The sequence below is a fragment of the Xiphophorus couchianus genome, chromosome 11 (genome assembly GCF_001444195.1).
Source record: "Xiphophorus couchianus chromosome 11, X_couchianus-1.0, whole genome shotgun sequence".
Lineage (NCBI taxonomy): Eukaryota > Metazoa > Chordata > Actinopteri > Cyprinodontiformes > Poeciliidae > Xiphophorus > Xiphophorus couchianus.
The window spans coordinates 30080032-30298903 of NC_040238.1; the positions used below are offsets into that span (position 1 = coordinate 30080032).

The 218872-nt window shown below is 37.2% G+C and overlaps 18 protein-coding genes, 1 long non-coding RNA gene and 2 other non-coding genes across 29 annotated transcripts; 6 read left to right on the plus strand and 15 right to left on the minus strand.

Moving 5' to 3' along the window:
• Positions 1 to 4877: 4877 nt before the first annotated feature.
• caln2 (calneuron 2) lies at positions 4878 to 43633 on the minus strand. Of its 2 annotated transcripts, none has more exons than XM_028032621.1 (6): positions 42790 to 43633; positions 32668 to 32792; positions 22039 to 22182; positions 19298 to 19410; positions 10022 to 10175; positions 4878 to 6071 (listed from the first exon to the last, which is right to left on the minus strand). In XM_028032621.1, exons 2-6 carry the CDS (start codon positions 32783 to 32785, stop codon positions 5944 to 5946), a joined length of 657 nt encoding a protein of 218 aa, XP_027888422.1. In that variant the 5' UTR covers positions 32786 to 32792; positions 42790 to 43633; the 3' UTR covers positions 4878 to 5943. The 2 variants fall into 2 exon arrangements, with proteins under 2 accessions (XP_027888422.1, XP_027888423.1); XM_028032622.1 differs by lacking the exon at positions 42790 to 43633 and adding an exon at positions 41112 to 41323.
• Positions 43634 to 88858: 45225 nt separating this feature from the next.
• On the minus strand, positions 88859 to 101237 carry nf2b (NF2, moesin-ezrin-radixin like (MERLIN) tumor suppressor b). The gene is made up of 17 exons (XM_028030826.1): positions 100919 to 101237; positions 100601 to 100716; positions 98023 to 98148; positions 97770 to 97892; positions 97608 to 97691; positions 96632 to 96700; positions 96471 to 96553; positions 96305 to 96380; positions 96084 to 96221; positions 94583 to 94657; positions 94385 to 94498; positions 93537 to 93659; positions 93204 to 93421; positions 91712 to 91814; positions 90771 to 90901; positions 90503 to 90683; positions 88859 to 89600 (listed from the first exon to the last, which is right to left on the minus strand). The coding sequence occupies exons 2-17, from the start codon at positions 100688 to 100690 to the stop codon at positions 89553 to 89555; spliced, it is 1782 nt and encodes a 593-aa protein (XP_027886627.1). The 5' UTR covers positions 100691 to 100716; positions 100919 to 101237; the 3' UTR covers positions 88859 to 89552.
• Positions 101238 to 101478: 241 nt separating this feature from the next.
• On the plus strand, positions 101479 to 106137 carry mettl27 (methyltransferase like 27). 5 transcript variants are annotated; one of them, XR_003597227.1, is made up of 8 exons: positions 101479 to 101590; positions 102633 to 102769; positions 102935 to 102961; positions 103523 to 103651; positions 104505 to 104640; positions 104807 to 104899; positions 104999 to 105494; positions 105695 to 106137. XR_003597227.1 is itself a non-coding variant. In XM_028030829.1 (7 exons), coding segments are annotated over exons 1-7 (726 nt in total). In that variant the 5' UTR covers positions 101479 to 101589; the 3' UTR covers positions 105202 to 105569. The 5 variants fall into 5 exon arrangements, 4 of the variants coding, with proteins under 4 accessions (XP_027886630.1, XP_027886633.1, XP_027886631.1 ...); XM_028030829.1 differs by lacking the exon at positions 105695 to 106137 and having other exon boundaries at positions 104999 to 105569; XM_028030830.1 differs by lacking the exon at positions 105695 to 106137 and having other exon boundaries at positions 101549 to 101616; positions 104999 to 105569.
• Positions 105913 to 108860, minus strand: LOC114152796 (claudin-4-like). Its single transcript, XM_028030828.1, has one exon. The coding sequence runs from the start codon at positions 108134 to 108136 to the stop codon at positions 107159 to 107161; it is 978 nt and encodes a 325-aa protein (XP_027886629.1). The 5' UTR covers positions 108137 to 108860; the 3' UTR covers positions 105913 to 107158.
• A 29-nt stretch (positions 108861 to 108889) lies between these two features.
• Positions 108890 to 125869, plus strand: LOC114152799 (claudin-like protein ZF-A89). The gene is made up of 2 exons (XM_028030834.1): positions 108890 to 108893; positions 124446 to 125869. Exon 2 carries the CDS (start codon positions 124463 to 124465, stop codon positions 125093 to 125095), a length of 633 nt encoding a protein of 210 aa, XP_027886635.1. The 5' UTR covers positions 108890 to 108893; positions 124446 to 124462; the 3' UTR covers positions 125096 to 125869.
• Positions 114205 to 115609, minus strand: LOC114152800 (claudin-4-like). The gene has a single exon (XM_028030835.1). It carries the CDS (start codon positions 115511 to 115513, stop codon positions 114881 to 114883), a length of 633 nt encoding a protein of 210 aa, XP_027886636.1. The 5' UTR covers positions 115514 to 115609; the 3' UTR covers positions 114205 to 114880.
• On the minus strand, positions 119191 to 120399 carry LOC114152803 (claudin-like protein ZF-A89). Its single transcript, XM_028030837.1, has one exon. It carries the CDS (start codon positions 120232 to 120234, stop codon positions 119677 to 119679), a length of 558 nt encoding a protein of 185 aa, XP_027886638.1. The 5' UTR covers positions 120235 to 120399; the 3' UTR covers positions 119191 to 119676.
• On the minus strand, positions 121975 to 122834 carry LOC114152802 (claudin-like protein ZF-A89). The gene has a single exon (XM_028030836.1). It carries the CDS (start codon positions 122716 to 122718, stop codon positions 122086 to 122088), a length of 633 nt encoding a protein of 210 aa, XP_027886637.1. The 5' UTR covers positions 122719 to 122834; the 3' UTR covers positions 121975 to 122085.
• A 255-nt stretch (positions 125870 to 126124) lies between the features above and the next one.
• Positions 126125 to 128153, minus strand: LOC114152798 (claudin-4-like). Its single transcript, XM_028030833.1, has one exon. The coding sequence runs from the start codon at positions 127973 to 127975 to the stop codon at positions 127340 to 127342; it is 636 nt and encodes a 211-aa protein (XP_027886634.1). The 5' UTR covers positions 127976 to 128153; the 3' UTR covers positions 126125 to 127339.
• Positions 128154 to 133796: 5643 nt separating this feature from the next.
• LOC114153776 (claudin-like protein ZF-A89) lies at positions 133797 to 135002 on the minus strand. The gene has a single exon (XM_028032528.1). It carries the CDS (start codon positions 134862 to 134864, stop codon positions 134205 to 134207), a length of 660 nt encoding a protein of 219 aa, XP_027888329.1. The 5' UTR covers positions 134865 to 135002; the 3' UTR covers positions 133797 to 134204.
• A 7722-nt stretch (positions 135003 to 142724) lies between these two features.
• LOC114153042 (claudin-4-like) lies at positions 142725 to 144474 on the plus strand. The gene has a single exon (XM_028031279.1). It carries the CDS (start codon positions 142952 to 142954, stop codon positions 143621 to 143623), a length of 672 nt encoding a protein of 223 aa, XP_027887080.1. The 5' UTR covers positions 142725 to 142951; the 3' UTR covers positions 143624 to 144474.
• A 3621-nt stretch (positions 144475 to 148095) lies between these two features.
• LOC114153050 (claudin-3-like) lies at positions 148096 to 149671 on the plus strand. Its single transcript, XM_028031297.1, has one exon. It carries the CDS (start codon positions 148205 to 148207, stop codon positions 148847 to 148849), a length of 645 nt encoding a protein of 214 aa, XP_027887098.1. The 5' UTR covers positions 148096 to 148204; the 3' UTR covers positions 148850 to 149671.
• A 5860-nt stretch (positions 149672 to 155531) lies between these two features.
• abhd11 (abhydrolase domain containing 11) lies at positions 155532 to 163852 on the plus strand. Of its 2 annotated transcripts, XM_028031295.1 has the most exons (7): positions 155532 to 155802; positions 157060 to 157195; positions 157488 to 157665; positions 159141 to 159311; positions 160130 to 160198; positions 161242 to 161423; positions 162178 to 163852. In XM_028031295.1, exons 2-7 carry the CDS (start codon positions 157077 to 157079, stop codon positions 162311 to 162313), a joined length of 855 nt encoding a protein of 284 aa, XP_027887096.1. In that variant the 5' UTR covers positions 155532 to 155802; positions 157060 to 157076; the 3' UTR covers positions 162314 to 163852. The 2 variants fall into 2 exon arrangements, with proteins under 2 accessions (XP_027887096.1, XP_027887095.1); XM_028031294.1 differs by lacking the exon at positions 160130 to 160198 and having other exon boundaries at positions 155535 to 155802; positions 157492 to 157665.
• A 1749-nt stretch (positions 163853 to 165601) lies between these two features.
• bicdl2l (bicaudal-D-related protein 2-like) lies at positions 165602 to 174571 on the minus strand. The gene is made up of 7 exons (XM_028031292.1): positions 174279 to 174571; positions 173668 to 174198; positions 172307 to 172417; positions 172070 to 172228; positions 169180 to 169262; positions 168925 to 169045; positions 165602 to 166700 (listed from the first exon to the last, which is right to left on the minus strand). Exons 1-7 carry the CDS (start codon positions 174468 to 174470, stop codon positions 166317 to 166319), a joined length of 1581 nt encoding a protein of 526 aa, XP_027887093.1. The 5' UTR covers positions 174471 to 174571; the 3' UTR covers positions 165602 to 166316.
• A 2165-nt stretch (positions 174572 to 176736) lies between these two features.
• Positions 176737 to 181690, minus strand: sumf2 (sulfatase modifying factor 2). Its single transcript, XM_028031293.1, has 10 exons — positions 181555 to 181690; positions 181405 to 181522; positions 181178 to 181325; positions 180968 to 181082; positions 180259 to 180303; positions 180039 to 180189; positions 179636 to 179691; positions 179034 to 179118; positions 178781 to 178922; positions 176737 to 178275 (listed from the first exon to the last, which is right to left on the minus strand). The coding sequence occupies exons 2-10, from the start codon at positions 181502 to 181504 to the stop codon at positions 178188 to 178190; spliced, it is 930 nt and encodes a 309-aa protein (XP_027887094.1). The 5' UTR covers positions 181505 to 181522; positions 181555 to 181690; the 3' UTR covers positions 176737 to 178187.
• A 1796-nt stretch (positions 181691 to 183486) lies between these two features.
• cct6a (chaperonin containing TCP1, subunit 6A (zeta 1)) lies at positions 183487 to 191092 on the minus strand. Its single transcript, XM_028031291.1, has 13 exons — positions 190859 to 191092; positions 190218 to 190281; positions 189262 to 189396; positions 188105 to 188278; positions 187646 to 187749; positions 187299 to 187569; positions 186439 to 186521; positions 185736 to 185832; positions 185513 to 185660; positions 184332 to 184465; positions 184054 to 184156; positions 183899 to 183971; positions 183487 to 183823 (listed from the first exon to the last, which is right to left on the minus strand). The coding sequence occupies exons 1-13, from the start codon at positions 190993 to 190995 to the stop codon at positions 183751 to 183753; spliced, it is 1596 nt and encodes a 531-aa protein (XP_027887092.1). The 5' UTR covers positions 190996 to 191092; the 3' UTR covers positions 183487 to 183750.
• On the minus strand, positions 184539 to 184674 carry LOC114153850 (small nucleolar RNA SNORA22). The gene has a single exon (XR_003597436.1). It is a non-coding gene; the product is annotated as a small nucleolar RNA SNORA22 (small nucleolar RNA).
• Positions 189544 to 189680, minus strand: LOC114153849 (small nucleolar RNA SNORA22). The gene has a single exon (XR_003597435.1). It is a non-coding gene; the product is annotated as a small nucleolar RNA SNORA22 (small nucleolar RNA).
• Positions 191093 to 191709: 617 nt separating the features above from the next.
• LOC114153049 (protein NipSnap homolog 2) lies at positions 191710 to 198902 on the minus strand. The gene is made up of 10 exons (XM_028031296.1): positions 198780 to 198902; positions 197509 to 197618; positions 197353 to 197398; positions 197176 to 197270; positions 196012 to 196082; positions 194643 to 194783; positions 194515 to 194546; positions 193862 to 193956; positions 193555 to 193638; positions 191710 to 192665 (listed from the first exon to the last, which is right to left on the minus strand). Exons 1-10 carry the CDS (start codon positions 198869 to 198871, stop codon positions 192601 to 192603), a joined length of 831 nt encoding a protein of 276 aa, XP_027887097.1. The 5' UTR covers positions 198872 to 198902; the 3' UTR covers positions 191710 to 192600.
• Positions 192677 to 199011, plus strand: LOC114153052 (uncharacterized). The gene is made up of 2 exons (XR_003597264.1): positions 192677 to 192964; positions 198758 to 199011. It is a non-coding gene; the product is annotated as an uncharacterized LOC114153052 (long non-coding RNA).
• A 1125-nt stretch (positions 199012 to 200136) lies between these two features.
• mrps17 (mitochondrial ribosomal protein S17) lies at positions 200137 to 201666 on the minus strand. Of its 3 annotated transcripts, none has more exons than XM_028031298.1 (3): positions 201536 to 201666; positions 201088 to 201224; positions 200137 to 200531 (listed from the first exon to the last, which is right to left on the minus strand). In XM_028031298.1, exons 2-3 carry the CDS (start codon positions 201208 to 201210, stop codon positions 200214 to 200216), a joined length of 441 nt encoding a protein of 146 aa, XP_027887099.1. In that variant the 5' UTR covers positions 201211 to 201224; positions 201536 to 201666; the 3' UTR covers positions 200137 to 200213. The 3 variants fall into 3 exon arrangements, with proteins under 3 accessions (XP_027887099.1, XP_027887101.1, XP_027887100.1); XM_028031300.1 differs by lacking the exon at positions 201536 to 201666 and adding an exon at positions 201385 to 201521; XM_028031299.1 differs by lacking the exon at positions 201536 to 201666 and adding an exon at positions 201348 to 201521.
• Positions 201667 to 218872: the final 17206 nt, after the last annotated feature.

The following is a 218872-nucleotide window of genomic DNA, read 5'->3' on the forward strand; positions in this document are numbered from 1 at the left end:
TAATTTCTGAAACTGCAGCTGGTCAACAATCATTGAAAACCGCTTGCTTTTGTCTCGACTCCGGTCTGACTACCCAGTTCCTTTAGTTGTGCGTTTTTCTGCACTTGGAAGTTAAAAATTTTTAGTTTACAATTGAAAATACATAAAGTTCAGCTGTTGAAGTCAAAGAAATTAGCATTTGCTTTCTGCCTTGCAATTAGAGCAGGATAAACACCACGGCTCCATCATTCCATAATCTGATTTCCAAGATAAATCCAACTCAACAGAAATCTAAAATCGGCATAAAATAAGTAAGATATTCATCTTTTTCAGATGAGATATTAGCCCTTTAACTGAACCAAATATTCTTTAAAACGTAGACAAGTAAACACAGGTACATCAGTTTCTATCAAAACAAGGTTTTATTGCATAAACATATATAGATATACTTTTTTAGAATACTCAGATTAAACTTTGCATTTTAAATATCCATTCAGTTGGTAACTATTGCTGTTTTCGTTCTCCTTTTCTAAGCAGCATGCCGAGGTTGTATTAGCTATCTGTGTTTAGCTTTATCTCTGTACAATATACAACTGGTAAAAACATGTTTTGGTAAAAACAAACTTCAAAAACATGGAAACCACAAACTGGTTCTTGTCCTGTTACAGAAGCCCGGGTACAATGATGTGAACCTTAAACGGGTTTCCCTTGCACAGTCATGCAATGATGTCAAAATGAAACATTTTTACTTAGATAAACTGCAGGGATAAAGTGAGTAACGCTGGTTTCCAAAGGGCTGTGATGCTGACAGGAAGAGGAAAACATTGAGTCAAATGTGCCGTGAATTTCAAAGACAAAAGGACGTACAAGGATAAACGTAAGATGCTTTACGCTGAAGTTTGTAGAGGACAATGAGGATATTATATTAGACTCACAAGTGATTAAAATACATGACATATTGGATCAGTGTATAGGACCATCCACAGTGAGACTCTTCTACAGATGATGCGACACGTAGATGATGATGATGATGTGACCTTGTATTTGCATATTTATGAAAATGCCCTCTTCTGCTCTCTGATTTGATTAATAGCTAGTAGAAACTATAAAAATGGCTATTACAGTATAAATAGGAAAGTCAAATATGTGACAGTAATACATACATAATTACATTTAAACCAACAGGAAAGAGGAACTGAATCCCTTTTTTTTAACGACATGACAGCAACATGCTCACTAATTTACAGTATTATACAGTTTAGCTGTGATACTTGACCTTGTTTTGAAAGAAAAAAATCCTCTCGCTGATTTTTTGTTCTTTACATTTTCACAACGTTGTCCTGTAAACCCGCATGGATGCACTCCAGCTTGACTGAAAGTTCTGCCTCAGGTTTAATCCACATGGGCGACAGTCCAAAACCCCCCCAGCAGAATATTGTAAGAGATTTGTCCAAAGGGAACAATTAGTCTCTGGTCCAATGTTTGTCCCAAACGGAGCACCATGCAGTTAGGGAATCCACACAGAGTAGAAACCAGATATTTAGATACACTGTATAAAAAGATACAGTTTGTTCATTGTGTAGTGAAACAAAACATTCCCTATAACGCCAGGGTTTCCCCCAGGGTATTATAAGCCTGGCGGGCCACCAGGCTTTACTTGTGCCTCCACCAGGCTTAGCATTACTTATTTATTTAAGCTTTTTTTAATGTCTGAATTTTTAGATTTTATAGTTGGTGTTCAGATATTAATCTTCCAATAACACATCATTATCAAGTGATGTTTTCAAATTTCCTGTCAACTTTAAACATTTTTTAACTCAAAACACGACAAATGACTGCAGACGCCCCAACCACCGGGCTTAGCAAGTTTTCCACTGGGGGAAGTTTTTTCTTCCCCCAGCATGTTTTCTAGGGGCAACCAGAAAACTTGCTCCCTTGAATGCTATATTTTAACAGTATTGGAAGTCATCATATCATATCATATCATATCATATGCTTTCATAAGCCTTTGATTATTTCACAACATCTCAGCTAATTGGACCTGTGGATAAATTGAGACTGAAAACACATGACCTTCTTGTATGACATCATGGAAAATCTAAAGAAATCAGGAAAAATGCACTGTAAAAAACCTAAAATATGGGCATCTGTGGTTGCCAGAATTTTATCGTATTTATACAAGTTTGAATCCGTATAAATATGGGTTCTACCATATTTATGTGTTTTACCATATAAAAATGGATGTTACCGTATAAATACAGCCTTTACCGTATTTATAAAAAATTCTTTCAGCCACAGCTTACGTATAAGAGAGAAATTTTATTTTTTTACATTTTTTTCTTTAGATTTTCCATGATATCAGAAAAGGAGACAATGTGTTTTTGGAGGCAATCCGTATTTATACGTATAAATCCATATTTATACAGTTTTTAAATCCTGTATAATTATGGTAAAATATAATAAAATCCATATTTATATGGTAAAACTCTGACCACCACAGCTGCCAGTATTTTACCAGAAATTAGCAATGTTTTTTTGTTTTTTTACAGTGTGCAATGGCCAGATGTCTCAAAATACAAGGTTAATCTTTTTTTAAACAATAATTTCCAAGTATGAACAGAATAGGAATGACCATCTGTGTTTTGTTCAGGAAAGAGATGTTTTCTGTGTGCTAGAGGTTTGGTTTAAAATGTGCTTATCAACCATAGATCAAAAACTAAAATGTGAAAATCCTGGCTGAAGTCAGGAAATGAGTCCTGTACCGACGTGGGCAGGAAAGCCACTCAGAGAGGAAGAAGTCATTTACTCTAAAAGCAGCATAAAATGCCAGATTGGAGTCTGTATGCACCAGAACCAAGACCTTAGATTTTATAGATGTTTCCTGCCTTCTAATGAATCTAAACTGAAATGTTTGACCATAATGACCAACATCATACTTGTTAGTTAAAAGACAGGAGAATTTTCGCCCGACTTTTTGTCAGATTTTGATAAAAGTGGTAATGTGTCTTTTTGTATAGCGTATTTCAATATCTGGTTTCAATTGCACATGAATATAATGAAGTCAAAGTCAGGAGCAATGATCTACACAGGGCTGGACGGGTTAGCTGAAGTGACATTTATGATACAAGATACTTTATATTCACATAATTATCTTATAAAAACTAATTCATTGATCAGACATGGGCTGGTTAGCAGTACCAGGGTACCATAATTTTAAAAAATGTGGTTTAATTTTGTTCCTCCAGATTAAACTCATGTTAATGGGCTGCCAGAGAAAGTCCCATGTTGAGCATTATCTTCTCTGGCTGTATGATGCTGCACACTGCCGTCAGCTGGCTGAAATGAAGCTACATCTCTGGTTGTTAGTAAAATTTCCCAGAATGACGACGTTAAAGCTAAAAGTAACACCATCCTTCAATCTCATTTAGGCTGCTGTATAGGAAAAACTGTGACTTTTCTGTTAAATAAAAAAACTGGATTCTAAAATATATTAGATTCTGTAAAGATAATTTTATTTCAAACTTTTGTATTAATACCCTGCTACTGTAAAAATGAAGGCCAGCCCATACCTATTAACCAAGTTTTTGTTACTTCGTCTCACATATTCTTTGTATCTGTTTGTAAATACATAACTTATAATCTGGAGCAGACATTTCAGAATCATTTGGTCATTTTCATCCTTAAATTACATTTTTGTGGGTGTGAGGTAATCTGGTGTGGTTTTAAAGTGTTTCAAAGTAAATTTTCTTATAAGACAGTTTAAAAAAAAAAAAAGTCTGGAAAATATTAGTTTTCCATTTAGTCCTGAGCAAAAAAAAAGAAGAAAGAAATAAAGAAAAATGGGTTGAAGATATATATTTTTTACAGATATACAACAAAATAATCTCCCAACACATCTGAAGGCTCAGATTAAGCTTTAGTTCCTGTCTTGACCACTAGAGGGAAACCTTTTCCAAGAACCTAACTACACGTCTCCTGTTTATCCAGACTCACCTTCCACTTTATTAGGTACACCTTGTTAGTTTTGATTCGGACTTTAGGACAGCCTTGATTCTCCGTAGCGTAGATTGACTATTGGGTCAGAAACGGTCCTCTGGTCCGTCTTCACATGGTTGATTTAGATTTGTTAGCTGTAAATCCATGATATGAAGATGCTCTGCTGAACTGACCCCTGGAGGACTGCAATGAACTAATTCTCAATTTAAGAAGATTTTTAGCTTCCTCACATGGACCATTATCCTGCAGGAGGTATCCTTCAGGAAATAGGTCCACTGAGGCCGTAAAGGAAGTGAGATTATCAGATTAGTACCGAGGGGCCAAAATTGAAAGTATTCCTCTACATCATCACCAGCAACCTGTGCTGTGCTTTCATGTTTTATACACCAAATTCTGTTTCTAAAAGCTGAATATTGCAGCTGAAGACATGTTTTACTGTCCCACCTTGGTTTGAACAAGTGGTTATTTGAACTGCATTTGTCTTACATCATCTCCAACCAGTCTGATCATCCTCCTCTGACGTCAACAAGAGATTTTCTCCACAGAGCTGTTTCTCCAGGGATATTTTCTCTTATTTTGGGCCATTCTCTGTGGAACTGAGAGATGGGTGTGCATGAAGCTGTAGATTCGCAGTGTGTGAAATATTCAGACCAACAATCCTGCCAGGTTCAAAGTCACCAAAATGCAGCGACTTGCTGCCATGTTATTGTTGTTTGTGTTAACAGAGGAATCTAATAAAGTGGCCAGTGGGAAAATATTAAAGCTTAGTAGTTTTTCTTATTTTGTACACTGCAAAAACACAAAATCTTAGCAAGTATTTTTGTTCTAGTTGCTGGTGCAAATATTTTAGATCACTTGAAATGAGACAAAACTAACTTACAAGTAACTTTTCAGCAAGAAATATGAGCTTGTTTTAAGTAAATTATTCCTGATGAAAAAGTTGTAGTTCCATTAAAAGATTATTTCATTTATAACAAGACAGTTCCCCCATGTTATATTGAGAAATTATTGACTCCAAAAAGCTAATTTTGTGTTTTTGCAGTGTACTTTCTGCTATTGAGAAGAGTAAAATATTACATAAGCTAGGTAGCAAAAATCTATGGGGAAATCTTTAGTTAATGGCAATATATATACTGGTATGGTGTCAGGGGGTTTCTACAGCTGAGCTGTATAACAATGAAATGCAAATATGAGGCCTTTCCCCCACAAACGCATACCTGATAATAACTGCATTCAGTTTGGTCTATTTTTTCAACGCTCATGAGGTTTTTGCAAATGATCTATATACATTGTCTTTTCCACACCACAAAAACATCGGACTAAAACGTGATGGGAATCCAGTGGTCCCTTTCTGAAAGTTGAGTTGTGCTTCCTCTAGACACACATAAAGATTTGACACAGTAGCACAAACAGCAGACTGAGCTGAGGATGCAAATGCTTCACGCTAAACGTGACGTTGATGCACGGCTACATGAGATGTGAGGAAACTGGTATGAATTTCAATGCTGTGGCCAGGATAGAGTGCTCACATTCACTCCGTTCACATTCCCTGCACATATGCAGCTTTTTGATGTATTCACTGTTTTGAAAATCAAGAATGGCTCAAAGCACCTGATAAGCATTTCTGGTAATTGTAAAATTAAGTTTAAAGGGTCGTTTTCACCTTGAAAACAGCAAAGTAATTCTAGTTTAGTGTCACAATTTATAGAAAACCATAACTGTTTTGCATTTAAAATTCAAGTGACTTCACCTGGTGACATCTTCATTGCAAAACAAGCAAACCGCTCCACGTTTAATTCACACTGTCCGTTTTCTAAGAATAATTCACACAAGAACAAGGAAAACAAAGGTCAACTGATTGTTTTGAGAAGTGCTTGGGTTGTGGCTAGTCCAGCTTTGGCTGCAAAGAGAAAATGTGAGGTCATGGCTGTTTCTGTCCCACTCCCCATGCTCACAGTGCAACTGGTTTCACTCCATGCCGTTCCGCAGCATCTGATTGGCTGCGATAAGCATGACACTGATGATGAAAGCCATGGCGAAGGCGCAGATCAGGCTCTTCCTGACACATGTCTGCCGATTCTTCTTCTTAGGATGAACTGGAAGGAATGACAAGAATAAGAAAGAAAAACATGAGAATGTTTTGTAATTCCTGGTGATTCATAATTAGACTATTATATAAACCCACCAAACCCCAAATCCTACCAGCGAATCCAATTTTAACAGGGAAATCAGAGAAAATATTAACAGAATAACAGAAATCTATTAAAGTTTCATATTTGCAACACACGAACACATGAACAAAGATAAATGTTAATAGGTTGAAGGAATGGGAGCACACACTCTCAAGAAATCCCTGTTTGAGGCACAGATATATGCAGCAATGTGAACATATAACATGCAAAAATAAGTCAAATTTGTTTTCATGATGCCTAACAGGAAAATCCAGTGGATTAAGAACAAAAACATTTACATTCGTTGGACTTTCCATCTTTTAAAATCACAACCGATGGGAAAAACAAACCAATGCAACTTTTGTAGCTGTCAATTTGTCTTGTGAAGTCCGAGTGTGATTCTACTGTTTCACGGCCAGTTATTAAACTGTTAAATTTCTGCCCAATGCTCCCTCTGTTCAAAAAAAGAGAAGAAGAAGCGGAATTAAAAATAATTTTGTTGTCATCTCATCCTAAACCAGTCTTTCTCAAACTATAGTAGCAATCCTTTGGTAAGCTAACTGTAGCGTCGCGCTTAGAGCTAACGTAACGGAAAATCAACGGTTGTTTACATGCAGTACCTCGCGGGCCACTAGGGGGCGTGAGGTCCACCAGGTACTGCATGTAAACAACCTCTTATTTGCTGTTACGTTAGCTCTAAGCGCGACGCTACAGTTAGCTTATCAAAGGATTGCATTTAAAATTAACAATAGATAAATGGCTTAAGTTTAAGTGGTAAGTGAGAGTTTATTAAATGGTCCTTGGCCCGAAAAAGTTTGAGAAAATGTCCAAAACGTATCTGACCACAGGGATTATTGTAGCGCCTCATTAAACTTTGTTGCATTCTCTATATAATGGCAGACAGAATGAGATTATAAGATTGTCTGTCTCAAATACATCTGTCTTCACATGGATTGTCATTGTAACAAGACTATAAAAATTACAGCAACAGAGAATAGGAAACATTTAACTCAATTCCAGGACTTGAGAATCTGATGGTAACGTTTATGCACTTGTATTTAAAGTTATAAAGGATTCTCCTAATTTGGGCACAGTTGCACAACCATTGAGTTCATAAAATCTTAAATACAGACTTCTGAGACTGTCAACTATAATCATGCTAAAAGACTTTAGAGCTGCCGAAGTAAATTCATTCCTATGCGTCTTCTGTTGAACCAAGATTAAAATTTTAGGTTTTACGATTTCTTCTTTGCTCCCCAGGGATCCACCAGTTCTTTGACTGAAACAAATATAGATGACACAGCAGCTAAGATTTCCTGCTGCCTTGTTTTGCTTCTCATGTCTGTGACCCAGATTATGAGAGCATCATCTCTGATGTAAAAAGAATGGTACATAACAGGCACAGACTGGTTACAAACGTCTACAGCAGCAACAAAAACAAAGAAAGGCAGACGGAGGTGGAAGTTTTGCTCTGCTGCTGTTTGGGCTGAGAGAGCTTTTGTTCTCCCAAGACAGAGCCTCCTGGAGATTAAAAATGAGAGCGTTAGGAAGAGGCAGATGTGTTCTCCAACAGGCCGAAGTAAAAAGCCAAAAGTTTCCTCTCTGTCAGGTCCCATGTCTCAGCCTGTTAGAATCACACACTGCATCAATAAGTCAGCGTCAAAGCTCCGACTGCTGGATCTAAGAGAAACTGTCAAAGGTACAGAGGTCCCACTGGACGGACGGGAAAGAAGCCGGCATGAAAGAGGGAAGAGGAGGATGTGAGATCAGGGTTAATGTGGGGGAAAAAGACGGACGATTTTCTATTTCCTCTTTTCAAAACTCCTAATTTTCCTGTTCCAATAACTCCATGGTACAGCCAGTCCCCTCCTTTACCCCCTTATCGCCTCCTCAACCAACACTTCTGCATTCATTCCTAATTCCTTCTCTTTTGTGAGGAATACCTCAGTCTGCACACCAAGACCAGCAGGATTCAGTCAGTTCTGAAAAGCGCCAGAATTTTATTTTAATTCTCCACTTGCATGCATCTAAAACCTGCAGAGGAGGTTGAGGACCCCTGAACTATTTCTGTATGCAAAAATGACAGAATAATGACAGAAAATTGATTCTTAAAGGATTTTTATTACTTTTCTAAAATTCATATATATACATGTATGCCTCAGGGTTTCCCACAGTGTATTGTAAGCCTGGCGGGATCCCAGGCTTTACTTGTGTCCCCACCAGGCTTAGCATTGTTCATTTATTTTATTTTATATTTTACATTTTTTTAAAGACTTTATAGTTGGTGTTTAGGTATTAATCTTCCAGTCTTCCAATAACACATGACTATCAGGTGATATTTTCAAATTTCCTGACAACTTTAAACATTTTTTAACTCAAAAACATGGCGACTGGCTGGATGACTACTCTAATATGCCGAACAAGGGGCTTAGCAAGTTTTCTGGGGGAAGCACTGTACTCTGCAACCACAGAATTTTACCTTATTTATATGTTTTTTTTTTACCAGAAAATCCATATTTATGCTGTAAAATTCTGGCAACCACAGCTGCGGGTATTTACCGTAAATTAGAGACGTTTGTTGTTTTACAGTGTGGAGGATCATCAATGGAGGTATTTTAAGGAAACATCTCCAACACCTTGCTTCCTCATGTGACACCATGGAAAACAAAATAAATCAACAAAGATAAAAGAAAGATCACTTTGAACCTGAACACATTTGGTTCATATTTGGGTAAAATATCCAGATTCCTAGTATGTGCTACATCCATCTCATCTAACAATTACTGATTTGTTCCCCTTTTTTTTAAATGACTTTATATTCATTCAAGCAGCAGATTGCTGATGTTTTTGATTTTGGAAGTAAAATCAGTAGCAGTGGCTGGATCAGTGTATTTTCTTCTACAAACAGCAACATTAATTTTCAAAATGTTCATGAATGCAAAGTATCGACAGAAGAACACAAATATTTATTTTGATTCTTTAGGTAAAGCACTTTTAGGTCTGTGGTCTCTCTTAGAGGACGAGGACTTACACCCCGTTCCAAATTATTATGCAAGTGATATTTTCTCAGATTTTCTTAAATGGTCAATGCAAATGATGGTCAGTATAATTTTCAAGTCATGAACTATTACAGTATAAATCTAATTTTACTGAACAAAGCTCCCCATGAAAACAGTATTTTTTCAAAAATCAAAAACTCAAAATGCACTTTTCCAAATTATTATGCACAGCAGATTTTCTAAACATTTTGTGGATTATAAAGAACTGCAAACGGTCATTCTTTGAATATGCAGCATTAAGTGGTCACATGTACTAAAATCAAAAGCTATTTCAATCAAAAACTTCTTAACAGACAGAGTTACATGTTAACATGGGACCTTCTTTGATATCACCTGCACAATTCTTGCATCCATTAAACTTTTGAGTTTGTGGAAAGTTTCTGCTTGAAACCTGTGGCCTGCTTAATAATGTGGAACATCCTTCTTAAGTAGATTTCCTTTAATTGAGCTCAGCAGACAAACTAATCAACTCAGCTCTCTGAAATTAATTATAGTGATTCAAAGACCCTGACACACAAAACCATCTATAAATTTAATAGCACAACAAAAATGTAATCTTTATGACACTTAAATCCAATTTGCATAATAATTTTTAACACGGTGTAGAGTCTAGTTTTCTAATTAGCCAACTGGGAAAAGAGCAAAACAATATTTCACTCTATTTTACGATCATATAAATTGATAACAAATGTTTCAGTCCCTTAGTGTTGACCTTGTAAAATAACAGCAATAACAACAGAGCACAATATTTCCCGTGAGAAACTTTTCAAGTCTTCATTAGAGGACCAAAACTTTCCCTGAGAGCAGCTTCCTCACCTCCTTCGTACTCAGGGCAGTTCCCTGAGGTTTCGTTGAGGCTCTCCTCCTCCGTGATGATGATGTTCTCTATGTCCTTCATCGTCAAGTGGTCCCGGAAGGCGTGAAACAGAACCTGCTTGAGCTCATCCAGAGACAGCTGCTGCATGTCAAACTGCAGGGGAACAAAGTGATCAATGCAGAGACACAGAAACATCAGCAAAATTAGAAAATATTGTGTCATGTGAAGGAACACTGGTGCTACTTTTAGTCTAATTCTGTGTGAAATTCTGATTGTATTTAAAGGAAGAAGTTCCTAAATAATGGTCTAAGTTATTTTGATATTTGACATCAACATGCACAACCACACAAGCCCTCTAATAGCTTCAATAATTACAGTAAAAAACAGAGACATGTTTGCATCTCTGTGGTTGTTGTTTGTAGACGTTCAAGATGATTTATGAGGCTGTCACCTGCCTCTCATTTAACATCAGACTCTTATTCCGCCTCCATTGATCCAAAAAATTCACCTGCTTTCCGAAACTCTCAGCAGACTCCACTAATACTCCCGGATACGCGAGCGCACAGCGTCCTGAAACCCACTAGCATGTCTGGAATATTTACATCGCTGGCATTCTGGAATACCATCAGCCGCATGGTTTAGCACAACAGATGGCCTCTCTGAGGCAGGCATGGAGAAAAACGAGCGGAAAGAGGGAGGCTGAGAAAGGGAAAGTATGACGAAGTTCAAGAAAAGCCAGATGAATGAAGTAGTGAGAGGCAGATGGAGAAAACAGAACTGGCAGACAATAGTGGTAGAGATGAGGAAGAGTTGTAACAGGAGAAGATGCTCATTTTAGCAAGGGAATGATAGTCTTGCTCATCTTGTGCTGTAAAAATAAATAGATTTTTTCTTTTAGGAAACCTAACCTCCAAGTTTAATTTATGGTTCTGAATTATTCTTTGTCCCCAAACACAACAGATCACTTGGAGGCTGGACGTTTTCCAAACTGGAGAGAGGATTTGTTCCCAAATCCTTCCTCTGGTGGCTGAATGATATTAAAAAGGACTACATATCCAGAGTGCAAATACATAATAGAAAGGCTGTCTGTGAATGAGAAACGCATTGTGAAGTGCTTGTGGAACCTCGACTAGATTAAAAAAGTATTATATAACTGCACAACATTTGTCTTGGTATTTAATTCTTTCCTGTTTAATAATTTGTGTCTTTGGAAATGTATATTATTCATCATCCTGAGTGCTTTTGTTGGAAACACAATTGACTTTAAAAATGTGCCCAGCTGATAGAAGTTAGGTATTGATTTAACACAATTCAAATCAACCAGGTGAGCATTATTAAAATGTCTATATATTAGCTAAATAGTGATATTTTTCTCAAATCATGATGTTCTTGTAAGCATCACTCTCTGTGCAGAAGTCTTAATTTACAGTTTCTACTGCCTTTTTGAGTGATTTGCACTGTAATTATGGAAACTCCCACACAAACACAGAAATGGGAACAGAAGAAAACAGAAATACTATCAATTTAAAACCCAGGAGGCGTCACTAACAAACAGCAATTTCAATGCAGACTCCAACAATCTAGTGTTCATTCTGAGCCTCTTTCCCATTTCTGAGGTATCTAGCAACAAAAAGCAACACAGACGATGATATTGACTTCAACCATACATGGCAACTTAAAACAGAATTTTTCTTTTAATATACCCTGCAACCTTAAAACAAGTGTAAAAATGTGCAAGAAGAAGCCAGAATAAAAAGGTAAAAACAGGCAAGACAAGGTAATTTTCAGCAACTATGTCTTCATGATTAGCTTGGCCAGAGTTTGATCAGGAATGATTTGCATCCCTTTCAAATCAAAACTACATGAGAACCACATGACTACAGTTTTAAAAACCCAAATGTGCAATTTGACATTTCAGGAAGAGGCAGGTTTTCAGTTTCACTTCGTGTTTTTGACTGATGAAGCCTAGGCGCAAATTCAAACTGGAAGACTCTTTTATCCCCACCGGGACCCGTTAATTGAGGCGACCTGCCCACAATCGTCGACCTATCAACGCCGGACCAAGCCACGTCACGTCCAATCATCGACCAAGTCCCAGCTGATAAGGACCTTCATTCATGGTGTCCTTCGCTCTCCAGCCGAGCTCAACCCACCACCACCCCTTCTCCTCCATTCGCCCGGTCCTGAGGCCCGCACCCTTCTTCAACCTCCACCACCAGTGCCGGGTCCTGGGGGATGGCGTTCCTAACAGCATCGGGGATGCTCATCTGAAGCCTATCGCTAACGCTGCGATAACCGTTATCCCCGAAGACTTTAAATTCTGTTTGTCAATAAACTCTTCTAATTGTCTTCTTATCTCCATCTGAGTCTCTCCAGATTGAATCACAAAACACTTTAAAAAGACAACAACAACAAAAAAACTGCAATGTTAGTAAACATCGTCTGGCATTAGCATTTTTGGGGGTGACAACTAAAGGGTTAAACTCCTGAGAGCTCAAGATTTTTAATTTTTAATCAGATATCCCTAAAGCTGCTCATCTGTGCCGTAGAGTATTTGGAGAGTTGATTTTGTTTTATTTAATTTATTTTTGTTTCTTTTTACGCTGTTAAATTATCAGCAGAGCGACATTAAGTTGATTAATGATAAAATAAATTCTGATTACCAGTTGCAATTGTTTGTGCTTTTTGTCCCTTAATTGAAATGTAATCATTTTTGATTTAAATAGATATTAATGTGAGAAACACAGAGATCTGCTTGCTTCTCTGAATGGATGGTTTAATGTAGAAAAATTCATTCTGCAAACTGATTCTCAGCTAATTAAAACACTTACTTGTTTCTATAGATATATAAATATAATCGTTGTTGCATGAAACAAGAGTTAGTAGCAAAAACAAAACAATGATGTCCTCTGCACTGAAAAAAATGTTTCTTTGGACCAACTTAAAATAATTTGTTACAGCTAATCTTAGCTTTGCTAATTTGATTTCAGAATGATAGCTTAAGTAAAACTACTGAAATTATTTTCATTAGTTCTGATTTTACAGAAGATGCTCAATAGGAAGGAGATCTCTCAGGTTTTCACATTTGTCTTGTACAACTCTCCTGAAGAAGATATTTTACAAAACACGGGACAGGATGCACTCAAAATCTACCCTGAGGTCACAGGAACAGTTAGTGGCAACAACAGTTAGAGGGACTGCTTGATTCCTGCTTTCCTTCTTGTCAGAGCAGTCTCAGCCCAAAACACCAGCAATGAAAAAGAGGAACAAGTCTTTGAACAGCAGCAGCGGGACAGATGACATAACAGCTGAAGACAGAGAGAAAACACACAATGTTCCTGTCTGTCTGCGCTTAGACCCGCTACCTGCAGCTATCCGGCAGAATGTTTTATTTTCCTCCTCTGCTGTCTCTGAAGGACAAACAGAGAGCGACGAACGGGGCAGACAAAATATTGAGTTTTCTTGTCTTTGTCTTTTCTGAATCGTTTCTAGCGGTGTGTTTGTGTGTGCATATGATCGAGCGGCTACCAGGAGCCCAGCAGGGGACTCGGCGACACGCAGAAGGAGTCAAGACACATCAATCAGAGGAACAGGTGTTAACACGGCGCCCTTCCTATCTAATCCTCCCGGCCTTCAAGCAACACAAGCTTGTTTCCTCAGAACCTCCACCTGCTCTGTTTGCTGACCCCGAAAAGCCACCAAGACTGACTGGATGCAGTCACTTTTTGTTTTACTCTGCGCTATTTTCACTAAAGTTTAAATAAAGTTTATGTTGTGTGGTGTCAGCAGGCCACACAGACGCAGTAAAAATCTCAATCTACAGAATAAAATCAGATTTTGTCAACATAACACAACATTCTGAAAATAAAAAGCCCCACTCAGTGTTTGGATGCCACATCAAAAGCATTTCCACACAAAGTGCCGCACTGCAGATCAAAGCATCCACCAAACGGCTGATATTATATAACATGCATGTAATGTTTTTTTTTAATATTCATTAGAAATAGCTTTTCTTATTGCTTCAACAGATTCTTTTCACTCTATCACCCATGTTTTGTTTGTGTTTTTTGACATATTTTTCCATTTTTGTGTCAGAAATTTGCATACCCTGATCATCAGCATGGATTTTTCTGAACCATTTTTCTTCCACAGCTGAATGGTGATACAACAAAGAACTTCAGAAATAATTGGATACACAAGTTTGAAGACATTGTGAACTTTGTCATATCTGCATGAGTCAAACGTGCACATAATGAAACATAAATGGACAAAAAGTGTTCCTAGGAAAGCTGCAGAAATCCTCATTTTTCTGGATGATGGTTTAAAAACAGTTTGTTCTTTGAGAAGTGATTAGAGTCACTACATGAATCCAGGTTTCAGGAACTGAACATACATTTTCTTTAGACTCGAGGTTAAGGCTTTAGGTTACGACCAAAAGTGTTTTCACTGCAAAAACACAAAATCTTACAAAGCAGTTTTAGTTTCTAGTGCAAATATCTTTATCCATTTGAAATAAGACAAAACTAACTTAGAAGTAAGCATTCAGTGAGATAAACACTGCAAAAATACAAAATCTTGCCAGGTGTTTTTGTTTAGTTTCTAGTATAAATATTTTTGTTCACTTGAGATGAGAAAAATAACCTTACAAGTAACATTTCAGCAAGGTATATGAGCTTGTTTTAAGTAAATAATTCCTTAATATTGATGAAACATTACTAGTTCCATTGGCAGATAAATTCTATACTAAGAAATGTTAGGCTTAAAATAAGCTCCTATATCTTGCTGAAAAGTTACTTCTGTGTGGTTTCGTCTTATTTCAAGTGAACTAAGATATTTGTGCTAGAAACAAGACAAAAATAATTGGAAAGACTTTGTGTTTTTGCAGTGTAGGAGTTTGATTTAACTCCTTAATATTGATGAAAAAATACTTGTTTCATTGGCAGAATATTTCACTTATAATATGGAAAAATATCTTATTATAAGTGAATTTATCTTCCAATGGAAATAGTAATTTTTCATTGATATTAAGGAACCATTTACTTAAAACAAACTCTTATATCTTGCTGAAAAGTTGTACTTGTACGTTTGTTTCTCTTAATTCCAATTGAAATGGTTTGAATGTGTATTAATAATCATGAACCTGTTTGACTTTCTTTAATATCTCAGAAAAACATTCATCATACATTCAAACTTGTGTAGCTACTTTTTCTTTATATAAAAAAAAATCACTGAAGCCCTTTGTTGTAAAATAATTTAACCCTGAAAAAAAAAACATACGTTAAAAGCTCAACATTATTAATGTCAGACTGTCTAGACAAGTCATCATTCAAGAAGCTGCAACCTTGACTTAACTTTGGAAATGTTTTCTAAATTCAGTTGTGTTCATAAGGTGCCAGTTCCATCTCGGAGCACGCTACATAAAGAAACCATTTCATTTATTGGCTCAAGTAACTTTAATCAATAGTCTGGCTGGCGGGAAGGCACTTGCCCATTCTGAATCAGATTTGACAAACTGCCAACCAAAACAACCGTGAACAGTCAGGACCAGAGGACCGGACTGCTGGGATGAACTGGGATGTTTTGCACTGAGCTTCTATGAATCAGGCTTGATTCAACGTTTACGTCGGGATCAGGAAAACTTAGAGGGAAAGTTTTCTGTGCAGTTTAGCCCCTCAAAGTGCAATTTTCTGCAATAGTGTGTGAAAAGAGGGCACAGAGGGCCAGAAGGAGAGGGTGAATGAGCGGTTATTAGTGAAAAAATAAAAGCACTCTTAATTTGTTTACATATGGAGTCGGTGAGGAGGCGAAAGACTTTTTAATTTCAGCACATATCCAGGTCTGAGGGTCTGATTTTCTGATGCTAAACCAAAATTTCACTCTGGGCGCCAAATTGATTAAAACGGACTTTGTTTACTCTTCAGCTTCCAGATTTATAATGTTGCGAAAGAGCCAAAAGTCTTGAGGGGGGTTTAGCAATGGAGACCAGGAAATTTTAGCAAAAAGAAAAAGTTTCTTTTAATCACGAGCCAGAATATAGATCCCACTGGAAAGCTTTGGAGGAAGTTAAAATGCGCCTTTGACAAAAAGGAAAACTTTTAAAAAGAGGGATAAATGGAGAGAGCCAGCACAAGACGCTAAAAGAAAACAACTGATTACAACACAAAGGTGCTGTAATTAGATATGAATTTGAAACTTATTGCTCTATAAGATCTGCATTCCTCCAAAGCCATTTAAAATGAATTCATAGTCCACTGGTCGCTTCCTATAAAAAGCAAAATATGAATTTATTTGACCTAAAAGTGCTAAAACTTTACTGGCAGAATGTCTTTCTCAATACATTTCAAAGTTTCTCCTTCATGAATGATCTTGTTTTGCTAATTTGAAATAATCCATAACAAATTAACATTGAAAGTTGATTGTGTTAAACTGAATGTGAATTTTTCTTTTCCATCTTAAAATCTGGGATGGAAACAATAAATGTCGCAAATACAAAAGACCACTGCACTGACCCAAACTGAAAACCTCCTGATTATTCCACCAAATATTGATTTCTGAGCTCTTCCTGAATTAAAACATTAATATTGTTGTTTCTAAATGTATATGAACTTGTTTTCTTTGCTTTATTTGAGGTCTGAAAGCACTGCATTTTTTTCGTTATTTTGTCCATTTCTCATTTTCTGCAAATATAAGCTAAATTTTTGCTTGTAATTTCGGAGACATGTCAGTAGTTCATAGAATAAAAGAACAATGTTCATTTTACTCAAATATTTACCTAGAAAGCATAAAATCAGAGAAACTGATGATTTTAAGTGGTCTTTTCTATACAGAGCTGTATTTTAGTCACCAAACCACAAAATGATCGCAGAAATTTTCATGGGTTTGGATATATGATGCATATGTCAAAACTTATTTATCTCAAGTCACATAATAAACAAATTGACAACAAATAGCAGGTGTGTGTCAGCTGCTCAGCCAGCAGACATGTTGTGCTCATCCAGGTAGCATTGCAAGATGGTACCTGTCAGATAATAAAATGCAAATATACTAAAGTTGTATTTTATGCAACACAATGTTGAGTATCCTTAAAAGATAATAAAATGCAACAAAATCCGTTTATTTCTGTTATTTCCAGGGACCCTCTAAGGCATGCCCGCCTAATAATTCAGATAATTCTGTCCAGCGGCGAACAAAACAAGCCAATTCCCCAAAGAACCGCATCATCTGAACACGCTGAACTGAGTCATTATGGCTCAGCGTGCCGTATCCATCATGGAGAGCCTCTTCCATCTCTCCCTTTTTTAACACAATGACTCCCCTGTCTCCCTCTGAGCTCTGTGAAATATAAACAGACACTTGCAAAATGCAGCTCTCACAATCCTCAGAGACCCTCTTCCTCCCACCATTTCATCCCCTCTCCCGCCTCCTCTCCACTTATATATTCTTTTGCTTTATGCTTTTATTTTACGCTTCCTCCATCTTTTCCTGCTCTCCTCTACTTTTCTTCCTGTTTGCCTTCAGTCTGCCGTTTCCCTTTGTGGGAGGTGAGCGTTTTAAATCACCCCAGAGATGCTCACTGTCTGCGACCTTCATGAATCACAGTCTCTTGTACTTCTTTAATTCTTCTCCTTTGTGATTTTCCTTTATGTTCCCAAATCTTTATGTGGGGCATCCACTCCTCTCCTCTCCTACATCATTCCCACCTCTTTCCACTCTCGTCCCTGTTCATTGTCCACTCCTCTCCTCTCCTACATCATTCCCACCTCTTTCCACTCTCGTCCCTGTTCATTGTCCAGCTTACCTCTCTTCCCCCACCCCTCTCTCTCTCTCAGCCCATCTGGCTGCTTCATTTTTCCACTTTGTGTCTCAATTACAAAAGGTGTTCTAAATCTGCATACTTTTGCATTAAATTGTTTTATTTTTCCCTGATGGAATGAACACACCGTTGTTTCTTAATTTATACTTCTTGAAGAGATTGCACAATGAAATCTGGAATTAGGGGAATCTTTGTAGATGTGTTGGTGGGTAAATGTACCTCTCTAAATCAGAGATTATTAATGTTCTCAAGGACCGGTTGTGCCAGATTAAACCTATTAAACTGTTAAAACGTTAATACGTGTGGATAATAACTTCTTAAAATTAGACTGTTTCTTGCGATTTTATTTTTGCAATCAAGATCACAGATTTTGTGGTGCTAATTTAGTAATATATATGACGTTAAATGTGACTTTTTGACTATAATTTGACATCCAGTAAGTCCGAGGCAGAAGTCATGAAAGTAAGAAACACTGCCACCTGCAGGTGGGAGTTAGCGGTCACTTAAATTAGACATTTTTGACAATTTTTCTGGAAAATTTGCAATAAACTGCAGGAATTTTCACATAATTACAAAAAATTAGATAGACTGTTTGATGTAATATGTGCCTGGAGTCTAGAGGGCCACATAAAATACTATGGTGGGCCAGATTTGGTCCATGGCCCTTAGGTTTGACACTGGTGCTCTTAATGCTTCTCATGTCACTTAACTTCAGGAAAGCAGAGTGCAGCTTCCTAGGAGCTGAGACTCAACCAGTCCTTGCTTTTAAAACACACATATAAGCACAAACATTCATGCATTTCCATAATGTCATAAGCCTTTACCCACCAGGCACAAAATGCAGGTTCTTCGTCTGGCGCTGCTTTCATAAACAAAGTCAGGATGTAAAAAAAGCTTGTGCATGAGCTGCAACACTAATGCCCAGTTCGGATTCTCAAACGCAAACATGCTCTGACATTTTTCAGACAGTGCTGCATCTCTACAATACTTATTTTGGCAATGCCTCCTTCAACACTGTGAATAATAAACACACACACACACGCACACACACACGCACATATGCATGCACACACAAACAAACCCAGAATCACTACCGCATACAAAAACCAAAGTAAATTCTCTGCAGGTCTCCTTTCCTTCAGGTCTCTAAGTAAAAACAATTTCTGGCAGGCAGGCAGCAGAAGCAGGTAGGGGGGACTGGAGTGTGTTTGGGGTGTGTGTGTGTATGTGTGTGTGGGCGTGTGTGGGTGTGTGTGTGTGTGTTTTCTTATTTGTGTCGGTGCAGAGTCCCTGCAGGAACCAGAGCCGAGCTTAAGCATGTAAGCACTCCTCTGAATGCTGAAATGCGCAGCCAGAGGTGAGCTAGATGAGGTGAAAAAGATGGAGCCGGTAAGTAACAGGGCGCCTGAGTGATGAGGAGCAGCCTGTCTGCCCGTAGGCAGGAGGAAGGTTTGTCTCTCACCTGCCAGAAGATGTTGTCAATGGTGTTGCCCAGGAATCCTTCTCTGTTGTCGGACGACAGCAGCTTAGGCCCCAGTATCGTCATGAACTCCTCAAAGTCCACCTGGCCGTCCCCTGCAGGAGGAAACACATAAGAGGCTGCTGCAGCATGGACCGTGTTGGCAGAACGTATTCAAAGCAATAAAAAAATATGACAGAATAACAACTAAATATGCTTTGATTTGTGACACTATTGACACAGTAAACTTTCGCCAACTCAGACGTGTATCTTTAAGATTTTGCGCGTAGGTGTTCTTATGACAGATCAGGGAATATTTGGCTAATTTAAATTCACAAGACACGACTCGTAAAAATGTTTGCATTATATATTCTGCTGCTGCATGTAGTTAATGATACCCATCAGCAGCCTGAACAGCTTCATTACAGGAACTTGGAAACACTATCATTTTCACCCAGATTTATAGATGTTAACCTGAAGATGCTGCGATCACGACTGTCAGCTTTATTTAACTTTTAGTTCATTACGTTATACTGTGCAGCATAAAAAACCTTAGCAGTAAAGCAACAGTGTTGGAAACTGTTCAGTAAAAGTATTCAAATCCTTTGAACACAATGCAAATACAAACTACAGAGTATTTTACTAAAATGTAATGGTGAAGTGCACGGAAGATAATACTGGATTTTCAAACTTAATAATTACAATAATAATTGCAGTAATATACATATATATATATACTTTTATACTTTTCACTTTTATACACTGGATTCTTTGCTTATTTTTATTTACAAGAGGAGCTCAAAACTCATTCATATATGGTGAGAATCAGGAAACTGCTAAATCTTTGGCTTTGACTAGGCCATTCAAAAACACTTTGCTTTGATTTAAGCAATTCCAAAATAACTCTGGTTGTATGTTTAAGGTTGTTGACTTGAAAATAAATAACCTCTAAGTAATGCATAGTGTAAAAGCACATGCAGCTCTGGAAAAAAATGAAGAGAGCACTTAAAATGACCAGTTTCTCTGATTTTACTTTTTATATGTTTGAGTAAAATGAACTTTGCTCTTTTATTCTATGAACTACTGACAACGTGTCTCCAAAATTACAAGCAGAAATTTTTTATTTATTTGCAGAAAATAAGAAATGCCAAAATAATGAAAAAGATGCAGTGTTTTCAGACCTCAAATAACGCAAAGAAAACAAGTTCATATTCATTTAGAAACAACAATACTAATGTTTTAACTCAGGAAGAGTTCAGAAATCAATATTTGGTGGAAAAACCAGGAGGTTTTCTATGGGGCTCACTGCAGTGGGCTATTTGTGTAAAGAAGAATAAAAGGCAAGACAAGCCTGATAGAAAAAAACAGGTTCAAGTGGTTTTTAATAATGTTTACAAAGCTCCATCCATCCACCTGCTAAGGATTTCCTGGTACCTGTGAAGAAATATACTATTCATATCAAAGTAAGAGGTTTCTGAATACATTACAACAGCGCACTTTCAACATTTTTATCTGTAAAATAAAGCAGAAAAACACAAAATTTGAAATAGGTAAAACTTTTTTTTTGTTTAATGCCATATTTTTATAACAAACACAAAAGTTTGTGGCTTAGGTTCAATGGATATTATTACTTTTGTAAGTCATCAATAATTATATCAGGGGGATTCCTAATATCCTTTGCCTTAGCATAAAAAAAACTTTTAGTAAGTACCATTTGCACAAAGCACAACCTGGTTACAAATACTACTTCTGTATAAGTTCTCTCCAGCTTGGAGAGTCTTTTATTTTGGCCACATCTACAAAAGCTAAGGTTTACTTTGAACAGCGGTTTCAAAGAGATTGGATTTTGCCTTGAGTTGTTGCCCAATTACCCGACTGGAAAGTTCCAGGAAAGATGAAAAGTGACAGGAGAGCGATCACAGACCTATCTGTGTGTTTAATGCTGCACAGTGTCTAACATTATGTTCATCACTGCAAAGCCGGATTAAATGATGCTCTGAAAGAACATCATTAAATATGAAATAATTGAGGCTTACAGAAGGATAGTTCAAGATATACATTTAATTCTGACGCTGATATTTAATAACATAAAATGAGTATAAGAAACAGTGCAGGTTGTGATGTGTTGACTGTGAAAGTCAGAGGTAGACAGTATTTTAAGAAAGATAGCATCTCGCCTCAGGACAAATGGTAGTGCTGCTTTCAGGTGGTCGGTTACTCACATACGCAAAAGCAAAAAGCTTTTAGCTTTGACCTTTGATATTTATGGCAAACTGTGAAATCAAGAGCCGAGAGCAGTCAGATAAGAAACCGCTGAAAGACTGAATGAGTTTTTCCTAATGCAAGTTCTGCCTTGGAGTAATTGCAATCTGCTGTGAATTTACAAGTAGAGCGCAACTTCTAAGTACAAGGAGCAGATAGGCTCGTTCTTTATTGTCTCGGGGGAAATTTGTCCTTTAAATCTGGCCTTCTGCTGCACTTTAGGTCGTTTACAAGGTGTTTTAGTGAAGCATTTCTGAAGAGAACAGGTTCGAGCCAAATTTTTGTATCCAAAGCAAGTGAAAGAGGTATTCTAATTCAAATTCAACACTCCATACCGCTGCTGAAGCAAGTTACTCCTCCGTATACCATGCAGAAGTAAAGAAAACAAAGATATTCAAGCAGAAACACATTAAAACAGGGTGAGAATGTTCTGCATGCTCTGCAAATGCCCCCCGAGTGTGTGTCCTTATGTAGCGCCTCACCATCCATGTCCAGTCTCTGCATAATGATGGCCAGCTCCACTTCGCTAGGCATGTAACCCAGGGAGCGCATGGCCATGCCCAGCTCCTGCTTGGAGATGAAGCCATTCCCATCTCGGTCCAAAACCCGGAATGCCTCACGGATCTCTGTGCAGGATAAAAACACAACATGTCACCGCAAAGTCTGTGCTTCTTTTCATTCTACGAATTTGTGAAAATACACATTATTAATTTAATATGGAAAAATGTGAAATGCTGCAATTTTTCTGTCACGGAGCATCTGGTGTGAGAGAGTCTGGTTGATCTTTTTCACACGTCTAATTGCATACTATGTTTTATAAGGCGTCTTATTACAGGGGATGAAAATATCTTTTCTTTATTGGTGTTCCCCTTTGCACTTCTTTCTGATGAGTAATTATTGCTCGTTGCTTTTTTTATTTGTTTGGTGGTTGCACTTGTGGCGGAGGTTAATGGTACACATCTTTCCCGTTTATCACAATTTAAATCTAATCTAGTTTCTAATTATCTAAAGCACATCCCTTATTGCAGTCGGTTGATATATGTTCTTGTTTTGTTTGTAATTTTAAAGTGTGTTTTTATGAGACTGTCAAATCCCTTTTTATCTTGGTGCATGATGTGTCTTCTTTGTCAGTGCCGCATGACCGATTTTCAGAAGACTGAACAATTGTGAGTCTTTGTTTTGTCTTAGAGATCAATAAATGTTGTGTTCAGCTCGTCTTGGTGAACAGTTTTATTTTCAAAGAATACCGCTGTTATCTGTATCTCAGAAATAAAAGCAGGGCTTAGAAAAACAGATATCCTACAAATAATTGTGTTTCTCCAATTACTTTTAAACTCAACCACAACAAATTCTCATCTCAATTGCTCATGTTTTTATCACCTATATTGTTGTTTGAAAATCTGTAGATGCATGTCAAAGTGCTCTTGCAAGAATTATTCATTTAACTTTTGTAATTTATCAATTGAGACTCCATAAATAAGCCCTGATTGCATTACTGCATCAAACTGGAAATAGTAGCTCATTTTTTCATTCAACAGAGTTTTATCTTCTAAGATGGGTTCTTTATATTCTTGGTTTCTCTCTTGTCTGAAAAATATTGAATAATCCATTTTCTTATCGTTTCATTGGTTGATCTAAACCTCCTGATGGCTCCTTCCCCATAATCCCCAGATACAGAACAGCTTTGTTCTGACTTGGTCAAAAAAACTTAAAAAAATTAAAAACACAAGACAGCAAAAGGTTTGAAAGGTGTTATTTACTACTTTGTTAAACAACGTTACAGCAAGTTTCGCTACAAGGATTGTTTAATTTTTTTCATTCTTTTGCCATCTTAGCAAAATAGTAAAGGATTATTAAGCACCTAAGGCATATTTTGTTAGCCTAAACTGAAAGTGCTTTATTGAAACATACTTAGACAGTATTTACATAGTACTTACAAATATTAAGGTTTACTAAAATATACACAGGACCAATTTGAAAATATTACCAAAAGTACAATTTCAGATAAGAATTGTTTATATACATCTGTAATATATTTTTAAAATGTACATTTAAAATATAAATTTTTACAAATACATGCAGTGTATTATTAAAAGGATTATCGTATAACGTATAATTTTAGTAATATATTTAATTAGAAGTTAAAGTCTAATTTAGAAAAGATATACTTTTAGAAAGTGCACCAAAATATGTTTCTAAAAATGTACTTATTTTATATTTTTAATATAATCTTAATAAGTATATTCACCTTATAACATTCTAAAATGTATTTTGGAAAAATACAGCATATTATATTACATCTACAAAAGGTGAGGTTCACTTTGAACAACGGTTTCAAAGAGATTTTGAAAAATAAAAACACAAAACCAGCAAAAGGTTTTACCAAGTCAAGTCAGCAGAGTGATGTAACTGTTTTTATTTTTTGTTGTAACTGTTTTTATTTTTTTGTTGTAGTTGTTTTTATTTTTGTTGTAACTGTTTTTATTTTTTGGTGAAACTGTTTTTATTTTTTGGTGTAACTGTTTTTATTTTTGTTGTAACTGTTTTTATTTTTTGGTGAAACTGTTTTTATTTTTTGCATCCTGTCTTTAGCTGCGTTTGCCTAATGTGGTGCATAATTGTTTTATTTATATCACCAGTTTCTGAATCCAAAAAGGGTAACAACCAGGGGAACCCAAGAGAAACAACAATCTGGATCTGTCATTTTGAAGATTGTTATAAAACTTTCTACACTTCCTGTCCCCCCGACCTCTTCAATGAGATTAGAGTAAGGTTCTTATTTAGACGATTTTCTCTCTCAGCAGTAGTTTCCAGAGAAGTTTAATTATCTTTGCTTTTATTTTTGATGTTACTTTTTATCTAATTAAAGCATTTTAAAACAGACATCAGTGGAATGATTAATACCATTAATTCTTGATGATGTTAATTACCAGCTCCCACTGATTTTCCTCAGAATCCATAACTTAGGTGAACATATTGTTGATTAATGCTAAATAAATCTGAGAAATACATAGCATTTGTTTTGTTTTATAGATGATGCAGCGGGAGGTGAAATTATTCATATTTTGTCTAATTCTGCTAAATTATGAGACAAATTTACTTTCAGCATATCATAGTTTAACACAACTTTTAAATGCTAAGACGAGTATATTGTCATTATGACAAAATAAACAGTCTTACAGAATAATTTGCATTTTTTTTTATTGACTTCAGTTTTGGTAAACATTACAGATAATTTGCCTCCTTTCTGGTTTATTTTTATGCCCAGTTACTACAGCTACTGCAAAAGCGTAAATGGGTTTTGATCAATACTCTTCTGTAAGAGTTGATGACCTAATTCTTGTGTCCTTAAAACATTTCCTAATCAGAAAGTTATACCTTTAATTTTCCAGAGTTCCAGCTCACCATTTATTTTTTCAGTAAATGTCTGGGTTCAGTCTCGCTGCTCTTAAAGTTGTTGTGGGATGCAACACGTTTTCTGTGATAAAACTCCCATAACCAGCAGCTTCTTTGGGACCAAACAGCAGACAGACAAATTAGCTTTGGAGCGGGACCGATTCCTGCGGGAAATGGAGTTGGTAGACAGAAAAACAAGTCCTAAATCACAGCAGCAGTTAACCTCAAGTGTAAAAACACTTCAAGTGGTCTGCAGCGTCTGCAGAGCTGCTGCCCTGCTGCTGAACCGCCGGGGACCGGAGCCAGGGAGCTAAAATAAAGTAAAAAATGACCCACAGAAATATTTGTTACAAATGTTTTCAATTAGTGTTATCTATAACATGGTGTGTGGAATTATTTTAATCTTTTTGCATTTCAAAATTTTCAGAAAATCAAACTCTGCTTTTTGGGAATAGAGAAAAAGACATTATTCTTCTCTGCTTGTGGGTATTAAAATTTTAGAGATTGATGAATTGCAAATAAACTTCAACTGCAACTTTTCAACAGCCGCCACAGGGTAACTGTAGCCACTAAAACCTCTTTGTAAACAAAGACGCTCATAAAAATGATCTTAGTAGCAGCATCTTCACATCAAAAAGTAATGCTCTCCTTTATTTACAAGCAAATACTGGCACTGCGGCACAGTCAACTGACACAGGAAATAAGAAAAGCACTAGTTGAGAAATATTTCATTAAATTCCTGCTTTTTGATGCCGAATTTTTGTCCTGTGAAATTATGCATATGATTTTGTTTAACTTTGAATTTGATAGTAAAATGCTTGTAATTAAACTGCAGAAAATTTCTTGGAGGAAATTATTTTTTAGGCACATTTTTGCAGGTGAAATATTTACTGGTGAATTTAAATTTTTTTTAAAAACACACATAATTTCACAGGATAAAAATGTATTGTTTTTAATTCAACGACTACAAAAAAAGTCAAATTCTAATGAAACTAAGGGAAGGAGAAAATAAATAGAGCAAAGCCAAAAAAAAAAAAAAGAAAAAGAAAACCACTAATCAACCAGTCACTTGGATAAGTGAAAACAATCCAAGGGGCAAAATAAATAAATGAACAATCACAAATGGAAAACTATTTTACGGACTTTTTCATTGGTATTGAATTTGGAAAGAATGTAGCTTTGGCTAACAAAGTGTTATTTGCTTAATTTTGTCTGGTCTGTCGGACTTTTTATTTATCTTGGCAAATGTCTAAATAGCACAGAAATATTTTTCCTGTTTTTATTGGGGGTTTTTTTGTACAATACATAAAAAAAAGTAAAAGGTTTATTTTAAAAGCACACCTTTTCAATTTTGGTCTTTTCACTGTAAAAATTACAACCCTAATAAAACTAAAAAAAAAAAAGTAAATAAATAAAAACAGTAATAAGGCAGCATTTTCCAAGCAATTCTTTTTAAGTTTAAAACACTTTTGGGTAAAAGCTAAAATAAAATAAGTTGAAAAAAAAAAATTAAGTTGAAAATTAAAAAAAGACAAATTGTTACACTAAACTGAAAATAATTAGCATTTTAAATGCAATTAAAACAAGTAACTTATGATATTTGTATAAATTTTACTATATTATTTTAATTTTTCTCAATTTGCTTCAATTCACCATAATTAATCTTTTTTTCTAGCAGATTGACGGTCACAAAATCTTTTTTTTACCTAAAAAAAATGCTGCTTCTTTTGTAGATCCATGGCTTTTGAGTGTCATATATTTTTGAAATAAAATTTGTTTAAGGCTTATCAAGCAACATTTTTATAATTCAATTCAATTAAGTTCAAAAATACTTTAATAAACCCAAAGGGAAATTAAGTAAGATAAAAGTATTAGTAGAAAATGTTTTTTATGGACTGTAATATATATGTTGAAAAAAAATCTAAGAAAAAATAAATCCAAAGAATAAATGTACCTGGAATTCACTCAAACTATCCAGTTTAACTAAGTGAGAATTTCAATTGAAAGACACAAATATAGTTGTGCCAAAATGCAGAAAAAAAGATTTAAGGTCTTGGAATAAATAACATGTAGTTTGTTTTGATGTAAGTTTATGATTCAGAAAATAATCTATATTTCTGACTTATTTCAAATATAAATTGTAATTTAAGTAAAACTAATACATTATAACATATTGACAACTAGTATTTTTTTTTGTTTGGCTCAATGTAACATTTTTTCAGTGCAGGAAGAGGTGTTATTACAAAATAGATGACCAAATCTGATCCTCAGACAACTTAATACCAACTGGCATTGTAAATTTACTTAAACTGCATTATCATAAAGAGTCTTAATAAATGTCAGGGACGTCATGATGACATGAATTTGACCTGTTTGTCTCATAAGGTTCCTTTAAATTACATTTGTAGTGAATCAACATCAGAAAACTGAACTGAATTGAAAACTATAGAAGAGAATCAAATCAAATCTTTAGAAAGTCTTACATACTCAAGTTTATTTATTTTTTCTCTACTAATGTTTGTCATATTGCAGCCATTTTGTACTGAGTTATAAAACAAAGCATCTGCTGTGGTTCTTGTTGAACTACTTTCAGTATCTATATCTGAACTTATTCATTCTAATGTTCGGTCTGAAATGATTTTCACATATGAATATGTCCAAACTTCAAGTAGCTTGAACATATTGATTGATTGGCAGCCACAATTGCGTCTCTAAAGTTATTTAAGATGTTTTCACTTCTTGGCATTGTGTTAGCTTACACATGAATGATTTGGACCAGCAAACTGCCTAGACTGATGTTTTTATAAAGAGCACATAATTAATAACGACTGCTACATTCCTCTTATTCCCTGTGGAAGCAGAAAAGGGGAACTCAGTTTTATGACTGGTTGTTTTGACTCTCATTGTTTTCCCTTGCATTTCTTTCTGATAAGTGATCAGTTATCTTCACCATAGTCTGTCTCATAATTTCATCTCATAACTGTCATGGTGGGTTTTGGAGAGCTAGATTGGAGACAACTGCTGAAGTGTGGCATTAGATAGATTCATTTTCTCCAAAAATAAAAACCTAAAAGAACCTAAATAGCAAATGAGACAGGTGAGTGGCATTACAAAGTTGGGGAAACACAAGAAAGGTGGGGTCAGTGGGTTTGATTGCTGGACTGAGGAACTGGAACCAAAAGGAAACCATTTAAGAAAATAAATACAAATACACAAAAAGTGTAACTAAGAAAAGTAAAACACAGGTACAAGTACAAGAAAAAACTGGTAATCAGAGCTAAAACTAGACATGGGGTGGCATGAAAAAAACCTGATTAGCAAGGAGTAAAATAAACTGATAGAAAATAAAAAGACTTAAACTAGAATTAACTAAACCCAACAGAAGCTATTCAGGCAGGTTACCACCAGAATAAAATACAAATAAAAGCCTATGAGCCATAAATAACCCACAAACTAAAACATAAGCCAATGCACCAGTCTTATTGTGCAAAAAGAACATGTTCTATCACCTTTATGACATTTAATTCAAAACTTTAATGTGTCACAGAGACAAACTACCACATGCTAATTAGTGACTGCTGGATTTTAGCAGGTCTGTATGGAGATGAAAGGTGCTTCCCTGGAGTAGATAAGTGGCTTCCCCATCACCTGTAAGTGCAGGAGATTTTCTCACAGACAAACCAAGGTGAGAGTCAACTCCTTCCTTCTCTCCTCCCCACTGCCTGTCTAAGTCCCTTTTCTTGTCTCCCTCGCATCTTTTTTATACTTGCCATGTCTTACAAACCCCGAGAGGCCTCCACAAAGAACAATCACCACCATCTCTGCCAAGAGCGCTTCCGACTCCGTGTTCCCACGCAAAATGAGGATTCTTCCTAACAAGAAGTTGTGATTAAATGCACACAACCCAGAGGGAATGAGTGTGTTTGTGCAGCAGAAACACTCCGAGCATTCTCACAGAATGGCCACAATTTGCAACATATAACCTGTCAATCACTGCAAAGACACAAAATCTCAACTAGTATTATCAGTCTAGTTTCTAGTGCAAATATCTCTTTATTTTAAATGAGACAAAACTAACTTATAAGTGACTTTTTGTGAAGATATAGGAGATTGTTTTAAGTCAATAATTCTTTATATTGAAGAAAAAATTCTTGTTCCACTTGGAGATTATTTCACTCATGATAGAAGAAAAATATCTTATTATGAATGAAATAAACAACAACTACAAACACTTTTTCATCAATATGACTTTCTGAAAATAAGATCCTATGCCTTATTTCACGATAAAAATTACATGTCTGTCCATCTGACTGTGGCTCTGTGGTAGAGTAATTGTCTTTTGATTGGAAGGTTGTAGGTTCGATTCCAGCTTCCTCCTGCCACATGATTAGCATGCAACCCAAATTGCCTACCAATCTGCGTATCAGTGTATAAATGTGTTTGTGAATGTGACTCTAGTGTAAAGTGCTTTGAGTAGCCAAAATGACTGGAAAAGCACTATATAAGTTCAGTCCATTTATCTATTTTTCTGTCTGTCTGAATGTTGGAGCGTAAAGCTGAATTTCAGTCGCAGCTTGTAAATATCCCCCACTGCTCATAACTGGACTTGTCCTCCATGCTGCCGCCTCTCGTTTTTGTTTTTTTGGCTTTCTTCAAAGGGTGAGAATCACAGCCAAGGTGAGGCGCTCCGAACGAGGCCGAGTGTGCAGCCTCCCAGAACACACTGAGATCCATTTGTATGCAGCCCAACAGAGGGAACCACGTTTTCAATAGGGTACAAATGACCTGGTCCCTGATGTGTTGCTCTACAGTGTGTGTGGGGTGTGTGTGTGTGTGTGTGTGTGTGGGTGTGTGTGTGTGTGTGCTCGCGGGGGTGCGCATGGGTGTGTTAGATTGCAGCCTCTACCAATGGTTGGGTGTTGGAAAGGAAGCCCCCAGGTCTACACATGTTCACATATGAAAAGCAGAGATGCTTTAAAAGTACAGAAAAGGTTTGAGGCGGTTCGTTCAAGGCATTACTAACAATTCATCTGTCTATACAAACAGATAAACCTGCGAGAAACTTCTGAATCTCTCTGAAGTGGGATTAGACGTTTCATATGCAGGCAGCAGCTTCCAGCCTGGATATTTTGTCCACATCAAACAAACTTGTTGTTTACTCAGGATCTCTGGCTCACTGCAGCTTCACCTTAGAGTTTAAGAAACTGAATGCAGTTCATGCAGTTCTTTGCAAAAAGAAAACTTTTATCTTCTCGTTTTGTGCATTTTGTTACTTCACAACCACAAACTGCAATGTTTTTAATCGGGACTTTGTGAGGTAAACAAACACAAACTGTTGCATAACCGTGAATCTGCACTGCCTCATTTACTCTGATTCTCCTAAATTAAAACAAGTGCAAACATATGTCTGCAGAAGTCAACTAATTAGTAAAAAGTCAGACTGTGTGCAGTTTAGGTAAGGTCATTTTATTTACATAGCACATTTTCAGCAACAAGGCAATTCAAAGTGCTTTATATAAATTAGAAGAAAATACAAAGAAAACAACAAACCAAAAGAAATACAAAAATGTAAAAGTGTAGAGCTACATATTGGTTTCCCATGTTTAACAAGAATAAGTAGTCCATCATTTATAAACTAGTAGGGGTTTCTATGGATTATTGTTCTGATAAAACTAGATGTTGGTTCTCCATGTTTGGTTCTATAAAGTAGATGGTACTTTTTAAGTTTGTTCTAGATTTGTAAACTAACAGGAGTTTCTTTAGATCTTACTCCAATATTAAAAGTTTGAAGCTAAATCTTGATCTAAGGTAATGAGTACTACACAATATCTAAAAGTAATAAACCAAACAAACAGACAGAGTTTAATTTTAGTGTAACTACAAATAGCTAATAAAAAATGGCAAATGGAAAGTTATGGTTGCATGAAAAGTTCTGTTTAAATTTAAATTTAAAAGTTCTGTTTAACTTAATTTGAACTTCCTGAAAAATAGTCTGTATAGCAGAAAACTGACCATGTGCATCATCAAGACTTGCAGTGAAACATGGTGGAGACAGAATAATGGTGCTACAACAGACTGGTATAGATCAATGCATATTCATGTGTTAAAATGGCCTAGTCAAACTCCAGACGTGAACCAACCCGTAAGCTGTGACGAGACAAAAAATTTAATCTGTAGTTTTTCAAAGCTGGTGCATATAAATGTAGAAGTGATTATAGTGGCTGAATAAAAAACGCATTTCAGGTTCTTATGAAAAAATGTCTCCTTTCACCTCACAGTATGTGGGACTTGGTGTAAAAACAAATGAAATACACCGATGTTTGTGGTTGTGACAGAAAAGATGCAGAAAAATTCAAAGCGAACATTTCGGAATGAAGTTTCCCACATGACCAGGGCCCCTGAAAACAGACCAGTCATGATGACACATTTGAGTCAGTGGTGCAGTTTGGCTTTCGGTGCAGAAAAAATGTCTCTGCAGACTGGGCTGAGTCAATTCATGCAACAGGGACACTGGATTAAAAGATTTGTACAACAAAGTACTTCATAGCAAAGCACAGAGAGCGTTCATTCAAACTGCGGCAGGGCTTCGTGTATGAACACAAACAACAAACAGCCAGACACACTTTCATGCTCAGTCCTCACTCTGTGGCAGGATTAGCTGTTTGAGCAGCGCCCTAACAGAAACACTCACTGCCTGCTGCAACTCTTTGTTTTGATCAAGAAGCACAAAATGAACAGCGGATCTCCAATCAAACTGATTTTAAGACAAACTACGACTTGTTTTTTCTAAAAACAAAATGTTATAACTAGGCCATTAATTATTGTAATTATTAACCACTCACCAACGTAATCACAGAGAGCCATTACAGAAAACACCATCAAGTCTTCTCATCAGCTACAACTTTATGTGATATTAATGCTGAATGTCAATGTAATGATGCAGTTGTATGTAATGCTCAAGCAGAGTCAAACTGTGAGGCCAATCAACGCCTGCAGGAAACGTTAATCAAAGCAGAACCAGAGAGTCCGTCTTCATTTTGTGCTGGATGTCTATATCCACACTCAGCTTTAATTTTACTCAACTGTTTTCTAGCAAACCTTAAGGTTTGTTTGCAGCCTGCTTGTGAGCCAGTGTGTGCTTGTTGCACCATTTGACCTAATTTTAGAGACGACGCTGAGCTCCACAGTAAATCAAAATTGGCTTTGTTGAGTTTAACGTCACTGTGACTGATTGTACACAAACGGCAAGAACCATAAGAAATAAAGCCCCGGAAGTCATTTTTGGTTGGTTAAGTACAGAGCAAATAGCTCCACTTTAGCGCCGATTATTGATGTTCGCAGTTACTCTGCCGTAATATTTATTACATCCAAACCAACCTTTGTGGGGACTGGTGACATAAATTTTCACGCAAGATAAAATATGAATGGGAAACTAATTAGGGTACCACCATAGATACACTAGTGTTCTGTCAAGCTCCACTTCCTTCTGAGTCGTCTGACTGATTTTATTTCCTAAGCTCCATAATTGGAAACCAATGCATCTAGTCAAGCTCTGACAGAATGGTTAAATGGAAAATCTTCACCTCTAGAGAATTGGAGTGTTGTAACTGCATTGTTCCACCAGCGACCCATTAATTGTCTGTACCTCACACTTTGTTCTGCATCCACACATTCCTCCTCCTCCTCCTCCTCTGCTGCTGGGTTGGCACACTCACCTCCCAGCTCCTCAGTGGAGAGGCTGGTGAGCTGGAAGGCTTCACTGCCCTCGGTCAGGGAGCTGCTCAGGTAGTTGTCCGGATAGAGCAGGCCTGCCCGCACATGGTGGAATGGCATCTTTTCCCTGCAAAGCAAATCCACTGTTGTTGTTCAGAAATGTTACATGTGACTGTATTATGGGGGAATTTTTCTGCCATATGCGAACAGAGAGGTCTGCAGGCGGAGATTTGATCTGAGCAGAGACAAGTTTTGAGCACCAGGAGGACGGTTTGAGAAAGCACAGTGAATATCTGAAAGACAGCAGAAGTTTTGGGTACAAGCATTACAAATTTTGAGAAGAAAGACATGAAGTCCAGCTTTCAAACTGAAATGTAAGCACAAATAGTAAAAGTTTAGAAATCCTGCTTTCAGACTGAAAATGTGTGCTCTCCAATTATGGCAGGAAAATTCCCCCATACTGTATAATATTTATAATAATAATAATTTATAATTTTGAAGGCATTGTAGTGCTTTCTTAGACTTTAGGCCCCCTGACCACAGTTCAAGAATAAATTAAACAAATTAGGACAAAAATACAACTTTTAAATTAAGATAATTACAAAAACAATCTTTTTTTCTACATTTTCTATTGAAAGAAACTGATTTGGAAAAATTTTCTTTTGCCCGATTTTGTTATTTTTTGTTACCAATATGAATTATTGTCATTTCTGTCCAAAATTTTCACTTAACTTTACATTTTGGTCCATCTGATTATGTAATTTGTAAATATTAAACGATTGATAATTTCTTCAGGTACTCAGTTACTTGAGTAGACATTTTACCAGAGACTTTTTTAATTTTGAGTAATTTCTTGGACAGCTACTTTTTACTTTGTACAATTTTTGGGTGTTCTATTTAAAAATGGTCTTTTTTCAAAAAGTCATGTGACATTTGCAGCCTTAGTGAATTTTATTTGGCCGTCCTCAGAGCAAAATGGCTCCTTAGATTGTAAAGGTTGCAGCTTAGTGTCAAACATTGAGTTAGTTTTCAGAAACATCTCTCAGGCTCCCTTTCTCCTCCTTGTACTGCTTCTTGTTCAACGGAGGAGAAAATCTCGTCAGCTGTTGTTTCTTCTAACTGTCCCTGTCAAACCCGTAGACTCCCCGTCCCGCAGGACAATCCCACCACCAGACACCTCGACATGAGACCTCAGGCCTGGTGACAGTACGCCACAGCTGCAGCAGCTGCTGCATGATCAGAGCAGCCCTTCTTTGATTTGTCAGCTCTGTCCTGCTCCACGTGTCACAGTCTGACATTTTGGTGATATGCTTCATGTCACATTCATCCTAAGTTTAGATTTTGAGGTAAGGGGTAGAAAGAAATCCCGAAGGAGCCAGGACAGGGATGGAAGTGGGCATATCTACGGTAACTAAAACAGCCGCTTCTATGTTCTTGCAAGAGAAGACTTTGACCTGAATTTTGGTGTGGATCTTAGAATCAAACTTGCAGCGAGCGTGAAACAAAAAGTGGGATTGTCAGCTCTGCTGATCTGCAAAGGGCAGCAGGTGTGAAAGCTGAGTCTCTCAATGAGACAGTGACAGACAGCGCCGTGTGTGCTACTGTGTGTGAGAAGTGGTGTTAATGTGTACACGGCTCGTAAACTCAGAGGAAATTTGCTCTTCTGTCCATCTGCTGCTGCGTCTAAACATGCCTCACCTGCACACTGAACTCGCTCAGGTCACCACAGCAACATGCGTCTCTTCTCAAGACAAAAGCATCTGCCAGGAAGGTGGAAACACACATCCACTAATATACTTAAGGCTTTCAATTTGATATTTTACGTACTGGCAGCTGGATTCTTCTTGGAGAAGCAGAAATGCAGATGAGGATCATAAACAACATTAAATAAAATTAAGATTTTCTGTAGCCCATACAAATGGACCAAGATATCTAAAAAAAATTTGTAATCTGGAAAAAACGTTTTGTCACCCCATAAAATAAGAAGTTCATGTATGATGACACAACAATGACAGTTGGAAGATTTTGTTGAAAAAAAAGCAAATTTTTTAAAAGAAAAATTTCAAATGGACCTAAAGAGCCATTATTGCACAGAAAAAATGAAATAGCTTAACCAACTTAATTGAATTGCTTCAAATAACAAGCAGTTCAATTAAGCTTAACTTGACAAATTTACTCTATTATTCATGAATTGTGATCCTTTATGTCAGGATGTTTTTCCAAAGTGATTTTGATTTCTTTAAGACATAAAAAAGGTGGGGGAAAGGTTTGTAAAAAAAAAAAAAAATTTGCTGGGTTCCTCATCTGGAAACTGCAAATGAGAAGCAGGAAAGTAGCAGCATTTTAAACTAATTCACCAATTCAAAGCATAAATAGCATGAATTAAGAAAACTAAACTTCTCTGTAGCCCAATGATTTGTGAATGCATGTAAATTGCCCAAAACACCTAAAATTCTTGAAATCTGGAAAAAAAGAAAACATTTTGTCACCCCATAAAATAAGAAGTACATCCATGGATGATGATACAATGATGGTAGCTGGAAGATTTTCTTGAAAAATGTGCATTTTTAAAAGAAAAAATTCAAATGGGCCTAAAAAGCAACACAGGTAATGCATGGAGTGAGCACTCTTGTTACAAAGATCCATCCATTTTCTAACACCCTTGTCCCTAGTGGGGTCAGGAGGGGTGCTGGTCTATCTCCAGCTAACGTTCCGGGCGAGAGGCGGGGTCGCCCTGGACAGGTCGCCAGTCTGTCGCACTTGTTACAGAGATCATCTGTTCAATTCAATGAAAACTAAAGTGACTCCTGCAGGGTTTTTTGTGAGCATAAAGTTTTTAATTTAAAAAGCAGCTTTTATTTTTTTGTCTTCCCTGTCATTTCAAAACATCTGCTGATGCCAGCGGAGCGGGTTTAATGACTTTCCGCCCTCTCCAAGCGGTCCTCCTGAGTTTGGCATAATTAGCTTCAGCAGCGACTTTCTCCATGTCTGAGCCAGATGACGAAGAGCGATTGACTGCAAAATTGTTCAAACCCCTGTCAGGTCTTGATTACAAAATGTTCATTCAACATGTTTGTTTTGGAAAGAAAATGAGATGCTCAAACGATTATAAAACAATGTGGAAGTTAAAGTAAGACCTTTGCTCTGAGTATATTGTGTTAGGTTAAATTTGTAACTTCAGCCTGCTTTCTAAAACAGACATTGCTTTTTTTATTGCTCTGCTACCTTTCCAACTTACTGTATCTACTAAGTTTTATGTTGTGCAGCATTTTTGCATTATGCTGTTTTGCAGAATTTAGCTGTAAGATTTTTTTTACCATCTATGCCAACAGCTATTCTGCCTTTGTTTGTCACTACCAACCAACGATTACATAACTAGAAAAACAGGAAATTATGCCACAGTTGCTTTTTAATGTTTATGTAAATGTGCTTGCAGACATATAATGTTTGGCTGAACTGTTCAAGCACATTTAGGTATCAGAATCAATATAAAAATGGTAAAAATCTTCCTAAAATTTCTAAAAGGGTGCAAACAAACATAACGACTACATTGCAAGATAAAAAGAAACAGTTCAAAGATTTCTGAGTGACCTTTAGGGTGTTTTTTTTTGTGCATGTCTTTGTTTTAGCAGGTTATAGAGGGTGCAATGTTTATTTCACCTAAGAAAAGCTTCGTCTTTTTTATTTGTCATATTCAAAATGTTAAAAGGTAAATGACCTGCAGTTGTAAAATGTTTTTCAAGCCTGAGGACTCCAAAACAAACCATAGATTTGTAAGTGAATCATTTACAACTGTGGCAATGATGTGCAAAAAGCTGCAATAAAAATATAACTTTAATTGCAGAAGCATTAATGTGTCCAACCTTTATTTTGGACACGTCAATTCAATGGGAAGAGTCACAGTGACTGTTTGAACAGCACACAATTACTGTAAAAAATAAATAAATAAACCAGATTTTTTTTTATTTACACTGCACTTTTGAGTTAATATTACTCACAACTTTCTGTTTACTATAATACAGAAATGATGAGACACACGTTTATTTTCTTTTCTCAAAATGACATAAATACTTAAGAAGTTTCAACTTCCTGGCTGATTTCTTGAGATATTGCTTCAATATTTTCACATATAATTCAAAAGACTAAAAGCTTTTTGTCTCTGAGTGTTTTTGCAAACTATAATCTGGACTTTTTTGTTATTTTTGAAGTAATAGCTGTGAAGAATGAAACTCTCTTACAGGGTAAAAACAATGAATTGGATTAATCAGGATTAATCGATTATTGAAATAATTGGCAACTAATTTAGTAATAGCATTTAATCAAAAATATTAATATTTAACAACACACCATGTGCATTGCTTTTTCATTATTTTGCATGTATTCTTTTCTCATCTGAAAACACAACTATGCTGTACATTAAGAAATAACTACTGAAGAATTAAATAAATGCATGAAAACTGCAAATTTACGCATATGAGATTTCATATGTTTCATCCGTAGTGAATCCATTTCTCGACACTAAATTAATAACATAAACTGGTGGATTATTTCCATCAGTATGCTGCAATTGCCAAATTACTCAGCTACCTTAAATTAAACAGTGTGCACAAATTAATTATAATTAATAGACAAATTAATTAGACATATGACATAAAAGTAAATTGGGTATTTCAGCGTCCATCTGTTCTCATAATTGTTCCCCGAACAGAAAACACCCACTCTGCCACTGCAGAATCCAGCACACACACACACACAAAATCACAAAAATCGGTCCCATTTGTATCCTTTATCCTTTATCTGTCAATGCCTGTTATCTGTCTTTCTATTCTCTGATTATTTTTTTAAACCAACTTGTGAAATCACTGAATGTTGTCAAAGAGATGGACATCAGAGCTGACAGACACAGTCTTTAGCAGAAAGCCTCCATCTGATAAGCTCCATTGCCTGAGTGTAGGAAGAAGAGTGGCGTAAAGATAGACGGGTATGCGGGTTGATAGGTGGGATGGGATGGAGGGAGTGGGGTGAAGAGAGTGAATGAAAGTGGGCTGGCTGACGGTGTTTGAACTGTGGGGTTACCTGAACGCCAGGGAGCCCAGTTTCCAGCCTGCAGTGAGAACAAATTTACACCCAACGGAGAGGCTCAAATTAAGGAAAAAAGACTGAGAACAGGCTTTGAGGGGGAGAATGAGCCCTTTCTCCCTTCCACATTCCTCATATTATTCCCCAGAGAGACAAATGCATTACCAGAATGGCAGAAAGGGGTCAGAACTGTGATTTCTTTCAGCTGCAGATCCACAGGCCATCACAGCCAGACAGCACTAATAGGATAACATAGAGGAATCAAACCGGACCTGCATTTGAGCACAACATGCATTTGATATGCAAAACCTTGCAAAAGTAAAAATACCTGTTAAACCTTTCCTCACACAACTGGGATTAAAAGGAATAAAAAACAAAAAGACCATAAAATTATAACATGCATTTGTATGGAGCCGCTTTTTTTTATCTGATATTCAAAAATAAAAACCAGAGCAACTGACTCAGATGAAAAATGTCTAAATAATTAAGAAACCAAAAAAAACATCATAATAATAATCAAACCTAAACAACAAAACGTCCATGTCCAGTTTGAAAAGGAGTAGACAAAGACTAATAAATCCTACCCCCAGTTCTCTCATCCAATATGTCCCCAACATACATAAATACGCATCTAATTTTTAGATATGAAGAAACTCTTGAGAAAGATCAGGAATAAAATTGTGGAAATGTTTAAATCAGGCTTATGGAAGAGTGGAAAGAAGAAAATACTTGTCAAAATCCAAGAATGAAAAAGTGCGCCTCTTAGCTGAAATCAAAATTAAATATTTTAGCCTATATTTAAACTGCCAAATAAGAGCACATTGCTCTGAATGCTTCATTCCTACTGGGAAACATGGTGGCGGAAGGAGACATATTCTCAATTTCTGTATCACTTCGGATCAAATCTTTTAAGATCCTCAGTAGAGCTAAAAGAGCCATTTTTCCCTGAAACTGCAGGTTGGTTTAGATTAAAACATGTTCATGTTAGAATAGTAAAGCCAGAATTTGTGGCTTAAAAACATGTTGCTCACAAATGTGCTTCATCTTGTCTGACTGAGCAATTTTGCATCAGTCTCTAGATCTGAAGCTGGTAGAAACAAACTCCAAAGACTTTTGGAAGTAGCTTGAAAAGAGTTCAGATTTTAGTTTTACAAAAATGTTGGAAAACATTAATTACTTTTCTGCTGCATCCCAATTATGCACTACATTGTGCTTTTCCTACACTGAAGGTTTAAAGCAGGTTTACGTTGAATCCTGTAATATTTAAATCAACAGGTCACAAAAACAGTATGTTGCTCTGCATGTCTTTGCCAATAAGAGCTCTAGCAAAGTGACGAAAACAATGAAACATAAGTTGAAGCACCGATGCTGTTATTTATCATTTGCCACAGACCACAAAGCCAAACAAATGAGGGAGTGTCAATTTATGGATCAAAGGAGGACATGTGCAACATCAACAAACCACCTACAATAAAAGTGCTTTTTTATTGGATTTACAGAATTTAAACCAATAATAAAATGATAAATGGGAATCTAATTATTTCCAGTGTCCTTGGTTTCCCCCTTCTGCACAACAACACATTGTCAGTGTGCCATGCTGATGTCACCTTGGGCATATCCAGGCAGTCACAGCACAGCTGTGATCTCAGCTGTCTTTCTCAAACCCATCAAGCTGCTTTCTAAAACCATTTCCTCAGGAGAGGAGCTGCAGTCGCCTTGCTGCAACTTCAGCTTGGGTCACTCAGATCAATCCAACGCCGGAAATAAGCTGCTGCAACAGCTCATCATTTCGGACAAGACAATCAGTCAATATGGAAATACTAAAAGAAAATGCGAAAAGTTTAGATTTTAAAGGATGGCTGAAATTTTTTAATGTATCAGCAGTTTATTTTCTAAAAAATGAAACATTCAGTCACCTTCAGGCCTTCTGGGAGCTCTTTAAAAGATTTTAGTTCTGATCTTTCGGCATAATTAAAACATTCAACCAGAAGACCTGGTGTGCCTAATAAAACAATTTCTGCTTTAGTTTGGGGAAAGGGTCTTAAAATTCTCCCTGAATGAAACATGTAGCCAATGAAGGGACTTTAAAATGTGTGAGGTGTTAATTTCCTTTCTTGTTAACATTCTCACAGACAAAAGGTCATCCCAAATATTTTTTGGGTTGTAAAATCTCATATTAGGAGTACATAAGGACAAGATTGACATTGGCTAAATTAGAAGTCAGCCCGCCACGGTAACAAATTTTAGTGGGCAATAAATTGTTCCAGAGGTTATTGTGATAAACAATAATATTGTTGTTTTTTTGGAGCATTTTTGAGTAATATAATGCTATTGGTTCAAATAATAATGTAAGCACACATTCTCAAAGATTAATTAACTTTAAATTCTGATGAACATTTAACATGGACTCATAGATATTTTAAATATCCCAAATAAATAAAGAAAACAACAGAAACAACAAATAAAAAATTTATTATAAAGTCTCTGTAAATAAAACTGTCCTTCAAACAAAAGGCTAACTGAGACTGAAGCACCAGACTAAAGACTTTTGTCATCCAGTTTTTGGCAGAAAGGGAAAAAAAACCGATAAATCATGGCAATTATTGAGTTTGATTTAATTTATCCTGCGATTAATTGATTTACTGATTGTTGTGACAGATCTAATGACTGGTTTGGAGCGACTCTAAAATTTCACTTTTTGTGGGATGTTTCCAGTCTGGATCAGTAAATTTCTCTCAACAGTCGAGAGAAATTTGTTTTTTTCCCAAATCCCCTCAATCCAACTGTGACTCTGCTGGATATGAACCAGTTTATAATCTGCTTCAGTTTACAGAAAATTGTTGGCATGTTGACCCTTTGCAACTACGTCACTAAATCCTTCGAAGCGCCATTATGGACGTCGGAAGTGAGGATCCGGAGTATTGAACTGAAGTTGTTTTCCTAAGTTGTTTTTGTCCGTTTATTTGTGGCTTCGTCTTGTTCGAGTCAAGCTAATTTGTCTTTGAACGCAACACACCTGCTTGGGCCTCACAGACGGCGGTATTTACAGAAGCTTGAATCAGCTAGCTTAGAAACCGACCCGTACTTATTCCCTCCTGACGTGTTGACCAAATTTTACCGACTTTTCCTGAATTCACACCACATGATTTCTGTCACCGTGTCATAAGCAGCGTTTCCCCTTAAAGCCTTAAAAACGTGCAGAAGACGAGATGCTAACCAGTTGTTTCCATACATGCTAGGCTACATCATGTTGGGGCATTGTTTCCATGGTTACCAATGGTTAGACTCGTACCTTCTCCATAATACAACATTTGATATGTTTCTAATTATACTTACCTAAAAAGTGTATGAACGTTAATCTTCTTACCTTGTAAATCGTGTTCGCTGCTAATCCGCGGTTACACGGAGGGCTGCCGGCCATTATGATTGACCGCTGCTGCATCTTTCCTCATTAAAAGTTATACAATAAACTGACAAGTTTGGTTTTCACCCTTGTCTGTTGGTGCAGAACCCTGTGGCCATTTTTACTGCGAAATCAACTAAATAAAAGCGATTCTAGGCTACCAGGTGTGCGTAGGTTGTTTTGACGTCCGTCATGGCGAAGTGGGCGGGGTTTCGGAGAGAGTGACGTCACGTGGAAAGGGTTAATACGGGGCAAGACTTTATGGGTGAGGGGTATTTGAGATGCAAAACTCCAGGTGGTCATGTTACGCCTGATCAGTGCAGAGTTAAAGCGCTTGTTAGTTCATGTTGTAATGTTTTGTGTTTGCTTAGATATTGAAATTAAGGTTGTTTCTACTTATAAAGCCTAAACAGCATTGGACCTAAAATTAAGCCATGCGGAACATAGTGAACTCTGAATGCTGACTGACAGAAAAACAATCAAACCAGTTGATCAGTTTTGATTTAAGCCTTCTGTGGATCAAGAAGATCCGACCAAGAAGGGAAACGCAGATAGAACCATCAATGTGCTGCAACAAATGAAATGAAAATAGATGTTTTTAGCCTGTTTTTAGCCTGTGAAGTTGAGTGATAATGTTATCGAAACAAAACGGGTAATTACTGAAAATCTATTGGACCTCAAATCAAACCATGTGGAACAGTACAATTCACTCTGTTGCAACTAAACTTGGTGATCAGCTGAAGCAGCAGCGCTGGATAAAGGTGAATCACTGACCTTCTCTCAGGTGGTCTGAAATGACAATGACAGATTTCACCAGATGGAGAGAAAAAAAGACCAGACATCATGGTCTGAGGCGTCTAGAAAAGGGGAACACGGCTGGTGCCTCCCAGCTTGAAGCTTCAATCTGCTGCTACATGTCAAATGTGTGTGTGTGTGTGTGTGTGTGTGTGTGTGTGTATAAACTAACAACCCCTCCTTCTCTCACCCACCCACGCATAAAAAAAAGAAAAGGAAAAGCTTGGCTTGCACCAACAAACTCGGTTTCCTGGTGGACAAATGTCCACTAGTTGTCCTGTCTCCTGCGTGGCATTGATGAGTGTGAGCAGGGCAGGTGACAGATGTGACCAGGATGTGACAGAGACTGTGGAGTTGACAGTGAGTGTTGTTGAGGTTTGGACTGCAGTCAGTCTCCATTTATCAGAGCCGAGCTGCTGCAAGCTGAACATCAGAGCCGCTGATGAAGCCACCAAGCATGATATATGATGGAGAGCTTCACACCCCGCTGCGCGCAGAGACAATTACACTGTAATTACACTTATGGCTCGTGATGGACCTATAATCACCTAATCACATCGATCAAAACCCACGCAGCGCGTACTGACGCGCGCCGCGCACACCTGCGTCCGTGCAGAGATGGCCAGAAACACGCTGAAACAGTGGGACACAGAGACACACGCATCGTGTTTGTCAGCCATTAAGACGAGCATAAGGTGCAGATGCGAGTGATAACACGCACGCTTCACGCATCCACAACAGGTGTAGCCACCAGCTCGGCTCTGCGGGCATCAGGAGGAGCGACCTGTGGGTAGTCACCTTCAGCACCTTCAGCACCTTCACTCAGAGGTGACCAGCGCAGCCATACCTGCCAAAGAAGCTGGTCCCCCGGTGTCAGAGTCCCCTCCCGTTCCGCTAGTGCGCCGGTGGCCGAGGGGCTGATGCTGATTTGAGCTGCCGAGGTGTGTTTAGTCCGATTGCATCCGTCCTGTCCGCTGGAGGAGTCCGTCCAACAGCCGAAGATGGACTCATTCAGTCTCGGTGCTGGACCTGGCTCCGGGAATCCACCGGTGTGTCATGTGCCCCCCTCACTTTTCTTTCTTTTTTTTTTTCAGACACTTGTTCAGGAAAATATCAACTGGTTAGGTGAACACGCTGGCGACCAACATGAATTAATCAGAATCTAGTTTCCGTTTAAAGCCCACTTCTCCTCGCCACGTCTTGAAGATGTGGGGTTGTTGCCCAGACGGACGCACCCGCAGCCGCCCACGGGTCTGTGTGTCTGAGATGCGCTGCTGCTGCTCCTGCTGCTGCTGCTGCTCCTTCTGCTGCTGCTGCTCCTTCTGCTGCTGCTGCTGCTGCTGGTCCTCCTTCTTCTACAAACACAACCACGATTAAAATTCAGCCTGCACTGTTGAATCAGAGGAGAGAGCCCGGAGCTCAGATCGTCCAAGCGGCGGATTGAAGGGAAGGGATCTCCCGCGGCTCCCGGTGACAGACTTAACCCATTTAATATGTCGGTCCAGTCCGATGAAGGAGGGGCCGCATCGGAACCAACCGGGGCAGCTGATTCTCAGAGGGAGCTCCTCTCAGGTGTGTCTGTGAGAGAGTGAAAGCGAGAGGCAGAGAGAGAAACTGCGAGGTCCGAGCAATTAAGGTTTAAGTGGATCCGTGAGGCACCGACCTCCTCTCTCCCCCGGACCGAGTGTTGCGTTTATGTGTTTTCATTTAGCACATTCTGCACAGCTGGATGTTGGCATTGATGCCCAATTATGGTGTTTAGGAAATGACATCAGCCGCAGTACCCATGCAGTATGTATACTTCCTCTCACCAAACCATCCTAATCTTCATCTTTTCCCTCTCCCAAAAAGTTACCAATCAGCTTCTATAAAGTTTAAATGTATGTTCGGGTTAAAAATTAAAATCTTAATTCTCAAATCTCTGTAAAAGATAGAAAGAAAGTAAATCAAGCGATTTGTCCAAAAAGATCACAATTGTATCTTATAAAGCTTTTATAAGTTAGACTGTCACAGTGCTGTACAGAATGGTGAAGTGGAAGGAAAATTATATTTAATAGAACATTATGTTGGCTATGATGCTGTGGGAATCCTGTTTCTTCTAAAAATTAAAGGATTGAATCCAAAGACACATCAATCCTGGGAGAAATCTGTCAGAAGATACAACAGACTTGAGTTTGTGTTGGAGGTGAAACTGAACATTAAGCTAGCGCCAAAACTAAATGTTTCAGATGGATACTCAAAGTCCAGACCTGGATCCATTAAAAATCTGCTCCAAAACCTGAAACTTGATGTTCACAGATACTCTCTATGCAAGCTAGCTGAACTATATCATAATAAAAATCGGCGTAAAATTCAGTTTCAAGATGTACAAAGCTGGTGGAGACATACCTGAAAAGACTTGCAGCTGTAATTTCAGCAGAAGGTATTTGCAGAAAAGCTAAATACCAATCTACACATCAATTTTTAGATCCTCCTGTGTTAAAAAATTTAAAATCATCCTTATATCTCACATTTACTATGACCAATAAATCTGTTTAAATATGAAGTTTATTGATTTAATGTAACAGAATAGTGAAAAAGTCAAAATGTTAAGCCCTTATTTTACCCTCCACAAACTTTATTGTCCCTGAATTTAATATATCTTCACCTTAAAATAATGGCCTAGTCACGTTTTGCTAAAAAATGAATAAGGTAAAAAAAAAAAAAAATCCCCTTTATTTTAGTATAACAATATAGAACATTCAAAAAGGGCTATGCAAGAAAGCATGTATAGAAAATAAAAATATATTATTGCTTCATGCAACCAAATGATCCATTGAGATTTAAAATCTCATTTACAACGATGACCTGAACAAAAAATAAATAAAATAAAAGTTGCAGCACAAAGCTTTGCCTTTCCTTTCTCAAATTAAAACAATAAAAACAAATAAGGTCTGTCTGCTCAGGGCGGACGGACAGTGGCTTCACTTCTCAAACCTCTTTTCAACCTCCAACATCTTCTGCCCTCCTTATCTCGCTGTCGTCTTTTGCTTGCCTCCTCATTAACATACCCTACCAGCATCCCATTTGCAGCCAGCATACTAATTACATAATATACCCATCACTGGGACCGCAGCAGTTCCATTGAAGTTCTCGCCTGGAGGTTCAAAACCGTGTTTCCCACTCCTCTGCGTGATTGTAATTAAATGGAGTAGCTGCACTGCATTCAAGCAGCCGTTGTTGTGCGAAGGGCCAGCGTGTTGTGTTTGCACCTGGGGGCCATAACTGTGTGACGGGCCACCAGGCTGCTGTTTCTCACTGGAAGCTGAAGCAACACAAGTGAGCCTGAAAGCACTCTGGGCAAATCCAACGAGCCGCTTAAAGGTTTTAAGCAATTTGTCCCGAGATTAAGCACAAATTACACCAACTTAATAAATAAAGTGATTTCATTCTCACAGTGATCACGCTGAAAAGGTGAACCTTTTTCTTCTTTTTTTTTTGAAAACCGGTGCTACTCCTCATTTTGGCACTGTCCGTGGCGCTGAAGGGCTCTCCGAGCGCAGCAGAGGCAGGACAAATGAAGGTGAAGCCTGCGCCTTATGTCAGCCTTTAGAAACAGACTGACTTAAATTTATGGTTGTTCAAATGAGATCTGAGCTCCTTCAAACAGTTTGTCCTCAAAGAGAGAGCAAAGGAAGCAAATTGTTTTCCTGCAGCACACTAATTTTATAAAACATTAATAGAAATGGATTGAGAAGCACTAATTTTATGTTTCTCATACATCAAAATAATATTTTATGATCTCTTCCGTACTATTTTGTTTAAGGACCTATTGCTTAGTTGACTTTTTGATCAAAATTAAAGAAGATAAACTACTAAACTAAAGTAGATGAAGTAATATTCTGGGAACCCAGTCAGAAAGAAATTAATTTTAGTGACTTATGAACCTTTGGAAATGGAAAGGAAATCTTCTTTTGCTAGATTTAATTTGCTTAGGAAGAAAAAATGTTGCTTTTAACTCAACAATGAAAGACAGATGTTATTTTGAATATTTCCTGAAACTTAGATCTATTTATGCAACATAGAGCTCCGGTATGCAGCATTGACAGGGATATACGATTTGCAGAAAGTCTATATGATCATCAGAGTTGTACCTTTTTGAGAACCAAAACACATGTGCTTCAATAACTTTCAATCAACCCTTTGTTTTGAAGGTTTCTTAGCTACATTTTTTGCAAAACAACAAAACATTACCAGCAACTTTCAAAGGAGAGCCTTTAATATTTATTTTAATAGATTTTACCTGCATGGGTGGAAAGGGAATGTGAGTTTAAGGGTTTTGAGTTGTTCAAAATCTCAAGATTCTCATCAACATTTCATTAAATTTTGTTACAGCACCTTGTTAATTGGACTATTTTTATGACTGTCATTGCACTATTTGTTCTTGTATTTCTTTGCAAACCGACTATTAAATCCCCCCAAATTTCACTGACCTTGGACAAATTCAGCGCATACAGAAAACAGAAATGTCCAAATTCTGATTCATCAAATGTATCATCAGAAATTATTACCTTTAATTTTCAAGGACAACAGAATTTTTTTTTTTATTATTTCAGCATTTAGTATACCACTGTTCCCCTTACAGTCCTGGTACACTGTAAGGGGTAATGATTAATGAAATGCACTGAAAAAAATTCCCTAAAATCTGAGAACAACTTAGCATTTAGTTAATTAATTTATATGAAAAGAATAATTGTCATTACAAAACCTAATCAATATTAACAAAAAAAGAAAAAAAGAATTGCATCTCTGCCTTTAAATATTTCTGCAGATCTGTTTTTGTCAATTAGAAATTAGTCTTCTTCAAAGGTTGACCATTCCTCTTTGTCCAGACTGCTGGACTCTTCTTCACTCTTCAGCTCAGCCTGCAGCTTTTCTGCAGGATTTAAGTCTAAAGGCTGAGCTGGAGATGAAACCCGGCTGATTTTGTGTCTTATGTATCATTTCTGTGCTGTTTGGGATGACAATGGAAGAAACTCAGATTCAAAATGTGGAAAAAAAATTAACTTGGAAGCAATTTGATCTTAGTTCAGCAAATATCACTCACCTGAAACTATCCAGTGGCTTTTAACCACTTGCATGTTTTTTTTTATATCAGTAGGGTTCATTTGATATTGAATCAATATTTCATAAAATATAAAATAACAGACTATTACTCAATGTGATGTGCTGCAATGGTTGGTTTATTTCTGTATTTATTTGATTTATTAATTCGTTTAGGTTCCTGGGAAGGACCCACCTGTGCAGTGAGTGGCTGCCTGGGTGATCATCTGAGTTTCAATCCCTTTCTTTGGTTGAGTGATCCCATTTTCTGCATTAGGTTTCTGGTGTGTTGCTCAATCAAATATCACTTCACCACCCAACCAAATGTCAGCATTGTGTGCTTCCTACAATAAGAACCTTTGCACTGAATCTATAAAGTTGACTTATTTCCAGTGTCTTGATCCGCAGCGTTATCCCTCCCCGCTGACAGTGTGAAACACTTCACCCCGAGTACTACATGGATTTTACACTCACAATTGATACCTGCCAGGTGACCTGAGAGAATTGCCAATTGGGTAAAAAAAAAAAAACTCGGGCTTTGCAGGCATGAAAAGAGGAGTCGCAGGAGGAAGTTTGAGCTGTCAAACGGAGCCGTGGGGTGCACTAACTCTGACCTCACAACAAATCAATACAGACAGTCATTTCTACAGAATCTAACTTTTCTGGGGGTTTTTTAATAGACTGAGACCTTTTTTGGGATAGTGTTTTATCCAAGCCTTGCAGCTTTAATTACTCCATATATGAGACCACGATTAAAACATAGCCTGCGAGAAAGACTCAACACTCTGTCTGTTATTTAATTAGACTGTTGACAACTGGGAGTGCCAAGAATTTCTCAGAATGACACGCACTTAAAATTTTAAATGGGAATCCCAACTAATCTGACTTGGACGGCTTAATAGGGTAACACTGGCACTAGTTGTGTAAAGGAGAAGAGCACAAGACTGGAAATGTTTTTGTCATTAAATTGCTCAAATGCATTCTTGAATTTACAGATTAGTGTTGTCGGTTCGGATGATTTTCTGTAGAATGAAGACTACACTGGAAACACTGGTGAGGAAAATCAGATTATAGAGCAAAATCTAATCATAATCTAATATCTAATCCTTTCTTATTAAATTAAATCAAGAACTTCACTGATTGAGATCAAAAGATGTGATTTACTTTAAGGTTTTCATACAATGTTACTAGATATGTTACAAATAAAACATTGTCTGTTCGTATTTCATATTCAGAAAACTTATTTCCTGCTATTACTACCTGCAACTAATCTTTTTTCCTGATTTGTGGATTATTGGTTTGCTGGATAGTTGTCTCGCTTGGCATTTCAAACACATCGGTTTTCAACTGACATTTGCTACAATGCTTTCAGATGTTATCTCTTACTTTAAAATGCAAAATAAATCTCTTTTTTCAGCCTGGCTCTTCCTGCACAGTCACAGAAACATGTAGATCTATTTTAGATCAAGTTGAAATACCTTTGCTATCAGACAACATTCATATGTTTTGAAGACACTTCAGAAACACATTGACAGTCATTTCATAAGAGTTAAAGAAATAAAGTTTCCTTTTTTCATTAGACAACAGATTCAAATGGCTCAAAATACAATTTCTGTCCCGTACACAATGTTTGTGCTGATTTGTGGACAAAAAAAGTACATTTAATTCAAAGCAGAGTTGATAAAGGGGGAGCATTCTGAACTACATCATTCGCATTTTAAAGTTCAAGTTCAGGTACATCAATGCACTTCCCTCACAAGCAGGAAAGGTAATGTTAATGTTCTCCCTCTGAGTGTTAATAAACACAAAAAGATTTTTTTTTTTCAGATTAGTTGGGAAATAAAACTTAAATTACAGGCTCAGTGCAGTGAAATGAAACTGTAATATTGTAGAGAACACATTTCTTCTACTTAAAACATTTTATCTAATACAGAGAACTGCAGAGAAGCAAACCCTTGATCTTGTTTCCCTCCAGAGGTGGAAGATTTTGCGTTCAGATCATAACCTTGCTCTGTGACACATTCCTCGTCTCTCCCATTCCAACCTAATTTTCATTAGCATTTAAATATTGTCATCATCCATTCCACTCCACCTCTCCTGCTTGGTAATTTCATGTCCCGAGGATTTGATGACCTTCCGTGGGGAGAAATCTGGTTGCTGTCAGCCAGAGTTTCGCGCTATAGGCATCATCGAGAATTAAATCTAAAAAAAAAAACCCAACAACCCGTAAGCAGGTTAATTCATATTCACCTGTGTGCTCAGGGTTGTGAGTAGGGAGGTGTACTAAAACAATGAGCCATGCGGGGTTTGTGTCTGTGTGCTGGAGTGTGAAGCTGGAGTAAAAGAGACAGGGATCAGGAGAATTATGCTCAGAGCAGGTGAGTTCTGCAAGCGGACGTGACAAAAATTTATCACAGTTTAAAGGTCAGCCAGCCTAATAATGTCAGGAGGTCGTGGAAAACTGCTTGAACACATGCATGTTTTTTTCTCACTGTAAAGCAGACTAAAGATTTCCTGCTCTGGGTCAGTTAGTAATATCCATTTTCTGTTCACCCTTTGTCCCTAATGGGGTCGGGAGGGGTGCTGGTGCCTATCTCCAGCTATGTTCCGGGCGAGAGGCGGGGTACACCCCGGACAGGTCGCCAGTCTGTCGCAGGGCAACACAGAGACATACAGGACAAACAACCATGCACACACACACTCACACCTAGGGAGAATTTAGATAGACCAATTAACCTGACAGTCATGTTTTTGGACTGTGGGAGGAAGCCGGAGTACCCGGAGAGAACCTACGCATGCACAGGGAGAACATGCAAACTCCATGCAGAAAGACCCCGGCCGGGAATCGAACCCAGGACCTTCTTGCTGCAAGGCAACAGTGCTACCAACTGCGCCACTTAGTAATAACTAAATTATTTATATTTGTCAAAGCATTAAAAGGTTTATAAAATGTGTATAAAACACCATAAAAGGGTGGAGCATCCAAAAACTAGAAAATAAAATATATCTCTGGAAAAAAATAAGAGACCACTTAAAATGATCAGTTTCTCTGAATTTACTTTTTATAGGTTTATGTTTGAGTAAAGTGAACATTTTATTCTATGAACTACTGACAACATGTCTCCGAAATTCCAAGAAAAATGTTGTATTTATTTGCAGAAAATGATAAATGGTCAATATAATGAAAAAGATGCAGTGCTTTCAGACCTCAAGCAATGCAAAGAAAACGAGTTCATATTAATTTAGACACAACAATAGTCATGTTTTAATTCAAGGAGAGTTCAGATACTTGGTGGAACAACCAGGAGGTTTTCAATGGGGTTCAGTGCAGTGCGCTCTTATTTTTTACCAGAGCTATATATTTTGTCCAATGAACAAGTTTGCTACTACTGCTGCTTTCTGCTGAAAGAAAAGCAAACAAACAAATAAATGCTTGCAGTTTAATTGACTGAAGTGCAGCAGAAGGAGGACTTAGCTCAAGGAACCATTCTTGAACCCCCAACTGAGTGCCATGTCCAAACAGCAGGGGGACGTCCAGCCTTCATATAATTCAGATACAAATCAGGTTGCTACATATTAATGTGTTTCTGGCCCCTAATATGTGTTTTAACTTTACAAAAACTGTGAAGATGTTGGCTGATAATAGATTGTCACCCATAATGAATATGGGCTGATGGTCACTCAGCGAGGAAGATGTCACCACTCCAGAATTGATACATAAAGCTTACAAATGCACCCATAGAGGCACACTTTGATTTTTAGAAAAGTGTCCTGGTCTGTTGAAACTAAGTGGAAATCCTTTGGCCATTTTGACGCTTGCAAGCCGCAGTGATGTACAGAGGTGGCAGCATCATGTTTTTAAAGAACTCTTTCATTCTTTAAGCTTCTCTGCCAGACGCCGTGTTAATGTTAATGAGCTGGGGTCGGCGTCAGGAAGAGTCTTAGCTGGGATCGAGGATCTGCCTGAGTCTTCATTAGATTCTCCAGATCAGACAAAGTGAATTTCTCTCATGTCTACTGCTTCACTTTTTTTTTGGTCAACCCTCTCAGGATCTTTTAACAAATTTAAGATCTCTCTCTTTCTGCGTCTAACCTCTACGTTGATGGTTCGTTTTGATGGACGGTTTAACAATCCTGCCATGTTCAAAGACAAAAAGCCCTTTGCTTTCAATGTGAACGCCTGACAGAGAATGACATAAAACCCTGATTTATGCACAGATTTAGACATTTTAGAACTATATCATGTTACATATGTGAATAGCTGATAGTCTGTTTGAATTGAAAGGTGGTTTTCAGTAGTTTATTTTGAGTCTTAGTGTTACAACCAGATAGATAGATAGATAGATAGATATTTTACAGATCCTTCATTGCATCACAAATGTAAAGCTTTTCATCTGTGACAAGGTTGAAACAAATTGCATGTATTTCATTTATAATTCATACTAAAACTTCTTTAAAATGTAGATGCAAAACTAAAGCTAAATGGATTATTTTTGCAGCTTTCTAACATGGATAATAAAGTTTTCTTCTTTTTGTTTTTCTTACTGTTGACTCAGCTCTTAATTTTAAAACACTCAGCCTGAGCAGTTTTAAAAGAACTCATAAATCAATGCTTTCAAAAACTTAATTATGCAGTAATAGTGTCCATCCATCGGCCATTAGGAGGCTTTTCATTATTTAGTGTGCATCTTCTTTGTACGGGAGTGTTAAATGAAATTTGAACCATAATAGAAAAACAGGAAACGATGTGCTTTTGTGAAAGCCAATGAAGCTTTACCTGCTGCTACGCTGTACTGAGTCACACATCCTCAATAACGTATGTCTGACAGTCTGTAATGACATTAGCCACGCTAAGTTTAACATAGTTTTGTTGCTCCTGCTGTCCAGAGACCATAAAATTAGGAATTACAGCCCACTTCAGGAGAGTGACAGAAAAAGCAAGAGTTGAACTGCAGCTACCTAGAAACACTGTCTATGTACCACCAGTAGTTGGAGATTACTGTGTGACTCATCGATTTCCTTAAATAGATCCGTTTATGAATGCACAATGAGAAAAGCAGGCGTGTACATCACAAGTAGCCACATTATCTTGAGTTTATCATCCTGATAGTCAGCATCTGATCCAAACACCCATCGTTCTGTTCTGTGTACATTTTATCTCCCTGTTCAATTATTTACTTAATGTTTTGCTAAATTAAAAAAACTCATTTGATTTCTGAGTTTCCCCAAGAATTCAGCAGGAGGATAAATCTCAGAAGAGTTTAAATTTCATGAGTTGCTGGGGAGGCATAATAGTGCCAGCTTGGACATTCCTGGACGTTTTTTCCATCTGATATAAAAAGGAAATCAATGAGATATATAGAAATAATCTCCATTGATTAGATGTAATGCAGAACATATCAGCTTTAGGAAAATTTGGTGCAAAAATATCTAAAGCAGCCTTGAAAAAAGAAAAAGAGTCCTGTATCAGCTGCCCCCCTGACAGACGTACACACACCCACACACACAACGTTGCCTGAATAAATCTCACACCTTGATAGGTTTAAGCTGCTTGAGTCTGTTTTTTCCTCTGAAGAAGGCAGCTGCCAGTCCATCATCCCCCCCAGACACGCGAGTTCAGCAGCAGCACTTTGCTTTTCATCCTGTCTGGTTTAAGCTTGAATTTATTTCCAACACGGGCGCACACACCGATACACAGAACGCGGACGGTGGCAGCAAACTAATGAAAAATGTTTCTGTTGAGTTCTCCTCTGTTTTTCTGCACAAGAAGTCAACAGAAGCACAAAATAAGACACATACAAGCTCACATATTTACATGCATCCCCAGTACTTCTTTTAGTAGGATTGTCATTTCCATCAAGTTGTTAACTTTGCAGCATGTGGCGACACTGGAAACCCTCCAGTGCAACTCGACCTGATGTTTCTCCAGTCTGCCTTAGAAAAGTTTCAGATTGTGAGGATATCTCTTGAGTTTATCTAAATCTGGATGTTTTCTTTGGACTAAAAGACTTCTGCCTTGCAGCACTTTCAGGATGATTTTGTAATTTTTTACTTTTACTTGAGTAACTTTATTATGAAGTATCTCTACTCTTACTTCAGTAAAATTTCTGGATTTTCTGCAAACATGTTTTAACAAAAATTTCACCAGACAGACCAGCAGTTTTTGTAAAAGTTTCATTAGTTTTTTATTGAAAGAAACTGATTTGGAAAAAAAAATGCCTGATTTTGTTATTTTTTGCTACTTATATGAAATACTGTGCTTAAAATAAAAAAAATTTCCACTGAATTTTACATTTTGTTCTGTCTAATGATGTGAATTTTAAATATCACGTGATTGATGATTTGATCAGTAATTGAATAAACTTTTTACCAAATACTTTTTAACTTTTTTTATTTCTTGTACGGCTACTTTTTACTTTTACTTGAGTAAAAATACGTTGAGGTAGTGCTGCTCTTACTTGAGTAAAATATTTGGGTGCTCTGTCCACCTCTGGACATATTTACATAGAATATCATTTCATGTACAGTTTCTGTCTGGTCTTTTCACCAACTTTAGTGAGATATACAGTTTCTGTAATTCCTGTTTAGTTTATTATTTTCTGTAATCACTGGTGACAGCCTTCACTGTGACATAGATTAAATATAAAGATTTTGTTACCTACATTTCTCCTGATATCTTCATGCACTGAGATCTTTTTCATCTTTTGTAGCATTACTGCAAAATATGGCTTAAGCTAAATAATACAAATGAGAAAATATTAAGAAAATTCATCAAGGATGGCAGGTGTGAACTCAAGAGGAATGAATCTTCAAATAAAATCAAAAGATTCTTCAGTAAATCTTTGTTTAAGAAGTTATTGCAGGTTTTTTTTCATTTTTCCATTCCAAACATTTATTTGCTTTTTTTAAAATAAAGCTTCCTTTTTAACAGGGTTTGTGTACACTTTTAAAAGTCTGCAAATTATGCTCATAAATGCACATATGTAAATTATTCACTTCGTCCACATCTTCATACAAATACACACACATACACTGTAACTCATGCTGTTAACAGCCCAAATGAAGTCTAATTAAAGCAAAATTAAATTACTTATTTCATGATATGGTAATTCTGCTGCAGGCTTCTTGGTGGCTGTCTGAGAGTTTAAGGGATTAAATTGACAGGATTTCAACAGAGCTCCAAACATGATGCTTATGGAGCAAATAACAGATTAAGTAGCAAAAAAATGCCCTGAATCATGATAACAGAAAACAAGATCAAAGACTAAAGATAAAAAATAAAAATGTATTGTTTATCTGGAAGTGTTTTTAGAAGTTTCATGTGAAACATTCTGCATTGCAACTATTTTCACAGTACAAATAAAACAATATTAGACATGAAGAGCATTCAGGGTCTAAGGTTTAATGGTCAACAGGTTATTTGAGCAGACCGATTCAAAGACAGTATTACCTTTGAATAATACGTCCATAGCAGGACGGGTGCAGTCCCGCCATGAGGACTGCACCCGTCCTCATAGCAGCAAATCACAGCAGTCTGAGATGATTGCAAGTGAAGAGCATTGCCTCAAGCTTATAATTCGCTTGTCAATAATGCATAAAGTCTTATAAATCACAGTATGTCTGTTTATGTGGCCTCTTCAAGGTTACTCAGCCTCTTCCTCTTCCTCCTCTTATCATTTATTTTCCATCCTGCGCCCCTCATTTCTTCCCAGCTATGGCTGTCTGAACATTAACCCTCGTTATCCGTTCATTGCAGGTTTTTCTGCTGTCTCCCAACTCTTCCTCAGCCGTGTAAATAAATGATGACCGTCTTGGCAATGATTGTAAGTTAGTTTATTTTTTCACAGGCAAACCCAGACTGCAAAAAATCAAACACTTCTGCTCAGCCGAGTGGGCACATCTGTGTGTGTGCACGGCAAAGATCTGTAAGCGCGCGCACATGCCTTTCCACACACACACACACACACACACACACACACACACACAGAGAAAGAGAGAGAGAGGAGAGAGAGGAGAGCACTGCTACACTCCTGAATCCCTGCAGGGCCATTGCAAGTCACGGCTCTCTAAATTAAATAACACCCAATTAGATTAAAGTAAATGAAACATCTCTGATGAGCAGGGAGACGAGGAAAAGGACGGGGTTTTGCAAAGACGGCAAAGGGATGGAGAACGTGAGGAAGTGGGAAGGCGGGTAGCGGTTTCTGTGAATTTAAGGTGAAAGAGAGGTCATGGAGTGGAAGAGAGGAGGAAATAGAGACAGACGGAAATGAGAAGGTCAGGGGGAAAAGGGAAAGTAAATTAAGAGAAGAGTGAAGAGAGATGAGTAAACACAGTAGAGTGAGGAGGAAGAGGTGAAGAGCTGTATGTGTGACAAACTACAGACTCAGAAGCTTTACAGGCGCAAAATGGACTCTGTGGCTTGATGTGGCTATTTAAGTATTTTTGCTATTTGGATTTACTCAAAACTTTACCTTAAGTATGAAATGTATCCACACTGCAAAAACACCAAATCTTACCAAGTATTTTAGTCTATTTTCTAGTGCAAATATCTTAGTTCACTTGAAATAAGACATGACAAACTTAAAAGTAACTTATCAGCAACATATATGAGCTTGTTTTAAGTCAACAATTCCTTGATATTGATGAAAAATTACTAGTTCCAGTGGCAAATAAATTCACTTATAACAAGATAATTTACCATGTAATAAGTGAATTAATCTGCCAATGCAGCTAGTAATTTTTCCATCAATATCAATTATCTACTTCAAACAAGCTTGTATATCTTGCAGAAAAGTTACTTTTAAGTTAGTTTTATCTTAATACAAGTGCACTAAGATATTTGCACTAGAAACTAGACTAAAATACTTGTGTGTTTTGCAGTGCAGAGAAGTGAATGCATCAAGTCTCACCTCAAAATACTGTTTTCTCACATCAGCACATGGTAAATATATAAATATGTGAGGAGTTTTGGAGATGTCTGGGTTCCTACACAGTCTGAAAAAGATATGTTTTTTTCTGAGTTTTAGAAAAATAACATAAGAATTAAAAAGTATCTAATCTTTCAGTTCAGTTTATTTAAATTATGCCAGTTCAGAAGACAAACCTGTCAAATTCAAACCCAAATTATGCAGTAAATGTAACTGAAATAAACTAAATATATTCCAGGATAATCCAGTCGTAATCAGATTCAGATTAAGTGTAAGCAGTGAAATTCAGGTAGTCAAAAAACACCAATTCAGTGTTTTTCATCTAAATAATGATTTAAATAATACAGTTATGTAACTGCTTTTGAATAGAATTCTCATTTCACTGCATTTTTTTCATCCTTTAACCTTTCTATCGCTCTAAAAATTATAATTTTATGTAAATGTAATTTTCTACACATTTTAGTATATGCTGCATTTTCCCCTCTGCTACCACAGATTGGTGAGAGTATCCACAGACTGAAGATGAGGAGGAAGACGAACTCTTCAGCACAGAGTCTCCTCGGGACGCCTGAAGCAGCACTGCAGTCTACATGGAAACACATTCTGACCCGATTCTTTAAGGCTGGAGGGAGACTCTCAAAACTTTGCAGTTAGACTCATTACCAGGAAAAAAGCAGAAACAAGAGCACTCTGTGCATGTCTTCCTGCACCGACTCTGCTAGGCTTTATAATGGACTTGATGCTGTACTTCTCATGTTTAAAGCATGAGAACTAAAATGCGTTTAAAATGTGAATTTATTTCAGACCGACTGAGGATTTCTGCATTTTGTTCATACACAATGTCAGACTGGGCCTCGCTACGTCATAATAGTTGAGAGTTTTTTAAAATCAGAATTGATTGAATTGATTATTTAGGCATATTTAATATGTCTAAATATGAGTTTAGGCATATTTAAATCCTTCGGTAACACTTTATTTGAAGGGGTGTGCATAAGACTGACACGAGACAGTCATAAACATGAAGGGGTGTTTATAAATGTTTACAACTGTTGTCCTGAAGTATCATTTGGTAAATAATGACACTTTTAATGCAAATGTGCACTAAATGTTGCATTAAACGTTCATTAAAAGTGTAAACTTTGCATTATTCAGTAAATAATGTTACTTTTAATGCAAAGTTCCATTACAATTTGCACTAAAAGTCAATTAAAAGTGTCAATATTTACAGAATGACACTTCACCGCAGCAGTCACAGACATTCATGAAGACGCTTTCATGTTCACGACAGATATTAACTCTTTTTTGGCCTATGTCTTTTGTTTTTATTTTTATTGGATTGTAACAAATCCAATTAGATCTGGTTAGGGTTAGGGTTAAATCATATAATTACACTATACACATTTCTTTATTGTTATATTACATTAAATCAAACTAAACTTATCTTATTTACGTAATTTAAAATGATCAAAATTGTTTCTATTTGCTAAATACCAGATTCCTCGAATTCAGATGATTGCATATTATGATAACCTGACCGAAACTAATATTAATAAGCTACAGTATGTCATGATTAAAGTTTTAGTCTGTTAAAACATGTAGAAAAAATGATCAATTAATCACTTTATTTAAATAGGAGTGTTGCTTTTCTGTTTTTAGATAGTAGAGATCTGCAGCCTGAAATGTTTTGCACTTTTGATTTTCTTTTCTCTTTTGGTGCTAACGCCAGGTTTGGTCTAGTTTGCTTATTTCAAAGTCAAAATCTTTGACTCTAACATTCTGACACCTTTTACTATGCACTGCTAAATCTTTCTTTCCCCTGATATGTCCTTTTTTCTACTGTTGTGATGTTTGGTTAGGTTTTAGACACCTTCCACCTGGCCAGCAGGCATTTAAAAGTAGGTGGTTAGAAAAACATCATGGCTTGACTTAAAATAAACTCTCAACATCCACGGCATGTCAAACATCTGCTGCCCATTTGCAAAATTCACAAGAGAAGTCAAGGAAAGAAATAAACTTCAACCTCAGGAACTTTAACTTTAAAATTAGAGAAGGCTTTTTAGACTTTTTATTGTAACCTAATTATTTTTATTATGATTAAAATAAAGCTGTATCTAAAGCCAAAATAAAAGAAAAAACTGCACTTTAATAAAACAAGAAATTATGGATTAATTACAATAAAATCCATAAATGGAGGGCTAAACATGGACTGTGGATCTGTACAGATCAGAAAATACACATTTACTGGGATGTAAAGACAATAATATTTAATAATAAAGCTTATTATAGAGTTAAAAGTTTAAAACACCACCCTGAAAATCAGCGACTGTCCGATAGACTTTTGAGGAATCCAGATGATTGAACAAATCTTCAGGAGTCTTAACACCTGACCAAAACAAAATGATTCACTTCCCTAAGAGGTTGAGAGAGAGAATTTCCCATCCATCTATTGAGCTACATCACAGCATTGAACAGCAACTGCAATGCAGCTGAAAGGAAGTCTCTGCAAAGGGTGATAAGGACAGCAGAGAGAGTCATCAGCGTTTCACTCCTGTCTCTGGAGACCATTTTTAAGGGAAGACACGAGAATAAAGTCTTCAGTATTGTAAGAGATCACTCTCATGTTGATCAAAAGCTGTTTAACCTCCTGAATGTACTGCACAAGTAAAAAACAAACAAAAACATCTATATTCTTTCTCTCAAGCAATAGCTATGAACAGTTGTAAAGATTTCATTATCTGATGCTGCTTTGACACCTGAGTTTCTCCTTTACGGGGCAATAAAGGTTCAATTTTACCTCTTCAAACACGTCAGAGCAAGTTGCTGGCCAGTTTGTATTTCTGGAAAACAAAAGGAGACGTGTAAGTGTGTGGAAAAAAACCCCAGAAAGACAAAATCACTCTTTATTTCTGTAACCGTAAGGAGAAAAGCACATTTGTGTACTCTGTTTAGCAACATTCAGGTTTAAATGTTTAATCTGCTGGTATATTTTAACCAATGATCGAGCCAAATTTGCAGTACCGTAATTCTGCGTCACTTTGCGCTACCTGAAAAGTTCCAATGGTTTCTGAAAGGGGAGACGTTGCGCTTTCCAGCCATTATCGGGTTATTAATGGCAACCCCAGCCGTAGCAGGAAGTGAAATTAATCTGGGGCACACTCTTGTAATAGATGCCGAATTGCGAAAACAACTTTCTAGATATTGAAAGATCCAGCTGTTATGAATAAATGGGCAAATATATTTACTCACAGGACATTTAAAGAACTGCTTGCAATTGAAATAAGCAAAAATATCCAGGAAGAGATTTGAAACTTAGGTTATAAAGGGTTAATTTGGAAAACCCAATTTTATAATTGACCCAATGTCGCTCCGAGTAGTTGACAGGTTTTTCCACCACAGTAACTAAGATGTTTCATCCATAATTTTGCTCTTTTTTGGTAAGTTTCTCCACTTACATCATGTGTTTCAACCCTTCTGTGGAAGAGGAAAAATTCATCAGCATTTTCCTCAGCTTTTCAAGAGCGTAAGAGAATGCAGATTAGAGGCTTTTTTTATACAGACCACGGCGTAGCAACCAGAGTGCCAATTAGCTTTTAAACTAGAGCAGCGCTCTGTGAACATAATCGGCAAGTGAATCCAGAAGCCATCATTCGAATCCTGATTATGGATCACTTTGAGCTGAGCCAACTGCAGCACAGAAACTCAAAGTCTTTTATCAGCCATGTTAAAGTTACAATTTAAAATGTATAAAACTTGGTGGGTTTATATTTTCCTCCACCTTTTTCACTGTCTTCTTTACATATAGGCACTTTTCTTTAACAGCAGGACAAATACAAACTCCCACCTTCCAGGAAGTAGCATGTGTATGCGATTTGAATTGAATTCATGAACTGAAATGATTTGAATTGTATTTATGAATTGAATCCATGAGGACTGAAGTACAACTTTATTTGTCCATGGAGATTGTAGGAAGTTGTTTGACTTCCTACAATCCTACAAAGGAACTGAGTTCCTTTAAATCTAGACTAAAAATCCACCTGTTCAGAGTTGATTTTGGACCATAATGAATGAAGCACTAACCAACATTTTGAAGCATAATGACGGATATTGACAAAATGTAATGTCTCAATTTTTGGCACATGTGCTCTATGACTTTGTGTTTTTGCATTTTTATGATGTAAAACACTTTGAGCTGCCTTGTTGCTGAAATGTGCTGTACAAATAAACTTGCCTGATCGATTGATGTTCTGTTTGACTCTGAAATAGCTTAGCTCTGCTAGCTGGTGTAGGCGTAATGAATTTGCAGACCCATCATGACGCCACAGTCTTTCTAAGCCCTCCGGATAAGCTATTATTGACGTTATTCCAAGGCCTTGATTTCATCTGATGTGATAAAAAAAACGTTATTTTTTTTTAACTAATGATGAAATCATGCTCTCACCCTATATTAGCTTTAGCTAGAACCACAGCAAATTTATAACCCAATAATACTTCAAAGTTGTTGGGCATTTCAACAAATAAACAATAGTAACTATAATAATTTACTACAAATTATGTGGTTCTGTCAGTCACAGTTGTTTCACTAATATATCATACATCTGCTTCCAGCTCCTTTACCTAAAAATATTGAACTAATGCACTCATGATGACGTGCTAGCTTTCTGAAGAAAACATTTCTATGGCAACATTAGCTGCTCTTTTACAGTAAAAGGGTATCAGACAATTGTTTTATGTTGTGCAAGGTCATGAGAAAAGCTGTTTTGTGCTATTCATGGTCTGCTGAAAAGACCGTGGAGTGCTACTACTGCAAAGCAGAGGCTATTTTCAAAACACAATAACTCCATATACATTTTTCAGAGTAATCCTCTGCCTCCACGGAGGTGAAGTGCATCATAAAGCCCCCAGTGCAGAGTAAAAAAAAAGCTGTTTTGTCAGGTATTCATATTCCCCTTGGGATGCTTCACTAAACTGAATATGGGGGTACATGTCTGTGGAGGGACTCTTCATTTAGTAGTGGGCACTAAATCAACTGCTGCTAGAGGCTAAGGATGCTGAAACCAGAGAGAAAGTGGCTGAGCTCCTCTTTCTATGGGCCATAACCTGTCACTCTTACCACAATCCCTTCACATTTCTCCTGCTTTAATTTTCCGATTCTCTCTTTCACATTTTATCTCTCTCCTCTGTTTCATCACATCTTTTTCCTCCAACCCAATTTTGTCATCAGCAGTTGCTGTTGCTCATCATCCATATCTCCCTCAAGTTCCACCCAGTCCTCTCATCTCGCCTCCTGCTACACACACCCCCAGAGACGTGGAAAAGGAGGTCAGCTCTGTCACACAACACAGGTTTTACATTTTGTGGCTACAGCAACAGAGCTGCCACAGTGTGGGAATTGATGGAGTATTTTTTGCTGCCCAAAGCCAGGGCAGACTTAATTTTTTAACAGCGTTACTACAAGAGAAGCAACAGATACCCTGGTAAATAATGAGACAAAAATCCATCCATCAAACTGCAAAGTTGAAATGGAGTTTGAGGAGGGGAGTAGATAAATTATGATGAACTAGTTACAGTTGTGAAAAACATGTTAACATTATTTGTAGTCAGAACTCCATCCAACAATGGAAGGGCAATGTTGGTTTCTGATGTTTTTTCAGTCCTCTCAATTAACCCTTTGCAACTGCACAATTTAATCATTCGAAGCGCCATGATGGACGTCTGAAGGGATTATTGAACTGAAGTTGTTTTCCCAAGTTGTTTTTGTCAGTTTATTCATGGCTGCTTCTTCGTCTTGTTCGAGTCAAGCTAATTTGTCTTTGAACGCAACACACCTGCTTGGGCCTCACAGACGGCGGTATTTACAGACGCTTGAAACAGCTAGCTTAGAAACCGACCCGTACCTCCTCCCTGCTGACGTGTTGATCAAATTACCGACTTTGCCAAAATTCGCACTACATGATTTCTGTCACTATGTCATAAACAGCGTTTCCCGTTACACCGGAGAAGCCTTAAAAACGTACAAAAGACGGGTTTTTTCCCATACATGCTAGGCTACATGACGGTGAGGCACTGTTTCCATGGTTACTAATGGTTAGACGCATAGCTTCTCCATCAAGCAATAATTGATAAATTTCTAATTATACTTATAAAGCATATGAACGTTAATCTTCTTACCTTGTAAAAAGCTGCAAATCCGCGGTTACACCGAGGGCTGCCGCGCATCTGGTCCGAAGAAACCGAGACAGTGAAGTAGCTAACTATGCTAGTGCGACTTGAAGAAATGCGGCCATTTCTTCAAGTGGCCATCCCTCCCCGCAATAGCTGTAGGTTTCGGTAAAACAATATTTTCACATTCAAGCTTTGATAACTGGTGTTCCCACATATTTTATAGCCTAAAAGCTCTGACGAAAGCCGGTTAGCGAGTTGCTAACATGTAAACAAATGGCGGTTCCGGTTTGCGGCGGAAGTCGCGCCCATAAATCACGCAAAGCCTTATGGGGGCTTGGAATAAGGAGGCGTAGGCGTCACGGCGGAGTTTAGAATAGAGTGACGTCACGTGCAAAGGGTCGATAGAGAGGGCTGCCAATCATTGGCATGAATATATCATAATATTCGGGCATTACTGATGTATTTGAACACCTTCCTGTAGCAAAATTGCTATGCAACAAACTCAAAAGAATAAAAAAAAGAATTATGTGAAAATATTTGAATTTACTGTTTCATGAAACCTGAAACAGGTTGAAGTAAACTTATTTTATTTAGGGGGTTTTTTTGTGCCTTGCAGTCGTTCTAAGTTTATTAACCCCACTTTCTATGCTGTACATGTGCGCAAACTAATACTGGCTGATGCGTGGGTCCTGCAGAGTTGGATCAGTTTAATAAAAACAAGTACACACATGTGATATAAGACAGATATCTAATGCTGTAGAGGTCAAATGTCCATTCAGATTTATATCTAATGCATTGACTGGAACGGTTACTAGATGTTACATAGGCTCAACTCATACAGCAATTTTCTAATTATACTGACCACTCAAAAGGCTTTTAACAGTCACACTAATAAACTCACTCAGACACCAAATCAATAGACAACTAGAGGTCAGGCGGTCAAATTGGCATGTGTCAGGAGGAAGATGGTCGTCTTTCTGACCGCAAGACGAATTCTCACAAAACATCTACTGCCAGAGTGATCAGATCTTTTACGGCTCCATTTTTGTTACATAACATAAGCAGTAAAGCAGATAAACTGAGATCACTAAAATAACAAATGTATAATGACATTATCAGAGTAAATTAAGATGAAAGTTACTTGTTTTGCACAAATCCAGAAGTCGATAGTTTCTGGATGTTACCTGTTTGATATTTACCTGTGTTAAAAACTGACACTTTGAAACAAAGTTAGTACTTTTAACATTTGTTCCAGTTGTCCTCATAAAAACTAATTAAATCCACTTTTTTGTACACAGTCTGTGATTTAACAAAATAATTGGATTGCATAAATATAAAGCGGTTTCTTTCATTTGCTTTGTTTCATGTTGTTTCATGTTTGCTAAGAACTTTCCTTTGAAATGAAGAGAGGTCATTAATTAGATTCAATGAGTGTGTGACTCATTAATACTGATGGGTAACGAGTAGATCTTTAACAGGACGCAGGTGTTTGCTCACACAGGCAGAGAAGCTTATTTAGATTCATTGGGGAATATGGGGAAAAAGATGTGAAAAGATGGCAAACATGACAGATAAATGAGATGTTTGAACAAGAATTCAAGAATCTCAATTTCTTTCCAGTTTAATGTTTAAAAATAAAATATGTTCATATTGTGTTAATAAGAGGCAACAGAGTTTATGGCTCTATTAAATCACTGGAGATTATACTCATTAGCAAGTAGCCAAATCTATCTATAATGACAAGGAAAATCTTTCACAATGAAATTAATTTAAAAAAATAATAAATTAACTCCTGCCCTTTATTCATCAGTTTGTCTACCTGGTTTTATAATAAATATTTGGCTTTTTAACTCCTGCCCTCATCATTTTTTCTTAGAAACAGAACACAAAATATGAAAAAGCAGGGGTGCCGCCAGGAATTCTGGGCCCCCCCTGACAAAAAATTAAATTGGGCCCCCCCCCCCCGCAGCTGCTGTTACAATGTTTTGAGTCTATCTGACCCATCAAAAGCATCACAATTTTAAAGGCTTGCAACTGCCTTGCTTTCTTTGGTCCAATACTGATAACTAGCACAATATTTACTGTTCATGAAACATCCTCTGCTTTGAGAAAGCAGAGGAAATAGATTTTTTCTACCATACTGTTACAACATAATGACAGTTTTAACAAATATGTGGATTTTTTTTTAAAAAATAAGTTACATACTGCAGCTTTAATTTCACTTAGGAGAGGACAGGTGAGGAGGGACTAGAGCTGCTGCTGACTGACTCATCTGTTAAGTGATCAAATGTACAGGGACACGTTAAATATATGAATATCTTAGTATTTCTTTCCTTAATTTATTGAATGCTAGTGAAATGGAGGCAAACGGTAGTCTGTAGCTAAGCTAACTATGCTAAATGGTTGATAATCTCACAGTCTACCCTCCTCTCTTGGAGAAAAACCGGGTTATAAATTGATACTCTTGCCCTTTTCTCTCTCTCTCCCTCTCTATTTTTTATTTTTATTTTTAGAAAACCTGATTTTATAAGTTTTCTTAGCAGCATAGTAATCGTCACAGTGTTCGTGTCCTCTGCTGACTGACTGCTGCTGAACACCGTCACGTAAAGCGCTCCAAGCAGGAACGAACCATTTCATGCAGATCCGGGGGGTTCAGGGCAAATATGGATGTGTGTTTTTTGATCTGAGAGTGGGAACCAGTAGCGGCTGGTGCTAAAAAAACTGAGGGGGGCGCACACAAACAAACAAATGAAAAACAAACAAAACAAATCTTAAAAAATAGCACTATTTGAACATGAATTTTGCCCTCCTTTCCTTCTGCCCTGCAAATTTCTCAATTACATTCTTGTTAAAGTCAGTCATCTCCGTGACTAGTCTTTTCTCCATTGACAACATGGCCAATGCATTCAGCCTGTCCTGAGTCATTGAGTTTCTCAGAAAAGTCTTGATTCTTTTCAGAGTTGAAAAGCACCTTTCAGCTATGCTAAGTTTCCCCCAAAAACTTAGCTTCATTGCATTGTCTAGGTGGCTGCGGCTGTTTTCGTGCCGTTTGCATTTTTCTGAAAGATGTTTTAAGTCTCTTACCCCAGTTGTTGTCCACATTGCCTCCGTGCCAGAACTTTGAAATAGCAAACACGGAAAGCAGTAAAATGCATTGCTTAATGCAAACGTAAACGTGAATCGACCTAACGAACTGCAGCTGCGCTAATGACTCGAATCGGGGATTGTCCAATCACACAATGTTTTAAAAAAAATTAGCCAGTACTGACGCTCTACCAGTAATGACACAACAGAATGGGTGTGTCCGGGACGCAGAGCGCTGCGCCCTGTGGAAAACCTTAAACAACCAATTAAAAGTCAGCCTCAGATCACCTGCTTGCCAAAAGTTGATGCGCCTACATACACTCTCATTAGGACGGCGCCCCGCACATAGGAAGTGTGCACAATGTGAGCAATTAGAATTATGTATTTACTATTTTAATAAATTCTAACATGTTTATTGGACACACAGTATGAATAAATACATTTCTAAGTATTTTGCAGTTCAGAATAGAAATCATTTATTATCTAAACAATTTAAAGGGGGCGGCGCCCAAGCGCCCCCTACTGGCCAGCCGCCACTGGTGGGAACATTACATTTTTACTGCTAAAAACAATCTACGAAAATACAATATGATTAATTTTGTAATTGACAGAACCCCATTTTTTTTTATTTCTATGAACAAAAACTAAATAAATAAATTGTGGAGGGCTCCCTGTTGGTCAGGGGCCTGTAGAATTGTCATAACTCACCCCCGACCCCATACGGCGCCCCTGTGACAAAGTATACCAGGTTGAAAAAACAAACGTTAGCCCATCATTCTTCCCGTCTCTTTACTGATATACAGCCTCACCAGTTGGTGGCGGTAATGTTTCCTGTACTTGTTAGCCAACTGCCATTATAACAAAGAAGACGAAGAACGGACTCTCCTCACTGCGCATGAGCAAACAACGGTTCTGATAACATCGACACTAGCTAGATAGCTTGCTACCTCAGGAGACACAAACTTATCACTTTCGTACAGAATGAAACATGTAAAGAATTATCAATATATTTGCAAATAAATATATGTTTAGCATTTTTTCAGTAGGAGGTTAATTTGGACTTGTAACTCACATGCTGAAAAAGTGTTAGCGCTCCTGATTTACAGCATTTCAAGTACTTTTTCTACCATTTTTTAATGTTAAATGTAATTAGTTACTCGTTAAAAGAGAGACAACAGCGCTCTGTAAGACAACACTAGCAGAGGCAACCTTCAGAAATTTTTAATATTAATAAGTTATTAAACTAATTTGATCCAATAAATAGCACCAGGCAAGAATCCATAGCAGAAAAATTTGTCAACATTACAACAATTCCTTTACTTATTGTGCTTAGTTTATACTGTAAGACTGAAATATGACCAATGTGAGATGAATGCCCAGGAAAAAGCTCACCTCCATTCACTGAAAGACCACAAAGTCAGTCTATTTTATGTGTTCCAGCTTTTTTAAAGGACCCGGAGGAAGGATGGTAAAAAAAAGAAAAGAAAAAGCCAAAAGAGTAAAGAGACACTATTTTTATGCCTCCTCACACACATCCAACCGAGTGACACATTTCAGAGCTGATGTCCATCTGATATATGTTCCCTGCAAGTCAAGGGAATTGATTTCTATTTGTTCAGTGGAGGAAGAAGTCAAAACACTGAGACTTGATACAACAATGTGTGCACACACACATCAGAAGGATGTGTGACTGAATGCACGTGTTTGTCAGTGTACATTCATGCACGACTGTCTGCACAGTATTGATTCAGCAACAAGAGGAGTCACAGGGGAAAAAGATCCTAGTTTACATTTAAAGGCTAGTTTGTGTCACTTAAAAATGTACATGTAGCCTCAGCTCTTTTTAGTATTAATATTCATTTGTCCTTTTCACGTTAGGCTAATGCACGCAAACATAAAAGGAGTGAATAAAACTAAAGAAGGAGCAGAGAGAAAAGCATCAATCACTTGCTCTTTCCAGGGGTTTTCACTTAGATGATGTGTGTGAGGAAGAAGATGCAGTGAGGTTTTTCTGCGCCTACAATGCCGCTGGTGCCATGAATAAAAAATAATGAGAGATGTCTACTCAGTTTTTTCTTTCTCCAAATCTGCTGTCTTTGCCTTCTTATTAGTTGAGTCCTGAAGTGAGAGCACGAGTCAGCGACATAATGGGGAAAGAAGCAGGAAATGATAAGAGTGCAGATATGATGGAGTTGGAGTGTGTGAGGTTCTTGGAGTTTGGGAAATTTCAAACAAGGTTTCATGTGTGTTTGTGCATCGTGCTGCTCATGCATGTGTGTGTGCATGTTTTGGCATACTCGTATGCTGATTTAGAACAACACAAGTAGAAGGGCGAGAAGATCAAGGGCGTACTTAATATGGAGAGGAGCTGACAGCAAACTGCAGAGCGAAAAAAGAAAATGAGCTTTTCATGTTAAACTCACTTATCACATGTATTATTGTAACAATTGCGATTTTCATTACCTTTTATTTTTTACGTATTTGTTGATGATAGCATGTTATGAGAGATAATCTGCAAAAAAAAAAGCTCCTCTACAAACAACCAGCCAGGGGGCGGGTCTTAGCGCTGTCAATCACAATCTTGGATGGTGTTGCTCATCCACCCCCATTGCTCTGTGCTACACTCCAAAAACACAAAATCTTTCCAAGTATTTTGTTAGGTTTCTAGCGCAAATATCTTATTAAACTTGAAATAAGATAAAACTAATATAGAAGTAGCTGTTTTGCAAGACATAGGAGCTTTTTTAAGTCAATAATTCCTTAAAATTGATTAAAAAGTTTGTTCCATTCTCAGATTCTTTTGCTTATAACGTGGGAAAAATGTCCTGTTATAAGTGAATTTATCTGCCAATGGAACTAGTAACTTTTCAGCAATATTATGGAATTATTTACTGAACACAAGCTCTTATATCTTGCTGAAAACTTACTTGTAAGTTTGTTTTTCTTATTTCAAATGAACTAAGATATTTGCAAAATAAACTTGACCAAAAACATGTTAGCTTGACCACCGATGATGTCATATAAAAAGCTTCCCTGTAGCGGTAAGTTGTTTCTCTGCCATTAGCACATTTAGCAGCGAGTACACCAGGTTGACTGACAGTGCAAAGACCAAACTCCTGGCTCTGATTGGTTGTTTGTTTCTGCGTTTTTTCGGACGGCAGTAGCAGTAGCAGTTCAGGGAGATGACCAATCTTTTCACAGATTTTCCATGTCATACATTTTAACAAAATGTAAAAAAATATATTCTTTATAAAAGTTAAATACTGTAACTTTAAGCCAGAAGAGAATGACGGTTTCATCATTAATGTGGCTTTCTTTCTTATAACTCCTTGCTCAAATTCAGCCTGTGTAGGTTTGCAAATAAAAATGAAATCAGACTAAAGCAGCATGAAGGTTGAATAAATGTTAAAAGAAAAAAAGTTAAATATACATTAAAAATAAGTGTAATCTCATCGATTTGAAGATTTAAGGGAAAAAGTGCTTGAATGCACCAGAAAAAGGTCAAATACTGAATACATTAGTTTGTTTTCATAAGTATTATTTTAATAAGGTTAAGTAATAAAATATGTAAAGAACAGAAAATGCTAATTATCCGCTCTTTGTTTGTGTGGTAAAGATAACTACAACAATTTAGCCCCTAGTAACAGTGCTATAATCACATTCGCTTGAAGTGTTTCAACAAGTCGTGTCGTCTCGTCCTCCAGAGCAAACACTTTGTTGTGGGTGGGTGAACAAGTGAACAATTCGAAGACAGCCATAAAGTGGAAGTAATGCTGACTGAAACGCACAAGAACAACACTTAAAGAAACGAGAAGAACAACGACAAAATGGGGCGGAAGTAAAAACTCAGAGCATGCAGCCATTCGGCCTAATTCAACAGAGAGGATTTCCTTCGACTGCACTTTCAAAGCTGCTGCTGAAGTCTGGTCAAATCACAGGCAGGTGGCCTCTGGAAGGACTGCTATAGTTGGAAGCCAGCAGAAACCGCTCCATGCTTTAAAGGTCAGTTTAATCCTTACACAAAAGAACCAGCCTCCTTACAAGCCATGCTTTTTTTTAACTTGAGGAAAAATTCAGCTTCTTTAATTTGAATGAGCGTTCCTCTAAGATGCCATCAATGGGGATGGCAGACAGGGAATCAAACTTGACAAGACAGAGTGTGAAGCTTTCTTGTTAAAGTATTTAACATGTAAATGAGGAACGACTGAAGGTTTTGACTAAGAGGGGTGAACAGTGTGTCACAAATTCTTCCTTAGCAGATATCACACACACACACCCCCTCTCTCACACACACACCCCAACACACGCACACACACCAGAGGCAATGTTGGCTAATTACCGATTCTCTGGGGAAAATTAAAGCAGAGAGGTGCCCGTTTGCACTGTGGTTCCTGCAGCATATTTGAACCTGCAGCTTTTCCACCTCTCTCACATAATCAGAATAAAGTAGGTCATAAGTGATGAAAGGGGCAAACTGTCAGCCTGTGAGAGGGAGAGTTGAGAGGCTGGAGAAAATGGACTGCATAAGCATATTTAGAAATACCGTGCTTTGCAGAAATATGTTTGCCCCTTGGACATTTTCACTTTTTGTGACGTTACAATCACAAGGGTCCAAATAATTCACTGACATCTTAGGATGGAGCAACACATGATTAGGAAATGGTGCAAAAATAAGAATGTGAAAAGTGTGACATGCAATTAAAAATTTCTTTTACAAAAAGGTGATGCAGCACAGAAAAGGTTTTAGAAGTAATTGTCGAAGTCTCTGAGATATTTTCTTCAGGTTTTGCTTTGTGTTTTTTGGTTTTCAGCTTTGATTTCACTTACAACAGGTATGATGTGTTCAAGGTGATGTGCAATCTAGTCTTTGCCAGACTGTTTTTCATGCAGGTCACAAAGTGTAAATTTGATCCCATCTGACTTGTGGCTGACCAGGAGTAAAGAGCAGACAGGACATTTGGAGTCTCATGAATGTCATATTTGATAAAAATGAAAATGAAAAAATGCAGGAAACCATGACGACAAAATACAGAGAGGAAACTGGGAAAGGAAGGAACCAGTGGAGGACAGCAGGTTAAATACTGGGAGCTTGATTTCTGACACAATGGATCAGGACTAATTATAGACAGAGTGCAGCTGTGAGGAGCGGGAGGAGGCAGACTGAGGGAGAGAGAGAGAGAGAGGGCACAGAGGAACTAGGAAGGGCAAAACACTAACAGGGAAGCTGGGAAAACATAAAACTAACCATCATAAATAAATACAAAGAATAAACAACAGATCTAATCTAAATAAATAAACCACTACGAGAAAAGACGAATCAAAAGTAAAGAGAGAAATTAAGGTTGATCTGGATTAATAAAGGATACAGCAAACAAAAAAAACTGCATCAACCTGGAATCCTGACACATCTAACCAGAACTGAAACATCCAAATGTTTTTGTGTTGTCCTCAACATGTGATTTCTCATGGCTTTCCTTTTTCTTTACCTCTCTTGGCTCCTTAAATGACCTGTCAGTTTAGGTAGATGTCCATCTCTCAATCAATTTGCTTTATAAAATACTATATTTTCAGCGTTAAACCTTTGCACAACTTCCTCTCTGACCTTCTGCTTTGTCCTTTAGATGCTGCTCGTTCATTTATGTTCTCTACCAAATGAAGTCACACTTGAGGGAGTTTTAGACCATTAACTTATATCTAAAAATAACTGGTTGTACTGAATTTTTATTTAACATATTTATTTGTAGAAGAAAAAATGAAAATACTTTGTGTTGATCTCTCACATGAAATTCCAATAAAATGCAAAAAAGTTGGTGAAAGTTTTGGAAGATGTGATTTTTAAATACCTAAATACAAACAAATACAAACAGGGAGAAGCTTCTAAATGTCAGATGAAAAGATGAACAGCATGAGGATTTATCCGGCTGAGCCACAACACAAACAAACACAGTCAGTAGGTTTTCATCCCTTTGTAGGACAATGTATGTACACCAACATTTCAAGCAGATTTATGTTCATTCTGACATAATTTGACAATGATCTACTCTAATTTGATTTTAAATTTAACACAAGCCATCCACTAAATTTGAAAACAAATGAGCTTTCTTAATGTATTTATTATGGAATTAATTTCTCCACATTTCCTCACAACATAAAGAAAACGAGTGCAAACACACTTTCTCTGGTTTCCATCTGCTGCCAAAATCTGTTAAAGATAATCTGCCACCTGGATAATTTTTTTTCTATGTGTTTCATTTATTGGTGTCATCAAACTCTAGCAGCACAGAAACATCTAAGGGCAAAAGAAATATAGATAAATCCTTCAGAAATGTCGTCCCTTTGACAACAGCAGAGGCCAGATTGACAGCTTGTTTTTCCAGGCAAACATCTATCATTCAGCTTCGTTTATGCCGAATCATGATTTAAATTTTGATCCTTCGTGGGCTCAGATAGTCCTTTAAGTTAATTAGACAAAGATATAAGTCCACAAATTGAATTTGCAACATGAAAATAAAATAATTTTTTTAGAGAATAGAGGAAAATTAACAACATACCAACCTTTGAACGTCTCACAGAGCACCATTATCTTAAAAAAGCAGGAAAACGACCATAGCAGAGCTCTGATAGGTTTAGATTAGATGGCGCAGTCAAAGTCAGAAGTTAAATCGAATTGAGAATCTGTGGAAAAACTTTGAGGATGAGATAAAAGCTACTCTACATCCATTCCGATTGAGTTGGAGTTATTTTGGGAAGAAGAATGTGCAAAATCTTTAGTTTTTGGATGTGCAGAACCGGGAGAGACATACCACCAAGTAACTTGAACTGCAGGATTTTGCTTTGAAGACTTTTCATATTTTCATATACAGTATATATCACATTAAAAATGACTTTCCTTCCACCTAATGACTTTGTGCTACTTTCTGTTGATAAACTAAAGATAATAGATGCTGAGATGTTGAGTTTTATTTTACACAAAAAAATTGATCAAAACTTGATGTGTGAAGCCCTGAAAGACTTAAATTAAATTAAGTTAAATATCTTGCATTTAATAATTTTCTTTCCATTTCATAATTTTGCATTACTTAGTGTTGGTCCTTCACAGAAAATCCCACTGGATTTTCTGTGGGATTTTCACACTTTTCACATTATAGTCAGAAAATAATGGAAGAAAATGTGAAAAAGTGGCAGGGATTGGAAGACTTTTGCAATACCAACATAAAAAGCTACTGTGGTCATTAAGATTTTTTCCACCTTAGAGCGTTGAAATTGTTTTTTTTTTAAAAAATGATTTCTCCAAACTCTTGAGTGTAACGTATTGTGATAAGATGCTAACTACGCCTCATGCTAGCCAGATGTCTTCATTGAATATTTCTGCTGTTGAGGTGCAGTGAGAAGCTGTAAGGTTTTTATTTTTTATTTATTCTGCTGAAAACAGCTGCCTGCAGCAGCTTTGAATAATGCTGAAGCAGCATCAAGAGAGAAAACAAACACATTACAGAAAATTAAGATGAAAAACAGAAAAATGTGTTCATGTAACCCAGGAGAGTTTCTGATTTAATGGCTATTCATCAACACAAACTTCCTTCATGTTATTCATATTCAGCTTTTCTTTCTTTTGCCACTAAGGAACTGTGTGTTCAAAGTTAAACGGAAACTTGAAACTTTTAGATTCTATGGACATAAAACTAGGAATTGTAAATTGTAACTGCAAAAACAATCAAAATATTTCAGGGTATAAATTGGAGTTTGAAAGAGAAAATCTATTTTAAATCAGTCCTGTGTTTAAAGTTTTAAATCTAATTTTACCACGGTGCAAAAAAAAACAAAAAAAAATAATTCTTAAAAGTAAATAATATTATTGAACATCTTTTCTGACCCTCCAGGATTTTATGATTCTTTTGGGGATTTTTTTTTTTTGCAATAAAAATCAAATGTTTGTGGTACTAATTTGGAAAAATCTGTGATATTTGCACTTATTTGTGACAGTAAATGCAACTTTTTATTACTCAATGAATAGATCACAGAACATAATCTGACATCAGTTAAGGCTGAGGGAGCAATTTAGTACAAGTAAGAAATTTTTGACAATTTTTGAGAAATATCTGAACTAAACTCCCAATTATTAGCGTAAAAAGTTTATCTTTACTGTAAAAACACAAAATCTTACCAGGTATTTTTGGTTTAGTTCACTTAAAAAAAGACAAACTAACTCTTAAGTCTCTTTTCAGCAAGAAATATGAGCTTGTTTAGAGTCAATATTTTTTAATATTGATGTCAGATTATAACATGGGGAAATGTCTTGCTGAAGGTGAAATAATCTCCCAGTGGATCTAATACTTTTCATCAATATTAAGGAGTAATTTACTTAAAACAAGCTCCTATATCTTGCTGAAAAGTTAATTTTGTCTTTCTTCAAGTGAACTAAGATATTTGCACTAGAATAGACCAGAATTACTTACTAGGATTTTATGTTTTTGCAGTATTAAGTTAAAATGAAAACAATGTTTTTAGGTTAAATGACTGTAAATAAGCGTTTTAAGTGTTTTAATTAAAACAACTCTGCAAAGAAAAATGGGCCTAAATTCCCCCACAGTCATGTAAAATTTGTAATATCCTTTGCATCCTGCTTGGCATCTTCCATCAAACTTTCTGTACAGGATTACAAATTAAACTTTTAATCAAATTTCATTGTAATCCCTTCTCGGTTGAAGAATTGTCTTTATAGAAACACTGATGAAGACGCTCTCTGTCCAACACGGTGGTGCAGATTTCACTTTACACCCGATAAACTTGCTCACTTTATCCATGTCTGAGGCTCTGCGGTGCACTGAAACGACGTAGGAGAATGAATGTTTTTATTAATTTAAAACAAGAAATTCCAGTCCACAGGGGTAGAATGCATCAAGGCTGCATATCTCTTTATATAACACGGTTATGTCTCATTTTAATGAAAGAACAGTGCAGCATGAAAGGCTCTGTGAAGACGCAGCAAATCTGGGTAATCATATCCAAACAAAATATCCCAGACAATTCTGCTTCAAAGTATACTAAAGTCTGTGTACCTCTGTGAAATTTTAATGAGAGTGAACACAGACAGTAAACTGAGAACAGAGTCACACTTTGTATAATAATGAGGCACAACAATAAACCTTAATTATTGGAGATTAACTGCTTCAGTAAAATTCTTCCTCAGATCAGTTTGAAGCTCCTGCTGCTAATTCAAAGACACTTTTACTAAACTTTCATATCATAATGTGTTTGAATCCTTTTCTCTGAGGGTTACTCAAGTGAAAACTATCCAATTTATTGCATTTGAAATGTGCATTTATTTCCAATTATGTATCACCAAACAGCTGAAACCAGAAGTTTACATACGCTCTGTTTCCCCTTCTGTTCGATTAATTCAGACTAAACTAGTAGTAAGTTAGGATTATCAAAAGTATTTATGTGTTAAATGCCAGAAAAATGAAAGAGTGTTTTTCAATTTCAAATGACTGCATATAGTTCCTTAAAATATACTAAAATTACCTTTAAACTGTGCAATTTTGTTCAAATATTTTAGGGCTCTTTACAAAAGTTTACTCAATACTGTTTGCTTTCTGTATATTTTTTAAATATGGCGCAACATTTTTCAAATATTTTTAAAATTACATTTACGAAATACAAATTTTAAGTATTTTTCAAATATTTTAGAAATATGTTTTTGTGTTTTTTTATTATTATTTTTTTGTTCTGAATTTTTTATTTTTTTACTTTTTTATTGATTTTTAAAAAAAGTGTGTAAAGTGATATCTGCAAAAATAATAAAAGAAAACATTAATTTCAGGTATAGTTAACTATTAACATATTTGTAAAGGAATAATGTATTCCTCTGTTATGTCCACTTATGCATGTTAATAATAATAATAATAAAAGTTTATTATTTGTTTAAAAATCACAGAAGAAACAACGTCTGATGGGATTTTGCAGGTGTTGTCTTAATTCATTTTTTATCTGCATATCAATATTTTTTGCTGTTAATCCTAATGACAAATAAAAGAAAAATTAAAGGTTAATTCAGATTTTGCAAACCACAATAATCGATCTGCAAACAATTGTGAATGCATGACCCGCACAGACACATTTTGAGGAAGAAGGTCACAAATGTGCATCAAGCTTCTGGCTAATTACAAACTTTGCTCCAACAGAATCTGCAAGCATGGAATGACCCGCAGTTTATAGAAGCGATAAAGCTTTTCACTAAATCAATTACAGGGAAAACAAAAAAAAAAACATGAGTGCGGGCACATAAGCTCACACACACAAGCAAGATCAATATCTAATCTGAAACAGCCGTCACCTTCACAGGATCTGCGGAGCAAAGCGAAACCCAGCGTGACCTTCATCCACACGCTGAGCTCTGTCGTCTCTGACCAAAGGGGAGCAATAAAAGGACAAAAAAAGCCATTTTCTTCTGCAGTGTTTTTGCGTTATTGAGTGCAGTTTGATTTCTTGACCAAAAATATTGACAAAAATGAAGGATGAAACTTAAATTTAACTGAATCCCGAGCTGAGCTCAGGGAAACATGATGGAGGCGGAAACAGACATCTCTAAATGTAAAACAAAACTGAATGAATAATTCATATTATCTATTTGCATAATTAAAATGTTCTGTAAAAATGTATCTAAAACTAATTCCTGTTACATTTGGCAAATGTTTGCTTTTATAATTTCTCTAAATCTGTACTCAAATCATTCCTGGTATCAATTATTAGAGTATTTATGACCAGTTTAATCCCATGTTTTTCATATGTTGCTGTTAAAGGTCTCTTTTCACATTGTGCACACATTTTTAGGTAAATTTAAAAATGTAAACATAAGATAATTAGAAGTGTTTATGGACCGTCTGTGCAGAAAATGTATGAACTCAAGTTTCTCAAGCTGGAGTTTTATTTTTATGGTATTAAGAACAGCCTTCTGCGATGTATGGAAGGTAATTGTTGTGGTCAGAAAGCAGCAGGACCTGCTATTGAGGCCTAATTAATTTCCGTCCTTCTGCTCTACTGTCCACCGGACCGTTTAGCCTGTCTGAGGTAAATTTTATCTTCTGTACATGTTTATGGTTTATGGCGCAAAACGCACAGCAGATAAAGAAAATCTGAGTCTGATCACTGGCAGAATAATAATAAAAAAAAATTTAAAATAGTTTGGGAACATTAAAATTCAGTACTTTAAAGGAGTTTGCAATGTTTAAACCTCAGATTTCCTTTGTGGGAGAAAAGATTGTAGATGCGTATGAGATTGGTAAGGGATTCAAAAATAAATTTAAATCATAAATAATACTCTGACGCCTCTTTGTGATCCTACTGCCATCTGCAGAAATACATGGTGAGATAAGAAAAGGATCTTAATTAGCATGGCAACTGATGAACAGTTTTCCTGTGTTGTTAAGCTATTAGTACATAGAGCAGCACGTACACAAGCTTAACTGACAGCAAATTTCCTCCTGTTTTTTTTAGTGTTTTTCTGCAGATCGCTGTAGTAGCATTGGGAAGAGTAACTTTTTTGTTACACTTGTTATAGTGTCACAACATGATGACAGTTTTAGCAAATATTTAAAAATATATTGTTTATAAAAGTTATATACTGCAGCTTTAAACCAACAGCCAACCTTTTCTTGCTGTAGCAACTTTAACCTGAAAGCAGACTACGAGATGTAAAACCTTAAAATGTGATCATGGGGCCTTCAGGCTCTTGTTGATGTTTATCTGAAACTTCATTCACACCTGAACAATCGTGATGATTTCTCAAGTTAAACTTTAATGGGAGGTGTGCAAAGAAAAAGCACCCAGACTGAAGTTTTTAATAGAAAACATATTTTTCTTCATATCTTACATAGAATTTTGTTTGCTTTTATTTTTTTGGTTGAAAAACATAGATGTAATTAAATCACTTTCTTTTCCAGTGTTTAAAAATAGATTAGACATCATCCATTATTGCACTGTTGTTAACTGCACACATGCAGGCATACGCTGCAAACATAAATCTTTCTTTGAATTAAACAAGATAACGTCTCTTTAGACTAATTTTATAAATATGAAAGCAATCAAAATTGTTAATCAGACTGATATTTTTATTAAAGTTATTTTAACAAGGCTGCTATCAGATTCTAAAATTGTGTTTTATTGATCATTTCCTCTCAAAAGGCAAAAAACATTTACCTTGAATGAGCAAGTTTTGTCTAAAATGCTACTTCTCTGCATATTTCTGCAGTGAACCAGACTAAACACTTGGCTCAGGATGGGCCATTATAATCTTTTTTTGCTCACTTGAAAGAAGAGCAGGAGGTTTAGTATTGCCACTCACATTTTATAGTGTTAGTTATGACCCAACATTTGTGTTTTGTGAATAAAATCTTGCTTTATTTCATGCAAAATGTGTTTGGGATTTACAATCCGGCACTAAAAATTAAATATCCTTTTCCGGCACAGTGACAATGTTAAACAATGCCAGTATTCAGTTAAATACTGAATTCACTTACAATTCAAGACTGGCTGTGTTCAAGATATCCACATAATGTTCAGTAACTGCAAAACTCAGGTGTTTGTAAATTGCAGAAAACTCACAAATTTAATAAGGAAACAAAGTAAACAAAGTTTACCTTTCAGAAAATCAGAGTTAATTTGTAAGAATTGCTTCAGCCCCTCTGCTCAGTTAGGATTGATTCGTTAATCCTATTTACAAAGCAAATCTCTTATTTTAAAGTGGCTCAGCTGAAAACTTTTGGCTGTGATGAACTCTGCAGCTGAAATGGATATATGATGCTCAGGAATGCAATTTCTCTCTAATTGGATGAAGCCCCTCATGGAATATTTGTGTTGCAGAATGATTGAATTGTGTGGGGATGATTGGCTTGATTCAGTTTGTGCTCAGGATTGCCCCGGCAGCTCTGTATGCAGCAGCTTTCGCCGGTGGATTATGAGCCGCTAAGTGACTGATCAAGAGAAAGGAGTCTACCGCTGCCCAGCATCTGCTAAAACACCACCATGCTAAAAACGTTTGATGTAAGTGTGTGCTGTTGGCTTTTCCATCCATCCATCCATCCATTTTCTAACACCCTTCTCCCTAGTGGGATCGGGAGGTGCTGGTGTCTATCTCCAGCTAACGTTTCGGGCGAGAGGCGGGGTCACCCTGGACAGGTCGCCAGTCTGGCGCAGGGCAACACAGAGACAGACAGGACACATAACCATGCACACACACACCTAGGGAGAATTTAGAGAGACCAATTGATCTGTGACTGTTTTTGGACTGTGGGAGGAAGCCGGAGAACTCGGAGAGAACCCACCATGCACAGGGAGAACATGCAAACCCCAGGCCGGGAATCGAACCCAGGACCTTCTTACTGCAAGGCAACAGTGCTACCAACTGTGCCACTGTACAGCCCCTGTTGGCTTTTCCTCCTCTCTAAATGCCGCATGGATTTGCATCTCATTGACAAAGTTTAAAAAAAGAAAAAAACTCTCCCTCCCTAAATAAACTCAACACAACTAAAACCAAAGCATTTATTCCTCAAATGAGTCTCGGTGCATTAATTCTGGAGGAAATCTGTCTGACTTTGCTGTTTCATTGCTTATCGGCTCATCAGGCTGCATTGTTGACTGGACAAATCAGGTGTAAGAATAACAGGAATATAAATGACACTGCTGCGTGTCCTGCAGATATAAGATGGTCCATCTGCTTCTGTTGAAGGTCCCATGCAGGTTGCTGTTGCCAGAGTTTGACAGATTAGTGGTTCCCATCGGCCCGGCTGATTGATGAGAAGCATTAACCTTGCAAGGCGCAGACAAATGACGCACACACAGCTTCATACACACACATGCAGAACAGGTATGTTCATGCAGATGAACACGGTTTTCATCTCCTACTGAAATTCATGTTAACATCAAATAAATGTAACAGTAGTTTTAAATTAATTTATTTCATTATGGCTAAAAGGTCACATGTCTCAACGTGAAAATGTGTATATTTCTCGATAAATCATGAATTAACTGTAACTTTTCTCTGTTTCTGTAAAGCTGGGTTTGGTTCCCTGCCTGAACAAAACCTGTCTAACAACGTGCAGCAGACTAAAAAACAAAAACAAAACGCAACACATCATGTCGAAATTTAAATAAATTCATGAATTGATGAGGAAAAAACAGACAGACATTTATTAGTCTAGAAAAGATTCCAAAATCAGAGGCTTTGTGCAAAATGAAGAAATGTAGATCTCTTTCAGGACCAAAATTACTCCAAGAGCACACCAGCGTCTCATCCAGGAGGTCACAACAAAACTCAGCATTAAAAGTGTGACGGAAAGTTGATTCAATAATAAGAAAGAAATTGGGGGAAAATTGGTTATGTGGGAGAGTTTCAAAGTGAAAACCACTGCTGACAATTTACAAAAAGAAGTCTTTGTGACTTTTGTGAAAATATTCTGTGGACTAACTAGACAAAAAGGGAACTTGTGCTTCCTGTTGCATCTGCTCTGCTGCTTCAGGACTTGGGCGATGAAACCAGGAGTTCTGCTCTGTCCACATGGTGAACAATTAAAGATGTCACTGTTTCTCCTGAAAAATACTGCGACGTGACTGAATTAAAGCAATTCTGCAATGAAAAGTGGACTAAAATGAGTCAACAGCAATGTGAAAGCTTCATTATCTCAAACATCTGAAAAGTAAAGGTAATTTTATTTATATAGCACATTTTTTTAGCAACAAGGCAATACAAAGTGCTTTACAGGAATCAAAAGGAAATACAAACAAAAATAAGAAACCAAAGGAAAGAGCAAATGAAGAAAAAGCTAATAATGTTGATCCAAAGTAAATAAACTAGATACTAGAGGAAGACAGTTGTTACCATAAAGTGTGTCCAAGAAATATTTAGGTTTAGGGAGAAATACATTTTTTTTCTTTAATGCATAAAAATTGTTTAAGTTTTTATTTTACTCAGGTTATCTTTACATGGTATTGACCTTTGTTTGACAATCTAAAGTATTTAAATGTGACAATAAAGCAAAAACAGAAGGTGAAAATACTTTATATTTCCTTTTGGGGTTTTAAGATAAAGGCAACACGTGGCCAACAAATCCAAATGGGTTTTATTGTTTTTCCCTCCCAGTAAATAGTCTGTAGAAGCAGCGCTGAAGTGAAACTTGACTACATACGTTCCATGTCTCGGTAGTTTGTAAAGCTTCATTTTGTGGGATCCGTTTACAATGTTCTGTTTTTGACCTTGAGAATGTCTCTCATCCTTGTGATGAAATATTAACTCTGCTCTTTACAAGTTTGCATCATTTCATTGAAGTTTGCAGGTTGTCATTTATGCACAGCCCTCAGCCCCAGATAAATTAGGAAGCCGACGTTTTGCCTCTGCGAATGATGTAATATGCTGATAAATATGTTTCTGAACGCCATGTTGCAACCTTGAGTGATTCCTGCCCGGCTTACGGAAATTAATAGGCGATCTCAAGGTTTGTGTGATCCTTCAGTCAAACCTTGACTTTCAACGCTGGAGCAGTCAGACATCTGTTACATTTTTAACACTCATTTCTCAATTTTCTTTTTTTTAATATATGTCAAACACTAAAAAAAACAAGTTTGTTATTGGTTTTCTTCTGTGACAATTTTTGTGACTCCTCCAGATTAGATAATGCTGCAAAGAGAGGAAATCTTCAGAAAATGAAAATGTCATTTGAGCTCTGCTGCAAAAAAAATATTAATTTTTTCATAATTAATTTCATACATGACTGTATTCATACTTTTATTGCCAAAAAAACTGTCTGACAAACGTAATAATGTAGAACATGTTTGTGTACAAATTTCATGGTTGGCTTAGTGACTTAAGTGACTTCAAGAAGCTGTAGAAAACAAAAATCATCTCACCTCCTGTGCTTGATAGTTAAAACCGTTATTTTTTACATTTTCTTTGCTCTTGCACAAAATGTTGCACAACTTTCCCATAAAACCATCACCGCATCTCAGTCCTAGTTTGTCTGAGCCTACGAACAAGGAGACATTTTATATGTGGAAAAATGCTTTCTTCCAAACAAATATTGCAAAAATTAAAAAAAATCTTTTTTTAAATCTTGTTGTAATATGTAACATTTTTCTACCATTGTAACCCAGTTTGTGAGCCAAATTTGAATCTGGATTTCCAGATTCAAATATTTAAGAGGGAACATTGTTTTGTTTTCTTAAATGTGCCAGTCTATGCAAAATCTGCTCAACACAAATGCGGTAATAAGGCAGCGTTATGTTATATACAGATATTTGACCTTCACTGAAAAATCTACAATAACATACCTCGAAATGTAAATTGAGTCTTCTCTGCAATATCGTCTCTGGTTTATGCAACTATCTGTTATTTGATGCAGGCAAATTAATAATTTATCATGAGAGCTTCCTTTTTGTATAAACCTTTTGCATTTCATTTAGAAACATTTGCTTTTGCTTTGAGTGTCTGGTGTAACATAAGAACCCTGATGTAAAGCACATTATCTGTGTACAAATAATACTAATCAATATATTTTAATTTCAAGTCATTTTACATTTCTAGCTTGATGGGCAGAAATACTAACTGAAATAAAATGTGTTGAACAAATGACTTTCTAATGAAGAGTTACAGAAAAGTCACTACTCATAAAAAAGATTCAAACTTATAAAACGCAAAAGTTTTTTTTAGTTTTTATCGGTTTGTAGTTTTAATAAATGCTTGTAGAACATTTTTAAAACTGTGGATATCCTCACAATGAGACAGATGAACAGGAATAGCATCTGAATCAAATACAGTTCAGCTGAGGATGGTTTTATTAACCTGTCATCTCAAACTGTGCTCAGCAGGAGTGTGTTTAAAAATAAATTAATACCAGTCTTTAACTTTGGTTTTATTTTAATCATAATTAGCATACTTTACATGCATGAAAAGACATTGAAATAGCAATGTCAGTGCATTCAGTCTTATTACAAGGAACTTTTCTTGATTTTCTAAAACTGCAGCCATATTTTGAACCATGAAGAAGTCGTTTAGATCAAGTATATTCTAATTTCTCTTTCACACCCCCAGTCTCTGTTAACATATTCAAAACTAGTTGTCTTATTAAGTTTCTGATAGCAGCAAAGCAGATACAATGCTAAAAATTAGCTAAACCGCAATCATAATTCTGATTAAAGTATGTATGTGAATTTACTGAAGCGTGATATCAGTGAGTTGAGTAATGAGAATATTTTTTCTTCTACTGCATTATCTAAAGGAGACACTTGTGCAACAGAGCCTTCACGTCTTGTGTCTAAGGCGCTACGTTTTAAGAGGCACAATTAACTGTTCTTAAAAGTATTATTTTGCAAGTGTGTGAATACGTTCATGTACGATTGAACTAAAGGCTGTAAATTTTAAAACAAATGGATCCTCTATGAAAGATCCCACCCCAATCTGGCAGCTAGACAGCAAAAAGCTGCTAGCCAACAATAATAGCATTGGTTTTAGCTAAGCTATCAATATAATGCCTAAATCTTAAATGTAGGACGCAGCGCTTTGCTACTAATTGTCAACACTGCTACAACTAGATAACAAGGTCAGGAAACTGTAATTAAGAATAAAATGGAGAGGGAGAGGAAAGTAGTTCAGTTATTCTTGCTTGACTTTGACAACCATAACATCTATGTGATGAGTAATTCGGTGTGTTTCAGTTCAGTTACAAAAAAGGCGACCTAAACACCAACTCTGATAAATCATGAGTAGAGCAGGTGTTTAAATTAGCTAATCTACCACAGCTGTGTTAGCTGAGCTAATAGCAGCGGTGGCTAAGCTACCACACCGATCACTTATTAATAATCGCAAAATAAACATTAAGCCTAAAACCATTAAACGGTAACGGGCTGAATGTTCTGTTCTTAAGTGGTAAATGTTTGAGTGTTTTTATTTTTTATTTTTTTGAGGGGGGGAAGGGGCGCGTTGATTCCTGAAACATAACCGTTGTTGGCGGTTGCTATGGCAACGAGTCTGCGTGTAGCATAGCCGACACGGAGAGCGAGACAAAATAAAAATAGTTTTCAGTTGTTCTTTAACGATTTTAACGATATTTTTTTCTTTTTCTGTGTTAATAGAAAAGGAAACTAAGTTAATAATATTTACATCTCCAGGTTTTATTTAGTTAACTGAATCGTTCTACCACGGCAGTGGTATGTAAAAAACAAAAGAAGAAAAATCGTTTTTGTTGGGGTTTTTTTTCCGTCTAGCGTTTTGCGCATGCGCTAAATTTCCGGCTATAAATAATACCTTGCAAGGGCTTCATAGCACTTTCAAAACAATCAGGGCTTTGAGTAATGTTGTAATTTTGGCCATAATAAATTTACCAAAGGAAGACACTCGGTCTTCTGTCCTTTAACTACAGCCTGAGTGCTGAAAAGGTCATGGGACCACATTGAGCCATTCTGCCGACATTTCTTTCTCAGGCATTTATTCAATCTTCATCAGGCCACCAGGGTGAACCCAGGGGGGGCTTTCATCTACAGTGGAGTGGACTAACAATGAATGGATCAATATCTGTGGGCATACAACAGTACCTTTGGGTAAACCATTCTTTTTGTTGGCCAAAGAAAGAAAAAAAAGAAACACTCCAACTCTTTTTACCCTGATTGGATAATGCAGTGAAACTAAAAAAGTTATTAACATTTCTTGGATGTAATTGCATGAGATGACACAGCTGTCAGCCGACTTTACCTCGTCTGAGCACTTCACGCTTGTGGGAAAGAATGAGGTCTGCATTCTTGCTTTTGCTGATACCAGGCCTCCAGCATCCAATTATTTCACTTCTTTAAATGCCTCCACAGCAAAACTACTTCAAAGGCCCCATTTGCTGCTTTCTCTCGGCGCAGGACGTGATTTCACTCCTCCTTCTCTCCCCTGCGCTGCTTAGAATGCAATTCACAGTCTAATAATGCCCCTGCCTCTTGTCGCCTCTTACTCTAATCGGAGTGCCCAAATGCCTTGGGACAGGTACAACAGATGGGAGAAACGGCGTCAGGGTGTCCAGACTTAAAGAGCTAGCAAACCCATCTCCTGGCAAATTGAGCTCACTGAATGATATTCACTCTCCCCAAAGCCGATAACCGCCAGGCTGCCGGACGTCACGCGGAGAAAGAAGCCTTATCCACTTATCTGCGTCTGCTCTCTTCAGTTCTTTGAAAATCCTTTTTTGTGTGTAGCCATAATCCCATCCAAGCTCATCCATCACTGCCTTTGAGACAGTTTGTGCAGCAGCATGCCCCTAAGGTAGCTCAGTAATGGGGAAACTTTATTTTTAAACACAGAACAGCCAACCAAGTTTTATCTTGATTATTTTGTTCTCTCGTTACACTGAGAAAACAAAAGTGAGTCACCCTGAAGGCAAAACAGAGTAAATCTGCCGTTTGAGAGCTTTAACATTATGAAATGATAAACTGAGCCTCACTCACTAGTGTAACTGTGGCAGGATTTCTGTTGCAGTAATGCAACAACTATCCAGTAGTAAATTGCAAAAGTTTTAACTTTTTTTTTAACATTTTGCCAAGTTAAAACCACAAACTCCAAGTATTTTTGGTTGAGTTTCCAGCGCAAATATCTTAGCACACTTGAAATAAGACAAAACTAACTTACAAGTAACTGTTCAACAAGATATATGAGCTTGTTTTAAGTAAATTGTTCCTTAATATTGACAAAAACGTACTGGTTTCATTGGCAGATTATTTCACGTATAACAAGGGAAAAATGTCTTGTTACAAATTCAATAATCCTTCAATGCAAATGGTACATTTCCATGAATATTAAGGAATTATTGAGCTAATATATGTTGCTGAAAATGTACTTATGAATTTGTTTACAACTAAGATATTTGCACTACAAACAAGACCAAAAATACTTGGTAAGATTTTATGTTTTTGCAGTGTAGAGCAGCTCTTAACTGTAAAGTGGAGAATAATCCTTGGTTTTCAATACTTTTTTAAAACTAAAAACTAACAGATTTAACATGTATCTTTTTTTTTTGTCCCCTTTACTCCGGCACCCATAAACGAAATCTAGCGCAACCGTGTTCCATCAAAAGACCCACCTGTTTCATTTAATCTCAGTATGAATTCAGCTGTTTTGTTAAGGTATCAGAGGAACAAACATGTCACAGATAAACCCGAGACTCGTTCCTATAACTGCAGCAAAACATGATTCTGTAAAGCATTGCTTTTCAGATTTTTATTTATAACAAATTCCTAAAAATATTTTAGTATTTACTTATACTTCACAATGATGCTCGACTTTGTGTTGATGTAGGACATGAAATCTCACAAAAACAGTTTAATGATTTTAAAATTACCCTCAGTGTAATATTTCTTCAAAGCGCTATGTTTTAGTTTTATGTCATTCGGTAAAAATCTCCACAATCTGAGTTCTTAACTTGGCTCACACTCTTTCTGAAGACATGGATTCATTCATGTCTTTCGTTGCTCTGGTGCATTTTTTCTTTGTGCCATTTGTACTTTTTCCAAACCGCTGCAGAGGATCCAAACACTTTCTTGTCGGATGTTGGAACTTTTCCCAGAGAGAACTGAGGAAAAATAATCAACTGGTTCATGCTGAAGTTAGTAACTCATGATCTTGAAACGAAATACACAATATGGTGGAGATTTGTGTAATAATGCCCCAAGGAATAACAGGATGAACTAAAACCATGTATTTTTCATTTTGATTTTATGCTGCCTGGGTAAAGCACTGCTCTGTTTCTTATGGTTGTTAAGTTTTATTTTAGAGAAAAACATTTCCCCCCCTAGAAAATATGAAAAAAGGTAAAGATACTTTGGTTTTACAGTAACTAGCATGTATGTTGGTATAACCAGTTTTCCCATAAAGTTGATTATTGTTCATTTATAATGAAAAAAGGAAGCAATCACTTTTTTCACATAGAATGAACTTGGTTTTGAAAGCAGCATTTTGTATTTATTTGGTTTATATATGATAACTTTTGTTTGATAACCAGAAACATTTAGATGACAGAAACTAAAACAGAAGAACTCTGTTTTAGTAAGTCATAGCAATGTATGGCTACATTTCAGTGTTTATTTTTTAAATTTCAGACTTAGATATTAATAATTTAGTGACAGGTTAGGATCTCTACATGTTATGTTCTTTAATATATCGCATTTCAATCATACAAATAACAGATGAAATTAACTCAGTGATTAATTTATCTTTTTTATCTTCAAACCACCAAAATCCAACACGTGAGACTCCCAGGCAGTATTCCTTTTTTTAATGATATTCAAATGCAGAATACAAGAAATGTTTGACAACATTCTGGTGTGACAACAGTGCAGCCTTGATGAAGTCACTCAAGCGGCTTACCGACAAATTAAGTGGGGAGAAATATCCTCTGATCATCAGCAACAACGCCTAATGAGTGCACAACCATGGAGCAAAGCAAAACAGATACAGCCAAGAGTCATTACTGCCATAATGAAATGCCAAAGACAACATGACTTGAGGTTACAAAGTACTGACCTCACATTTTTACCACTCCAAACCTGTGATTTTATAACACAATACAGAAAAATAAAGCATCAATACAAAACACATTTATCCTTAAACTGTAAACTTCAAGAAATGTGACGGTGCATTCGCAGCCCAGATAAATCTGATAAACCTGGGAGCAGAAGCACATTTGAACAGAATCAATTTACACGGGACCCAGGCTGGCGTTACTCTCTGGTACGCCGACAGCGACCTCTCATCTGTCACTGTTCACTGCATAAATAAGTCAAACAGGCTGGTCCTAACAAAGAAAGATGCACCAGGTTGTATGTTTTAATGAACCAAAACGTCAAAAAGTTTAGTTTGTTTGTGAGATGCAGTGTGTCCACAGCTGGTAAAAGTCTTTCAAACATGTAAATACTTTAAGACTTTTCACAGCTTAGCAGATTTTACTGTCTACAATTCACCATGTGAACTCTATACTACACCGTTTAACTCGGGGGGGGGGGGACTAATGAGATTCTAACAGCTTTGATTGTCTCCAACATTAATCCTGAGAACTGCATATAAAGAGGAGGAAATGTCATCAGTCTTCTAATCTGTAGATAAGTTAAGATATTAAACCCCGGGTCAATGTCACTCAAAGACTTCTGCAGTGTTCATTCTAGGAGTACAACACACTCAGTAACACGTTAGTGTGTGCAGTCATAGCAAAAAGGCAAAGTTCAAAGAATGTCAGCAGTACAAAATAAAACACCATAAGCTCGAAACAATCTAACCTCTGCACTATGGACACAAAAGGCACATGTGTGGCATCAGTGAAGGCGGTTCAGGAGGTAAAACAGCAACATAAATAAAGAATGAAGGCCAAAAACTGAGTTAAACACTATTACACACCGTCACTCCCTTATGATGTGCCTGCAATGACGATGCAAGTTAATAAGGGAACTACTGTAGTGTTTCATGCCACCTTCAATAGCATCTGTATGAACTTATTATTATTCGTTTTTAAATAAGCTTGCAATTCAAAAGCTGTTTGTTCATCTAAAAAATACCAAAATTTTTCAATTTGACTCCAATCTTCCTGTTCAAAGCATTGTGGTGAATACAAGCCATAACATTATGAATAATAATTGATAAACACTTGAAATCATGTGATGTCTGTCGAGAAAAAAACCCTACATTTTAGGTTTCATATGGAAGACAGTTGGAGCTTTGTAACATAAACTCATCATGGGGATGAACTACAACTTGAAATTAGACTTTTAATTATCCAATTCTTTTTTTCAGGAGGCTTTGATTATACAGCATATAATATCAATTATTTTCAAAAGTAGAAATTAGAGAAATTTGAGGCATAATTCTGGCTTGATATCAAACTATTCTTGGCAGACAGAGCTTAAATAAATTGACTGGTTTATTGGCCAGATATTAAAGCACAACCCACAAATCTTTTATAGAGTTGACTTTGGGATTTTATTACCACCTTTTGTTGGTTTGGTTTGTTTGGCCACCCAAACTGCTTCCCTCAGATCAAAATAAGTTTGTCTATATTCAGGAATACCTGATAAGTTTTCCTTATCAACAATCATCAACAACAAACTGGAAGAGGCTGCAGCATTGGTGTAAACACAATGAGCTAAAAATGGATGTCGAAAGACTTCTAGAGGAACTTTAATGGCCGGAAAAGGCAAAGTTTGTGCAAAAGACAAAAAATGTGCATGAAGGATTTAGGTGCTTTCTTTTTCTTTTTCAAGTTCCCTTTAAATAATCGAGTATTATGTATGAAACTTGGACAGAAGTGAGTGGTGGAATATTATGATCCAAACGCAAATCAAAACTGGGTTTGAACTGGACACAATGCAAAAACACAAAATCCTGCCAAGTGTTTTTTTCTAGTGAAAATATCTTAGTACACTTGAAATAATAAAAACTAACTTACAAGTAAAGTTTTCGGCAAAAAATCTGAATTTGCTTTAAGTCAATAATTCCTTAATATTGACGAGAAAATAAAACACTTTGTCCTGTGTTATACGTCAAATAATCTGCCAATGAAACAAGTACTTTTTCATCAATATCAATGAGTTAAAACAAGCTCCTGTATCTTGCTGAAAAGTTACTTCTGAGTTAGTTTCGTCTTATTTCAAGTGGATAAAGATATTTGCACTAGAAACTAGACAAAAATACTAGTTTTTATGTTTTTACAAGAACGCTTACAGCTTTAATAAGCTACACTTAAAAGGAAAAATTAAATGAATTCTTCCATCTCTAATAAGAGGGGTAGTTAAATATCTAGTCAGAACAGAACACAGTTAAAATCTAGTTTATGTTTCACTTTATGAGCGTATGTTAGCTTCTACCTGGAACAGTAGACATTACAAACCTACACTTTTAAATTACTCCCTCATAGTAGTGTTCCCCTGATTTCTTAAGGTCGCGCTGTTACGTACCATAAGACCCTCATATTCTGTTTTCCACATTTCCAAAGTACAAACTGATCAACTGACTCGGTCTCAGGAAGATAGTCATAATTTTATGGCTTATCCCTCTGCATTTGATCATCTAAAGTTGTTGCAAAACACTTAAAACTTCTGTCCCACATCCAGGATTAATGACCTTTGTGTCACTATTTTTTTTGTTGCATGTAACAGAAATCTGAAGTTGCTGCAGCACAGCAAGGAGTGTCTGTTTGCTGAAGGACAGATTCAAAGTCTTTCCAAGGCAAACAGAGCGGTGGCAGGTGTCTGTCTGCTGCTGCTCTCAGTCAGGTACGATATAACACAGAAGAAAGGCAAATTCACAGCTGCAGATGCCCTTTTTTCTCATCTGGAAGCACAGCGATCACACTTCTTCAAAGAAGGCCATCTGAGACATGTAGGCTGAGTTTCGCTGCAAATCAAGACAGAAACACAAACAATCTGTGAGAAAAACTAAGAAAAACAAAACAGCTGTGTGAAAACAGTCATTCAGGAGGTTTTTATTATATGTAAATATATTGTTTTAAGTTTAAATCTTAAGGTTTTTAATAACCTAAAAGCATGTTTACAATATGCATCTGCAGCTGAAAAGGAAACTTCCTCATACTGTAAAGGTTGATTCCTAATAGCAAAACATGTTTTAATGTAACTTAGAACTAGTTTTCCTTAGATTGGACCTCTTAGTGCCATTTTTATTTGCCTTTTACACCATAGATGTTGTGTATGTTAAACTATAAGGCATAGTCATTTAAAATAAAATATTGTTTAAAAGAGATTTTGAAGTAAAATCTCTTTTAGTCTTCTGCTGGTCATGAGAAACCCATTAATTTTTTTTTGCATTCACTCAATTAATAGAAAACTGAGTTTATACATGTATGGCGTAAAAATGTAATGTTTTTTCCAGAAAAATTATATTTTCCTAACTGTGTAGGAACTCTGTTCTCTATATTCATAAAGATTCATTAAAAAACAGCTTACAATAGGAGTATACTGACTGCAGTTTTCTAAATGATAGCCGATTACCGATCTTCGAAAAGCCTGACCTGACGATTCCAAATTTGATTGATACCAATACGTTTTGTCTGAAATGTTGCTAAATATAGCAAAAATAAATATGATTGGCTTCACATGCAAGTATCGACCGATCACCGATGTCCCAAAATTAAGAAAATCTGCGCGGATTTATCGGTGCACCACTATTTTAGAAAATAGCAAGACAGGAAAAAACATTTGATAGTTTATTTTGTTCATTTACTTTCCTAAACATTCCAACAGTCCAATCCTCCACGACACCGATAATCAGAGTAAACTCACGTTGCTGTGAGGTAAGTATGCAGGTTCGGGGACGTAACCTCTGGCCTCTCCGGGGAGGCTGTACATGCTGGCCTGCTGCTGCTGCTGCTGCTGCTGCTCCTCCAGCTTCAGAGACTCAATCTCCGACTTCAGCTCCTTCAGCTGGTCCTGCAGGTGTTTGCTCTTCTCCATGTACTCCAGCCTGTGTGAACACACAGCAGCATCAGCAAACAGAGCCCAGTCGTCTCCTAAATAACAGGTGAAGCGTGTGTTTGGCTCGCCACCTCACCGCTCTCTCTCGATCTCCATGGACAGCCTCTTCATGTCTGAGTCCTTGAAGTCGAGGCGTGACGACGCTGAATCATAGCTGAAGTCGGCTGCTTCGGGAGGAGCAGGCGGAGCAGAGTACGCAGCTATGAGCTGAAGGACACAAACACATGTCAACATACTTTCTTAATGTGGAAACTATCATGCTAGCATATGCTACATTTATCCTGAATGCAAATGAAAACAGTTCTCTTATTCCTGCGCTATTTATTACAATATTTTTTCTCAAAACATTGATTTATTTCTTCTCATTCTTTCTCTTGCTAAGTGTTTTTTGTCTAGTTTTTAGTGCAGATATCTTATTACACTTGAAATAAGAAAAACAAACTTACAAGTAAGTTTTCAGCAAGATACAGGATCTTGTTTTAAGTAAATTATTCCTTAGTATTGATGGAAAATTACTAGATCCACTGGCAGATAAACTCACTTATAACATATTTTTCCCATGTAATAATTTGCCAATGGATGTAGTAATTTTTCATCAATGTTAAGAAATTATTTACTTAAAATAATCTCTTATATCTTGCTGAAAAGTTACTTCTCAGTTAATTTTGTCTTATTTCAAGTGAACAAATATATTTTGCACTAGAAACTAGACAAAAATACTTGATAAGATTTTGTGTTTTTGTAAAAACCCTATTTGTTTATGTTTAATAGTCTTTACACACAATTTATTTTTTCCTCCCTCTTTCTGTCATTTTTTAAAATCTGATGAGATTTTATAATTTCATAAATAACCACATAAACACAACAGCTGATCAAAGGCATCAACTACTAAAAGAAGTACACTCTGATATCTCAGAAAAGCTAAGTAATAACCTTCAAAAGAAAACAAAAGAACATCAACAAAGAAGAGAGAATTAATGTGAAAACAGCATAAAAAGTGCATCATTAGCGCAGTACAGGGTATGTTGTTTTGGTGATCTCCAGGAGCTTCTGCTTGGCTCTTCGCTCAGCATCCTTTGCTTCTGTCAGGTCCTGCTTTAGGTGATCTGCTTCTTTCAGCCTGGAAACAGACGATTGCTTTGTTAAGCACTGACAGATCACTAAATCCGCTCAGCTAATCTTTTTGGTTCCCCTCGTAAAAATAAAAACCTTAAAATAAAATCCTGATTAATTCCAGTATAATGGTTTATTCATTTTAGTGTTAGCTTGAATATATTTATTAAGTAGGAAAAAATTAAGTTGCCTCTACTGCCACCTTCTTCAAATTTAACAAAATCGCTGTCAAACGTTTGTGCGGTAAAGATTTTTGTTTGTGCCGCGATCATTTTAAAGATATTAATAAAGAAATTTGCAGAGATGATCATCAATGTCTTGAAAGGAGAAGCAGCACAAACTAAATGTTTTGCTGCACACATGAAGCTGAAATGATTGAGACCAAATTTGTCTGATTTTGTAAATGTGAGCGGGGCGGCTGGTCGACCTCTGATGACCTCTGGAAACTTTTGCAATGATCTCTTTAAAAATGATGGCGACACACATTAACATTTTTACTGCACAAACCAGCACAAAAATTTGATACCAATTTTGTTTGATCTGAGTAATGTGGGGGGACTGGTTGACCTTTAGACCTAAATTTTTTTATTAATATCTTGAAAATAAAAGCAGCACAAATTAACATTTTTGCTGCACTAACCAGCACAAACATAGCACAAATATTTGATACTAAAATGCAGCACAAATAAAAAAATTTGTTGCACAAACGCAGCACAAATGGAGAATTTCTCTCAGGAGTTAAGTTAATTTATCTAAAATCCTGGAAAACAAAATCTGATTTCACTCAAAATAATAATAATAATAATATAAAAAACATGTACATAATGCTATAAAACTAAATATTTGTAGTCTTGTGTCTAAAATCGCAGATTTAATAAAACATTAACACAAACGCGGTGCGGTTAGTTTTCAGTTCGGTTAGTTTGTGACACATCATGGATTATTAAAGCAGCTACTGGTCAAGATCTTAAAAACTTTGTGGAGTTATTGTCTGTACAAAATTCATCCAGACAATTCATAGTATCTCTTAAATCTGCCGTAGATTACTTTTTAGGAAATAAAACAGTTTGTGGTGCGTAGATTCGCTACAATCTGTGTTAAAAGATGTTATTTTCCCCAGAAATATAAACAAAGCACAACTACAGGCTTCAACAAGCTTATTCATTTAAAACTGAAGCTTATAAAGAGACACCAGGAGCTAATATCTGTGATTAGGCTTTAATTAGGACAGTTTCGTTCATGATTTGTTAAGGTAATTTATCCTGCCACTTCATCTTTTGTAAATAAATAGATACAAGCATGTAATAAATGGTACATGTGCAGAAAAGCCATGAAGAAAGCAGTAATTAATTACAGCAAAACACTCAGAGCAGCAATAGTAAAGATAATTTCACACCTCCTCTCAGACTGCTCCACCAGCTTTACAGCCAGCTGCTCCGACTCCCTCATCTTCTGCTCCATCAGGCGTTTCTCCTCCTTGGTCTTCATGGCTGTGACCTCTAACCTCTGTCGCTCCTGCTCAGCCTCTGCAGCTTTGTGAGCCAGAAGCTTAGCCTCCTCCTCAGCGATCTGGGCCTTTTCTGCCAGCAGGTCTGCCGTCTCCTCAGACCGCAGCTGGATTGGGACGAACAAATGAAGACAGGAAATATTAATCATGATTCAAGAATGTGATTTTTAACCATTGGGCTCGTTCACGCATAGTTTGAGTCTGAAACATTGGCGATCTCACCAGCGCCTCGTTAGCGAGCCGCGCCTCGTCCTGCAGCTGGAAAAGTCTTCGCTCCATCTCCTCTTTAGCCCGCTCTGCATCCTCTCTCATCTGCTTTTCCCGAGCCAGGATCTGACGCTCCATCTAGATGAAGGAGAGAAATGAAAAACTCAGAATTAAAAACAACCGAACGCAGTGGACTGTCACATTTTGAACATTTTTCAAGTCAAAATCCAGTGCTTATCCTGGACTCAAATCACAGATTTACTCAGTGATTTGAGTAAATCAGTGCAAACCAGTGATTTGGACCATTTTTAAATTATAAACACAAACATTTACAGTGAATTTAGAGGAGATATTTCTGTTGATATAAGTTTTTAATACAAAACCGACAAAATCCACATGAGGGAGAGAAAGCAAGAGGAGGAGAATAAAAAATATAGCAACAGAAAAAGGGATTAAAGGAAAGAACAACAAATAAAAGAAGGTGGAGAGGAAAAACTAAAGAATTTATTAAGGAAAGAATGAACCAAGCAAGGAAGAGGAGACTAAGAAAGGAAGAAGAAAAGGAGGAAGGAAAGAAGTGAGCATTAAAATAAAGGTAAACATAAGAGAAAATTACAGGAAGGAAGAAAGAAAGGGTAGTGCTGAGGAGAAGACAGAAAAACAAGAGGAAAGACAGCAGGAATGACAAGAACAAGGAAGGAAAGGAGGAAGAAAGGAACAAATTAAGGAAAAGCAGAATGACGGACAAGCAAATAGAGAAAAAAAAGCAAGAATAAAATCTGGGATCACACATTTCTTTTTCTATTCCTCCATCCAGACGTTTAAAAATGTGTAAATTAAAATCCGTATTTTTTCACACCAACCTTCTTGCGGGCCTTCTCCTCTTTGGCCTGAGCTTTCATCTGCTGCACTTCGATGGAGTCCACCTTCCTCCTCCTCATGAACAGATCGTGGTTCCCGATGCACAGCTGCAGGATCTGAAACACAAAGAAAGCAGCAAGATCATTCACTGCCAACACAGATAAATGATTTAGCTAAAAAAATGTTTTAAAAAAAACTACCAGCTTGTTGACACGCAGCTGAGATGAGTAGAACTTGAAGACATCTTTCTTCTTATCTAGAGGTTTAATTGTGAACTGCAAGAAGGGAGGCTCGGTTATTTTTCTTAGTAGGAACAAAAACTCTCCTAGCGTAATCCTAGCTTCTGAAGTAAAAACTCAGAATTAGATTTTTACTGATGTATGCTTAAATAATATTTCAATCAATTCAATGAAAGCAGTTTTCAACGGAAGAGGCGCAGGGCCACAAGAAAACTAATTCAGAATTTATTTCTTAGAATCCTCTTTTCATTTTCAGAATTCACCAGAATTATTCTGACTTTAGTCTTCGAAAGTCTGAGAAACAAAAAGGTTCAAATTCTGAGAATAAAGTCAAAATCCGAATGGTGCGTTCTCACCGCTGTTTTTGAGCGTCAGGCGTGTCTGGTTTACATTCAAAGTCCATGTGGAGGCGCGTCGAGGGCCGGGGCGGCGAGTTTCGATCAACTGCCGCGAGTTGAACCGATTGGAGCTTTTTGAGCATTTTAAGGGTCCAAAATGTCCAACGGAAAACAACAGCAAGAGCCGACGCGACCTTGACTCGCCCTTGACGCGCCATTGACGCGACCTTGACGCGCATCCACATAACCTTTGAATGTAAACCAGACGTGAGAAACGCTATGAGTAGAGTGAAATGTCAGACGTCTGCATTCAAAGTGCACACGTGTCGAACACATTTCTGACGCATGTAACGCTTTTGTGTGAACGCTCCATAAGAAATAAATTCAAAATTAAAAGAAAAAAGAAGTCAAAATTCTCAGAATTCTGACTTTTGACCTCATCAGACTAAAGCCAGAAATCCAGTATTTTTCCCCTGGCTATAATCTTTTTTTATGTAATTTTCTCTTGTGTCCTGCCAAATTACATTAATGTAATGATGTTCAGGTTTATTTAACTTTAACAAGGACTTATCGATTGCAAATATTTATTTATTCCAGCTATTTATTCATATTTTAGAGGTTTATTAGTGAGTTTCATCAATACATTTTACCACATCCGGCCCTTTAAGAACATTCATAACCTTGAAATGGCCCAAATAAAAGTCATTTTGACATCCCTGTTCTAGCGGAACGACTCTAATCAAACACCCTGAGCTGCAATGGAGTGGTTTAGATTGAAGCATTTTCATTTTTTACAAAGTCCTAGTCAAAGCCTTGCCTGAGATCTAATTAAGAATCCATAGTAAATCTTCAGAATTAGTGTTCACAGATGATCTCTATCCAATCTAGCAAAATTTGAGGTATTTTGCAAAGAAAAATGGGCAAACAACCAACTATATAGTTTTGAAAGGTCATGGAGCTTTAATCGCAACAAAATATTCGAAAACAAATTAAAAATGACTTTTTGTTTTTCCTACCACTGCAGTTGAGCACCATGCTGTGGTAGTAATGTGACAAAAATTATTAAAAGTGTCAAAGTTATTTCTTTAAACCTACTAAACCTGATTAAAACTGTCTGGACTCACCTCCTTCTCGCTGTAGGAGATATTCCGGATCCCGCTCCAGGGGAAAGACTTGTTTGGGTTCAGTTTGTTGTTGGGGTTGTAGATATGGAGACCCTGAGCGTCCACACCCAGTAAAAGGTCTGTGTCTCTCTTATTTTGCTGTACATTAAACAATATTAAAGGTAAGTACTTTTCATAGCGCTGTGGACCGTTTTTATAGTGCTACAGTCATCAACACTCACAGTAATGGCATAGTAGCTAACACCGTACATTTCAAGGTCTTGGGCGATCTTCAGGTATTCCATCTCTGCTTCGTCTCTGAGCAGAAAGAAGAATATCACTCAGGCAATGAAATTAAAACCCAAACCTTTAGTAAATTGTTGTTCATCTAAAGGAAGTCAGCCGTACCTGGCGATGCCTCTGTGTTCGGCGTACCAAGCTGTGATCTTCTCCTCCCACATGTCCGCAGTCATTTGGTACTGCATCAGAACCTGAGACGTTCCCATGAAAAACAATCAGGAATCTAACAAATTAACCTGCTTGGACGTAGCTTAGCTTAGCATGCTTACCCTTTTTGGCAACAGTTCATCTTGTGCAAGAAATCCCGGCTTGTGAAAGTTTGGATCATAGTCCCCATACTGGGATGGACATTAAGAAAGAAATAAGAAAAAAAAGCATTAATATGGCTTTTAGCCATATTACTATATCTAAATTAAAACAGAATATACTTATCTATTTATTGAGGTTAGACCGGGGGCGTCAAACTCAATTTTATTTTGGGCCATATCAAAAATCTGAATGTTCTTTAAGGGCCGGTTGTGCCAGAATGTATTGATAAAACCAATTAAAACTGTTAAACTATCAATAAATAGCTATTTTTCTGCAATCAAAATTGCAGATTTTGTGGTGCCAATTAAGAAATGTATGAATGATGTTAAAGTGCCTTTTAATTAATCGCTGTATCGGTCACGGACTGTAACTTGATAACAAGTGAGACTGCGGCAGAAGTCACTAAACATAACGTTTTTGACCAATTTTGATAAGATTTGCAGTAAAATCAGAAAAAAATATGGAGATTTGTTGATTTTGTGTGAATTTTACAGATTTGTGAAAAACTGGAAGGACTTATTGATGTAATGTGGAGTCTAGAGGGCCACATAAAAATAATATTTATTTCTCTGCCCTTTCGATTCTGTGAAAACGTGACCACAACGCTGACATTGCCTTAGTTAATCTCACCCATACTGACGATGTGCTTAAAAGCTAAATCTTAAAAAAACACTTTATATAAAATCTACCAATTTGGTGGGAATTTGTGTGTTACAAATGAAACTTGCTAAAGAATCTTATTCACCCAATAAGTTGGAGTATTTATATACCTTTAAGCTTTTGTTTATATATAATTTTTAACCTTAGTAGATAAGATGCAACATTCAAAAAACTTTTAATTTGCTAACTGATCATCAGCGTAGAGCCTTTATGGTTTACGTCTCAAAATATCTGAAATTTAAAAATAATGCCTGTAGCTTTGCATTGTCCTCCTACCTTTGCCTGGACAGCATAAGAGGCCAAAAGCACTGAAGCTTCAGGGGAACAGAATATCTCTTCATCTAGTATCTGTTTTTTCACCTGAAAATAAGAGTTTCACACCAAGTTTATGGCAGTTTGCACAAAAATACACAAAATGCATTATATTTTTGTTGCTACCTGTAAGAAAAATAGGTGCTGGGTGATTTCTTGGACCAGTTCTTCCTCAACTTTCTCAGGGAAGAATTTCGCTAGAAAGTGAAACGTTATGGGGGAATCCTTGGGAACCTCCTGATCCAGAACCTTGTTGGGAAAAAAAACATTAAGAGGAAAAAATGTAACAACACTGGGCTCAAATAATCAATCAATAATTTTCATTAGAAGTAGCAGCTACTGTCAGACTTTATTCTTGCGGATGAAGTGCTTCACTCACCCGTTTCTCCTGTTTAAGCCAGGCGTAGGTGTCCTTCACCGTGTATCTGAGTCCAAAGAACCAGGTCTCCCTCAAACCGACGGTGCGACACACCAGGTCAAACAAATCTTTACCTTTCCATTTTACCTGAGGCAAACAGAGCCACGTTAAAACCGTTTTCCTGCAGTTGCTTTTCTGAGGTTTTCAAGTGGCACTTCTGCCCCCTGCAGGAACCTTTAGGTATAACACTTGAATTTATATTAAATGTTTTTCTTGTTTCTGCTTTTAACAAAACATTTATAACAGGATTCCAAAAAAGTATAATAATAAGTGGAATCATCACTTAAACAGATAAATACTTGGGAGTTAAGATACAAAGCACATTTGACTTTAAATATCAACCATCTCAGTTAAAAAATTTTAATTTATTGCCTATTTGCTTTCAAAAAATACATAAAATAAGGATCTATAATTAATTAATTGCATTTGAATCAAATGATAAAACAAGTTATTCAAAAACGCTTTTGGCTGCTAAATTATTGACTAAATAGACTTATGAGCTCAACAACAAAGATATTTATTGTCTTCGTCATTTAGGTTATTCACCCAACAAGTTTCTGCAAAGTCCATTCAGCTTTCAAATGTTTCAAGAACCACCTAATCATTCTTGTCTTCTTAAGAAATCAGTGGCCAGTATATTAGCATTTGTTTACGGACGTGCCAGAAACACAAGACGAAGGTGCCGGCTTACATAACCTTTGTGTGTAAAATAAAAATGCAATAAACTAAATTTAAAAAGTTTAACACGTTAAATTAAATTAAATTGATCAAAATTAAAGGGTTAAAGTCACAACAGTAAAAAAAAAAGAAAGTAAAATGAATTTGTTTAAGTTTCAGTTTTATTAACATTCACAAAAATATGAATCTTTGACCTTGTCTCTGGTCTTTTTTGCTTAAATAAATATCTCTTCTTTAACTATTTCCAATTATTCTTACATTCCTAAGTGATTGTTGTATTTTTATTATTTTATATATTTGTTTCGCACATTTTTAAGGTGATGGAGGTGTGTAGCCAATCACGCGTTTTTAAGTAGCTGCATAAAGGTGAGTCGCTACCTGTGGAGCGCTTTGGCTCTGATGGAGAACATCGCCAATGGAAGGATTCAAAGCGATTGATCGTATTGATCTGCTGGGAAATGTTGATGATGGTTTATTAGTGTTTAGATTAATCCGGACTGATTATCCTGGAGCAGAACTTATAGAAAGAGCCGTGCGGTACCAGTCCAGCTGCAGTCATCCTTCAGTGGAGCCGCCAGCTTTGTGAATGCGCCTTTCTGGACAGAAAGCACCTCTATTCTGTAAATGTACAACTTATACACATGATTCCACTATTTATAATAAATGTCCAGTTTCCCCACTCAAATGACTCCCTGTCTGGCTTTAAATCCCGGCTGAACGCTCTGCTGTTCAAACAGGCATTTGCACGATCTCTTTAATTTCTTTTTTTATATTATTTGGATTTTTTTCTTTATTTAAAATGTATTATTTTATTTTTGTGAGGTTACCTTATGTTCCCTGAAAGCACCCTTTAAATAATATGTATAATTATTATTATTATAAATACGTATACTGCTACAAACAAGGATGTTGCCATGGTTATTGCTTCACAGACTTCCAGGTATTTATACTAATTTATATATGTATTTATGGAGGCGACAGGGCGGCGCAACAGCTGCGCTCTATTTTCTGCAAATTTGGATCAAGGATAAAGGAAACGTGCGCGGCCACATGCGTGCGCACGGATCTATACATCCGAATTTTTTTGTGCGTCGCAATTTTCTAGATTTTTCTGTACGCCACGTTTTAGTGTGAAAACTGCGCACTCTTTTATGCAAGAGGCCCCTGGTCCTGATGAGTGACTTCTTCTTCCTCTGTCAGGCAGAAAACGTATTGTCTGATTTGCTTTAAGCATAGATACCACAATCTAGTTTACTGCACATCCGTTTGCAGTAGTAGGTGGCATTTCTTCCTTGGACTAATCATTAGCAGAAAAATATTTCTTATTTATGACTAATCAAATGTTACGTTGTCCTGAACTTGTAAATAATAACCTAACATGAAGTGGCATTTTTATAATCTACATCTTAGAGTTCAACTTAAAATATGATGGATAAATAAAAACTAACAGAATATTTTTTCAAGTGATGAAGCAGCAGAAAAACAGTGGATGATGTTTTATTCCCTTCTTTCTTTCCAAACAGCAGACAGATGTTTGTATCTTCCAGCCAGATACAGTTCATTGTCAGACTGTGAACTTCCATCTTTAATTGATCACAAAACGAGATACGTCAGAAGAAGTCTGCAAAAACAATTTGACTAATTCACTTCCAAGAAGATTATAAGTCATGTTTCAGAAGGTATGCTTCATTTTTTATTGCAACAAGATTGCTCGTCTCTTTTCAATTTTGTTTTTAAGTGGATACTTCTGTGCTCATGACCGACACTGTGCAGTGCAAAAGGATTAATGCTAACCTTTTGTGTGGGGTGTACAATTAAACATAAAGACAGACAAAAAGAAGTCGTAGAAAAAAATCCTAACCTCACAGCTGAACTCCATCTCTGCATCCATAGTGACGACTTTAACTTTGAAAGTCTTGGGTTGTTTCTTCTTCAGTCCAAGTATCGACATTTTGATAGCGTTTCCAGATTGGAGAACTGTGGAAATGATGAGATGCATTTAAGGAAGCATAAGTAAATCACACCTCGATACAGTGTAGTAGCACATCTAAAGCAATTCATATCAATAACCCACATAATACGCCTCGAAAACTAATATTTTCTGTCGATTTCACACAGAAGGAGAGCTACTTTGAGTTGAAAATATAAGGCATTAAACGTATAGATGAGGCCTAATTACCAGGGAGCAGAGTTAAACTTGAACCCGTCCAGCAAGGCTGAGGGGAGGATGGGCTTTTGTGTTTGTGTTGGAGCGACCAGTGCTAAGCTAACTTTCCTCACTAAAACTGCTACTTTTTCTCACAGTTAAGACACAAACATCGTCCATAACAAGTTATAAAAACAGCGAAACTTTTGCGAAACCTCCATAGTGGACATGTATCTGATATATTTGTTCCTAACGTTAGGAAAAAAAACTTGCTAAAGCTGTCGGGTGCTACGTGTTTAGCTTGTTAGCAGACTGTTCAAAATCATAAGGAGTTTCCAGAAGATTTTTGTTTTGACTCCCAGTCGCTCTACAGGTAGGAACATGAACAACAGTCAGGAACTCCACTGCGCCTGAGTCTGCTTCAATGCTATCGGAAATATTAGCTTTACACTGAAACATCACTAGATGTAGAAGAAAACTCCGAAGCAAAAAACTACTTTGGTCATGAATTTATCTATAGGAATATCTATGAAGAAAGAAGGCGTATTCTAAGAGTTTAAAATGTAAATTCTAGCAAAGACTCGTGGATATTTGGAATAGCAAGTTGTAATTAAACGCCTCAGATCCTGAGAGTTTTTACTGAGGGAAAAGATAACCCATAGTCTATTCAACTCGCTTCCTGGTGCAGTTCACTGCAACCTGTGAGTAAGTAACAATAACCAAACAACGAGGTTAGTTTTGGTAAAAAAGTATTTTTTATACAAAATAGAAGCGGGCTTTACATATCACTACACAAGAAAGAAGACGACATTATGGTTTAAATGTGTTTTGTTTTACTCAGTCAAGAGAAGTTGTTTTCGTGTATAAGTCAGTATGACGAGCCAATATGAAGTTCCCATTTTATGATCACCTTGAATCAAAATACAATGGTTTCATATTACTTAGACGATCATTTTAAAGAAAAATGTACATTATGTTGCAATTGTTTTTATGTGTTGCAAAAATAACAAATAGGCCTTTTCTATAACCTTGATTATTGCAGTTATACTAATGTTTATTGGAAAGGCAGAATAAAGAATACGTTTAATGTAGTCGATATTTTATAGGAGATTTTGTTTGCTTAGAATACAAAAGAGTTTTACTGTTTTGTTATTTCTTTAATGTACCCTCCTCTGTTACACATTTATTGATTAAAAACGGTACATTACTTTTCTTAAGCTGAAAATTTGTCACTTATTCTTATTTTTGTATTCTCTACCATTGTGTGAAAGTGCAAGCTTCCACTTGTCTTTAACTTGCTGCTGGTATACTTGAGTTCCCCCACTATGGGATAATAAACTATATTTCTATTCATTTATTGCCATTTATGTTATAATATATTCTATTCAATTGAGTCATGCTGGGACTATAGCAAGCTGAAAATGGCTGACAGCTACTCATTAGCTGCCTTGCAGATGTGGCGGTAATTGTTTGCTACTGCATATTTAATTGTGGTTTATTTGCACATCATCAGAAGCTGCTGATTGTAACATTAATCTGTCATGTCGTTGCGTTATAACACATTAGTAGTTTTGAAAAGTAATCATTCCTCGTAAATCTCGGTGGTGGTAACCGAAACAGTATGACATTCATTTAAATATCAGGGAAATTGTTATCTCCAGCAGTTGTTTAAAGATAAAGTGGAATTATGTTAATGTTGAATATATTAATGATGTTCATTAATTGTGTTTCTCTTTTTTGTTATTAGTGACAGGTTTTTGTATAATGTCTGCTGACAGTAACACATTTGAAAGCGTAAAAGCTGTTATCTTGTCAGCTCATAAAAGCACCACATCAGAAGAGAAGGTCAGCTTCTACAACCGCTGGGCAGAAAACTACGATCAGGTGAGAAAAGACACATTGGGTGGGTTTATTTTCTTATTCTAGGTTTAATAGCAATATCAAACTAAATGCTAAAATTAAGATTAATGAACAGTTATTTAAAGAAAAGTGGCAAATAAAGTGTTTTTTGGTTTTCTTTTGATGCTAATCTTCTTATGTTTTCGTTAGTTGCTACATGTGAAAGCCATTTCCTCAGTAAGCCAAAGTTTCTTTTACACCTACTAAACTTTAGTTTTACATTTGGTGCAAAATTCCAATCTATGTTAGTAAAATGACAAGGGTTTTCACTTTGCTTCACTGGTGACCTTTATTTGAGGCCTCAGTGCTCGACTCGGCCGTCATGGGTTCAAGTCCCAACTCGTTGACCTTTGCTGCAAGTCTTCATCGTTTCTCACAACCCGCTTTCCTGTCACTTCACTATCACATAAAGACAACTTGAGCCAAAAAGAAAAAAAGAAAATCAGCCAGATAAACACCAACATTTTTAAGTCATAATTGACACAGACTCACAAAGTAATTTATTTAATATTTGGTGAATAATTTGATTTTGTAGCATGCCATTTTAATCATTTCTGCAACGTTCTGAACCTTACGTTGCATAATTTGCTCAATCAAAACACTGTTTAACTCTACTGGGCTCAGTGTATTCCTTTAAACTAATTTTTCTACATCTTAAAACAGTGTTTTCTCGTAAATGTGGAACTGGGAGACCAAAGAAAACTGCTTTTGTTTCAGTTTTTACCATATTTTAAACAGGATGTGGCCGTTTTGGATTACCGGGCACCAAGTCTGGCAGCAGACTGCATCTCGTCCCATTTCAGCAACGTGCGAGAGGCAGCCGTCGTGCTGGATGTGGCATGTGGTACCGGACTGGTGGCCAAACATGTGAGTAGCAGCTACACTGATCAGATAGACAGACAGAGAGATAAGTGTTATTAACAAATCTACACATCCCAATTAAAGGCCAGTTTTGTTGAAGCACCTTTTTGAATCAATTTGGCATTCAGTCTTTTTGATAGTCCAGAGCTAAATCTGGAGTAAATCAGTGGGGTCACTCAGAAAGAGCTGTAGACTAGAGATATTCATTCACTCTGAGAAAAACAAGAAAAAGTGGGCACAGTAGCAGCAGTATATTACTTTTATATAAATATGTTTTTACATATTTGTTAAAACTGTCACAATGTTTGTTATGAGACAGATAATCTGTGAAAAGATCGATCTCCTCCAGGTCTAAAACATGCACCGCTTCCGACAAAACAAACATACAACAAACATTAAATATAAAATTTTTTAATATTTCAAAAATTTTTAAATGTTGATGTTTTTTAATTTATAAAAAATACATGTATATATTTTTAATATCATTTTGTAAATATATAACTATATATAGTTATATATTTTTAAGATTATAAATATGTCTTTGTATTTTTTAGATTAAATATATTTCTATATTTGAAAATATATTTTTATATTAAAAATATAAAAAAAAATTTTTAATATTCAACATAGTTTTTTATATTAAAAATACACAAATATATTTTTAAAAGATAAATATATCTTTCGATATTAAGAAAATGTAAAATAATTTTTTTTTATATAGTTTTTATTTTACAAAACTGGGTATGGTTATGGTAGTTGTACCATAACTAAAACTTCAAATTAAGAGCTTTGTTTAAGGACAGAGTCGCTATCATTGTCAGTCGTATGACTGATACAAAGATGTGTCTTTGTTGAGCAGATGAAAAAACTCGGGTTTGAACATTTTGTGGGTGTGGATGGAAGCGAGGCCATGCTGGGCAGGGCGAGAGAGAGCGGCTTGTACCAGGACTTGAAGCAGTGCATGCTGGGAGAGGAGCCTCTCCCCGTACAGTGGGGTAATTAAACCAACATCCTGTCATCTCATTAATCTCTGTGACCTTTATGATGGTTTCTACTTTCACTGCTTGTGACTTCTGTACATTTAAGTTCTGATTATTCTGGACAGCTTTTTAAAAAGAATTGTTAAATGTATGATGATGAGCTTCACTTTACCTCCTGCAGGCAGCTTTGATGTGGTTGTAATTGTTGGAGCATTAAGTGCTGGTCAGGTCCCTATTGGTATCGCCAGACACTTGTGCAATGCCACCAAACCAGGTCAGAGTATCATTTTATTTATTACTTTTTTAAGCTAATTTCTTCTGTCTTGTGGTAAATGTGTAATTTCTTCACTGCACTGTTTTATCGTTCCACTAGGTGGCTCCATTTGCATGACAACCAGAAGTAACCAGGATAACTTGGAGTACAAAGCTGCCCTTGACAGCGAGCTGAGGAAGATGGAGGAAGAGGAGCTCTGGACTTGTTTAGAGGTCACCGAGGTCAAAGACTGGGAGAGGGCTGTATCAGAGAAGGAGGACGGCTACATATCTGGAGTTGTGTACCTCTATAGGAAACTGTAACACATTATTTTGAATTGTTATGAGTTGCATGATGCAGTTGGTATCACTGTTGCCTTGCAGGATGAAGGTTGTGGGTTCAAATCCCAGGTTAGGATCTTTCTGCATGGAGTTTCTCCCTGTGCTTGCGTCCGTTCTGTCGGGGTACTCTGGCTTCCTCCAACGGTCCAAAAACATGGACCGTTGTATCTTTAAATTGTCCTGAGAGGTGTGCATGTTTTTCCTGGTGACCCGTCCAGGGTGCGACCCGAATGTCGCCCAAAAACAGCTGAAAATATCCAGCAAAGGATGAGCAGGTAAACACTATGACTGGTATATTATTTTACTAAAGGATCTCTTAAGACTTGAATAAAATATAATTATACTGTTTATATATTATTAAATTGTACTTTTTAACTTTTGTAACTTTTAAATATTAAATTTTCGAATATTTAAATAATATTAAAGTATTTGTAAATATTTTTTTATATCGAAAACTATTCACATCCTACAACAGGTACATGAGGATGATCGACAGCACTAAGATCCTCCTCCTGGCTCTGATTGGTTGTTTCTGACTGAGCGGTTCACTTTTGCAGGTTGCCATAGCAACACTGGGAGGTGGCAGATTAGCTTGATTTATTTCACAGATTACCTGTAAATATTAAGCTTAGTAGTGTTTTTTTGTTGTTGTTGTTTTTGATGTATCAACAATCTGTGAAGCCAAAACGTTTCTTTTTTTTAAATCCGGGAGAGACCAAAATGTTTCCCATCCACCAGGTGTCACTGTTTCATCAACTTTTTATAGAAATGGTTCTCCAGTGCGTCACTGTACAAGCAATGTTTGGCTGAACCTCAAAGCCCTGAGGCGTGACCACATCCAAGCTTTACCAAACAGATGAAGCAGATTTTTAAAAAAGAATTAAGTTAATAAATACAAATAAATAATGCAAAGATAAACTCTGGCTGTTTATGTTATGGTTTATTAAAAGTTTGTAATTTGACTTTTCCATAAAAACTAAAAGTTCCCATGGTTATTTATGAATTTATCTCCATAACACAGTCAATACAACAAACTTTATTTGTGACATTCTGGACGACAGACATGCATTGTGTCTGTATAATCCTTTTCATTTGTATCAGCAAAACCCAAACATTGTTCACTGAAACTCAATGCCGTTTTCTCTGCAAACACGCTTCTTCTTCCTTCAACAAAACACATTTTGTTTTGATCTCTGTCAAACCAGTTTGTCCAGAAGCTTGTAATTACCAAAGCAAGACCGGGAGTCCAGGTGATTCTCCTGGACATTTTTTACTTAAATAGTCATGACTAGTAAGAAAGCAATATACAATATATTCGTTCACATTTTGCATTTATTGAAAAATAAATTGGCAATACATTTTCTGTTACATGCTTAAATAAAATAAAAATATAATCACAATTAAATGCTTTGATGAAAAGTATTTACAGAAACATTTGTTGTGTAATAGGAAGAGCATTTATTTCCACACATTTAAGTGTATAAAGTAATAAAAAAGAAGTAAAAAGAATCATAGTCATTCAAGTTGCTATGTATTTGAAAGATAAAGTAAAAAAATAACCCCAAAACCTGAGGTAAAATATTACATAAAAATGTATTCAGTGCATTAAAACACTAAAAAACAGTTGATGCAGTGTAATATCTCACATTACCATGGCAAGTTAAAACCAACAATTCAAGTTAAACAAGTTCATTCATCACAAGTTGTACATACTTCACTTGTTTTACTTGTGACAATCAGTATATGCGCACATAAAATGTTACATTTTATTTTTGTCTCCTTCATTTTGATAAACGTCCTTCACATTAAACACAACAAATAATAATTATATCAAAATGAAACATTATCATCTATAAAACATTGAACTACTAAGTAGTTCAATGAACTACTAAGTAACTGCAAACTGAAAACTGAAGTCTTCCTTTTTCTAGTGCTCATATTACAGGTATGTTTTCTCTGGGTTTGCTGCTGCATCTTCATTTTCACTGGCAGCTGATAAAGTTTCATCCATTTCAGCTCGTTTCAACTGAGACTTTGTTGATGGCGCGTCGCTGTGTTCGGACTTTCTCGACTCGGACCTTTTCATCTGAGACTTTGTCGATGGAGCCCAGGATCTCTCTGAATCCTCTCTCACGTTCTGCTGGGATTCGACATCATATCCCAGCCTAGAGAACAGCTGAGGATAGGAGGGTGGCGCCCCAGAGCTTTGGGGCCTGGGCGACATGCGTTTGATGGGTTGAGCCAGCGCCGTCGGCACCCTGGAGAGACGGGAGCCAGCGCGGGAGGATCTATTAGAGGATCGGACTACCACGTAGCGGGCTGAGGGGCTCTTGTCCGTGTCGTGGGCTTTGCCTGGGCAAGAGGACTTCATGAACAGACCCCCTCCCAGGATGAGCAGAAACGCTGCCCCCCAGCCAATGTAGAGGCAAGCTCCCAGCTCCATCTTCAGAGCGTCTATGGATGTGCTGTAGAAGTTCTTCACCACCGTCGTGGCCGCCCACACCGTTGGGATCAAACAGAGGAGCCCTGTGATCATCAGCACCACCCCTGCTGTTATGGCCACTTTCTCCTTCGCACCACTTCCTTCTTCATCCAAGAAGCGGGTGCATTTTCCACCCACGAAGGCCAGGATGAGGCCAATGCTGCCTGTAGCGATGGCGAGGATCATGAGCGTCCTGGCGGCCTGCTTGTCGGTGCTGAGAGCCAGCTGGGACTCATAGGGTTTGCACTGCATATATCCTGTGCTTTGAACCACACAAGTCATCCAGATGCCCTCCCAGATAATCTGAGAGGTCACAATGGAGCTGCCCACGAAGGCGGTCACATTCCACATAGGCAGCACACAGCTGGTGAAGACCCCAACCCAGCCCAGGAGGCACAGGATGCTGCCCAGCAGCTGCATCCCCATTGAGGCCATGATGAGAAGATCTTTGAAGCTGCTGGAAAAATCCTCTCAGACCTTTATGAAGAGCCTCTCTTGATCCCTGCAGTGCTTGTTTTGCCTTCAGTGTCGTTCTCTCTCGCTCTTCTCTGCTATCTTTGTCAGTCCTCAACATGTGCTGCCTTTTTCACATGCCTTCCCCTCTAACCATGAACTTATCTGGAGTGTTCAACGTAGACTGCTGACAGTTTCGGTTCCTCTGCTATCCTCTGGTATCCTTTTGTGAAGTTCCAGGTGTGTCTTAGTTCAGCTGTACTTCATTTGTTTACAGGATATTTCCATCTGTTACTGTCCCTCCCCTTCTCAACATGTCCCTCTACGTGAGCGAGTGCTTTCTTTCCTGTCACCTGACCGTCTGTCGCTGTGCTACTGGTCAGGCGTACATGTGCCACACCTATTCTACTGGGGAAAGAAGGAGGAGGAGGGTGACAGAAAGAAGTGGCATAATCCATCCCCACTCCCATCGTCTCTCTTGATTGTTTAGGTGAAACCAATTTTCATTTAACTATAAATGAACGAAACAAAATGCAGGATTAAATTAAGAGAGATTGAGATTGAGGGCCAATTAAGAGAATTGGCCTTGCTTTGGTAAAATGGTCTCACATTTTACCAAACGTTTTATTTATTATGATGCACATCATATTTGTGCTTAATAACCAAAAAGAAAAGGCCATCAATTACCTATCAGGGATTCAGAGTAGCTGTGTTTCTAATGTTTTTTAGAAGAGCAGAAGTGAAATGCCAACTTCAGTTTCCTGGGACAAAACCAGCTTAGCTGGACCAGCATCAACTCAGGAGAAAAACTGGTTTAAAACATGCAAACACCTTTCCACCCTCACATATACACACACACACAAACACGCACACACACAAACCAACATAAAATGTTTTAATTCATCCTGAAATTATATTTATTCCTTTTATCTTTGGAATGCTATCAGTGATAGCTTTTATATTTATTTCTTGATTAGTCTTGATATGTAATTAATTTGCTTGTACATAGTTGTAAATTTCCTTTGTTTCTCTCTTCTCATATTTCCTCGTTTGGTGTTGCCATTGTCAACAGCTTTGAGGGTTTTTCCTCAATTATGTCTGGAACGTTTCGGCTTAAATTTCCCATGCTTTAAATAGACTGCAGCGACAGAAACTCAGTACTTTACAGAAGATCTTTATGAGTATTTGTAGAAAATCAATCTGGATTTTGTGACAAGGGAAAGATAAATAAGGCGTAATGGAATTAAACCTAAAATATTTGCCATGTTTTTGTAACATCTCAAAAAGTATCTTCCAAACTTAAATTGCTATTAAAATAAAAAAGAATTTTGAGAGTCAGTTTTCTCAAAATATGAACGATGATGCAGAAAATTTTGTTTTGCATGAGGTAAGTAACTGATTAACAATTGGTAGCAGGTACAATAAGTATTGATCAGGTCAATGTTTATGTTAGTAATTATATTTTTCATATTCTTAATGAAATATGTCTGTAAACAAAAATGTTTTGGCCTTGCTCAAGACCTTGTTGATGATGAAACTCAACTTTAATTTCTATCTGAAATTTAAGATTTTGATTGTCAGTTTCTTTTTTCCACACTTTAGAGTTTGAGTAGCACAATCGCTAATATTTCTATTGACATGAAATTTGCATCAGATGTTTGTAGCAATCCAAGTAATGCACACATGCAAAGAAATCAATACAATTTAGTCCACGAATGGGTTTATGTGCAATGAAGAGGAAAGGTGTTCAACAAAAAAGAACAGGATGTTCACAGAGAGCCAAGAAATCAGCTGGAATCTGTAAGTATTTAGAAAGTGTTTGTGCTGCTGTCTTTAAATAAATATAATCTTTCCTAATATTAGCTGACAGCCTATAGAATATTTTTTCTGTCAGACTTGAACCTTCAGAGACACATAAAGGTAATTTAAAAGTCAGCCTTCTGTAACCTAAAGAACATTTCTACGATTAAAGGACTGAAGTCTCAACAAGACCTTGAGAAATTCGTCCATGTGTTTTTCTCTAATCAAATTGATCATTACAACATCACAGGTCTTCCTAAAAAAAAATATATCCTCCAGTTGCAGCTGATCCAGAAAGCTGCTGCTGGCGTTCTGACTAAAACCAGGAGGATAGAGCCCAGTTCTGAAGTCCTTTCACTGGCTTCCTGTAGCTCAGACAATAGACTTTAAAATACTTTTTGTTAGTTTATAAACCACTTTAGTTCAGTTTTTATTCATATCCCAAGGGTGGATTGGTTTGCAACAATAACTGATACCCTATTGCATTGCTTTTAGTTTTTGATATGCAAATGATACCTAGCGTCCCACTTATTAATTAATAACATACATCTCACAATAGCAAATAAAATTTTTACCATAGAACACCATAACCTAGTAGAATAGGAGACATATTTAAAATAGCTTATTGTACCTCACCCCTTTGTTCAGGTAAAATAATTATACATACCCATATTCACACATACAGATCTGGAAAAAATTAAGAGCCCACTGCACTGAACCCCTTTGAAAACCTTGTGGTTATTCCATCAAATATTGATTTCTGAACTCTTCCTTAGTTAAAACATTATTATTGATGTTTCTAAATGAATATGACCTTTTTTTCTTTGCGTTATTAGGGGTCTGTAAACACTGTATCTTTATTGTTATTTTGACCATTTCTCATTTTTTGCAAATACAAAAGTTTTACTTGCAATTAGGAGACATGGGGGGAAGATTATAGTGACTTTACATCTGATCCATGCTCCAGTCTAGAAGGTGGCGGTAATGCACCTAAAAGTTGTTTGCCAACCGCCATAAAAAAAAAAACAAGAAGAAGAAGAAGGAGACATTTTGTTTGGGGGTTTTTGGCTTCTCGCCACTTAAAAGTAATTTCTTATTTACATTGATATTTCACTCATATTTCGGCTTCCCCGGGCTCTGACCAACTGTTTTGACGTTGAGGATGATTAAACCCAAGGCGGATAAAGGAAAGAAACGAGATAAGGCTCCGAACTGGGCAGCACGTGCTGGATCTAGCTAGCTAGCTAGCAAGCGACAACTGCAACAGAAGCTGAACCAGCACGTGAGCAGGATACGGGATCCTCTACCATCCTTGCTGCAATAAATAACCTGAGCAAGACGATGAATGGTAGATTTAACGATCTTGAAGCAACCCTCGCTTCGACCCAGGCATCTTTATTAAATCTCGTCGACCGGATTAAGGAGGTGGAAGATGCTACATTAGGGTAACCAGACGTCCCCGATTTCCGGGGACAGTCCCCGTTTTAGATGGCGTGTCCCCGGCTGACGCCGTTCCCGGAAAAGTCCCCGATTTTGGCGTTTTATGAATGAGGGAGAAAAAAAAGTTTCCTATAGATTGTTATTACGGTAGCCAGAGACTCCATATACCAAGAGATTAGGATTACGCTGCTTTCAGCACTATTGTTGGGCGACGAATGCAAGGGCCTTGGTATACTGGCAGGAAGGTGATGCTCAAAAACTGTCTGCAAATTCCCCCGTTGGGTGGCTATTGAAAGAAGTAGTGTTATAAACAGTTCTCTTCCGGCACTTCTTGTCTCAGCATCAATATCTCCTACAAATAGTGGAGTAAATCATTTGATTGCTTTAAATTGTTTGAAAATATGGAAACAAATGAAGTTACTGTAGGTTACCGGAGACCTCAGTTCATGGCCCAGTTTACCGTAACCATGCTTTTCCCCCCATCACTATCGGATATATCATTTAAAAATTGGAGACTGAAAGGCCTAACTACACTGAAAAAATTGTATATCAACAAAAAGTTAGCTTCATTTGCAATGTTGAGGGACTGTTTCTTTCTTCTGGATGCAGATTTTTTCAGATATTTGCAAATTAGAAATTATGTTCAAATTAACATCACGAATTTCGTATCTCTTCCGGAAGAAAATAAGATATGCAAAATGCTGTTGGGCTCTCCAGAATCAAAAAAATAATAATTTCAAGCTTTGTTGGCATCTTTGCAGAGCGAATTAATTTAGTCACAAACTCATTGAGGGCTGCGTGGGAGGAGGAGCTGGGCTTGCAGATTGGGAGTGAGGTCTGGGAGGGTCCGGTCATGTTCTATCAATGTAACGCAAAGTTAATTCAGTTCAAGGTGTTTCATAGACTCCACTATTCTAAAATTAAATTGCACAGAATATTCCCCTCAATATCTTCAAAATGTGATAAATGCAAGTCCGCTGATGGCTCCCTGTCACATTTGTTCTGGTCATGCCCCAAACTCTTCCAATATTGGTGTGACATCTTCAACTTGTTTTCTGAAGTATGTAAGTATGCACAATGGTTCCAGAACCCCAGATTGCATTGTTTGGATATTCTCCTTCACTTAGGAACCGCAGCATTTCTATGCAAACGACTGTCGTGTATGGAATGGTAATAGCTAAGAAAGTAAAATGAAGATTGTGGAAAACTGACAAGGTTCCTCAGTTTAAAATGTGGTTAAGTGATTTTACTGAGATTCCTCATTTGGAGAAACTATAATGTTGTGGGCTTCACTAATAAGTTCTGTAGTATCTGGCAGCCGTTTTTGGACCATCGTTCTCAGTCTAAGACTGACCGTGATGCTGCCACCCATGCCTTTATGGACAGGTAGTACCATCCTAAAGCGTAAATGGTGATCAGTTCAGTGTAACCAGTTATTTAGATAATTTCCCTGACTTGTTTTTATTATTATTTTTTTTTAGTTATTGTATGTTTTATTTTCATTGTCTTATTGGTAAGAGTATATTTTTCTTATACAGTAATGTATTAAATATATATGTATATGCTTCATACTCTTATGTATGATTTATGTACGCTGTATTTTGAAAACTTAATAAATATATATATATTAAAGGAGTTAGGAGATATGTTGTCAGTAGTTCATAGAATAAAAGAACAATGTTCATTTTACTCAAACATAAACCTATAAAAAGTAAAATCCGAGAACACCGACCATTTGAGTGGTCTCTCATTTTTTTCCAGAGCTCTATATACATATACAGACAAATAAAGCATTAAAGTACATTGTGCTCCCAAAAATATAAAATATGTATTCAAAACCTAAAAAGTGGTTTTGGTATTGCAGTCTAAGGGAAATTCAGCTCAGGAATGGCTGCAGGAAAGAAAGAAACCCGACCACGCTGGGCTCTGATCTCAGGCATCCTGAAGCACAGCAAAATGTAAAATCCTAACTGAAATTATTCCTTTTAGTTTGTAGTCCAACTGTTCTTTATTTCTTTTAATGGGGAGTTTTAACCACATAGAAAATGTGCTTCAATTAGAGGGAGCAAATTTTCCATTTAACAGTTTTTTACATGTTTTCATAGAATGTAATAGAGCAGAATATCCTTTATTGTCCCACAATGAGGACATTCAGGGTGTAACGTGCTGAAGGTTTCTGATTTGCTTAGTCACCTTGGTCTAGCCATTCCTGCATAGCTGTTTTGCTGCTGCTGGTTTCTTTGGTTCCTTCAGTTCGCTGCTTGTGTTATCTCCAGTTTGTTAAAGTGTCTATCATTCCTGCTTGTGTAGCTCCTTTTGTTCTTCCTAAATAACACACTTTGTTTGACCTTCGCTGGCCCGTGTCCAGCGTTTGAGCCCACCCAACTCACTCTTCCCACAGCATTTACCAATTCTGAGTGGCCTTCCCTTTCTCGTTTTAACACAGCGACCTTCCTTTATTGTTTAATTACAATGTGTGATAAATACCAGTGTAGGAAGTAGATAGTAGTAAATGCAATGTCAAAAGTTCACTGTATTTTCAACTAAGATAGATAAAATCCATTGTTTTGGAGTGAAATTGGGCTCAAACATCTAACATGAATTATAAAACATTCACATTGACAGATATCTTCTCCTGCTTGTTTTATGCATTTTTTTCTTTTAAGTTTTATGTCTAAGCCCCAAATTATTCATAACCCTTACAGACTTACTAATACTTCCATTCATACTTTCATACTAAATCAAAAAATAGGTAAATAAGCCAAAAAACTAAATCAAAACTACTTATTACACAAAAACATACCAAATCATTTATTTTATGTTAATTCTTTTATTTCAAATATATAAAATTTTGTTTTACAGTTATCCACAGGCCTATGAGACAATAAACTACGAGTGATGAGTTCTCCACGGAAACAGCTTTGTCGATAAGTCTTGTTTATGTTTGGCAGAGTTTCTTCAGCAGAAAGCGAACATTGTCCCACAACCTGTTTGTTAAGATTCCACCCTTTTCAGTACAAGCTGCACTTTTTCCACCACTTGCTGCGTTACTGTAAGCATTAATGACATTTCGAAAGGAAGAAAGGCAGTCATAACCACTGACTATAGTTATAATTATGGATTAAAAATTAAAAACAAGCAAAATAACAAGAAGCCACATGATTGTCAACGTTTACATATGATCACAAAAATCCAGATCAGAGTAGATTTCACATCTTACACATTGTCCAAATAAACAAAAAAACAGATGAGGATGCAAAAAAGAAATAATTAAGCAGTTTTTTGGTCTGAAAGCATCTCTAAATAATATGTGTGTTTATAAATACAGTTAATTCACTTTTCACAATATAAATGTTTCCTATGAAGACGACAAACAGTATTTCATTCATTCTTTCTGCCACAGTTTCGTTAAGTATCTTGACTCAAATATAAGACTTTTATCAAATCTTATCTTGTCTCATCTTTACCCGACTCAGTTCTGTGACTCTAGACGTATTGCTGCTTGTTGGTGTCCACAGAGCGAGCCTTGGAGTACCGATAGTCGTAGTCGTTCTCGTTCTTAGGACACGTGGCGCAGAGGAGCCCACCGCCGATGAAGAGCAGCGCCGCAGTGCCCCAGCCAATGTAGAGGGAGGCCCCCAACTCTCTCTTCTGAGCGCTGATCAGGGTTGGGTTGTAGAAATCCCGAATGATTGTGTTGGCGGTCCAGCAGACGGGGACGAGCACCAAGACGCCCGCGATGATGAAGACGACACCCGCAGCGACAGCCACTTTGCTCTTTTGAGTTTCGTCTGGTATGAAGTTGGTGCACTTGCCTCCCACCACGCCTAGCAGGATCCCGAACACTGCAACGATGATGGCGATGACGATGAGCGCTCTGGCGGCCTGAAGGTCTTGAGGCAACTCCAGAAGAGAATCATAGACCTTGCACTGCATCTGGCCTGTGCTCTGAGTCACGCAGTTCATCCACAAACCCTCCCATATGATCTGAGAGGTGACGATGTTGGCACCAATAAAGGCTGTGACTTTCCAGGTTGGGAGGGCGCAGATGATGATGGTCCCCAGTAAGCCGATAAAGGCCAACGCCATCCCCAAGATCTGCTTTCCGCCGGCCACCATGTTGAAGCTTTGTTGCTGTCTTTAGAAATGGAGTAGTCGTGTCTTCCTGAGAGACGGAGAGCTTTGTTTGTTGCAAGATGTGTGGGTAGTGGTTTAAATTGCTGGTTTTAAGGAGAGACAAGGTCAGAGGAGGAGCTGCAGTTGACGCTAAGCTGGAACTGGTTTGTGAGGATTCTGACCAAACCGGATCTCTTCACAACATCAATGACCTTAGAGTTTCGGAGGTACAATGAAAGAAATTCGCAGAAGAACAAAAATAAAGATAAACTAGGCGTTTCTGTTTGTTCTGCTGATTAAATTCAATTATAAAATCTTCAACAAACTGAAAAAATACAGTAACTACACAATTAAAACTAAATTAAACTAAACAGGGTCAGATCAATGCGGAAACTACAGCGATCCTTATTTAGTCAGCTGAAATGTTGCTGACTGCTTTTTCATTAAAGAAATCTACATTTTTAATACCTCTAGTGAAAGGAGAGCTGTATACAGATACATAATACAAAAACGGTTAAAAATCTTCTCTGTGACATAATGTTTCATAATTAATTGCATATCTAATCGATACTCTGTGTAATGCCATGCAGATATTTAAGGTTGCACGTCACAACTTCCGGCAGGATCACTATTCTGTTATCTCTGTCTCTACATTCAGGTTACACACAGAACACACAACCACACAGCTTTGGTTAGTGGCACTGTGGTTTGACCCTGAGCTCAATTTCAAGCCTCATTTAAAGGAGGTCACTAAAATTGCCCTTTATCATCTTCAGAATATTGCAAAAATCAGACAAATTTTATCCTTTGGAAATGCACAGATTCTTAGTGTCCTCACACATTGATTATTGCAGTGGTTCCCAAAGTGTGGGGCGCGCCCCCTAGCAGGAGCGCAGTGCCATTGCAGGGGGGGGGGCGCGGGAAGCTGTATGGATGAATGAAAAAAAAAAAACACAGTTACACAAAAGTGTTTCACTGTAAAGATGGTTTGTAGTTTGTTTTGTTGCAACCTGAAGTGTGAAATAAACTTTAGTGGAGTTTGAAAACAAAATATGTGTATAAGTTTATGTCTGGTTGAACGATGTGTGTGCCCAGTTGGTTTTATTTTCTTTTTGGGGGGGGGATTTTATTGTAATCAATTGAGGGGGGCAGAAAATCTTTGGGAATCATTGGATTATTGCAATGACTGTTTCCCTGGTTACCAAAAAAAAGTTTAGAGTCGGTTCTGAATGCAGCTGCTCGTGTTCTGACTAAAACCGGGAAATATGCAAAAACAAGCTGTCGTCCCTTCATTGGCTGCCTGTCAGGCTCAATCAGACTTTAAGATCTTGTTGCTCATCTACAAGGCTTTAAACGCTCTCTCCCGTCTCTGACCTTTTCCACTTATAGGTTTCCACTTTTCCTCCTTGTAATCGCACATCTCAAGGCACGTTTTTAAAATCCCTAAAGCAAACCAACCTACCTCAGGACTTCAGGCAGGCGAGCTCTGTGGATGTTTTTAAAGCTAAATTAAAGACCCGCCTGTTTACTTAGTCGTATTAGTTTTAAACTCTGCTTCTGTTTTACTGTCTTCTAGTATTATATGCTTTTAATCTGTTTTATTTTTGTCTTGATTCATTGTAGCTGATCAGCGCTTTGTGTCAAAACGCTTTAGAAGTAAAATCATTTTTTATTATTATTATAAGCATTAAAATAAATACAAAGTAAAAAGTCATTTTTTCCACCAAAGTAATACTTGATTTCTGTAAAAACTCCACAGACGGTGCTGTCAACAAGTATTTCCCCTTTACTAATAATTACTGTTTTTCCTTTTTTTTTGTCGCACGTAAATATTTCAGGTAATCAGACAACGAACTCTGGCCCACCAGGCAGGATTCTTTAAAAACATCCACATTGGAAGCTTTTAGCATGAGTGGCTTGTTCTCATCGGGTCATGAAGCAGTTTTGCCTTCAGCTTTGACTACAGACTTTGACTAGACCACTCCAAGGTCATTTTTGTGCCATTCAGAGGAAGATTTGCTGTGCTGCATAATGTAAATGTGCTTTGAGCTTAAAGTCACCATCTGATTGGTGGATATTCTCCTTCAGTTCTTTTTCTGAACTGCTGTGTGAGATTTCCACCAAAAATAATGGGGCATTATTTGCCCCTCAATCTCTCACTGGATGCGTTCTGAATCTTTTGTGATCTCCTGAATAAGTTACCTCGGCACTCTTCAAGTCATTTTGACAGCTGATCCTCTCTTAGGAAAATTCACCACTGTTCTTGGTTTTCGTTGTTGATAATAGGTCGGTATCGCTACCTTTTCTCTCTGCAACATCTTTATCTATTTCTTTTGAATGGGGACACAATGTGTTCCTCTTGTAGATATTTTAGCCTACTTCATGTTGCCAAGCAGGTTCCATTTAAATTATTTTTTTCTTGACATCTCTGGCAAAAATTAGAAACTGAAAAATGAAGCTTAAAAATAAAAAAATGGGGAATTACTTTTCACATAGAGGCAGGATTAGTTGGATAGCTTTTTCACTTAATAAAATAAATCATCTTTTAGGAATTGCTTTTTACACAGTTTATCTTTGTCTACTAATGAAAAATGTATTTAAATCGAAAGAAATATCATAAATAGGGCTTTAATATGTAAAAAAACTGATACAGACATAAGAATAATAAAGAACTTTAACCAAAATTCAACAAAATGTTGCATTTTGTCATCACAACATAACCTGAAACTACATGTTCCAATGAAACCAGTTTCAAAACACATGAAATCATCGTTTCATGTGTGCTTCATTCCTTTGGGTCAATTAAATCATTGTGCTTAGTAACGTTTCACTTCCTGCTCACCAGCTCCACCCTTTTCTCCAAAAATGGTCAACAGGAACATTTCAGCAGAACAACAAGATGGCAGCTAAATGTCACACCCAAGTCTTCAAAACAGCAAGTCACCAACTATTGGATGATGTCATCCAGTAGATGGTGACATCTCTGCTTCTGATTCGTGGTAAACATGATTACAACCTGTTCCAGTAAGCTTTTCTGACGTGGTTTCTGACACTTTATGTAAAATAGCAATATGAAACAGCTGTGTCAATTTAATTAATATTGTGTAATTAATATTGAGGAGGATAAAATTTCCTGATCATACTCCAAACCAGACACTGGAATAACCGCTTCTCTCCTATGATTGAGTTTGAATGTTTACGTATCTTTTGGTTTCAAGAAACTCCAATTTTACTGTTAGGAGAAGAATCACTGAATCCAAAAAGATCTGCAAATTGTTCAACCTCAAAGCTGCCATTCCCTCTTTCCCAGGATATTTCAGAAACCACAGAGTTGGACATTCTCGATAGATCATGGGTGTCCAAAACTGTGGCCCGGGGTCTATTTGAGGCCCTCATCATTTTGGGAGGCCCTTCACCACAATTCAAGAATGGTGCCAAATCACGCCGTCTCTCTAAATTGATCTGAGGTGTGTTCATGTTCCCATGTTTTTCTTTGGCGTTTTTGTTACGCCAACAATTCAGGAATCAGAATCTGCTTAAAAATTTGAGATCTGCCAGGATTACAGTTACAGGAACTTTACCTGTGTCTAATATTAAACTGTGTATTATTTTATATTGTCAAAATTAGTTCACAAATCATTGTCTGTGTATTTAAAAGCAAGAACTAAATGCAGGACATGTGTTGAAAATAGACAAGTACCAAAATTTTATTCATAACATACAAAACATAATGCTACATTCATTTGTAAAGCAAAGCAAAAGTTTCTGTAATTCCAAAAATGATAAACTAAAAGGTATAACTGTCACAATAAGACTTCACAGTTAAAGGAAGACAGCTGCTTAAACCAATGTAACTCCAGTAAACGCATAAAAAAAAGAACAAATATCAGAAATAATTTCAGCATTCAGACAACTCTGATTCTCAAATTCTTCAAAATAAAATTTAGATATGTGGAGAGCTTATAATATTTCATTACATTTTTTCCCTTCATGTCCTGAGTTGTGCAGTTACTTGAAGCATAATTTTTTAAACAATTGTCGTTTTAGTGCAATTATGATTTGAAATAAATGACAAAAATGGGGCTTCAATTAGAGACTCTATTTTACATGTAAACCTTCAGCATGTTTACGATGGACGGCACAGTGCAGATCATTCTTCTTCTTCTTCAGCATCTGTAGCTTCCTGTCAGGATCCCTCCTCCGATGACGAGCAGCGCTCCAGACGCCCAGCCGATGTAGATGGAGGCTCCCAACTCCCCTCTCCTCTCGTCCGTCGCCACTGGGTTGTTAAATCCCGTGATGATGATGTAAGCCGACCAGCAGACGGGAATGATGCACAGCACGCCTGCGATGATAAACACCACTCCTCCACCAATGCCAATGTTGGATTTCATCAACCTGTCGTAGCGGCAGAAGTTGGTGCACCGAACCCCAACGATGCTTAGCCCGATGGCCACAACGCTGACGCCAACGGAGGCACAGACGAGAGCCCGAGAGCCCTGCAGGTCCTGAGACAAGGCGAGAACGGAGTCATAGGCCTTGCACTGCAATTGACCTGTGCTCTGGATCACGCAGTTCATCCACAGACCTTCCCAAAACACCTGAGCGGTGACGATGTTGGTTCCAACGAATGCCGTCACCTTCCACATGGGCAGAGCGCAGATGAGAATCGTTCCCATGAAGCCGATGATTGCCAAGCAAAAACCAACCAGCTGAGTCCCCATTGTGTCGAGGCGAATGTTTCCCACAAAGCAAACTAAAAAAGTGGAAAAACTCAACCTTGTGTTGACCTAAAAATGTTTTTTTCAGCAGGTTTTAACATGGTTGTAAACGCGGTCGATTGTGTGTTTCTGTCTGTTCTTTGCAGCGTAGCAGGAATGAAAACCGCAGCTGGGAGGGACTGGATGTTTCAGGAAACAAGAACAGGTTTCCTGCTTGTCTTCATTCCTGCTTGACCTGAATAGTCCAGGGAAGAAAGCTCTTTACAAAAGTAGTACATGTGAAAAACCTGCTTAGAGATCCCAAACATCAAAGGTTGCAAACTCTAAATGCTCTGGGACACAACCATCACATTAACCATCATTCATCAAAAAGGAAAAGAAAATGTAATGTATATAGAGAGTATAAAAATTCTCTTTTTTTTTTTTTTTTTTTTTTTACATGTTGGTCTTCTTAAATGGTTCTGATTAAAGGTTGGGCTGAAAGTTCTGGCAGCCTGCAACTTGGGAGCGAAGATTTGGTGACCAAAGTGCGGCCCATGGGCCATTAACGGTCCTGTGAAGGATTTTGTGCGGCCCACCACCAACCTTGCTTCTAGTATGGAGTAAATCTTGAACGCAACTTTTTCATCTTGTATGGAATTACTTTCTACAGATAAATAACATCCCGTTTAAAAAAATGACATACAAAATATAGATTTCCAATCATTAACGTTTCTGCATTTATCTTCGCTTGGGAGAAACTAGAACCACAAATATCAACCTACATTTACTTAAGTAACTCCCAAATAAAACAATAAATGCAGAAAAGTTAGAAACTGCAATTGCACAAAACCTTTTAATGTTTTCATCTACAATGATTCATAAATCCACTTTCTACAAAATTCTCTGCCAGTCAAAACTTTGGGTGTCTTAGGATTGTGTACACACAATTTTATCTTTTGGGTGAAAAAACTGAGGTTGGCAATAGGCAGAACAATCTCTTTCGGGTCAGAACAGTTTTTATTTTTCAAGGAATTCCAGAGCAGAGTTCCAGGAAAGACCTTCCCACTGCAGCATACTGCAGAGTTATAATAGCCACTTCAAACTTCCAGCCAACCACAACACAGTTTTCTGATGGCACACAAAAAGAAAGTTCTACTCAACAAATGGAAATGACTCTTAAAATGCTGCAATAACAGGATTATGTTTTTTCTCCTTTGCTGCCCAGAGAGGACAGATGTCTCTGTTCTTGTGAAGTACATTCCAGACCAGACCCAGTGAGAGTTAAAGGGTTCTGAAGAAATGCAGCAGATTGAACCCTGAACCAAAGCGTAGGACTAAACTGTCCTGGCTGAATGTTCAATATTTTAGAGCTTTAAATTACAGTTCTGAATATTTTAGCTACTCTAAAAGTAACACAAAGTACCCACTTTACTTTTGTTTCTCAATTTACCTGTTATAGCATCCAGTCTGGATTTAACCAAAACTGTAGTTTCAGTAATATTTTGGTTTCTGTTACAGTGGATTCACCACAACAGGAGCTACACAGGTTGAGCTTCAAGTAATGCTCATTAGCTTGATGCTAGTGAATGTTCAAGCAGTGCTAGCAGTATGCATCAAGGTTAAACTCAGCTGTTGGCCAGCTTATTTACAGTTTATGTAATTAGTCAATTTTAACCGACACATGCTCCCATTGTAGACTGCTGCAAGCTTCTGCTTTCAGATTTAAAGGTTGTGACAAACCCAACAAGATCTAGACAAAAATTTGAGATGAAGAGGTTTTATTAAAAATCAGCAAGTTTAAGATTAAAACCCTGGATTGGACTTCAGTCCAGGTTCCTCAAGTCCAGATTTTCAGGAAACAGTCTGAGCAGTTTAAACATAGGCCCCTGTGCTGGCAGCCAAGCGTGGGGCAGAATATTTAACAGAGTAGCGGCTATCCTTCTGCTGCTGGCACCGACAGCAGAGGAGAGCCCCGCCGATGATCAGGAGGCTTGCTGAACCCCAGCCGATGAACAGCGCCGCACCAAGCTCGCTCTTCTGGGCATCATGCACGTTGGGGTTGTAGAAGGTCTTGATTATCTCGTTGGCAGACCAGGACACCGGGATGAGACACAGGATACCTCCAACAATGAAGAACACACCTGCAATGATGGCTACCTGGCTCTTAGCAAGGTCATCTTCAACGCAGTTGGTGTACTTTCCCCCTGCGATGGCTAGAAGGAGTCCCAGGAAAGCGAAGATGATTGAGATCACAACCAGAGCGCGAGCAGCTTGAAGTTCTTGAGGCAGAGCCAGCATGGAGGCATGAAACTTGCACTGCAGCTGCCCGGTGCTCTGCTTCACACAGTTCATCCACAGGCCCTCCCAGAAGATCTGCGCCGTCATGATGCTGTTCCCAACAAAGGCAGATACCTTCCACATTGGCAGGGCACAAACGATGATGTCACCAGCAAAGCCAGTGCTTGCAAGGAAGATGCCAAAAATCTGGAAGCCTGCAGACACCATCTTTGCTTCTGTTGCACAAAAGGTTGAAAGTCTCTTCAGCAGCAATGGATAATACAACCAATCCTCACCTGCAGCTTTAAGTATCCAAGAGGAAGCATGAGAGGTGAGTCTGACTGGCTGCCAAGAACTGATCAGCCTGACAACACCTGGGAATCAATCAAGCTGAGTGGCTCCACCTGAGTTCAATGGATGTTGGAGGCTACTTGCTTTTACTCGCGTCTGCTTTCATTTACAGGTAAAAGGGGATTAAAATGAGATCAGGATTTATTGTTGCATTTAATGATTGTTAATCTGTGTTTAAAAATATTTCTGTTCAAGATACACATGGAACAGAAATGGAAAAGTGCTTATTTATATGTATTTAAAATACCTTAATATGGTTCTATTAAACTGCATATACTGTATGTCAAATAGATAAATAGCAGCAGACTTCACAAACAAAAGTAGGCATTTATTTTATTTTTATTTTTTTAGTTTTAGTCCATTTAAAGTGGGGAGAATTATTCTTACTCATAAAATACAAGCTAAATTTGAATTGAAGTTGTGTAGTTTCATATAACCTGAACTAAAATCAAGCAAACAAATGGAATATAATGGACTTATGCCAAATCAATAACGTGGAATATCATCAAAATATTGTTTCAGTAATTCAGTTTAATAGATCAGATTTGATAGATTTGATTTGATTTGGCTTACTAATGTTTTAGTCCTGTTCTGATTCATCTGTGTTTGGTGACACTTGAAGCTCAAATACTGTCAGTTAGTTTATAGTGGAAATAATTTGCATCAAAAAGCTGGTGTTAAGTTCACAGTTATCAAATTGTAGGACTAACTTTAAAACCTTTTGGTTTGAAATTTGATCAGTGACATATGTGTCACAAACAATCTTTGTTGAATTGTATTTGCAGAAACATGACTGAGTGAGTGCTCTTTGCAGCAAACTATCTTTGACATATATTTATCTTGGAGCCTTCAAGAATTTGGGTAATTAGGAGAAATTAAACAGCTCGAGATGAACACTGTGCATGTACTTTATACTCTTTGTACTTTGGAAAACTTTTGTCCTTTTACAAAAATCAATTAATAGAAATGCAAGTTTATGTGGAAACTTTGTGTTGCGAGGACAGCACACTCCCCTAAAATCTTAAAAATACTGGGCTTCACAATCCCCTCGAGAATGAAGGCATCTCTTTTCAACCAGACTTTTTTTCCTTCCACTAAACTTTCCATCAATATGTAAAGTACAGCATTTTACTGAGGCCATGACATTCATATTAAAAGTATTTTTCTATTTGTTTTTTTAAATATTTAAATGCTCCAAGCAACTAAATGGAGTCCATTAATTTAGTTAGAACATAATTGTAAACGTGTTAAGATTTTATCAGTAATTTCTTTTTAAAGTAACAGAAAACATAACCTCCATTTTAGACATTTTCTTTAAGAATTTGCTGTTGTATTTTTTAAAATAGCTCATAGGTAAAAATCTGATTTTTTGAAATGGTCTTTTTATGTTTGTCCTTCATACACAGGCTGTGTCTTCTTTTTGTTCTCCAATCTGTTTTCTGGGGGTACTGAAGGGCCTCTTTATGTGTGGGGACCGCCTCTTGGCTCAAAGCATGATAGATGTTTATATGTGAGCACTGGTGCGAGAGCCCACCCCGGCAGACTTGCATAAAACTTCTTGGCAGCAGACGAAGTTTCAGTTGGTGGCCAGGCACAGAGGAAAGACCTGACAGAAACGGCGATGGCGTCTTTAGGGTTGCAGATTCTTGGGGTTGCTCTGGCCATTATCGGATGGTTGGGGAACATCCTGATCTGCGCGCTGCCACTATGGAGAGTCACTGCCTTCATTGGCAACAACATTGTGGTGGCTCAGAGCATCTGGGAAGGCCTGTGGATGAGCTGCGTGGTGCAGAGCACAGGCCAGATGCAGTGCAAAGTCTACGACTCCCTTCTGGCTCTGCCTCCAGACCTCCAGGCGGCTCGGGCCATGATCGTCATCTCCATCCTCTTCTCTTTCTTCGGCCTGCTGCTGTCTGTGGTTGGTGGGAAATGCACCACCTGCATCGAGGATGAAACAGCCAAAGCTAGAGTGTGCATCTCTGCTGGGGTTTTCTTCCTCCTGAGCGGAGCGCTGTGCCTTGTGACCGTCTCTCTGCCGGCCAACACCATCATCAAGGACTTTTACAACCCAATGATTCCTGATGCTCAGAGGAGGGAGCTGGGCGCCTGCCTGTATGTGGGCTGGGGGGCAGCGGGACTCTTACTGATCGGCGGGGCACTGCTGTGCTGTCAGTGCCCGTCAGGAAGAGAGCACTACAACGGAGTAAAGTACACTGCGCCGAAATCCACAACGCCAGGGAAGGAGTTTGTCTGAGCTGCTGAGCAACAGAGAGTCAAATTCACCAAAAGACAGAACAAACTGGTCTCTTTCTCAGAGAGGATTCTGACTAATATTGACTAAAACAAACTGATTTTCTGCTTGTAAAAGATTGATAGATTAATTCATTAAACGTTAGTATTCTGCAGTTATTTCCTTACTTATTGATTGTGATGATCAGTACGATTGTCTTTGTTTTTTACTATCTGAGATGCATTTTTCAGTGCTATATTTTATTAAAATAAATTAATTTTATGTCAAAAATGTGGCATGTGCTCTTTTTATTCACAAGTGAAATAGGTTTTTGGAGAACCAACTATACTGCCTTCAGTCAGGAGGTATGTCTGCCACAAAATTCAAATTAGGGAAAATGTTCTTAAATCTAGATCTGTTATTTAAAATGTTAGAGAAGAGGTTTTGAAAGTGAGGTTCGTGGGCCGGGTGAAGCTGTTCAGGAATTGTACATATTTCTCCAGCAGCACAAGTGGCTGATGAAAACACTTTATAAACTATTTCTGGTGAGATTTTGTCTGAAAATGTTAATAAAAAAATCAAGACCAAATGTGTTCCAAGAAAACCGTTGAGTAAAATAAGTTACCTACATTCGTGATCTTTGTAAATATTAGGTATTTGGGTTTTACTTGCTTATATTCTGCTTTCTTCAGAAGAACCTTTTTGGTTTTAACAGCATCTGTTTTTATTTTAATTCTTTACGTTGTGACTCTCATATTGGGTTTGTGAATAAAAGCAATGTCTGATTGCAAACAGAAACTTTTAAGTCCTTCGTCTTTTATCAGGTAGTTAATCAGCTACGCTTAGCAACAGGTGGGGGAGGGGCAGTCTCTATGCTCTAAACAGCCAGAGGAAGCTCCTTCAGTCACTTGGCACATTTCTTAGAAACACTGTCCCAGAAAATATTGTGGTTTTGAATCTGTAACCTTTTAAATTCTCGGTAAGGCTGAAATCACACACGCCCATTTTAACAGATGTCAAAGTGACACTGAAAGAAAAAAAAAAACACTTTTGTGGAAATGTTATTTTTGCCAAGCTGCTTTTTTAATGAAAGTAAAATACAAAAAAATTATGAAACACAAGGACACGTTTTATCATTACAACTATACATGTGCATTTTCTAACAAAACCCTAAGTAGCAGTCAAAGTTGAGGGTTTATATTCATTTACTTTTCTTTTTTTGTGTTTAAAGGTTTGACTCTGAAGCACTGAAGATGATTTTTAAAAGGTCTGTCCTCCTTAGAAGACTTGAAAAACGTCTTTTCACCCAGGGAAGTGAAAATATCCATTCCTTGAACAACTAAAATGGTTTCTCAGCAACGTGGATCCAAGCATAAGCAGCCCTCTGTCGTCTCTGCCGGTGACATCCATTTTACTCAAGACAGAAAAACTAAATCACTGTCTGAACACAACAGCTTTCCATTACAGCATGGCAAACATCTCATCCAGATACAGTAAATTCCCAGGAGGTTCCCCAGCTGGATTCCTCCGCTTTTTATCACAAGGAGAACAATTTCAGTTTTATTTACAGGGCAGATGAAGGATAACAAACATCTGTTGCTACATTCATTTGGAAGATATAGGAAAACCTTACAGTTATCTTTATATTATGCAGCTCATTTCATAAGCTTTGTAAAATATCATAATTGTCTAGAAAAAGTAAAGTTACAGCAATAGTACATATTAGAAATGCACCAATCACAGTTTTCTGGGCCAATATTCATGGTTTTCAACATCTTTATTTTTACCTACTACAGACATATTAAAGAAATCCAATATGCATCAAATTAATTGAAAGTAGTGATTTCTAAATTCAAAGGAAAACAAAGAAATTTCTGTTTTGTTTTGTTTTGGGTTTTTTGTTCTTAGACCCAAATGGAGCATCTTAGTACCAGCTGATTGTTGATGCATTTTTAGGTCAATAAAGGAAGTTGCTCTTTTTTGTTGCTCTTGTGTTTTATGAATTGGAAAAAAAGAGTCAGATTTTGACCAATCGGGGAAAATTAGCTGATTTCTATTTAAAGCCTACTAGTTGGAGAAACTATCACATTGTTCAGTTGACAATTATTTGCTAATTTATTATAAGAAAATTTTCCTTTTAAAAGGAAGACCTTTTAAAGACCTTTTAAAAACCTCAAGATGTATTAAAAGGTCTATACAACTACAAGTAAGGAACTAAATTAAATGTATTATTAGCTTTGTAATTAAAGATCTCTGCAGACAGGGGACTCACACATAGTCCACATTTGATGAGACTGTTCTTGCCAGGCCAAACTTTGCAGGTATGTAGGGTCTGTTGTCCTTTGGGGGGCAGTTGTTGCAGAGCAGACCGCCTCCTAAAAGTAGCAGGGCTGCAGAGCCCCAACCGATGTACAGCGCAGCGCCAAGCTCCCGTCTTTGTGCCGCCGTCACCAAGGGGTTGTAGAAATCCCTGATGGCATTGTGAGCTGACCAGGACACCGGAATCATGATCAGCAAGGCGGTTATTATGAAGATTACTCCAGAGACGATGCAGGCTTTGGCTTTGGATGCCTCATCGTCCATGCAGTTGGTGCACTTCCCTCCAGCAATGGCCATGAGCATGCCAAACACGCCGACAATCACAGAGATGATCACCATGGCCCTGGCAGCCTGCAGGTCCTGAGACAGCGCCAGCATGGAGTCGTACACCTTGCACTGCATCTGCCCCGTGCTCTGGACCACGCAGCTCATCCACAGGCCTTCCCAGATCACCTGCGCGGTGACGATGTTTGCCCCAACGAAAGCGGTGACCCTCCACATGGGCAAAACGCAGGTGAAGATGCTGCCTAGCCATCCAATAAAGGACAGGAGGATACCAAGGATCTGAAGACCCTGAGAAGCCATGATGAGCCCACAGGTGTTGACTGGTAGAAATGAAGATGATCACGTCTTAAATATTATAACGTCTTTTCTTCTATGTGGGTCTTTACATGCTCCGCAGTCACACCTGTTTATGAACGCGGTTCCTCAACTCTGAATCTTCGAACGTTTCGGTTGTGCAACAATAAATAGCCCTAGTTATGGTCCGGACTTCAGGGTGGAGTTTCTGTCCTACTGTACAAAAACAGGGGCAAAAACTGAGACCTGATACCTTCAAACTCTTGCTCATTGTTGTCTCACATACAACCTTCTGTTATTTGAAGCAAGGCTTCAAGATTGGGAACAATGGCTGCAGTTTGCAGTTGTGTTTGTCCATGCACTCCCCCGCACACATATATAGGTCAGCTTTGGCCTCAAGCAAATACAAACAGCAAGACTGCTGCAGTAGGTTTAGCTAAAAACAGATTCTTTACAAAATAAGGAAAGAGTGGAAGGTAATTAAACTTTACGCTGTAAGTCTTAGAGTTTTATTAACTTTTGTTTTAACAAGGATAGTTATGTCCTAAAACCAACATTCCCCCAATCTTTGTGTCGAAACCACTTCCTCCTCCCATTTTCTCAAATTGACCTTCATATTACACAAATTGGAGCAAGGCTCCAAGTTACACCACACTGTTAATATATAGCTGCTCTATTTTACCTCGTGATTATCTACAGTATTACATGCACAGAAAAAAATGCAGAGTCTAATTTCCCCATTACGATGGGGTAGGAACATTTCAGATAAGAGAACTAAACATAGATTATTTTCTCATTACAATCTTGTATAATTAACTTTTATAAGTGTTTACAGTCAGGGACATTATAAATACATCAACCTCTTTTTATTATTGCAAAACAAGTAGAAGTAATTATGTTTTTCAAACACAGACCTGGGTCATTTCTGTCAAGTACATAATTCAGAAAAAGATAATAGATGACCACTTACTGTAACTTCTCTACCAATGTGTGGGTATTTACATTTCACCCAGGATGTTTGGGTCAGGTGTGTTGTGTCTGTGTACTTGTTTAACTATTCTACTATTTAAGACTATTTTTGGCATATTTACTATGTCAGACCATTTCTGGAGACCAATGGGCCTTTTGGGGACCAAAGTCTGGTCCAATACAGTGGAAACTCTTATACCTAGTTAGGTTAGGTTTAGTTTTAAGCCTAACTAGAGCTCAGTACATTTGAAAAAGTGAGGACCAGGAAACTGTTCCTCCCTTTGTTTGGTGAACATTTTATATACAAGAACACACAAACAAAAGTTTGCATTCCTACCCATATTAGGACCTTTTATTGATGTCCATTCATTTTAGTATTTCCCTTAACTAGGTTTAGGTTTAAACTTAATATAAATATAATAGGTTTAGAAGTGTGGTGTAAATTAAGTTTTGGTTATAGGTTAGATTAAAAATATATTTGGAAGGGTTATGGAAAATGTCTGAATTAGTTATAAATGCAGTAACTAAAATGAATGGAAGTCAATACAAAGTCCTCAGACCGATAGAAGGATGCCTGTGTGTGTGAATCTTGTCTTACTGCTTTCTGGACAAAGTTGTAATAATTGTTGCAATGTGCAGGTGCAGATGCCTCACAGCTGACACCTGCACATTTCTAGGCTGGCATGGCAACCATTTCAGTTCAACTTGCGTTCTTTATGGGCGACATTTCCAATAAAGGTTTTTTTTTAAGTTATCACAAAGTCTTACCTGGTAAATTTAAATATGAGACACCTACATTTACTTGATGAACAAATATTACTCTTTTCTTCCAAATTTAAAAAAGTAAAAATCAAGCATATGGCATATGTTTATATTGATGTAGTGGAAGTGAAGTGACTACTTTTTTTGTGTGTTTTAATGTAAAATAATTTTGTTTGTGTTAAAGGAACACTTCTGATTTTTTATTTTATTTTATTTTGTGTGTGTGAAATTCTTGTTAGCAGTTTCCTCATCTTTAAGAGGCCAATATGTTATTTCCATATTCAGGTTGGCAGGACAGTGAGTAAATTCTCAGAGTGATAGAAAGCTAAAAACTTGATTGATTTTATTAGGTAATTTTATCATACAATGCTGTATTACATTTTCACAATAGCCAATTATTGTCAGGATCTGTGTTTATTTAGAGTTTTCTGTGTCCTTAAGTCTCTTCGTTGTCCTGTCCTCCCCTTGATTGTTCCCAGGTGTGTCTCGTCTCTGTGATTACCCTCCCATGTATTTAACTCCACCTGTGTTCCTTGTTCCTCGTCGGGTCCTCGTCAATGGTAGCTTCTTGGTCGTCAATGTCCAGTCTAGTCGTCCTCAGTGTTTCCTTGTGCCTGCTACTTGTTGCTGGACTTATTTACCATTAAAATCATCATTTTCATCTTACCTGGGTCCGCTGCCTCTGCCTCACCACCTCACACCCGCACTTCCTGACAGAAGGACCCGACCAGACTGAACGGTGAGGCTCGCTTCATGATGGACCCAGCTGCATTAAGGAGGTTCCCTCCAACAGGGCAGAGCGGCCCGAGGCGGAGGTCCGGCAGGGAGGACAGGGCGCTGGCTGAAGCTCTCGCCGAGCTGCAGCGGGAGCTTTTCCGGGGGACAAGACTGGTGTTGGCGCCCCCCGGATTCGGCCCCCGTCGGTTCCTACGTCCGGGTAGTCAGCGACGTGAGCCGCCGGTGGAGCCGGCCCCTCGTCGCTTTCCGGAAACACCACCTCCGCTGTCTGCCCGGAGACAGCGACGTGAGCCGCCGGTGAACCCGGCCCCTCGTCGCCTTCCGGATCCGTCACCTCCGCATTCAGCCCGGAGACGGCGACGTGAGCCGCCGGCAGACCCGGCCCCTCGTCGCTTTCCGGAGCCGCCACCTCCGCTGCCAGCTCGGAGACAGCGACGTGAGCCGCCGGTGCACCCAGCCCCTCATCGCTTTCCGGAGCCGCAGCCGCTTCCAAGGCTTCGCTGCGGCTCGCCCCCGCAGCCGCTTCCAAGGCTTCGCTGCGGCTCGCCCCCGCAGCCGGCCCCGAGGTTCCGCTCCGGCTCACCTCCAGCCGGCGCACTCGAGGCCGAATCAGCCGGCGTTCCAGCCGGCGCACCGGAGGCCGAATCAGCCGGCGTTCCAGCCGAGACCCCGACTCCCGAGACCCTCTACGTTCCCTCCGAGACCCCGACTCCCGAGACCCCCAGTGTTCCGACCGAGACCCCCTGTGTTCCAACCGAGACCCTCTACGTTCCTTCCGAGACCCCGACTCCCGAGACCCTCTGCGTTCCTCCTGAGACCCTGACCCTCTGTGTTCCTCCTGAGACCCCGACTCCTGAGACCCCGACTCCCTGTGTTCCTCCAGAGACTCCCTGCGTTCCTCCTGAGACCCCGACTCCCGAGACCCTCTACGTTCCCTCCGAGACCCCGACTCCCGAGACCCCCAGTGTTCCGACCGAGACCCTCTACGTTCCCTCCGAGACCCCGACTCCCGAGACCCCCAGTGTTCCGACCGAGACTCCCTGCGTTCCTACCGAGACCCCCTGCGTTCCACCCGAGACCGAGACCCCCAGTGTTCCACCCGAGACTCAGACCCCTTGTGCTCCGACCGAGACCCCTGTGCTCCACCAGAGACCCTACCTCGGGGGGCTCGTCGTCGCCATCTGTGGGCAGCCCCCGGAACTCCTCGTCGCCACCTCCAGCGCCACAGGCGGCCGCCGGACCGCCTCCGTGGTTCCCGCCTCCGGGGTTCCCACCTCCAGCGCCGCGGACGGCCGCCGGACCGCCTCCGTGGTTCCCGCCTCTGTGGTTCCCGCCTCCAGCGCCGCGGACGACCGCCGGACCACCTCCGTGGTTCCCGCCTCCTTTGCCTCCGCCCACCCTGTGGGTAGTTTTTTGTTTCTTTTTGGACTCTTGGCCCTTCCCGTGTTTCTGCCCACAATGGTGGGTTGTTTTTTGTTATTTTGGACTCTTGGCCCTTCCTGTGTTTCCGCCCACGATGGTGGGTTGTTTTTTGTTTTTTCTGGACTCTGCCCCCCCGTCCAGCGCCCCTCCGCCCACCCTTATTGTGTTTTTGTTTTGTGGGCGTCTGGTAGCCGCCCTTGAGGGGGGGGTACTGTCAGGATCTGTGTTTATTTAGAGTTTTCTGTGTCCTTAAGTCTCTTCGTTGTCCTGTCCTCCCCTTGATTGTTCCCAGGTGTGTCTCGTCTCTGTGATTACCCTCCCATGTATTTAACTCCACCTGTGTTCCTTGTTCCTCGTCGGGTCCTCGTCAATGGTAGCTTCTTGGTCGTCAATGTCCAGTCTAGTCGTCCTCAGTGTTTCCTTGTGCCTGCTACTTGTTGCTGGACTTATTTACCATTAAAATCATCATTTTCATCTTACCTGGGTCCGCTGCCTCTGCCTCACCACCTCACACCCGCACTTCCTGACAATTATTTTTCCCAATTTGACTCCAATACACAAATTTTTAATATTTGTTAGCAGAATAATCTGAGACTGAATTTTATATGCCTCAGCAAACCTATGCTATATAGAAAAAAGGTGCGAGCAAAATATTAATAAATAGTAGGAATATAGTTGTGATTCAAGCATTTTTCTGATTATCTGTGTCAGTGAGTAATCTATAAAATAGCAATGCGTAGATGCAAAATTGTTTCAATGTTGTTTTATTTTTGTGTAACCAGGTTGTTGTGTGTTGCGTATTTCTGCCCAGGTCCCTCATGAAAATCTAGATCTCGATGGGGTTTTACCTGGTTAAGTAAAAGGGAAACGTTCTTAACAGGTATGGTTAAGAATCGTACCTGTGGTTGGCAACACACTCCCATATCAGTAAATGTAAGCATACATGTGGCATGTTGCTACATCAGAAGATTTCTGAGATTTATATTAAGGTAAATTCAATTAATTGGTTAAATTGAATTGTGTTTTTTGTGATGGACTGGCAACCTTTCCAGGAAGTGCCTTGCCACTTGCCTGATGACCTCTGTTGATAGTCACCAATAAGTAATTAATTATAAGTGGACAGCTGAAATGCCAATGAAAACTTTCCCACTGATTATTAATGGCAGTCGAAATAATTTTTGTCTTGAGAGTTTTTAAAAAACATAAATCAATATAATTAGACAATGTTTGTTTTTTTTATTTGACATGTTTTGCTATCTTTTGAGAAATTGCTGTCTTATTTCCTGTCAAAAAAGCTCCTTAGATTAATTAAAATCATTATCAAATCTGTAATGAAAATTAGTCATTTAGGCCTTGATAGCAATTGAACCTTACTAAAGTCTGATAGTTATTTGAAACTGAATTCAAATTTAACAGCTGAAATGCTTTTTAATAAGGCGTTGAGATTTTTTATTCCATTTTCTACAAACTCAAATGACTGATAAATTTAATTTTCCATTACATCTATCAGATAATTGTGTGAAAGCTGTACTAGTAACACTGTATGCTTACAGAAACTTTAAAAATGCAAACCATTTCTTTAAGTGTAGATTTGCATGCTGCAGAAAGTAATAAAACTAGTTTGGTGAACACAAACTGTCAACATTTTGTTAGTGAACAGAAACATTTGCTGTTTGTTTTAATTTTGTTTTTAAGTCTATGAATCTGTTGTAAAAGTTTACATTTCTTTGTTCAGAGGCTAAGAGTTTGAGTAAAGGCACTTAGTCGTCGTCTTGCTTGATTTTCCAGCCGCACCTAAACCTGATCAACCGGAAAGTCAAACAATAGCTTCTTCTAGAATGCTGTGAGGGTATTTCTTTTCAGGTGGACGTTTGTTTTGATTAAAACTCTGCTGTAAGTAAATAAATATACATTAATATCACAAAGTACAATGTACATTTTTAAAAACATTTATTATTTCCAGTGAAAGAGTTTTTTCAGAAGTGAAAAATTGGAGAAAATATCACAGACTAGCTCATATGTAAACAAAAATATTGTTCATTTACAGAACATCTGTCACATAAAATATCACAAAAGGTAGATAAGAAACATTCCACATTAATGTGACCAAAACAAAATTTACAAACACAATTAAAAAGTAGTCAAAAACACATAATTGTGTAAATATGCCAATAAAGAAACATCTACTAATGTTGATACAATATTCTTTAGCCATAAATAGAAGTAATGAACATTTGAAAGGAATTTTGTTCTTGAGGTGTGGTTCTGATCAGGATTATGTTTTTAGTATTAGCAAACCAGCAGCACCAGTCCATCTGTCCCACTAAGACAAGCCAGAGTCAGTTTAAACACGGTCTTTCCCTGAAACGCTGGAGTAGTCGGACCTGGCAGCCGTGTACTCTGATTTTCCAGCCTTGTACTGCGCGGAGTAGCCGGTTTCATCTTTGGGGCAGTTGCTGCAGAGCATTGCTCCGCCGATCAGCATCAAAGCAGACGCGCCCCAGCCGATGTAGAGCGAGGCCCCCAGCTCTCTCTTCTGGGCCTGGACCAGTACAGGGTTGTAAAAGTCCTGGATGATGGTGTGGGCCGTCCAGCAGACAGGGATGAGGCAGAGGACCGCAGCTATTATGAACATGACGCCAGAAGTAATGCCCACCTTGATCTTTGCATTCTCATTCTCGACACAGTTGGTGCACTTCCCCCCTGCTATGCACAGCAGGATGGCCATGATGCCCACCAGGATGGAGATGACCACGAGCGCCCGGGCCGCCTGGAGGTCGGAGGTCAGGGCCAGCATGGAGTCGTAGACTTTGCACTGCATTTGGCCCGTGCTCTGGACCACGCAGTCCATCCAGATCCCCTGCCAGGTGATCTGTGACGTGACAATGTTGCTGCCGATGAAAGCGGTAACCTTCCACATGGGAAGGGCACACACGATGATGGCGCCGATCCAGCCTATGATCCCCAGAGCAGAGCCCAGGATCTGGAACCCAGTAGAAACCATTGCGACCGGAGGACTCCTTTCAAAATAAGCTTCTGTCTTTAAAAGGTCTTTGTCTGTCTCTTCAGGCTCTGTAAGATGTTTGACGCTTTGTGCTCTCTCGTCGTCAGGTGAGTTTGTTGAATGGCTCACGATTCAATAGAGAGTTGGTACATAAGCCTTAAGAGGGAGGAGTTGTGGAGACAAACAGCACACCCTCCTGCGTCCTGAATATGCAAGTCCTTCCCCACCTACTCAGGAAACCATCAACCTGTTTATACTCTCTAAATCTAAACTATTTCCATGAGTTTATCTAGGAAATTCCTAAAAAAATGCCCTTTCCAATGATAATCAATCTAAAATATCCAAAAGGGATCAAACATCCCATTAAAAACTGATGTTCACAGTAGATTTTATTGTTTGTTGTTTATCCATCCCTTCCCCCAACCAGTCTCACCTGAAACAGCAGGTGGGCGGAGCAACACCCTCAGCGACAGGTGACTCAGGTGGTTTTAATTACAATATTTCTACAGTATACGTCACTATGACCAAATATGGTTTTGTCACATTACACATTCAAAAACTATGAAAGACGTTCCGATCAGATCACAAGCTCATGGTATCACCCTTCAGTAGTCAATTGTAAAATATTTAACAGTGTGATGAATGTTTTGATCGATTGCTGGATAGCAACAGACTTTTGATCATTTTAGTTTTTTACAATTTCTTTTTTATTCACAATTGTATGTATAGTTTGTCAGTCTTGCCATAATACAGCATGAGTTTCCTATTAAAGTTGTTAAAGTAGCTATGTGTGTTTCTACTCATTTTTCCTGAAACATAGATGAGGTTTGCGTTGTAATGATACTATTTAGAAATTTTGCAACTGTATACAACCATCTGTTGTTCGCCCAGAACCACAAGCATCTCTACTTCTGGAAACCATTTGTAAAGGGTTTAAAATAAATAAGACTTTTATTGTAGTAGTATCAACAGTATTGTAGTATATGACTTTATTGAATATTATACTGAGATCCATAAGAGAACAGTTTGCACATTGGGTCTTAATGCAGAGCAGAAGGTATCAAGTACAAGAATCAACTCAGAGCAAAACTTTGAAAATACTAATATGTACTAAAAAAGAGTTATAAATTTCGAAATAATTTACATGTTCCTCATAAATGCATTTGATGAAGGAGACATACTGCTTCATTAAATGATTTCATATTTATCTCAGAAGTCAGATTTTTTCCAGCTGGAAAATCAAACTGAATGTTCTTTCTAAAAAGTTGGAGGTTCCACATCTGACAAAGTAAATAATAAAATTTAATGTATCTGAAACTATAGAAAGTTCATGATAGACTTTGTTTTATAAGTCTTTGTATACATTAAAGTAACTTTGACATTACATCTCAAAAACTGTATTAGTTTGTGTGTTCTTCATGTTACTAAAACAAAGCCATGAATATTCTGCCTGAAGAATCAAACTCTGAGCCTACAGAATGGGATAATGTCATTTAATTACATAAAAGACTATTTTTAATATTTTCTAGAAAAAAAAGCGTGTTTGATCTAAGGTGGAGGTCAAAGTTGAGATAGACTCTGTGTGTGTTATGTGGTTTAAACTGAGGACTGATTGTGTCACGGATGTATGAACCTACAAGAATGTTTTGTTCACAGAGTTTCACTGGAAATCAGCTTGAACTGCAAGTGAAATTGCTTTGAATGATGAACAACAAAGAGCTGTTTGTGCGATGGCGGATGGGATATCTGATCTTTTTAGCACTGAACTCTCGTTGTTTGGCTCGTCTTTGTGCTTTTCTCCACTGTGACCAAAAGGAGGCGCCATCTTCTCTCTTTGTCATCTCTGTCTGTACAGTGGGGTTGAGAACCAAACCAGTGAATATAATTTACCGTGGATCTTTATCAGCTTTAGCTCCCAATCATAACTGGGCAGTAACCAGTTACATTTACTTGAGCAACTTTTGAAAGAATTGACTTTTTACTTTTACTTGACTAATTTTATTATGAAGTATTGCTACTCTTACTTAAAACATTTCTGGATTCTCCATCCACAAATTCACCAGACAAAGACACTCCCGCAGTTTTTGTTAATATTTCATGAGTTTTATAATGAAATAAATGGATTTGGAACAATGTGTTAGTTTTTTTTTGTTTTGTTTTTCTTGCCTGATTTAGTTATTTTTTGTTACTTATATGAACTATTGTCATTTTTGTCTTTAAAATACCAAACTTCCTCTTAACTTTCTATTTTGGTTTGTCTGATTATGTAATTTTTAAACATTAAATGATTGATAATTTGATCAGTTTCTCAGTACTTTTCCCAAAAACTTTTTTTAAAATTGTACTTCAGTAATTTCTTGGATGGCTTCTTTTTTACTTGAGTAAAAATATATTGAAGTTCTGCTACTTTTACATCGTCCCTCATGTTTAACTTTGTTCCTTTTTCTGTCGTATCTCAAAGGAATCTACGTTTCAAATCTCCACATTCAGTGATAAACGTCTAGGATTTTCCAGTTTTATTCATTTTTATTCCACCAGACGAACAGATTGTGAGTAAACTGTAAAGAAATGGAGGGAACCAGGATGGGTGGAGAAAAACCAGGACTGGTGGAGAGAACCAGGACTGGTGGAGAGAACCAGGAAGAAGGGAACCAGGATGGATTCAGATGTAATTTATCAGTCCAGTTGGGGCTGAAAGCAACATCACATCAGGACGGCAGAGTTAATTCACAATTTTCTTCTTTATTATTTATGCTCTGTGTATTTATTTTGGAAGAATGTTAATGTGTAAAATCTGAAGAATTAGGAATGTAGCCAAATTAATATTGAAAGCTAATTCAGAGCAAAATTGCTAGATATTTTTAAAAACATTATTCTAAAAAAATAACTTTTTTATTTTTATTTGGAATTAATAACCTTTTGGACTGTTGATTCCTAATGTTGCATTAATTGGCTTTTACAGTAACTGATTAATGGCGATGGTGGTGAAATATGTCCATGGAAAATGAATGGCAGGTGTGTCTTCACCACACCAGATTTTATTTTATTTATTTATTTCAAACAGGTTTTTAAAAACAAGAAAACAATCAGTAGGACAGAGAAAACATGCGCTTATATAACCAAGACAAAATAATTTGTTTATCGTCAGTTTTCTGTTTGAAAAGGAGTATTAATGAATGAACACTTATTTAATCCTACCCCTTATCTAAATTTAATGAAATATATTACTTACCGAATCAATAATTATCAAAAATTTGTAATTAAAAAAATGTTACATTGGAAGAAACGTTTCTTTAAGCATTAAAGTACAACACCTCTGACTTTGTCTTCAAACATTTGTCAAACACTTCTGTTCTTTAGTCGATTTCCAGATTTTCTGATCAACACGTCCTTCCTGCTCCTCCAGTCCGCCTACTGTGTACCGATATGTCACCTTTGAGGATGTTTTCAGTTTAGTGTGATGGCTGCATTACCAGCAGTTGCATGTTTAATCACTCTATCTGAATTTTTCTTGGCAGTCTTGGCAGTTTCCCAGATAGATAAGCTGTTCATTCATACAGTTTGCACTCGGACACGTCTCATACACTTTACTTTGTATTACTGTTCTGGGAGTTTGGGACTATCTAACCATCTAAAAATCTTGTGAAACAAAGACGCAAACAAGGACATGGATAATCTTTGTGCTAACCGAAACTCACTTATATGCTGCTATAAAGATAAGCCACCCAGTGAAACTCAGCAGCAAATTTAGTTTCAGTATAAAATATGGATAAATGAAGGGTATTCATGAACAAAGGAACTTTAGATTACCCAATCAGGATTTTAGTTTACATCAAACACATCGGTATTTCTCAACCAGTAAGGTGATTTTATTTATGTAGCACATTTTCAGCAACAAGGCAGTTTAAATGCTTGACATGAATTAGAAGGAAATGGAAACAACAAAAGACAAAAAGGAAAATGTCAAAGGTACAAACAAAACTAAATATTGGTTCCCCATGTTTAATAAGAGTAAGTAGTCCATAATTTATAAACTAATAGGGTTTTCTCTGGATCTTAAGTTTGTTCTGCATTAGAGAGGTATAAAACTGAATGTTGGTTCAAGTTGTTCTGGGTACAACTGGGTAAAATATAACTAACAGGAGTTTCTCTACGTCCGATATTAAAAGTATAAAGCTCAGTCATCCACAGTTTAAATGATTTAGCTGTTCTCTTTTTTATATGTATGTAATGAGGATCACATGGTTGTCAGGGTAAGCACGTCTGCAGTGCTTCATGTTTTTCCCCCTCGCAAAACAAAAGTGTTCTGCTGGGTTTAATAAGTAACACAAAGCTGCCAAGTGGACCGACAAACATCTGTGGCTGCCAAGCTCAGCTATTAACATTACAAGCATGCAGTTCATCCCTGATACGTTAAAAATGCCAGAATAAATTGTCACTGCTAAGTAAAGAAATGAGAAGAGTTCTCTTACTGTGCAACAATCAATGTTACTTTATCTACAGAAAATCCTATAATTTTAAAGGGCATACAGTATACAACTTTTCCTTTGTGGTTAACCATTTACTTCACTGTAGTTATTTTCTTTTTATATGTGAAATCAGGAAAAGAAGTGAGTCCAAAAGTGGTATTATGTGTGCAATCGCCACATCACCCCAAAAAGTAAAGCATTGACAGCAAAGTTTTAATTCAATAATGTTGTAATATGTGTGTATCACAGTCATATTCGCTGCTTTGGGAAAATCCAAAAACTAGATTGGGACCATCTAAGAAACCGTGAGATGTTGTGTGGAGCAAAAGAAACTGGGTCAGTCAAAGAATCATGTGGTCATTTATGTGGAAATGGTTGAAGGTAAACTTCTTTAGAGATAAGATTAGTTTGTCATCTGACATGCAGTTTTCTGGCTTACTTACTTCCTCTAAGAATAAAGAAATCATACATGCATGTAACTGACGATTTATTGATTTTGTCGACATGACTTGTTGTCATTAGACTTTAGTCCAAATTATCAATGTCGTTCCTGTTGGCATAATGACAACCTGACACTTCTTTATATTGTACACGTGGGCATATTATCACACTAATATTACACCAACAGAGCTGCAACGTAAAGGCAAACCTACAGTCAAGATAAAAAAGCAGCTTAAGGAGAGAACGATTGATGAAAAGAGTCAAATGTAGTTCAGTGATATAAATTAGACTGTAACGTTATTTTTAATGCATGCTTGAACATAAAGCAGTTGGAAACCAATTGATTGTGCAATATTATTTTTAATGACCTACTTTCATTTTATTGACAGCCTGTTCAATATGTTGCACTTGTTTGACTGGCTGACTGGCAACGTACTAAACATAATTACAGAGGGCGTTTGTTAATGTTTATGTTATATATCAAGTTACGCCCAAAATCCTACTACTGGCAGGTTTAGGTTGTTTTAATCCTGTTTTAAAATCGGCTAAATTGCATTGGTTTTCATGCATACTGCATGTATTTTATCCCTTTAACTCAAATTACTTTATGATTTAATATCAGACCAAAAAGCAAACAGAAAATGGCGCCTTCTTCTAAATAAATATATTGTTTTACTGCAATGTAACTTTGTTGGGTTAGCATTATTGCGTTATTTCATGTTGTGCAACAAGACAGCAAAACTTGTCACAAATCGGCACATGACACTGAAATTAATCAGTTTTATAATGGACACCAAGTATCATGTTTTTACAATGGGACTAGGCTGTAAGCTCACAGGTAACTAAAATGTTTTGGGTTTTTTAATAAGGAAATGTGAGCCATGCAGAGGAGAGTGTATGAGTTCAAGTGTTGTAATACTATTAGCTGATAAGTAAATCTTAATGGAAGATAGTTGCCACTCCTACTGTTTGACCTGTGTTTTGAGGAATGCAGAAATTCAAACAAAGCAGATGTTAATTAATCTGCAGCTATGTTTAAATAAGGCAAAGTCAGTATAATAAATTTAAATCAAATCACACCAGGCATTAAAAATGTGATTGGTTTCATCATATTTACATAAAATTCTATAACAAGTGGCTTTATGTAACTTATTTTAAAAAAGAGAGAAACAGCTCTTATTCTGTAAAGCATTTTAGCAGCATTGGTATACACCTAAACTTAATAAAAAAATACAGAACAGGTACCTGCTAAACTGTTGGAAATATGCTTGAGAATTTTATACTTTTTTGTCATTTAGGTCTACATACTTCACAAGAGTATGAGTTTAGATTTCTCGTAGTTTGTTTTTGAAACATATTCTGGCCTAAAGTTTTTTTCTTGCATCATGTCCAGAAAATATGACCTAAAATAACTACGCCAATATAGTTCTTAAGTTTGAAATGTCCTTCCAGGCAAGACACTTTATTCTCCTTTAAAATAAAAAACACTGGCAGCTTATTAAAATGGGGGGAAAGTCTTGTTTTGAGTTAATCTGCCAATGGAACTAGTACGTTTTCATCAATATTAAGGAATTATTTACTTAAATTAATTCCTTACATCTTGCTTGAAGGCTACTTATTCATTTGTGTCTTATTTCAAGAATACTAAGATGGTTGCACTAGAAAAATGCTTGGTAGGATTTTGCTTTTTGAACAACCTGATGTTCACTAGAGCTTAAAACCACATCGCTCGTAGTTTATACCTAAATATTGAGAGGGGTTATTTTTCTGTGCAATGGTTCCTCGGTGGTTTAGCAGTTTCTGACTTCGTATTAAAGATGTACACTTTTGTATCTTCATATTTTTGTGTTTTTAATGCCAGAGATAATTCAGCACACTTACAGTACTTTGCTTCTTTGTCAGTACTTGAGATTTTTATTGTCATCAGCCTTGCACAAAAATCCTGACCCTGTTATTTTATTTGACAATTGTTTCAATCTGTTTTTATAAACAGATTGAAAATCACACATATGATTTTGTATCCTTTTTATATTTAGGGTACAAATAAGAGGTACAAAGGGTGTTTTAGATTTAAATTTGGGTTGAATGTGGTTCTGAATTAAATGTAGATCACTTTTTACCTACCATGAGAAGGTTTCCTACCTACATTAGCAACTTATGGTTCAAATTAATGTTTCTATTAGCAAATTGTCGCTGATTGGTCCAAATTAGGATCAAATTGAAACTTGAAATTATCATAATTTGTCAAAATATTTAAAATAGAACTAAAATTCAATGTTTAAGTTTGGGTCTAAATGGTAAAGTTTGGGTGTGAAACAGCAATCCAGGTCATTAAGCCCATAATTTAAATCCTCCTTATCAAAGATATTTTCTGTTTATTCCCCTTTTACGGTTAAAGAGGATAGATGTTGCACACAGAAACCAGAGTTAAACTATAAAAAATATTTTTAGATGCTGGTAGTTTGCCATTAACTACGTGTGCAGGTTTAACCAGAGAATATTGTAACATCTTGACAAGGCAATAAAGATGTGATATAGAGCCAACAAACTCAAATTAAAAGCTGAAAGACAACAAAGGATGATTAAATGTGATTTAATATTTACCTTCCTGTCTGCCTTTTCTAACTGATACCAACACGTCAAACATTCACATAAATTATAAAGATTGTTTGTGCATCCGAAACGGTTGCTAAATGTCTCTTGTCAGGCACATAAAAAGCTTCACTCTGGTCATTTATTACCTACAGGCAGCAATAAAACAGACCTGCCCAGCGCTACCAGGGGCAAAAGGTTAAACCATTGGGAGGTTCATCTAAGAAAGTACTGAAAAACAGCACCAACACACCCAGGTGATAAAGGAGGCCAAGGCCCAGAAGGCCCCTGATTGGCTTGGTTTGACCAATGAAGTCATCCTCTGTAGCAGGAACAGGTCCGCTTAATAAAATAGATTTATAACCCAGCAAACAGCAGTTCCTCTGGAAACGTCTGAACCGACAGACTGCCGTGAAGCTTTTCTCTGTTGAGCAGTTGGAGACATTTTTTGAGAGAAAGCAAACCTGTTGGACAAAAAGCCACCAAGACGGATTAAAGTGGGACTTTAAAAAAAGTCTTGGAGGAAGATTGGAAAGAAGAGAAATCTAACCTCAGGAGTTGAAAGGACGTGTAAAAAGGCAAAGAATGCCGTCATTTGGACTTGAGCTGGCTGGCATCGGCCTGTCAGTGGTGGGCTGGCTGCTGAGCATCGTCAGCTGCGCTCTGCCCATGTGGAGGGTCTCTGCCTTCATCGGCGCCAACATCGTCACCGCTCAGGTGTACTGGGAGGGTCTGTGGATGAGTTGTGTGTTTCAGAGCACCGGCCAGATGCAGTGCAAGGTCTACGACTCTATGCTGGCCCTCCCTCAAGACCTGCAGGCCGCCAGGGCCCTCACCATCATCACCATCCTCCTGGGTGTCGTGGCGCTCCTCATCTCCATGGTGGGAGCCAAGTGTACCAACTGCATCGAGGAAGAGGCCGTCAAAGCCAGGGTGATGGTGTCCTCGGGCGTGGCGTTCATCGTGTCGGCCCTGGCGCAGATTGTGCCCGTTTCCTGGTCTGCACACACCATCATTATGGAGTTCTACAATCCAGTTGTCCCGTCTGGGCAGAAGATGGAGATCGGAGCAGCGTTGTACCTGGGATGGGCCGCCGCAGCCCTGCTCCTGATCGGCGGTGCCCTCCTCTGCTGTAGTTGCCCCCCACAGGAGGAGAAGGCACTAAGGTACACCGTAGCGCCTCACAGCCGTGTAGCGTACTCCGCCGCTCCGAGATCAACGGCCCAAAGCTCGTACACCAGAAGAGACTATGTCTAAAAAGAGCCAAGAAGTCAAGAAAGGGTTGAGACAAAATCCCAACTATTATTTATGCATTTTCCGGAAATTTATGTTTAACATCACACATCAAAAAACACAGGTCTCATCTTTTTTTAAATTGGAACCAAAAATATTCACACATGTTTTTTATACTCTGGAAAGATAGTTGTTTACATATCAACTTCTCCAAAAGAAATTATTTTATATAAATATATCTGTTCTTATGGTGTTTCATTGCACTGGAAATGTGCTGAGCATATGTAATTACATTGTAACTGGAACAAATGCTCATGTTTATATTTTATGATGGACTTGCAAACCAGAAACAGGAGCTGCGTCACAGCCGAATGAAAAGAAAGAAGGTCAAAATGGCAGAGAGGACTGTGAGGGAAATCTTGTGAAAATCTTTTTGGTTTAAGATGTGCTTTATTCCACGTTTTTAAATCTCCATTACAGTTCTGTTTTACTTTCCAAGTGTTGTGACTTTTAATTGTTGAAGCTAATGTACTTGACATTTGTTTAACATAATTTATGTTCAACATTGTCACATTTTCCTTCATTTTTCTTTATATAAACTTTTAGAAAAATGTCAATACAAGTGAAACTACTTTGTATTTAGATCTACTAATGATGATTTTAAATAACTTAAAGAAATAAAGCAATGAAGTATTTTTTACAGTGAAACATCATGGAAGCCTGTTTTATGTTAAATTTTTTGACATAATTTAACAGCTCATTTTGTCAAAGCAAAAAGACAAATGAGATCATAAACTACAGATTTAAATATTGTTCTGTAAACGTACAGAAATCAACATCATCATGACGCGTAAAGACGACTTTCTGATTTACAATTTTGTTTTCGTTTTGGTTTTTCCTTAGATGGAAAAAAAATTTTAAGTGTTTTTGGTCTAATTTCTAATGCAAATATCTTAGTTTTGTTTTACTTTGAGTGTACTTACATGCAACTTTCAGCAAGATAGAGGAGCGTATTTTAAGCAAATAATGCTTTAACATTTTAAGTACTAGCTTCACTGACAGATTATTTCACGTGTGACAAGACATTTCTCCATGTTATAAATAAAATAATCTACCAGTGAAACATTTTCTTTTTTATCAGTGATGTGATGTGATTTGTGTCATATGTCCACTAAAAACTAGATGAAAGATACTTGGTAAGGCTTTTTGGTGTGTTTTTAAAGGGGGTTTTATGCATTGTATGCGGAAAAAACACAAAGTTCATACGTTTTTCATATGATCACATGTCTAGTAACATTTATCAGAGATTTGATTGTTTCCTAATCCCAAACAGAGCACTTTGTTTTCAGTTTGTAGATTTAATAGTGATTCCTGGAGAATCTACAAAAGAACTGGAGGAAAATCTTTCAGTTCTCAAACTAGTCGAATTTTAGGAAGTCATTAAAGGCTGTGTTTTTTGCTAAAGCTCATAGTTAGAGTGGCTTAGGAGATCCTGAGTTAGGCTGCTGTATTCGTATATGAAACAGAAAAACTGGAATCTCTCCCAGTCTCCCCCGTTGACTGAACAAAAATTATTTTTACTGTTGTTGACCAAAAAAAAACATCGGAAGTTAACATGTAAATAAAAATCATGAGAAATATAAAAGCAACAAAGACATGAGAAATAATCCATGTTACATCTGCCCCAATTCAAAAATGATTTGGTTTAAACAGCAGTGTAATCTAAATGATCTAAATGACAGGTACCACAAAGCATGGGGAACCCAAATGGGTAGCAACGGCCCTTCATTCTCCTACTGCTCTACAATTTTGGATTATTTAACTTTTAATCTAGAGTTTTCTCTCTGTTTTTTGTTGTCATAAAAATTTTATCTGCTCAGAATGAAGGATTGAAGCAAAATTAACAACACAATGCAAGCAACTTTCCACTATCTGCTGCATGCTCGTCCAGGAGTGAGCGCTACACGTCAACGACTTGATGAAGATAGATGGGAAACTTTTTAACCAATTTAAACATTAAACTGAATTTATTGGTTAAAAAATGGATCAAACAGGAAAGTATGTAATTGAAATGGCTTCTTTTTTTTTTTTTTTGCTACTTTGCAAAGTTGACTGCATACATATAAGGAAATAAAAAATGTGTAACCGAAGTGGAGATAAATCACGCAACAACCTGCTTTCCTATCACTTCACTATCAAATACTAGAGCTGAAGCAATCCTTTAAAAAGAAATGGAAACTTCTTCTAGTAGTGTTAAGTTTACATTATTTAATTTACTTTGCTTTGTTCAATGCAGAGGGTAAAACTGTGTGAAGTTAACTGCTTTTACTTTGAAAGGAGCGTGTAAAGGAGGGCGCCATATTGCCTTGCACCGCTGAGAGCGGGCTGGCTTTACCGTCATTTCCGGAGAGACAGCTAGCATGATCGCAGTATGTCACCGGCGATACGAATAATAGATAAGAACATATTAACCTGCTAGAAGCCTCGGCCCGAATCCCTCCTGTGGAGCTGATAACCGCTAATAACGGCCATTTATTGGGCTGATAACGTCCGAAGCGTGTGTGAAAATCGACAAGGTGATGTAATCGCATTTGAGAAACTGTTTGGTGTCGGCTGCTTTCTGTCCGAACTACAGGTATCAACCATTTTTGGATTTGAATAGTCAAATGATTTGACTTCGGGCTGATGAGGACGGCATCACTTCAACACGTTCTGGTTCTCAACAACACAGAACAAACATCTGCGAACTTTCAGGGAAACTTTCAACAGAAACTATTCAAACTACTGGGACCGGAACATTAAAACAAATCTCAAACTCAGGATTACTCTGTTTAAAAGTTACCGTTTAAGGAAGTTTTAAGCACTTTTCAATATAATAAAAACGCTACTTGTTTACAATAAAAGTACATAATTTACTAGTATTTTATAGAGTTAGCACTAGCATGTGTTTTACTCTCTATTAGTTGATAAACTATCAAGAATTAAATGTAAGGAAAAATGTTAAACTGGTGTAAAAACCAGTTTTATTTATTATTCAACACTGGCGCTAACATTAGCCAACAGGCTTATGCGCTTTGTCATTTTAATGATATTTTCACATAAACATATTTATGATGTAACTACAAACAGTCTCTGTCTGTTGGGCTCATTTGTCTTTGGGATCTTATTTTAGCTCTGCACGTAGAGAGCGGATCTTGAGACTGTTTAGTGTATTTTAATTGTCAAAATATTGACTTTATTTTCCTTAAGTGACTAACTTGGTAGGGTTTTTTTCATAACTGGTTGACACCTCGAAACACAGATTCAATATTTCTGACAATAATGCCATTTAATGTGTGAAGTGCACCAGTCTCTCCATACGTATATTCACAGAATTAGAGTGAGAGAGTTTTTAAGAAATGCTCAAATGTCATGTTTGCACAGTTTTTTTCCCTTTGTCAGATGTTTGGTTAGAGTTTAACCAATACTGAGAAGATTATATTCCCTGTATGCTAAAGGTGTATTTATGGAACTGTTTTCCTTTGGCTCTTATTTGTTCTTGGTGCAGTTATTCCAGTTTGAGGCAGAGCTTTGGGATGCTACCGGTTGGAGGAAACCGTGTGTTTGCACCATCACGAGAGAAATATTTTTCTCTCTTTATTTGTCACAAAAGATATGCACTATAAAACACAAGTGGAGTTTAAAATAAAATGCAAACTCGTTGCCTCAAAAAAATCAAAACTTAAAAATGTTAGTGTCTTTAAGTTTACACAACTCATTTAACTTGATCATTTTGAATAAGTCGTAATGACATAATAGCAAACAAAACTCTACTGTACAAACCTAATTAATTCTCTTTACTTATAAAAATATATTTAAACGCGTTGCCTCAAAATGTTTGTTTTCATTAAATTAAGTGAGTGACATTAACTTGTGTAATTTTAGTAATAATCTTAGTATGTTGTTATAACTTAATGACATTTTATACAAAGAAAACTCCCTAATTGAAACAGTTTCTGCTTTCTATTTGTTTCTTTACTCAAACTTTGACAGAAAATATAGAAAGCAGTGCTAAGATGTTTAAGCAGTGCTAAGAACAATTTAAATTATGTTCACTTGAAATCTTTTATTAAACAGAATGTTTTTTTGTTTAACATAGCGTAGCCTTTCATTCGGTTGAATGTCTGCATGTAAAACAAAACTTAATGCTCTTTTTTGACCTACTTATTTTCCCCTCTGTACAGATTTCTGTTTAATCATCCATAAGAATATATATTCAGTTCCCTGGAGAATAAAGGTGTAGTAGGTGATAAAGAGTGGATTGTTCCTGGAAGCCAGGAGTCATTTCACCAGCGCCCATCCCATAACCACATCACTAAGTCACACCCTGCCTCCATCCTTTCTCTCCTCTACTTTGCTCACCATTACCAGGTGGAGGCTGTTGTGTTTTTTCTCTGTATGTGAAGACAACCTCCTGTTGACATCATTGCCACTCCTCTTTACTCCCATGAGGTATAAAGGATCCGGTTTCTGTGCCAGCATCCATCAGCCATCACAGGTGTTCCGCTCCAGCTGAATAACAAAGAGTCTTTGTTCGTTGAAAAACTCTGTGAAGATTCTGCAAACATGTCGATGGGTTTGGAGATTGTGGGCATTGCCCTTGGATTCCTTGGGCTCATTCTTGCGATGGTGACGTGTGCTCTCCCAATGTGGAGGGTGACAGCCTTCATCGGCGCCAACATCGTCACTGCTCAGAACATCTGGGAGGGCTTGTGGATGAACTGCGTCACCCAGAGCACAGGTCAGATGCAGTGCAAGGTCTATGACTCCATGCTAGCCTTGACTCAGGACCTCCAAGCCTCCAGGGCAATGACGATCATCGCCATTATTCTCGGAGTGCTGGGCGTCATGATCTCCATCGTTGGAGCCAAGTGCACCAACTGCATCGAAGACGAGGCAGGCAAGGCCAAAGTGATGATCATCTCTGGGATTTTCTTTGTTCTCGCCGGCATTTTGGTGCTGATCCCGGTGTCTTGGTCTGCCCACGTAATCATCCGGGAATTTTATGACCCTTTGTTGGTCAATGCTCAGAAAAGAGAGATTGGGGCTTCGCTCTACATTGGTTGGGGTTCAGCCACCCTGTGCCTGATTGGAGGGGCCATGCTATGCAGCCGCTGTCCGCCCCAAGACAAGTACAAGGCACCTCGGATGGCGTACAACGCCCCACGCAGCGTCAGTGCTGGAGGGTACGACAAAAAAGACTACGTCTGAACTGTCCTGACATGTCTGGGAAACTGTTGTAGTTCTGTGTTGTGTGTATGTGTTTTGCTGTCTAAAAATCACAGGGTGAGCCCCTCTAAAGACTCCGACATGAAGATTTTGTGCAAATGTTGATCTTTCTCCCGTCCTTTTGGTCAAATTGTTCATTTACATCCTCTTGGTTTATTATGATTGATTAGAATAGGAGCCTGTTTTCCTGCTAACTATTATCTTTCTAGGTAAAAATATTAACTACTCTCTCTGTTGCTGTAAAACAGACATTCACACCTGCTCCCTGCTTGTGTAGGACTTCACCGGCGGCGCGGTGTCGCGTTACACTGAAACTTGCTGTTAAAACATTGTGTGTCATGCCCCCAACAATGACAAGGAAGAGCCGGCTCTCGTTTTACATGGATTTGTTTGCGTGATTGTTCCTTGTGCGTGTCTGTGTGTGCTTTTTGCATGTAATATTTGCTTAAGAGGGTTTCAGTCGAGACTGAAACTAAAGATGGATCACTGATATTCATTTTATCACTGTTTTTAGTTTCACTGTGTTTAAAAAAATATATTTTCTATTTTTTGTTATTGTCACTATGTCACTATGGGGTAACATTTCAACTTGATGTGTATTTTGAATTTAGTCTTATTTACGCTGGTCAAACAAATATTCAGTGGACTTTTTTCTTGTATTTTTATGTTTCCTTACTGTTTTATACAATGTTGACTCATTTACAAATTTCGGCTCAGTTATTGTTGTTGAACCTGTAGAAAGAAAGAAATTAACATTTTATAACCTTTTTGAACATTTCAATAAAAGTCTTTTTTTGCTTAAAAGAAAGTGTGTGACCATTTTTAGAGAGTATGAAGAGCAAAATAAAACAAGAAGGCGATGAAAAGCGGCTAAAATGTGTCCTAATGCCTTCAAAATGAAGTTTTCTGACAGGAAAAAACAGTTTAAAACTTTACAGAAAGTTTTACAAAGTAAAACTCCAGTTTAGGAAACAATGTAGAAGTTTTAGTTCAATTATGCACCAAATTTTTTTTAAGTAAGCTTTCTTTTTATAAGGTTTGAATTATGTTTTCACAAAAACATGGTGACTCACCTCAATTAGCCGGTCAGAAAAGAGGATTAATCATAAAAGCTGCCAAGAGACTCATGATAACTGGTGGAGCTGCAGATAACTACAGCTGAAGTGGGTAAAATATTGTTTAAAGTTTGTAGCCAGCAATGCAGGAAGAACATTTTCTGGACAGATGAGACCAAAACTAAACTGTTTAGTATAAATTCAAAACACATTCATGTTCGTTGTGACTCTGGACGAAGTGAAGAGATTCACAGTTCTGGTTTGAACATATTTTAACGTGACAGCTTCCAGTCATGCTCTCCAAGAATCTGGCTTTCATGACGGAGTATTAGGAAGAACGTGAAAGACAGACACCAGATGTTTCTCTATGGTCAACATGCAAAACACAGTGAGGCCACAATCTAAAAGTTCGCAGCACCCTGAACACGCCGTCGTCATGCTGTGGGGAAAGGGAAGCTGGTCAGAGTTGGTGAGAAGAAACTAAATTAACCCAGAAAAAACATGTAGACCACAAATTAGAAGGACAATAACTGCAATGTAATGGTTCAAATCAAAGAATATTTGTGTGTTTCCAGACTTACAGTTTGAAAACTGATGTTTGCAGAAAATCTTTCCAATCTGAGCTTGATTTGTTTTTGTTTGTTTGTTTGAAAGACAACAGGGGGAAACTCTAACTGCTTAAAGCTGGTAAATACATTCAGCTCTGGAAACAATGAAGAGTCCACTGCACTGAACCCCATAGAAAACCTCCTGGTTATTCCTCCAAATATTGATTTCTGAACTCTTCCTTAATTAAAACATTAGTATTGTTGTTTCTAAATGAATATGAACTTGTTTTCTTTGCATTGTTTGAGGCCTGAAAGAACTGCATCTTTTTTATTTTGACTATTTCCCATTTTCTGCAAATAAATACTAAATTTTTTCGTTGAATTTCACAGACATGTTGTCAGAATAAAAGAACAATGTTCATTTTACTGAAACATATCTATAAAAAGTAAATTCAGAGTAACTGATCATTTTAACTGGTCTCTTCATTTTTCCCAGAACTGATTATTGAAAGGTTGCGGCTGAAATTTCAGTAAAAGATGGTTACACACCATACTTTCATCAAGAAAAATTACTCCACACTTTTCAGATTTTCATTTATAAAAATGTTAACTATGTACCATTTTTCTTCCCCTATGCAATTGTACACAAGATCCCAATAGATGAGTTTAAATACTTTTACAAGGTACTGGTACTTAGTTTAAAATGTTAAGTGATAAAAAATATTTTACAATCATAAGATTTTACAAATAAAGACAACTCAAGCAGAGAGTGAGAACAGCTTCAAGGTTTGTTGAAACTTTTGGAAAATGAGCAAAGGGAATATAACGGTGAATCATTTCTAATCATTGCAGATATTTCTGACTTTTTTCACAAAAGTTTTGTCTCTTTTTAACTATGGTTCTCCTTTTTAAAAAAAAAAAATTAAAAATCACCTGACTTCCTTTTTCCCATTAGGTTGATCACTGTCTTCGTGGAAAGTAGAGGGTTTTGTGTTTAAGTGACATGATCCACATTAGAAATTAGGCCAGCAGAGGAGAAGTAGCAGAGGAGAAGTAGCAGAGGAGAAGTAGAAAAAATCAAAAGGTTATCTTTATTAGGTGACACAGGCTGCAGCACCTTGCAGCAAGCAGATCCTGAGTTTGAATCCCCGTGTCTGTACTTCCTCACAGAAAAAATGTGACTAATAGCTTCACTGGTGATTCTAAGCTGCTAGAAAATGAATGCTATATTTTAAAAAGCATAATAAAATATTTAAAAGCAGCTGTAAGGAATAATATTTGAGATGCGTCTTCGTCTTCACAATTAAAACATTGTTTTCCTTTCTGACTTGACCATGCCAGCATAAGCACGTGTAGAAAACAGATGTGTGATTTATTTTTTTCTTTCGTACATCACAGAGTAAATTAGGTTCAGATAAAACTGTGCTGACAATCAGGAGATACCTCAGGTCTATCTTAGTATCTCATGTCATCTTTATCACAAACTTTTACAACTTTACAGGCAGACACACATAATGCAGACAAAATAATACATATGATCCTGCTGTAATCTGACTGAGCCGGGTCTCAAAGTGGAATTTGACCAAACTGTGAATAAGTTGCAATAATTATTTTCTTTTTAACACACATTAATCTAAATCCATTTTATATTTTCACACTGCTGTGTACTTCCTTATGCAACTTGTTTTTTCCTCTCAGTATGACCTTCATCTGGAGATAAAGAGGAAGAGCAGCATGACAATAGGAAAAAAAATCACTCAAATGCCACATTTGCATGTCCACTTCTCTTTCCATGGAACAAAGATGGAAAAAGAAGTAGAGAAACAGGTGATCTCGACAGGTGACACAAACAAGATTATTGGCTGACGTCCAATATTTTCGTGTCGGAGCGAAACGTCAGCGATCCGCTGATGGATAGAAATGTTGTGATAAACTATCAGCAGCAGGTGTAATTATGGTGCACTTTAAACATGCTGTGTTATGACAAAGTGTTCGAAATTCAACAGAAGATGCTTGAAAATGCCAAAGTAATGCAAAGGAAAAATTATTTGTGGTTTTAATTTTTTTGAGTGTAGCTTTGTAGAGCCGCCTATCAAAGCTACAATTTGGGACATAAATTTTGACCTTTTCTAAATAGTTCAGATCACTCAGATTGGATGAAGAGCAAACATACATTTTCAAGTTTTAATACATACTTTGGACTTCTTTATTCCTGTTCTTCTGGATTCTCTTCTCTTTACGTTTTCGATCATGTGTCAAACTAAAGACCTGAGGGAAGCTATTTATTGATATATTAACAGTTTAATGGGTTTTATCAATATTTTCTGGCACAACCGGCCCTTTAAGAACATTCAGATTTTTGATATGGCCTAAAATGAAACGATGTATTAAATATTTCCCCCTTGTACTTCACATACATGTTGTTTTGTGGTGTGTTCAAATGTAGACACACCACAAACTATTCACAGTTTATGAATAATTTTTCAGGCACTCTGTATCTGATAGCCATCTTTTGTTGCTTGATTCTTGATAACCTTTGTTTTTATGGCAGAGCTTTCAGCTGTATTTGATCCTAATCTTGATAATGTTAGATATTCTTATGGAGCTTTGCACTGTACTTTATGACTTAATTAGTTAACATTCTGTCTACATATCTACGTACAATAATGATACACATCCTGTCAACTATAAAAAAGATTAAGCGCTAACATATGAGACATAATTAATGTACTTAATTTTGATCAAATGGGAAGAAAAAGTCATAAAGTGCATGTCTGCTTGAAATTTTTGCTTCAGATTTAACTGATAAACTAAGCTAAATAAAATTAGAATCAACAATTATATCTAACCACTTTAATTTGAAATAATATGTTTGCTTACAAATGTACTGGACAGAAAATCGTGAATTCAAAATGTAAAAAGTAAACATAAAAGTGTCTTTTTCAGGAGTTTTGCAAGTCAATCTCATTTTATTTATTAAAATGTATCCCCTAAACCATAAGATCAACTTACAAGACAATACGCAATGATGGGTTCAGAAAAACAAGATGAGATTTCAGCCCCAGGTTTTGGTTTCCATAAAGATTTCAGAAATCCTTGTTACTTTTCAGAACAGTTTAGTCAACGTTCGATCAGCCTGTTGCTTAGAGAAGGCGGCATTGAGGCCAAAAAGTATTAGAAATGCTCCATTTTCTGTGTTTTCACTACTGGAGTAAAGGTTTAATAAATCTCAAATTGGGTTTTAAATAATCTATTCAGGACACAATTATCCAGTTCAGGCTTGTTGAATTAAAGTAGTTAAGATTTACAACTCGATATGATCAAATGCAGAGAGGATTCATTCAAATATTTTCTTTTTTTTAATGAATATGACAAAAAAAAAAAAAAAAAAAACTAGCATCACAGAAAATAGCTTTGCAGGGTCCTGATATCCATTGATCAAAACGGTTCCTACTGGGGGGAGATTCCAACAAACAAACCTTTTTTAAAGTCATATTCAGTGTTTCACAAAGCTTTTAGTTGTTTTTTTGTTAAGCACTAAATTTGGCAACTTTTTCTTAACTCCAAGGGAATCAGCTTGCATTCAGAATGCTAAGCTATCTCAGATACAGGAAAATGTTTGTATTTACTACTGATCGGACATTTGCCCTTTATTTATTTTGTCTTGAAACTCTTTTTAATAGTAAACTTTTGAGCGATAAGCAGGATGTTGCCCTTCCTTTTTCGTCGCTCGGTGAGATTTGACACCTTGTTCGGGTCCATATCATCACCATGGTGACGATTTACAGCATGCTTCATCCCTGAAGACACGTCGCCTATAGCAACAAATGTTTAGTGGCAGCACAGGCCATCCTCTCAGTCATTTTAGACTGATCATTTTGTTTTTTATGGACTTAATGTGACAACCAGGCTTGCAGAATAAAGAAACACGCTTCACGGATGACTTAAATGAATCTGAATCTTAAAAAAAATAGGTGAAAATGCCATTTTAACCTTTGTCTTCTTGCAGTGAGGCCCTGGCTCTGGTGCAGCAGATTAATATAAAACTATAGTGACACCAAGTGGTTTAAATACGCCAACAAACTCCATGGTAAACTAATGTCACGGAAAAACCAGGGAGTTTTTAAATATTTTGAAAATTAAACACTTCTTAATATGACATAAATTCAACTTAAGATTAACAATTCAAATCATAACTACGATTCATCGACATTTTTTGTTTCAGAGATATAAATTCCCACCTTTCCCAGCATAATTTCACTATATTTAATTTTACATTTATTTATACATCAGATATCTTAATGGAAAGATAACTTCTAAGCTTAATATATATGAAATATATTATTACGATATAAAATATGATTATAATTAACAACAACAATTACTGAGCTATTGACAAAAGCAAAGATGAGAGTCCAAGCTGCTGATTGAACCAGCGTTTTAACAGTTTGTAGATAGGTTTTCCATAGATTACAATACACATCTAGGTACTTGGGACATGGAGGTGAATTTCTGGTTTTGGAGAAGGGCCAAAACCAAAATTTTCTTCTTTTTTTTTGAGAAACCAGAAATTCACAGCAGAAAACTTACTTGTAAATTAGTTTTGCCTTCTTTCAAATGTACTAATATATTTGCACTAAATAGAACAAAAATACTTGGTAAGATTTATTTATTTGCAGTAAATAAATACCTCCATCTTCATCTGGACAACAAACTGATTTTACATAAATCAACCACCCAGAGCTCTGTCTTCATGAGACTTTCATCGTAAAACACTGCCCTCTGGTGGAGGCTTCTTCAAATTGTAATGTAATACAGACTGCTACAGGAGCTCCTGCCTGCTCACCGCTATCAGCCTCTACAACAATACTTTAAAGAAGCTTGACAAATAATATGACTTACAACAACATTTAATCTGCCTTTGGGATCAATAAAGCATTTTTAAATTTAATTGAACTGAATTTGAAATGAAGAAACCATCGATGTGTATCTCAATGGAACGAACTCCGTGCCTGACAGACTGAGCCCAGGGTAAAACGTTCCCCCTCCTACGTCATCACGCACTGTCAGCTGTTGACGGACTGGTGGGGGTTCTCTCTGTTGTCGACCTCCGGGGCCGCTCTGAATGCTCTCTCCCCGGCTCTGTGCTGTCACTGCGGCCGCTCTCAAAGGCACATGTTGTTTGTGGACCGTTCAGTAACCGAACTTATGCTGCCATGATTGCTTTGTGTCGCCTGGTTCACAGAGGACTGCTGAGCATCCGGCCGTCTTGCCGTTTGCTCGCCGGACAGGTGGATGCGGGTCCCCCGGTCCGGACAGCCAGCTCATCCAGGTATCCCCGCTAGCTTCCCGGCTAACAGGTGTCCTCCACCAGCCCGGGCTCGGTGCTGGTACCGCGGTGTTTCTGAGTGGAAATTATGGCGCGATGTTGGTGTTGCTGTTGATTTAAACCACTCCATTATTTAACCGGTACCGTCTGTCACCTTGTGATGTCTTTAAAGCATTAACAGTTATAAATATCATTCATACATTTTAGCAAATTTAACAAGAATCGTTTTTTATATAGCAGCTTCAAATCTAAAGCTAGTGGCAAAACTAAATTAAATCAGAATTTCTGAAGCTATGTCCTGAAATCTAAATGCTAATGTACATGAACACCAAGTTAGCATCTCAGCTACATTACAGGATTTCAAATACTTTTGTTATAAAGATTTTAATTTTAACCTCCATACTCTTAGAATTTGTGCCTTAGAAATCGGTTGCAAATATTTTGTTCGTTTGTCTGAAAGATTTTGAATACATTTTAAGATTCTTGCTATATCTGCATGTTTTGGCCTGTGGATGATCTGTGTGATTTTCATATTATACGTTTATCAATTATCTCTTGGTTGTAGAAAGAAAATATGTGACCAAGCTAACTGCTCAGGTTAAATATTAAAAAAATATATGAAAAGCTCCTTTTTAAACATTGACTAGAACTTAAAAAAAAATCAGCACTGACCTCTTTTTTTTTTAAAGTTGCATTCTTGCAGATATTTGTTTTAAGTAACAGCAGGGATCCTGTTAGACATGCTGGGAGATTCTGAGTAAAAATAATATCGTTTCACGTAGATAGATAGATAGATAGATAGATAGATAGATAGATAGATAGATAGATAGATAGATAGATAGATCATTTATTATTACTGAATGTATGACAAAAACTTGAGTTCTATCTATATTATAAAAAGAAAATTAGGCTGGGGTAGTAATAACTGCCCTAACTTTTAAAATAAATTTGCTACTCTCATGTAGAAATCCTCTGATCTTGTGATATTTTATTGTCACAACAGTAATTTTAACAATAAAGGTTAATGATGTGAATATCTGTGCTGCACCAGCAGATGGAAGCAAAGTAATTTACTCAAAGATTATCTATTGATTTGAAAGTAGTATTGCACAACATCTTGTGGCGCTCTGTTTAAATGGTACATTCTCCGTTGTACCATGGACAAAACAAAGATACTCAGATTGTTTTTGTCATCAGAATCTGTGACTATTGATAATTTATCAACTTTCCTCAACTTGAATGTGTTTTTCTCCCCCTCAGTCCTGTCAGCTTGACTTATGACGTGTTCGACGGTAAGGGAGAGAGCACTCCCCTGGTGTTTCTCCACGGCCTCTTCGGCAGTAAATCCAACTTCCACTCGATCGCCAAGTCCTTGGTGCAGCGCACAGGCCGAAAGGTAACGCATTGATGAAGACTTCACACCCGTCTGTTGTTACGTCTGGAACAGTTAGTCATTGTGCGCTTGCGTTTGTCCGCAGCCGCTCGTCAATAGCTCTTTTTAGAGAAATTGGACGTGTGCTGGCTGCAGTCATTTGATACCGCCTCTCGGCTGATAAATGACACCTGCTTGGCTCAACTTGAATACGTTTGCCACAACACCTCTTTTGTTGGTGACGTCAGGGCTGAGAAAATTCGCTCTGTTGCCTCCTTTTCCCCCATTCCAAGTGTCTTACCTGTCCTTTGTCCAGTCAGGTGTTGACTGTAGATGCCCGTAACCACGGTAACAGCCCTCACATCCCGGAGCTGACCTATGAAGCGATGGCCGCCGATTTGAAACATCTCCTCAGCCAGCTGCACATCGAGAAGTGCGTCCTCATCGGCCACAGCATGGGCGGGAAGACCGCCATGACAACCGCTCTGACACAGGTGGGCGACCCCTAAATGTCAGCGTGTGACGAGGCGACGCTGCCATCCGCACCGACCTTTTAGGTCAGGGAGGATTCAGGCACTGGCTCATTTTTATCATGAGATAATGACACAGCAAAGTTCACATGTAAATGAAATTGAATATTTAATTTGGGTTACAACACTTGAATTATCTGGTATCTTTTTTTTATTCATTACTTCAGGGGTGTCTCCTATCAGAATCACATCTGCTAACAGTGTGAACAGTTTTAGCTTATAAATGAGTTTGTAAGGCAAGGATGTCAAACTAATTTTATTTTGGGTCATATCAAGATTATGAATGTCCTTAAAACTCATTAATAAACCTCTAAAATATGAATAAATATCCGCCGCTCTACTTGATGAGTCCTTAAAGTTAAATAAAACCAAACATTGATGTAATTTGCCAGAAGACCTGAGAAAACAACAGAACAAGATTATGGCCACGGAAAAATCCAAGAATTCTGACTTTAATCTTGTGAGGTCAAAAGTCAGAATTCTGAGAATTTTAACTCAGAATTTTTCTCAGAATTTTGACTTTTTTCTCACAATTCTGGCTTTTCATCTTAAAAAACTAAAATCAGAATAATATTCTGAGGGAAAAAGCCAGAATTCTGAGAAGAAATTCTGATTTTTTTTTTCTGTGGCCCAAATTCTCTTCCATTGAAAACTGCTTTCATTTCATTGATAAAATATTATTTAAGCATACAACGGTTGTTTTCAACGTTCTATTTACTTGTCCCTCTGGGCCACATAGACGACATGGTGGGCCAGATTTGGCCCCCGGGCCTTCAGTTTGACATGTGTGTTGTAGAGGATTCTGGTATCACTTTTAATCTTCATCTTTTTATTTAGAACTTACTTGTTTTAAAGTTTCTTATACTGTAAAGACTTCCTAGTTCAATTTGTTAAACATAATAAATAAAGTTAATTACTTTCCTTACTTAACCTACTTTACTGACTTGCTCACTTAATTACATTTGCTTTACTTATTTGCTTATTAACTTATTTATTCACTAGGTTAGTCAGTCCTAACTTCCTAAAACTTAGACGTTGGTATTTTAAACTTCTAATCAAGTCCTTCAAAGCTGAGATTCTTGTTTTTCATCCCGGCCAGACCTGTCACAATAACAAATTTTGTCCCAGTAATTTTTGCGATAAACAGTAATATTGTTGTTTTGAGACCATTTTCAGGTATTATATGGATGTTATCTTGAAAATAATTCAAGTTTGCCTTTTGAAAGACCAATAAATTAGACTTTTGCAGCAAACAAACAATTCATGTTAGAATAAAACACGAGAACCAAAAACAATAAATTAAAGGCACAACCGAAACCACAAATACAATGGATTATAATGTCTAAGAGAACATTAGTAATCAGAAAGGAAATGATCAAGTTTATTTTAATTGCGACAGGCTTGTCCACAGCTCAGCCTTTCTTTGTTGTTGTTTGCAGCCCAGTTTGGTGGAACGGCTGGTGGTGGTGGACATCAGTCCGGCCCAAACCACCACACGCACCAACTTCCGCTTCTACATCCAGGCCATGCAGGAGATGAAGATCTCCACCGACATCCCTCGCTCCACCGCCAGGCGGATGGCTGAGGATCAGCTGCGGAGCTTAGTGAAGGTTAGAGCCGCCGCTTCTTTACGTTCATTTCACTCTAACACCGTTCAGTATTCATCATTGAACATGTTCATCCCACAGGCGAAAACCCTGGAAAAAGTGCAGATTTGTTCCCTCCCCCGACTTATTGTTTCATTCATAAGAGTGTTTAATACTTGCTTAAGTTTTGTTATATTCTAATTTATTTAATATGACTGTTTTAGTTAATTTATTTATTTTGTAAAACTTTTAGGTTTACAACATTTGGTAACACTTTATTTAAAACAGACATGATGCTGTCAAACATGAAGGAGTCCTCACGACTGTTTATTAAGTGTCATTTGGTAAACAATGACACTTTTCATTGAATTTTAATGGAAATGTTCATGAAACTTTGCGTTAAAATATCTTTATTTACCAAATAAATCAAAGTTGCGCCTTTTTATGAATTATTTACTTAATGACACTTCATATCAGTCTCATTTACACTCCTTCAAATAAAGTGTCACCCAACATTTTAACATTTGATTTTACATAATACTCCCCCTTTAAACTAACTAATACAATTAATTTAATACTGCTATGAGTAATAACTTCAATTTAAGTACTTTATGCTTCTTCTCTCCTACTGTGCTTGTAACATGCAGTGTGTTTGTATTTTTATTAGCCTGCCATGACAATAAATGCAGCAGAAAAAAAACAATAAAACTGATTATTTTTCAGTGCAGGAAAAGGGCAGGTATGTAAGAAGAAATTTGTATTTTGAAAGGGAAGTGAATACTGTTTTCTAAAACACAAATGGCTAAAGTTTTTATGAAGTTGTTTCGTCATACTGTTGTTAGGCAAACGAACAGAGAACAGAGCTGGAAGCAGAGAGAGAGGGAGAGTCAGGCAGGTTACACGAGTCACAGGTAAGTTTTACACAGATGAAGGAAAAACCAAAAAAGGTTTAAAAACAAAGCAACTTAAATACAAGAACTGAAGTCCAGTTGCTTTTTTTAAAACCTTGTTTTGGTTTTGTTAGTTTGATGAACTTCAGTATTTTATTATTGAGAAAAATCTCCTATTTAGATGTGCAGTTAAGCGACAACCACACTGTCGCCGTTATTTATTATTATTTTGTGCAGTGCAGTCAATATTTGTTTATTGATTTACATCTGTGCATACAAAATATCTAAAGGATGTATAACTTGTGGGAGACTACAGTAAATCAATATTTGAGGAATTGCATTACTTATTATTACGTATTACTGATTTTTTTTTTTGAAAATTCCTGAGATTACTCTCAAAATTTGTGAGTTTTTTGGCAGAAATTTAGCGCTTTTTTATTTACTTTTCTCAATATGTCGGGGTCATTGTAGATAGAGAAAAAATTTTAATTTCTGCCAAATCTCAGAAGTTTTGTGATTAATCTCAGGATTTTTTTTAGAAAACGTGGAAATTTTCTAGAAAAAAATAAAACATTTTAAATAAAATGTTCGACGTTTGAAATTCAGACATTTCCTAGTGTTTTTTTGTAGAAAATTTCTGATACTAATCTAAAAATAACATTTTATTGTTCCCAGTAAATAATGTCCTTGTTTTCTCTAGAAAATGTCTGAGATTACTCTCAAAACTTCAGAGGTTTTTGGCAGAAATGTACCACTTTTTCCCCCTACAGTTATCCTAATACGCCGTAGTAGATTTTGCACGTTTAAAAGAAATAGATTTAGTTTTCAGCTTCTTTTGGGCTCGACTGAATACATTTATTTTCAGTAATTAGAACAGGATTTAGGTCACTTTCTTTCAAAACACTCGCTGTATTAAGCCAAGTTTAAGAAAGAATGAAAGCTGATTTGGGTGAGTAAAAGTCTCTGGACAAACTCAGTTTTATGTTTTGTTAAAACTTTGTGTTGTACTTTACTTTGTCCCCTCTAATAACAAAATGTAATTTCCTCCCTTCGTCCCTGCACAGGAGCACTCTGTGCGCCAGTTCCTGCTGACCAACCTGGTGGAGGAGAACGGACATTACTCCTGGAGGGTCAACCTGGAGGCCATCGCAGCTCACCTGGAGGAAATCATGAGTTTCCCCAGACTGGACACCGTCTACGAGGGGCCAACGCTGTTTCTGGGCGGAGCCAGTTCTGCTTATATCAGGTAGAAAACATCACAGAAACATTCATCTTCCAGTGGTGATGAGGCTTGAAAATAGACATTTGATCTTATGCTTTCATAATATGCTGTCAGCATTTTGCTCTGGTTCGTTATTAGAGACATTTTCTTTTGATTGGAGCCATTGCACAGGAGTTGGAAAAATCTGTTCTGCATTTACAAACTTTGGTAATTTTAGCTCATCTTTAAATGTAATAGCGTTATAGGTATAATTTGAATTTAGTCAGGATAATTTTTTTGCTATTATATCTGATTATAAACTAAGACAAGCCATAAAAGTAAGAAAAAATAATAATTAATCAATTTAAAATAAAAAATATGTATTTTTATTTTATAAAGTAAATAAATATTTCATAAAAATAAATATTTTACAAAATATCTTGTGCCTCTATCAAGGGGGCTGCTGATAAGATACATTTGATCAACACTGTTACAACTTCGATAAAAAAATACAGCAGAAGTTGTCCTATCAAAATAAAAGCATCAAATCAATAAAATTAACCATATATTATATAAATAAAACAAAGTAGCAACAATAAGCACTAAAAAGGGGATACAAACAAATAAGGAGCATAATTTGGGTTTATTTACACTAATAATTGAACATTTTTGTAGTTTTCAAACTGTAACACTTTAACTCTGCTAAACTTTAAATAGTGTGAAACTAAAGTTGTTAGTCAAATTAATTGCTCCTTATTTACGACCGTCTTTGAGCTTTTCTTTCCGCTGCTGTTTGCAGCTCCGACGATTACCCAGAGATCCAACGGCTGTTCCCCAACGCCGACATCCAGTACATCCCAGACGCGAGCCACTGGATTCACGCTGACAAGCCTCTGGACTTCATCAGCTCCATCATCTCCTTCCTCCAGTCTTAGCCGCCTGCGGCCGCGCCTGCAGACTTTCTACAGCGCCTCTGAGCGTGGAGCGGAGTCGATAACGATCCTAATATTCGAGATAACAGGACCAAACCCGCTCTCTTTTGCAGCAGTCAGTTCTTACTTTTAAAGCCATTAGTCGTTCTGGTGTAAAGGATTTTAATTTATTAGTGGTTGTAGATTATCCAGCTTGTAGATACGTTTCAGTTGACCCGTTTATAGATCCGTTTAACATCATGGGGCTGTTTTTGGAAGTAATGTACTAATCCAAAGAAACTGTCATTTGCACTGTACTGTCTTTATGTTCATATACAGTGAATCGCAAAAGTTTACGCACCTTATTTAGAAAGCCATGAAAGGATGCACTGCAAAAACACAAAATCTTACCAAGTATGTTTGGTCTCGTTTCTACACTTGAAATAAAACAAAACTAACTAAGTTAGCTTGTTTTAAGTTAAAAATGATTTAAATATTGATGGAAAAAGTACTACTTATACTTGTAGATTGTGGGAAAAATATCTTATTATAAGTGAAATTATTCCTTAACATTTTTCATCGTTGTTATGAAATAATTGACTTAAAACGAGCTGCTATATCTTGCTAAGTTACTTCTAAGTCAGTTTTGTCTTATTTCAATTGAACTATGATATTTTCACGAGGAACTAGACATACTTGGCAAAATGTTGTTTTTGCAGTGTAATAAATCATTTTAAACATTTATCGGGACACAAATGAAAGTCAAAAAATTAAAACAAATTGAAGCACTTTTTGATTTAATTTCAGCTTTTAGTCTGCGTTAGAAAGACTCACAACCCCTCGTCTTGACTTAACCATACCATCGCTCCTTCACAGCCCAAAACTCACTGATGTTCAGAATTTCTTTAATATGAAGAGAAGTAACCCCATGCCATGATGCTGCCACTGCCATGTTTCACTATAGTTATAGTGTTGGTTTGTGCCAAACCTATCGTATGAAATCGTAGCCCTGAAATTAAATTTTTATTTCTTAAACCAAAGTTTTATTAATAAAATGCACCTTCCTTTCTTTCTTTTTTTAATTTAATCTTTAACTCAGAGGATGCAGCGAATCGTAGAAACCGGTCTACCGGTCCTTCATTTCTGTCTTATCAGCCTGGCTTTTATCTTTGCAAACTTTTCTGATTATTTCAGACTGTCTTCCTAGTGCCATGCTTGTCATATAATGTGGATTTTTCTCTGAACACCATCTTCATATAAGAACCTTTTTAGGCTAATGGATAAAAATTAGCTTAACTTGACTTCAGGTTCACCAGTTTTACTATAATTGATAGAAAGCTAAACGCTGAAATTCAGTCAAAAAGTGATTCACGTATGCACACTTGATTATTACATCAAACAAAAGTTGCATTAAAATTCGAAATGAGTTGGTTATGTGCAGATTTGTGAGAGCTGCTGTATTTATGTCAGGATTGTGAAGGAAGTGTTTCTGTGTTTGCGGATGTGAGTTAAAGTAGCACTGCGGTAAAATAAAAACTGTATCTGAGGAGGTTTTGGACCCAACTGGTCAGTACTGTAACTTTGTGGTTCATTAAGAATGTCCGATGCTAGTCGGTTAAGTCGTTATAAAAACAACCCCTTTGAGAGCGCTGGTTATATTTTTATGCCAACATATTTATTATCTACTGGATTCAAGCTGGAACTTTTTCAATGCAGTATTAACACAAACTCTTTCCTGATTCTCTCAGGCTGCAACTCGAAACGCTCGGTCTTCATTTTTCCTTTGTGTCTGGCGACAAGCCGTGGTGACATTGTTGTGTCTCTGTAGTTGGTCAGTGTTTTCCCTGTTTACTGCCCGTATATTCCAGTTATCGTTATGAATAAGGCACAAGGCTAAGAGAGTATATCACCAAGTATATATGCTGCAGCGACGTATGTAGGTTCGCAATCATAGTGGTTTTGATTTAATTTCAGTCTCCTCGGGGTCGATGAGTTTGCTCCAGTAGTGAAACTGCCACATGTGAGAATAAGCAGGGTGTTGTTCATTTATTTGTATGAGCCTCTTTTGTCAAGAGGTCGTTTGCTTCTGTAAAACTTTAATAAGATTCTATAACGATGTTTAGTAGACTTTTAGATTGGCAGCTGGGTTGCCAGGTCTGTATGAATTAACATTTAAAGCACTAAATGTTTACTACAATCAGTGTTTTATGTTCGTTTGAATAGAGAAAAAGACTAAAAAAAACTCAGATTAAATTAAATTATACTGATTTAAATTATTTTTATAAACCTCAACGATTAAATCCTCCTCCCACAGGATGGATTTGTGTTGTGGCACAATTTAAGAGATTGTCGGGGGGACATTTGAATGCAGATTTTGTAGTTTAAAAAAAACATTTAAAAGGAGAGCTGTCCGCCAACATGTTTGAAGACTGTAATGATTTGGTCGGGATTGTATTCTGACACTATGAGCATGCCTTTTCAGCTGTTACCTTTCTGTGCTGTGTACATCTTTGTTTGTTCAACATGTTCGCACAGTGGAGGCACTTATTCTAAATAATGGAAACATATAAATTTTAAATGTTCACTAGATCCATATAGAAGTGGATTATATATAAATATATATAAGTTGCTGGAGATATTATACAATAAAATGTCTAAAACCTGTAAAAATGTTGAGCTTTTCAGTAAAAATGTATTTATTTACACCAAGTTGTAACTGTACTTTTAGGTTCTTTACATGTTGCAGTATTCAGTAATGTTTTAAATAGCAACAGAGCCAAGGTGCAAAACATGTTTTCCAACAGAAAATTCATTATCGAGCTGCTTAAATCTTTTTAAATACTATTGGTTTTGACAAAATTATCTGGAAATTAAAATTTTGGTTTTTTTTTTACTTCAGTTTGACAGAAAAGTCAGACACTTAGGAATCCAATTCTCTTCTGGTCTGTGAATACACCATACTTGAAGCTAACAACACCCTTCAGTGTGTATGCTATTGCAGAGGGAAGACTTGGTAACTTTCAGCATCATACATTTTTTTAAAATGAAGTCAGAAGAAGCACAGAGATGTTTGGAAGCCGTTTCATGAAAACTGATTTTTGTCTTTCATTTCCAACTTACTTGCTTCAATAAGCAATAATTTATCAAATCTGCTCATAGTCTGCTTCACTGAAATGTGATCTTCTAATAAAAATTTATTTGAGCACCAGGTGGCTCTGAGTTATTTAAGACACGGGTCACAATCGGCCATTTCATTGGACTTGACAAGCAATAAATATAACTTTTTATTGCTTAAACCACAAAGTATGAAAGTATTTTTAAGCATTTTTATTTAGTTCTGTAATTTTGATCAAAATTACATCATTAAGAAAATACACATTTGTTAATAAAATAGAAGAATAGTTGCTTTTATTCAGAAACCATAAAATGGTCATAATAGTGAAACCCTTTTTTACAAACACACCAACACGGCGTAGCACAACCTCTACTTACATTATCAATAAATAACGAAGGCTGAAACAACATCCTCAATGCTTTAGTTTGTAGTTTACGTGGTTTGTTGTTTTTGTGATTTTGAGTTGGAAAAAATAAATTCAGATTAATTGTGCAACTAAAACTCTGTGAAAAGTATCAGACGTTGTTAGCATTTCTAATAGGTTGTAGCACGTTGTGAATATATTCCTTTACTGTTTGATAAACAGGACTGGAGAAAAATATGTCCTTGTTTCTCTCATAATAGTTAACTTGGTTTCTGCTCACAACAATTCAAGAATCCCGACATGCAACTAGAGCAAGACCGAGTAAATATAACTACTTACTAAATATTTCTCTATTGCTGGACTGGAGAATGTCTCCTCTTCAAACCTGAGTCACATCCAAACTAAAAGCTCAGCAGATTCATGTGAGACCGGCTTTCTGGTGTCAAACTGGACTCCCATCATTGTGACCAGTCAAACGAACAATAAGCAGCATGTTTTTAATTCATGAGTCTTTAGGAAGATCCAGTCTATTAAATGTCCTGACGGCTTCAGTCGAGCGAAACCGCCTGGAAGCCATCGTCTGCCCTGCCCCACTCCTTCTCCTGCTCGGCTGCGTCCTGATACCCGAGGCGAGGCCTGCTCTTCCTCAGCTTGTCCCGCCAGGTGCGCGTCCCGCCGTTGGGAGAAGAAGCGAGCGGAGTAGCATTGATGCTGGGAGTTAGAGGAGGAGAACTGGCAGATTTGTTCACAAAGATCTGGTTGGAGTTGGTGGTGGGAGGTGCAGGTGACGTGTACAAGAAGTTGACCGGCCGCTGGAGGGGAGGCTGCTTGTTTCTCCGCAGCAGGCCCTTGCGAGAAGACTTATTCTGGGCCTGCTGCTCTGCCAGCTGCTGGCTCAGCACCTGCTGCTGGAGGAGACGCTGAAAGTCCTCCTGAGGAGAGCCGGGAGAAAAAAAAGGTTAGGAGCCAATCATATACGTGCCTTTTGTATAAAGAGGTTGTTTGCTTCTGTAAAACTTTAATAAGAAACGTTGATTCTATGGGGCCGGAAATTTTGCACATGCGCATAACGGCGGAGGGCAAAAAGATTATCCTTTGACACGCTATCCGTAGCAATTCAATTAACTAAATAAAACTTGAAGATATTGGTATGAATTTAGTGCAGTATACCACAGCAAAGATTTTTTAAAAATAGCGCAAAAAATTGTTAAAGAACAACTCAAAACCACTTTTTTCTCCTCGCTTTCTGTGTCGGCTACATTACGCGCAGACCCGTTGCCATAGCAACTGACAACAACGATGCTTTAAGTTTCTAGATTCAACACTTAAAAAAACACTTAAAAATTTCCAACACAAAGAACAGAACATTACAGTTTCATGTTTTTAGGCTTGATGTATATTTTGCAATTATTAATAAGTGATCGCTGTGGTAGATTAGCGACCGCTGCTATTAGCTAAGCTAACACAGCGGTGGTTGGTTAGCCAACTTAAACAACTGCTCTAACATCTGTCAGATAGTAGAGGTGTTTATTTCGCCTCTTTTTATTTTTATGACTGAACCGAAACATACCGAACTCCACATCACATCCATAGACATGAATACAGTCACATCTACACGTTAAGGTTGTCAAAGTCAAGCACAGTACCGCGTTTATTACAGTGAAAAACACTTTGTTTCAAATTTTCCATGTTAAATTATAATTTAATAACATAATCCCATATTGATGTAGTTTTTTTGTGAGGGGTAAATTTTGTTAAACGTTTAAAATAACTCTTTTGTCTACCTTGCTTTTGAAAGTAAAATATAAATTGAGGATCTTCTCATTTAATGTTTTTTTATGTTAAATATTTTTTCAGTGCATGAGTGTAAAGGCAATAATCAATAACAAATGATAATGCTGTACTCTTTAGTGTATGAATAACAAACTGGGTGTACTCAGACACACCTACATGAAAAACAATGACTAAACATATTCTTGATTCTTCTCAAACTACCATGCAGAAGATGAATAAAAACTTATTTATAAGTGACAAGATTCTCATATTACTAATGTTAATTTAAAAAGTATTGAAAGAAAAAATATTTACACATTTATACCATTAAATCTGAATTATTCATACTGTTTTGGGAGCATGTTGGTGAAGTTTTTCTCACTGAAACAGTCTGCACGAATGTTAAACTGGTCCAGCAGCAGACTGACTCACTGATGATAGAAAAATGGACAAAGCTGTAAATGTTTTACGCCTCAAAGAGCAAAAAGAGAAGCTTAGAATCTAAGCAAATCTAATCCTTGGCATTTAATGAGCCTTTTTTAAAATAGTTGACTCCCATAAATGTGCTGTCCTATTTTACTCTGCTTTATTTTGATCTATCCCATAAAAAACACAGAAGTTTTGAGCTATAACATGACAAAATCTAAAAGGGTTTAACAGCTGCTCTACGGAGCTAAATCGGGGCCATAAAGTTTGTTCAAAACAAAAAAACAAAAAAAAGCTGAAATAAAAAAATTGAAACTGAAAAAAGTTTTGAAACTCAAAGTTTGACACTGAAAAAAAAAGATTTTTAAACTGAAAAAATGTTAAAACAGATTCAACATTTTTTTTGTCAATTTCAGTTTTTTTTCTTTTGAACAAACTTTATGGCCTCAGTTTAGCTCCATACTGTTCCATCAGTTGGAAATGCAACTCAGAGTCTTGTTAAAATGTCCTGTTGTAATGATTTCATATCATTATTTGGTATTAAAAATGAATCCATACCTAATTTCATATAATAGCTGTCCATAAAATATCTCTTGGTGTAAATTGGCTTAAGCTACGGACCCAGCTCAGTGTCGTGTGTTTTTACTACATGGTGCAGGAAGCTCAGTGCAAACAGGGAGAACAAAACCCTGAGGCCAAATACCAGCTGCTGCTAACGAGTTACAGATGCTCATTGCAATGTAAATTAGTTTTAATTGGAGTTTCTGCCTGCGTCATTCATCTCCTAACCTGGCCTTGGTTAAAATCTTCTGTGTCACTGTTTGTTTCTGTTCAACATTTCCAAGCTTTTCTTGGCGAGTTTCACATTTTACTCTCTGTTGACTTTAGTTCTGTGTTTAGCCAAAGAACACACCCTTCCTCTGCTTCTGCTGAACATTGAACCTGTCTCCGGTTTACCTTCCAGGCCTCCAGCTCCAGCGACAGCTCCAGACGTTTCTGTGCTGCCTCCAGCAGCTGGTTGTTCAGCACCATCATCTCGGTCTTACTCCGCAGCACCTCGCCCTCCATCGCCTTCTTCCTGTGCAGCAAAAACAGAAGAAGTGAATCACTCCTTAGAATAGATTTACAGCTTTCAGCTTCCCTTTTCTGCCAGAAGTATTGATTTGTGGAAAAACAACAAAAGGTAGTGCGACAGTTTGTGTGAGAACTCACTTCTCTATGGCCTCGTCTCTGTCCCTCAGAGCCTGCTGCAGGACGGCACTCTCCTCTGCTCCACTTGCTCCAAGTTTTGAATCCTGAACGGAGAATCAACCACAAGAGGCATTATAAACTCAGTTCAGTTTAAATTACTTGTTTCTCATTTGGATTAGTTGCATCTATTCCTCCTCCAGTTCACACATTCAACAAAAAACACATAACATATATAGATCACATGGTAACACTTTATTTGAATCAAATAGCCCTTTATGTTATGGAAATATATGACAATGTATAAGGATCATTGTGAATACAAAAAAAAAAGAAGTACATTACCGCCAAAAAAAATTCAACATTTTCCAGAACAAGAAAATTTCTAAGCTCCAAAAATGTAAAAATTACAAGAAAAATCTCAACAATTTTGAGATTAATCTCAGAAATGTTCTCGAAAAAACATTTCGAAATATTTGAGTTTCCAAAGGCAAACATTTTTGATGTTGAAAATACTTATCTTTATTCTAGAACATGTCTGAGATTATGCTCAAAATTTCTGTTTCATCTCAGACATGTCCTTGTTTTTTCCAAAACATTTCTGAGATTTTTGGCGTAAATGAACTCTTCCTTGTTTTTGTGTACAACGTCCCTAAATAATACGGCGTCATAGAAAGACAATCAACTCTTGTCAAAAAAAAGAAAACTGGGTTTTTAAGAAAATGGCCGCTTCTCAGTTATTTGTTAGTTGATTGATAGGAGCAATTAACTTTAGATTGTCGACAACTTGCATTACTAGTTGGGAGTGAAATGATAACCCAGTTTATAATTTTCTCTTTAATAATTGACGCAGAGAAACAAGAATCTCAGATACTTTTAGATGTGAACTTGTCAGACCACATAGCTGAGCGCCCCTGGGTGGAGTCCTCATCTCAGCGATGCATTTTTCAGTGAACAATGCTTCACCAGATCACGCGATCCTCTCAAATGACAGAAGAAGCTTCAGGGGAAACTTTGAGGATATGACGACTTTGGTGCCCTGCCAAAACGGATAGTTATCTTTTATCTTTATAAAAGTGAAACCATCCTTAAATAAGTTGGATCTTAATCACTTATTTAAAGGAATAAGAGCCAAAGATTTCTTATGGTTGTTTTGTTTTTTTTTTTACACGAAATCTCTTCTGAGCTCCTATTTTTTTATTCTGTTGGTTCCACCATTGATGTTTTAAGAAATGTACAAAAAAGGCAGTTTTCTGTGTAAACAAGTCTCCACTTTTGTCTCAGCTCATTCGTTTCTCAGAAATGAGCCGAGACTAAACTCTTGTGAGCGACATGCCGACTGAAATCAACTGAAACTAAAGGAATGCAGGTGAAACTAGCAAAAGTATTAATTCGTTTCACATTTTGTCATGTTGCAAACACAAACATCTGTGTAGTTAATTTGTTGTGAGGGGGACCAAGAAAGTCAGGTTAGGCCAAACATAAACATTTTCACCTTAATGTAAAACCCTTTGTGTAGCAAAAAATAAACAATTAACTGAGCACCAAGCCCACAACAGCACCATAGTGCCGTGGGAATGCTAGTCTTCAAGGGGGAAAGGAAGCAGTAGACTACAAAGTAACTTTTTGGAAAATATAAACAGTATTGTATAACCTATACAGACCACCCCCAAATATGAAACATGGTAGCAGCAGCGTCATCCTGTGGGGAAGCTTTTCCTAACAGATACATGGAAACTGAGTTAACAGAAAGAAGGATAGAGCTGAATGATGAAAATCTGTTACAGGCTGCAAATGATTTAAGATTACAGTATTTTCCGGCCTATAGAGCGCACCTCTATGCTTTAAGCCGCACCCACAAGGCTTTTTTTTTTTTTTTTTAATAAAATGGGACCGTACATATATATAAGCCGCACCGAGCTATAAGCCGCTGGCATCTCCGCCGCTCTCGGTTTTCCACAAACCGATATATCTACTATTAAGGACGCAGCCCTCCGTCTCCAACCCCGAACCATGGATTCCTTCGACCGGTACTGCCAGATCGATAGCCCTCAACTTAAAAGCGGCATCATATGAACTTCTTCGTGTTGTTTCCATGATGAGGGGGTATGAGTTTGAAAACATTTCTCTGTCGTGCCTGCTGCTAGCATACTTTCTTCTTTGATTTCCAATTTTGACTTCCATTGATTCACTTTCTGCTAAAGAGCCCCCTGGCGGTTGAAGAAAAATCCACAAAAAAGCCACACGGGCCAATAAACCGTATGGTTCAATGTGTGGGGAAAAGTAGCGGCTTATAGTCTGAAAAATACGGTACATTAGGTTATGTTCACACTGCAGTCTGAAGTGACCCAAATCCGGGTTTTTTCCCTTCTTAATGTGACCTGAATCTGATCATCATTGATAGTGGACAAAACATCACTATTCTGCGTCCTGATACGCGCAAGCGGAAAGAAAAACAACAACCATGGCGGACAATAATGAGGATTAAGTTGTTAATGTGCTGGATCCAGTCGGACATCAAGTTCAAAACTGTAAGATACGCTCTGCCATTAACATACACCTTTACTTCAGCAAACACTGAGCGCTTCTTCTTCTTCTTCTTCTTTTTAATGGCGGTTGGTGAAAACACTGAGCTCGCGACGTGGTTATTGCGCCCTCTACTGCGCATGTTCCCTCGGGAGATCATACATGTCGCATGTATTTGGAAGTGGGATCAACCAGGGCAAAAACTGAATACAATTTCACAAAAAAAGTCGGAATTGTGTGAAATTATTATTAGGAGTTTCCCTTCCAAAAATATAATAATTGTTGGAATATTTATACATTGCTTAAAAACTGACTCTAGTGATGGAAAACTTTAAGTAGAATGAATAAATCCAACAAGAGGAAGAAGTTCGCAGGGTGTGGCTCTTACTTGCTCGGTATGGCTGATTGCCAGCTGTCGAGCCACATTCTTCAGCTCCGCCAGGGCAGAGTCCAGGCGGTTCTCCCCGCCTCGCGGCTCGGGTCGGCCGGACTCTGACGCTATCAGCGGCTGCAGCAGCCTTAGAACCGACAGAACCTCGTCTGTGACCTGCGATAAAGATCAAACTGACGTTATAAAGAGCTTTGCAGAGGTATGCCGTGTCCCGACTTTGGCTACGGGCCTCACCCTCTCTCGGTGCTGGCTCCAGCCGGAGCTTCCCTGCAGTTTGTCCACCTGAGCCTTTAGCTTGATGCTCCTCCTGCGGGAAAGCTCCACTTCCCTGCGGACCTCTTTCAGCTACCAAGCAACACAACAACACTCAATTTAAGCATGTTAGTCAGGAATGCAGGCAATTATTGCCTAAGAGGATGAAAATAAAAATACAACTTCTTGACATTTTAACTCGATATGTAAACAGAAACTGCTAATCTAGATGCCTGAGTGAAACTATGGGTGGAAAAATGCAGTTGTGCTGGCTCATAAACACTAAAAACTAGTACCGTAATACACTGAAGACACACCAATATGCAAATAGATTTATAAAGGACAAAACAATTTTTAAACAGAAATTTGTTTTTTTACAGGTTTATCTCTAGAAACCTGCCTGTATGCAAAAATAAATCATATTTACTGCAGAGTTTTACCACTGTTTTTTTAAAACTTTCTAAATATTTTGTGAAACTCCTGAAAAATATGAAAGGGCTGTAGCAGCAAGTAGCCTCCAGCAGCAGGTATCCCTTTCCAATATTAATAATAATTGTTATTATAGAACATTTGCAGCTCTTCACAACTGTGAGTGAAATAAGATTAAACAATCAATAAAACACAATAGATAGTAGAATAAAGTAAAAAGATAATTAAAAAAACTACTGAGCTTTAAAATAAATGTCTTGATTCTTAATTGAAGAGGCGCAGGAATAAATCTGAGTTTATTCCAGCGACTGCACTGCAAAATTATCAAATATTAATGAGTATTTCTGTCTAGTTTCTACTGCAAATATCTTAGTACAGTTAACTTAAGATAAAAAATAACTTACAAGTAACTTTTCAGCAATATGCAAGAGCTTGGTTTAAGCAAATTTTTCCTTAATAATGATTAAAAAGTACTAATTATAGAAGATTAATATGTATAACAAGATATTTTAAATAATCTGCCAATGGAGCTAGTACTTCAACAATCAATATTGAGAAATAATTTATTTAAACAAGCTCCTGTTTCTTGCTGAAAAGTTACTTCTAAGTTAGTTTTGTGCAAGTATAATAAGATATTTGCACTAGAAACTAGACCAGAAATACTTGGTAAGATTTTGTGTTTTTGCAGTGTATCTGCCTCATTTTCACATAAAGCGTAATGTCTGATCAAAGGTCGACTTTATGGTGTTTTCTTTGTAATTTAGAGTTTTTATTGTGTAAAGCACCTTGAACCAACTTGCTGCTGAAATATACAAATAAGCATGATTGGTTGATAAAAAGAAAATTAGCATATTTCAAATACACACAAACAAAATAAACTAAAGCTATAAATGAAGATGAGTTTGATGCCTCACCGTATCGGAGACGTGTGTCAGCGTCCTGCGCCTGCTGAGCGGCCTGCCGGTGCTGATCAGGTCCGGTAAGGTTTTGTCGGCGTAGAACCTCTGGAAGGGGCTGTCTCTCGGTCCCGACCCGGTTCCGGCCTTTAAAGAGTCCATCGCCTCCTCTGACGGCAGCTCGCTTGGACTGTCCGTCTCCTCGGACTGAGTGATGCTGCGGCTGTCGCTGGCCTCATCCTCGTCTTTTACATTCTGGTCAAAGTTGAAGTAGGAGTTGATGAAAGGCATCAGATCAGAGCAAAGCCCCTCATCGGTCCTGCTGCAGATCAGATCTTCTTCTGGTTCCTCTGGGTCCATCTGTGGTTCTGGTTCTGCCGGGAGGACGTTCGGTGTGTATGATGTGGCTTTCCTCTCCTCCAGTCTGCACAGGGAGGAGTGAAGCAGGTCGCTGGAGGCCAGCCGAGGCCTCAGTCGCTCGTTGAGCTCCGAGAACGGTTTGGAGTAATCCATGACGACTCCGAGAGAGGAAGACCATCTGAGGAAGAGCTGCAAACAGGTGGAAAACAAAGACTTTAAAGCCAGGAGGAGGGAGGAAGGTGGTCAGAATGCGACTGAACCAGTCCTACCCGATCTCCGCGCGTCGTTACAGGATCTAACATGACATGATGTGACATCACAGGAGGCTGTGGCTTCACGCAGCCTGTCTGGGCTTTCTTCCTCTTTTCGATTGCTACACAAACTCGTGACGCGGAGACATACCAAAGCAGCAGGGAAGCAGAGAGGGCGGGGCTTCTGATGCTTAAACACAATGAAATCATCTAATCCTGACGCAGGACACCTGACTGCTGCTGGAGCCAAACGTCACAGCAAAACCACAAAATCCTGCCAAGTGGTGTTTGGTCCGGTTTCTAGAGCAAATATCTTAGTTCACGTAAACATACAAGTAACTTTTCAGCAAGATATAGGAGTTTATTTTAGGTTAATAATTTCTTAATATTGATGAAAAGTGCTAGTTACATTGGAGGATAAATTCTCTTATAAAAATACATTTTCCCCATGTTATAAGTGAAACAATTTACCAAAAAAACAAGTACTTTTTCAGAAATATTAGATGTTTCTAACTTAAAATAGTTCCCATATCTTACTAAAAAGTTACTTTTAAGTTAGTTTTGTCTTATTTCAAATATGCTAAGATATTTGCTTTAGAAACTAGACAAAAATACTTGGTAAGATTTTGTGTTTTTGCAGTGATGCTGATAAAAATCGCTGATAGAAAGAGACGCTGACTGGAATAATTTACTCAAAAGAAACTAGTGCTGCTGGAATCAAACATCACTGCTAAAATACAAAATGTTGCCAAGTGTGTTTTGGTTTAGTTTCTAATGCAAAAGATCTTCACTGGAAATAAGTAAAGCAAACTTACAAGTAACTTTTCAGCAACATATAGGAGCTTGTTTTGAGTAAACAATTTATTATTGATGAAAAATTACTAGTTACATTGGCAGATAAATTCACTTTAGCAAGACACTTTCCTCATGTAGTAAGTGAAACAAGTACTTTTTAATCAATATTAAGAAATTAGTAACTTAAAACAAGCTCCTACATCTTGGTGAAAATTTATTCCTAAGTTAGTTTTGTCTTATTTTGAGTGAACTAAGATATTTGTGCTTCAAACTAGACTAAAAATAGTTGATAAGATTGTGTGTTTTTGCAGTGATGCAGATAAAAATGCTGATAAAAGAGACGCTGACTGGAATAATTTGCTCATAGGAAACGAGTTATTTTTATAAACCTACACACATGATTAGTCACTGGTTTATTTTTAGTCTGAAAAGTTCTTGGGGAAAACACCAGATTACTTATAGAGGATGGTGGTGACAACGCTCCAGCAGAGGTGAGTCAACAACCAACGGAGAACTTTGATGCTGTTTTATTCTCATCTTAAAACATACGTTTTCTTTCTTTTTACTAAACACACTATTCAGGTAATTGCGTGTTTAAGCCTGTTTTTAATTGCGGTAAAGTAGGACACTTAACTGTGAAACGAAAGCATTTCCTTCTGATCACCAGATCTTTTGTTTGCCATTGTTTTCTCCTCTGATAGCCAAACTAGTTTAAATCTACATCTGAAGACATTAAAATCTAATTTATTTTTGTAATTTATTTAAAATCTCACCACATGTTTATATGTGGTCATTTTGATAATAATCGCTCATAGCTAATGAAAATCCAAAATTCAGTGTATAAGACCAATAATAAAAAATATGGGTAAGCCCTGCAAGCTTATTGCTAATGATGACGGCGGCCTACAGGCAGAATATTGGAAAGTTGAGTGGAAGGAAAATTGTATATTTTTTGGAGGTATAGTAATAATAATATTAACAATAATCACCTCACAGCTCAAACTGGATTTGTTCTCAGTGGTCCAGTCTTATTTTTGAATATGGAAGTTTAATTTTATTTGGGAATTAAAATCAAAGTAGGAAGGAACTGAGCCCACGTTACTTGAGGTCTGTTGTGAAGTTTCCACGATGAGTAATGATTCGGGATCATTACTCATCGTTATATCACCTTCCTGTATTAATTCGCTGTATTTTGTCAAGTCGGAGTTGTTTATTTTATTAGGAAACTTTGGATTATTTCATGCTTGTTGCTGCTTTAAGCTTTATGAAGATTTTTGTAGTTAGTTAAGATAGTTGTATTGATATATGTTTATTCTAAGTTCCTGTATATTCCCACCAAGTTAAAGCTATTTGGGTTACAATCGTTTTTTTCCACGACACATTTCATAGTAGTTTACCTGACTCCAAACTCCAAATAAGTACAAGCTGTAAAGCAGCTTGCCAAACAAGATGGCGGAGCGTGATGACATCACTCTAGACTGAAAAAACAAATCCAGATTTTCTAAAAATGTAATCAAAAATTTGATAAAACCAATTTATCAATTTCCCCTGACCTAAATCCAGACTCTTTTTTTCTAGTAGAAGATGAGACCCATCAGACCCACCAATGCAGAGGACCGTCTCCATGCCACTGTGCACCGATGCAGTAATACCATAAACCTCAGACTCTGATGCAGACTACTGAACATACACAAACACCTCTGTATTAAAATCCTCTATAATAATCAAACTTTGAAAGAAATTGATCAGCTGCAGTCATCAATAAAAGAAAACAAACACTGCATGCTTTTCATGAGCTCAACCAAACTTTGGGAGTAATGACCCATATGGATCAAGGACATTGCGTTCTCCTCTCCTTCAGGTATTTATTTGCTCCGTGTCGAAACAGACAACAAACACGTTTCTGCTCTGTGTGAGTGAAACCCAACCACAACATGTAAAACCACTTCACCGACACATTAAAGATGAAATATCTGGTCCAACCACCACTCCAGTGAAACGAGGATTCAACAGGTTTTCATCAGTTTAACAAGAAGCTGGGCGGAGGTGAAACGGCTGGTTGCCTAGCAACTGATTAGGACATAAAACCACAAATTGTCTTGACGTTCAACTGATTAATTGTTGTTTGGAAACTAATGAGGTGGCTCAAGTTATTTGGGTTATTGGGTCAGTGGATTTTGTTTCAGAGAAGCCACAGATGTTATAAGACAAAGATCAAATCACGCATGTTTGGTTTCTGCATTAAAACCAGGGTTTAACTTTCATGTGCGTTCCCACTAATGTACATAAAAACTTGAATATAAGGCTGGTGGTTTCACATGCAGATAAATGTGTGTGGCTCCTTTTAGCAGAAACTCTGCAGACGAGTTTCAGACAGGAACTGTGGAGGTGCAGACTCACCCTGCTTACATGCAACATCCTGGCTGCTTCATTTACCGGCGGCGTGATTGGCAAATGTCCACGATTGCTTTTCTGGGATTAACAAGAAATCCCAGAAAATATATGTAAATAAAAGCTGATTTACATAATCATCTTTTATTCTGCTTGTCTTGTATAATGAAAATTAAATCTCACTTCCCTCCACAGTGACTTTAAACAGCGACTTGATACTTAAACCAAGACCAAAGTTCTCAAAATGAGTCAATTAACATGAGAAAGTGAGGAAAGAGCCAAACGGAGGGATTTGGGTTTCTGTCACTAAACTAAAGCCCTGATTTGGTCTCTTGTCACGTAAATAACTCAACAAAGAGAAATCTCAGCGTGAAGAGGGAAGAGTCCACTTTCTGTTGTTCAGTGAATTAATTAAGTTCATGTTTTTGACTCAGGAGACAAGATGTTTCTATGTTGCAAACAAACTTAATTAGAAGCAGTCAGTTTTATTTCTTAAGTGTTTATTTGTTGAATTTGAGTGTAGAAAAAAGTTTCTCCATAGGAGAAATTATAGTTGCTTCACAAGTGTTCAGACTTCCTGGGGTCCCGTCATGGAGGCCCTCGGTGCTTCGACACAAAACAACTGGACTTCTTCCAGAAACAGTGAAAAGAAATCCAGTTCCTCCCTATCAGAGCCCTGAATTTAAATCATTTCCTTCCATTTACTTTGAATCAAAATAATGAAAAATAAACAGCTTGTTGCTATAGTTCAGCTTTCTCTTTCTGTCCCAAACTGGCTGCACACCTGAAGCTCAGGTTATCGGAGGCGGAGTCTGGGGTGTTGCCCATCCTGAAACACACAACCAGAACCATCAGTCTGTCTTCACAGTTAAAGCTGTTTTCCTCCTGCCTCCCAAAGACACTTTAGTTGAAGAGGTGTGCATAAGACTGACATAACACCTGTCATGAACATAGAGTCTTTATAAATGTTTACAACTGTTGTAAAGAAGTGTAATGACATTTTTAATACAATATTGCTCAAAAAGTATATTAATAGTCTATTAAAAGTGTCAACTTTGCATTGAAAGTGTCATTATTTACCAAATGACATTTAATGACAACAGCCATAAACATGGAGTGTTCATAAATGTTTACAACTGTTGTCAGGAAGTGTCATTTGGTAAATAATGACAATTTTAATGCAAAATAACATTAAAAGTTAATTAAAAGTGAAGTTATTTACCGAATTGCACAACATTTACAAAACCTCCATCATGTTTATGACAGGTGTTATATCAGTCTTATGCACACCCCTTTAAATAAAATGTTATCGAATAAAAATAAAAGCAACTCACCTGGTTGTGATCCGAGCCTTGTGATTGGCCGAGCCGTCCAATGTGTCGATCCAAGAGGCGCCGCGTAAAACGTAGGTGGGCTGAGCTGCCGGGAAGCGTGTGGACGTCCACTCCCACGTGTTTCCCATCATGTCGTACAGTCCTGCATGAGCAGCCAACGCAAAACTAAATTCTTATTAAACTTACTTTTTTGACTGTAATCATAAAAAATACTTTTGGTTTTTGTATTTTAAGTTAGCTAAGGCGCCATTACCATAACTGTTCTGAGGAGGAAATGCAGCGACAGACGAGATGCCATGATATCCGTCCTCTGCAGTGTCTCCGTCTGGAAACTGTCCCTGAAACACACACAGGAGGAAACAGTTATGTTTTCTGTCTTAAAGAGACAATACTGTCAATTATAACACATTTTCCTGAATAATAAATCGTCCCAGAAATTATTGCGATAAATGACAAAATTGTCATTTTGAGACCATTTTCAAAAGTAAAAATAAAAAACATTCAACAGTGGTACCGGGGAAACATTTTAAATATTCACATACAACACACAAAATAACAATAATTAATTATGAAATCTCTGTAAACAAAATCAGATCACAAAAATATGATAGTCATTCAGCTTAGACAAGGAAAACAGGCAAAAGAGGCAGGTAGTGCAGAATCACTACTTCATACCTACGATAGTGAGGGGGAGCATCTCTGACAAGATTTACATTCATTTTAATTTATTATGCAATTAATTTATTTATTGTTTATTGTGACAGGCTTACTTGTTAACATAAAACTGCAGAGAAGTTAGCATGAATGATTATATTTAAAAAATAAATGAAATCAACTCCATGAAAACAATCTGACCTGCCACAGGTTGGTCCTGTTAGGCTGGAACTTGTTTCCCCACGGATACGTCCGACCTGGATCACAGAAATCATTGAAAAAAACAAAATTAAAAAACAAGAAAATAATTCAAATTAAAAAATAATGTTTTCTTCTGTTAAAAAATACATTTATTATGTGTGATGCATGTCTTCCTTGACAGAAAGTATTTATTTATGTCACCATCTAAGAAAAACTGTTAATAAATATAGATTTAAATGTCTGATTAATTTACTAAACATTAACTCTTTATATGTGGATGCTACTTTTAATTTTGATAGTGATAAAACTCCTGATAATGTTTTATTTATTGACTTGCTGTGCAGATTAACCAATCAAATGCGGGTCTGTTATTCTGTGAGGGTCGATGTTCGGTGCCGTTTACCCTGCAGTCCTCCTCGAGCCGCCCACTCCCACTCCTCCTCTGTGGGCAGTCTGTGGCCTTTCCACTTGCAGAACTCCTGCGCATCATTCCAGCTCACATGAACCACCGGGAAGTCCAAACGCTCTAGAATACTTGAACCGGGCCCTGCGGGCTGAGCAGAGGCAAGGAGGAGTGAGGCTTGAGGAATACCCTCAGCGGGAAAGAAAAACGTAAAACTTACCTGTCTCCAAAAGGCTCGTTCTACGGGCAGCCACCAGGGGGCAGACTAGATAGCAGAGAAATGAAAATATCTTAAAACTGGGGTGTCCAAAATGCAGTTCTGGGGCCATTTGTAGCCCACTGAATGATTCTGTGTGGCCCCAGACCACAACTCTGGAAGCCAAATGCAAATGGGCATGACTTTTTTTATCCTCTAGGGAAACATTTTCAAAGGAAAAATCTTAAAATAAAACAATGATAACTACTGCATAACATTTTTCTCATTAGGTTTCCCTTTTTATTTTATTTTTGTTTGATAAATGCATCAACAAAAGCAGTAGTTACTCCCATTCTGTTCTTGTTGCTGAGCTTGGACTAAAAAAATTATCTTAACTTAAAAAAGGTCTGACCCATATTGTTTATTACTGAGCAGATAAAACAATTAAAAATGTAACAAGAAGTTTATTTGTACAGTTTTATTTTAAATGATTACTTTACCTAGGAATTTGCCCATAGGATCATTTGCATCTCTGTGCTCCTCTTTGATTGAGGCACAATTTGAACCACTTTTTTTTTTCAGCAGGGTTCACAAAAAAATCATTCAGAGAGCTCCAAACGGCCCACGGACCTCACGTTGGACACCCCAAAGACAACAACTGAAGCTGCAAAGTTTGCAAACCTCAGCTTTTGAGTCGCTGGTTGGATTATTCTGGTCACGTTTTCATTCTCACCTCTATCCTCTGAGTCACTTTGCTCTTCAGTTCATCTGAAACAAAGTCCTGAAACACAAAACTCCATCCAAATGTCTCAGCCTCGGTTTTATACTTCTCTGCTCGCACAAAGTCTCTGTTGAGAGGGAAGAAAAACAGAAAAACTATCTTAGCACTGCATTAAATAGATATATTATAAATAGCTGAATGTCTGGTTTGTTGGTATATCACCTGAAAATTGAATTTGTGACCGGATATTTGTCTAATCTGAACGGCAGCACCTTCACCTCCCTGACCGGGGACTCTCCGTCCCTGCTGTCCGCTGCTCTGGTTCCCATCTCCAGCCTTCCTCCGGAGATGTTCGCCATCTCCCCAGCGGCTGTCAGAAGGAAATCAGTGCCATTCTGATAAAGGTTTATTCATTTAACATTTATGTATTTTGTAAAAGGAGATCTTACCGAACTCTGGTAGTAAAACAGCAAATACCCAGAAAACGGTTCTAACGTCCATTTTTACAGTTTCTGTCCGCGAGCTGAGGCTAAAGTTAAAAACTAACATTAAAGTTTAAGATTTAAACTTTAATGTTTAAAGTTTAAACATTAAAGGCTTCATAAACACGGCTTCGTTTTCAAAAGCTTTTAAATTGTAATTTGTTGCATTGTTCCTTTTTCTTTTTGGCGACTCACAAAATTCTGTGCGACGTGAGAAACGTTCCGTGTTCAAAGGTTCCGCTTAGCATAAGGAAAACGAAAAAGCCATTTCAGGTGGTTGGAATCTCACTAATTATAGTAAAGGCCTAGGAGAATAAGATATTAGTGGTGTAATGATGCATAAATGTCTATAAAGGGCTAATATGACTAAAACAATTGATAATTTTTATAAATACTTATAAAAACCTTGTTCCAAATCTGATATATGGACCATAAACACGTATTTAACACTGATACCCTGTATGAAAGTCTACATACACACCAATATTAAATAACCAGTTTATGGTGACATACAAAAAAGGTGAATCATGTGAAGCAACTTAAAATCTTGCTCTACCTCTAATGTGACATAATCTGGTTGCATAAGTGTCCCACACCCTTAAACCAGTATTTATTTGATGATCCCTTTAATTTATATTCAACAGTCTCAACATGCCATGTCTCTGCCTTAAAAACCAACCAAATCACAAGATATTCCCATTTATGTCTCTGATCACAGATTTTCTGACAGATAGCTCTGAACTCTGTTTTTGTAGATGTTCTTTCATTTTCTTCTTTAGATTTGTGTCAAAATGGACATTTGTAAACTTTATTTTAAATCTCGCAGTATGAAACAGTCAGCGCCATGTTTCACTAAGTCAGGTTCTCTTTTAATGTGGATTCAGTCCCAAACATTATCACTTTACACATTTTGTCTCGTCTTTTCATCAATTTTGGAGAAACAGTTTACAAAACAATCTTGCCGCTACATATTTTCTTCATGCTGCCCATGGAGTTTATTTATAGAAAACTGGTAAAATATATCTTTCTACTGGCTGATATTGTACAATTATGTAATTTAGCTAATTTGTAAATGAAGTGATGGAAAGTGTGAACTAAGAGGGATTCTTAAATTGAATTAAAATGGGATTGTAAATATTTTACATTACTTTGCCAACAGATTTGTAGGAATAATAGAAATAATTGCATAGATAATTTTTGTGAAAGTCTAACTCATGACATAAAATTATGATAAATCTGGTATTAGCAGGTTATTAAAATTTTGAAATATGACAGGGATGTGCAAAGTGTGGCCTGTGGGCCATTTGCAGCCCCTGGATTGTTTTTGTGTGGACCCCCAACAGCATTTTGAGATTGGTACAAATTTAACCCACCAGCACAGATGATTTTGTGGAGATTTTATTTACTGACAAGTTAAAATTCTCATATAATGGTAAATGTGAAAAGCACCACACCTTTTTATAGTCACAGCTTGGTCTTTATTTTTTAATTTGATCATTAGCAGAACTTTGACTTAAACCAGACTTTGTACCCAAATGCTTATTGAATTCTGCTGAGTCTTCAAGCATTTCCTGAGAGTGACCAGAATCCTGTTAATTTATAGAAATGGACAGAAAAAAAGAAAAGAAAAAAATAATTCAATAAAAGTCAACCATCAAAATCTTTGGAAATTTTTTTTAACAAGGCAAACTTGCAAAACCTTATGTGTTTCGATCCACAATAACTTGCACATGTATTTCCTACAACCCTCCAATTATCTTATCCTTTTCATTAAAATATTGCACAGCAAGTTAAAAGAAAAAAAGATTGTTTTATCATTTCTTCAGTTTTAAAAAAATCTTATGCTTTTAGGAGCCCGGCCATTTTAACTTGACAATTTTGGCCAACTTCACAAAAAGTCTGGATACCTTTTAAATCGGGATCCCCTAATTATCCACAACAAATAAAGACCTGGTTCAGATAGAAACCTCCGATTTTGACCTGCGTTTTATTTATATTCTTAAAGTTCATTTTTAAATAAATTTTGTCTTGAAATAAGAAACAACCAAATCTTGCAAGCCAAGAACTTTTTAATGGGTAGAAACAGAACTGCAGGTCAGTGCTTTTAACAAAAATTGCATAAATAAACCAATTGTTGAAGAGAGGGGCACAAATCATGAAAACATGAGCAGGTGAACGACGATTTCTGATGCTAAGATGGCCGCCGCAGGTTTGCCATCGACTGGGGAGCTTCAGAGTGCTGAGAGCTGGGTGGCGTTGACTGAACCGTCAGGTAAACAGCTATCACTGGAGGACAAAGGCCGCCGCTCTTCCTTAACCTTTCAGAGAAGAGAGTCCGGCTCGCATGATCTCATCGACCAGCAGGATGTTGCTGGCGATAACCGTGCTGTAAAACACAAAGATGCGTTAGAGACGGAGGAAACTCGTTCAGGATTGAGACATCTTAGAAGTGAATCCTCACCAGGAATGGAGAAGCTGCTTTTTCACACTGTAGTTGTCCCAAACTCCAGCCTCCCCGGCCACCATCGGCTCCCCTGAGAATAAAACAAACAGGATTTCAGGTCAGAGCGAGCTACACCCTGAGCACAGCTGCACATAAATCAATGTGATGATTACCGGTGCAGAGGTCGACTCCAACCAGCTGACCGGACTCTTTGTACTCCGTCTGCAGCTTCAGCAGAGTCTCCTGAGGGTCGTAGCCCGAGTTCTGGGCCAAAACCTGCAAACAAAGAAGAATAAAAAACAAATCTTTATACAGCATGAACTTAAAAAATAAAAACAAACTACAAGCAGCTCAGCTAAATGTAAACACTTAAAACATTAACATTGTGTACCAGTATTCACACAGGCAAATAAATGATCTTATCGTAAGAGAAAAGGTCAACGGCGGTCACCTTGGGGATGACCAGAAGAGCATCTGCAAAGGCCTGGACCCCCAGCTGGGCTCGGCCTTTCACGTTGGGCTTGTGTTTCACCAGAGCGTCCGCCACAGCGACTTCAAACGCACCGGCACCGGATACAACACAACCTGAACACACAAAACGATATTTAAAATTAATCCTCGATCTTATAGAGTTTAATAATAATAATAAAGTCATTGAATCTGTTCTGATCAGCTGAATACATGTAGGAGAGATAAAACTCTCCTAATGCAGAGGAAAAGATCAGAGTTACTGTGGCACAGACAGAGGAGACCAGGAAGCGCCACCATAACGTTCCTGGGTGTTCGCTGTGCAAAAGGCAGTTAATTTTGTATTTTAAAACATTAATTTTACAAATAATATCAGCAAACTGAAGAGCCTCCAAAGCTACTTTGACAAAATGTAAGTCAGGGGCGACAAACTGTAATTCAAAAATGATAAAAATTTGAGCCGTAGATGCAGATGAGACTCTTAATTTATAATGAGAGTAAAAATTGTTACCAAAAATACAACACAAAGTACTCGTGTTCTTATGACCCAGTTTTAACAAACGGTAAAACCAGGTTCACCCAGAGACTTCCAGAGATTAATGCACCCAAATGAGCTTTTATTCTTTCTTAAACTCAAATAAATAAAGCAAGCGCTTTAAAACAAAGTGACCAAAATCCTGCTCTCATTACTGAAAATAAATTTATTCAATTGAGACCGAAAGAAACTGAAAACTGGGTGTGTTTTATTAAGACGGCAAACTTGCAAAATCTGTTCCGGCGTATTATGGCCGTTGCAGAAAAAAAAGAAAAGAAAAATGAAGTACATTTCTGTCCAAAAAATCCAAATTTTGAGAGTAATCTCAGATATTTTCTAGAAAAAAAAAAAAATCAAGGACAATTATTTGCTAAGGGGAAAAAGACATTTTCAGATGAATATCAAAAGTTTTCTACAAAAAAGAAAAAGAAAAAATTTTTCTTAGGAAAATTTTCTAGAAAATGTTTTTCTAAAAGAAACTCCCTGAAATTAATCACAAGATTTCAGAGTTTTTGGCGGACCTTGTCTACAAAAGCCTTAAAACAGCGTCGTAAAAATCCCTTTCAAGCTTTGGATCTACAATAAGTAGCGGGGTACTTTATTTAATTTTATGTTTATTGGTTTGTTACCATCTTCGATGGCGTTCTTGACGGCCCGCAGGCCGTCCCTCACGGCGTCTTTGATCTGCGTCAGGGTGTGTTTGTTCGGACCCTTCACCAGCAGCGTGACGGAGCGAGGGTTCCCACACTTCTCAATGAACGTGTACTTCTCCTCCCCCTATAAAAAACAGATCAAAAATAATAAAACATCTGTCTAAAAAGATTAAATGAGAAATAAATTTGTTGTACTCACTAGTGTGTGTTCATAAACCAGCCCAGCGTGACCCAAACACTCAGGTGTGAGGTCATCCAATGAGTTCATGGCGATGCCGCCGCAGGCGAGAGAGAGCCTGAAAAATAAAAACACAATCAAGGTTTAAACTTTACTTTGTATATTTTCAATTTTTCTCTGTATTAATATTCTCAACTTTTGAGTGTAAAACTGTGACCTGGTTTGGGTTTTTATTATTTGTAAATTCAACAAATGATTAAAAAAATTAACTTGCTTCAGCTTTATTTGTAAATTTATAATACTTAAGAGTTCATGGAAAATCAGATTGGTGCATTTTTCTCCCTAAAACCAGCTCCAGGACTAAGTTTAAATCTAAGATGGTGGACATGTAAAAAAAACTCTCGCTCAGTAAAACTTGTAATTTTCATGATCTAAATGATGAAAGATAATTTTCTATTTTTCACACAGCTGTTCATAATTGGAAAATCAAGTTCCATGTTTTTCAGGAACTCTGTAACATGTAAGGTTTGATGTTTTGTGATTAGAACAGGAAAATATTTGGGGGATCTTCAAACACCCCAAACCTCCACAGACTGAAGGTGATCACACTAATTATTTCAGGAAAAAAAATGCTTTTCTTTATAAATTTAACATGTAAAAGTGCCAACAGTTGTTTTTTCAGAAATGCAAATGATTTTGGCTGCTACGTCTGCTCCTCTCTTACCTCTCCATGTTCCTCCTCTTTGCTCTGCGCAGAGCGACGATTCCCTCCTTGGCGAGAGCGTCCAGGGAGAACGGATCGATACCCTGAGCAAGCAGAGAGACGAGCCCTGTTTACCATCGTTAATTAAACCAATTAATGATTTAGTTCTGTTCTGATCCTCTGAATACAAGCAGGAGAGGAGCGACTCTCCTGACGCAGAGGTTCAGCTCAGAGTTACACAGAAACAAACCAGGCAGGTGTTCGCATTTAATCCTACTAAGTCAGGGGGGACAAAGTGCGGCTGGGGGGCCATTTGTGGCCCCAACTGCAATTCAAGGATGATACAAATGATACAAATTAAAGTAAATTTCTGTCTAAAAACTCAGACATTTTGGGAGTAATCTCAGAAAAATTCTAGAAAAAACAAGAGCATTTATTTGCTATGAGGTTTTTTTATCACTAAATTTTGGGTTTTTTGACTATTATAAAGAAAAGTAGTACATTTCTACAAAAACTAGCAAGGACTTTTGCTAGAAAAACAACAACCAGTTCTTAGATATCAGACATTTCTTACAAAAATATGGAAATTTCTGAATTTAAAATGTTGATTTTTTTTTTGTTGCTGAAAATTTCCAAGTTTTCTGGAAAATGTTTGACATTAATCACAAAATTTCTGAGTTTTTGGCAGAAATTTACTCATTTTTTTCTATCTACAATGGCCCTAATCTACAATCAACATTGCTCCAATTTATTTGATTGATTTTGGGCTTTTTGGTCAATGTTGCAAAAAAGTTTGGACACTAAGTGGATAAACACCAACAGACTGCAGCCTAACATCGTCACCATGATGTAGCGATTTAACGGCGTTAAAACTCGTCTACCTTCTGGTTGATGACGATGAAGCCTTTGTCGTCGCTGGTACAGACTTTCTTCTTCAGGGCAATGATCTTCTGCACGCGCTCCTCGATGAACTTCCTCTCTGCGGCCACCAGCTTCTCCCGCTCCCCGGCGCTCTTGTAGAAGAAGCCGGAGTTGACCTCCGTCTTTTCGTACTCCAGAGAGACGTTGCAGGTCAGAACGTAGGCGTCCTCCACCCTCTTCTTCATGTCTGGATGTCTGGCGCCGTGGTCCAGAACCAAACCTTTGATCAGTCTGGAGTAAAACAGGGTCGGTTTTAGGTTTCTCAGAGATAATAATAACAAAAAGTCTCTGTTCTGTTAAAACTGACTGTGTGTCGCTCTCAGTCTTGTGCTTCATCTCCATGATTTCCACCATGTACAGGTCAATGGGCTCGTTGGGTTTGGAGATGGCGAGCACGGCATCCACCACAGCCTGAGGAGAGAAAAACTGGATCAGCATTTCTTTAAATATTTAACTTCAATATTCAAGACTCAAAGTTTGCCATTTACACAATCAGTGAAATATACAAAAATAAAATGAGGAGGACCAAAGCTGCATTAAGACTTGAATGTGTGAAAATCCTCATTCCTTCTTCCTGCACTAGTTGAGCAGCAGATTCTCATCTGAAGCAGGAGAAAATTAACATTTGATAGTTACTGTTTAACCTGCTCAACACCAGAAAGATTTACATTTTAATAGTTTTCAACATAGACAGAAAGAAAATCACCAGGTTTTTTAGATTAAACTGGTTCAGTGAAGCACACAGAGGTCAATCTAAAAGCCTCACCTCAGTAAGCAGGTCTGCCAGCTCTGTGTGGACCTTGGTCCTCAGAGAAGTCCGGGCGACATTGACGAGCGTTTCTCTGTCCATTTCCCGAGTCACTTTCACTTCCTCCAGAACAGTCAGGGCTTTCTCTTTGGCTGCCTCGAAGCCTTCTGCGATTATTCTTGGATGAAGGCCCTGCAGAACCAAACCAGAAATGAGTTAAGAAATGTGTTCATTTAAAACCTGACAACAGTTAGGAAGGTTTAGAGAACGTAGATCCTGTGCTGCGTGACTCATGTACGAAATATCCTGCCCCCATCTCCCTGCTGGAGGGCAAAAAGCTGCTAGCCAACAATGACTAGCATTGGTTTTAGCTGTTAAGTCATCAATATAAACGTACTAATATATAAAACACGCCTGACATATAAAACAAAAAGGAACGCAGTCTTTGATACTAATTGTCAACACTATGACAACTAGATAACAAGGCCAGGAAAAACTTTTAAGAAAAAAGTAGAGAGGAAAGTAATTCAGTTATGCTAGCTTGACTTTGAAAACTTTAAAGTGTAGATGTGATGTGGAATTTGGTGTGTTTCAGTTCAGTTACAAATTTTTAAAAAAAAAGGCGACCTAAACACCGATTCTAAGATGGTACAGCAGGTGTTTATATTAGCTAATCAACCACCGATGTTAGCTTAGCCAATAGCATCAGTAGCTAATTTACCACAGTAGTTACTTGTTAATAATCTCAAAATAAACATGAAGTCTAAAAACAGATGCACAATGTTCTGTTTTTTGTGTGGGAAATGTTTGTGTGTTTTTGGTAAATCCTGAAATATAAAGTGGTGTTGTCACTCACTAGCAATGAGTCTGTGTGTAGCGTAGCTGAGACAGAGAGCGAGAAAAAGAGTGGTTTTCAGTTGTTCAACAGTTTTTCTGTTATTTTTACCTTTGCTGTGGTGTACTGCACTAAATTAATAATACCAACATCTACAGGTTTTATTTCGCTAACTGAATTGTTCTACCGTAGCAGAGCGGCTATGGATGGCATGTAAAACAATAATCTTTTTCCCCTCCCGCGTTGAGTGAATGCGCAAAATTTCCGTATGTAAACAGCAACATGCAGGGAGTCCATATGTTGAACCTGGACATCGTCTCCTCGTCCATCGAACTCTTACCTCTGAGACGTAGAGGTCAGCCTGCTTCAGCAGCTCACCGATGATGAGGACGTTGGAGGTGGTGCCGTCCCCTGTGATGTCATCCTGCGCCGTGGCAACTTTAGCAATTAGTGACGCTGTTGGATGTTGAATTTGCTTGAAACGAACAAAAAAGTGAAAGTTATTCAGTTTGTAAACACCAAAATAAATCTGAATTATTTTGACTCCAGTTGACATTAACATAATATCTACTAAAAGTCTTGCAAATTAGACTTTACAGTTATAAATAGTTACAGAGGTAAAGGGTATTCTGATTCGCTGAATACATGCAGGAGAGAAGGAGGCTCTCCTGATGCAGAGGTACAAATCAGAGTTACTGTAGCACAGACACAGGAGACCAGGGAGAGCCACGGTAGCATCCCTGGGTGTTCGCTGTGCGCATTATTTATCTAATTAACCTTCAGGTTTTTCTCAAAGTGCTTCATATTCATTTAGAAACAGGACTTGTATTAAGAAGTTAACCCAAAACGACAGCCACAGCATAGCTTGATCATCCCTAATGAGAGCTAAAAGTCAATAACTTGATGAAATTTGTTTTTTAAAGATGTGAAACTTTATACCGTTGCATTTTAATGAGTTGTTTTACAACATTGATTTGATCCTGTAAACTACATGTACTGAATTTGAATTGTTTCAAGTATTGCATCGATTTGAGTAGGACACAGGAGCAGAACGGGAGTGGTCCCCTACTTGTACAAAACAGTTTATACTAAGAGTAGCCATATTAATACACATGAAAATGTAATTTTGACACTTAATGTTTACTGGTTTTCTCAATTGCTAACTTTGTATTTTTATGATGTAAAGCAGTTTGAACTGCCTTGTTGCTGAAATGTGCGATACAAATAAACTCGATTGATCAACACCAAGTGGATGAAGGTTTAGACATGCAGAATAAAAAGCATTTCCTTCCTTACCATCTCGTGTAGCAGAACATTTCCATCTTTGGTCAGCTTTATGTCTCCTGCACCAGATACCAGCCTGCAAGTAGCAAAACAAATATTTAATATGACAGACGGTGAATAACTACAACCTCCCGCACCGGGTTTGGATACCATTTTTAAAAACAGACTTTGTTTTATGCAGTCGTGTCTAAAATAAATTCTAAAGAAAAAAAACGTGCAGTCGGGTCAATAACGGAAATCACAATTATATGGCGGATTTTTAAAAATTTGTAATTAAAGAACAAAGCGCTAAATGTAATCTAATGACCCTCGTATGAACACCGGTAAACTTTATAACAACCGATTTAAGCTGCTAGCCTCAGCTTGGAGAGCTAGCCGGCTGATGCTAACATTAGCTTAGCGGTGTCAGCGCGGATAATGACTGGGCATGGCAACGTGCAGTAGCAAACCCGTTACCCGGATACACAAGTGAGGCTTTTGTTAAAATAACGTAAATGTGGTTTGTTACTTTTTACGCAAGGGAGTAGAGGCTTTCAGTAGACCCATTAATTAGAGTCGTAAGGAAACAAACTGATGTCTAAGCAGTTTACCGGTAGCTAACAAATATTAGCTAGTTAGCTAGCTACCGCACAAAGAGCCCCGAAGGCACTCACATTTTCATGGTTCCCTTCGGTCCCAGATTGCTCCTCAGCACGTCCTGAAGCCCCCGGGCGGCACTGATGTTAACCGCCAGGGCGGCCTGCGCTCTGGCCACCTCGGCTTTAGGGTTCAGCGCTTTAACGGCAGCCATGGTGAGGCAGTACAGCTAGCGAGTAAAGTTAAAAAGTCTCGCCGGCAGGGAGTTAGCACTGCTCGGGCTCGGATAGCTACTGAAAGGAGGGTCTGCTTCCAGAAAGCTCCAACACGTGTTGCTGTGTTGCCTTCACGTTCCGACGGCAGGATAGGACATTCGAATTCCGGTTTAGTTTCATATGGCTAAGTATTCATAGTGATTCGTGAAAAATAATTTACACTCAATCATTCCGGTTTAGTTTCATATGGCTAAGTATTCATAGTGATTCGTGAAAAATAATTTACACTCAATCAACTTTGACATTTCTGCCAAAATCTTAAAACAATTTTATTTAAAAAAATTTTCATACATGTATGTTACAGACCAACGTAAAGGCTACGTCTTTGCTGAACAAAGAAGTAGCTTTTAACTTTTTTTAGTAGAAAGAAAGGTTATTTTGATCAAATTTAACTTGATCAAAATTCAATTCGTAGTGTGTATTGTTAACGGAACTTTAGCTTAATTAACTGAATCCTAATTTCCAATTTCACTACATATTGAGATTTCCAACCTTCTTTAAACTCACCTCAAGTCACACCCAAGGAGTTTGCTGATTGGTTAAACAATGGCACATTTGACCTTTAGGAGCAATCCCCATCAAGAACATAAAAAATATGCAAGTCAGATTTTATGTACTGATGTGTTAAAAAAATAAACAGGAGAGGAAAAAAGTCTTCTATTAATCAGAAATTTAATTCAATATGTACAACTAATCTTCTTAAATCACTGCATTTTATATTTTCCACTCTGAGGCCCCACAGTGATTTTAAAGACCAAAGTTGTTTACAGACACAGCTTATTTAATAGACCCCCAAACAACAACATGGTGGCATTGCTTAAATATTAATCTCAGTTAGAGCACAAAGTCACCCTAATGATATTAATCTGTTGTATTGGTATAAACCCAAACCAGTCAGTGTACAGTAGCTTCTTCTGCAAAAAGTCATTGGCTCTGCTTAACTACAACACATTTAAATTACCATTCACTGTAGCCAGGAGTGTTGATGCTGAAGAACCTGGAAGTGCGATCAGTTAGGCAAACGAGAAAAGAAAAGTTGTTTTTTTGCCGCCATTGTGAACAATCTTTATATATTTTTAGCATCATGAATACTTTAATAATTCTGACCCAAATCTTTTCACAACCTGTCAGAAGCTTTGTAAACATAGGACTTTTGCTAAGAAAAGGGAGAACAATCTGAAGAACCCCATTTCTCTTAATGAAATAATTACCACATGTACAATTTTAGGTTTAATATTTTGAGTTTTCCATAAAGCTAATGAATCCCATTATAATTTAACTTTCATCTTGTCTTTCATGATAAACTCCAGATCTGTAACACTCTAACAACCCATTAATTAACTACTAACGTTCTGGAGATAATCGTTTTGACCCAACATTCTTAAAAACAACAAAAAAAGGAAAAGTAGAGAGATTTAAGAAGCAGAAAAAAACAAGGAAAATCATAACTAGGTTGTGTTGAATTTCCTGGCAGTGTACATTCTGGTGGTTGGTTGCACTTCATGGGTCTGAGTGTTTGTAGCGCTGACTGCTTCAGTCTGCGGTTACTTCAGGGGCGAAGTCTTCATGGGAATCATTATTCTGGACTCCATGTGCTGAATAAGAGGGACTGTAAGGAGAAAAAAGGTTTAGATTTCATTTGGCTAATAAATCAATAACCTATGCATTCTTGATCAGCAATATGCAGATATATGACTCTTTCTCAAACTGTGGTCCGCGGGCGCCCTCTAGCGGTCCGTGAGGTACTGCATGTAAACAACCGTTTATTTGCCGTTACGTTAGTAGCTCAAAGTGCTACGCTACAGTTAGCTTACCAAAGGATTGTGTTTATAAAATAATAATGGATACATGGCTTAAAACCGGTCACTAAAAAGAAAACCTAAAGATAGCGGTGGAAAATTTCACAGGGTGAGTTGCAGTTGAACTTTAACTTTTTTTTTTCTTTTTTATATTATTACCATGCATAATAGCATGCCACCGGCATGCAGATCTCGGTCTGCGGCTGTTCTGAATGCGATATGGCGGTGACTAACTACATCTTAACACTTAAAATAACACTATGTTGGGGAATCTATTGGCTGAAAGAAAATGTTTGTTTTTGCCAACACTACTCAAGTCTGTTTTTCCTTTTCTTAGCGTCTAAATTAGAAAGTGGCCAGTTACGTTTACAAAACAGTGCCATCTTTCACATTCATACTATTTATTTATTTATTTTATTTATTTCGAACAAAGACGACAAGTTAAGAGACTACTATTTCAAATTCAAGTTGTATACATTACAATGTTTTGTTATTCCGGTAGCAATTTGTAGTTAGGTGGTCTGTGACTGTTAAAAAGGGGTAAGTGGCCCTCGGACTAAAAAATGTTTAGAAACACTGATCTATAAGGTTGCTGGCTTTGTTTAATCTGTCTTAAAAGACAAATAACTACAGAAATAATGTAATTTCAATTTAATCACAACATTAACAAAACTTAGAATAATGTTTGGACAAGCTTACCTGTGTAATAAACGACCTCATCCCAACCATCCCGGTGCCAAGCTGCATTTCTAATTTTATCTCTGGTCTGAAGATCTTTGTAAGCTAGACGATAAAAAACAAAACAAAAACATATTTATTCATTTGGTGAGTATTTAAATCAACTCACAGTTTCAAGCTTAAGTTATTCTGAGAAAACATTCATAAAGTTTAAAACTGAAGTTCTCAATTATATAACACAATTGTGTTCATTCCTTAAAATCACAGGCTCTTGGTGAAAAGAAACAGATTTGTAACCATATTTATAATAGCAGGAAAATCTCCTCACCCCACAAGTGATGAACTTGGTAAAGACTTCCGATCTGTGAGAAAAAGCCTCCCACGGCTTCCTGGTTCTGCTGGCGAATCTCAATCGCCCGAGCCCTGCAGAGCATCAAAAAACGTAAACACAGCGCTGTGCAACTCTGTACTGTCAACTAAATATTTGCAGTTTGAGGATTAAGTAATTGCAATATTTTTGCTTGATTTTTACTGCAAAACAAATGCCTCTCAATGATTAAATTATAACCATTCAATAAAAAAGGCAAGATTTATCATATCTAATATAGAGATGGGTCGATATCAATATCCAATGTTACTATGTCTGATACATAATTGATATTTACCGATATTATATATATATTCCACTACCGTTTCAACACCTTTGGAAAACAACAACCAGAAATAGATACAAATAACTATTGGTTATTAATAGGACCAATACCAATATGTTAAAAAATTACTAACAGCCGATATCAATGTTGGTGCCGATATATCGTGCATCCTTAATCAAATGTTAAGCAAATAATTTAAATAACTCAAAAAAAGAATCAAGTTAAAAAATATATTTAAAATTAATACCCATCTCTCCTAATTTTTCTGATGCATTATGTTTGTTACTCACTATTTGTGCAGTAAAAATTAACAAAAAGGTTTTCTTACCAGTAATTTCCCCACTCGATCATTGTCCCTGGCTGGAATTACAGCATGAAAATGGACAGCATTTATTTAGGTTTTCACTCTGGTTGAAAACGATCTTTAAAGCTGAACGTAGGTGAAAACAGTCTTACTCTGAGCTGGTATGACCGGAGTTCGTAGATGTTTGGACCTGGACGAGGGACGGGTTCGTTCCAGAAGCTGAACTCCAGCAGCAGCTGATTCCTACGAGACAGCAGCATCTTTCCCCTCTCATCCCTGTAGTTCATAAACCCCTACAGCCAGGACAAATAAAGACAAAACCGTCACTCAGTAAACCCCCAGCTCAGCATCTGAAATTATCAAAACAGAGTCAACTGAGCTGATTTCTGACTGCTTAAGTGAATGGAGATTTTTAGGCAAGAGCAGCAAGGCAGGTGTAATATGAGGAAACTGGGAAATAATTGGGTTGCATTCATCATTTAAAATCATTATTAATCTATTTTAGAAAATGTGTGGATAATTTATTTAAAATCAGTTCAGAAATAAAAAAATTATAATGTTTTAATTAAAAAACAGCAACAGTATTTATATTACAATTCAACAAAAATCACAATTATATTCCTAATATATATTCTAATATATTCCTATTAGAGGTGCACCCATCGCACTTTTCTGGTCGATTACCGATGGATCGACCAGAAAAAGAAAAAGATCGACTGATCTTTAAAAAGCTTCATGGGTCAATTCCGATTTTGGCTGACTTTTGGTTGAAATGTTGATTACTCTCAAAATTTCTGAGTTTTTTGGCAGAAATTGAAATTTACTACATTTTTGTTTTTCTACAGTGGCCCTAATACGCTGTAGTAGATTTTCCACGTTTGCTGTATTAAAAGAAAAGCATCTCGTTTTCAGTTTCTTTTGGGTTCAATTTAAACTTATTTTCAGTAATAAGTAGTGGTGCACCGATTGCAGTTTTCTGTCCGATTGTCGATTACCAATCTTTAAAAAGCCTGATCTGCTGATTCCGATTTTGGCTGATTCTGATTCTTTTGGTCTGAAATGATGCTAAATATAGCAAGAAGGTTGCGAAGTTGGCAACAGTGATTATTGTTAATTGCAAACGTGCCGACATGACCTGTTAGATAAACCTCTAACAAAGCAGAGCAGAAGAAGACACTGGTTCATTTTTAGACTTGATCACCAAACTCCCAAAATGAAGGACATCAAAGCTGACTTATCGGTGCACCCCTAGTTCTTATATTAAAGGTCTTCATCAGTGCATACCTATGTTTCTATTTTTGGAGAGCAACCACAAACAACATGAATAACACAGAAACTGACTCTCTACTATACTTACCAAACATTCACCATACAGCTGATTCTCTAACTCTGTAAATATTCTTTTTATTTAGCTAAACAGGAAACAGCTGGAGAGCCACAGAGACACTAAAACCTGGTCTGGGGTTGTTTTTATGGCCTTTAGGTCAGCAGTGTGCAGAGGGCTGAACTAATCCCTGTTACCTTATTCTGCCTGAGTTTGTTCATGACTTCGGTGAGAGCTGGGTATCCTCCCCGATATCTCCAAAGGTGAACTAGAATAGAAGGAGCAGAAGAGCCAGAAATAATGCAGCTCTGGAAAATGTTTTCCTCTGGGCCAAACCGCAGTCAGTTTTAGTTGCACCTCATTAACACAGATCCTTAAAAATAAAGCTGTAAAATCACCAGCTTCAGATTTAAAACAACCACAATGCAGATAAATATTAAGCATAAAAAACCCAAAGGTCATTGCTATTTCTCTTTATTTTTTCCCTTTAAGGGACTTTAATGTTCACATGTGGTTCATGTTTAACTTCTGTATCCTTTCCACTTCTGTTCACATCGCAGAGTCAGATTGAAGTTCAGGAGGAACAGAATATAATCACAGGACAAAATGGACAACAGCCAGGAAAACAGCAGGACAGACATAGCTGGTTGTTGACTAAAATAGGAGCTGTGACTCTGCTGGTTTGTGTCAGAGGAGAGAAACTCCTTGACTATCAAAAGTATTTACACGCATTAAACTTATTCCGTTTGTCACATTACAAACAACATTTTCCCACTCTTTTTCCCCGAGCGTTTGATGCGTCCAAAGCTGGAGTTGGAAAATCTGTAGTGGCACATTTTCTGACGTAATCTCAGAAAAACTAAAATAATGGAGGATAAAATAATTGTTGCTGTTTGTTCTCGTCCTATAATCTACGACTCAGCAACAAACTGAGGATTTGTGATGACAATCCCTCACATCTCCTGTACAGTTTTTATCCTGTTGGCTGAATTATTGATAATCATAACCTAACTATTAACTGAAATGTAAACACTAACTCATAATTTTATCAAAGGCTTGTTATGAAAGCAGTTGATGCACAAAACTCATTTTTACAAAAATGTTTGACATGATGTCAACAAGGCTGATTGATTATGCAGCTAACTCAGCACTTCAAGACCTCAAATGTTTAACAATACCCAGACAGCTTAATAGTTAAACATAAACTTTTGTAAGAAATTAGTGTAGATTCATTATTTATCAACGTTACCTTTATTGTTTTACTTTCACTGGACTTTCTAATTGAAAAACAGTTCATCTAGACAGCTAAGTAAATGAAAGTAGAGGCCTGATTAACTGTGTGAGACGCTGCAGCCTCTTACCTGCCTGATCCTGCTCTCCGTACCAGGTGTTCCAGGTGCCCACCAGCTCACAGGGGTATTCAGGGTCAGCATGGATGGAGGGTAATACTTCTTCACTGGGGACAAAAACAAACAGAAATGTGCAAGAATGTACTAAACCTGAGATTAACAGAGAGAGATTAAATTAGTTTTTCTTACCAAAGTTCATTGTAAGCATCAAGGCACTCTGGTTTAACATTATGAACTGTTGAGGGGAAAAAATAAAACGATAAGTGGACAAATAGTGAAAATGACAACATGAAAACTTTACATTTCATGAAATTACTATAGAGGAAATAATGCCATAATACGTACACTGTATTTTGTAGAGATTGTTGTCTTCTTTCTTGGATAGTAGATGAGAGTGGGCATCTTTTCTGGGGTCAACTTTTCTCACAAAAAGAGATTTAAGTCCTGAGAAACCCCTGCACAGAAAAATAAATAAATAAAATTAAGCATTTTTCTGCTGCACAGTATTAAAAATCAGCTTAACAACCAAAAAGCTCTTATACTGAATCCTATCAGACCCTTGAAAGTCATAAATAGACTTGCTGTTTTTATCCTCTAATTACTTCAACCTAAGCATCCAACTAATTTTAATAATATAAATTAAGAGTATGTCTTTCAATGAGTTAAGATTATATTCTGTGCAAGTTTCACTATTATAAGCTAAGAATTGGTGAAATGCACCACCTTAAGAAAGTATTTACACCCTTTGGACTTTTTTTTTTTTTTTTTTTTTTTACATTTTTGTCATGTAACAATCACAAACATTTAGAATTTTGTTTACTTTTAAATGTCAGATTAAACCACTATGTTATGGAAAAGAATGCAAGGTTTTAATATTTGCTGATAATGGCTTCAGGATGACAGCTCAACATGATCTGACATGTCAATATTTAAAACAAAATAAAGTAACATGACAAACTGGCAAGGTGAAAAAAAACCCTAATTTGTCTGCACATTTTAAACCACTCAGCTGACAGTTTAAAACTTTGCTCCCGCAGCAATCGTTATAGTCACTGCAATGAGTTTTATTAGAAAATTAATGTACGTGGATTTTAAGTCCTAAATTAAATATAAATACCACCAACCACCACCACTGTACTGATATTCTTCGATAATGTTATTCCTTCAAAGACAATCAACATTTAGATTATTGTAAATATTCATGAACAAATCAACTAGAAATGTATTTTTAAGAGAGGAAAGCAATGTAAAGCTCTGCACTCTCGCTGCTTTGACCTTGAAGTTAAATCACTTTTTGAGTGACAGCCTCACTTCTAACTTTCTTTTGTGTTATCAGCTATAAAATGCAGCTCCATGTTCGCAGATGTAATTACAAACGGCACCATGTTCCGAACTTTTAACTTTTCAACGGGGTCATAGTTAGCAGAAAGTTAGCACGTTTAGCGCTAATGCTAAGCGGCTAATGCTAGCTACGTTGCGTAGGGACCAACGTCCCTACGTTAGCTTAGCCACCTAGCATCCCAGAGTTTGTCATTAGTGTAAAGTTTTCCTAAAACCGAGCTAACTTTTTGAAGAAACCTCTCTGAATCAGCAGGTAGCATCTGCCCAACTCTGACCTGGTTGTGATGGCTGCCGGGACGTTCGCTTGAAGTCCGGCTCTCCTCCAGTGAAGGCCGGTGGCCACTCTTTGAAGGACTCTGCTCGCCATGTTTCCCTGAAGGCAGTTAGAGTCGGAGGCTGATGGAGGCGGCTGCAGCAGAGCCACAGTCCAGGCTGCTTACTGGGCAGCTGACCGGGCGACGTAACGCAGGAGAACAATGTGGAGGATGATAAACGAGCTTACAAACACAGGAATCCCAGGTTTACAGCTGCTAAACAGCACAATCATTCTGTTCATGGTTGACAAAGTGAACGTTCTTTCTCCTCATATGCGCTTTTCTATCGACTTTTGTGCTTTGATCAATTTTTTTATTTGATTTTTATTTCATTTCCAAAACATTCATCTGAAAATCTTAATTATAAAAACACTGCAAAAACTTGCCAAGTAATTTTGGTCTAGCTTCTTGTGCAAATATGTTAAGTTTGTCGTATTTCAGTAACTTTTCAGCAAGATATAGCCTTGTTTTAAGTAAATAATTCCTTAATATTGATGGAAAAAGTACTTGTTCAATTTTCAGACTATTTCACCATTACATGGGAAAAATGTGTTATAGGTGAATTTATTTGAATATGTACTTTTAATCAATATTAAGAAATAATTGACTCAAAATATGTTCGTTTCTTGCTGAAAAGTTACTTGTAAGTTAAGTTAGTTTTGTCTTATTTCAAGTGCATTATTTGCACAAGAAATTACAGCAAAATTATTTGATAAGATTTTGTTTTTGCAGTGCAGTAATATATGCATTCATCTTATAGTGCATATTTTATATGAATCAGCCACACAAAAGTTTTCAGTACCTTACAGTAGTTCAAAAATTGGCATCTCAAACATGTGAAAGGTCTTGAGTTCCTCTTGAGAAGATAACCTTAATTAAATTAAAAAGCACATCCATTTTATAGTGTAAAAGATTTTTTTAAAAAGAGGGATTTAAATAAATAAAAGCCACATATTGGTCAATATATTTGCTGCTGATTGCGTTGCCACAGTACCACTTCATAACTCCTCAACAAAGAGTCACTGACATTTTCTTTTGAAAACTGGACGTTTTGAGAACCAGTTCATTAGAAAACATCAAAGATCTGCAACCTTTACAATCCAAAGAGGCATTTTTGCCTTTAGTTCAATTGTTGTTTTATTGATAATCTTGACACATTTAAGACTTTTTAAGTCCTAAAATTTAGATTTTGAATCTCTCCCAGAAACCCAGAGGACATCACAAAGCATGTATGTGTTCCCATTTTCATTTCATGGCAAAATAATCCAATTTCTATTCTTGAAAGTAATATTAGAATTAGGCTTCTGTTGAACCCATAATGTTTACATACTTATATTTTTATTAACTCTTGAAACAAAAACATTACAGAGTGGCATGTAAGAAAACAGTTTTCTATCATGAAGTAGGAGTTTGTACAGACGGAGAATCAGCTGCAGCGGAAGCAGCTGAGATGTTCAGCTCTTTGAGTTTATCCGACAGAGAAATCTTCTCTTCTAGAAGCAGGTCAGACAGAGGCTCCACAAACTCTGTCCCTGCGACACTTTTTCCCGTCAGCGGATCCACCACCCGGCCCACTTTGTAAACGATCTCAGAAAGTTCATGCTTCACATGTTTGGATCTTGCCACAGGCAGAGCCTTGATGAGGACGATATCTCCCACAGTGCACTGCTCCAAAGCATCATGGGCAAAGTAGGTTTTCCTCTTGTTGTAGTACTATAAAGGAAGCGAAAAAATGCACTTAGTTAACTTTAAATGCATAATGATACACACATATTCTGTTTAGAAAGATTTATGAAGTACTATATATTCAATATGCAGATTTCAGTTGCAAAGGAGTTCAATGAAATAGCATTATTTTGATATTAACCTTAGAAGGAAGTTATAATTAACCATCAAATACTGGCTACAGGTTGAAATACTTTGAAAAAGAAAATTCAAAATACAGGAAATCAATTTATGTGCTTCAATTAAAAAAGCTTTTAGGTGAAAACTCAAATCGGCAGGTAAGAAAACCTGATCAATCCAGGTGTAAAGAAATACATGTTTCTGGCCAATATAACTACAATACAGATTCATGTTCAGTTTACTTCCTCCAAACAGAAGTGAAATGCAGTAGAGAACACAAATTATACATCCAAAACTCAAGATCTAACATTATTTGTATGCTGATTTAATTAATATGTTTTAGATTTAAAGTTCTTGTATTACACAAACACGTGTTTGTTTTTCTCACACAGGAATCATCTACAGACATTAGCTGCGGATTCACCTTCAGCAGGTAGGAGTCCAGCACCAGTCTTGTCACTCTCACTTTAGCAGTTTTCTGCATCTTGGTCCCGATTACTTTACCGATGACCCATCTGGCATGGACTACAACCTTTTTCCCTGACATCCTGCTCAGCTTTCCTGACCCCGGAAAGAAAAACAAATGAAAATTGTATAAAATAAATAAAAGACATTAGGGACGTGAAAACAGATTCAGTGACACGTTGAGTATGTGAAGACAACCTCTAAATATTAAATATTTACCGTCGTCCTACTGTGGAGGCTTACATAAATCTGTCACATAATCAATAATGACCTAAAAGAGGATCCGTCTTGGCTTATTACCTTTAGCATCCCAGATACGTTCATTCATCAAGAGTCAATGGGAAAAAACAAACTTTGATATGATTAAGTTTGACCGAAAAGGCTAAAATGTACAAAAATGAACTCACTGAAACCAGATTAAAGTATTAAGTTGGAAAGGTCAAGAATCCTTCAGTTGCAGCGAGTCTCCATGCTGCTGTCTTCTTCTTCTTTTCTATTATGGCGGATCGCAAGCAACTTTCAGGTACATACCGCCACCTACTGTACACGAGTGTGTAGCAACTTTACATCTATCAAATTCTATTTTTTAATTTTGTCTTCTGAAGATAAATAAATAATACTTTCCTTAATCTGTAAATATCCATCGTGTTTCCTTCATTTCTAAATATTCCTTTAACACTCCATTCTTGACCCGTCCTTCCAACCATTCTTCTCAATTTCTCCCCTTCAGGTTCATGTTTTACAGTTCATCAATATGTGTTCTTCATTTTCTTTCTCTCCACATCCTTCACGTTTATCAGTATTTTTCCTCCCTATTAAATATAAAAGGTCATTTAAATAGGTATGACCTACTCTTAATCTGATCATTATTCTTCTTGTTTCTTTCATATTTCTAATTAATACTGACTTTTGTACTTCAGGTAATCTTCGTCCTTTCTTATCTTCATTCCACTTTTTTTTTTGTTGCCATTTTTCCATTTATTTACCCTTAATAAGTGATTCCCCTTCCCCTTTCCAAAATGAATTGTAGTCGTTATTGCCCCCTCTAAAGCCCTTTCTGCTAATTTATCTGCCTTTTCATTGCCTTTTACACCTTCATGTCGATTTACTTCTTGGTTTAATAAATGACGGTTTTATGCACTACCGCCACCTGCTGGAAAGAAGGGCGACGTGCAGCAGTAAAACAGCTTATTGACGTTCTTCTGCGATTAATTTAATCCGTAAGAACCCTGAAGTACATCTTTTACAAAACAACTGTGTATATTTAAACTTTATTGCACTTTCCTGCTTTTAAAATATTAACATCGTAATGTAATAATTAATTATTAGTCTGTATTACTGGTTCTCCATGAGCTTCTTGAAATATCTACTTTGAATTTTTAAATAGTCTCGAGTCAAAACAATTTTTATGTCAAAACTTTTACTTTTCTAGACTCAAATTTGTCAGAAATCTGAGTTATTGTATAAAGTGTGTGAAGTTTGGAAGTATGAATATACTGTATATGTACAAGTCTGTTTCTTTTCCAAGGAATTTAAATGAAATCTCATACCTTCCCTTGCTAATTAACAAATTCCAAAAGTTAATTAAACGACTCCTCACAAAACCCAGATAATTAAAAAGTGCAATGTCAAAAACAAAACAAAACAAAACTGTTTTGTTTGCTTTCTGGTTAGAAAATCTGCCGCCTTTCCAGAAGATGGCAGCAGAGAAACATCACTTCTCTAAACTTGATTGCAAATTTCAAAGCCTTTCTTATAGGAACAAATGTAATTTTTCTCAAAATTGCATTTTTAATAGTTATCTACTAGTTACTGGTGTCAATAACTAACCTTAAAAATTAAACTGAAAAGTAGGAAATATACATACAATTATTAAAATGTTTATAAGTTTTATGGATACAGAAAAAAACATCTACTATATGTAATCCTAAAGTCCCACAGAGCAAACCTGCTATTCAGTTATCTAATAAAATGTGGTGACATTAAATCTGAGGGAATTGCTGCCTGCTTTAGCCCAGTTGTTGCTGATTTCCTTCATGCTTTTGAAAACAGGACACATCTGTTTTACCCAACTTCACAGATGAGTGGCTTTCATTAATCTTGCTACGGTGAGCTAGCACAGTGTTTAAATCTGATAAATCTACTTCCTAATCCCTCACAAGTGCAACGTATCCCGTTAGATGAACCAAACAAGGATAAATCACAATGGAGGAAACATTTCAGCTCCGACATTTCATTTCAGTGAAGTTGCTGTTTGAGTTAAATGCCACCAAGCAAACATTTTCACAATTACAACACAAACCTGGCCATGATTTAAGAAGCAAAACATTTGTCTAACCTCAGCGACTCATCACTCAGTCCAGCTGGAGTGAAGCAGAAAAGAGGTGAACAAAGTGGGAATTTGAGCTGATAATGGTGGTAAATAAATAAACGTCAGGAAGATCACGGATTTCAGGCTGTGAAAACATGAAGTTCTTCCTGTAGCAGTAAATATGTCAGAGTGAACCAATGATTCAGACAGACTGGGATCATGTTAGCTAACATCAGTAAGGAATCCACTTACCTTCTGGAGGAAATCCTCCCCGCAGCATGATGCTGCCACCACCATGGGGTGTGTGTTTTGGCTAAAGCTGCATGTAACTTTCATTAAAATATATATTTTTTTACATATTTGTTGAGACTGTCACCACTGTTGGTTTGTAGATGTCAACATTATGTTGTGCTATTTTAAATGATTATCACTTCAATTTTTTAGAGGTATTTTTTTAAAAGCCCATCTAGGGACAAGTGCTGCGAATTAGCTGTTGCTATTGCACTATGACGCTAACATGGGACTGCTGTTTTGTTCAGTTTGTCTATGTCGATGTGTCTGTCCCTATCAAATAAACTTAAATTAAAATAAATAAATGTTGTGACACGATGGTTTGAATAAGAATCTGTGAATAAGATTAGCTCGTCTGCATTTCCCAGTGTTAGCTACAAACAACCAATCAGAGCCAAGAGGCGGGTCTTAGCGCTGTCAATCACAATCAACCCTCCTCTCTTTGCTATCTGCTATGCAGCAGTCCGCAAAGCCTGTCGTGAATGCTAGGCTAGTTAGCATGACCATTGATAACTATTTTCCTGTAGCAGTTGGTTGTTTCTCCACTATTAGCACATTGATAGGCATTGATTGTCAGCGCTAAGCCCCGCCTCCTGGCTCTGACTGGTTAATTTCCTCAGACAGCAGTAGTAGCGCAGAAGAAGGGTGGGGAAGATTGATCTTTTCACAGATTATTTGTCTCATATCAAACTGTCACAACAGTTTTAACAAGTATATAAAAACATATTTTTCATAAAAGTTACATACTGCAGCTTTAAGCTTACAGATTCTCCTGCCTGATCTCCGTTGCTCCTCCAGAGTTACCATGGATCCATTGCTACATTTTACTGAGGCGTTTCAAAGATGTGGCTGATTGGATTTTAGATTTTATTTGTAGAGAATTATTAAACAATTTGTAATTGTTCTTCCGCTTTGCAATACAGAAAATACAATAAAGTTCATACAATGTAATGTTAAAAAATACAAAAATGTTTAAAGCTGCGGTATGTTGTCAATCACCCTTGTATAGGCGCTGCTCAGAACCTCAGTGTTTTCCTGATAACAGAGCCTGCTTTGAATGTTAGGTCAGTTAGCATGGATGATGGTGAATAATCAGTTTTCCTTGAACGGTGAGTTTTTTCTCCACCATTAGCACACTGAGCAGCGCGTACACAAGGTTGTTTTTGACTGGGAGTGGTGCATTTCTGCAAATGGATACCCATTGTGAGTTTTATAAACTCTCAACAATACGAGTGACCTGGTATTTCTGTGACGTTATGGTTAGCATGGTCATCAGCCCCTGGGGAGCCGATACAACTGAGAGCTGATATAAACGTCCAATGCAGGCGCTCACACCATGATGTTAACAGCCTTGTCCCCGTACAGGAACTGGCTGTGGCTCTGCACCAAGAACAAGCAGATCAGTCTGGTCTTAATCAGAACCAGGCTGTAGTAAAGCACAGGTCTCCCGGCTCTGTTTCCCATTTAAGGCAGTGCAGCTTTGGGTTACTTCTGCCAGAATTACAGCATTGCCCAACTTTATTTTCCTTCATACAAGAACACTGAGACAATTCACACAGCGCTTTCTGTGTACGAACTGTTTTCAGCTACTTCTGAAAAACAAGAAGGTGAACTGATGCTGAGGTTTGTGTGAGACGATGCGATGAGTGACTAAGCCTGTGGCAACAAACAAGCAATTAAGCAATTAATCACATGATAAACTAAAATGAGTTGATGACTAATATTTTTAGAAGGGCAAATCTGTTTTACGGCGTCTTCATAGCACATTTTGGTGTGGTTCTTACTTCCGTTTTATTTGTTGTTTTGGGTTGTTTTGTTTTATTTTGGATAATTGTTTCGGCCCTGAGCCTTATGGGCTGGGTTGCAGGTGTCTTGTTCTCTGTCTTTGTGCTCCTCCCCTTTGCTGATCAGGTGCTGCTGATTTGTTAATTTGGAGCACAGAGCATTTTAAACCTGGCCGTCTCCACCTCCTGGGTCGCCTTTGGCATCCACTCTGCTGCTTGATGCGTTTTGTTGCCACGCCTCAGCTCAAGGCCTTTTGCACATTTGTCTTTGTTCTTGCACTTCAACACTTCCATATGCACTCATGCACCACATCCAAGCATTTGCATTACACCACTGATACCGACATCCACAATCCATTGCTGTTTTTGTTAATGAATATTCATTTTATTAAAACGGCATGGTCCCCCATTTTTGTTATGACCTTGAGCCAGTCGTAACAATAATTAAAATGTCTTCCATTGTGTGGAGTGTTCTTTAGAAAATATCGCATTTCACTGCAAAAACATAACATTTTACCAAGTATTTTTGTCTAGTTTTCAGTGCAAATATCTTAGTACACTTGAAATAAGACTTAGAAGAAACTTTCAGCAAGATATTGGAGCTCGTTTTAAGTCAGTAAATCCTTAATATTGGTGAAAATGTGCTAGATTATCTCATTTATAAAAGGAAAAAAATGTCTTGTTATAAGTGGATTTATCTGCTGGAACTTTTACATAAATATTGATTTATTTACTTAAAACATTTTACATATCTTACTGAAACGTTACTTGTATGTTTAAGTTAACTAAGATATTTGCACTAAAAACTAGACGAAAACCAATTAGCAAGATTTTATATTTTTGCAGTTAAAAATGGTCTCAAAACAACAATATTATCGTTTATCGCAATAATTTCTGGGACAATTTATCGTCCAGAAAAACATGTTGTCGTGTTGAAAAATATCCTTTGTGCTTCTAAAGTCCCATACCAAACTGCATCACTATGGTACAATATTTATATCTTAATTTAAATGCATAAGAGCAGATGGTCAGATTTCATTATCAGCTCTGAATTTTGTGAAACCGCTGCTGCTGTGAAGCAACGCAGAGGCTTACATGAATGTTTTCTGTGATAACACACTGACCTCTTAATCAGCAGGTTCTCTGTTTGCAGAATGACATGCAGGAATGATGTTGGCCTCCTTTCTCTAGTCTAACTTATTAGGCTTCAGATTTAATATATTTTGAAACAGATAAGATCAGTTAGTTGGAGCGTTTGACTAAAGCCATGCTGGATTTAACACATAAAGATACATTATGCGTCTCATGGAGGTTAAATATGACTTAATCAGTATTTATTTCAGATGTAACTTAATTTGGGATCGTTTTGCAGCTAGAAAATTGATTAAATAGTTAAATTCCTCCTTCATTGACAGACGATGGAGTATCGATTAGTGTTTACGTCCCTGCTGTTGATTGTAGTTTCATTTCAAATAGCATTCCTGCTCATTTTTGCACAGTATTCTTTGTTGTAAATAGTTTGTTGCTGCTTTTGATACACAAATACACTCAGTTGGACATTTATTTATACCTGAATATGGTATTTTCTTTTAAAAATGTTCAGTATTATTTCTCTATGTTGTAAATTGATCCTTGCTGCTGTTTTTTGTTTACCTGTAACTTGCTGCAAGTGCACCTGAATTTTACAGAGGTGGAACAATAAAGGATATTTCTCTTCTATTCGTCTAAATTTTAACAAAAGTAGGTTTTAATATTAATTTCTGAACTTCAAAGTCTTAAAACATTCTAAACCATTATAATCTTAACTTGTCAGAGTTTTATTTCTAAGTCTGAATTTTTAGTTAGTTTTGTCTTATTTCAAGTGGACCAAGATATTTGCAGTTTTGTTATTAAAATAGTTCCAGTTTCATCCAGAAAGCTGGTGAGGAAAAGGCAAATGGTTGCTCTTTAGGGTCCGTCTTTCTCTCTATCCGTTTGATCTCTTTATTCCTTTGTTTTACTCACTGTTGTCACATTTAAATCCTTGGCTTAATACCTGCGGCTGGAGATTTGCGGTGTAGATGTTTAACAGTGCTTCCTGGCAGGTTAACTTGCCTTTTCGGCAGAGATCTCAAAGATATTTAGCCAAAGTAATGAGTTTTCCAAGCTTGTGGGTCTGGTTTGATCCCTCTTTTTTAGTAAAATCGTTCAGCTTTCAGGTGAATTCAGCAAACCACACAAGATCGGTGTCACTGCTGGCAGCTTTATTGGTTTTTTTAATCTCTTTTGCTGAAATGTTTGACTTTTTAACTGTTATTACAGATTTCACATTCTTCATATTTTGTTTTGAAAATAATTTAGCAAATAATTTTGCAAGGCATGTCATAAAGACGTTTGAGTTTAAACCAGAGGTATCCAAAGTGCGGCCCGGGGGCCATTTGAGCCCATCAACTAATTTTGTGTGGTCCCCAATTGTGATTCAAAAATTACACAAATTTGGCCGGTTGATGCAAATGGAGACTTTTAATTTATAATCAGGGTGAAAATTGTTACCATAATGATTTTATTACACAGGAAAATGTAAAGTTACAACATTAATTATTTATGTTTTTATAACCAAGCTTTAACAAAAGGTAAAACAAAGTTTATCCAGAGACTTTTACTGAAAAGCTAACTTTGCTGCACCCAAATCAGCTTTTATTTTTCCTTAAATTGACTAAATGTAGCAAGTGTTTTGAAAGGAAGAGATTCAAATCCAGTTCTATATACATTTATTAAATCAAGTCCAAAAGAAACTGAAACTAGATGTTTTTATTTTAATACAATAAAAGCACAAAATCTACTACAGCGAATCACTGCCATTGTTTAAAAAAGAAAGAAAAAGTAATTCATTTCTGTCAAAAACAGAAATTTTGGGAGTAATCGCAAAAAACTGTCTAGAAAAAACTAAGACATTTACTAAAAATAAATTTTTTTTTAGATTATTAGAAAAAAACGTGGAAATTTCTGAAAAAAAAATTTCTAGAAAATGTTCAAATTTTCTAAAAAAACAAACTAAGATTAATGACAAAATTTCAGAGTATTTGGTGGAGATTTACTCTTCTTTCCATCTACAATGGCCCTAATAAACAGTCATAAAAATCCCTTTCAAGTTTTGGATCTACAATAATTTATTTGATACATTTTTTCATTGGGATTTTTTGTCCTGTTCCTACTTTTCAGTTTACAATTTTGGCCCACATGGCGAAAAGTTTGGACTCCCCTGGTTTAAACCCTCCACATCCCTTAAAACAACAGACATTCAGCTACAAGTAAAGACTTATAGATGCAGCAGGTTTCATACATTTGAGAGGAAAAACTTTGAAAAAACCTGAAACACGGTGGAAGAAGGCAGCTGATTATGTCATCAGGGTTATGTACTTTCCAACTTTAACGTTTAAACAACGAAGCAGGTCATAGGTAAAAACCTGGACCCACTTTGGTTAATACGCTGCAAATTAAACGTCTGCAGTCGAGGGAAGAATCAGAGCTATTCCCTTGTCCATGACATCATCTCATCCCATCTTATGGCGACCCCTGACCCCGTAGCGCTCAGTGCTGACAGCAGATGGTCAAACTGTTGGCCGACTGCAGCAGCCTTTGAAACGGGACTCTGTGGTTTGACGTTGGTGATATCCTAGTCAGTAACTTCGGATTAGCGCAGGCGTAAGATGTGTTTCACGTGTGCAGAGGGGATTTTATCGTAAACACCTCGGCTATAGGATGTCGGCCCACAATGTGGTTCATATTTACATGTAGAAACTCGTGGCTGAACAGTTTGATTGGGTTCATAAAGATTTTATCACAGAAATCTGAGCCAGTTGTTTGTTCTTTCATCTTTCCAACTTCTTTGATTCATAGTCAAAGCAGGATAGATAATTTTAGAGCAGTTTGTCCCCAGAGCATGTTTTAATTTTTTAATGAAATTTAAATGAGAGTATTTTCTAATAAAAAATAAAGACACTGCTACAGATTTAGTCATTTAGTTCTGTGAAAAAGTTTGGGTTTCTTTCGTTTTTGCTTTCATGTTACACGTCACAAATTTTCACACTGCAAAAACTTTAAATCTTGACAATTATTTTTTGTCTAGTTTCCAGCACAAATGTCTTAGTTCAAATTCTAGCCAAATTCTAGTCTTATTTCAAGTTTACTAAGACATTTGTGCTAGAAACTAGACAAAAAATATTTGGTAAGATTTTGTGTTTTTGCAGTGAAAATTGACTTTTTGCCCTTTAGTTTGTAAACGTTGCACAAAAATTTCTCATTTTCAATAAGAAGTTTATTTATTTTTAAATTTGATGATTTATAGAAATGCAGAAGCTGAATAGCTAATCAACAAACTGAAGGTTATGCACCGAGAACCATGGTCTTAAATTTTCTTATGCGTTTTGTGACACAGTTTGCAATTTTATCTGCAAAAGGCGCTAAAGAATATATAAAATTTTACTTCCTTCCTGTTGTCTTCTTCATGGTTTTGATCAGTTGTAACATTCGGCTGTTGATGCAAACATTTGTTTCTATATATCTATTTCGATACAACTAAAAATCATCCTAGAGCAAAAGCTTTCCATTAAGCAAATTTAATTTCTTAGTTTAAATTTGCGTAATTCTGTGGCTAATGGAAACGCAGCTAGTGACTCTTTACTGAGTGTCTCAATAGTTGGCATCAGCTGCTTCTTGTCTCCCATTAAGATCTAATCGGATATGGCAACATTTGGAGTGGAGTGGACGTGATGACATCCAGATTTCTGGAGAAACAAGCTGATGATTACATGAACGCTCAAAACCTGCAGTTTCCTTTCATCCCCATAATCCACCTGGGTGATTATCACAGGTTTGTGCTTAACATGTCTCAGTTTTAAAGTTAGTGTCCTTTCAAGACTCAATGGGAGCTCCTCATAAATCACTGTAACCACACCAGCAAGATAACAATAACAAGATTAAATCAAGCAGTGCTGGAGGTGGTACACATGGACATCTCCCCACACAGCGGTGAGATCATGGTTTTTGTCCTGTACTCAGCTCAGAGCTCTGGAAATAAAGGATCTTTTCCTCTGAACACATAAAAGAAATGTCAACTCTCCACTGACGTGTCTGCTCTGCAAAAACACGTCAGAAAATTGACTAATATGGAGCAAAACTGTAAAGAGGTGTGGCTGGACACTCATGTTTTAATCAACACCCAACAGCTGGGTTTGATTAAACTGTTTTTCATGCATAATTCAAATGGGTTGTGGTTGCAGTAAAGTTTACCAACAACAATCCTACTACCAAATTTACTCCAAGAGTGCATCAAAGTCTGATCCAGGAAGTCATAAAACACCCAGGACAACATTTACAGAACAGAAGCTCCCATTTGCATCAGCTTCATGATTTACCAAAAAAAAAACAAAAAAAAAAACTGTGCAAAACTACCAGCTACACTGCAAAAACACAAAATATTACCAAGTATATTCGTCTAGTTTCTAGGCTTCTAGCGCAAATATCTTAGTTCATTTGAAATAAGAAAAAGAAACTTACAAATAAATTGTCAATAAGATATAGGAGCTTCTTTAAGTAAATAATTCTTTAATATTGATGAAATAGTAACAGTTCCACAAGCAGATTATTTCACTTACAGCAAGACACTTTTCCCATGTTATAAGTTAAATAATCTGCCAATGGAGCTATCGATTTTTCATCAATATTAAGGAGTTATTGACTTAGAACAAGCTCCTATATCTTTAAGAAAAGTTACTTCTGAGTTAAGTTTTGTCTTATTTCAAGTGAACTAAGATATTTGTGCTAGAAACAAGACAAAACCAGTTGGTAAGATCTTGTTTTTGGCAATGCATACAGTATAGTCACCCTGGCTGGAAAGGGTGACTATACTTTAGTTAAGTAACTAAGAAGATAAAGACAGTAAAATACGAACTAATAAACAAACTGAATCACCAAAAAAGTTAAAGCCTGGAAGAAACGATCCTATCTGGACATAATTAGGTGCCTGCAGATCAACGATGGATGTGAAAATGACACGGAGACGATCACTACATATTTTTGTAAACAATTAAGAAAAAATACATCCATACTGACAGGTTGCAATGTTGCAGAAAATGATGTAGTATATATGCTGTTGGTGGCGCTGTAGCACCGCCAGAAAACAACGCAACGAACATCAAATGGCGGTATGTTTGTTTGAAGTCGTTGCTTCGCCCTGCATCCAGTGCAGGTTGTTACAACCAATAGTAGCCACACAGGCACACCTACTGGAAGGAAACACACCATCCAGTATAACACTTTCATTCTATTGGCTGACAGGTTGCCAGGCAACAGTACCTTTCTGTTCCAAGCCTGAGCAGATAATGATTCCAAGTGAGCAAAAAGGTTTGCGAGTGAAGATTTGATCCGAGCAGAGACAAGTTTTGAGGAGAAAGGTTGGAGAAAACACAGTGAATATTTGAAAGAGAGCAGAAGTTTTGAGGACAAGCATTACAATTTTGAGAAGAAAGACGTGAAGTCCTGCTTTCAAACTGAAAATGTAAGCACAAGTAGTAAAAGTTTAGAGAACAAAAGACATAAAATCCTGCTTTCAAACTGAAAATGTATGCTCTCAAATTATGGGAGAAAAATTCCTCCTTAGGAGCTACAACCTCATCATTATCAGTTTCAAAAAAGATCATTTCTGATCTCCCAAGACCCCAGATCCCTGAGTATTCACAGCCTAAACGACAGAAAACTTCTGCAGATACACCTAAAATTGTCTCGATGTGGACAATAGGTAGCATTCACCACACTGGGAGGCTTGACAGGAGTCACATGATGGTGTGGTGGATAAATCGACCCAGTGTTGGAACCAATGAGTACATTTTTAAGGTTCTGGTCGTCCAACACAGATCACATTATGGGATGATCATCGTATTGTGTGGCAAACTGTCACTATGTTTGTGAAACAGATAAAAAGCCCCTCTGCTTTCTCCCAGTGCTAACTAGAAACATCCAATCAGAGCCAGGAGGCGGGTCTTGGCGCTGTCAATCACAGTCTCCCTCCCCACCTTCCTCTCTGGTATGCTGCAGCTAGGATAGCATGTTTTAAATGCTCAGACCAGTTAGCATGACCACCGATAACGGAGGATTAGTGTGTTTCCTGTAACGATGAGTTTCTTCTCCGCCATTAGCATATTTAGAAGTGCGTTCACAAGTTTGATTGACAGCGTTAAGACCCTCCTCCTGGCTCTGATTGGTTGTTTTTGGTCAAGAACAGTGCATTTCTTCAGATGCTAATAGTAGCTGAGATAGGAAGTGAAGGAAATCGATCTTTTCACAGATTATCTCTCTCCTGACAGATTTAACAAATATGTAAAAAAAAACAAACATATTCTTTATGAAAGTTAAATTTAATTACATTTGTCTGCAATTAAGATCTAATCAGAGATTGTGACGTTGAGAGTTTTAGGGATATGATGATCTAGCAAAAAGGCCCAACAAGCTGATGATTACATGAACGCTCAACTCAGCGGTTTCCTTTCATTTCAGTATTACATCTGAGTCATTATCCCAGATTTCTGCTCCATATGTCTTTAAAGTCAGTGTCCCTTTAAGACTCAATGGGAACCCCAGTAAACTCGTAACGAATCACTGTAACCACAAAGAAAATGTCAAACCTCCACTGACGTGTCTGTCCTACAAAAACAAGTCAGGAAGCCTGTCAGGCCTGCAGAGGCCCGGGTGTTTTAATCATCGCCCAGCAGCTGGGTTTGATTAAACTGTTTATTATGCATAACTCAGCTCAGTGGGGGTTTAATATATATAAACCACTGGGTTATAGTTGCAGTAAAGTTTACAAATTTGCCATAAAGTATGAACTTCTATTATTTATTTGTTAACCAATGTAATATGAATTCCAACCAGTTAATTGGATAAAGATGTAATGCTTTCCTCCATCTGAAGGGATTCTGTAATCATGATGGTTCAGTTCAGCAGATAATCTGTAATAAGATTACAGATGTTTTTCCTGATTCTCTCCTGCACTGTAAAACACTTGAGTCGCATTTAGTTGTGTCAACTATCTTCTACTCTTTTGGTCAAATAAATTTAGTGAGTTTTTCCATTTTTAGCCTAAATGTGCAAAACCACTAAATCTTTTTTTGATCAAGTTTCATGTGTAGATATCTTGGTTCACTTGAAATAAGAAAAAACTAACTTACAATTAATGTTTCAGCAAAATATCAGAGCTTGTTTTAAGCAAATAATTCCTTAATATTGATGAAAATGTTCTAGTTCAGATAAATTCACTTATAGCAAGACATTTTCCCATGTTATAAGTAAAACAATCTGTCAGTGGAACAAATATTTTTTCAACAAATATTAAGGAATGCAGTTTGAAACAAGATTTTAAATGATCTTGTTTCAAACTGCATTATCAAGTTAAAATAAGTAGATAATTTAACTGATAAACTCACTAGATGAAGGCAGTATTTTTTAATTTAGTTAAATTAAAACAATTCAAGATAGAAAATAACTTTTTAAATAGCATTTTGAAGGCAGCAGGTGGACTTTCACTGTCAAGTTAAACCACCTTCTCGTGTTTTACAGTGTGATGTCTAAGAAACGGCATTATTCATAGTTTTAGCATTTAGGTCACAGTTTCAGCTGCCAAGATGTCTCACAGTTTATATCAGAGCTGCTGGACTGTGTCTGATTCTATGTATGGTCACAGGAACAGCATTCACAGAAAGCAGAGCTCTCAAACTCAGCTGCCAGAGTCGGAGTGGCAGCTCGCCCTAATTGCCTTTCCCTCCGCTGATCTCCTCTGGACTCTTTTTTTGTTTTCCCTGTCCTTCGTAAACTGATAAAATTCTCCCGTTGCGTTTTGGACGCGATTCAAGCTCTTAGCATTCATGGCTCTGGCATGCACTGGCAGCACACAGTTTGGGATTGAAGTGAATGGAGGAAAAGTGAATTTTGCTGTGATCTTAAATGTTTTGAGATTAGATAAGAGTAATTACGGCATTAAGGTATCGGTTTTATTCGTTGGAATAAGTTTTTATGTCTCATGAGTAAAAACACATTTGATCAACTTGTTGAAAAATAGTCCAAATTTTCTATCTGTATTTTTTATTTGTTTTCCACCTACAGCTCATGCAACAATGAAGCTGCACTTCATTGTTGCATGCTCAGAAGTAGTTTTCACTACAGCTAATGACAGTCAATTTCATTTTAATTGCAGTCCCTCCCTCTAAAGGTACGATACGGTTCATGCACATCAACAAGCCCAGATGTTAGCATCTTTCTTCAAATCAAGTTTTCCATCTAAAATCTTAATGTTTCTTAAAATTGTATTATAGAGTTGTGGGAACTCAAATATTACAAAATGGTGTTTACTGTTGCTTGTGTCAAACTCAAGGCCCGGGGGCCAAATCCGGCCCGCCTTGAAGTTTTATGTGGCCCAAAGGGACATGTGAAAAGGACTTTAGATTCAGCCACTGTATACTTAAATAGGATTTTATCAATCCTATGAAAGCAGCTTTCAACAAAAGAAAATTAGAGCCTCACAAAAAACTAATTCTCAAATTTTTCTTAGAATTTTTCCCCCAGAAATCAGTTTTTTTTCAGAATTCTGACTTTCTTCTCATAATTTAGATTCCCCCTCCCCCTCAGAGTTAACCAGAATTATTCTGACTTTTCTAAATCAGTCTTCTTGGGGGTCAAAAATCAGAATACTAAAAGAAAAAATAGTCAAAATTCTGTGAAAAAAATTCAACTCGGAGGGAAAAACACTTAATTCTGGGGGAAAAATGTCAGAATTTTGAGAAAAAAGTAAAAATTCGGAGAAAAACATATTTAACTTTAAGAAGGACTCATCGAGTGCAGAAGCCCTATTTTGTCATTTTTTAGAGGTTTATTAATGAGTTTCATCAATACATTTGGCCACAACCAGACATCTATAATCTTAAAACGGGCCAAAATAAAAATTTGTTTGACATTTGTGTTATAAAGTCTACACACCACTTGGACGTTTTTCACATTTTTTAAGTACTGCATAATTACAAAGTGAACAAAATGGTTGCTTTTATTACATTTTTTAAAATAAAAGCAGCCATTTGCATTCAGCCCGCAGTTGTGCAAAGGTGTTTTTTCTTCTTCACAGAAAAGTTCAAGTTCGGTCAACCTGGACGAAGAATGTCTCCGTCCGTCTCATAAGTCTTTCAGTGCAGTCTCAGCAGTTTCCAAAGTTAGCTCTGATTTTGTCTCCATCACAGAAGTTAGAAATGGCTAAGCATGTGCCAACCAAAACATGCTGCACATATTTAATGTGCAAAATAAAAACGAAGCTGTCTGGGTGTGATATGCTGTGAGAGACCGCTGCTGGTTAACATCTGGGGATTTGGACCCACCTGTCCTCTACGGCGGAGGAATGTAGCCGACATTAATCACACCGATAAGAAGCTGACTGATGAAGGGCGGTTAGCGTGAGTTTGTGCAGCCAGCAGTTATATTGAAACGCTGAAATGCTTAATATTGATGCTCAGTGATGTCATTAACCTGTCCAAACCTATCAATAACAATATTTTCTGATTCCAATTGATCTGTTTTTGCCTCATAATTTGTCACACATTAAAGACAAATTGAAATGTTTGTTGTCTTGTATCTTTTATAAACAACAACAAAGGTCAACAGCATGTCATGGAGCTTTGCTCAAACATCCATTAGGTGTTTCTACAGTTGGGGAATCGTTGACTTGTTTCTACAGCAGGGATGACAAACTCATTTTTATTTTGGGCCATAAAAACATTATGGCGGTTGTGCTAAAATATATTGATGAATCTCATTAATAAACCTCTAAAATATGAATAAATAGCCGCTGTTGCACTCGATGAGTCCTTCATAAAGTTGAATAATAACGTACATCTTTTCACATTCATGTAATTTGGCAGAATACATATGAAAGAAGAATATGGCCATGGAAAAATAAAGGAATTCTGGCTTCAGTTGTCTGAGGTCAAAAGTCAAAATTGTGAGAAAAATGTCAAACTTTTGACTTAAAAAAAAAATCAAATTCTGACTTTTCCCCCCAAAAATTCTACATTCTTTTTGTCATAAGTGATTTTTTCCCCAGAATTCGGACTTTTTTCTCAGAATTTTGATCTTAAAAGGTTAAAGTCAGAACAGTTCTGGTACATTCTGAGAAAAAAGTCTAAATTCTGAGAAAAAAGTCAAAATTCAAATTAAAAAGTCAGATTTTCTGACATGTTGACATGTAACACATGTTCAGAGCTATCAAACCAAGGGATGTATAAGTAAAACCCGAATCTCTTTCAGTAAACCAACTGATGTTTAGAATATTTGCTTTTGATTTCACTTTGCTTGCTGATCTTTTAAAAAATTGCAGTTCTCTAAAACTAAACTGTAATACTGCAGCAAGATACAGAAAGTTGGAAAAACCTTTTAAATAAAGATAAAAATCCTTTTGTAACAAATGAACTGTTTCTGTCCTGAGAACAAGCAGAGGGCCAACATTTACATCCAGTTTAAAGCAGTAGCACAAACTTCGACGTATTTTTACAGCACATACCAAATCAATGAGTTCAATGTTGTTACCAGACCGTTTAAGAATGGGAACATAAATTATAAACTCAGTAATGAATTAGAAAATGCACTATTTATGATGTGAGGACTGGCACTTTTCTGCTGAAACATATATTCAGTGTGAAGCCTTAAAATGCTGATTAAAGACGTACAAACGTTTAATAGTTTCGTATAACATTACTGACGTATTTCACCTCTGGACTGCGGCTGAGCAATTAAGACACAAAACTAACTGCAGAATAAATCTGTGTGTGTGTGTGTGTGTGTGTGTGTGTGTGTGTGTGTGTGTGTGATGAGATGTGAGAGGTTTTTCTAAGAGTGTAAAGAGTTTAAGGTATGATTTTCCAAGCTAGTTAATAAAAGGAGACTAGAAAATTCCTGAAGAAATTTAACCGGGGCCTGCCAAAGTGTGCCCGTCGGTTTGGACCCAGCGTTATGATGCTAGAAATTAGCATCAATGCTAAAGAAAGCTGCAATCATATGAGGACAATGACAAGAATGTTGACTAACATGTACTTGCACCGTTCAGTATGATAAAGTAAGTGTATCAGCTAAAATTAGCAAAAATGCTAATGTTAGCATCATTGCTGTCACTGGCATGTGGGACATCACTAGGATGTTTTCTATAATGGACTTACTCCATTCAGTATACTAAACATGGCTAAAAAGTAAAATAAATAGCTAATAGCTTATTTAAGCTAAAATGCTAATGCTAATGAACTGCCTTGCTGTGCAAGGCAGTTCCCTAACCTGGGAGAAAAAGATAATGCAGAATAATATTATTGCACCGCCTGCGGCGGTGCACTAACCTCAGGGGCATGTTGAGGCTTTTATTTTGAAATTTTTGTTAAGCTTAATTTCAAAGGTCCACACTAATCCCATGTGTAATAGTCATTGGGTTAAATCAGTTATATAATGCTCAAAACACAAGTAGTTGATGTGAAAATATTCAAGGCTTTTATTTTGAAATTTTCTTTATGCTTCATTTCAAAAGGCCAAACTAATCCCATGTGTATCAGTGCTTTGGATAAAAAAGTCACATAAAGCCAAAAAGAGCAATAACATGATGTAAAAATATTCAAGGCTTTTATTTTGAAATTTTCAGTATGCTTCATTTTAATGTTCCAAACTAATCCCATGTGTAACGGTGACTGAGTTAAATCAGTTAAATACAGCCCATAGCAGCAAGTAGTTGTAAAGGCCAGTTCAGTCCTCCTGGTCTTCCACTATAGTTAGAACTACAGTGATGCGTATTTGTAGTCCTAACCAGCAGCCAATAGCCTCCTGAGTTCCGTTGCTATGGTAAATAATTCTCTCTGCCAACTGTCAGCTGTGAGTGAGACATGCAGGTGGAAACAATTCTCTGTTTGAGCCAGCCAGTTTGAACTAAAAAAAGCATTGGAAACAACTCCTTCCCGTTCGGGAACCGTAATACATATTCGAAAAGCGTTTGAAGCGTATGAGAGGGCTGTTTGTCGTCTCCGTTAGTCCCGCGATTCATATCTCTACGTCACTCACAGTATTAACAGTGATAAGAGAAAGAAATGGTGTGCCCAGATCTGAAATTTTTGAGAAATATATGAAAATACATGGGAGAGAGCCTGAGAGAGCGACAGAAAATCCTGTCGCATGACTTTGCTCTGAAGCACCGTGACAGAAAACCGTAAGCCCTAGAGAAATTTCGAAAACATTTTACCGGAGCAGACAGGCGTATCAATGTCAGGACCGAGTTTGATACTAATCGTGCGGTATTTGTGGGCGTGACGGCGATT

Bases quoted from the DNA above. Each gene is read 5' to 3' on its own strand.
- caln2 (XM_028032621.1), bottom strand. From the start codon at position 32,785: ATGCCATTCCACCATGTGCGGGCAGGCCTGCTCTATCCGGACAACTAC. The intron at 22,183-32,667 runs GTGAGTGTGCCA...TATCCTGCACAG, and splicing joins CTCCACTGAGGAGCTGGGAG to AGATCCGTGAGGCATTCCGG. The intron at 6,072-10,021 runs GTGAGGAAGCTG...CATTCCTTCCAG, and splicing joins CTGCCCTGAGTACGAAGGAG to TTCATCCTAAGAAGAAGAAT.
- nf2b (XM_028030826.1), bottom strand. From the start codon at position 100,690: ATGTCGATACTTGGACTGAAGAAGAAACAACCCAAGACTTTCAAAGTT. The intron at 94,499-94,582 runs GTAGTTTTTTTT...TTTGTGTTTCAG, and splicing joins AGCTGCGTGTCAACAAGCTG to ATCCTGCAGCTGTGCATCGG. The intron at 90,684-90,770 runs GTGAGGTGGCGA...GTGTTCACACAG, and splicing joins ATGGAGATCGAGAGAGAGCG to GCTGGAGTACATGGAGAAGA.
- mettl27 (XM_028030829.1), top strand. The intron at 102,962-103,522 runs GTAAGCCAAAGT...TATTTTAAACAG, and splicing joins ATGTGAAAGCCATTTCCTCA to GATGTGGCCGTTTTGGATTA. The intron at 103,652-104,504 runs GTGAGTAGCAGC...TTTGTTGAGCAG, and splicing joins CCGGACTGGTGGCCAAACAT to ATGAAAAAACTCGGGTTTGA.
- LOC114152796 (XM_028030828.1), bottom strand. From the start codon at position 108,136: ATGGCCTCAATGGGGATGCAGCTGCTGGGCAGCATCCTGTGCCTCCTG.
- LOC114152800 (XM_028030835.1), bottom strand. From the start codon at position 115,513: ATGGTGGCCGGCGGAAAGCAGATCTTGGGGATGGCGTTGGCCTTTATC.
- LOC114152803 (XM_028030837.1), bottom strand. From the start codon at position 120,234: ATGGGGACTCAGCTGGTTGGTTTTTGCTTGGCAATCATCGGCTTCATG.
- LOC114152802 (XM_028030836.1), bottom strand. From the start codon at position 122,718: ATGGTGTCTGCAGGCTTCCAGATTTTTGGCATCTTCCTTGCAAGCACT.
- LOC114152799 (XM_028030834.1), top strand. From the start codon at position 124,463: ATGGCGTCTTTAGGGTTGCAGATTCTTGGGGTTGCTCTGGCCATTATC.
- LOC114152798 (XM_028030833.1), bottom strand. From the start codon at position 127,975: ATGGCTTCTCAGGGTCTTCAGATCCTTGGTATCCTCCTGTCCTTTATT.
- LOC114153776 (XM_028032528.1), bottom strand. From the start codon at position 134,864: ATGGTTTCTACTGGGTTCCAGATCCTGGGCTCTGCTCTGGGGATCATA.
- LOC114153042 (XM_028031279.1), top strand. From the start codon at position 142,952: ATGCCGTCATTTGGACTTGAGCTGGCTGGCATCGGCCTGTCAGTGGTG.
- LOC114153050 (XM_028031297.1), top strand. From the start codon at position 148,205: ATGTCGATGGGTTTGGAGATTGTGGGCATTGCCCTTGGATTCCTTGGG.
- abhd11 (XM_028031294.1), top strand. From the start codon at position 155,687: ATGATTGCTTTGTGTCGCCTGGTTCACAGAGGACTGCTGAGCATCCGG. The intron at 157,666-159,140 runs GTGGGCGACCCC...TGTTGTTTGCAG, and splicing joins TGACAACCGCTCTGACACAG to CCCAGTTTGGTGGAACGGCT. The intron at 161,424-162,177 runs GTAGAAAACATC...TGCTGTTTGCAG, and splicing joins GCCAGTTCTGCTTATATCAG to CTCCGACGATTACCCAGAGA.
- bicdl2l (XM_028031292.1), bottom strand. From the start codon at position 174,470: ATGATTTCATTGTGTTTAAGCATCAGAAGCCCCGCCCTCTCTGCTTCC. The intron at 169,263-172,069 runs GTAAGAGCCACA...TTCTCCGTTCAG, and splicing joins CAATCAGCCATACCGAGCAA to GATTCAAAACTTGGAGCAAG. The intron at 166,701-168,924 runs GTAAACCGGAGA...GGCTCTCCTCAG, and splicing joins TGGAGCTGGAGGCCTGGAAG to GAGGACTTTCAGCGTCTCCT.
- sumf2 (XM_028031293.1), bottom strand. From the start codon at position 181,504: ATGTTAGTTTTTAACTTTAGCCTCAGCTCGCGGACAGAAACTGTAAAA. The intron at 179,692-180,038 runs GTAAACGGCACC...TCTGTGATCCAG, and splicing joins GGCTCGAGGAGGACTGCAGG to GTCGGACGTATCCGTGGGGA. The intron at 178,923-179,033 runs GTAATGGCGCCT...CTGCTCATGCAG, and splicing joins TCCTCCTCAGAACAGTTATG to GACTGTACGACATGATGGGA.
- cct6a (XM_028031291.1), bottom strand. From the start codon at position 190,995: ATGGCTGCCGTTAAAGCGCTGAACCCTAAAGCCGAGGTGGCCAGAGCG. The intron at 187,570-187,645 runs GTCAGTTTTAAC...GTTTTACTCCAG, and splicing joins AAGACTGAGAGCGACACACA to ACTGATCAAAGGTTTGGTTC. The intron at 183,972-184,053 runs GTAATCATCACA...TTTTATTCTCAG, and splicing joins TGGAGTCGACCTCTGCACCG to GGGAGCCGATGGTGGCCGGG.
- LOC114153049 (XM_028031296.1), bottom strand. From the start codon at position 198,871: ATGGCGAGCAGAGTCCTTCAAAGAGTGGCCACCGGCCTTCACTGGAGG. The intron at 193,957-194,514 runs GTAAGAAAACCT...GATGCTCTGCAG, and splicing joins ATCGAGTGGGGAAATTACTG to GGCTCGGGCGATTGAGATTC. The intron at 192,666-193,554 runs GTAAGCTTGTCC...TTCTCCTTACAG, and splicing joins TGAGGTCGTTTATTACACAG to TCCCTCTTATTCAGCACATG.
- mrps17 (XM_028031298.1), bottom strand. From the start codon at position 201,210: ATGTCAGGGAAAAAGGTTGTAGTCCATGCCAGATGGGTCATCGGTAAA. The intron at 200,532-201,087 runs GTGAATCCGCAG...CTTCCTTTATAG, and splicing joins TGGACTCCTACCTGCTGAAG to TACTACAACAAGAGGAAAAC.